This window comes from Podarcis raffonei, chromosome 3 (genome assembly GCF_027172205.1).
Source record: "Podarcis raffonei isolate rPodRaf1 chromosome 3, rPodRaf1.pri, whole genome shotgun sequence".
Classification (NCBI taxonomy): Eukaryota; Metazoa; Chordata; class Lepidosauria; order Squamata; family Lacertidae; genus Podarcis; species Podarcis raffonei.
Genome location: NC_070604.1, coordinates 31,653,422 through 31,889,350, shown reverse-complemented (window position 1 = coordinate 31,889,350; position 235,929 = coordinate 31,653,422). Strand labels below are relative to the sequence as shown.

The following is a 235,929-nucleotide window of genomic DNA, read 5'->3' as shown; positions in this document are numbered from 1 at the left end:
GAGGTCCAGAGCCCCAGCTTGACTAGCCAAATAGCAATTGAGGAAAACTATACGTGCACAGTGGTGGTACTCTGTGCTTTTTTTCCTCCCTTGCTGATCTTTAGCTAGCAGTACTTAAAAGCACATTAGTCACAGAGCTGGATTACTGCTAACATTATATGTAATTTAAAAGCTAGAGCAGTGAAAGCTTTTCCTTAGCATCATTTAATCTTCACTTCCTGCTGCTGTTGATTCCCCCACGCTATATCCTTTGCTAAGAGCTATATCCTTTGAATGGAATGAAAAGATCTTCATTCAGATTAGTCTGTTCTTTCTCCACAAGCTTTATATTGCCTGTTTGCGTGAGCATGTCTGTAGTATACTTAAAATGAAATTATTCTTTTATTTAAAAAATGCCTAAACCAATAACTGATGGAATAGTTTGGTACATTTACATTTGTCTTTGGAAGATTACCAAGAACAGTCCTCAGCCTGTGTAGCACAGTAATTATAACCAACGTGTCACATTTATTTTCTTAAAGAAATTAACAACCGCGTATTCTACAGCTTATTTTGTATCTGAACAAGCTAGCAAGATCCACCTGTGGCTGACTTGTTATGTACTGAAGTTCTCACCCTGGGCCAGCAGGGGGATACTATAGATAGTTTTCACTCAGGTCCACATATGCAAATAAGGGATTGAAAGTGACGTTCAGTGATTGGATAGTTACAGAAAATGGTTACTGTTGCGTTCTAGTGGAGCACTATATAAGCAGGCTGGCTCAACCCTTCAGTTCAGTTCTGTTCTGGCCTGTGAATAAAAAAGAGCTGTTTGAAGAATCGCTGTGTCGTCTGATATGTTCACCCACAACTTAACATGACTCTTGGTTTGTTGGTTGTTTGGATGGTTTGTTTGGGGGTTATTGTTTTGTATTTTAAGGGGTCAGGGACTGCTAATCCATAACAAGGAAATAAAAAACCTTCCCCAGTTTAACAGAAACGGGAAACCCAAAGGCTGAACTGTTTTCCTTATGAGGGAGAGTTGGAAGCCCCGTTTTTTGTAGTTTAGGAAAAAGATGACTAAGAGGAGACATGCAAAAATTTACAATAGTGGTGGGGGACCCTGTGACCCATCAGCTCTAGCTAGCGTAGCCCAAGCGCCATGGGGGGGGGAGAGTTGTTGCCTGACATAATAAATTGATATTGAAATGAATTGATGGGTTTTTGGACATACAGTGAAAAATGCAAAATTATCAAACAAATAACAGCTTGAACTTAAATTATGATAGCACAGAAGCATATTGGAAAACCAGTCAAGGAAATGCACTGTGTAGGAAACAGGCAATACAGGTTCGTGCTGTTATTTACCGTATTTTTCGCTGTATAGGACGCACTTTTTCCCCTCCAAAAATGAAGGGGAAATGTGTGTGCGTCCTATGGAGCGAATGCAGGCTCCTTGGCTTTGCCGCGACGCGCCTGTCCTGGAAGCCGGAGGAGGAACAGAAGGGTCTCCTGTTCCTCCTCCCGCTTCGCAGCGACGCGCCTGTCCAGCGAAGCCGGAGGAGGAACAGAAGGGTCTCCTTCTGTTCCTTCTCCAGCTTCGCTGAAGGGCGCTGCACCTTCTCCCTCTCTGCGCAGCACCTCTCCTGTGAAGGAGAGGCGCTGCACAGAGAGAGAGAGAAGGCGCAGCGCCCCTTGAGCAACGCGCCTGTCCAGCGAAGCCGGAGGAGGAACAGAAGGGTCTCCTTCTATTCCTCCCTCCGCTTCGCAGCGACGCGCCTGTGCTGGAAGCCGGAGGAGGAACAGAAGGGTCTCTTCTGTTCCTTCTCCAGCTTCTCTGAAGGGCGCTGTACCTTCTCCCTCTCTGCGCAGAGAGAGAGAGAAGGCACAGCGCCCCTTGAGCGACGTGCCTGTGCTGGAAGCCGGAGGAGGAACAGAAGGGTCTCCTTCTGTTCCTTCTCCAGCTTCACTGAAGGGCGCTGCACCTTCTCCCTCTCTGCGCAGGAGAGGCGCTGCGCAGAGAGGGAGAGAAGGCGCAGCGCCCCTTGAGCAACGCGCCTGTGCTGGAAGCCGGAGGAGGAACAGAAGGGTCTCCTTCTGTTCCTTCTCCAGCTTCGCTGAAGGGCGCTGCGCCTTCTCCCTCTCTGCGCAGCGCCTCTCCTGTGAAGGAGAGGCGCTCCGCAGAGAGAGAGAGAAGGCGCAGCGCCCCTTGAGCAACGTGCCTATCAAGCGAAGCCGGAGGAGGAACAGAAGGGTCTCTTCTGTTCCTTCTCCAGCTTCTCTGAAGGGCGCTGTACCTTCTCCCTCTCTGCGCAGAGAGAGAGAGAAGGCACAGCGCCCCTTGAGCGACGTGCCTGTGCTGGAAGCCGGAGGAGGAACAGAAGGGTCTTCTTCTGTTCCTTCTCCAGCTTCGCTGAAGGGCGCTGCCCCTTCTCCCTCTCTGCGCAGCGCCTCTCCTGTGAAGGAGGGGCGCTGCGCAGAGAGAGAGAAGGCGCAGTGCCCCTTCAGCGACGCGTCTGTCCTGGCTTCTGCTTTAGCCCTGCGCAGCCTCTTTGGGCAGGGGGAGCCTTCATCCCGCTGCCCTGAAGAGGCTTGGCGCGGTTACCCCAGAAGGCAGAACAGCCACACAGTATCCCAGAAGCCAGATCCCTCTTGCTGTTCTGGCTTCTGGGGTTCAGAATAATTTTTTCTTGTTTTCCGCCTCCCAAAACTAGGTGCGCCCTATGGTCCGGTGCACCCTATGGTGCGAAAAATACGGTATTTGATGGTTTTGTATTTTGTCAGAAAACCTATCAATTAATTTCAACTACAGTCTTGAGCTCATGGTCCTTGTTACTGGTTATGCTTTACCCACTGGGGTGCAGAGGTGCGAATTCAACCACAGATTAACAAAAACTGACTCTATAAATGCGCCTAAGGGTGCAGTTCTGTGCCTGTCTACCTGGGAGTAAACCCCATTCAGTGGGACTTATTTCTGAGAAGTCACATATAGGATTGCTCTTTAAACTATTTTGGGGGTGGGGAGAAGAACCAAAAGGTACTTAGAAGAACGTTCTGAATAATTTTGTTTGATGCTTCTTGGCACCTGTTCACTGAACAGAAATAGTAAGTAGTGTTGTTATCAAAGGTGATTAGGTTCAAAGACCTATCAGCACAATTGATTTCCTCCGGACTATAAGATGAAAACAGAAATAAAATCCTGAACATTCTCTATATTGCCAACTACCGGTATGTGTTGCATGGAAAGGAGAGGCAGGATCAAGATTTAGAGATATGCTTCAAGGTCCAGACTATGGGAAGTGCCGAAAAATTTATAATTATAATTTGGATGATAATTTGGTCTTTTTTATTTTAGTTTTTTTATTTTAATTGGATTATGAGTTGATATGTTACCTGGATGTTTTTTATTGGAAAATTAATAAAAACAATTTAACATAGAAAATCTCTACATTTTTTAATAAGTCAGCCTTGAGTGCCATCTGCAGGTCGCTAAGTATTTTGTGTTGTAGCCTCTGCATTCAGTAGCAACATCACTGAATTCTGTGTGATTACCTTAAGTGGTTTTAGGATTGTGAACAAAGTGTTATTTATTCTGTATCCAATTAGGAAGAAAACATCACCATTACGTATCCTCCAAAGTGTTTTGTTCTTTTTCTTCACAGAGTCTCACCAAGCCTTCGAGTCCAATAGAAAACTGTTTTCAGGGTTTTCTGAGATCCTGGCTGTCAGAAAGGGATTAAGCCATTATAAGAGGCACAGAGCTTCAGTCATGGGTTCAACTGCTGTCATATCCCTTACAAGGACCCCAGGTAATAGGGCTTATCAGGGCTGCGAAAGGCATTTCCCCCAGGATTGGAGAGCTACCCTTAGTCAGTAGGCAGTACTTGGCTTCCCAGGCCAATGATGTGATCAACATGGGTGCAACTGGAAAGTGGTTTGCACCCCACAGCAAAGTGATAAAGAGAAGGCAGAGGCAGTTGATGCTGGAAAAATTTATTTCAATGCTGGTTTCCAGGATTTCCAACACATTGCAAATGTAGATGTTCCTCATCACAGGAAGCCATTTGATGTCTTCATTCAGACATCAATACACTGGTTAACAAAACAAAACAAAACAAAACAAAACACCAACCTGCTTATTCTAAAGTAAATACCTTAGTTCATCTGCTCTGGGTTTTCATTCAGGTTTACTGTTTCATGGGAAACACACTGTAAATAACAATGGTGACTTTCCTTCAGTGCTAACTCAGTACAGTGGTACCTCAGGTTACATGCGCTTCAGGTTACATATGCTTCAGGTTACAAACTCTGTTAACCCAGAAATATTACCTCGGGTTAAGAACTTTGCTTCAGGATGAGAACAGAAATCATGCAGCAGCGGCGCGGCGGCAACAGGAGGCCCCATTAGCCAAAGCAGTCTTCAGGTTAAGAATGGACCTCCGGAATGAATTAAGTATACTTAACCTGAGGTACCACTGTACTATGTACTTTTGAGCCTAACCTACAAAGGTGGATGTAGAAGGAGACTGGTTCCCCCAGCCTAACAGTTCAGTGATTTCCCTAGTTGCAATATGGTACCATCCAGCTTGAATTGAAAGAGTCACTCTCGTACTATTACTCTTTTGACAAGTATGGTCCGTCGCATGCTGAATTCTATCAGCTGTAGTGTACATGACCAGCTGTAAATGTTTGCTTTTAAAAAGCATTTTAAATGAGGGACAATTTGTTCCCACAAAAGGGCTTCAGCAACAGGAAGCCAGTGGCAATTCTTTCCAAGTGGGTCCAATCAGTTTAGTCAGCTGGGACTGGGAGGACGTAAAGCCTCTGCCGAACGATCCCTTAGGACTCTCTATTTTCCTCTGCTTTCCAGTAGTTTCCTAGGCAATAATTTGTGTAGTTTACCAGCAATTAGATACTTGGGGAGGGGGGAATCCCAGGCTTCTTTTTCATGTGTGTGAACAGAAGTGGATGAATGAGAATGGAATTCAAAACCCACAGTTGGGCGTTACCTTCATTGGGACCAACCAAAATGCCGTAACATAGCGGCAAGCTTTCAAGTTCTCCTGAACTCTTCATCTGTCAAGACGTTACACAAAGTGCAGGGCAGGGATGAGGAGAAATAAAAAAGTACAAGAAGTTAAGTTGGGTTTTATAGCTATAAGGCCAGCTTTTAGATTCATTTTCAAGATGGTGTATTATTCCCCCACCCACTTCATAGACCAACACAGCTTCCTTTAAGTTGCTTAGGGCAGAGTTCTTACGCTCCTTAATTTGACATTATCGATTCCAGGATCTTCACTTTCTGTCCTTATCTGGACAACAGGTCAGTTTCTTCTGCCATTGCACATCAGGCCTTCAGCTCAGTCTTAAACACCCACTTCCAGCACTGGACACAACAGGGACTATCCTAGTCTTTGATTGGGTATGGCCATCCACAGACCTGTCCTGAAACTTCTTCTCAGTGAGAGGGATTGCCTTTGTGCACTCAAAGCACCCCCTGTTTGGCACCACCAGATCTTTGCTATGTAATGTTCTGGACCACTTTGCGTAAGAAAGATGGTGAACTGGTGATAGTCCATAAAGGAGCTATAACTATAGGGTAAAGAGAAGTTGTAGTCAATAGGTGCTGAAGGCTGCAGATACGTAGAAGCAATCCATGCAGTCTTCATTTGAGAGAAACTCACCCTTCATTGTACAGCCAATCTTCCATGACTCTTATTTCCCAATCAGTCTCCCATCCAGGCATTGAGCTGATCCAGATCCGCTTATCTTCAGCAAAGCGGTGGCCTCATGGACCTTCAAATAATGTCCTAGGACTCTAGATCAGGGTCCCCTACAAATGATGTTTGACTTCAGCTCCCATTATTCTTGCTGCCTGGGGCTGATGGGATTTGCGGTCCAGCAAACATCGGGAAAGGACAGCTTTGGTTCTCCCTGCTCTGAAGATCTTGTACAAAATCGTTGCAAATTGCTTTGTTAACAATTTGCTCAGAAGCTGCCAGCCAGCCTTCTGGCCAGCACTGTCTGCTAGGAGGTCACGACTGCTTTCTGTTCCCCACAACAACTTATGCAGAATGCAAGGTCAAATTTGGAACAAACTGTAACCTTGAATGAAATTATTTCTCACTTGCATAGCTGTTAAATTTCATGTCCTTTCACAGGTCACTATGGCACTGTGAAAGTTGTTTTGGTTCACTTTGATGCAATGAATATAATATAATGATGGCAACTTCCTGTGGGCAGATAATGTAGACGGCTCTTAGTTTTTCGTAGAGCAAATATAAGCTGCCAAAATATGACAGATTTGGTAAAGATAGACCTCTTGGTTCTCTAACATAACTCTGCACAGATTAAGCTTTTGGAATGTGATTCAGCTCCATAAACTTCTTAAAACGTTGAAACTAAAAATATTAAATGTGATCCGTATGTTCTCAGGTGTCCACTTTGAAATCACTAAATGCCTTATTTGGATAGAATTTCAACTAGCCTTTGGAAATATGGCATCTAGAGAGACAGAGAAATCATGTTATTGTTTTTGGTTGTAGGTGGTTGTAGTTAGAGCAGTAGTTCCTCTTTTAAAAGAGGGGAGTAGAATTCTTTTTTCTGATTCTAGGAAGCCTGGAGTTCCTGCCCAAGTTTATTTTTTCTTCTGCCATAGTTGAGGAAGTAATCCATTTTTACTAGTGTTTTGCCGAGATCTGTGTTCATTCTGCTGCCAATAACATGTCCGCTGGTGTTGGGAATTTTGTCTGAGAAAACTGACATGTATTCAGGAAGCTGCTCAGGTTCTTTTATCCTGCCCTGGGTAAAAGAAACATCAAGTTATGTGAGCTTGCCTCAAACAAACAGAAAATGCTTCTGTAAATACTGCATTTACTTCCTTTATTTCCAAGTATTTACAGAGTGGTTTTCAACATATGAACTAAAATTGGATAACTGTTAACGTGGCGTCTATATCCTGTAGTACTACAGTTCCCAGAAATAAGGCAGCTGAATTCATCTAGTGGTCCAGATCTAGAATTCTCTTCCTTCTGCCCCCACCATCCTGCAGGCCACATGAACAGGTGTGAGTGGGGCTCCTCACCTGTCAGTCACCTGGTGTCACCATGCTGCAAAGGAGAGAATTGGTAGCACCCTCTTAAGCGTGACCACAATTCTTCCTTTGCAGTCATATCTTTTTTTGTGCTTGGAAGAAGGGTGGAGGAATCTCATCAGCCTCATCTCAGAAAGCAGTGAGATTTTGATGTTCTTCTGACAGCAAGGCACCTTGCATAGAATTTGAATAATATTTAAAATGAGTATGAATTAAGAAACCTAGACAAACAAGAGTAAAACAAACTCTTTTTAAGAGAAAGGAAAGTTGCTCAGTGATAGAGACTTGTAGGCAGTTTTTTTCCTGCTGAAGCTAAGTAGGTCTGTCATTTTATAAAGCAGCCTCCTATCTTCCTTGGATGGGAGACTGGGAACTATAAGCTAACAAAAGATCTGGGTGAGTCCTCCAGCCATGACCCAAGCATAGAGAAAGGCAAGGAAATCTCTGAGACCTTGTGCTCAGCATGCAATCCCTGCATGTTTCTGGGAGGTAGGCATTGCTCCTGTACTCTGCCAGCACTTAGGCGGAGCATCTCCCAAGCTTAGCATGAGAACATCTCACTCCCCAACCTTTTGCGGGAAAGAGCATTGGTGTGCAAAGGTTTGCCTGGCTACCAAAAACTTCCAAAGTTTGTGGACCCCTGCGAGGGTCCATTGTTGCCTGTGTGTGTGTGTGTGTGGTTGTGTGTGGCGGGGGCAGAAGACAGAAACGAACAAGCATAATTAAGGCAAGAATATCTTAATTATACCACCCTGAAGTTCCTCATCCCTTTTGTAACAGGGGTGTTCGCCTTTGACTTACCAGTGGATCGTAGTCCTTTAAGAAACTCCAGTTCCGGTACCTTTGGAATAATAAAGAGAGAGTGCTTTAGTTTTGTTAGCCAAGCATAGCAATGCCAGATGTTCCGAAATTAAAGATGGCATTAAAAGGACTAGAGTAAAGATATGGTTATAGGGCTGGCTCCAACCAATGGTTTCTTTTTCTTTTAACGTATTTTTTACTAAATATTTCTTGGTTTACAAAAGTATGTGCAATGTCTCTTTTTCCAAGTTACATTTCCTACAGATCAGTTTCATTTGTTGAGACATTAGTGTTACATTAGGAAGAAAAGGGGGGAAGAGGTGGAGGGGGGCATGGTGAGTGGGGGTGGGGTCCGGTGGCGATGTTTCTATTTTACTTAATGTATGTGTGGGGTTAATAATAATAATAATAATAATAATAATAATAATAATAATAATATATTTATACCCCGCCTATTTGGCTGGGTTTCCGCTTTTTTTTTTTACTACTACCCCAAGGTCTACTAACCAGAACCAGGTGCAAAATGGTGGTTCATGGGGCAGAGCCGGTTGCCTGTTGCACCTCACGGACCATACATGGAATGACCTGCTATACAAGTACACATTTACATCTGACTGATGCGAATCGAGTAGCCAATTTGGTTGTGGGGGGCAGCCCTTTTGCTGCTGCACTTGGTTAAAAAAAAAAGTAAGGAAGTCAGAAATGGTTAGTGAGCTACTGCAAAACCATCCACCCATCTCCTAATGGACCCCAGTCTTCTTCTTTTTTTTAAAGATATTTATTGAAGTTTTCAAATTTTTATACAAACAAAAAACAAACAAAAAGATTAAAAACACATATAGTTCACTTATACTTAATTTTCAATAACATATTTCTCTGACCTCCTCATACCTCCCCTTCTTGTAGTCCAGTTCAAATTATTTGTTCAGCAAATCCTTATCTCAAAGCATTACAACTTATAAAAATACCTTATTTTCTATCCAACATCTTAGGTTATTATAACCTTAAATTTTTACTTATAAAGAACCATTTTTTCATGTTCCTTTATACCATTACAGCTAGAAACCACTTAATTTCAATCCAGCATCATTCATCATTCTTTAATTTTACAATATTTCTGTAAATAGTCCTTAAATTTTTTCCAATCTTCTTCTGCTGACTCTTCTCCCTGGTTGCGGATTCTGCCAGTCGTTTCTGCCAATCCCATACAGTCAAGGATCCCAATCTTCTTTCTACCCTCTCCTGCCTTAGATGTTCTTCTTCATATTGCATGAACATGTGTGTAATTGTGGTCACACTGTCTTTCAGGGATAAACCTTTCAATTAGAGCAGAGTTTGAAGAGGGGTGGGTGGGAAAACCACTGTCCCAGATGCCTATGTTCTATTAAACTATTACTATGCTATTATTACTGATGCTGTTACTGCATTTTTTTTTTTGAAGGCAGCACAGCATTGGCGTAAGGCTTGAGCAGCTGGAACAATCGGTAACCCCAGTTCTTAAAAGCCTGCAAAAACAAGAAAGTGTTTTTTTTCTTCCAGAGGGCTTTCATTTGCCATGAAATGGAATAAGTATTGAATTTGCCATTGCATGAGAAGCCCTAGAATACTGCTGGCCCTGGTACAAACGTACTGTTGAAAAAAAGAAGCTCTTTGCCTCCTCTACCAGCGTGCTCATGATACAAATGAAAGGGTCCTTTCCTGTGAAGCATTTCCCCCAACACAAAAATATTCTTCACATGAGGCAAAGTGCATACAACCATTTGGGCCCTATCTTTGCTTTTTTTCTTTCTTACAGAGATACGTTGCAAATATGTTTTGTGCAAAGCAACAGCCCTAAGAAACAAGACAACAGGCAAATGCACCTAGACGGAGATTATAACAGTGGCACCCACAAGGAGTAATATAGGACAGTCCAAATGCCAACTGGGCAGTGGGAGGCTGTGACTAAACAGCTGAGCCATCACTGCATCTGCAAACACGCTGGCCAGCGAACAGGCTGTACTGGGCAAAGAGGCACCTCTGCCCAAGCCAACGCCCTGCCTGGCACAAAGGGGGGTTGGACTGCAGCCTAATGACCCATCCACAATTCTGCTTGTCCTGTGCCTAGAAAGCATGAGTCCTAGACATTTCCCAATTATCCCATGCTTTCTGAGTGTGTTTTTCCTTGTCACTACAGTGGTACATCGGGTTACATACACTTCAGGTTACATACGCTTCAGGTTACAGAATCCACTAACCCAGAAATAGAACCTCGGGTTAAGAACTTTGCTTCAGGATGAGAACAGAAATCGTGCTCCGGTGGCGCGGCGGCAGCAGGAGGCCCCATTAGCTAAAGTTGTGCTTCAGGTTAGGAACAGTTTCAGGTTAAGAAAGGACCTCCAGAACGAATTAAATACTTAACCCAAGGTACCACTGTACTACTTTCCCCTGGGGAAAACCTGCTGTTTACCGCTGAATCAGAACAAACATTAATCTGCTGAAAAACCAATTGATGTTTTGTTCTGATTCAGCGGCAAACGGTGGGTTTTCCCCAGGGGAAAGCTGTGGGATGAGCCGAAGTCTGGACGAACTCCCCATCTGTCGTGGCAGTCCAGGATGCCTGCCCGAGGTCAGACATGAGTTGGTAGTACGGTTGTGCCTAAACGGCCTCGGCCCAGTATACCCGAAGGAGCGTCTCCACCCCCCATTGTTCTGCCCGGACGCTGAGGTCCAACGCTGAGGGTCTTCTGGCGGTTTCCTCATTGCGAGAAGCCAAGTTACAGGGAACCTAGCAGAGGGCCTTCTCGGTAGTGGCGCCCACCCTGTAGAACGCCCTCCCATTAGATGTCAAAGAGAAAAACAACTACCTGACATTTAGAAGACATCTGAAGGCAGTTTAGGGAAGCTTTTAATGTCTGATGCATTACAGTATTTTAATATTTTGTTAATATTTCCCCAGAGTGGCTGGGGAAGTCCAGTCAGATGGACGGGGTATAAATAATACATCATCATCATCATCATCATCATTATTATTATTATTATTATTATTATTATTATTATTATTATTATTATTATTATACATCTGAAGGCAGCCCTGTTCAGGGAAGTTTTTAATGTGTGACATTTTAATGTATTTTTAATCTTTGTTGGAAGCCACCCAGAGTGGCTGGGGAAGCCCAGCCAGATGGGCAGGGTACAAATAATAAATTATTATTATTATTATTATTATTATTATTATTATTATTAGGTTACTCACCAATATCTCGTCGCCCTTCTTTCGGCCTCCACAAACTCTCTCCAGACCGTGTCCTGCCGGACCTGGTCTGCTTTCAGGGCTTCTTGCTCCTCTCCACCACGGCTTTTGCTTGATTGTTTCACCGAGCTCTGTGTGGTAGCCAGTAGAGTCCTTGCAGATTGGCTGCTGCTGAGCGAAGGAGATGAGGATGAGGCTAAATTCACATCTGCAGGGCTGGTAGCCGGTGACCGGAAGCCTGCCGACGTTGTCCTCCTGAGTCCATTTGCTCTGCTCCCCATCCTGTATGAGCTTTTCTCTGCCAAGCAATACTGGGTCACCAGCCCCCAAGAAGCTTGAGCAAGTGCTAGCAAGTCCCTAAGCATTCACAGTTTTCCTTACCCAGCATTTTCCCTTAGGCATTTGATTAGGTAAGCAAAACAAATCAAAACCCTGGTGTCCAGCACGCAACATGTCTGAAGAGGTTCTGCAGGTTTCCTGTTTGGGTTTGTGCACACTTACTGGATGGCCTAACAATGTTGTGTTGTGAAGCTAGATCTGTGCACTGCATGGAGGCAAGATTCCATACGATAATATTTTTCTAAGCTAAAGATGCTGCTGTTGGAAGCTCTGAGTTATCAGTTGTCCGTAGCAAGCTTTTGTTCCTGGAACTCAAGCCACACTGATGTGCCCTTTCTAACACCCACATTGCTTCAGGAATCCCCAGAATGCCCACTGATTGTGTAAGGAGAGCCTGTTGTTGTAGCTTAGTACTACGGTAGCTTTTGTTCTGGTGGTGCAGCTGAAACCAAACACCCCAAGAGCCTTGGGTTTTCCCAGTGTGTTTACTGTCTCCATTGGAAACCAGACTGGCTTTGTCATGAATATTCATCACAGACAAAAGGGCATGTACCTTTTGTCTGCTCAAGGGCTTGGCTAGACATTTGATTGTGGGTTAGGAATTTCCCTTTTAGCTGTAGTGTAGTGGTATTCAATCCTCTGCTTCTGTTATCTGTTTGTTTTACAAAGGTATGTATTTTAAGACCTGGCTGGAAACAAAAATATCAGTCCTGGGGTCACACATGTGCACAAACTATCTTCTGCCTTGGGCAAGTGAGATTTGTATATTTGCTGCTTTTTGGACAAAGTGATGAGCAACTGCTAAATGCTTTGTCTAAAGCAACGTTGGGGAACTTGTGACCCTGCAGGTGTGTTGGACTCCCAACTTCCCATGATCCTTGAACATTGGCCTTGCTGACTGGAGCAGTTAGGAACTGGAGACCAATGACATCTGGGTCACAGGTTCCCCACCTCTAGTATAAAAGATGTACTAGGTAGAAAGATCAAACTAAGAAACAAAACATAGCAAATCCCCCTTGTCTTTGATACTTCCCTCTCTATTCCATTGGAGGCGAAAAGCAAAGCTGATGCAGAGCAAAGGTGTTTACTTTTTGACCAATATCAGATCTTCTTGAACAAGAGTGAGTTTTACTTGTGTTTGTGCTCTTCCTAGGGAGTCCTGCACGTTCCTAACCTTGCCATCATTTTGGTGTCTGCCAAAGGTATTCCCACCCCCTGCCCCCGCAGGGACATTTGGACAGCAATATGATATTGTGCTGCAAAGTCTATTTTCTAATAATGCTTACACAGGTTTTTATTGTATGTTTTACTTTGGGTGTAATTTGCTGCGGGAGATTTTTAGTGGGAAGCAATGTATAAATTGAATAAACCCAACGTAAACCTCCAGCCCATTTTATTGGCCCAACTCCTATGCACAGCAGTTAAGTAGGTCAGACCTTTCCCATCACTGCCTTCATGCCAAGAGATGTTTCACCTGGCCAGATTTCTGCGTGGTCAGATGGTGCTGAAGGCATAGGGACAATGCATCTGAAAATATGGCTCCCCTAACACTTCTACAGGGGTGTACCTAGGGGTTAGCTAGGTTGACCCCCACCAAGGGTGCAAGCCCGGGAGGGGGCACAAAAGTGGCGCCTCTCCACTCTGGCTCAGAGTGGCTAGGAGCTCGCTCACCCCCCAGACCACTCCTGTGCTGCTTTGAGCAGCCAACATCTCATTTCCAAGGGTGCAAGGGACTGGATAGGGGCACCAATTCAACTCCTTGCTTCTTTCTGTATGTTGCTTTTAAATCTGGTGTCCTTATATGGCTGTTGTTTGAAGCTACCAGGGATTTCATATAACATGAATTCTGGTGCAGCAAAGGTGGTTCAGCAAAGGGCTGGTGATGGATGGGTCCTATAGGAAAGAACATCATGGCTTCAATATTTGTTTTCAGTGATTTATGAATGAGTGCTTAAAACCTTTTTGGTTAACCACTAAACAGAACGGAATTAATTTATGAGCGGAAGCATGAATGCACATAGCATGTTGCGTTTACAGTGCACTTCGGTTCCTCAGAAGGTCAGTGAAGACCAATACCAAAAGCAGAATGGAAATTCACAGGGTTTCCTGTTATTTTACTGAGGCAGGAGGGGATGTATCTGACAAAAAAAATATAAACCACAAGAGGGTGTTATAGGGCAAAGTATACAATGGGAAAAAGCTGCCGCCGCCACCACACTGATTTGATTTCTCTTTCTTATCCATGGCAAATTGAAACTGAACAAAACATTTGCAAGCATATATAAATCCATTTTTAAAACTAAAAAAAAAAGGAAAAAGCTTTATTCTCTTCAAAACACAAATTATGAGTCAAATCTGTCTAAATGGGGAAATTATTCTCACACTTTTACTTTGGCAACCAGTCAGCAAAACTTTGCACAACAGAAATTTGTCCTGCCTTCTTTGGGGACTGTTCTACCAGTTGTTTTACCTGTTCTGTTGCTATGAATACAATACTGAACACTTCCTCTACAGCAGCAGCCCCATTGAATTTGGCAGGAATAGCTCTATAGCAAGTAGTAGCTAACTTGTGGCTCTCTTAAGCCTTGCTGGGCTTCTCTCCCTTCATCCCTGACCTCTTACTAAATCATCTGACGGCAACTGGTGGGAGTTGGGGGATCCGGCAATGTTTGTGGCCTTCATGTGGAAAACACATTTAGTGAAACTCAGAAGACAGCCCTAATATGCCATTCATTTCTCCACTTCCAAATAGACCAGGAATATCAGAAGTGAAACCTGCTCACTTAATCCTCTTCAAGAGAAAATTTCGTTAGCTTGCTGTAGCCAGAATCCTCTTCGTGTTGCTACACTGCCATAAGTTTTTATTCCAAGTGGATCCATAGGTTAGCCTTACTTGGGGCACTATTCTGCGTGGAAACAGCGAGCTGGAACCTAAAGTGCACATACAGCGTGGGACAACGCTGGAGACTCTCCAAAGCCCTGCCAGTAGCCACCAGGAATATCCATGTGGGCATGGTTATTCTCCATGAGATGGCAGAAATCCCTGCAATAATATATTCTATGAACTACATTTGAGAAATAGAGAAACACCCCCTCAAGAGGTGATGGTTTTGACAGCTTCACTGTGAGAACCATCCACATGCGTTCCATTTCTTCACCAGAACTGGAAGGTTAACGATGGAAGATCTAGGCTCCATCTTACTTCTCTGAACATCACCTCACAGTGTGTGTGTTTTTAGCAGCGTCACCAACAACATTTCTGCAAAATCCATAGTTCTACATACCTCCTTGGTTGAAACTGACGTTCCAAACCCGTTTTCTTAGAAAAAGGACTTTGAAGAGCCATAGTGAATCGCAGAATCACAGAGTTGGAAAGGACCTTGAGGGTAATCTAGTTCAGCCCCCTGCAATGCAGGTAGCTCAGGCCAAGTTACTTTGCTTATCTGATTTCAACTTTGTGACTGACAGTATACACATGGACATTGCTAGCGTAAGCCAACTGGCCTGTTGGCCAAAGAGCGCACCATGGCAACTTTGGCTTCAATTTACAGTTCAAATAAATTCCCATTGGCTGAAGAACTTGCAGAAGGTTTGCAAGTGGCTTTTCTGATTGCTTTGGCAACAGATGGGTTGTGATTAGGGCTATGCCTCTTTCTCAACAAGCCTCTTTCTCTTTTCACAGCAGAGCTTTGCCATCTGCAGGGCAATATCCTTCAGAGAGAAAAGAAGTTCGCGATTGCGTGTCAAACATTTATTGGTGCTTGTATATTTTCCTACATAGGGCAGGTAACAACTTGCGTGCTTGGGAATTAAAACTGGAAAAATCTTCGTGGAAGGGAGGGTGAGGACCCCACTCTCAGAGCCAAAGCCTTGGTTGTCCTCCCTTCCACACACAGAGGGAGCTGACTATAACATGGGAATGGGGGAGCCTGTGGTGGCCCTCCAGGTGTGCAAAAAACCAAGTAACTGACTCCTCTTCAAAGGCATATCTCTATTTGTTCCTTTATCTGCTGAAGTGCCCTGTCCCTCCAGAACGGAACTGGTTCTTTGTTGGCATGGTGAACTCTCTTTCCCCTGTGATGCATCAAAACACACTTTGCCACCAATGGTACCAAATAGTATGGGAAATAGCCCTACTAGAAAAATTAACTAATAAACTGAAACTGACACGGGGACAAACAGAAGAAGACGCCTTCACCCCGGTATGGCTCCCCTTTATCACATACACAGCCCAACAGGACAATGACAATAATCCACCAACAGCATACAAATCAATATGGCTAACCTGATCCAAAACACCCACCCACCTCACTCACACATGAAAACAAAGATCACCACAGCCAATCACAAGCAAACAATCACACCCTAGGCCAACCCCAACCTCTCTCACCACCAAAGGAACACAAGTGAACAACACAAGCAACGCTGACACCAAACTCTACATACATTAAACATAATAGAAACACCGCCACCCGACCCCACCCCCATCCACCTTCCCTCTCTCCACCCCCCCTTTCTTTTTTCTTTCTTTTTTCTTCTCCCCCTAATGCCTCAACAAATGAAACGGATTTGTAAAAATGTTACATGGAAGAAGAAGAAAAAATACGAGGCACTACACTTCTGTAAAACAAGAAAATCCTTAATAAAAAAACACACACACACACTTTGCCTCCAGAAGCTGATCATACATGCTCCTGTTTGCTCTGCATCCATTGGGCTTTCACTTCTGGTTTGGAAAGCGTTGTGTACATGTCTTTAGCCACAAACTGTACCTATCCTGTTGTTTCTGATGGAATGCTGCATGTTGATCTGTTTTACCCACAAATCAGCGTTCATAGAATCATAGATCACAGAATCGTAGAATTGTAGAATTGGAAGCAGCCCCAAGGGTCCTCAAGTCCAGACCCCCTGCAATGCAGGAATTTCAGCTAGAACATCTCTGACAGATGTCCATCCAATGTCTGCTTAAAAACCTCCCGGGGGAGTCCTTTCCACTGTTGAACAGCTCTTACTGTCAGAAAGTCCCCCCCCCAATGTTTAGATAGAATCTCCTTTCCTGTAACTTGAAGCCATCTGTTCGAGTCCTACCCTCCAGAGCTGGAGAAATCAAGCTTGTTCCCTCTTCCATGTGACATCACATTATATCTCCTCTTTTCCAGCTCCTTCAACCATTCCTCATAAGGCTTGGTTTGATCCAGATCGAGAAAAAGAATAACCCAGCTGCCTTTTAAGCAGGTAATGTGCACACAGCCTATGATTTAAGTCTGCTGTGATGGAAGTGGCACAAGGAAACATACTTTTCTGAGAGTAGGCAGATCAGTGACCTTCGCAGCCTTGGGAAACGAGACAGGGCTATCCATCATAAGGTCTTCTGCTTTGGATCTGATCCGAAATAGCTATTTGGACTGCCACAGAGTGAAAGGAAGCTCTGGCTTGGATTATCTGTCTGGTGGTGATCTCATGGGTACTATAACTCTCAGCGGGGTGGCACATATCCGTCGCCACCACTAAGCTCTTCAAAGGCAGAAAACTAAGCTGCTGGACCGGTGAAATTCTGCTGCTGCTTTGCCAAACGAAGCTGGCAGTTCAGCTCTTCCTACGAAAGGCCTTCCTCATAATCTACAGTGCTCAGGATCCAGCTGCTCACTATTACTGTTGACAGGATTGTTAGGAAATTAGCAGTGTTTCAAGGGGAGGGGAAAAAATGCTGAGCATAATCATAAAAGAGCTTTTTAAAAAAATGTTCCTTTAGAGGGTGAACCTCACTTCAACAACTATTTGAAAGTTGTTGGTTTTTTTAATCAGTCCTTTAAAGTTAATGTAGTTGTCAGTAGAGGGCACCCTAAAGCAATGAAGGTTTGAATCTATGTTCAAATTAAACTCATTGCCTTTACTAAAACACCCCCCTTTTTTCCTTCTGCGCTGTTATGTTTGCCCAGTGAACGAAGAAACATCAACAAGCAATTTTATAATTATTTTTAGCTATTGTCGTCCTCTGTTTAGCAATATGCACAGGTGCTTTTCATGTACTTCCAAGAGACACATCTATTCCCCAGCCAACCTGAGATCCTCAGATGTCAATGGAGATGTTCAGTTTTCATCTCAGGCTGCTAGACATATGTAACAAAGCATAAGAAGAGTTGGATCGGGGCCTCAGCTCCCCTGCAATTTTTTTTAAAAAACTGAAAAAACAGGAATTCTTATTCCAAGGATCTTATCATTAGAAACAAGAGGAGCAGTGAGAGGACTCTATAGTTTTTGAAGGCAGGAATATCAGTGAATCAGACTAAACAGACATCGCTCATTGTTGACGTTGCACTGCGTAAGAAGTGTAGGAAAGAAGCAACATAGAAGGCAAAGTTGTGCAACAACATCTAGCAAATCCATTTTTTGGATTGTAAAAGTAAAGGGACCCCTGACCATTAGGTCCAGTCGTGACCAACTCTGGGGTTGCGGCGCTCATCTCGCTTTATTGGCCAAGGGAGCCGGCGTACAGCTTCCAGGTCATGTGGCCAGCATGACTAAGCCGCTTCTGGCGAACCAGAGCAGCGCACGGAAACACCGTTCACCTTCCCGCCGGAGCGGTACCTATTTATCTACTTGCACTTCGTGCTTTCAAACTGCTAGGTTGGCAGGAGCAGGGACCGAGCAACGAGAGCTCACCCTGTCACGGGGATTCGAACCGCCGACCTTCTGATCAGCAAGTCCTAGGCTCTGTGGTTTAACCCACAGCGCCCCCCTGTTTGGATTGTACCATCTCACTAATCCCCCATCTTTCAAGGGATTGGAATAGCAAACTGGACTGGTTTGGATTTGGGAGTAAAAGCCTGGGGGGGGGTCACATGTGTCTGTCGTGCATGTCAAATGTGCTATATCAGCTTAAACCAGCTTCTTGGAAGCACCCTGAGTCTGGACTCTTAGGAACTATGCTATGTACCACATAACAGAAGTTACTCCATGGTAGCTTGACTGAAGCTCTCACTGCATGGTGGCACCTTGCAATGTGTTTTTTATCTAAGTTCAGTAGCTTCTCAAAAGAAATAAGTGTTCACTCCCCACATCAGTTTGCATCTGTACATCTAATTTTGTACAGACTCATGTGGTGGAATTCAACATTGCACTGTTGCATTAGCTCAAGGATTTACATTTTGCACAACAGGACTTCCCCTTCCTCTCCTCTCCCCATGCATGCCCATGCTCTTCTCAGATCTCCAGAGGGATGGGGGTAAACCCAGATCATATTTGGGGGGGGCACAAGGGGGCACACTGGAAGAAGAGAGGGAGGGGAAGTTCTATTGCACACCCAAAAGTTCTTGTGCTAGTAGAAGTATTTCTCTGGATACTGGCCTAAATATTCTAAGACAGGCATTGCTATGTGTATTGTGGGAGCAGGATATTCAAACCAGATGCTTGAAATCAACAGGAGTTTTTGCCCTTGATTTCAGTGTGCTGTCACTTTTATTCATGAAAGGTGGAGAGATGAGTAAGGGGTAGGCTTCTTTGGATTTTTTTCTGCTTCTCACAAAAAACTTATTTGTCTCACTATCTGCCATGGGGGAAATTTACATTTATTTATTTTTTGCAATGGAACAAGCTTTATTAATAGTCTTACAATACATTACATATATATATATATATATATATAGTACATCTCGTAAAGTAAATTGGGATTTCAATCCTATACACGCACACTCTCACACACACAAAATCTACTTGTCTTTTCTTACATAGTTATAAACCTTAAGCTTCAGCTGTGTTTATGCTACTTTTTATGCGGTTTTTAACAAAAATTATTAACAAAAAATATCATAAAAACTTTGGACTTCCTGTCAATTCCCGTTGTATGCTTTTATTCTAATAGTGAATGTACCTACCATTATTAATCTATTCTTTATATATTCTCTAATACATTCTTACAACAATTTGTACCGTTGATCTTATTTCTCCTATATTTCTTTATCCAGGGTTATTCAAATGCTGCCAAAGATGAAAAACCATTGGTATATTTTTGTACATATATCTTGTATTTGTCCCATTTTTGTGCAAATTCTTGTCTTGAACTGCCCCTTAGGCTGTTGGTCAGTTGTGTCATTGGCGGAATTTACATAATTAATTACGTCACATTGCATTCATTTCAATGCAAAGCAAAGCAAAGGGGTGAAAGGCATACAATCAATTACGTATTGTTTGTAGACTGAAAACAAGAGCAGCAGCAGCAAATATCGATTGCATTCACTGGATTGAATTCCATTCTGAACATGGGACTTACAAGGAAATATCAACAATTCCTTCTTCTGTTTCCTTCTGATTTCTGTGTCATTCCTGTTGAGTGCTTACCCAGACCAGCCAATCATGGTTCCCTGGCAAATGTAGCTGTATGATACCCTTTCGTCCAAACACCATTTCCAGATTCATCTTAGGTGTACTCCAGTACGCCTGTATGCCCTTTAAATTTGTGTTTCCATCACTGACATGGTGGCTGACCGGTAGCTGAATCACTGCCTCTGGCATTCTAGCTGCAGTCTCAGATGTTATCATGACATCTTGCTTGAAGTGACTCATTTTGTCAGGAGTCCTTGAGTTATCCCAGCCTCTGCCCTCTCGGGCAAAGACGAGGAAGTAAATTACATTTCCCAGCCATATCAATATCAGGTTAAAAGACAGCTAATTATTGATTTCATGCCCCCAACTTGATGGCTCGGGAGTTCAAATGTTTACAAAGCATCTACTCTCACAGCAATTCCATTATGGCAAGTAAGTGGTGTGCAATTTATAGCAACTATAAATTAATGAGACGAAGGATCCGGCATACTCGCACAAATTAAACAGTCAGTAAGATTGTTCCAGGCATGCTGGCATGATTAAAATTAACAATCAAATCCGGTTTTCTATATACCAGTTGAGTTGTTCCATCTATTTCTAGGCATTGCCATACAAGGAGAGATGTTTCACATTTCATTTATTTTGTTAATTACATTCCTGTTAGTTACTGAATTGTAGGCAGATTTAATTTCTGGCAAGCGAAAGTTCAGCACAAAAGGAAAAGGGTGGGGTGGGAAAAACCACACAGTTATCATTGCTTCTCCTGCACTGCAATGTACTGAGTCGCTGCATATTTCATGATTTAGCAGAAAAAAAGTAGAGAATTGGGTATTCAGCATCAATTCATTAAATACAACAACAAAGTTCTAGACCTCATGCATGCAGCTGTTGTTGTTGTTACCACCTTTGAAATATTTAAAAGTTTTAATGGGCAAAACCACAAGACAGGTGGTATGGGTGGCATAGATAAAAGTAAAGGGACATTATATTACAATGAGTAATATAAAAGGTCAAGGTAAAGGGACCCCTGACCATTAGGTCCAGTCGTGACCGACTCCGGGGTTGCGGCGCTCATCTTGCTTTATTGGCCGAGGGAGCCAGCGTACAGCTTCCAGGTCATGTGGCCATCATGACTATGCCGCTTCTGGCAAACCAGAGCAGCGCATGGAAATGCCATTTACCTTCCCGCCAGAGCGGTACCTATTTATCTACTTGCACTTTGACGTGCTATTGAACTGCTAGGTTGGCAGGAGCAGGGACCGAGCAACGGGTGCTCATCCCGTCGCAGGGATTAGAACCCCCGACCTTCTGATCAGCAAGTCCTAGGCTCTGTGGTTTAACTCTTACCCTTCCCTTAACATAGGGTGTAGTTTGAACAAGAGATTGGTATATTTGGGGAGGCTGGTTCCTTAGGATGTCAGAACGTGCAGCCATGTCCCAGATTGTAATCTGACATTTTTATTCAGGCGAATTTATTTTCTGACATTAATATCCCTCCTTTCTTTCATCATGGAATTCAAGGCAGGGTACACATGGTTCCACAGCAGTCAACGCGCCGAGCACTGACGAGACCCACACCCGCTTAGCTTCATGAGCAATCATACTGGAAAACAGTTAAGGTAAACAAACAAACAAAATTTACTCTCTGGGTTTAGCCTCCCTGCTTGCCCTCTTCACTGATCATTGGCTAATCCTACTTGGATCAAGGCCTGCATGTTGGAGGCCGTCTGGAACGATGCCTAAATTGGCCCAAATCCTTATGATCCTTCAGTTTTGAGCTTCCATCCTTTTGGCTTTTGTTTCGTTGCTAGGAGTTTGTGCATTTTGAGCAAAGCCTTGAGGTTTCCTTGTTGTCTCTTATCCAAGACAGGCTGTTAATTAACCTATCATGTTAGACAAGACATCAAAACCTCACTAGGGCTGCTCGCTTTGGCAGTGAAGTTGGCAGCATGGCACAGCTTGACATTGTAATACTGATATTTTGTAGGCTCTGTGGGTAGACTTTCTGGAATAGGTAGCTTGTGTTTAGATAGCTTCATTAAAATAGCAGCCAGCAGCCAGTTGGTTTTGTAGTGGCTCTTTGAGACCAACACTATAGTCCTGTGTCTAAACATTTTATGGATTGTTTTATGCCAAAGTAAAAGATCACCAGATCAGACCATTCTCTGGTGGCACCATAACTAGTTGTGATTCCAATGCTGTATGTGTGTGTGTTCAAACCAAGTGGAACCCTATCAGTATCTCGGTGCAAACACTCTTGTTTCTCTGGCTTGTTTTCAAAAATGCTCGCTTCTGCAAGAGAGAAACATTGAGCAGAACTCCACCACTAAAAATCAGCAATCTAAACAGTTGATGCACCAGCTGGAGGAGACATTTCAGCCAGGCAACAACTCTGTTTATGGAGCACTGTCTCCTCACACCAAGAAGCCAGTGCATGTTAGCTGTATTATCTCGCACAGCAAAACAAAAGGCCCCCCTCCCCAAATCTGAGCTATGTGTACAGTATTCCCAACCTGTGCCCCTTATACACTAGAGGATGTGGAAAGTTTATTGGCTTGAGCTGAGTCTAAGGAAGCAGGACTCTCAGTGGCGTAGCTAGCTGCTTGGGTGCCCCGGGGTAGGGCGTGCTGCGCAGAGCCGGGGCCTGCATGCAGTCCGCTATGCCTCCCCCTCAATTGCAGGCACCGTACCGCCTGAAAAGGCAGTGTGGGGCTCGCATCTGTCCCCTGCCTCCCCCTCAGCCACCTTTCAGCTGAGGGGGAGGTGGTGGCCGGACATGAGCTCCACGTTGCCTTTTCAGGCAGTGTGGTGCCTGCAGGTGCCCAAGCCATCGCGTCACTCCCAGGAGAGACATGTGGCTCAGACGCACAACAGGCACCACTGTAAGTGCCGCCGCTGTGGTAATTGGCCATCCAGTGCGTGCACACACCCCCAAGCTACAATAGTGAGGTCTCTTCAAATAGCGTGACGAGAGAATGTAGGACGTTATAAAAGAACAGAAATTTGAGACTAGCAAAGGGGGCGGGGAATGAGATACCTAGAAGAATCATTAACAACAAATGATAATGTCAAATGGTAATGATAATTGCAATCAAACTTTGCCCCTATTTTCATTGGGATGATTTTGGGTCACAGTTAACTTTCTATCGCCAGCAGAGTGTGAGGAGATCTTATGCAAATGAATGCAGAAGTGATTCAGACAGTGCAATTATGGCTTTATTTGGCTGTGGTTAGGGTCACAAGTTTGCAATTCTAATCTTAACACTCACATGTCAAGTGGAGATTAGATTCTGACCTGTGTGTGATTAGATGGTCCCTTTTTTTATCACATAACATTGTTAAATCAAAATGGCAATTACGGTTGCCAAGCTTTTAAAAGACAGCCTAAGCAAACCTGGGAGTTCTATGCATATAAATTAATTACAATGTTAGTCATAAGAGGCAGCTGTTTGTAGGCAAGGAGTCTTGGGGTTTCTATCAGATTGAGGCTACTTCTGGGTCCAACGTCAGTGATTCCAACGGAAAGATGAATTATGATATGGAGGAATTATCCAATCAGTGTACCACAGCAGAACACATACTTGCGCATCAAGGCCCTGAGCTCCCTCATTTGTTGAATAATAAAACACATGGACACCAGTATTTTAGGTTAATTGGTGAATTAAGGCCACAACTTTATTGGTTACAGAATGTGAGTGGTATTGACTTAGGCACTGGAATTGAACCGACTATATCTGACTCCTGCCCCCCATGCAGGAAGTCCAATAAGGGTCAACCACCAGTAGGGGGAGCCCTGCTGATGTACATCAACTGAGAGCTCCCCCAGGGTCCTTGATGGGGCATGGCATGGCCCTTACTCCATACCTAGGCTTTGAACACGATCCACAGCCCCGGTTCCCTTTAACGGAATACCCTTAAAGAGGAGGGGCAGGAACCAAGAGGGCATGTGTCATGCCCCTGGCCAGATTGGTCGGCCAGGGGCATGACACAGCCAGGAATCCCCTCTGACACGGGGGCATTGCTACGCCTCCACTGTGCACGGGGAGAGCCCAGGGCCAGCGCACAAGCCTTTCCGCATCATTCTGACATTACAAAATACAAATTTGTGAGCATGGGTTGCCATGTTACACAGAAACACTGGCAATGGATGTGCAGAGTGTGACTCATACATCTTGCTTTTGACTTTGCTGATGCAGTAAGAGAAAGGGGTGTTTGCCTGTCCATCCGTAATTATTTTCAACAATAATCCCAGCATCGAGTGCTCGCAGACAACCCACTGGAACTCAAGGAAACTCTTCCCCCCCTGTAAATATACTGTAACGCGCATGCTGAAAGTTTCTAAAGCTGCTGTTTAAAAAATAATTTGGACATGTTTGTGCTCTTTTTGTTTCGTTATGGGAGTTTGTTTTATTATTAATGCAATCAGTAGACTGCATGAATTAACACCCTTAATGATATTCAGACGTAAAAGAGGGGAATTTTAATATCGTGTAAATGTAGGGTTGTATTATTAACAGCTCATAAAAACTAAACGGACAATCTGCTCTGACGCTTGTTAACCTGACCGTCAAGGTAACAGTCTTTGCTTCTTCAAAATGGACAATACTTTGAAATAGTTTTATGTATATATATGTGAAGCTTCTCATTCAGTTGTTCTGACTAGGTTGTTCTGACTTCAGCTTTAATATCACAATCAAATCTGGTGGTTTATTTAACCAGCTGCGATTATAGTGATGGGTGTCTTGTCATTGACCTCAGTTGCACACAATTAAAACGATATGAACTGTTCTGACACATGGCATTAGATACTTCTGGAAGTATATTATTTCTGTGCTGCTCACAATCATTTTGAGGACAGGACACAATAATGCTGTTTACCCCCAAGAGATTCACATTCAGGAAAGTTATATTAGGATATTGTAATGGTTATAGGGGTTGCTCGTGCGTAAGTTACCGCCACTCCAGGCTAGGTTGCCTGGTTAAACCTTTTCTGTCTGGACAGCCCTTCACTTCGTGGCTGTTTCAGTCGCTAGCAGAATCCGTCAGTGGGCGTTTCTTGAACCTCTTCCAGCAAAGAAGTTCTTTGACGCCAAGTCGCCGCCTACTCTCCCTGTGCGGAAGTCTTCTGCGCAGGGTGGGTGGGGGTAGCGGAGGACCCGTGCTCTCCTCGCTGGTCTCCGGCGAGGAGTCCTGGAGCCCCCTCGCCGATTCCCCCATCTGCCCCATTTATCCCTGGTGTTACGCTGATTTCCTTCCCCAGCCGATGAGCTGCCTCTCTCCCTGCTGGGCCCTTCTTCAGCATTGCTTTGGAGCCTTGCCTCCGCCTCTAGCTCCGATGGCAGTTCCCTGACAGATATTTATCCAAGGTGTTTTTTTTAGGGTCTCTGATTGCTGGTCATTCTCTGTGGATGTGTCACATGCAGTTACATTCATTAAATCCCACTGATTCCAATGAAGACAAGTTGTGTCTACACTTTGTTGGTTGACTGACTTACCTCCCATCCACCGTGTAAGGAGAAAATTCCATACAGCCAATCTCTTGCACTTCAGTTAATATTATGTTGTGATAAGCATGGAAACATTAAAAAGGGTTCTGTTAAAGAGTGGAGTCCAGTCCCTGCCCAATTTTTCAAACAGAAAAGAGCACAGAATGGCTGGCCGAAAAGGAGCTTGAGTGGCAAATTGGTGTTAATATTAAAAATAACAATTAAAGTCTTTTTCAAATATATCTGAAGCAAAAAGCTATCCGGGGAGAATTTCACAACAGCTACAAGGTGAATACTCCACACAGGACAATATAAACACATTTTTTATTTTATTTTTTTGCATCTGTTCAACTTCAACCCAATTTGTGCTCCGAAGGCTTCAGGGATAGCCGCCTGAAGCCTCCGGAGCGCAGCGGAAACTCCCGCTGTGCTCCGAAGGCTTCAGGTTGCTTTGCTGATGCCAGGAGAGCGAGAGGGATCGGTGTGCACCAATCCCTCTTGCTTTCCTGGCTTCGCTTCGCTGGAGAGGTGCTGCACAGCTTTTCCTCTCTACGCAGAGCCCCTTCAGCGAAGCGGCAGGAGGAAATGGAAGAGGCTCCATTTCTCCTGCCGCTTCGCTGAAGGGGTGCTGAGCAGGGGGGGGGGGTTCTTGTTCTCCCCCTCTAAAACAAGGTGCGTCCTATGGTCGCGTACGTCCTGTAGAGCAAAAATACGGTAGTTCTAAAAAATAGTTTTCGCAGTCGCCTGAAAGCTAAGAGAAGCCATAATATCCACATATAGTGTTTTTCTTCATGTGCTGTTGTGATGTTAATATGTGAGATGGGTAGCTTGCGGGAGGGACTGGCAGGTGAGCCATGTGCTCTCTATCCTTCTCCTAAAGGTAAAGGGGGCCCTGACCATTAGGTCCAATCACGGACAACTCTGGGGTTGCGGCACTTATCTCGCTTTACTGGCCAAGGAAGCCGGCGTACAACTTCCAGGTCGTGTGGCCAGCATGACTAAGCCACTTCTGGCGAACCAGAACAGTGCACAGATATGCTATTTACCTTCCCGCCAGAGCAGTACCTATTTATCTACTTGCACCTTGACGTGCTTTCGAACTGCTAGTTTGAGAGGAGCAGGGACCAAGCAACGGGAGCTCAACCCGTCGCGGGGATTTGAACCACTGACCTTCTGATCAGCAAGCCCTAGGCTCTATGATTTAGACCACAGCGCCACCCACATCCCTATGTCCCTGCCCCTACGTGATCTTAATCTTTTTAATTGCATGGAGACCAGCTGCATGGAAGGGGCTTGCAGTCTATTTTCAGCAAGCTTGTAGATTTCACATTTGTACTTTTCTCTGGAAAAGACACTAAAAGGGGACTCGGAAGCATGGGCGTCTACAGGACGTGTGTTCAAAGTGAAACACTGAAAAGGTGAAGCCAGCTAGTTTCTCACAAAAAGTGAGAAGCAGAACACCTGTGCATTTTGTCTCACGTCTCAGGTTCTGCAAGCACTGCAAACTGTGTCTTTTCTTTTTTTAAAAAGCCGGGAATCAAGGGATTATGGTTCATTCCCTGCCCCCCTTAACACCCATGATAGTAATTTTAATTTTAATATCCCCCTAGGAATTTCACATTTGCATTCTTGCTTGGGGAAGACTGTGAAATTAGAGGGCTGTACAGTGGTACCTCGGGTTACATACGCTTCAGGTTACAGACTCCGCTAACCCAGAAATAGTGCTTCAGTTTAATAACTTTGCTTCAGGATGAGAACAGAAATTGTGCTCTGGCAGCACGGCAGCAGTGGGAGGCCCCATTAGCTAAAGTGGTGCTTCAGGTTAAGAACAGTTTCAGGTTAAGTACGGACCTCTGGAACGAATTAAGTACTTAACCCGAGGTACCACTGTACAAATTCCTAGTAAGGTACCACAACCTTCCCCACCATACAAAGGGGATGCAGTCCTTCAATGCATGCCTTTTAGTGGCTATTATGTAAACACACCTCCATGAATATATGCAGGCTTATTACTTTTTTTTTTTTAATTCCTGCTTCAGATAAATCCAGTGGTGGATGGGGTACCTCTCCATTGAATCTGGATGTCATTGAAGTTGTTCCTAAAGTTGCTTGCAACCTTTCCTCTTTTCTGAAATATTTGTTCAAACAACAACAACAGTTATTAATAATTGACTATGACTATTACCTGCTCTTAACAGGAGTCTTCTCTTCACTATCCATTTTCTGTTGCTAAGGAAACCATCCCCCCCCCCATAAGGCAATGACTATTCAAGAGATAACTGTGTGTTGTAATGGCACAATGAGAAATAACGGGCAATGTTGATAAATCACGCCTTGTGACCTGCTATTTCACTAGTGTGTTACTGCAAACATGCACAATTAAATGTGAAATAATGACACATGTATCTCACCAGCTTTCACAATGGAATTAGGGGGGAAGAGACTCCTGCCCCACTTCCTGCGGCCCCTTCCCCATCTCTTCCTGCTCTGACCCTTCCCCTCCTTCCAGTTCTGGCTTCTGCCTTGCAGGAGGCACAAAACCTCATAAATCACTGCCCCCTTCTCCTGGATCAGCCTCAGGCCCTGTGCCCTCAGCCTACCCACTCCTCGGCGGCCTCCCAGTCCCTAACACCAGTCCGATAACATGTGCGAATGGTGTTTCTCCCCCCCCCCCCAATTTTTTAAATTCATTTTATAACACAATTAAACAACACAAACAGAAAAACAGAAAAACAAACAATACAAATTCTTGTCTTATCCTTATTTTTTCTAAACATTGTTATGAGAGCTTCCCTAAGTCCCCCCTATCTGATTTTCATTTTACCTTATCTTTAGCAGTTTACATATATCATTAATTTCTAGCCATTTTTTTTATCACGCTTTTACCATAAAACTCTTCACATTTTATCACTTACAGATAATACTATTTTGAAATACACTATCTTCTACTTCTAACCCTACAGCCGATATCCACTTCAAAAGCTATTCTAAGATTTAAATATTAACATATTTTTTCAAATATTCTTTAAACTTCTTCCAATCTTCTTCCACCGTCTCTTCTCTCTGGTCTCGGAGTCTCCCTGTCAGTTTGGCAAGTTCCATATAGTCCATCATCTTCATCTGCCGTTCTTCAATAGTTGGTAAATCTTGTCTCTTCCAGTTCTTCGCTATGTGCGAATGGTGTTTCTTGATGGCAGGGGACAAATCAGATCACGCAACACGAACAGCAGCAGCCCAAAGTCAAGTGATGTTCTATGTAGTAGTGAGCCAGGGGAAAATCTCCTGGTCCCTATCTCTTCTGATCCTTTGTGGCTACTTAAACTATTAATACCAGTGTGCCAGTCAAGCAGTTTGTCATGTGCATAGGGTCTTAACTTAGGCTTGTTTGCATTGGGTGTCCGCCATTGATGAGGAAGGTGCTCTTGGGCCAATTTAGGTAGATGAAGCAAAACTCATCAGGTGGTGGACAGGACTGGTGACGGGTTCCTCAGGGACCTCAGTGGAGAGAGTTAGTGATGTGTTAATGCATATTTCCAGAAAACCCATGGTGATGGTACTCCAGCATTCAATTATCATGTGGTACTGTAAATCTGAACTATGGCATTCAAACAGGACTGTTGTGTTTTATGGGATGATAGCTCTGAGGCTGCTTCAGTTCGTCTGGGGCCTAAAGCAGGAATGCCCAGTTGCCAAAAAAATACTGAGGCATTTCTGTTGAAGAGAGATTAGCAAATATCCAGAGAGTTGATTTTAACAACATTTCCAGCTGGTTAATTAAGGCCAAGACCCCCATTTTTGTGAAATGAAACGAATAAAGCGAGGGAGGGGGAACCATTTAAAATATTTTAAAACTGGCGAGAAAATGAGGATTCTCTTTAGGTGCTACCATCTCAATTAACCCTGATAAATGTGTTCATAGGCTCCCTAAACTGCTCATCATGACTGATTTGAAGTGCCAATATTCCCCCCCCCCAATTTAAAAAGCTGCACAGTGCCTAAGTGTCTAAGCAGAATCCTGTTGCTGGCCACGTTTGTAAATAACAATCTTTCCCCCCCTTTTTTTCTTTTTAATACGTTGAGAGAGAAGCTCAAGGATATTTGGTAAGATAATTGAGACTTCCCTCCCCCCCTTTTTTTTGTAAGGAAACATCTCTGCGTTCCAGAGGCATGAAAGTTTTTCATGAATTAAATTATGTTCTGCAAGTATAGAGCAAAAAAAAAAAAGAGATAAAACTGTTAGCAGTGCTTTGGGGGATGACTTGGTGTTTGTAGATAAAAGCCTAATCTGAAGGAAATCTGCCTTGTGTTTGGTGCTGATAGGGAATGAAAATCCAGGCAGCAGCAGAACTTCTGAATATCTTTGAAAAGCAGGCAGCAAGTTTGCAGCAAGTTTTGCTACTCAGCTAGCTCCTAGGTCTTCCTTCATAGCCAAGTCTACTGGGGGTGGGCAAGGGTGCAACTGTGAAATCACTCCCATCATCACTGCTTCACTGTTTCTTCCTGTGCACTTAACAGAGAACTACAAGAATGGGGTATTTGGAGACAACATGGCCTTCTAGAGGCCTTTTGCACTGTTATCCTGAAATGAAACCCTCCATTTGTACAGCAGCAAGGCTCAGGCCTACCACACAACAAGTTGAACAAGGGTGTGAGGCCAAGATGAAGGCAGGAATAGGTGCTTCACTGATGCAGCAAACTACTTCAAGTCTTGGGCCTGGCTTGGAGGCATAGCTGTAAACTTACAGATTTGAAAATAAGGGACCAGCAGCCTCGGAAATAAGGGATCAGCAGCACAGGTATGTTCGACATCTGAGCCCCTACGAGCCAAAGGCAGAAAGCCCAGCCAACAGCCAAATGAATCCTCAAGTGGTGGTTCCCACAGCGCAGCAACCCGGCAAAGGGGATGCAGCAAGGAAAACCACTGTCACGTTCTCCGCTGGGAAGCGCTGAGCAAAGGCGAGTCCCCAGGCAAAGCGGCCGATTTGATCGGCACAAGGCATGCAAGCTCCACCCCCCATCGTTCTTAGACTCCTTATTGGGTGAGCAACGCAGCCAAGCAACACAGTTGGAGCCTCCCTCCTCCCTGGCCGGCAGGGAGGGGGGGAGAGGAGCTGCTTCCTTTGAAACCCGGGAAATTTAAGGGACATCATCAATAAGGGACAGCAGCGGGACACGGCGCTGGGATAAGGGACTTCCCCGCCAAATAAGGGACGGTTGACAGCTATGCTTGGAGGGATGTGGGGGGACATTTGGTGCTCCCACTTCGGGAAACGAAATGGCTTGGGACGTCACGGACAGTAGTACCTTGGCCATCATAGAATTGTAGAGTTGGAAGGGATCCTGTGGGTCATCTAGTCCAACCCCGCTGAGTTGCAGGAATCTCAACGAAAGCATGCATGATTTCACAATAGCCCTTTAGCTGTGGCACTGGGAGCCAATGTTTATACCAGCAAAGCTCCATGACGTTAGTTGCCTGGCAGCACAACTGAAATAATACAGTTTTAAAAATATTAAACTGTTCATGTATTTCTTTGTCTGAGGGAGTTTATATGTTCTTTAGAACTGACTGTTGTTGTTGGGGTTTTTTCAAATTTTGTAAATGAGCACCATTTTCACATAACATCTCAGGAAGCAACTAAGAGGGTGTCAACCAACAGTACTATGCTGGTGTGAGTCATCTTTTAAATTAAAATTATTCTCTTTCCTTTCCTGAGCATACCTTCCAAGATCTGTGGTCGAATCCAGTGCTGTTTTTCCAGAAAAAGAGGTGCTGGAACTCACCATGAATGCCTCCCTTGTTCTTTTATAATGGCAATGGCACCCACCTGAGAGGTGCCAGAATTGAGCTCCGGTGAGTTGCGGCTTGGGGGGGGGGAAGCCCTTGTCATATCCCACTAAGTTCACCCCAAATTGGATCCAAATTTGGTCCCTGGGCCTGTAATTCCTCACCCCTGCTAAAGAGAATCTGCCCGCCATAAATCTGAATGAATGTGAAGGGGTTTGGTGTGGGGGCCATGGGGCTTGCCAACAGTAGTTCTCCATTGTCTGCTTGAACCCTGAACTTAGGAGAGAAATGTTCCCTTTCCTGCTCTGGTTGTACTCCTAACTGCCTCGCGGGGTGGACTGGACTTTCCAGTTGAGGGGAGAGGTAAAATTATGTCCTCATAACTCACTGATATCAAGGAGAGCCATAGTAATCCTCATCATACTACCTTATATTAGGAACCTATAAAGAAGGCAGATGCATTTGATTTAGCCCAAGGAACTCTGCAAAGGATAAAGTCATTATTTAATAATGTTTTCAATTATCCATAAGCTCTATCTGCATTACCCGAGGCTAAGGCAGAGTGTGGTGAAACTAGCTCAAGTGCTTTCCCCCCTTTTTGTGGAGGGAATGAGTGGAGGAAATCTTGCTTTTTTTCTTCCATTCCATCTCATTCCGTCCAGCCGTATCGTCCACATGTGCTACCCATCTGGATCTCTTCCAAGAAGAGGAAATTAGAACTGCGGGAAATGGGTTAGCTGTAAATGTCAGCTAAGAAATGTTGAGCCATAATGTTTGGGTTTTTACAGAAGGATTTATTGCCTTGCGGCTCCCCAAGGAATCACCCTTTCAGGGGGCACTTCTGTCTTCTTCAAGGCACCGGAGTTGAATAGTTTCCATTTCTTGGAGTTCTTCTCATTCCAGGCATGTTTTCTGCAAATGACGGCACACTAGAAGCCCTGTTCAGACATCCCGTTTTGTACAATGAATGCACACATGGCAGGAGGAGGTGGCCACAGGTGTCTTCAGTTGCTTGTTCAAATGTGTGCTTGCAGTGTGTTTATGTGATTCGGAACATTGTGCTGCCACTATTGCCTTTATGGGGTTTCTGTAGCATCTCCCATCATGTGTAAAACTTTTAAAACTAGTGTATAGTTTTATTCTTAGTTTAATAGGCCCTGGTCACAATAGGTGTCTTCCATGGAAATCTCCATGGAAATAGTTCTCGTTCACCAAGACTAAAGAATTTCACCTGGAAGGGATTCTTACAATGGCGACCACAAGAGTTTGGGTTGGTTGTTCCTTGTGTGGGTGGGAGAGAAATTTTGATTCAGTTCTCATTTAAAGGCAGACTTCTCTGAATTTTGCAATGCAGTTCTCCAGCCAAATACTGTATAGTGGAACCTCAGTTCCCAAAAGCCTCCGTTGTCGTACATTTCGGTTCCTGAACGCTGAAAGCCCGGAAGTAAATGCTTCTGTTTTCAAACATTTTTTGGAACCCGAATGTGTGATGCAACATCCACTAAGTACAAGAAGCTCTTGCAACCAATGGGAAGCCGCGCCTCAGTTTTTGAATGTTTTGGAAGTCAAACGCGCTTCCAGAATAGATTTTGTTCGAGAACCGAGGTACCACTGTAATGTGTTCAAAAATGCATATACAAGGGAAACAAGCATGCGTTATGTCAGGGAAAATTGGTATGCAAAAATGTGTGTATCAGGAGAAATTTGCTCTGAAATGCTGATGAATTTTCATGGGAAACCCCCCCCCAAAAAAATTTAATTCCACCAAGTGTTGTGGAAATGTGGAGAAGTGAACAGAAGACTGGAAAAAATAGAAATTGAGAAAAACTGAGGTTGTCTGACTCTCCCATGCCTAGTTACATGAATCTTCTAATTCATTAAATGTGGGGTTGCTTATTCTCATTCAGTGACTGAGCAGAAAAAAATATTTTCCCATTATTTAATATTTCTCTCAGCGTGTGTTCCAGGCCAGAGAATTTACTGTTTGGGTTGCTTCTTTTTTATTAAAAAAAGACATGATCCGTTTATTTGGAATGGATGAGGGAGAAACTATTGTTAGTCTGCCAGTAGCTGAGAAAAAGAGCATACAAATTACCAATATGTTGGTAAAGAATGGACGTTTTCTGAATCTTATCATGCCTTCACAAATGTTTGGCCGTAATTGGTGTTTGCCAAGCTGCCCTTCAAACTGTCATTCCTGTTAAGTTAAGGGGTATTCAAATTAAGCACATCTGTGCTCCCTGCTTCCATTTTCTTGATGGCTTATAAAAACAACTTTTGAAACACTTAGCAAATACTATCTTTGAGCTCCCATTACAGCCTATAAAATAAAGGATAATTTCACATGATACACAGCTGCAAACCTGGATTTCCCACAGAGTATATACTTAAAAATAGAGATGTGAGTAATCAAGACTCTCTTGCCCTGTTTACATGTTACTTGTGTGTAGGGCAGGTGGGTTTAGCCTTAGGCCCCTGGAGTTGTGTCTTTTTCTTTCAACAAAGGATACGTTGTGTGCTGTTGTTTGTAAGGAAAGCTCAACCTGTGAGCTCTTGCTCATGTAGATGGGCTCCAGGTCATCAAAACACCTGATATGGAAGGTGTCCTGATTGTGCAGGGCGTTACTCATGAGCAGGAGCTTGCACGCTCGACTTTCCTTGCACACAAGAAGGTGTGATACATGGTTATCGGAAAACATGCGACATAGGAGGCAGAACTAAACATGTGGTGCCATTCTACATATGCCTTATAACATGCAGGTCTACTGTGAAGAATACAGTAGAATAGTTTTCCATACTTGCAGTTTGCACTTATAGGTAAACGCTTAACCAAAAGAGTATACATGTAATACTGCAATTTGGTTTTGGCATCCGCCTTGTCTTGGGAAACAGTGGAGTAGTACGCCTTTTGGGGGTGAAGTCAAACCGTTGGAGAGTTACGGCGCCTGCTGTGACCATGTAGACCAATATGCATGTGGGAGGCATCGAGGCATTGTTCCTGGCGGTTGTAAGTTGTCCACAACTCCCTTCCACAAAGCAGCGTTCTCAGCACGCAAGCCTGGTAGGCTTCCATCTTGGTATTGGTTGTTAGCATCCCATTTTCCCATACTCTTTGGGAGAGGTGAACCCTTGCCGTAGCTGCCTTGCCAGTTATGCCTGTCCAGCTCAGCATCAATGGAGAGGTTGCACGTTAATGGTGGAACCCAGGTTGACAAAATCATCTACCACCTCAAGCGTGTGGAGTGCTGGTGACGTCCCTGACCCAGGACATTGGTCTTTGTCAGGCTGACGGTCAGGCCAAGCTTGGGCAAAATGGTTGAGGAGCCTCTGTGGAGCAGCACAAAGGCAGATAACGTATAAGCAGAAAACAATGGACCTTTAACCAATCCCTTTAGCTTTTCCAAAACAGTTAAGTTACTTCCACGTTGGAAGCCTTTAGCACTGCAGACAGACATCCCCCCACACACACACAACCGGAAGCAGAATCAAAACAGGATGTTTCCACACAGCAATCATCTGTGGTTGACTAGCATTCCCCTTCCCCATGGCTAAGATCTGCTCAGTCTACTCAAAAGTCACAGCCATACTACACATTTAAAACGCAATTAAAGCACATGGTTCCCTCAGATAATCTTGGGCGCTGTAGCTCTGTGAGGAGGAAACTACAGTTTTCTTTGGGGGGAGGCATGAGCTATAAATGAGAGCCAATGTGGTGTAGTGGTTAAGAGCGGTAGTCTTGTAATCTGGGGAACCGGGTTCGCGTCTCCGCTCCTCCACATGCAGCTGCTGGGTGACCTTGGGCCAGTCACACTTCTCTGAAGTCTCTCAGCCCACTCACCTCACAGAGTGTTTGTTGTGAGGAGGAAGGAAAGGAGAATGTTAGCCGCTTTGAGACTCCTTAAAGGGAGTGAAAGGCGGGATATCAAATCCAAACTCTTCTTCTTCTTCTTCTTCTAAATGTATGGTGTGAATGTAGTTATGTTCAGCAAAGATCCCTAGCAGTTGCCAATAAAAGGGTGTTGCTTTTGGCTTTATTGCTTCCTATTGATCCTAGCTGAGGTCTGAGGAAATATTTTAACCTCGAGTAGCCTATCTGTGAATTGGCCCCTGACATTTTCTTTTGCAATGTGGGCAAGTTTTTTGTTGCTGGTTTTATTTTATTTTTTCATATAGTGATGTAGCACTATTAATAGTTGTCTTTGAATACCATCCAGGACAAAGCTTCTCTTTTATCAGGTTGTAAAGTATTTCCGGGGACGCGGGTGGTGCTGTGGGTTAAACCATAGAGCCTAAAACTTGCTGATCAGAAGGTCGGTGATTCGAATCCACGTGACGGGGTGCACTCCTGTTGCTCAGTCCCTGGTTCTGCCTATCTAGGCGTTCAAAAGCATGTCAAAGTGCAAGTAGATAAATAGGTATCTCTCTGACGGGAAGGTAAACGGCGTTTCCGTGCACTGCTCTGGTTCGCCAGAAGTGGCTTAGTCATGCTGGCCACATGACCCGGAAGCTGTACGCCGGCTTCCTCAGCCAATAAAGCGAGATGAGCATCGCAACCCCAGAGTCATCCATGACTGGACCTAATGGTCAGGTGTCCCTTTACCTTTAAAGTATTTCCACTAGTTTCTTATGCCACTTGTTTTTCGCAGCAGAGTGCTATGTGTCTGCTGTCCGTCCCCCCCAGTTTGTTTGAAATGTCAAAATCCATTTATGAACTCGCAGAAGTGCTTTTGAATTATTATTTTTTTTAAAAAAGGAGCTTTGAGTAAAATTTGGGAAAGTGAGTGGGTGGCTGCAATTGACTGATTTCCATCTCTAAATGCTGCCCACATGGGCAGACATTAGGATTTCTTGCAAGGAAAGAAATAACTTTCCATCTTAATATTCCTCCTTGCTTTGCTTCCTTCACTTCCTCAAGGGATTAGCAAATATATCATGAACAGGCACCCAGACTGCAGATGTTTCCTATTCAAGTTCCTCTTGAAACACTGCTGCATACAGCAGGACAACAGGGACTTGGTGAATCAAGGTGGCTATCCGTGTTGTAACAGCCAGAACCACTCTGAAGAAATATTGTTTTTAGGTTTATATTGGGGTGGGGGGAATATGTTTAGCTTCTCCTGAAGAATCTTGCTAATGGTAGTTTAGTGAGGGTGTTGAAAATTCTGCTAAGAGACAGGCCGGAAGTATCCTAGGGCAGTGTGTATGCAGAATGTTTCTATTTCATCAGAGAGCAATCTTAATGCCCCCTAGCTCCAAATCTAGAACTAGAGACTGGTTCGTACAATATCAGGGGGAGGGAGGTGGAAACGGACCACTTCCTTCTGGTAAGACCCATCCTGATTCAGGAATGCTTGTGAGGAAAGTAGGGGGCAGATGCACCCTCCTTTCAGGATGTGTGTGCATGCATGCATATGCATCTTTGCTGTAGCTCTTCTGTTCACATACATACTGTAGTATATTGGTCCTCCTGGTTTGCAACCAAGCTCGGGAGCTGCCTGAGCCAGTTCTCACCACCGGTGGCTGGTGCGTTGCATTGGGAACGCTGGTTTTGTCCCATTTTCCCTACCTGATGAGTTCTAAAAGGGGCAACACTGAGATTAAGGAGATGACAGGCAGTTCATCCCATCCCGGGCTGGTTGTAAGAAAAGGGGTGAAAGGGAGGTGGGTTGAGGAGAGTGCAGAATAAGGTTGGTGGAGCAGTGCTCCTTTTGCCCAAAAGAGCTGCCTCCATTAGCTCTCACATACCTCCCATGGCTGGACCAATGTATTTTACCTCTTCAGATGTCTCTCATACTTAGCACAATAAACCTGGCTACGACAGACCGCTTTCAGATTTCTGCACCACGTTGCTCCTTCCTTCCATGGTGCACTAAAAACTGAGCAAAGCAGCACAACAGCGGGCACAGGAGCACAGCTAGCCCTCCCCTCAAGGACTTTGGGAAGCCAGCAATTATGACATAAAAGCCTTTCTATTTCAGCTGGCATTGTGCGGAATGGCAGGAGCCTCAATTAAGGTTGACATTGATTGTATCAGTGTATTCAGAAAGTAGAAGGAAAAGGGATAGACACAAAAGACTGAACTCACTCCCGCCTCCCCCATAGAACATTGTGCTGCCGACTTGAACCCCCATGTCCATTTTGTTTGTTCAGTTTCGCTAGTATAAAACTCTGAACAAAGCACCTAAGTCATCAAGGTTGTTTTAGAAATGGATGATATGTTCCAGTGATGGAAATGGGTTTGGTGTTTTCTGCTTCAACATTCTTTTCTGGGACATGGATTTTATTTTTCGTAGGAAATGTTATAGCAGATCAAAGTAAAAACAACAACAACACACCAGTTGATGTTTCATACAAGCACTAATGCTTTTCTGGAACATCATTCCTGTCTCTTCCTCCCCTCTAATGCAACTTCAAGCATTACAGTTCTTTAATTTCTGTTAGTTAGTCTGTTGAAGCAAAAACAAGAACCTGATAGCACCTTAAATACATTTATTGTGGCATGAGCTTTCAAAGGTCAGTCCATGAAAGTTTACACTATAACCAGGGATGGACAATATATTGATATACAAACACCTTGGGTTACAGACTCCGCTAACCCGGAAGTAGTACCTCAGGTTGAGAACTTTACCTCAGAATGAGAACAGAAATCGTGTGGCGGCAGTGGGAGGCCCCATTATCTGAAGTGGTACCTCAGGTTAAGAACAGTTTCAGGTTAAGAACAGACCTCTGGAATGAATTAAGTTCGTAACCAGAGGTACCACTGTATATCGTCCAAAACCTGTTTGAAGTCTATATCACGATATGGATTTCATTGTTTTTGACCTGGCAATATCTTGGAGCGAATCATGATGTGTGTGCGTGCTATGCAAAAATCACGCTGCAGGAAAAAACCAGGAAGCCAGCTAAGGCCTCTACATAGTTTCATCCTTATTTCTGACATTGCGATATATCAGTATATTGCGATGTTTAGCTGGGTTGCCATATTTCAGAAAGTAAAATTCCTGACACCTGCAAAGTTGTTGAGTTTTTTGTGGGGATAAACCTAACCCCCAAATAGTGATTTTAAGCTTGTTGAGCTGATTCCGCTGCTTTTTCTATCGCGTTGCCAAACATCCGGGTTTTCACTGACATTTCGCCAATTCAACAAAATTCCTGACGCCATTTTTAACACTTAAAAACAAGGACGTGTCAGGAATTTTCCTGATGTATGGCAAGCCTATGATATATCACAAAGTAGAAAACCAGCCCTACTGTTCGCCTCTACATACTTCCATCCTTATTTCAGACATTGTGAGATATATATCAGTATATATATCAGTATATCACCCTGTCCTAATAATAACTTTGTTAGTCTTTTAAACCACTAGTCTTGGTTACATTTTAAAGATGTATTCCTAAGGTATTTTATGTGCACTATGAACATGACAGATACTATACTGAAGATGGTTACAGGCATGTGGTAATATGGGCCTGAAGCTCTACCTGGTGCTAACATCATCAGAGGGAAGCAGGCAGGCAGCTAGTAAGTAGCAGGAGCAAGGGCCACTGAGGGCTCGTCCACACTTATGCTTGTATCGTCCCTAGAAAGCCTGGGTCCAAGTGGTTTTGCCTTTGCTCTGCTGCTTCCTCCCCCAACCCTTCCTGCTCTTTAGCTCTAAATCGGAACAAATGGAAATCCGACTGCTGTTTGTTCCGATTCAACCACGAGATTCCCCAGGGGGAAAGTGGTGGAGCAAGTGGAAGTGTGGCTGAGCCCTGAGAGAAGATTCATTGGTGCCGCTGGACAGACCCTCTAAGGGCAACTCCCCCAGGGCCACCCACAGCTTGGAGCTGCTCTGGACCGAATGTTCTGCACTGTGCTCAGATGCCCTTTTCGTTACTTGCTCACGCATAGCGTGCCATGAGCAAACTGCGAAAGGTGCGCCTTTGCAGGAGGTGCCTTGAGGCAAAGAAGAATCAAAGTAGCCAAGGAACACAATGCAATGTAAAGAAATATGCAGAACAGCTGGAGTTTGAGGAAAATGACAATGTCAGTAACTTCAAAGTGCTCTGTAATACAATGGTACCTCAGGTTAAGAACTTAATTCGTTATGGAGGTCCGTTCTTAACCTGAAACTGTTCTTAACCTGAGGTACTGCTTTAGCTAATGGGGCCTCCCACTGCAGCTGCACCACTGGTGCGCAATTTCTGTTCTCATCATGAAGCAAAGTTCTTAACCTGAGGTACTATTTCTGGGTTAGTGGAGTCTGTAACCTGAAGCGTATGTAACCCGAGGTACCACTGTATAGTGCCATGAATGCAACAAAGCAGAATGGAATTCAGAGAGGGGTAGTCTTTGTGAGTGCATGCAGGTGAAGCTGCACCTTGCTCAGGACAGATTGGCAGGGGGAAATGTTTTGGTTTCTCCTCATCACAGAAGTGTTACATGTGTGCATTCTATTATTTTTTTTACAAACTGGCTTAGAGCTTGGTACCAGGCACAGAATTCATTTGCAACCTGAATCTGCTTTCTGTTTTTTGAAGCCATGCCTCCTTTGCCAATTACCTGCATCAAATTCCTTCTACTAGGCCAGGAGAAGTCAGTCCGATGGGGCAGTGCCACAGAACCACCATCCCCACACTGGCATTTTTGCAGGGGCAAGGCAGGGTAGTGGCAAGGTTGAGTCTGCAGAGGCTCACTAGCAGGGTAAGCACAGCCCAGGTATGTGGCAGTGGAGGGTGGTTCTGTGGTACACACACACACACGCACACCCCATCACACTGGCTACTCCAGTGCCAGGCTAGTGTTAAAAACAAGGCTGCACTAGGGTTAGAGGAAAACGGTGGCCTTAAGCATACTTAATTCTGTGTTGGGCCACAACCAAAGTGTGTAGACAGAAACTTCACTCTTCTTACAACTTCCTGTCAGATTTTCCATTCTGTTCTTCTGTTTCTTTGAATTTTACTTTAATTTCATCATTGCGCTGTTTTGGTTTTAACTGAGGTTCTGTATATTTCATAGATTTATTTTATCTGAGCTTTACGCTACAGAAATGAATAATAACAACAACAGCAGCAGCAACAGCAATAAGAAGAAGTCAGTATTCTGTGTCCTCTTCATTAGCATCCCCACACTTTCCCAAAGTACCAAAGAGAGAATTGCTTTGAGAAGTAATGGTTACGGAGTAATTAATTATTCCTTTACGCCTCCTGTTCTCCTACATAACAAAAGAGAAAAGCTCCCTCAAATGAATTCCTTTGTTTTGACTAAACCTTACTTTGCAATTATTATTGTTCAAGTTTCCAGGATGAGTTCACTAAAGCCTTAAATGGAAGAGACCTAGCTGGCAGTATTGGCAGAGCTTCTGCAACTGGCTCAACCAGCAGGAGGTGAAACAGGCATTTGGTGCAGCAGGCATACCAAACTCTCTCCTCAGAGGTACTGGCAGCTCAACGGCACCTTACAGCTGCCAGTTCTTGCTAGGCAGATGGTATATATAATATAGCTCTGTTTCCCCTGGGTTTTTGAATCAATAAGCAGTCAGCATGGTGTATATAAAGGTAAAGGGACCCCTGGCCATTAGGTCCAGTCATGGACAACTCTGGGGTTGCGGCGCTCATCTCACTTTATAGGCCGAGGAGCCAGCGTACAGCTTCCAGGTCATGTGGCCAGCATGACTAAGCCATTTCTGGTGAACCAGAGCAGCGCACGCAAACGCCGTTTACCTTCCTGCCAGAGCGGTACCTATTTATCTACTTGCACTTTGACGTGCTTTCGAACTGCTAGGTTGGCAGGAGCAGGGACCGAGCAATGGGAGCTCACCCCATCGTGGGGATTTGAACCGCCGACCTTCTGATCGGCAAGTCCTAGGCTCTGTGGTTTAACCTACAGCGCCACCCACCACCCGCTTCCCTTCATGGTGTATATAAATAAGCCTAACTGAAGCTCCTCCGTAAGTATGGGTTTGTGTCAGTGACATATCTTGGGGTCTCAAATTTCAGTGGTGCCCTGTGCGACACCAAAATTCGCCCGCCCCCTGACTCTCTTGCTCTCTTCTAAGTCATAGTTGTGCCCCCCCCAAAGCTTGGCGCACAATGCGACTGAATTGGCCGTGCTCCCCTGAATCTGCCTCTGGGCTTTTCCTGCTCTGAAACACCTAGCTGCCCACTTTCCTTTTGGTCAATATCAGAAGCTGTTTTTGTTTTTGCTTTAATTATGAGATGCTTAAAATGCAGCTTGCCACACGACACCTGTAAGGAGGGAGGGATGGTAGAAGAGAAGAGGGAAGTGGAAATGGATCAAGGAATGAATCTGCCCCCTCCTGTCAAGGTTTAGGGAATCCTATCCCTCCTCCAGTGGCAGCCAAAAAAAGCAGATAATCACGAAGAGCCCTTAACACGTGGTTTATTCAGTATTCACAGAAAGAGAGAGAAAGGAATGTAGTCCCTATTCAATAATGGCGTTGCTCCAAGTAAAGCCCAACCTCCTCTGTCTCTCTTATCCTACGCCATCCCTGCGCCGGCTGATTGGGGCTTTCTGCCTCTGAGCTTTCTGTTCAGCTACTCTCAATGCACGCCTAGTCCTTGGAGAGGGGGGCTCAGGAATACTCTCCAAAGACACTGAGTCTGTCAGCTATCTCTCCCCCAGTGTTTCTTCTTTCTGCTGTTCATCTCCCAATATTTCCCAACTTTCCCCCTCTGTCCTTCTGCAAACCACTGTTCTAAATCTATACAGTGGTACGTCAGGATGTGAATGGGATCCGTTCTGGAGCCCCGTTTGCATCCCGAACAGAACGCAAGATGCGACAGCGTGTGCGCGGATTGCGTTTCGCCGCTTTTGCGCATGTGTGTGACGTCATTTTGACCGTCTGTGCATGCACAAGCGGCGAAACCCGGAAGTAATGTGCTCTGTTACTTCCGGGTCGCCGCGGAACGCAACCCGAAAGCGCTCAACCTGAAGCGTATTTATCCCGAGGTATGACTGTACTCTCCTCCTGTTTTCGGGAAGGTTATTTTCCCCTCACGGAGCTACATTTCCTTAACAAACTTAACGTGTTAGGATTGCAATGAGCCAACAGAAATTTGCTGATTTAATGGGTCTCCTCTGAGCATAGCTGTCAACGTTTCCCTTTTTTTAAGGGAAATTCCCTTACTCCGAATAGGATTCCTCGCAAGAAAAGGGGGAAGTTGACAGCTATGCCTCTGAGTTTAACTTCGTTGGATGCAGTGCTCAGGGGGGATCACTAAAATAGATGTTACTATTATTATTATTATTATTATTATTATTATTATTATTATTATTTATACCCTGCCCATCTGGCTGGGTTTCCCCAGCCGCTCTGGGCGGCTCCCAGCAGAATATTAAAAACGTGATAAAACATCAAACATTAAAAACTTCCCTAAACAGGGCTGCCTTCAGATGTCAGTTGTTTATTTCTTTGACATCTGACAGGAGGGCGTTCCACAGGGCGGGCGCCACTACCGAGAAGGCCCTCTGCCTGGTTCCCTGTAGCCTCGCTTCTCACAGTGAGGGAACCAGCAGAAGGCTCTCGGCACTGGCAGCCAGTATCTGAGACAAGCATAAAGTAGACTGGCTGAAGATAGCCAGCTATAAGAAAAGCATACTGACAGCATGAGTATGGATATGATCCCGCGAAAGTCTTATAAGAGGTTGCAATCCTGTGCCTGCTTTCTTGTGAGTAATGTCCATAGAACATGGTGGGACACACCTTCTAATTTAAAAATACAGAAGGAATCACTCTGCACATGTATTAACTCCCTCGCACTGAAATCAATTGGACTTGAAAATTCTTAGCTCTGTCTCACTAATATGACATTTTGTATTTTGCTTTCATGGGCTCTCTAGTTGAAACGGGAACAGCAGCAAGAAGTTGCCGACTAATTGCATTTTGTAGCTTCTAGAAGCTGACAGCATAAATTAAACATGAAGAGATTAGAAAATTTCTACCTTTCCTGCAAAGTTTGTGACGTTCTTCATGGATTCCAAAAATATCTTGTTTGTTATGCTCTTTGCAAACAGCCCAGCTTGTGTCCACAGTGAAATGCTCCGCTTGTTCTTCTTCCTCTAATTCCATAAGTGTGAGTGGGTACAGGCGCTGGTCATTTCACCTTGCAAAAAGAACAATAGCAAAAGGAAGCTCTTACCCATTTCATTTCACTTTTAATTTGTACACCGCCTTTCTACATTCCTATGCACAAAGCGGTTTACAGCAACAGGATATACAATGAAGAACATGTGCCTTATAATAATCTGATCCAATACAAAAAAAGCCATAATGAAACATAACTTTAAAATGGAACAACTTATATCAAATAAAGTAATATTCAATAATCTATTAGAATGTAACAGTGTGCAGTAAAATTAACTCTCAAAACATCAGCAAACAATAATTAAACAGAAATTCTCTCTTAATAATTACAGTAAATAATTACTAAACTTTGATCAATAAAAATAACTGCAAGTCGCAGTGCACGAAATACCACAATGCCTACAAAACTACATAAAAGGATCAAACTGAGAAACAAAGACATCTAAAGCTATTCTCCCCCACCACCCGCGTGAACTCATCTTCTCCCTTCCCAGCTGCTTCTGCTCTTCTTAAAGTCATGGTCAGTACAGTATACTGGGGGACGTTTTTGTTTTTGTTTTAATGGTCAAGGGAGTGATGCTGCTAATAAGTCAAAGTGCTTGTATCAGATTCTGCTCTCTGCAGTAAGCCAGGACTGGTAATTGTGGAGCTGCTCAAGAGGCTAGGATCAGACTTGCTGAACCTTCCAGTGTTGAACTGCACATCAGCTGTGACTCAATCCAACGCTAATAATGTAGCGGAACCCGAACAGCAGCAGAATGGAAAGAGCGCTGATTGCGATGAATACAGGTTGGAACAGAATCCTCTGCCTTCTTACATCCCTTCTCTTGAGACATGGTAGGTTTTCCGCCTTTCGTGGCCCTCCTACCAATGCATTGGTAACCTATGCAATATTGTGATGGGAGGCAATTGCTAGAGCATTCCAGCCAATAAGATGTGTAGCCTTAACAGAACCTTGGCACTGGTTAGCAACTGAATGATCTATTTATACTTCGTGCCTTGTTTTGCCCAGACGTCTGCAACAGCTTCTCTTCTAATGAAAGCTTTTAGCTTTTCTCCTTGTCACTAGGCTGAGCCATGGTGCCCGTCACAGAACTAACGTACAGATAATTCCTTCTTGCAAGTCTGCAGCGCTGTCAGTCTTCCGTGGTAAAACATCTATAAGTGCCAACTTATTTTCTCTGTACTAAAAGAATGCCTCTATCACATCAGTTTCAATATTATGCAATATGACTGATTCAGATGCCCATGGGGGCTTGTTACAAAGTCCTTTGGCACAGAGTGAAATTGAATTTCCTGAGAGATGCATATTGGAAGATCGTCCTTTTAAAAGTTGGTTCCACCCCACCCCACCCCCCGAAAATAACCAGACCCTCTTGATATTATGGGAACTAAAAAAATGAAGCTGGGGATTGTAATTAATTCAGGCTGGAAAATTCAGGGATGGCAAATCATTTGATACTGGTGGGAATCCTACCAAACAGTAAGAACATAGGTGGAATGCAGATATGCAAGCTGTTACTTAACTTATGGAAGTGAGAGCTGGACCATAAAGAAGGCTGATCGCCGAAGAATTGATGCTTTTGAATTATGGTGCTGGAGGAGACTCTTGAGAGTCCCATGGACTGCAAGAAGATCAAACCTATCCATTCTTAAGGAAATCAACCCTGAGTGCTCACTGGAAGGACAGATCCTGAAGCTGAGGTTACAATACTTTGGCCACCTCATGAGAAGAGAAGACTCCCTGGAAAAGACCCTGATGTTGGGAAAGATGGAGGGCACAAGGAGAAGGGGACGACAGAGGACGAGATGGTTGTTCAGTGTTCTTGAAGCATGAGTTTGACCAAACTGCGGGAGGCAGTGGAAGACAGGAGTGCCTGGCGTGCTCGGGTCCATGGGGTCACGAAGAGTCGGACACGACTAAACGACTAAACAACAACTTACCTCTCTATGCCCACATTCACATGGATCCTAAGAACATAGGAGGCAGCCTTATACTTAGCCCAGTGTTTCCCAAAGTGGGCAATAACGCCCCCTGGAACGATTCAGAGTGCAGTGCAGTAGTGGCCTCAGGTGCAATTTGGGGGGCAGGGGGTGGTGTGAGCATGAAGAAGGAAGAAAAGAAAATTTTGGAAAACCATTTGTACAGGTTGCATCTGTTGTGTAATGACACTTACCACCATGTTGGGCGCCATTGCAGGACGACAACAGCAACTTCCCCTGGATCTGGCGGTTTTAAAGGGTTTCCCCAGGCTTGGGTGGAACCCTTTTTGGCTTCACCCAGGCCCAGGAAGTGGATCACAGCTTGCCTGCATATTTGGCCAGTTGCAAGCTTGCTGCGACGCCAGCCCCTCCCCTTTGGTTAAAGAAGATAGATTCCCAGGGGTGTGCTGAGTATTTATTTTTTTCTGAAAAGGGGGCAGTAGGTCAAATAGTTTTGGGAACCTCTGACTTAATTGTCTAGCTCAGTAAGATCTACACTGACTTGCAGTGGTTGTCCAGGGTTTCAGACAGGGTTCCCAGCCCTCTATAGAATATTAAAAGGGACGTGGATGGCGCTGTGGTCTAAACCACTGAGCCTCTTAGGCTTGCTGATCGGAAGGTTGGTGTTTCAAATCCCCATGACAGGGTGAGCTCCTGTTGCTCTGTCTTGCCAACCTAGCAGTTCGAAAGCACACCAGTGCAAGTACATAAACAGGTACTGCTGTGGTGGGAAGGTAAACAGCGTTTCCATGCGCTCTGGTTTCCGTCACGGTGTTCCATTGTGCCAGAAGCCGTTTAGTCTTGCTGGCCACATGACCTGGAAAGCTGTCTGTGGACAAACGCCGGCTCCCTTGGCCTGAAGGCGAGATGAGCATCGCAACCCTATAGTTGCCTTTGACTGGACTTTGGTGGATTCCAAGCCTACATGACTGTTGGGGAAACACGCAAGCATTGGAACACATAGCCAGGATGCTATTGTCCCCCAATGCTGCTCTATTTGCCATTTTGCAGTAGAATGGTGATGCTGATGTAAATCTGAAGGTATTTGCTGTTTTCATTAGAACAGCTCAGGTTTATTTTTTCTCTTTCTTTTATTATCCTAGCTTAGTGGTTATGTGACAAGCTTCATCAGACTGCCTGTTCAAATCGATAAAAAGGCAGTCAAAGAAATGTTAAAAAATAAAGGCTGCCAAGAGCAGGCAGTTGCCAATGAGAACATTATTGTTCAGCTTACAAATTCCCTTTTTGGTGCGGAATTGTGCTCATGTGTGATTTAGAAGGGGAAAGGATAAGAGAAGGAAGTCCGGGGCCAGTAAGAAACAGGACATATTTCAAAAATGTAATAAGAGCCCAAGTTGGGTCAGAAAGTGACGCAGGGGCAGAGGGACTTACCGTACTTTTCCGTGTATAAGATTAGGGTTTTTCCTTTAAAAATTATGTTAAAAAGTGTTTGTCTTCTTATACAGGGATAGTGCACAGGGTGGAAATTTGATTGGTTGCTGCCATGGCTGTCAGAGGCTACTGGGCGCGTTATTGGTCACTGCATGAATGGCTGGTGTTGATTCGCCGATGCTATGGCAATTGGGCAGGCGATTGGCAGCTTCTGTCGGCGAGGGGACAGATGAGAAGCGGATATTTGGATGCATACAGGTGAGTGATTTCTGGTAACCCCCCCTAAAAAAAAGCTCAACAACTCTGGGTAATCCTCTGCAAAAAGCTCAACAACTCTGTGTCAGCTCCCCCCCCCCATTTTCTTAAATTTGAGTCCCCAGAAAGGGGGCGTCTTATACATGGGGGAGTCTTATAGACAGAAAAGTACGGTATTTTTATTTGTTTGTAGCCATAATTATCCTTGCACAAAGTCACATTTGATTAATAGGGTGAATATAGCAATTCAGAGTGAATGTCATAAAAGAGTGCAATTTATTAAATGCTGCTGGCAGGGTTGGCCCAAGACACTTTGGCACCTGAGGCAAACCACAAAATGGCGTCCCACCTCTCCACCAGGGAAGAAGGGGGTAAGTGGAGATCTACATCAAGAACGGCAGTGGGGTGGGGTGGGATAAAGATCTATATCAGGATCTGCTGCCCCGTGGATCTTGCCACCTGAGGAGGCCACGTCACCTTGCCTCATGAGTGGGCCGGCTCTGGCTGCTTGGTTTCACAAAGGGTTATTTAATGACCGACCTTAATATCTTTCTGTTTCCAAATGCCTTTTTCCCCCAAGGCAACATCTCTGTACCACAGTTGGTTTTCTTTAATGTGGCAATGTTAACATTCTAATGGTCTTGCTTTGTTCTGCCTTCTTTCTTTCCAAAAATCGGGGAATAATATGCTTTAAAACAAACAGCTTGTAGTTACTTCAAATGCCTTTTCAAATTACCCATAGAAATTTCAGATTAGATTGCAAATTAACGAGCCAGAAATAACTACCCTGGAGGCTGTACCAAACACTAATAAAAGCATGTGTAACGCTTTCTATCCCAGGTTTTAAAAGGCATGTTACAAACATTAATTAGTTATTATCTCATCCGTGACTTTGTACACCCACAAAGCAGAACAAAAGAAAATAAAATTATAAATATGGAAAGGAAGAAGATAATGCATGAAAGGAGACTTAAAATGGCCTTGTTTCTTACTGCTGTGTTCATACAGTCACATCACAAGATATACAGCAGGTAAAAAGAAGTCTTCTGACAGCTTTAATATATATCTAAAAGCATGCTGATATTGTTCAGCACTGAACAAAACACATTTTCTCAGTGGTACCTGCACAGTAGTAAAAAAGCATAGCTCTGATCTTGTTGCCATCAATAGAGCTTATAGGTAAAAGTGTGCGTTGAACACCACTAATTGGAGTTCTCCCAAGAGGGGCCTTCTATATTCAGACAAACCTCCCACATTCTCCTCTCTGTTGAAATATAATTTGAACATCACAAAGTAACAGGGGGCTCCTGTACATGGCTATTGTGATAACAGCAGTTTGTTCCAGTGTCAGGAATTGCAGTGCATGCTTACAGTTCCCCTGCCCTCAACAACTTTCCCATTCATTTCAGTGGAACAGCTGTGCAGATGAAATCGGCACCGTGTAAGGACATTAGTGTGAGATAACCAGCCTCATTCAGGCAACATGCTGAAGTCTAATATATACATGAAGGGGTTAATACAGTGCTATCTCGGGTTACAGACACTTCAGGATACAGAAACTTCAGGTTACAGACTCCACTAACCCAGAAATAGTACCTTGGGTTAAGAACTTTGCTTCAGTATGAGAACAGAAATCGCACGGCGGCAGTGGGAGGCCCCATTAGCTAAAGTGGTACCTCAGGTTAAGAGCAGTTTCAGGTTAAGAACGGACCTCCAGAACGAATTAAGTTCTTAACCTGAGGTACCACAGTTGTCCTGCTGGGCTGAGCTATGTCACTTCCCTTACCTTGGGAGGAAATAGGTAGTCAAGCCTATTGTTGTACCCAGTCTACCTGAGCAGCTCAGCATGTGAAGAGGTTTGAGCTGGTTGATCCAGCTCAACCGCATGGCTCTCACCAACCACTCATGAGTTCCTATACCAATAATCTAGGAACTTTTACTACTTTGTAACTAAGCTTCATTTCACTCTAAGGGTTGTTGGCAGGCCTGATGGAGCTTTCTCAGGCTGTCCACAACAACGTCCCATTCAGTACTGCTCAATGCCCAAATCCAGGCCGCATGTTATGTTAGCAAAAGGCTCTTTTCCACAATAAATATTCTGAGATATTTTGCTGTTCTCTCTCTCTCTCTCTGACACCTACCTTCAAGGAAAAAACAGTAATTTAGTGAGATGGTTGGACTATCCCTGAGACTTCAACTTTGTCCTTTTAAATCCCATTAGCTTTTTTTTAATTAAAGACTACACAGAAATGCATGCAGCAAAGGACAGGTGCGCTTGAGTTTCAAAAAAACAGGTGTCAGCAGACAAAACCAGATGTCTGATAAAACATTTAAGAAGAGTTATTTTTAGTTGAGTTTCTATTTATGTGAAAATGATGGCTTGTAGATTATGCTTTGAAGACAAAAAGAGAATGCCAGAGGAATAATTTGCTCTCGTTTAAAAGATGACGGCAAATTAAGGGAAAGTATCACCAGTTTGTCCTCTCTTTCTCACTCAAGCAATCAGATGAATGCAATCACTTCAAAGCAGCTGAGCTCTCCGAAGCTATCGCTGTTTTCAAGAGGGATTCAATCTCATACCAGGTTTGTCAACAAACCTAGTTCCCCAAAAGGACACTTTTTGATACAGCAGCATCTAACCTCCCTGAAAACAAATAAGAACAAATGCACAATTAACATGTCATCTGGACATGCCCCTAGAGCTCTAACATACTGAAAAGCCAAGAGGCCACTGATAGAAAGCATTTTCATGCCATCGTAACAGATTGCATGTTATAATTTGCATTTATCCTCTGCCTTTCTTCCATGGAGCTGAAAGTGGAGTACACAGGGCTCCCAGGTCATCGCTCACCTAAGCACTGATCCAGACACACACCTATGGCATCAGCAAGATCATTGTGTTTTACGTGGCTTCAGACCTTGCCCTGCGCCTTTAGTGTCAAGGAACACAGCATACATTACAAAATATTACCAGGAGTCCATATCAGAAATTATAGTTAGGTATAAGAGCATCAGCTTCTGAAAAATGCTGTACATGGAGTATTTAATTTAAAATGAACTTGTCTCTGTATCCAAATTTGTCAGCACAGTATGTTGGTGTGAGCACCAAGCAAGCCATAACCCAATGGCAAATAGTTGCTCCTTTGGTTAGGTAACTATTAGGGTTCCAAGGGGTTGCTCAAGAGCAAGCAGGCAAATACCTCCCTGCTTGACTGTGAAGCCTTGCTTTTGATGCCAAAATAAACTTTATCTGTCCAGAGTGCCACTCTCCCATGGCTGGCCCGTTCACTGGCAGAATCCGTGAGTGGGCGGTCCTTAAACCTTCCCCAGCAAAGTAATTTCTTGACGCCCAGTCTGCGCCTCCCCTCTCGGCGCGAAAGCTTACTGCGCAAGGAGGGCGTGGGTAACGGAGGACCTCTCCCTGCTTTGCCCAGGCAAGGTGTCTGGCACCGCCTCGCCTCCTCCGAGCCCTGCAGTTCCTCTCCACTGGAGGCGTGGTTACTCTCCTCCGCTGAGGAGGAGCTGCTTCCCACGATCTTTGGGGGCTCTCTGTAATCCATCCGGCTTTTCCTCTCTCCCTCCTGAACCGATGGCAGTTCCCTGACAGTATCTTTTCAATCAGTTGGTTTTTATTATATATATATAATACGCATACACACGTTTCTCTCTCTCATAACAGTACTGTTTCCTTATTGGTTGGCATGTGATATGGATTAAAGCTTTCTGGACAAATGTATTTAAGGAACTAAGCCTACTAACATCACTAGACATACAAAGTACTCGTCGGCTTGCTTTATTAATAATCTTCCTTAGAGAACAATATAATCTTCCTCACAAGGAGCTGATAACTCTTCTTTTGGTTTCAGAATGGCAATTAATAGCTTGGCACTAGAAAACCACAGACAATTTGCCGGCGCATAACTGGAGGCAAAAAGTATGGACAGTTGCTCTAATGGAGAAACTTTCCGAACAAGTAACAGCATTGAAAACTAGATTTCAATATTAGTTTGATCAAGATTAGTGATAGTATGATATACATTCTGTATACAGTGATTTAAAAAAAATATACACTGCATACCATTTAAGAACAGGAGGGACTTTGCAATAGGCTCACCATATAAAAGAGACACATTAGAGGAGTGTAACAGCATAAGCAGATTCTCTGGTACTCTACTGAAAGAAGAAATGGCGCCCCTGGATTTATTCAGTTTTTTCTTCTTCTCTCCTTCAATGTGTTTTAAATCTGGGTGCCTTGGGCTTTCTATACATTATTAGATGTGATACCCCCACTGCTGAATAATGATTTTCAGTGCATTCTAATCAAATGATACTAAAGCCACACAGTCAACTAGACTAAAGAATACAAATGAATATAATTTCTCTTGCACCATTATAATGCAACGATTTATCCCTTACTCTCACTGCGTAAGTCATTTTGCATCCTTCATTTTGAACAGCTGTTAGTTTAAAAAGTAGACGCTACACATTGTATATAAAAAAGAAGACAGGGCAAATGCATTTCAAATGCTTGCTTGAGATACAGCAGCTTAATATTCAAATATGGCTTATCTAACTAAATGCTCACAGGAAAAGTACCCCCTAGACAGCTTAGATAAACTTGGGTGCCAGCCGCAGTTCCTCTGAAACTTCCTGCTTTCCATTTACAAGTCTAAAGAGCTGGCAATCTTATCTTCTGAAACGGTAATTACTTGGGAAGGCTGGGCTTGAGGGAAGCAGCCCAACAGAACTGTAAGGATTGGCTGTTTTGTAAAGCCGTGTGTGTGTGTGTGTGTGTGTGTGTGTGTGTGTGGCTGCTAATAATTTTCACAAGTAAAGAAAAGGCCCGGTTCATTTGGAAAAGTATCATTCCCCAGCTAGCATAAGTCTGGGACAATGACAATGGCGGGGAGGGATGATCTATTGATGAAAATGGTTACAGTTCAGTCCTAACAATTTCTGCTCTAAACTTTAAAATTAGGGCAGGATTCACCCAACAGCCCTGTCAGTACAAGCCTTGTGTGAGGTCTTCTGCTTGTGCAACGGGGATTTCCCTCTCCTGCTCCACCCATAGCACTCTCCAAAGCTCTCCAAATAGCACACAGGAAGAAGAAAAGGAGAAGTGTTCCGTCTGACAAACCGCAGTGTTTGTACTGATGGGACGTTCACCATAGTAAGCAAAACCTGGGGCTGGCTTAAGGAATTTTGCTGCCAGAAGCAAAGTCTGCCCCCTTGCAAAGTCAAGATGCATGCGCCAAGTTATTCCAGCACCTGAGACAGAAAATCCCACAAGATCTGCCCTCTTTTCCTGGCAGTTAAACATACAATAGTAATGAATTAAGCAACTAATAATTTGCCCTTTCATGACACCCAAGTTCAGCTCCCTGAGGCGGACATCTCGCTTTGCCTAACGTTAGGGCCGGCCTTCCACTGAATTCAGAGTCTGTAAGTCTGCATAAGATTGTAGTCTTCATGGGAGCAGGCTGTAAGTCAAGTAAAGCAGAACGGTGTTTTCATTTGGTTTTCTGAAAACTATAGGTCATGATAAAACAACACAATTTAAAGAGTATTAAAGCTTGCTTTAACAAATGCCCCTCAACAGTATCTGGGGTGTTCTCACCCAAGTAAATATATTATCACAGATCAAGCACCTCAGAGCGCCTAGAAATATAATTTAAGGGCAAAATACAATAAAATGAGATGACAAGAAAAGAGAGATATGATTTAGTTGCTGTAAGGAAAGTAATCCCTCAACGTCTGTTTATTTGCATACCACTTTCCCACAAAATTGTGCTCAAAGTGACTCACAATGTATACAAGTGAACAATAACAAATCCAAACAACAAAAGAGGCTCATCCTAACGCTTGCTATCTATGGGAGCAAATATCTGCAGTTCTGTCAGCATGAGAGCAGGCGTGGTTTATAAGAATCACCTATGTGTACCATTTTTATTCTTTGACTCGCACTGTTATCAGTCATAGAGATCTTGCACTACATGACTGGCTGTTATGCTAATCAGACAACATCTAAATTGCAGCATTAAAAAAAGCCTGATAGGCTGATTTGAAAGAAAATGCATTTATCTGGAACTATCCTCCGGCAAGGAAAGCGTAACAATATGATTGAAGCAATACCTCCAAGAGGGGAAAGTGAGTGGATTCCGATTTCATTATTCTTTTGCTCTCTTTTCTATGAGGCTGAGTGTATAAAAGAAGGAAAGCTTTGAAGAGGAACTGCACAACACAACTTCATTCTTTATCTGGTTCACTTCAAAAGGTGCGTTTTTTCCATTTCTGAAAACTCAGGCCCCTATATGTGAATTTTAATCATTTGATAAAGTTGAAAATTTCACTTTCCTAGAAACCTGATTCCTGCCTTTCAGTGAAAGCTTGCAGATCCCTGCCTTTAGGGCAAGTGAAGGCAGCTATGTAATTCACAAAGTTTATTCCCTAACATTTTCTATTTGCGTGCCCTGCCTCAGAGTCCCCCCTCCCAGCATGCCTAACTGCTGAGTGGTAAAATGAATGGACACAACAATTGGGCAATTTGGCCTAAACCGTGATTGACGAAGGGAAACTCACAAATTATTAGTGAAGTTCTAGGGCTGGTGCCTTAGAACGACCAATTCAAAACAAAGCGAATAAAGCCGAAATCTCGTTTCAGATTTAAATCTAGGGTGCCAACATTTGTTTTGGCCTCAGGGCAGCTGCAGCTTCAATACGAGGTTCTCCCTCAAATCAGCCACCAATCAGAAATAGCAGCTTAACTTTTTCTTCCTGAAATGATAGAAGCAGAGATATAGATCTCCTAAGGATTCAAGTGAGATGGCAAAAACTAAATTAATTACAGTTTTCAATTAAAACGAGATCCTGGGCCACGATAAATATTCAGCGGCTATGCTTTCAACAACATTTTCATCAGACTTCTCTCTTGTGAAATGATACACATTCTGTACACCAGCAGTGCTGCTCTGATTTTTCTTACTCTTACCTTAAAAAATAAAAGAAAAAAGATGAAGGATGTATAATCAAGACAGTGAGACTGGCAAGCAAGAATATCACAGAGGAGTGCATTAAGAAACTAGGAATAACAACATCATTGTGGACATGTCAATGCTGCTAACCAGCATATTTTCAGGGACCACAGCTGCTTGCCAAGTGCAAATGGTGCAGAGTTGACAAGGAGCAGAGTATGAACCCTTCTTGTTTCTCAAATTTTAAGTGCGCTAATGGCAGTATCAGGGACGGTGTAACATAGCAGTAGGAATATCTCTTAACCTGATAGACCAAGGACATATTTGAATGCAATATAATGATGGTACTAAATATAATATTATACATATGATTATATTTGGATGGCAATATGCTACTTGTATATGTCGGACTTGCGTTCGACCAAGCTACTCCTCCGGTCGAGTCCTCTGACGAGATTAACGACCTGAGCCTTTGATGAGGCTCCAGGCACGTTCCCTCATTACGCAGAGTATACAGCAGCAGGGAAGGGCGAGAAATATGAGCTACATGCTAAGAGTTTTATTTCTAACTACGCAGACAGAAATAAAACATCCTCTCTCTGTGAAAGCAGAGAGGCAAATTGAACAAAGGAACAGGAAACCAGTAATATCAACATCCGTCTCCCGCGAGACTTCCAACAGTCCGGAAACTCTGGAATGTAAACAGAATCTTGAGACTCCAAGCACTGCACAGTGGCAATAAACAGAAACCTAACAGTATAATCAGAGGCAGTCTGCTTACAGAACAGCATGTGCTGCAGAACAGAGGGTGAGGGACATTACACTGATGTCTGCTTGTGGGTTTCCCAAGAGGCATTTGGGTGGACCACTGTGAGAACAGAATGCTGGACTGGATGAGCTTTTCCTCTGATCCAGCAGGGCTCTTCTTATGTCCATATACAGTGTACAGAGGCGGTTTCGGGGAGCGCAACCGGTTCGGCCGTACTGGGCATCGCGTAGGGAGCAGCACAACAATGCTGCACGATGCAGTGCGAGAGGTGTGATATTGCCAAATGTTAGCAACAGCACAGGGCACCGCTGGAATTTGAGAGCCCAAAGTCCACCACTGCAGGGTGTGGGTGAAAAGGTGGGGAGGGGAGAATATAAACTGCATAAATGCATATTTGCACCAGGTACTGATTTCCCCATAATTGCTGCTTATTTAGAATGTTTTATTGCAGAGTGACCTATAATAAAACACTGTAAGTAAAAGATACAGGGCAGTACTCAACTATGTTTGACCCAGAACAGACACACTGAAATTAATAAATACGACTAGGCAATGCCCATTACTTTCAATGAGTAACACTTAGTTCATGGGTAGGCAAACTAAGGCCAGGGTGCCGGATCCAGCCCAATTGCCTTCTCAATCTGGCCCGCAGATGGTCCGGGAATCAGCATGTTTTTACTTGAGTAGAATGTGTCCTTTTATTTAAAATGCATCTCTGGGTTATTTGTGGGGCATAGGAATTCATTCATTATTTTTTTCAAAATATAGTCCGCCGTCCGCCCCCACAAGATCTGAGGGACAGTGGACCGGCCCCCTGCTGAAAAAGTTTGCTGACCCCTAATTAGTTGAATACTACCCGAAATATTAATAGGCCACCTTGCAACAAAGTTCTCGGGGTAGATATCCACAAAGCAGCATGAGAATCTGGCTTTTACGGTGGTTTGGGTATGAGCGGTGCCTATTGCAAATCTGGGAGTGTGCCCCACAACCCTTGGAAAGGTTCCTGCAAAGGATTCTGGGGGCTCCGTTTCAGTTTGGATGCTAGCAGGGCCCTAATACCATTTTATGGGATTTGAATAGTTCAGATGATTAGGCTCAGTGATGCAACGGCTTCCTTCTAATGGTAGTACTGTATGTAGTATACAGCTGGAAAACATTATTTGGTTTGCCTCTTCATACTGAGAGCAGAATCCGTTTAACAGAGGGAGAAAATTACTTTTTGATTTATGCAATATATGAAAGAGGGTTTGGTAGCACTGGAGTTGTTTTTCTCTCTCCCCCAGAGATTGCTCTCAGGTAAGTCATTTAAATTCTGTGTGTCCTTTTCACCTTTATAAATACTTTTCTGTTTTCCATGTCTGTCGCCTGTTTCAAAAATAATCCTCTCTGGCCCCTTAAGCTATTTATTCCTAATTTACTTTAAAGACTGCAATCCTACATTGTACACTGACATTCATCCAGAAAACATTTTTAATCTAATTCAAAATGTATGAATTGATTTGGAAAACCAATCTTAAACGAAAAATGTACATGGGATAATTACTTTGGTACAAAGTACATTTAGGGTTTTCTCAAAAATTATTACCTATTGGGTTTCTTTAAATGCAGAACAATGCCAGCTGTTAATATCTGTCTACCTGATCACAGGTGTTGCTTTAATTAATCTGAATTCTTTCCCCCAAAGTGTAGCGCATTTGGTGTTTGGACAATATCCTCAAGGTAGCGGGCTAAAAATATGATGGTGTTACCTAGAGTATGTCTTTTAATTATACTGAACAAATAAGTTTAATCATCTGTTTGCTTTTGTTCCTGACTGTTAATATGAGAGAAATCATCTGCGTAACAGGCATTAACATGCCTGCAGATAGGTCTCCACTCAGATGCTAGATCCTTTTTAAAATAATGGTTTTAAAACCAGCCCATGAGCAAAACAAGGTGTCTTAGTCACCGTGCCCTAATTTTCCTCTCACTCTATCCTTTTCTCATAAGCATGTAACATGAGCAAGTCTTGAATTGCTGCATATACACAAAATGTGTGCAGAAACTTAACATGCAGCTTTTTGTAGCATGGAGATGCAAGGATGGGGGCCACACTTAGTTCACTTCTACCCGACATGAGATTAGGAAGCCATCTATTCCAAGTCACATCAATGTTAGTCTACATTGACTGGTACTGACCAGGATCTCAGACAGGGATTTCTACCAGCCCCACCAGGAAATCCTAGGAATTGAACCCAAGATTGTCTTCCTACCAAGCATGTCTTCTACCACTGAGCTACGGCCCTTCCTTTTTCTTAAAGGAACAGGTTTTCTGCCTATTAAAAGAAGCAAACCTAGAATCCACGGGCCAAAAATGTCTTAAGTGTTATTCCACTCAGTGGTACCTCTTACTGGCATTACTCCCAGACTGCATTCTCTCTTCGGCTATTCGTCCTTCTCTTTGGCCATAGCTGGGCTGCTTTACTCATTTTTAAGTTCTTCCAGCCCATTCCCCACCCCACCCCCTCCCGCTTTATGTCAGGGCCAAATTAGTTTTAAAGACCTATGATAACTATTCAAATGTAATCTTACACTTTCCAGTGACAAGATCATCCTAGGAAAAAACGTGAATGTAAGCACTTTTGGATGGAAGCATAGGTTTTATTTGTGCAGCCAAGAGGAGGAGAATGGAAATTTTTGCTTCTATTTTCAGCTAACTGGGGAATCTCATTAGGTATGTACTAGAACAAATGGGGATTAGCGTTAACTATAGATTATTGAAATGACCCAGCTTCAATGGGATTGTGGCTTGTTTCAGTAAACCGTGGTTAATACGAACTGGTTCATTGGTTCTGGTTCATTCATAATGAGAAACTGCAACTAGCTGAAAATGGAGGCAGAAGATCCTAGTCTCCTCCTGGTGACTACGCTAAGAGGAGAAGGAAATATGAATTTATATGCCTAAGGCTTTTACGTGTAGCTCTTAACTGTGGCTTAATAATATGAAAGAACCAGGCCATAAGGTTGGCTCCTAAGATGACGTAAGTGGAACGCTACCTCCTGGTGGAAGACGGAGGAAGCAATTTTTACTTACATCTCCTTACACCCTGCCCAATCTGCTTCAGAACGTTGGGGGAATATCCAGAAATGGCTGGGTGGTGACACAGAGGCTGTCGTGAGCAAAAAGAATAATCAACATCACTTCCACATCTTCCAATGGGAACCATTGCTGGAACAAAGGCCATTCTGTGGAATTGAAGGAGCTTGTTTGCAGAAAGGTAACTCTGGACTCAAGGCATGGTTATTGCGGAAGTTGAAGTTTCCCTTCCCATGTTACATATACACATTTCCTTTGCCGCACTGTTGTACAAGCTTATGAAATTCTACAACTACCTGCAAATCCTCTTTGGCCAGACGCAACAGCGCAATGAAGGTACACACTAAGAGCGGTGGTCCCTCTTTAAAGCGGCTTTCAAGACCGGGGTGGTGGTGATGGGGAAGGACCCTGCTGGGATGTGTGATGCATCTCACACGGCTACATCAGCAACCAGCTGCTGTCTCAGACTGATCTGTTAGCTAGAGCAGTTTGGAACATCTGCTTTGACCTCTCTCAAGAAGGGATGGGGAATCTGTGGCCCTGCAGATACTGTTGGACCCCCAATTCCTATCAGCCCCCACCTAGCACAACCAGTGGCCCTGCTAGGAGTTGTTTCTTTTTGTTTTCCAATGTATTTCTTATATATTAAAAACTCGGGGTTGCGCAATTATTCTGAAAGTGTGGCTCAGAGAAAAAAGTTTGAGAACCACTGTCCTAGCTAGAATAGAGTGACCCACCCACTGTTTTGAGACTACAAATCCCATCATCCCTGACCACTGGTCCTGTTAGCTAGGGATGATAGGAGCTGTAGTCCCAAAACACCTGGAGGGCCAAGTTTGGGGGTGCTTGGCTAAAGCCTTGTTATAGAACAGGCACCCCCAAACTCGGCCCTCCAGCTGTTTTGGGACTACAATTCCCATCATCCCTGACTACTGGTCCTGTTAGCTAGGGATGATGGGAGTTCTAGTCCCAAAACAGCTGGAGGACCAAGTTTGGGGATGCCTGTTCTTGATGGTTGCATGGACCAGACACCCCTTATTTTTGCACCTCTGTGCTACTCGAAACAATAGTCCTCACACCTGTCTTTTATATTGCCAGTTTTACTTTTCGGCTTATGGCCAGCCTGAGCAATGGTGTCTCTTTAAAAGGTTACCGGGGAGGAGCAGAGAGAAAGCACCAACATTTATAATTCACATGAGCCAGTTGTCTATACCAAATAAAGTATTTACTGTAGCCTTTGTGTAGAGAGACATGAAACATGGAACTAATCACATTTAATCTGAAAGTCTACATACAAACGCTCTCCCTTTTTTTTGCTTACAGCCTGGAGCAATGGTTTCATGGCAACTGTTTGGAACAGAACTTGTCTTCCCCTGCTTGATGGGGCCAATGGAAATCCAAACTGGGAGCTGTGAGGGTAGCCAAAAAAGAAAGGGGCTGCTTTCGCAAAGTTGTTTAAATGGGTTTTTTTGCAAAAATAAAAACACCTGAACTTAGAACTGTTAACGTACAGTGGTACCTCAGGTTACATATGCTTCAGGTTACATATGCTTCAGGTTACAGACTCCGCTAACCCAGAAATAGTGCTTCAGGTTAAGAACTTTGCTTCAGGATGAGAACAGAAATCGGGCTCTGGCGGCGCGGCGGCAGCAGGAGGCCCCATTAGCTAAAGTGGTGCTTCAGGTTAAGAACAGTTTCAGGTTAAGTACGGACCTCCGGAACGAATTAAGTACTTAACCTGAGGTACCACTGTAATAGGGATGGAGGAGGTGTAAGCCTTAATTGGGAGCACCGCCATTTCTAAAGGAGATATGTTCTTTGTCTCTCACTGTGATTATTAAAGAATCTAACTAGTAAGATGTTCCTTTCATTTGATCTTATTAACTGTTACGGGGAGGAAGCTGATTCCTGAAGCCTGACAGTTCATCTGTTTCTCCATGCATGTACACTGCACTTTACAAGCATGATGTGTGAAGCAACTCTTAGAGGGACTGATTCTGGAGTAAGGGGAGCAGAGCCAGGATTGGAGGGGGATGACATATTTTACAATTATAAGATTGTGTTCAACTGGAAACATGGACAGCTCTCTTGTGGACATGTCCATGTGGCTATTATGCAGGATGGATCACATATATGATGGTGCTTGTTTGTGGATAACACTCCATGCATCTACCAAAGTAAACTTTTGCCCTTGAACACTTACACTCAATAAATCTCTTCGGGGGGTTTTTAAGGAATCACAAGCCTCTTTGTTAAGTTTACATTAAAAAATTATTTTACAGAATAAGGGATTGATTCTACTCAAGAGTAAACCCCACTGGAAATAATGGAAATGATCATCCTTGATAGCTCAGTTGTTTACAGCATGGTGCTGATAGTGCCAAGGATGCAGGATCGATCCCTGTACAGTGGTACCTTGGTTCTCAAACTTAATCCATTCTGGAAGTCCGTTCCAAAACCAAAGCGTTCCAAAACCAAGGCGCACTTTCCCATAGAGAGTAATGCAAAATGGATTAATCCATTCCAGACTTTTAATAACAATCCCCAAAACAGCAATCTAACATGAATTTTACTATCTAACGAGACCATTGAGCCATAAAATGAAACCAATAAACAATGTACTGCAGTCACACAATCAATCAGTAGCTGAACTGGGTTCTACACAGTCACACACACACAAAATGGAGCACGTTCGACATCCAAAGAAAGTTCACAAACCGGAACACTTCCGGGTTTGCAGTGTTTGGGTTCCAAGTTGTTTGAGAACCAAGGTACCACTGTATGGTACAACTGCATATTCTTGCATTGCAAGGGGTTGAACTAGATGATCCACAGGATCCCTTCCAACTCTACAATTCTATGATTTCCATGAATAATAAACCCACTCTGGGTGATTTAAACTGATGTGGTCCAAACCCTTAGAGGGGCTGCGCCATGTCAAGCATCCATTCGATCACTGCGTCAGACTTAAAAAGATAGGGAGAGTTCCCAATGATATTATGAATTTGTTATGAACAGAATTCATTAATCTTGGAAATGCCTTAGTCTTGTTAGCTCAGTCAGCAGCCGGATAGAAGACTAAGGAGGATGAAGATCGTTCACTCATTTCACATCAACCAAACAAACTCATCATTCTCAAGAGCACAGCAGAATAGTTTTTCACATTTTATATATCTATCTACATCCAGAACAGAGAGAAAAGTGCTTGCTGCATTCTCACTTTTGTGGAAGCAAAAAACCCCAGACAAAATAAAGTCTGGTTTTCATAAAGCAACATCTGCTTGTACTCTCTGACTGCTTCAGCACAACCTCAGCAGTGAACATATATACAGTATACAGTATTGAAGGCTAAGTAGAATCATGGAATTGTAGAGATGGAAGGGAGCACAAGAGACATCTAGCCCCACAAGGGAATCTTTTGCCCAGCCTTGGGCTCAAACCCACAACCCTGAGATTAAGAGTCTCATGCTCTACTGACTGAGCTATGTTCAATGGAATTGGCTTTCTCAAAACAGAGATGTTTCTGAAGTTCCACATGTTTAGGGGCTGCCTGTGGGTTACCCAGAAAGAAATGCACTCTGCGTATGCTCAGGCAGGTTCTTTTTGTTCTTACTCAACTCACATGTTCCAGCGCTCATCACTTGTGTACAGTGTTGGAGCTGAGCTTCAGTTCAAACACGTTTGCTTTCATCTAGAAGTAAACGAAAAATTAAGAAGTGGCAGGCATTCTTTATCTAGCTAATACTGCGAATCAAATTTAAAATTATAGAGCAATGGAAGATGTAAGAACCAGTTGCAGTTCCCAAAAACCTAATAAACATGGCACCTGTAACCATTGCAATCAACATGAACGATTTGATCACTTCATTTCCTGGCTAATTTTGTTTTATCCATCAGCACTAGGAGAGAGAGAGTTCCTTAATGACGCTAGGAAGGTTTGTACAGATGGCTAATTAGTCTTATTTACAGACTGGCCAAATTACCTCACCGAAGGAATGTGAATCTGATTTTTATAATAGCCAGTTTTATGGACCTTTAGAAATATATATTATTTCTTGTATGGATGTTTCTGAAATCTACCTAGCAGTAAATATGTGGCTTCATTTATATTTTCCTATTCCAAAGCCTCTGCTAACTTTTTTCACATCAGAAATGTCATCCTATGCCATGACGGCAGTAGACAATCTTTCTGGTGCCTCGGATTCTGATTGGCTGATTCTGAACTTCATACAGCTCTCGAAATCGAAGCCTAGCTGGCTGCCGTAGCTCATATGTCTGGTCACACAGACATGGATTTTCCTTGAGAACAAGTGTTTGTGGATTTGGAAACAACTCGCAATCTGTGGGAGACATGATACTAGGACGTGTGGAGAGAGCAAACTGGGGTGTCCCCGTGTAAAAATATTAATCCTCAGATTTCAAGAATTTAGGGCTGACAGGTTATAGGAAAAAACACAAGGAAAGCCATAAAAAGAATAGAGGTAGCAACTTGCTGCAGAAATGCTTCTGCAACTAAGCATTCACTTTTGAACGCAATAGGTAATTGGTGCTTTGAACAGGGAATTAATGATGAGGAATAGCCAGCCAGGTAAGTGTCTTCAGTGGGGAATTTGAGCAATGGCCCTGCAAGAAGTGCATTCAGTAGCCAGCTGGTGCTTTTGGAAACCAAGAGCAAAAACTAAAATCGCCTGTCTGCAAAGATTGCCCCAGACATGCAGTGCTAATATTTGGGAAGGCAAAAATATATGCAGAAAAGAAGTTGGAAGGTTTTGCACATGTGATGTCATGGAAGCCATTATTATGAACATGGTTCCACATCCTTCAGGTGGCACGCAGGCTTGCCTCCGCAGTTAAATGAGCTTTTGTAAATGGTGGAAGTGTATTTCTGTAAGGAAAAAAAGTAAGGGATGTGGCAGAACAGAGAATGGTTTTAGAAAGAAGGACTATGGCCTTGGAAGTTGAAGCATAGCATGACAGGGAAATATCATGTGTACAGATTTATAATGGTGACCTATATTACAGAGGCCCGACTCATATTATTCCTCTTTACATAGTTTCAAAGTACAGTCATACCTTGGCTCCCAAACGCCTTGGGGGTAGAATGTTTCAGCTCCCAAACAATCAATAACCGGAAGTGAGTGTTCCGGTTTTCTAACGTTCTTTTGGAAGCTGAACGTCCGACGGGGCTTCTGTGGCTTCCGATTGGCTGCGGGAGCTTCCTGTAGCCAATCAAAAGCCACGCTTTGGAAGTCGAACATTTCAGAAGTTGAACGGACTTCCGGAACGAGGTACAACTGTAGACAGGAAATAAAATAAAATAAAATAAATGGATAGGATGAAAAAAGTGGTATATTTTTCAGTGCACCTGAAAAGAAGTGAAATCACCATCCCACTTTTTTGGAGGTCTTTAAGCAGAGGCTTGACAACCATATGTCAGGAGTGCTCTGATGGTGTTTCCTGCTTGGCAGGGGGTTGGACTCTATGGCCCTTGTGGTCTCTTCCAACTCTATGATTCTATGATTCTATGATTCTACACTTTGAGCACTCAATCTGGGGTGAATGGTCTGGAGATGGAAGCGATAGCAAGAGAGAAAGCCAGCCAGCTAGAATTTCAAGTGAAGGATTTTAGAGGTAGGTACAAAAAGCAAAGGCAGATTATATACAGCAGTTCTGAAATAAAATAAGTCTTATGTAAGATAGTTATTCTTATAAAAAATGCAAAGGATTTGGCAGTTTTAATAATGCCTTATTAAAGAAAGTATCAGCTTTATATATTCAGCTTTATATTTTAGCTACTGTTTCGTGTATCGTATCATCTGCATGCCTTGAAGACAATGGGGAAAAAACAGGCAAATGAGTTATTAAAAGTATAGCCGCTTTTGTGGTGGATTGTATGTACATTTCAATCTTAAAGGCAGAAAATGAGATATGCTATTTTTTATTTGTTCATTAGGGGTGACATATTAGAAAGGCATAACTAGGATTCCTTATTCATTAAAATAAATTGTGTTCTGGGAAAGGTTTCTCCGGCTGTTAGTGAGCCTTGAGCATATTTCGAAAATTACGTGTAATTTGAGATGGCAGTCTTTTGTTTACTTTTTCTTTAGTGAAATCCTTCAAGGCAGACGAGTCGCTTTATTAGATTCATCCAAAGGGAATATGATTTCCATAAACTAATTCCACATGTTAAAATGGAAGTACATTTATGGAAACATAATAAAACTGATATCTATGACCAAACTGACTGTACTGTCCTAGGACACTGTCTCCCTGAGATCACAAGCATAGATGTACACTTTACCAGGTGAGCGGGTTGCAGAGGTACACTTCTGTTTGTGTGTCAGAAAGGTGGACCACTATGTAGTAATTTCCAGATAAATAGAAGGCATTAACAGGACAGGCAAACAGAAAGCCTACTAAATGAGAATGGTGCTAAATAACAAAATTGGTCAAAAGCAGCAGCATCTCATCTTCCTCTCTACCCAGCAGTACAAAATGCATTGATCACACAAGATGTCACTGCTCTCTCAGTTAAAGCGACCACATGCTCCACTCGAAGTGGTACTTTGGAGCAGGATGACAACACCTGTCATGAGTGTTTTCATTCAGGAAAGTACAGTGGTACCTCTGGTTACGTACTTAATTCATTCCGGAGGTCCATTCTTAACCTGAAACTGTTCTTAACCTGAGGTACCACTTTAGCTAATGGGGCCTCCCGCCGCCCCGCCGCCAGAGCACGATTTCTGTTCTCATCCTGAAGCAAAGTTCTTAACCCCAGGTACTATTTCTGGGTTAGTGGAGTCTGTAACCTGAAGCATATGTAACCTGAAGCGTATGTAACCCGAGGTACCACTGTACAGACATACAACATAATGCAACTTTAAAATAGCCACATTTTTGTATTGAAGGATGGTCCCAGGGAGTGTAACGTACCCTTGGTAAAGGTAAAGGTAAAGGGACCCCGACCATTAAGTCCAGTCGCGGATGACTCTGGAGTTGTGGCGCTCATCTCGCTTTACAGGCCGAGGGAGCCGGCGGTTGTTTGCAGACAGCTTCCGGCATATGTGGCCAGCATGACTAATCCGCTTCTGGCGAACCAGAGCAGCACACAGAAACGCTGTTTACCTTCCCGCCAGAGTGGTACCTATTTATCTACTTGCACTTTGACATGCTTTCAAACTGCTAGGTTGGCAGGAGCAGGGACTGAGCAATGGGAGCTCACCCCGTCATGGGGATTCGAACTGCCGACCTCCTGATCGGCAAGCCCTAGGCTCTGTGGTTTAGACCACAGTGCCACCCGCGCCCCATGTACTCTTTGTATGTCAGTACAAAGATCATTTATACAAGAGTCTGAAAATGGTGGCAGATACTAGAAATCACTATAAAATTCTCTCTATATTGTATGTTTTGTGGCTGTTTTCTTTGCCGACCAATCCCATTTGCCGTAAGATAATGCTTACACCATCAAATGATTCTTCGCAAACAAATTCCCCCCAAGTACTTGCTCCTTTCAGTGTATATTTCCAGAACTAGATGTGTTGTTTTTCTGGCTCTGTGATGAAATCCATCTGATGCAAGGCTCCAGTGAAATAATGATAATCAGGTCTATTTACTCCCATTCTGCTCAAAGCAAACAGTTCTCTTTTTAAAGGGAAGTGTTAGATTCCCTTTGGCAGAGGCAGCTGAAATGTGCGAACTGCCGACGTATTTAGCATTTCTTTCAAGTCTGGAAAGCTGGAAATAAGCTTCTATGAAAATCAGGCTAGACAACTGGTGTAAAACACATTTCCCTCCCAGACAATGCTGCTAATTCTGATGGTATCCGTTGTTTGTATTTTATTCGTTCGTTAGTTAAAAGGCCAAAAGGCTAAAAATTACATGTGCAGAATACAGCACTGTGTATATCTCTTGTTTATGGTGCCATTCTGCACTGCACACCACTGTAAAGTGAAATGAAAGTGCGAGCATCTTAGGTTGTTTTTCTTTATCATGCAACTCTGCAGCAGACATTGCAATTCTGAGGTAAGAGGGTGCTGCTTTAAAGGTCATTTCTTCTTTCTTTTATTCAAGCTCTGTGATTCTATGATAACTTCATGCATGAATACCAGCACTGGCGCACTGATAGATTGTTGTTGTTTAGTCGTGTCTGACTCTTCGTGACCCCATGGACCAGAGCACGCCAGGCACTTCTGTCTTCCACTGCCTCCCGCAGTTTGGTCAAACTCATGCTGCTAGCTTCGAGAACACTATCCAACCATCTTGTCCTCTGTCGTCCCCTTCTCCTTGTGCCCTCCATCTTTCCCAACATCAGGGTCTTTTCCAGGGAGTCTTCTCTTCTCATGAGGTGGCCAAAGTATTGGAGCCTCAGCTTCACGATCTGTCCTTCCAGTGAGCACTCAGGGCTGATTTCCTAGATAGTGCAGATTAAAGGAGAGAGGGGCTTCTCTATTAACTTCCATGGGGTGAAAAACACTGGCTTCCCAGAACTAGCTGGAGGTGGGGAAATCTGCCCCACCCCATAACTATGTGGTTATCCCAAGGGTCCCTGGCCAATTGCCCCAGAGAGCAGTGGTTTAAACGAGGCTTACTTTTGAGGAAAGTGTTCACTGGGGCACTACCTCCAAGTTAGTGTCTTTCTGCTTGCACCTTGTTGGAAGTAATGAAAAGGCAAACAAGATATTGTCAGAAGTTCCTGCCTCTGACTTGTTGGATTTAGGCTGTGGACCCAGTTTCCTGGGAGTAAGCCCCATTGAACTTGGTGGGAATTACTTTTGACTAGACATTTATAGGATTGTGATGCTAAACACCCAGTTTAAGAGTCATTTGTGATTACTGAATTACGGCATGGTTTTTTTCTGGCAATGGGAGGGCTGAACAGGCACATCTCCTTACCAAGGGCACAAGGGGGCCTAAGTACACTCATGGCTTTGGCACATAGAATTTGTAGTCCAGCTACATCTGCATCTACTGGGACGCAGGTGGCGCTGTGGTCTAAACCACAGAGCCTAGGGCTTGCTGATCAGAAGGTTGCTGGTTCGAATCCCCGCGATGGGGTGAGCTCCCGTTGCTCGGTTCCTGCTCCTGCCAACCTAGCAGTTTGAAAGCACGTCAAAGTGCAAGTAGATAAATCGGTGCCACTCCGGCAGGAAGGTAAGCAGCGTTTTCGTGCGCTACTCTCGTTCGCCAGAAGCGGCTTAGTCATGTTGGCCACATGACCTGGAAGCTGTCTGCAGACAAACGCCAGCTTCCTTGGCCAGTAAAGCGAGATGAGCGTTGCAACTCCAGAGTCATCCATGACTGGACTTAACTGTCAGGGGTCCCTTTACCTTTACCTTTACATCTAGAAGGAGCCATGCTCAGTACTCCTCTTGCAGACAGTACTGCTCTAAATGGACCAAGGGCATAAGGCAGTCTCCTCTATTCCTAAAAGCAATATTTGGAACAAGATACAGAGGTGTTAGCAATTCCTTTTTCATGACAAATTGCAAACATGCTTAAGATGGCACTGTTTGCAATTAGCTAATGTGGTATAACTTGTAGGCAATTGTGGCAAGGTGTAACAAACAGTCAAGACAGGACTTCCGGTCGGCGCCAGCGTTCAATGGCGGTCTCCTGCTGAGCTCTGCTCAGGGAGGCTGCTCCGTGAGTTCGGGTCTGACCGCTACGGCGAAGCGGGGACCCCTAAAATCACAGGCGCGGAAGCCTGTGAACAAGGAGACTCGGTGGGCACCTGAAGCGCCCCCCCTTACTGCGAAGGAGCCTTTTTAAAGGCTCCGGAGCGGCATCGGGTGAGAGCGCGGTGCTGAGAGTCGCAACCCAGCTCGCGGAGCGAAGCCGCGTCGCCATAACGGAGAGCGCCGATTCCTTCCTGGCATTCGGATTTGGATTTACAATTACCCGTGAGTAAGATTGGGAAATCTCCGGGATTTAAAGCAAAACGGTTTGAAAATTTGGCTGAAAACGGGAAAGAGTTAAAATAAGGAAGTCTGCCTTTCCCGGACTGCATGACAGTTAAAGCAACGATAAACAAGCTGCAATTTGACGGAAGATTGCTCTATTTATACTTAACCTAGACATTGAATCTGAACCTTCCCCCCTAGCAGCAGGAGCGGGGGGGATGAACCTGAACTAGCATTACCTGCTGGAAAGAGATGAAAGGGAAAACTATCCGCTGCTTTAAACCCTTGGGAAAGGACTGCTTTAAAAAGGACTAATTCACCGGGATTGGATACTGTCATTTGAGATTGGATACAAAGTTGGTGTATTGCAAGTTGGATACAAAGTTGAGACCTTATCTGCTACTGTTGGTGGCTGAGGATACAAAGTAACAGCTTTCTAACTGGAAAATTATTTGAAAAGTTGTGGCCATTTTTCGCTTTCTTTTTCTTTGTTTCCCTGTACTTTGAACTGTGAACTGCTCCCTCTAGAGGGCTGAGGGAAAATCTAACAGTGTAAGGAAAAAGTTAGTGGAGTTTTCCATTTGGAAACAATTCTTGTGGGAACGACCTTGGGACATGAGAGGCCAAGAGGATGAGATAAAAACAAGAGCAAAAACAAAAATTGCACAAAGGAGAAGAGGCTCCATATCAGGCCTAGCCCTTGCAGGTGTAGAAGGGCAGGAAAGAGGGATGGATACAGTGACACAAGCATTAATAAAAATTAATGAATCATTAGAGGCATTGACCAAACAAGGTACAGAAAATTCTAAACAATTAACAGAGCTATCGGAGAAGCTTGATTTGAACACTAAAAGTGTTGCATCTAATACAGAGACTATAAATAAATTAATTGAAGAAAATGTTGCAATTCGTAAGACTGCTGAAGAGGTAAAAACTATAGCTGAATCAACGCAAGTTAAATTAGAACCTGTTTGCAAAAAGCTAGAGGAACATGAGGCTGCCCTGTCCTTAATAGATCTTCAGAGAAAGGAGAGGAACTTGAGACTGAGAGCCGTGCCAGAAAGTGAGCAGGATAGTTTGGCAGAGTTCCTCACCAAAGAATTCTCGGATTTTTGGCAAGTGAATTTGAAAGAGGAGGAATTTAAGATAGTTACGGCCTTTAGACTGGGAAGAAGACAGAATAAAAAGAAGCCAAGGGACTGCCTGATAACTTTGAGATCTAAGGAGGAGAGAGACAAAATATTGAATTTACAATATCAAAGATCTCTGGAGATTGAAGACTCCTTTGTTCAGATTTATAAGGATATTCCTAAATATATTTTGGAAGTAAGAACCCACTACAGGGATTTGACCACCTTGTTGATGAAGAACAACATAATATACAGATGGGAGTACCCTCAAGGCCTGTCTTTCAATTATAAAGGGAAAAAAATCAAAATAAGAACAGTGCAAGATAAAGAACAGTTTCTGGAAAAAAATCAAGAAGACCTGGTGAAGGGAGTGGTGGACCTGACTACGGAGGCTAAGGACTTAGCGGACATATCGAATTTGACATTTGGACTTCAGACCCCAACAAAGGAAGAACAACTGTTGGGGGCAGTTGGAGGAGCAACAAAGTAAGTAACAACATGGCTCTACAATTTTTAAGCTGGAATTGTAACGGTTTGAACCTTCCCAGAAAAAGACGTGAGGTTTTCCATATTTTAAAAAAGGAACAATTGGATTTGATTTGTTTGCAAGAAACCCACGTGATCAGAACACATAGAAAATTACTTGTTAATAAAAGATTGGGACAGGAATTCATTTCATCAGATAAGGTGAAAAAAAGAGGAGTGGTGATTTATGCTAAGGAAAAATTGGCCCCGAAGCTGATGTTTAAAGATGAACAAGGAAGATATTTGGCAATAGAAATACAAGTCCAAGGAGAAAAATTATTGATAATTGGGATTTATGCTCCGAACGAAGGGAAGTCAGAGTTCTTTAAGAAACTACATGAGACATTAATGGACTATTTGGATTATAATATAATCATGATGGGAGATATGAATGGAGTGGTCTCTACAAATATGGATAAAGCACTAAGACAGGTGGTTTCCAAGGATGGGAGGCTACCTAAGACTTTTTTTGAAATGACAGATAACATGGACTTGATTGACATTTGGAGAACAAGAAACCCTCTGGAGAGAGAGGGAACTTTTTTCTCTGAAGCAAAATTGACCTGGACCAGAATCGATCAAATCTGGGTAACTAGTGGAATGGCACCTAAGATAAAGAAAGTGGAAATCTGCCCAAAAACTTGCTCCGACCATAACGCCGTAAAGATGGAAATGAACACAACAACGGCTGGCTCCTTCAGATGGAGGATGAATGACTCCCTATTTAGAGATGAAGAGGTGTACAGAAAGGCCCAGAAATCTATTAGGGACTACTTTGAGATAAATCTGAAAACAGGGTGGAAAAAAGAACTATTTGGGACGCAAGTAAAGCGGTTATGAGAGGATTTTTGATACAGCAGAATACCCTGAAAAAGAAGAGACAGAATGAAAAGAAAAATAAAATTTTGGAAAAAATAAAAGAAGGTGAAAAGAAATTGAGATCAAAGCCAAAGTCCCATGAAATTTTAAGAGAAATAAAGTTTTACCAGAGACAGTACATGGAATTGATGAACCAGGAGATAGAATGGAAAATAAAGCAAATGAGACAAAAGACATTTGAATCGGCAGATAAATGTGGGAAACTTCTGGCATGGCAACTGAAGAAGAGACAAAAGTTAAACACGGTTACAAGCCTAGAGGTTGAAGGAAAGAACATTTTTAGGCCAAATGAGATTAGAAACTGTTTTCAGAGTTATTTCAGGAAACTTTATGCACAAGGGCCGGTGGAGGAAAAAGAGATGGAAGAATTTCTTAAAAAGTATGGACTACAAAAAATATCTGATCAAAGTAGAATGATTTTGAACCAGAAAATAACTGAGCAAGAAATAGAGGGAGCTATTCAAAACATGAAATTGGGAAAATCTCCAGGACCAGATGGCCTGACTTCCAGATACTACAAAGCTTTGAAAGACTGGTTGATTCAACCGTTTAAGGAAGTCTGCAATGAAATCTTAGAGGGGAAGAAGGCACCTGAATCGTGGAAAGAAGCTTATATTACACTTATACCAAAATCTGAGAAGGAAAAGAATCAGATTAAGAACTACCGCCCTATATCATTGCTTAACGTGGATTACAAAATTTTTGCAGACATTTTGGCAAAAAGATTGAAGAGGGTTTTGGTGGGTGAGATTCATAAGGACCAGGCTGGCTTTCTCCCAGGAAGACACTTATCTGACAATGTGAGGAATATAATAGACATTATGGAACTACTTGAGAATAACATTAACACTAAGGCAGTATTAATATTTGTGGATGCTGAGAAAGCCTTTGACAATATCTCTTGGAGCTTTATGAAAAAGAATCTCAAAGGAATGGGGGTGGGTCAAGGTTTTGAGAATGGTATAGGTGCAATTTATTCTGAACAAAAAGCAAAACTAATTGTAAATAACGTGGTTACTGAACAATTTGCTATTGAAAAAGGGACACGACAGGGGTGCCCAATATCCCCACTACTTTTTATAACTGTTCTGGAGGTTTTACTAAATATGATTAGGGGTGACCAGCTGGTTAAAGGGGTTCAGGTCGGAGCCAAACAATATAAGTTGAAAGCGTTCGCAGATGATCTAGTTTTAACTTTGCAAGAGCCAGACACTAGTACAAAAAAAGTTTTGGAGACAATACAAGCCTTTGGTCGAGTGGCAGGTTTTAAGTTAAATAAACAAAAAACAAAGGTATTGGGAAAGAACCTAACAGTGGAGGAAAGAGAGAAGTTTCAGAGTGAAACCGGACTAATGGTAGCAAATAAGGTGAAATATCTAGGGGTTAATTTAACAACTAAGAATGTGAATCTATTTAAAGACAATTATGAGAAATGCTGGACAGAAATTAAGAAAGATTTGGAAATATGGTCAAATTTGAGACTTTCCTTGTTGGGCCGAATTGCTGTTATTAAGATGAATGTTTTGCCAAGAATGCTGTTTTTGTTTCAAACATTGCAGATTGTGGACAGAATGGACTGTTTCAAGAAGTGGCAGAAAGATATATCGAAATTTGTCTGGCAGGGCAAAAAGCCCAGAATAAAATTTAAAATATTAACTGATGCAAAAGAAAGAGGGGGGTTTGCCCTGCCGGACTTAAAGCTTTACTATGAAGCAGCAGCTTTTTGCTGGCTGAAAGATTGGCTACTTCTTGAGAACACAGACATTTTGGATTTAGAAGGGTTCAATAATAGATTTGGTTGGCATGCATATATATGGTATGACAAGGTAAAAATTCATAAAAGCTTCAAAAACCATATTGTAAGGAAAGCATTATACAATGTTTGGAGTCGGTATAAAGACTTATTGGAAAATAAAACCCCTAGGTGGCTGTCACCAATGGAGGCTAAGGAAGTTAAAAAACTTAATATGGAATCTAAATGGCCAAAATATTGGGAAATTGTAGAACAAGAAGGTGGAAATGTGAAATTACAGAGTTATGAGAAATTGAAGTTTAAAGTAAGAGATTGGTTACATTATTATCAGATAAATGAAGTTTTTAAACAGGACAGGAAAATCGGCTTCCAGGTGGAGAAGTCAAAATTAGAAACAGAATTGTTAGAACCCAATACGAAGAATCTGTCTAGAATGTACAACTTGCTGCTGAAATGGAACACACAGGATGAAATGGTTAAATCAGCTATGATTAAATGGGCACAGGACATTGGTCATGACATTATGTTTGCTGACTGGGAACAGTTATGGACCACCGGTATAAAATTTACGGCATGTAATGCCTTAAGAGAGAACATTATGAAAATGGTTTATAGGTGGTACATGACCCCAGTCAAGCTTGCAAAAATCTACCACTTGCCCAATAATAAATGTTGGAAATGCAAGGAAACTGAAGGTACTTTCTACCACCTTTGGTGGACGTGCCCAAGGATTAAGGCCTTCTGGGAAATGATTTATAATGAAATTAAGAAGGTGCTTAAGTGTACCTTTCATAAAAAACCAGAGGCTTTTCTCCTGGGCATGGTAGGCCAATTGGTGTCAAAGAAAGATAGGATGTTTTTTATGTATGCTACAACAGCAGCAAGAGTTCTACTAGCAAAGTATTGGAAGACACAAGAACTACCCACACTGGAAGAGTGGCAGACGAAGGTGATCGATTACATGGGATTAGCAGAGATGACGAGCAGAATCCGTGACCAAGGGAAAGAGACGGCGGAAGAAGATTGGAAGAAATTTAAACTTTATCTTAAAAATACTTGCAAAATTATTGAGTTTTAAAATGTCATGGGTAAAGCATAACAGATTTGCAGCGATAAATGATTGGATAAGAGTTAAAGATAGGAATTAATAATAATTTGGACCAGGGGTTGCTGGAAAAAAAAGTTTAAAATAGAGATGCAGAAAAGGGGGGCATGGGGAAGTCGCTGAAATTGGGTATATGAAAAAATCTATGAAATTTTACATGTGTATATGTGTGTTTGTTTGTGTTTGTCTTTTGTATTGTATTGTCTTATATTATATGTGGAAAAACCAATAAAAATTTTATTAAAAAAAACAAACAAACAGTCAAGACAAACTGCTCGAGTAGCTAATATAAAATTAATTCATAATTATTTCTATCCCTCCTTTCCCCCTGAAAACAGCTAAAAACATATATATATTTTTTAAAAGGAGTCATTTAAGAAAACACCCATAATTAAACATGCACAGGATTTCACCATAAAACATTATTTTAAACATTTCTCTTTTAATTTTTTTTAGACAAAGAATCTAATCGTTTGTTAAAGGTGCTGGAAATTGTAGCTCTGGGAGGCGTAAACTATAGTTCCCCAGAATTCTTTTTGGAAAACTGTGTGCTTCAAATATTTAGTATGGATGTGACCTCATCACTGGAACAGAAATGTGTCAGGTGGTAGGAATCTCAGCAGTGGGGTGTTCAATTGCCAAGACAGCAGGACTCCTGCGCCTTTCACAGTTGTGTAGCAGAGGGAATTTCAGCAGGCTTTTGCGGGATTGCTCAGTTAAGAAAGACTTTGGTTCCCAACACTGAATATGTAGCTCAACAAAAATAGAAGTGATAGCTTCGTATGCAACAGTGTATATTTTGTCGGCAGAAAGGGATGTACTGGAGGTATTATTTAGGAACTGCAAGTTTGGAAGTCGATGACAAAAAATCAAGCCTGCAATTTCAAACAGCCCCTATGGATCACAGATCAATCATCCAGTAGCCAACATGGCGTTGTTTTCTGGAATGGTAAGGTTGCTGTCTCCTTTTTAAAATCTTTCTTCTACACCTTTATCAGCAGCCTAAACACAGGATATGTAGCAAGGGATGTTTTACTCACTTCTTGTCTCCATGCTAGCAAAAGCATCATTTGATGCTTTCTACTATTAAAAGAAAAGGAGGCAGCATTTCTTGGGACTCGTATAATGCTTCTCCTAAAGTGTTTCTTTAATTATCAGTTACAGCCCTTGTGGTTTTCCCACTAAGACAGTACAGTGGACACTCGGGTTGCAAATGTGATCCATGTGGGATGCGTGTTCGCAACCCACAGCGTTCACAACCCATGTCTGCGTGTCTGTGCACACGCGGATTGCGATTCGGTGCATGCACAAAGCGTGATTTAGCACTTCTGCGCATGCACGACCGCTGAAACCCAGAAGTAACCTGTTCTGGTACTTCTGGGTTTCGGCGGTCCGTAACCCGAAAAACCACAACCTGAAGTGTCTGTAACCTGAGGTATGACTGTATTCAGCAACTGCTGCGTCCGTTCCTTGTGTTATTGTTGTTGCATTCAGCAGGTAGCGCGATCCTGAGTCCACATATCTTGCATGAGTCTTGGGCAGCCAGCAACATGTCGAGTAAGCTGTACCCAGGCCCCATGTCCCCCATCCTGGCTATGTCTGTGCCATAATCTTCTGGAGCTTATTAAAGGAAAGAGAACTCCATTGTAATCTTGCTGTAAAGTAAAACAGTCAGTTCACGCAACTTAAAAACATTAAAACTGACCAGTACACTTTCAGACAATGGAGGCTGCTGCATAAGGGCAAACAGGACATTGCCCTACCACCCTCAGTGTACACCCCAGCTAGCTTCCACCTGCCTGCCTCCTTGCTCACAACCAGTCCAGGAAGTGGCACTGCTCAGTGGCGGACTTTGGGCTTTCAAATTTCAGCAGCGCCCTGTGTGATACCAAAATTCAGTGCCCCCCCCCCCCGGCTTCTTGCTTTCTGTTCTAAGTCATTCTTGTGGCTCCCCCTGTAGTATCCTCTCGGCTCAGGGCCCAGTGCAGGCAAACTGTTCATGCAGTGGCAGAGGAAGGGGGTTGGGCCGCTCCGGGTGCCAGCCTGGGGTGACATCGCTGCGGGTGGGCACTGCCCCATTGGGACGCTTGCATGTGCGATGTGCCACACCCCTGTCACCCCGGGTACCAAAGCCCCTTCCTCCACAACTGTGTCCGTGCACCCCTAAATCTGTCTCTGCACTGCTTATCAGCTTTCTCCTCCAATGCTGGAATTAGTTACCTCTGCCTGTCCACTTATTGTTGAGCTCATTGCTTTTCGCCCTACCGTCAAAGTACCTACCGCAGTGCCTCACCAGACAGAACAGCAGCACTGAGAGCCAGAGTGGTGTAGTGGTTAAGAGCGATAGTCTCGTAATCTGGGGAACGGGGTTCACGTCCCCGCTCCTCCACATGCAGCTGCTGGGTGACCTTGGGCTAGTCACACTTTTCTGAAGTCTCTCAGCCTCACTCACCTCAGAGAGTGTTTGTTGTGGGGGAGGAAGGGAAAGGAGAATGTTAGCCACTTTGAGACTCCTTAGGGTAGTGATAAAGCAGGATATCAAATCCAAACTCTTCTTCTCTTCACTTGGCATTAAAGGAATGCCCACAACAGTCTATATAATTCACTGTGCCACAGCCATTCATACATCTGTGCAATCCAAGGTGGTTTGAGCACTGAACAGTGTTGAAAATGTTTACTCATCAGCTCATGGAAGATGGAGCAGAAATATCCCCAGCCTTTTTTCCCCCTGCCAGTGAATTGCTGGGTCCAACATCACAGAAATACAGGCAGAGACTATTTCGTGCGGAGGTTTTGTTCCTGGCCCCCGTGCGCATCAGCAGAGCACATATAAGCATGTCCCACCCCGTTCCACCCCATGCTCCTCCCTCTTCCAGGTCCAAAAGGACCCACGCCCCGGCGATCGGGTGTCAATTGGACGCACCTAAAATGGTCACTGCCTGTAGTAATTTATACTCTGTGGAGTCAGGCTTAAAAAGAGTCCTCAGAGCATCTAAAAGACACGGAAAACATGCATAATTATATGAAAGCAAAAATAAGCAGTCAAAATTTATGCAGAAGCATACCAGATTATGAATCAACCAACCATAAATAATAATAATAATATACAGTAATGATTGAGTGGTGAATGCATATGGGTAAACACCACCCAAAAGTGATTCATGCGTTGTCTGACTGTTCTCTCTGCAAGCTGCTCCTGTTGGCAAAGAGCACATCTCTTCAGCAGGGAAGATGCAAGAAATGCCTCACATCCCTTCCTTCTGACTGCTTAGCAACAGTGATTAAGTGACTAAGCATCTTTAGCAACAGCAACTCCTCCTTAGCTGCATAATAAGTCTTAGAATGTTGCCTCAACATTTTGCTTTCTAATTCTCTTGCGAGATAACAGATTGATGTTCTTTTAGAAAATGTAAGTTAGGAGTCCAGGCCTTCCACTAGGGTCAGGGCTGGAAGAAGGAAATAAAGTAGTACCTCTGGCTACAAACTTAATTCATTCCGGAGGTCTGTTCTTAACCTAAAACCGTTCTTAACCTGAGGTACCACTTTAGCTAATGGGGCCTATCGCTGCTGTCGCGCTATTTCTATTCTCATCCTGAGGTAAAGTTCTTAAGCTGAGGTACTATTTCCGGGTTAGCGGAGTCTGTAACCCAAAGTATTTGTAACCCGAAGCGTTTGTAACCCGAGGTACCACTGTAGTTACAGGTAAGCTCCCACCTGCACATAGAATATCAACATGGTGTGACTAGCAGACAGATGCAGTGCTGACCCTTCCCTCATCAGGAGCTGCATGCCAACTGGACTAATGGTTTTTTGTCATGCTAATATGTGCCAACAAGGCTCTGGGGTTTTTTTTAAGCCAAGAACAGAAGCAAGTGAGTTTTCCACACATCAGAGCACTTAGAAAGCTGTTTCCAGGTTTAATTATGGAGCTCAAATGGAATTCTTGTTTCCTGCTGACATTTTTCTAGTGAAATCTGTCAGATGCTATACTAGGCTCAGCAGCATATATTGTAATTAGGGTTGCCACCTTCTTCTCTTCCTTAAAAGAGATTGCCTGCCTTTAGCAGCTTCATGGCAACAAGCAGAAAATAAACGGGGAAGGTTTTTCCGTTGCTGCATCTCCATACAGGGAAAGGCTTCAACTGCTGAAATTCTGTTTTAGCCTTCTCCCGTCCCCCTTCCTTGCAGCTATTCAAGACACAGGAATCCTGCAGTCCCAGAGAGAGACTGAAAGCACCCTCTTGTTGGCTGACAAGATTATGACACCATCACTCAACTCTTGCAGCTGCTAATGAAAATATCTACACCTACTTAGCCCCATTGTCACTCAGAGCCCATCTGTGCCATAAGTTTCAAGCACTATTATATCACTATAACAGAGTTGTTAGGAGACTCCCATTTCCCCCAAAAGCTAAAATTCCTAGAGGGATTAACAATCAAGGAACTCTGGGAATTGTAGCCCCATGAGGGGAATGGAATTCTAACAACTCTCAGCGTCCTTAATGAACTACGACTCCCAGGATTCTTTAGGAGAATCCATGACTGCTATAATAGTGCTTTAAATATGCGGTGCAGATGTGGCTTCAGTCTAAATAGCCTGGAGACTGATCAGCATTAGAGTAATGGAGTAACTGAGCAGTGGTGTCATAAAAATGTCAGCAAATGAAGGGTGTTTTCAATCTAATGCCTGCAGCACCAATTCTTGTTTCTCGCCCCTTGGAGGTTGTTGTTTATGCAGTTATAATAGGAGAAATCCCCGAGGCCTTTAGTGTATGAACACTCAAGCCAACAATAAACCAGTTAGTCTTTCTAAAATGCCAGAAGGCTTCCCCGGCCGGGCACTTTCCTGATGTTATTGGGCTGCAGCTTCCATAGTTCCTGACCATTGGCCTTGTTGTATCAGCCTGATGGGAGTTATAGTCTAAAAGTCACCAAGTTGGAGAAGGGCAGATTAACATAACTACCTCTTGGGAATTAACCTTAACTGTAGTGTGAGGCTATTGAGGCTAGAACAGAAATCCTGTATTAAATATTAACTGCCTTGTATCCGTCTAAAGCACATTTGAAGCACTTCCCCCCCCCTCAAAGAATTCTGGGTACTGTCGTTTACCCCTCACAGAGTTACAGCAGCCTGGGTTTTTTCCACCTGGAACTCACTGAAACTCAGTTCCAGCCCCTCTCAAGTGGATACCTTTGCCATTATAAGAGAAAAGGAGAGGCGTTCATGGTGAGTTCCGGCACCTCTTTTCCTAGAAAAATAGCACTGCCAGCAACCCCGAACGAACTACAGTACCCACAATTCTCTGAGGGAAAGAATGTGCCTTAAAAGTATAGTGCAGTGGTGGTGAACCTTGGCATTCCAGATGTTTTGGAACTACAACTCCCATCATCCCTGACCACTGGTCCTGTTAGCTAGGGATGATGGGAATTGTAGTTCCCAAACATCTGGAGTGCCAAGGTTCGCCATCATTGGTATAGTGTGTGTACACAGCCTAAGATAAGAGCCTGGTTCCATCCAGCTGTGGAAGAATATACAGTTTTCTTGAACCTCTTGTAAAAGGCTCCTTCCAACTGCTCTGAATGTGGGTAGCTATCACAGGGAATTCATACTTTTGAAGACACTGTAGAAATCTGGGGGGAGAGAAGTAGTCTTGGTTTTCATTTCCAAAATGTGGATAAGAAAAAGGAAGGGGAAGGGATTTTGAAGAGCTCTTCCTGGAGATTGAAAGTGTTTTACAGTAAATAACAAATAACAAATTAGACCACACTTTAATATCTGTTTTACTGTTGACAATTTATTCCAGGCTCCCAATTTGGATTTAAAAACGTCTTTTGGTTGTTTCAGATTAATTAGGGCCAAACTACGTGTTTGTAAAAAAAAAAAAAAAGTAACAGTAGTACAATGTTTTGTTGGAAGGGCCACTTTTGGTGGAGGCTGATGGTGGAGGGAACCTGATTTTCACCTTTTCCCCACCAACTATTTCCCTATTTTAATTCCTCCCCATTCCCCTGTGGCTTTCGCTCTCACTTTTTAAAAATAAAAATACACACTTTTTAAATGTCATGGTGAAAAGCTATTGAGAGGTGACTTGGGAAATGATAGGTATAGAAAGGGTTAAGCACTTTTCTGCTTCCGATTGTCCCCTGCTGGAAAAAGAAGCTTTTTCTCCCTCCAGAACAGGCCATCAGGTTATTATTACAGATATTTATGTGTAGCATGTCATTTGAGCTTTAGGCTCTTGAGAATAAATTGCTAGTTTGAAATCGCTCGAAAGTATTTTTACATCAGAATCAAGATTATGCTATCTACTTTTCTGAGAAGAAAAACCACACATTTTAAAAATAAGCGTTGATGACAATTTGTCCTCTGCTTTTCTGGGAATAGGCAAATATGTTCATAAAGTAACTTTTCCCCAGCTGCAACCCCATATCAACTTTTGGTGCCATGGAGGGGATTGTTCAGGGAAAGAACTCCTGGATCCAGGGCTCAGTTGGCTTACGTGTTCTGAGATCCAGCTCTGAAGGCCTTCTGGTGGTTCCCTCACTGCGAAAAGTGAGGTCTCAGGGAACCAGGCAGAGGGGCCTTCTCGGTAGTGGCACCCACCCTGTGGAACGCCCTCCAATCAGATGTCAAGGAAATAAACAACTATCTGACTTTTAGAAGACATCTGAAGGCAGCCCTGTATAGGGAAGCTCTTAATGTTTGATGTTGTACTGTGCTTGATGTTTTAATTTGTTGAAAGAGTCCCAGAGTGGCTGGGGCAACCCAGTCAGATGGTGTCATGAACTGACAGGACGACACAGGGAAGAGGATTCCAGTAATGGATGTGGCCAGAACTGGGACACGCTGGGGCAAGCTGGGAAATACAGTATGACAGGGGATGGGGAGGAGAGGGGGGTCAGAGCAGCAGGACCCATCACCAGAACCATAGGGGCCCCTGTCTCCTCAAATACGATGGGCTCTGAAGCGTAGGAAGCTTGCTAGCTCTGGGAGGAGGTGTGTGATTCCTCAGCTGGAGTAGGCTTGGAACAGGTGAGTGTCACCTGCCTCGTCAGGCCCAGGTGCTGCAATCAGCATGCAAAGTCCAAAAGGGAAGCAGAGTTGAGGGGCTGTGTTTGCTCAACTGTCCTCGTTGATGAACCTTGGATTGGATCTCTATAGGACTGTGCTTTGGGTTCGACTCTGGACTGAAACCTGACTTAGCTTACTTGGATTGACCCAGGATTGTGTTTCCCAACCTTTGGACTTTGCTTGCGTTGACTGACCCCTGGTCTTTGGACTTTGGACTTGACATACTGACCTGCTGCCAGGTAGGCCACAACAGATGGGTGTTATATAAATAATGTTGTTGTTGGTTGTTGTCAACGTCAATGGGACCCAAGTTCAGCTAACTTATCTGTCTGCAGTCAACCCCTAATTTGCAATCTAGCTCAAGAGCACTGTAATCATTGATTTCTGGCTACAGAAAGGTAGGCAACACTTTCTGCGACTTATGAATGTGATGTTTCTATGGAAGAGAGCGAATATTTATTTGCAGGAGGTCTCTTGCTGCAGACATTTTCCTTCACCCTTTGTCTCCGGGGAAGCTTAGTAGTAAATCGCATGTAGAGGACTGCAAGCTCACTCCCTGAAGTCCATGAACACGGGACAATTCATTTGCCAGAAAGTGATTTCTCTTTTTGATGTGAGCGCCATGGAAATGTCTTGGCAGGGCTGGTCAGAGGGAAAGGAAGAATGCGGCAGGAGGGGCTTGGGAGGCAATTATCTAGATGCTTGGGAAAGTTCAAACAGGTTGTCAGAGGAGAGGACTGTCCCAGGGACATTGGAAACTCTAACCAATACAGTAGAGTCTCATGACTTGCCACTACTTCCTGTCAGTGAAGTGCTCCCCTCCTTCGGTGCAGCTTCTGAGGCTAGAACAGACAGTGATGCAGCCATGTCAACTCTGCCCCATTGCTAAGGATGTGGTGTTAGCTGTTCCAGAATGAGCAGACACAGCAGACTTGAGCCTGTATATGCTTGTCTAGTCCGGTGGCTCAGGAAAACAACTGTGTGAATGACTGTGCTGACTCCATTCTTCAAACAGTTGTACACTGTGCTATTTTTCTTGAAAAAGGAAGCGCCAGAGCTCACCATGAACTCCTCCCTTGTTCTGTTATAATGGCAGTGGCTCCCACCTGAGGGATGCCAGAACTCAGTTCCGGCAAGTTCCAGCTGAAAAAAAAGCCCTGGTTGTACACAAGTTTTTTCTCCCTTCAGACCTAATGTCATGAATAATGCTAGCCTGACCGTACCTTTTGTGAGGCAAATTGCTTGGTAATGAATGGCCTAGGGTGTTAGAAGAAAACATCTGAATAGGATGGTGGTGTTAATTATTAGAGCAACTGCTGGCTAATTGCTCTGGCATGTTCTGAATGGAGAGAGCCATGGCTTTGGAAAAGGTGAAGGTGAAGGGAAGGGGCAGAGGTCTGTGTGTGGAGCATGAAATTAGCTTTGAGTCAGGGAAAAACTGAGGGAGACAGCTAGCTGACAGATGGACAACAGCCAGTGTGTCTCTTTGGAGATGTCATGTGGGTAGCCAATCTCTCCCCCCACCTGAAGCACGGAAGCTGTTTGCTTCCACATATGAGCTACTGGGTGAGAGTGTGTAGCATTGTTATGAATTCATGGAGGTGGGACACACACGGTCAAGCTCCTCACACTCCCATTCATCCATACAAAATTTGTGAATAGGACTCTTGAGAGCTTCTGTCATGGGGTAATCATCAGCCCAAATAATACAACTCCACCCACTAACCAAAGGGCATGATCACTGTATACCACTCTGGGCCCTTTTATAAGAATAGTAAACAACATACCTATATAGATAGGTGTAGAACCATAGAATTGTAGAGTTGGAAGGGATCCGTAGGGTTATCTAGTCCAACCCCCTGTGATGCAGAAATCTCAACTAAATCAGACAGGATGGCTAACAAATGACTTAATCCATAGCTCTTCTTCTAATGATGTTTACCATTAAAACGACCACATAGAACAGTAGGCACTGGGGAGGGGGTTTGTCATGTAAGACCTAGGCCTGAGACCTTGGGGGGCACCGCTGGTTAGAGTAGACCATAAGGGTGGGGCCATTCCCAGGTTCAGTTATTGGCATCTTCAATTTGATTGATCAGATAGCTTGAGATGAGAAGGAACTCTGTCTGGGACACCCCTGGAGCAAACCTCTGAGTTCAATGAGCCTCTGGTGAGCTTTTAAAGTTGTCGTCGACCCCAACCCAAACTCTTGCAAATGTAACCGAAATTAAAGTCGGGAAATATCAATTTGTAATCAATAGTTACTGATCATCAGTCAACATTACTAGGAATAATGAAGTGTAAAAATATATATTGTGGAATCACCTTGTTAAATACAGAGGTTTCTTGCTGGCAATGGGCGGGAAGGGGTGTGTTGAATCTGTGCATTTCTAAGGCTCATATTTTGTAATTATTATTTTTTGCACAATACCTAGTAAACTTGTATTCCACCTGTAGGCCCCTTTCAACCCCATGGTCTTTAATTCACCCCATGCACAGCTCCATCGACCCCAGGAGGTCAATATCAACCACTTAGAGAAACTGTGTTCTGGAGAGTTTGATTTTAAGGTTTCTAATTTAGGATTCGTTAAAAGTAGTTGCGACCCACTGCAGATGTGTCTGTGGTCCCGAACCTGAAAGGATGGATGATTGAGTGATGGGAGAATATACATGTGAGAAAGAAATAAAAAGTTTGAACTAGGCACAGTAGCAGACTCATTTTCAACAATACAAATAAATAAAAATATTTTGCTAACCGTGTTGAGTTCAGTTGATACAAATGGAGCATCTTGTTTATCAATTAACGTGCTGCGGTTTCAAAAAGTTGTTATGATGACATCTGGCTGGCTGTGACTGTATCAGCGTGACTGTCTAGTTGAGAGGTTTTTCTTCTCATGCATTTCTCATGAGGACAGAATGGAGTCAGTGCTATCTCAGAAGTATGTGTTCATCCTCCACCCTATGAATTATTTGTGCCTCTGCCTGCAATTTATTTTGCTTTCAATTTCTTTTTCTCTATGTGCTGAAGAGCATCATCCATATGGATTTGAGCAGCCAAGTGTTTGTTCAGATGAAGGCTATTTAACACCAAAAATGTTTTCCTCGAGTTTTGACTCATCCATACAGCTTTTATGAATCCATCAGGAAAAAGAGAACAAAAACAGTCAGTACATCTTCCATATGAACAAAGCTTTGTGGGCTCTGCTGATAAACATGTCTATCACAGGAGTTTGCAGTTTGCGGCAACCGCAGAACAAATACTGCAGGAGGTCTCTCCCAACCTTTATGTTTTTGGACTACAACTCGCATCAGCCACATACGTTGGGCACCACGTTGGGGAAGGCTGTACTAGAGAATAGGGATCTTCCATGTGTCCTTTTTAGTGTTCATTCATGATCATCATTTTATTATTTATATTATACAAGGCATTTATACGTTGCTTAACCATGAACATTTCTCTGATGCCATGGGGGGCGGAGCAGTCATATACAATAGTTTTAATACGGTTTGTGCTGGCCAAAGTTTTGGGTCCAGTCATACTGTTTCATTTCCTGTCTGTCTGTCTGTCTATATGTGTGTGTGTGTGTATAAATATAATAATAATAATAATAATAATAATAATAATAATAATAATAATTAATAATAATTAATTAATAATTATTAATAATAATTTTTTATTTATATCCTGGCCTCCCCGGCCAAAGCCGGGCGCAGAGCAGCTAACAAAAAGTTAAGATAGCACAGTGTACATAAAATCACACAGTCAATTAATTAAAATACATTCTAAAATCAATTCAGAATCAAATTAATGGCAACCATTGGGCTAGAGTTCTATGAGGATTACAAAAGGAGAGAGGGGGTCAGACTGTCCCTTGGCCAAAGGCCCGGTGGAACAGCTCCGTCTTGCAGGCCCTGCGGAAAGATGTCAAATATATCTATCTAGATATATTTGAAATCTCCTGTAACTTCCAGATACAGCCCTTTACATACCACAGATGTCCAGTTTCTTCCTTGTTTTTTTTCAAATTATTTTTATTACAGATTTTCTTGGGTAACAAAAGTACATGCAGTGTCTCTGCTTTCAGACCTTTCTACAGTTCAGTTACATTTGATGTGAGCCAATAATGTCATGGAACAATGTGAGAGGTGGAAGAGAGAATGGGGGGGTAGTAAACTTTCATTCTTTCACATAGTGCTTGCACAGGGTTTTTGTGTTAGCATCATGTGGGTAGGTTCTTTTTCGATTCATTTTTTAGTTTTTGCTGGTGGTGAGAGATTTGGTGGGGGGGACATGATTGGTTGCCTTCAGTTGACTGCAGTGAGTTGTGTTTGTGTGAGGGGGCTGTTGGGTCAACCATATTGATTCATATGCTATCAGAGGGTTTCTGTTGTTGTCTTGTTGGGCTGTGCATATCCTGTTGCGCTGTAGCCTCTCAGCACAGCAGTCGTGTGGGGAAGCATCTCGGAACACCCAATAGAACAACAGGGGGGGGAAACGTGGCCATTCCTGTACAAATCCACCAGGAATTCACTATTATTTCACCATTTAAATGTTGCAGAATAGACCTGCAAAAGGAGCACCCATCCAGAGGGACTCCTTGTCTTCCCCTTCACTGGCTAGAGCAGGCTTCCTCAAACTCAGTCTTCCAGATGTTTTTGGCCTACAACTCCCATGATCCCTAGCTAGCAGGACCAGTGGTCAGGGATGATGGGAATTGTAGCCTCCAGATGAGGGCCGAGTTTGAGGAAGCCTGAGCTAGAGAGAGGTAATTAGGAAAATTGTCCAGAGGTTCTCTATATCAGAGGGACATCTAATGCTAGAGCCTCAAGAAGCGGGTGGGTGGATAATCTTGTTATGTCCTATCACTACTAAATGTTATCTCCACTATCCCAAATCTGCAACATGTATGGCCAAGATTTTATGACAAGGTGAGGACCTCTCTCTTTTTTCTCCTGCTGAAGGCCGCATTTTGTGGGAGGGTGTTGTGTTGGGCACCACATGCCAGCTGTGGGTGTGAGCAGAGGTAAAAGTAGGTGATATGTGTAACATCTCTGCCTGTGTCTGTCCCCGCACGTGTGTGTGTGTGTGTGTGTCACTCCATCATTTTGTAAGGATCAGCTTTTAAAGGAAATGACTTAGAACTAGGCAGAATACAAGCAGGCACAATTGACATAAGTAGATGCTAATCTCTGGCAGCAGTGGAAAGTTTAGAGGAGGGCGTTGAGGGAAGTAAATAATGATTAGTAGACCTGATTTGTGACCTGCAGAGATCATAGGAATAAAACAGCATTATGTAGCTCTGCCGCAGGTCTCAGGAACACAAATGTCAAACATGAGCACTGAGGTGCGGAGTGGTCTGCCAGCTGGGAGGAGTGAAAGAAAGCGATTAAAACATTGTAAATTAGCCTTGGTGCCTAGCGTTGGAACAAAATCAAGCAAGGCCTGCTGTGTTCCTAAACAGAACAGGGTTGTCTGAGGTGGGCCATAAGATAAGTGTCAAGCATTTTCTCTTTCTCTCTTGTGTATGGGCGTATTGAAAAACAAGCCACCTGATCACAAATTCCCACCTGGTGCTTCTGAAATGAGGGACAGATGTTTCACCTGCAACTTCTCTGACGTGCAGAGCTGCCCACATTCAGGATAAAAATAAGTGAAATTCTGGATGTATCCATCATAGTGAAGGTGAAGCAAAAATAATATTTTATTTTAAAAATAAAACTTTTTCGAGTTCAGGATGTTCTGGGCCTTTGGATATGGAGCTGCTTTCAAGCAACATTTCCCACCGTTTGGTGTTTACACTGAGAGATGAAAACAACACGTCTTCTCTCACCACCAGCTAAACAATATGGCTGATGACTTGTTTTTGAGCGCTTGGCAGATTGTTGCAGAAGCCTTTGTTGTACACGCCTTCGCAAGGAACATAGAAAGTTGCCTTATACCATGTCAGACCATTGGTCTATCTCGTTCAACACTGTCTACACTGATTGGGCAGTGCCATCCAGGGTTTCAGACTGGAGATGTTTCCATTCCTAGCTGGATTCCAACGGTGGAACATGGGACCTTCTGCATGCAAACCAATAAGATACAGTTCTTCCCTCAAACATGTCACCAACATAGTGTGGGAAATTCTGTTCCAGGTGGAAGATCCCACCTTTGACTTCTGTTCTCCTTCATATTGCATTTGCTGTTACGCAGTAGATCTCCTGCTCTGTCCCTGCATCCCTCGCTGTAAATTTGTCCACGCTGCAACAGCTGAGGCTTAAGTTCAGGTTGCCTTCTGAGCTCTGGACTTCACCATACAGTTGAGCTAGTGGCTCTGGGATAAAACCCAAGTGGAAAAGTGAGCTTGGTGCTCACGAAAATAAGCCACCTTCATAAAGAAGGCAGCACGAAAGGTCCCAAGATGAAAGAGTGGGACAGCTCCTCATAAAAAAAAGATCATAAACTCATTGTTTAAAAAAAAATAGCACCTGCTGGGTTATCCTCATAAGATTAAGCTATCAAAACCATTACTCCCTTTGAAAAGCCAAGTTAAATAGGCTGTTGTTGTTTAAACACTTTATGGCCTTCAGGCATCATAATTATTTAGTGCTTTCAGGCTTTGGAAAACAAGTACAGATATCGACAGCAGGGAGGAAACATAGTTTTATCTCATCTCCAAAAGAGAAGCAGTAAATGTCTGTAGTACATTTCCTTCTCTGGCCTCCTGAATACTATCAGTGGGCATGTACACACCATATATGTAAAGCACATGCGCACCCACCCACCCAATAATCCTAGGAGTCGTAATTTAAGTGTGCTGGGAATTGTAGCTTTGTGTTGGGGGGGTAACCTACATTTTCCAGGATTTGGGGGCAGGAAATGTATGGTGTGGTGGTGGCACAGGGCAAAATACTTTGTACTCTTCATGCTCCCCTGCTCTGCAGGTGGCGGCAGCAGTGGGATCTTGGGAATGGGGCAAGCTGTGATGAGAGAGGGAGTTTGGGGGGACACATATTCCAGGAGCTTTGGAATATGTGTCCACAGACTAGTCCATGCTGTTCTTCTCACTCCCATCTCAGTCAACTTGGGAGAGAGAGAAAGGAGGCTTACTACTTTTGCAGTGCTTGGAGGAGATTTAAAGACCTGGAAGCAGACTGCTTTCTTCCTGGATGCCTGCCACTGTCCTTAGCGCACGCTGCCTTTTTTGGACATTAGCTGAGCATAATTTGCAGGACTGTCCTGATATTGTATTTCTTTTGCTGAAGGGGTATAGAAGGAAGCAGGAATAAATGGCATGCTGGGAGGGATTAATTTGCTCTTGAGGGTAAACACTCCATCTCCACAGCTGCAGGTGTGTGTGTGCGTGTGTGTTCCCCACCCCCACCCCTGGACAGCATTTCTATTCCCTGTACAAATGGCTAATTGGCACAACGCTCAAATCCGAAAGGCCATTTGCCAGTTAGTTTACATTTGCCCCTCAAAAGAGTCATCTAGGAACTGCGTTTCGTTCTGATTTATTATACTTGACGAAAAACAGTAGAAACAAAAAGCTCTGTTGGCAAGGGGTGTTGGTGCTTTGTTCCTGCGCAACTGTGCTTGTGGTATTTGACTGGAGAGAGTAGCCATTCCAATACCCTCTGTGGTAGCTTGCCTGTGGAATGCAGCAGTGCCACGATGAGACCATAGATAGCTACACAGCCCCTGCATGTATTCTCATGTGTAGCTGCAGTATACCGAGCCAAACCATTGGTACATCTCGTGTAGCACTATGTATTGCAACTGGCAGCAGCTCTCCAGGGCCTCAAGCAGATATTTCCCCCCCAACTCTGTTACCCAAGACTGTTTTAAATGGGAGAAGCCAGAGATTAAAATTTGGGACTTCATGCATTCTAAGTACATGCTCTGCTACTGAGCTGCAGCACCATCTGCAGGTGTTGCTATGGGAAGTTTCTGCATGACACGGACGACCCACGTGGTTTTCACATGTTTGCATTTCCACCATGATCTGGTAGTCGTGTGACAGCGGCAACAGACCCTTGGGCCTATGTGATGTGATAACAAACCGTTCAGCTAGGTCTGTGTGACCAGTATCTAGATTTTGTGGGTAAAAGGCTAGGATGTTGCACATCCCCCCATGCTTTGAAGTGGGGAGTGGGCTTCCAATCTGCCTGCCAAGTAGGCGCTCTGCCATCCATGTATCTCCAACATGCAAGAGAAGCAGCTCTGTGCATCTGACGACATATGTATGTAGAACAACTCCATATTGGTTTGGGGGAGGTAGATACTGGACCCATCTGAACCTCCATCCTGGAATGGAGTGATTCCACACACAGCATGCACAGAGCTCCTTCTCAAATACAGCAAAAGCAAGCATGGTGTGAGGCATAGGTGTTAGGAATGGGGCTCTCCTACATGGTCATGCATCCCTCTTGAAGGGAGGGTTACCTAGACAATGCCCAGAGATTCTGCCTAGGATTAGGATCCTGCCATGCAGAGGTAAGACACAAGAACATGGAATGAGCTCCAGCTAATATGCTTTACATGCAAGGATGAATCAGAGCAATATGAACTAGAGAGCAATGAATGCTACAGCTGGATAGCTCAGTTGGCTAGAGTGTGGTGCTGATAACACCAAGGTTGCAGGTTCAGGGTCAGCTGTTTCTTCCTGCGTTGCAGGGGGGTTGGACTAGATGATCCTCAGGGTCTCTTCCAACTCTACGATGATTCTGTGAAATGACACAGAAGCTTTAGGGCCGATACCTTGTGGACCAATAGTGGATTCCCTCACAATGTGTCAAAATTAAATAATGGTATGCCCTTATCACCTAACCCCTTACTCTCAGTAAGAAAACATAATGGCTCATGTACGGTCATTGCCCTGAACTTCTGAAAAGTGGTTTAAAGTCAACATTCATTTTGTCCATACTGTTACTCTCCTTTTTTCCAGTATATAAGGGATCACGCTGTTTCTAATATGTTATCAAATAGTAGAGCATGTTGCTGGAGAAGCTGAGGTGTTTTATAAAGTGCAATGTATGGCAGAACTGGTCCCACACTGCTACCAAGGACTGAGAAACTTTTCCTGATTGCGTGCTGATTGTATAAACTTAAGATTGCCACACTTGCTAATTGGATGCCATGAAAATAAAAGCAAATCTGAGTGCCTTTCTCCACAGGGGGGACTCCAATGCTAACACTGGCAGGGTAGTCTTACTTTGCTTCATTTTATAAAATTAAGTCCCAAATTTTTAGATGAATATTGCAAAATCTAAAACAAAACAAAGGAAGTAAGCAGTAAAACTACACAAGAATAAAATGATAATGATTTATTCTGCAGAGTGCAGGTTTGTAGTAGCCCTACCACTCTCGCCATCAGCCATGGAGATGGTGAGGAGGGTGGGGGGGTCAACCTGGGTGGTCTGAAGCTCCCAGGGCAGCTGGATAAAAGGGACTAGATGTGTTAAATGAGTGTGTCTGTCACATCCATATAGCCTGAATTGGTCCCTAAGACAGCGTTGACGGTCTAATACACGCTTACCTTGGAGTAAGTTCCATGGACGTTGATAGGATGTAGCCATTGGGCATGTTTATAGGATTGGGCTATACGGCTGTTGTTTGATGCATGCTTTCCTGAGAGTAAGCATCTTTGAAGATGAGGGATGAGTAAAAATGCAAAGCATTGTGCTGCAAGTTTTCATTTTTCTTCGTTTTGCAGGCTGATTGTTCCTCCATGATTTAAGTACCACTTTTCTCTCCCACAAATTCTGAACCCATCTGTTTTTAATCTCATTCCCATAAGAATATTGTGCTAGTTGCTTAAAATACAATGTAAGGCACTGTTGTTGTTGTTGTTGTTGTTGTTGTTGTTGTTGTTATGTGCTTGAATGAAAGACTACAGATCACCCGAGGGGCTAGAGCACGCTTTGCTCACAGTGAGAATGACTATAGTAATCAATACAGCTTGATGAAACAGCAGCATTCCAAGAAAGATTGCGAGTCTCCTTCCTTAAGTAGGGTACTTCCATAATAGGTTCCCTGCACCTGAAGCCGAATTCTTCAGAAGTCTGCTGCTCTTGCACAGCTCCGTTGCAGGCAATGGGCTGATTCGGTTCCACTCAAAGTTTGCAGTGTTTTGAGCCCTGTTCAAATGAGTGCAAGGAAGATGGAAAGCCCAGGGTGAAGGACAGGAATCGGACATGTCTTCTACCACCAGTCTCCAATCTCTGTGCGTTCAGTTCATCTGTGCAGAACCTACACATGTTGAACACGTACCTGTGTAGCCTCTGCACAGAAGACCTGATGCACATGCGGAGGTTTGGTCATGGGGACAGTGGGCATGATCCTATCTCCTTCCTTCCATGTGCAACTTGGCTATACAGTATAAACAGAGCTTGGTGAGCGTGTGCGTTTTCATTAGTTGTCTCCCATAGGGTACAGACAGACTCTGGCTGAAATCCTAGCTCCAGTTACCTGAGAGTAAATCCCATTGACTTCAGTGGGACATGGGTGGCGCTGTGGGTTTAACCACAGAGCCTAGGACCTGCTGATCAGAAGGTTGGCGGTTTGAATCCCCGCGATGGGGTGAGCTCCCATTGCTCGGTCCCTGCTCCTGCCAACCTAGCAGTTCAAAAGCACGTCAAAGTGCAAGTAGATAAATAGGTACCACTCCAGCAGGAAGGTAAACGGCGTTTCCGTGTGCTGCTCTGGTTCGCCAGAAGCGGCTTAGTCATGCTGACCACATGACCCAGAAGCTATATGCCGGCTCCCTCTGCCAATAAAGCGAGATGAGTGCCGCAACCCCAGAGTTGTCTGCGACTGGACATAATGGTCAGGGGTCCCTTTACCTTTAAGCATGGTTGTTCTTACGTAGTTCATATTTAAACTTCTTAGCAGGCTCTTCAGCTGCGGTGTGTCATCATCTGCAATTGTTGGCCGTCTCCCATTCTGCAGGTGGACTCCCCACCTTCGTTGCATTTGTGTGAGGTTTGGCCAGCCCATACTGCACTTTTTAGTCCTAAAGCTGAGATGGTGATGTTGTTTTTTACGTGAATTTAAAATAGCAGCTAGCTAAAACTAGGCATTAATTGTTGCATGGCATAAAGACGCATTCACAGCCTTTCTCTTGGCTGGGATTGGCTCCTGCTCAAAGTCTTACTGATTCCCGTGTCTGGCGTTGGCAAGGAGTTTTTGCCTTAGGTCAGATTGTCCAGTAACCCTCAGTGGGGTTATTTGTTGCCTTCCCCTGCAGCAAAGTGAAATGACTTCTGCTTGCAGATGTCAATTCGAGCTATTTGCTCTGTAATTGCCCTTCTGTTACTGCACCTGCCTTTTGCTTGTGGTCTAAATCTGTAGCACAGGGAGTAGAGATGGAATGCAAGGATAACTGGGGAAACTTGCCTGCACTGTCATGAATTTGAACTACTTGCCTCTTTCAGTTGTAGGGATCTAGTGGGAGGGAGATTTTTAAGGGCACAGAGGAGGTGTGATCATACGACCCTTCGATTCCCAGGTCTGCATTTTTAAGACAAAACAGTGTTTCAAACGGTATGCTGAAGAGGATGTGAAAGTGGATTAAAATACTGCTCACACCCACAGCATTTGTTTCAAGCACTGTTATGTCACTTTAACTGTCATGGAACCCCTCAAAGAAGCCTGGGAATTGTAGCTTGTAAAAGCTGCTGAGGATTTAAGGAGAACCTTAACAAACTGCAGATCCAAGGATTAACAGGGGAAAGCCATGACAGTATGAGTGCTTAAAAGGTAGGCTGTGAATGTGACCATAGTTTTGTACATCCTCACCCTGTACTTGCATCACATCACAACTGCTACACCTAGGTTCCTTTATGTTATTCCATCCTTCATGTATTTGATTTACCTTTGGGGTTTTTTGCCTCCAGGCAGCCACCATTCCTGCTAACCTGTAATGTTGCATTGTTCCAGAACATTCTGAGGGGGAAATAGTGGCCAGCACACACACAAAAAATGGTGCCTGCCATCACCCACAGCATGCCCCAGAACAATGCAACATGGAGGTCATTCTTGGAGGGAAATGAAAACCATCAATGGGTATTGTTTTTGTGTGTGTGGTGGCCGCCATTTTCTCTCAGAAAATTGTTTAGAATTATGCTTTCACCGGGTTTAGATATGACAGGGCAAACAGATTTCTCTCGGAATGTTCTGGAATAATGCCGCATCTGTTGTATTCCAAGAAGAGAAAATGGTGGGTACCACAAGACAATTGCCAGAGTCAGTTCCACTGCTGCCACCAAACCAGGCTTTGGCAAATGAAGGAGTGGTAGAAGCAGTTAAGATAAAGACACTTTTTTAATGTGGGTGGTGAAAACGAATGTACTGAAAAGAAATGTACAGTGAAACAAATGTGATTATAACAAATGAATAGCAAAGCAAAGCAAAAGACATTGTATTCCTTTAAGAGCTGAAGAGCCAATAATCAATCTGGAAAAAAGAGCACAAACAAGTATTCTTTCCTCAAGGAAACCAATCCTCCATTGGGAGAGCCTGCGACTCTTAATCTGAGAGTTGTGGGTTTGAGCTTCACATTGGGCAAAGAGATTCCTGCATTGCAGGGGGTTGGACTAGATGACCCTTGTGGTCCCTTCCAACTTTGCAATTCTGTGTTTCCATTATTGGTTTTGCATACAGCTTCCCTTGAGACTTTCATAGAATTGTAGAGTTGGAAGGGACCCTGAGGATTCATCTAGTCCAACCCCCCACAATGCAGGAATAGGCAGCTGTCCCATACAGAGACTGAACCTGCAGCCTTGGTGTTATCAGCACCACGCTCTAATCAACTGAGCTATCCGGACTTTGCTCCATCTTTTTGTGCTTCTCCTGGACCCAGATCCCCTGCAGGGTAGAGAAAAGGATGGCTTTCAAAGACTCTGGAGCTACTACTATCTCTGTTTCTAGAGAAGCAGTATGCCTCTGAGCTATCTGCCTTCCTAATCTCTTTCCAAAGTGGCATAATTTACACATCCCTTCTTGCTCCAGGCTGTGTCTAACTAAAGAAATAATTACCATTAATAAAATGAGTCATTGCCATGTTGAATGTCATGTTTAATAAGAACTGTTGGGGCTAGAGACTGTAGCAGTGAGCATTTGACAGTTTTATTTAGCACCTCCCCACCACCTTTATATACTGAAATAAAGTTGGTCATTATTATTTGTCCCTATATGTGGCAGCCACACACTATGTGGAGCAGTGGTTAGATTGCTGTAAAGGTAAAGGTAAAGGGACCCCTGACCATTAGGTCCAGTTGTGACCGACTCTGGGGTTGTGGCGCTCATCTCGCTTTATTGGCCGAGGGAGCCGGCGTACAGCTTCTGGGTCATGTGGCCAGCATGACTAAGCCGCTTCTGGCGAACCAGAGCAGCGCACGGAAACGCCATTTACCTTCCCGCCGGAGCAGTACCTATTTATCTACTTGCAATTTGACATGCTTTTGAACTGCTAGGTTGGCAGGAGCAGGGACCGAGCAATGGGAGCTCACCCTGTTGCAGGGATTCGAACCGCCAACCTTCTGATTGGCAAGCCCTAGGCTCTGTGGTTTAACCCACAGCGCCACCCGCGTCCCTTGCTGTACTAGGGCTGAAATCCCCACTCAACCATGCAGCTCAAGGGTTGGGGGACGGCGGACCTTGGGTTTGCCATTCCAAAGGGGGGAATACTCATCTATGTCACCCTAAAATCTTTGGCGAAAGTGTAGGATAAAAACGTAATTAAAAACAGCCAAACTAAAATATTGCATCGTGATTTTGGCATTTGTCCCTCTAATCGTTGCTTGTTTTATGCTGTGATAGTGAGGCCTAGTGTACAAATACAGGAGAACAGAAAATGATGATTATAATAACAATTTTAAAGAGGTAGCTTAGTTTGTAGAGCGCGAGACTGTTAAACTGAAGGATGTGGGTTTGAGGCCCATGTTGGGCATTGCAGGGGTTGGACTAGATGACCCTCATAGTCCCTTCCAACTCTACAATTCTATGAATTCCAACTCTTTGGTCGCCATCAGAGTGCCCAGCCTATGGGCTGTCTCCATCTGTCATGATCCATTGGGGGGGGAGGAATTCTGCTTGTGCAATGGAACTTTTCCCTTGAGCCCTGCCCCCCCCTGAAAAAATAGCTTCTAGGAGTTTCCCCAATTCTCCAGAGCAGATTTAGGGAAGGTTTGGGTGCATGTAGGGCGAAGAGGAGGAGGAGGAGAAATTCCACTGTGCAAGCAAAAATCCCTGCACTGATGGGATGTGTGAGTTGGAAACTGCCCCATAAATATGTAATTATATACAATAAAATAAACATATGGCCAGCGGGGGAGGGGGGCAGAGGAGTCACGGACCTGCCAGTATGACTACAGTCTCCACTTTGTGCTCCAGAGGAAACTTGCTGTTTCATCCCAAATAAAATAGGGCTCTGGGTTTTCTTTCAGAAATGCTAAGGCAGAAACACTGAGGGCAGAAGAGACAAAAATTCTTAGTCTTACATACTCTGAAACTAAGCACTCTCAGGTGCCCTCCAACACACTCGGGCAAAAAACGGGGATACAGTGGTACCTCAGGTTACATATGCTTCAGGTTACAGACTCCGCTAACCCAGAAATAGTGCTTCAGGTTAAGAACTTTGCTTCAGGATGAGAACAGAAATCGTCCTCCGGCGGCGCGGCAGCAGCAGGAGGCCCCATTAGCTAAAGTGGTGCTTCAGGTTAAGAACAGTTTCAGGTTAAGAATGGACCTCCGGAACAAATTAAGTACTTAACCCGAGGTACCGCTTTAACATCTTCTGGGGCCATACTCCTCTGCGAATAATGTGACCCACACATGATCGTGGCACTGAAGGATGCACTTTTTCAGGGTGAGATCGCGGCACCCAACATGTCCGCCATGCTCTCGCGCAAAAATAAATAAATGGGATGTCCCAGTTTTATCTGGACAGTAGAGGGCTATGGTTTCCGGCACAAGGCTGAAATGTGCCTCCCGTTGTAATTCAGAAGCAAAGGTGTGCCTCAGCTCTCAGAAGTTTGGGAGATGTTGGTCGAGATCAGGGGTCAGCAACCTTTTTCTGCAGGGGGGTGGTCCACTGTCCCTCAGACATTATGGGGGGCCGGACTATATTTTTTTGGGGGGGGGAAATCCCCCCCACGACTCTCCCCTCCCTTCTCTACATCACTGGATGAGCCCCAGTGGCTGCTTACCTGTGCCTTGTGAGCAGCAGGGGCTGGTGGTGGTGGTGGTGGGATGATGAGCAGCATGAAAGGGCTGGCCCTGGAGAGGGGCTGCTTAAAATGGTGCTCAGCCAACCACGGCTCAACAAAGCCCAACCCCCTTCCCCCTCTAGGCAGGGCGGGGAGAAGCCAGGAGGAGGGAGGGAGGAGGTGCCGCCGCAGTGTGTGTGAGGGAGGGGGGGAAATGGCGCAGCCCGAACAATCAGCATGCACGGGCCGGATCCAGAAGGCAATTGGGCCGGATCCGGCCCCCTGGCCTTAGTTTGCCGACCAATGGTCTAGATCCTCAGAAAGACTAACATGGCTACTTTGTGGGGGGAAAGTTTCAAGGAAATGTGAATGAGGTTATTCAAATAAGTGCTTTCAAACCCCCAGCTCTAAACAATTATATTGAAACCACAGACACATTCTTCAAGTGAACACAATGGCATAACTTGTTAAAGTGTGGTGGGAAGTGGTGCGTACATACATTTGCTGCCTTCTTTCTTATGCATTTGTTTTCAGGGCACCCAATACCCCAATCTACTCCCACAATGATGAAAATGTTGGTTAGGGTTGCTATATTTTCAAAAAGTTAAAGTCCGGACACAAAACTAGTTGAGCGTTTTTTTGGCCAAAGTTGTTGAGCTATTTTTCTTTTTAAAAAAGAAGTTGTTTGAGCTATTTTAATGGAAATTCACGGCTGAATCCCAGCTGTTTCCAGGAAATTCCAGACATATGGCAACACACACACGATTTGGCATGGGTTTCTCCCCACCCATTTGGATTAGCAGGCTTTTATGCTTTTTGCCCCCTTGATGGTTCCCCCCCCCCCAGGGGGAAAGCCAGCCAGTTGCATTTTGTACAGCAATTGCACCACTGCATTTGAGCCAGGAAATTCTAAGCATCATAAAGCCATTCCAACATAAAGCAGGGATAGCCTGGGCAGTTTAAAATCCTGTTGGTTTTCCAAGATGCTTTACTTAGCTGCCCAAATACATCACATCATAAATTGCCCGGTGCTATACAGTGCTGTGCCGATGAAACACAGGACATCAGGCACACAAAATTCCTTTCCTCATCTTAAGAAAACATGTGCTGTGTTGCTGTACTAATAGTTGATCATTATAAGTAGAATATACATTGCAGTTACTTAATATTTATTTTGAAAGATTTAGAATGCTCACAGGCTTTGGTAAGTGTTCAGCTTTGGGATATATATAGTATGCAACTTCCCTGTGAAGAACTGAAGGAAGTTACTTAAAGAAAATCATGCCCACTGCATTTTAATCAATACTTTTTTTATTTGCTGTTATATTTCTATCATTAACACATTGGCTCTTCATCCTTTTCTCTTTCAAAAAATCTGGCTAGAGCAATAAACATTTTTCTCTATTAAAAACGAAGGTGGAATTCTCCAAACATTAAGGTTCAGAGGCTTCTTTACATTTGCTTTATCTCCCAGAGCATCATACATCTCAAGTAGCATTTTGCTAGGCAGAACATAAAGTGACAGTTCAGTTTAATTTTTCTTTCAAGCAGCGCTTCCCAACTAGAGAAATATTTGACAGAACTTGCTTTTTCAGCGTTGTTCTCTTCCCACCCCCCTTTATTATTATACATACATTTTTTTCTGACTCTAAGAATTTACATCCAAGTCGTTTTATATATACTGACTGGTATGCTTTTTTTGACCCCTCTGAAATGTTTACAAAGGATCTGAGTCAGGATACAGTCCTTATATCTGGCCATACATTCATTGTGTTCTTGTGTTTTATAAACAATGGCTTAGTAAGCTGAGATGGAGTTGTTGAGGTGTGTGTGTGTGTGTGTGTGTGTACACACACACACACACACACACACACACACATATACATATATGTCTGCCTATGTATAAATACATGCACATGAAAAAGAGCAGCTGACCTCAAAGGAGTCCCTTTTATTCTTATTTCAACACGAGATTGTCACTTGTATTCCAGATTTCCACCGAATGGAGGCATACTCACAGCCTACTTACAGCTCTGAAGTCTGGTTCGGTGGTGGTTATCTGACAGGAGGTGAATGAAGGTGTCACTGTTGGAGAATCTGAGATGGCTGCTCCACCGGAGATCTTCCTTTTCTGCCTCCAGAAGAGATGCAGCTTCACATCTGGGGCTTCCACCTTTCTTGTTATCGCCTGCATTGAGCTCCATCAGTTCCAGTTCGTGTTTGGCAGCTGTCTCCAACACTCTCTGCTTGTTATAGTATCTGACAAAGTTATTAATGATAGGGTGGATCGGTAGTGCAATGGCTATGACCCCGCAAAGGAAACTGATGGCAGCGTTGAGCTTGCCCAACGTGGTCTTTGGGTAAATGTCCCCGTAACCTACCGTGGTCATGGTTATGATGGCCCACCAAAAGGACTGGGGGATGCTCTTAAACATCGTCTCAGGGTGGCTTTGCTCTACCGTATAACCGAGGGCAGAAAACACAAATATCCCAACAGCCAAATACATCAGGAGGAGCCCCAACTCCTTAAAGCTTCTTTTAAGAGCGTAGGTCAAAGTCTGTAGACCCGAGGAGTGCCGTGCCAGCTTGAAAATCCTTGCGATCCTCATGATCCGAAGTGCTTGGATGGCTTGCTGCACGTTCGTTAGCTCCATCAGTTTGGCACCTAAGTGGGTCAATATCAGGCTGACATAGAAGGGAAGTATTGCGAATATGTCGACAGTGTTCATGAAAGAAAGAGCAAAGTGCAATTTGTTAGGGGATGAGATGAGTCTGAGGACGTACTCAAGAGTAAACCAGACTATGCAAGCTGTCTCAATCTTATCCAGCACTGGGTGCTCAACAGATTTTCCTTCAGAGTCCTCCACCTGCAATTCTGGGATGGTCCCCACACACATCACTACCGATGAGGTTAGGATGAGTAGAAAAGACACAACTGCTATTACTCTAGCTGGGTACGAAGATTCTGGTTTTTCCATGAATTTCCAAATGTACTTTTGGCATTTTTTCCAGCGGTTTTCGGAGGTGTCCAGTCCCAAGTCGTCCAAAATCAGCTGGACCCTGCGGGCAATCTCTTCTAGCTCTTCCTTCTTTTCACTGAGGTGAGTTTTGCAGCAGTCATCCAGGAATTTGAGATCTACTTTCCAAAACTCCATTTCGTTCTTAAAACAAATGGGACATATCCCTTTCTTCATGTGAACCTCCCCAAAATAATACAGATCAATTATGCATTTAAAAGCATCCGGATCTCTGTCGAAGTAAAATTCTCTCTTCCCAGGATCATAGTCATCGCAGAGTGAGAAAATGGTGTCATATCCCCCTGATAAACAGTTCACAAGCTCTGCTAGTCTCGTGTTTGGATACTGATTGAGGTGGTCTCCGTACAGCACCTGCCTCACCCCACCGACATTGACGACAATCTCTGTTTCTTCACTGTTCTCTGACCCGTCACTTTCCAGCTCTTGAAAACTAATGTCATCTGCCATTTTAACGTTATTGCCTTGTTTCCAACAGCCTTCTCCTCCCACAGGTTATTACGGGAGAAGCTTTGCGATAAATCAAGTCAGCTGTTCATTAGCAAAACCTTAAGTGGCAACGACTTTGAACAGGACTAGGGGGAAAAAATTGACTGCAAAAGGAAAACCTGCAGGCTGCGAAACCTTGCGAAGTCTGCAACAAGCTGCAGTGGAGAGGCAAGTCATCTGTCTGCTTGCGAGTGAGAGAGCGCGGTTGTTTGACTAGCAGCAATTGCTCCAATAGATTTGAACGAGGAGTGGGGGAGAGAGACAGACAGACAGGGAGACAGAGGAACACTTAAGGAAACTCACCTATTGCTGGTTGCAGCTTTTCTTTATTTCCTGAAATGGCATTGATTTGCCATCGGAGATTCTGGTTCCTACAATAAGTCCCTTATGCCTAAATAACAACAAAAGTGAACGAAACAGTTCTGAGAGAGAAAGAGAGGGAAAAAAGAGACAAGTCCCATCAGCTGCTTTTGTGATGTCTTGGCTTCAGAGAGGCTCACAGAGGGAAATCTGTTGTGTGTCTTTTGGTACAAAGGTATTCTGGAGTTTTGCAGCAGCTCCCTCACACAAGGGCTTGAAGTGTGCGAAGGATAAAGTTGTGCTTGTTATCCCCCTTGCTGTTTACAAGCACAATAGGACTTCCAGGCTGCCGTCAAGTGCTTTCCAAACTCTACCCTCTTCTGGTGAAATGCAGTAAAAACAGGAGCAGTACTGCAAGGTGGGATTAAATACCATTGATGGGTGTCTAGGGATGTACAGTGCGGTTTCCTTTTTTGCATGTTTATTATTGGGTCGGGGGTACATATTCTTGAACATTCAAGGAAAGAAGCATTTATATATAATGTGTTTAAGGACCATAGAATATATCTGGGGGAGAAAAGTTGGTAATGCATTAAGGACAGACTTTTTTCTTTCTTTCGAAGAGGCATTTACATCATGGGATGCCAAAATGTTGTTGCTTCCTCCTTTTTACCGGCACCAGTCCTTTCTCTCTGAAGAAGAAACTACGTCCGGCTCAAGCCAGCTAGGTGGAGGAACAGATTCATTTCAGTGCAAGAGTAGAAGTTATGAGGCATTCTGTTCTTAGCTACAGTGAGAATTTGGCAGTGAGCAAGTTTTCAGAACAACCTTCCACCATGTGAGCGCAGTTCAGTTTCCACCTTTGGGTTGTTGCGACCCTTGCAGAGATCAGTTACACTAATGGTTAATTTTTTTCTATATCAAACTGAATTCATATTTTGCTGTCTCTTGTGATACCTCAGTCAAGTGGGCAATTTTACCGGTCTTTGACAGGGAGCTTGCTTTCAGGTTTTTGGTTTGGTTTGGTTCTTTGTTTTTACATAATCAAGCTTTTGTATAAGTTTTATGAAATAAATAAAATGAATGAATGTATGTCACAACAGAACTTGGGCGCCAATAGCTGGTCCAAGACACACCGAGCAAAAATTCAGCTGCAGAAGTTTTCATGCTTTCACGGAAAACAGCACTTCCTCTGTTTGTTGTGCTCTCCAAGTTATTTCACGCAGGGTACATGAAAGGCTCATAATAACGCAGTGGGTTTTAATCATTCCCTTTGTGATGTTAAATGAGCCTGTTTTGCTAAATTCTGGGGCTTGTTTTCAATGACCAGTCAAGAGAGCCACACAAATAAATTGCTTGCAGTTGGTGGTTAAAACAACAACATCCTCTGTTCCAGGCCAGTGTGCTTTCAACCCGCTAGGTAAACAAACAAAAAATAAGCCAAAGCAACCACATTTTTTCAGGCATGTTGGCCCCGTAGTTTGGGCATCCTTAATAGTAGGGTATAATTTGGTTGCTCATTTTTATTATGCCATTAAAGGTAAAGGTAAAGGGACCCCTGACCATTAGGTCCAGTCGTGACCGACTCTGGGGTCGCAGCGCTCATCTCGCTTTATTGACTGAGGGAGCTTCCAGGTCATGTGGCCAGCATGACTAAGCCACTTATGGCAAACCAGAGCAGTGCACGGAAACACCATTTACCTTCCCGCCGGAGCGGTACCTATTTATCTACTTGCACTTTGACGTGCTTTCAAACTGCTAGGTTGGCAGGAGCAGGGACCGAACAACGGGCGCTCACCCCGTCGTGGGGATTCGAACCGCCAACCTTCTGATCGGCAAGTCCTAGGCTCTGTGGTTTAACCCACAGCGCCACCCGCGTCGCACAGCGCCACCTGCGTCACTTATGCACCCTAAATTCAAATGGCAGTTGCAGAGGGAATCCAGGACCACAGTCCCACCTTCCCTCCCTGCCATGGGCCTGATCTGGTCTGGAGGCCTCTACTCCTGCTATTCACTTTTTAAAAAATAAAAAATCTGGCCATTCCTAATTGTGTGAAGGATGTGATGCCTAGTTTGCTCTGAGTCAGTCCCAGAGATGCACCAGGGCCAACTTACACTAAAAAAAAATGTGGCTCACCTGGTTGATCTACTCAAGTGTAGTTTGGAGACTACAAACTCACATAAGCCCGCGGCAATCTCTCTTGAAGGCCTCCCATTTCTGTGCTTCACATGTGAATGAGGCAGGCATGTTTTATCTCATCTGGTCCCCCCCGCCCAGTTTGATGCAGTGCTTCTGGTTGGAAATAAGAAGGTATTTGCACTGTAGGCCGGAAAAGTGTTAGCAGCAGGGCATGCCAGGCTGCGGAGACCCCAGAAGCAGTCCAGGGGTGGTCCATGCTGATGCTGGACTGACCTGCCTTCCTGCTAACCTAGTTCAAAAGCATACCAGCATGAGTAGATAAATAAGTACCACTGTGGCGGGAAAGTAAACAGTGTTTCTGTGCGCTCTGGCTTCCATCACGGTGTTCCGTTGCACCAGAAGCGGTTTGGTCATGCTGGCTACATAACCCGGAAAGCTGTCTACGGACAAACGCCAGCTCCCTCGGCCTGAACGCGAGAAGAGCTCCACACCCCATAGTCAAATTTGACTGAACTTAACTGTCCAGGGAAGCGGGTGGCACTGTGGGTTAAACCACATAGCCTAGGACTTGCCGATCAGAAGGTCGGCGGTTCGACTCCCCGCGACTGGGTGAACTCCCGTTGCTTGGTCCCTGCTCCTGCCTAGCTAGCAGTTTGAAAGCACGTCAAAGTGCTAATAGATAAATAGGTACCCCTCCGGCGGGAAGGTAAAGGGTGTTTCCGTGTGCTGCTCTGGTTTGCCAGAAGCGGCTTAGTCATGCTGGCCACATGACCCGGAAGCTGTCTGGGGACAAAACACCGGCTCCCTCGGCCTATAGAGCGAGATGAGCGCGCAACCCCAGAGTCGGTCATGACTGGACCTAATGGTCAGGGGTCCCTTTACCTTTACCCTAACTGCCCAGGGGTCCTTTACTCCCTCTGCAATGGCCTTCCCTCCCCACTGTAAATGTCTTCCCTTTTTAAAAAGCCCATGGCCTACAGAAAGCTCTTCTGATTCCTATCTGACATGTTAATGATAGATGGTTCTAAAATAACCACGCAAAAGGTTTTGCTGGGCTAATTTAAGCATATAAGCTCATTCGAAGGAATGCTGAATGCATGACAGATGTAACACGTTTGCAAAGTCCAGTGGATGTTGAGGAGCTGCACTTGATAAGCCAAGAAGTGATATTTGCAAAGTCAACATTCTAAGTGTGACCAGTTAAAATCAACACATTGTAAATTTTTCTCCCTTGCCATTTGTGCAATGAGCATGCAGTGTCCCACTAGCAAACTTGCTTTCAAACTTCTTCTAAAGCACATGGCTTCCCCCAAAGGATCTTGGGAGCTGTAGTGTTTTTCCCTCAAGGGTGGTGAGAATTGTTGCTCTGTGGGGGTAAAATACAGTCCCTGGGATTCTTTGTGGGGAAGCTGTGTGCTATAAATGCATGCCATGGATGTGACCTGAATTAGGAGTTAATTATCACATAACACAAGCCAAGTTCAATACAGTTTGTATTTTCTGTGTCACTTATTCATTTATTTATTCATTCCCCTGCCTTCAATTTCTCTGCAAAGTCTCTGAGGACATTGGCATAACAAGGTACCAAAACAAAAAACTAAAGCAATGCTGTGCCCACGCACCCATAATTTTCCTTGCACAGGAGAGATCCAACCCCCCTTTCCTCTTTTTTTATATCAAATTTACCAGTGTGGGGGATTGAAAAAATGTAAAAGAAAAAGCTAGACTGCTGGATAATTACTGTCACTTGTGGGATGCTCTGAACAAAATAATTAATTATGGCATGGTCCTATAAATAATTCCATAAATCAAGCAAAAAGCAAGGCATGAAACATATGGTGCATACTTCCTAAAACATTTCTGCATCTTACTCATACCATTAAATGTACAATTTCATCTGGAAGTACCAGTTATTTGCAAAGATATGTAGCTATAGGTAGAAATAGATGTGTAAAGAAAATGTGCTGTAATTATGGATTTCTTTTAAAAAGTTCTTTTTTCTTCCCCAGGGCAAATTAATCTTCTTCTTGGCAAATATATATTATTCTGCCTGTCAATCTAATACATTTACCTCACTTTTCATCCAGAGCATTCATACATGGTCCCTCCCACTTTATCCTCACAAGATCCCTGTGGGGTAAATAAGGTTGAGACAAACAGGCAAGGTTGCCCAGTAAGCTTTGTGTCAATCAGGGATCTTATTTCCTCCTTTGACTTCCACCCAAGAATTTTGGGTAAACTAGTTTGCCCCTCAGAGTTACAATCCCCAGTACCCTTAAACTACCATTCCCAGAATTCTTTGAGGTATGTCATGTGCTTTAAATATGTGGTGTGTATACAGCCAGAATGCACATAATGTACAGTCATACCTCTTGTTATGTTCCCTTCATGTTGCGGATTTTCGGGTTGCAAACGCGGCATACCCGGATGTGTATACTTCCGGGTTTTGCTGCACGCGCAGAGGCATTCAGCGCACTTCGCACATGCACAGAAGCTCTCTATCGCGCTCCACGCTTGCACAGAAGTGCCGCTCTAGTTGCAGACTTTTCGGGGTGCGAACAGCACCCCGGAACAGATTGTGTCCGCAACTAGAGGTACCACTGTATATTACAGTGGTACCTCCGGTTAAGAACTTAATTCATTCCGGAGGTCCGTTCTTAACCTGAAACTGTTCTTAACCTGAGGTACCACTTTAGCTAATGGGGCCTCCCGCTGCCGCCGCGCCGCCAGAGCATGATTTCTGTTCTCATCCTGAAGCAAAGTTCTTAACCCGAGGTACTATTTCTGGGTTAGCGGAGTCTGTAACCTGAAGCGTCTGTAACCTGAAGCGTCTGAAACCCAAGGTACCACTGTATTGTGTGCAGAAGGCCTGCCACTATATATTGTTCCTATGTTTTTAATTGTTAGTTGGTTATATATATATTCATTACATTATATGTATTTATTCGCATACATTTCTAGAAAGAATTTTAAGTCGGTTGCTGCATTTCTCACATAGGCTGAATTTCCTCCAGCTTCAGGGTTAGTTTCCTCATAACACTTTAAATCCAAAGTACTGGACCAAAAATATCACACATTAGCAGGCAGCACAAGTTCCTTTATGTATGCGCCTTAAGGTTTCTCTGATTTCATGGCATTTCATATGCAATTGGCCATGGCTAGTGGAGGGAATAATTATAACCCCAGAATAGACAAACCTGAAGCACTTTGTAGAACACAACTAGCATTTTAAAACCAAAGCTTTAGAATTACTGATTCACTGTTTGCTAGCCAAATGAGAATTGACATCCAATCCTGAGCTGTCAGTATCATTCTTCAGGAAATAAACAAAATTAAAATGGACTCACTGTCTTAAGACTGGATTTTGTAACAAAGGCAGGTGCTGGGTGGTAATTTGCCACCCAGGGTAGTTATCAGAATCGTAGAGTTGGAAGGGGTCTTGAGGGTCATCTAGTCCAACCCCATGCAATGCAGGAATCTTTCACCCAACGTGGGGTTCGAACTCCCAACCCTGGAATTAAAGAGTGGGCAAAACTAGACTAGAGACAGAGAGCTGCAGTCAGATATCCTGACATTTATGTTCTTTAACAACTACTGGGGAAAGGGATTGGAATCAGGGTAGTGGAATTGGGGGAGGGGATGTGCTTGGGGGGGCTATTGGGGACAGGGCTTGTGTGAGTGACCCCACCCCTCTACAACCTTTTTACCCTCATGAGACGCTGGGGAAGTTGATTACAAAAAAAGTACTATCAACCAGAAAGTTCTAGTTCATCCCTCCCCAGCAAACTTGATGTAGCTGACGTTTCTGAATTTTTGTTTGGCCTGAGCTGTGTGCCTCGAGATTTCAGTTTCTGAGGTTTGTAACCCCCAACTTTGTACTTGTTAACAATCTACTTCCCTTTTGCTGGGTTTGCTGTTGTCCCTCCGATAACAAAACCGCACCCCATGAAGGGATTTGTTGGTCGTGGTGAAATGGAATTTCATTTCTAAAGGACTGAATGCAAACAGGGCAGCGAACGACCCAACCTCGCATCCTCACCAATGTGGTGGCTTGGTCTTGTCATTGCCACGTGGTGAGCAAGGCTTTTGCAATAGCAACCTGACAGTTGCTGCTTACATCTGCAGAGACAGTTTCAGTGTGGCTCCACCGGACACCGCAATGCACAGGGTGCCAAAACAATACTGTAGAACGGAGCATGAGAGGTGGCAAGGGAGGCACCGAATTTTAGCATCGCCCAGGCACCACTGAAATTTGAGAGCCTGAATGCCACCACTGAGGTCTGTAGAAGTTTTACCTCAAAGCTCGGATTTCACATAGGTTGTTAAGGTTCTTCATGGGCCACGAAAAATATAGGCAGGCTTTCGAAGCAAAATCTTGTTTTATCAAAACAACTTTAGAGCAAACAAGTATTTAGAGGGAGACCTAGCCTGTGGAAACAAGTTGTCAGCAGAACCTGAGACAGAACTACTTCAGCTATTGATATGGTGAAACTAATAGGGAACCTGGACTGTATTTCTAAACATTACACGTGTAAATTTAACTGGGGATCATGAACTGAAGAGCACTATGATGCCCGTGTTCCTACCTATCAACCTCTCAAGAGGCATCTTGTGGACTACGTACTATGGAACAGGATGTTGGCCTAGATGGGCCATTTCTCTGATTCATCAGGTCTCTCCTTTTGTCCTTTTTACTGCTAAATAATGCACACCATTCACATGTAAGTTGCTGCCACCTGATATTATTGAAGATTTTGGTGGTGGATACCCCTCACAATTTATAGCAGCCGATGGAAAGTGTCATCATGAGCCCAAAGACCTAGTGACTGAGGCTGATGCGAATTAAATTTCAGAACATCTGGAGGGCACAAGTTTGGCAAAGGCTACTTTGCTACTAATTGGACCACCTGCATTTTTATTTTTGCCTTTTTACGTTCCCTTTGCTGCCTCCTTTCTCTCCACTAACATTTTGCCCCATCAAGCGGATATCCTATCTACAGGCCGGCAATTTCTGCTAATGAATACATAGCGTGTGATGGTTTTCCTCTGTTTTACCATGAAGCAATTACGAATGTCATCATTAGAAGATTAATTCAACAAACGAAAGCATCTCTAGCCGTGCCCTAGGCAGATGCTGGAAATTTACTCCCTTGGGAAAGGTAAAGTTGATGTTCTCTGTGATGTGATGGTTGAAATGAAAGAGCTGTCTATCTTCAGATAAGTATCTAATTAGGCAGAGCTGTTATTTGCCAACATCTCCCCCGAGGCCATGTTCACAACCATGCAGCAAGGAAATAGTACTACTGACCAAAGGCTGGTATGCGAGAATGTTCACGTGGACCCATGCTAGATGGTTGCACTTGGGGGCTGTAACATTTATGTTTGCTCCAAGAGGCCTTTTCAAGCCCAGCTATACCTTATGGGATGACTTGTAGGCGCTGCCAGATTTGGCTTTCTTGTTTGCCTGGATGGGAGGATGCAGAGATGTATGTGTGTGTCTATGTAGAAATGCTTGACCTTTGTGGTGCTGGAACACAGTCTGCAGTACAAAGGTAAGCATCACATCCATTGCTCCACCCACTTTGGTTTCTGGCCCCGCCCACTGCTCCTAGCATGCAGACCCTAGAAGGTTCTCCAAGGAGGGAATGTGGGTCTCAGAAGTGCTATTTTTTCTAGAAAAAAGAGGTGCCAGAACTCACCAAGAATACCTCCCTTGTTCCCTTACAATGGCAGTGGCATCCACCTGAGAGGTGCCAGAATTGAGTTCCAATAAGTTCCGACTGGTGGGGGGGGGGAGAGCCCTGGTTGGTGAGGAAAATTCCCACTCCCTTTATTAGAGTATGACTCTGCTGCTGCTCAGAGTCCTTCAAAGGTAAAAAAAAAAGTGGATATTAAGGGAATTATTGTAATATTTTGAAATGCAGTTTGATGATAAGGATTCATTCGATCTGGAAGCATGAGAAGTTAGCTAAAAAACAATAATAATTGATAATTAGGCACAATATTTGATTATTGGATAATTTGTATAATTTGGAATATATCATTAGGTTTGATTGGAAATTTTTAATATTTTCTTTTTTAAAAAAAAAGAGTGGATATAGGAAACAGCTCTTTACATTACCTTGCAAACAACCCTCTTCAAAAAAGAGAGAGCGAGAGAGAGCAGGGTGCTCACTTCTCCCTAGGGTGATTTCCCATTTCTCTCAAAAAGGACTGAAAGCAGTATGTGACTCTCACATACTATCAGCCAAGTCAGGGATAGTCTCAGGCCTGACTAAACATGACACCAATAACATTTTTTAAAACTTAAATTACCAGGTGTTGCAGGGGTAGTCAAAAGCACTGTGGCACATAGGGTAGGAAGGGTTGAGCTGTGATCTTTGTAAAAAAAATCATTGCCACCATGCCACAGATAGCATGGAGGAGACTGCTGTGCCAGGACAGGGGGAATTTACAGTGTTACCACGGGTTAAGTACTTAATTCATTCCGGAGGTCCGTTCTTAACCTGAAACTGTTCTTAACCTGAAGCACCACTTTAGCTAATGGGGCCTTCTGCTGCCACGCCGCCAGAGCATGATTTCTGTTCTCATCCTGAAGCAAAGTTCTTAACCCGAGGTACTATTTCTGGGTTAGCGGAGTCTGTAACCTGAAGCGTATGTAACCCAGGGTGCCACTGTACTGATATCACAGTTAGGAAGGATAGCTTAGACCTTCCTGCTGAATATGCCACTGTGCCAATGACTATTCGACCCCCACATCTGATAGTTAATTTAAAGAAACCCCCCCCCATGTGGTTGCTAGTCAGGTCCAGTGCTTGAAACGAACTAGTTCATTTGAATGAAGTTCAAAAATCTCTGAACTACACCTGAAAATATTCTCCATAATTGCTGGGTGAACTAAACACAAAAAAAGTTCATATGGGCGACAGAATTTAGAATGGTTTCTAGTTTTCTAGTTCATCTTCAGGTTCATTCCCAACCCCCTTCCCCAAAGCAGGAGCCAGCTGCTGCCCCTCTCTTCAGGAAAAAGAAAGGTCACAGCCCAGGGGAGCCTCTTGCAAATCCTTCTAAGCCTTCTATCCCTTTGCAAAGATAATTTAACATTTTGAATGAGCATCCAGATTGAGTTACACCAGCCTGCCTGGTTTCTCTATTTGTCATCATTACATGGTACATCCACTGGCTTCAGGGCTTGAGGCTTTTTACCCAGGCACCAGCAACAGCTGATTCATTTACGGCCAGCCAACATCACACCCCAACAATGTGACCTTGCTATAAAAGCAGAGGAGCGTTTGAATTCCACCTCAAAGTCACTGTCATTCCAGGCTAGATTTATATAGCACAGACGACAGAGTCGGAAGGTCCTTCATACTAGGCGAAATTAGCTGTTTAGATATTGACTTCTTCATTGTTCTGTCAGATGCTTTACTGTATTCTCCACCTACAGTCTCACTTTGCACTTTTAGACACTCATGGAAACAGCAACTGCTTTTTGTCAAGCATTTACATGAGCAAATGCCGTAGGCATTATTAGTAATAACTGCTGTGGTATTTGGGTAAGCTTGGATCAACAAACATAAGCAGTTAGTTCTTTCAGTTAGTGCTCAGTCCTGTACCATGAAGCTCTTGAGTTGGACATTCAGCCTGCAAAGCAACTGCTTCATCTTACACAGTATTCAGTTCAGTTCTTCACATTTCCACTTAATGTTTGCAATTTTTTAAAAAAAAAGTCCCCATGAAAATTCAACAGCATTTTTGTGTGTGAATTTCTCCCTACATACACATTTTCAAATTCACTTTTGTCCACTATAAATGCATCTTTGCAGAGCAATTCCCCCATGTATAATGCTTTTCTATATGTTGTTTTCACTTAATAAATGCATTTTTATGCACACTTTGTCAAGGAGCTGTCAGGTGAGTACAGGTCATCCATAGGGCAGGAAAGAACTTGAGACACTAAACGCAATTAAGCTTTTATTCATAGAAAGTAAACAACACAGCAGAGTTTCTCTTGCTCATCTTACCTCACTGAAGATGTTGCTGGAACTGACCACTGGCCCCGCCTTCCCCCTCTAGCCTCTGACTCTGGATCCCTCCCAAGTAAACATAGACTGTGGCGAGGGGCTGAACTTCTCCTCTGGGCCTATCTGGCCTGTTGCTTAGTAATGTGCAGGACTCTCTTTGAGTGGGGTGTCAGGAGAGGAAGAGACCCAGCAGGACTGGGACTATCCAGCTGCCGGGCAGCAGGGGCAACCTCTTGACTCCTCTCTGCCTAAGTCTACACTCACACTGAGACTCTCAGCACCCAGTCCTGTTCTGGAAGGCCCTCCTTCTCCTGACCCCACTTGATCACTCAAACCACCTGCTTCTAGCACCTCCCAGCTCTTCCCTTCCGCAGACTAGTCCCCAGTGTCCCACCCCCACTATCCAGGGTCTAAGTCATTATCATCTGTGTCCATCCCTGGGGGGCTCTTGGGTGGGCAACGGCCACCACTCTTCCTCATCCAGATAGTCCCTGACACCCTAGTATATGCATTTTCAGTACACGTTGTTTGACTGGACCCAACTACATTGCAAAATTCAGCGAAGTGTAAATTTTGAAAGATGGCTGTGTTTCAGAAAGTGTGGATTTGGTAAGTTCTCCTTTTTTAAAAAAATATGTATTTTTATTAAAGATTTTCTTGGTTTACAAAAGTATGTGCAATGTCTCTCTCTCTCTCTCTTCTCCAAATAACATTTTCTATGGATCAGTTTCATTTGTTGAGACATTAGGAAGAAAAGGGAGAAAGAGGTGGAGTGGGGGAAAGGTGAGTGAGGGTGGGGTCGTGTGGCAATGTTTCCATTTTACTTACTATATGTGGGTTTTTGTGTCAGCGTCGCTTGTGCAGGTTCTCTGCTATTCACCTGTGTTCCTTTGGTAGTGAGAGAGGTTGGGGTTAGCAAGTAAGTTCTCCTTTAAATGTGAAGTGAATCACATTGCTGCAGTTCAATTTTGATCCCATAGGAAAACCTTCTCCCACGCAGAAAATTAGTGTGGCAGGGAGAAGGAAAATACATGAGCCCACCACCACCAGCTGAGGTGGTACAGTCCAGCAAGAACTACACCTAGGGATGGACTAAACATACGAGTAGCCAAGCAAGTCTATTCCATGCATATTTTTTTCAGAAAGGTCCTTAAAATTCTGCGCACTTCAAGGAGATTTAAGCTGATTTGAAGAACTTACAAAGTGGCCTGTGAGCCACCAGGGATGGTACAGGAGGAAAGAAAGATAGTGGCTCCCGTCAGAAATTGGAAGGAGACCTCTTTTGCTCTGTACAGTTACCCAGGAAGGGGTGGCATGTCAAAACACACTGCTGTTTCCAGGTGCTTTGGAGTCACTTTCCAGTTGCTGCAAGCCAAGCCTATGTTGTTTAAAGGAAAGAAGGAATCTGGGAAGCCTTTGGACGCCCTCACGTAAATGTAAATCGTGACAAACTGTGCTCCAATCTAATCCACATGTCTATATTCCTATCTGAGCATGATCCAGCAGGTGCCAAATGGGGAGGGTTGCTCCAAATTGCATGGCGAACCAAAAGCCTGCCCTATTTCCAACTAAACCATGTAATCCTGCTGATCATGTAGCTTAAAAAATAAGCAGAATCAATGGCACTTTTAAATAAATACTTTCAGAGTAAAAGGCAACAGACATTTAAAATCTTCTTCCCATTCGTTAGCAAGGGTATAATTATTACACAGAGGCAGCATCTGTTAGGCCATGAAAACAAGTACTGAAGACTGTATTGCTGAAAACTGTTGAGAAATAAAACACTATAATCAGCGACCTTGAAACATGTTGCTCTCCCTTTCATTTTGAAGGGGGTTGTTTCAAATACTGTGCAGTTTCATTAGGACATGGCATAGGTAAGAGAAAACGATCAACAGTGGTTGTGCGTTAGCGATGCTTCCAAACTAAGTGCTTAGCAGTGGAATGCTTTTCTAGCTGCTTCTTCTCTTTCTTCTTTTAATATCTTAGGGAAACACCGCCTCATAAATGAAACAATGTTTTAGTGTTATAAAATCCCACCTGGTCATTGCTGCTTCAGCAACATTAGGGTGTTTCACCTAATTGAACACTTCTAATCCCATCTTCAGTATTAGCAAAATGCTGCTTAAACCGAAGTGTTACAGTGCTATCACACTATAATGCTAATTTTAAAAAAAGATATGAGAAAACACCTTTCCAGTCACTGCCATTCTAGGACTCTATCACTCCCCCTAATTAAACACTTCCAATCTACATCCCGATCTAATACAGATGTTAAGCATTTTGCTTATGTCAAAGGCATTGTGACATGGGTGACATAGGTGTGCAATCATTCTTAAACATGTGCTTAGCATTTAATAAATCTTTTTCTTTTAAAGAGTTACTCATACATTCCCCACCCCAATGGCTGCTCAGGTGGATTGAACACGTTCCCCACTCACGTCTGCTAATGCTTTGAACCCCTCCATTGTAGGCTCAGATTTTGTGTGTGTGTGTGTGTGTGTGTGTGTGTGTGTGTGTGTGTGTGTGTGTAAATAAGCCATATATCATAAAGATATTTGTGCCTTATTCCAAAAGGAAACACAAACTCTGGGTAAACGTCTGGAACCCCTGGAATCTCACACCACTCATAGATTGGGATGGTGTACGACAATATGTTGTGAATGTGGCCTGGGTGACTTTGCCCCTGCCACTCCCTCTAAACCTGGAAAAACAGATTAGCTAATAATTCCTGTGTGTTTATATACTGTCCTTAGGCTCCCTTGTGGTATGGTGAGTTATAAATATGAGCAAGTCAGAACATACTGTATTAATGAAGTCACTTTTAAGATGGATCCAACTTATATTGCAAATGATTAATAGTGGTGTAATTTAATACTGAAGAGGAAATGCCCATTTTCAGCAGCTGCAAGTTTCTTGGATCTGTTCCAGCTTGTAAACCAAAGCTTTCGGGGAAGAACAGAATTGTTGGCAAGGAGGATGCAAATATTTCAAGTTCGTAGGGTTCTGCATAGTGTTCAAGTGCCGTTTCCATATCTGTGGAGGCCAATATCATATCCTTTTAGTGGGCATTCCAGCTGCCATGCCCAGCCAAATATGTGTAGCGGAAAATAAGGAGTAGCACCTCCTACACTGCTGAAGTTTTTGCCTCCCACAAACTGGAACAATTTAAGGGGGAATTTTACACAGCCCTTTTTTGGGCTGCAGTGGAAGTAGACAATCATCCGTGTATCTAGTATATTCTAGATTAGTTCCACTGATGCTAAACAACAGTAATTACTTCAAATATTACAGCCTAAGGCACAAACATCATTTAGTTCAGCGTGGCTTGTGCTGTGAGAACGCTATGAAGTAATCTGTCATGGAAACAGTGTCATTTCAGTTCATTTCTGAATGGAATGGTGCAACTCTGGAGAGAAAGACTAAAAGTAAGTTTCTTTTATAAAAGTAAGTTTTCTTTTAAAAAAACATTTAGCAAAAGCTCATTTCAGTGTAGGCATGCCAAATCAACATTTATGTTATGAGGAATGTTCTGTGTAATAAAGAGCATCCATTACATATTATGCAGCAGCGCTGGTGTGTAAATGACAGATGTTTGAAATAAGGGGTGGAAGCTAAGGTTGAAGAAAGTGAAACATCATGACTATTGTTCTGCAATGCTTCCCCACTGTTCCTGCATTATTGCATCCATACTTTTATGCCACCTGTTCTGCCTTCTGTGCTTTTGTCATCCCAAATCCGCCCTCCCCCCCCAAGTGTACGGTTAGTTGCATGATGATGCCATGCCGCCATGCTTTACTTTTTGCACTTCTAAAATGTTTATGCTCAGGCTGCGATTCCTGTGCTATCCTGTTCCTTATTTCCACACGCAAAACTTAAAAGAAATGCCTGTGTCATCAGGAAGAACGCGGAAGTGATTACATCACAAAGAACCAGGTAACAATGGGGGGGGGGATGTTACACATCTACGAACATATCGGCAATGCTGGAGGACAGACTGCTTCTGGTGTGATCCCTTGGGGCACATTTCCCTGCAAGCCAGAAGGTGTCCGCTCAACTGCCAATTCTTCTGCCATGTAGATGTTCTTCTTTTTCTGTCACCATTAAAAAACAGTAGAAAATGCAAAACCCAGAGAGTACCCAAAGTGAACTCCAAAACAAAAGAGGATATGTCTCAATATGCTGGGAAAAAATGGATTTTATTTTCTAAACAGCCCAACACATGTTGAGCAAATTATTGTTTAAAGGCCTTCTTCAGGGGATAGACCGGAAAAAAAACAGCCTGCAGAGATCTCTGTAGGATTTATCTCCCATTCACATTAATTGGTAACTAGTAAAAACACCTTGGACCATTTTGAAAATAAAATCCATGACTTTGCTGCACTAATGTGTACATACATAGCCTTGGTGGAAACAGCTGTGTTCACTCTGCCTTTTGTGTTCCAGTCCTTACTTTTCATTAGGCAAAAGCTCCTCAGTTTATTTTAAAAGAAGATTCATAGTTTTATTTTTTATTTTTTAAATAAATTTTATTAACCGGCCAATCACATCAAATCAAACCACATAAATTCCAAATTACAGAGCCGAATTTTTAAATTTTGTTGGGGGTCCCACACTTCCAGATCCGAGGAAGGATTCTGATCTAAATCCTTACTTCTGCATTAATGTCCAAATCAGTCCAAATAAGTCCAAATAGATGTTCCAACAGTCCAAACACATATTCATAGTTCTTTCCAATCTTCTCTTGCTGTTTCCACATCACTTATATTTTCTCTTTGTCCTTTATAATCCTTTATGGTCTCTTCTGATGGTCTCCTTAAGCTGATAAACGCCAATAATACTCCTGTGTGAATTTCCCGTCGTCATTCCTCAAGTCCAGATAGTTCCCATAAATCGTCACCTTCGGAGATAAGTTCACTTTTTCCATCGTAGATTTATAGCTCTGTCGATCTTAAGACCTCTTTGAGGAGTTTAAAAAGGCTCTCTTTCACTCTTTCTCCCCCCGGTCTTAGTCCTCCGACAGAGCTTCCCAAAATGGCGTCGGAATTTTTGACTGCGTCATAACAAAGCTCTTATACATTCCACAGTCTTCTATAAACATGCTTTGGTTCGAAAATTTATCTCCACACAGCCTTAAATTCACAGCTTAAGTCCTTACTCATTTCTGGCTTTTGACTCTTGAAGGGTTTAATCACATAAGTAAAAAAAAATAAAACATTTCCCCCCCTCCCCCATCGGTCATTTGCCGTACCGTATCTTGACATATCTTCTCATAAATTAAATCTTGTTTTTCCAGAGACCTCTTCTGTTGCAGCCTTCACTCCTCATCATTTCCTGAAGTATGTGCATTTCCTTCGTGCCAATTTAATTCTTTTGAAGTTCTTGCAGCTAGTGGCGCAGATCAGAGATAGCGTCGAGGAGTGCCGAGAACCCACGGGAGGATTTTTGTGCCTAGTGCCCCCATCCCCCTCACAAATTCGGGGGTGGTATCGGGCACAGCAGGCAAACGGCCCCACTCACCGTCTTGAGTGGGTAGGGAGGCTAATTACTCCCAACATAGCCTCCAAATTACCTCCTGTGGGTCGGAGAGATATTATTGTCGGCCATCTTCCTATGCGCCCCCTAGTGGGCCCCCTCAAAGATTCATAGTTTTAAATATCCTCTGTAGGTTGGTATTGGGAATCTAACAACAGGTGGGATGGGGAGCAACCATCATGAAATGGAATGTGTGGACAATTTTATAATAGAGCTGATAGTAAGCTTTTCATACATAAACCTGGGACAAATCTAATGTTGGTTCCCTGCAAACCTTGGTTTGCAGTTTGTGAGAAGTGTTTGTTCTCTCTCCCTCTCTTCCTCTCTCCATCCTTGCTGTGCATTATGGTTTCATATTACAAATGTACTGCCAAAACCCATGGTTAGTGCAAACCATGGTTTTCTCATAAATCCAATTCAAAACCATGGTTTAATCTGAGTTTGCAAACCATGATTCAAAGGGAATCTCATTTCCATGAATTGCAAACCATGATTTTCTCATAAATCCGATTCGAAACCATGGTTTAATCTGAATTTGCAAACCATGATTCAAAGGGAATCTCATTTCCATGAACCATAGTTTTGCTGCTGCACATGTACTGTGAAATCATGGCTAGTGGCGAGAAGAGAAACAATGGGAAATTGCTCTGGAGAAAAGGGGGAGCAGGATTAAGAAGTTATTCCAGTAAGTGATCCCTGATGCGCAAGTCTGCAGGGAGCCAGTGTGATGCCTGCAATCTACTGTGTATTAGATTTTGATTTTTTCTCTCTCAAAAGGACCTTATAAAACCTTTATTTTGCCATCCCCAGAATTCTCATCTCTTTATAGGCTGCTAGGCTCCTGCTTTGCCACCATATTTATATAGCTAATGGAGGTTAAAAGAGCCAGCTGGATACATTAATTTGACAGTAATTACTGATAACCTTGCGATCAGTTCACAGGAGAGCCGTATGAATCAGCCAGGAAAAAATAAAACTTTGTCCTAAATAGCAAGATTATATTTTTCAGAGGAAAAGTGTTTCAGCTATGGTTGTCTTCCCACGTCTCCTACAAAATAAAATAAAATAAAATAAAATAAAATAAAATAAAATAAAATAAAATAAAATAATTCCTTCTAATAGCACCTTAGAGACCATCTAAGTTAGTTATTGGTATGAGCTTTCGTGTGCATGCACACTTCTCCTGCCTAAGTCTAACAACTTTCTTTGACTCTTGAGCCAGAAAAAAACCCAGCACGTGGCCAGTCTATGATGTATATGTACATGTAAACATCAGAAATATGGAATATTTCTCAGATACAGTTACTAGTGAGATCCTCAATAACTATTCTATTTACATCTCTGGAGCAGGAAAATGTTACCCAACTTACGGAATTCACTGCCACAAAATGTGCTGGTGGCCACTGTTAGCTGGCTTTAAAAGGGGGGGGGGATCAAATAAATTTAGAGAGGATCAGCAGCTATTAGACACCAGAGTTTAATACAACTTCAGTTTCCAGAAGCAGTATGCCTTAAAAGGCCAGGTATTGAGGATAGGGTGCTGCACACATAGAGGCCTGTAGCTTAGTGGTGCAGCACATCGTGCATGTAAAAGATTCAGGTAGGGTTTGGAGAGACCCCCTGTGTGAAACCCTGGAGGGTCCTGTCTATTCCGTTTAGAGACAATACTGAGCTTGATGGATTAAATACTGGATTGTATGTAATGTGCATAGGTGGATGGCATCAGAACCATACTGTGCAAGCAGGGTGAATTCAGCCCTTTCCCCCTTGCTGTGGTCCCGGTGAAGATTACTGCACTCCCAAAGGAATTTGCCTATGGAGGGAAACTCCTGGTTGGGGCTCTGAAATATACTCAGAGTCGCGAAGTGATTTCATGCTCTTTATTCAGCTCATAGTGGTGAGGAGGAATGAATGAAAGTCCCCTCAAAGTATCTGCTTTATATACATTATTTACACAATGGGCTGCACATGATTGGCTAATTCCGGAATTCTACTGTAAGCCAATCAGGTTGTGGATTCACTTCTATCTGGAGCATGATTGGGTAGTTCCTGCCAACCAATCATGCTGCTGCATTGTTCTAGGACCAATCAGACTGCTGCATTCTGAATCCTATTGTTCTAGGACCAATCAGACTGCTGCCTTTTGGATCCTATTGTTCTAGGACCAATCAGACTGCTGCAGTTTGGATCCTATTCAACTCAGTACATAACACCCCTCCCCTCTAAGTTCCAGTCCTGCCCGGGAGGTCGCATTCATAGTCCTCGAGGTACGCTGGCGGCCTACGTGTGCGTTGCGGCCTGGGGTGTTCCCTGGTCCGGGGTTCAGGTTCTGGCTCGTGTTCCAAGGATGCTGGCTGTGATGGGGCTATTTGGTCTGGCGCAACCGGCTCGCTCAGTCGTGGTTCTGGTTCCGGTGTCCTTTCGGCCTCGCAGGTCCTCTCTGTATTTACTGATTCTGCCTCTCCTGCTGGCCCCTCGTGCTCTATGGGCCTCACTGCCCCTCTGTTCCCTTGGGACTCCTCTGACCTTTCCTCCTCCTGGTTTTCTCCCGGGAATCGTCGCCGTATCTGGTCGCAGTGGCGGCGCCAGCATTGCCCCCCATCTGTTAGCACCTCATACGACACGGGGCCAGTGACCCTGGTGACTGTGGCGGGTACCCATGCTGGGCCTGCCCCAAAATTCTTTGCGTACACTGGGTCCTGGGCCTCGAAGGTCCGGGGGTTCCTGCCTTCCCCCACCACTACCTCATCCTGAGCTCTATCGGGGTGAATGCGGTCCAATCTGATTGCAAGGCGCCGACCCATTAGTAGTTCAGCGGGGCTCCGGCCAGTCGTTGAGCTGGGGGTGCTGTGCTGTGCTAGAAGGAATGTGGCAAGGCGGTACTCCCAATCCCCTTGCGTCATGCGGCGAAGGGTGTCCTTGGTGGTCCGCACCATGCGTTCTGCTTGGCCATTGGTGGCAGGATGGAATGGCGCCGAACGGATGTGGCGGATGGCGTTCTGCGCTGTGAAGGTTTGGAATTCTCCTGACGTAAATGCAGTCCCGTTGTCTGAGACGAGAGTGTCAGGGAGCCCGTGGGTTGCAAACAGCCTGCGTAGTACCCGGATGGCTGCGGACGTAGAAGTGGACGGTACCAGTGCGACTTCCAGCCATTTGGTGTAGGAGTCCACCACTATGAAGAATGTTTTCCCCTGAAAGGGGCCAGCGAAGTCCACATGCAGGCGTGACCATGGTGCTCGGGCGGACTCCCAGGACTGGACTGGGGCCCTTGGGGGATCTGGGCGGGATTCTTGGCAGGCCTGGCAGTGTTTGACCCAGGCCTCTATCTCTCCGTCGATCCCCGGCCACCACACATAACTCCTGGCAAGGGCCTTCATTCTTACTACCCCTGGGTGTGTCTCGTGTAGGGCTGTGAGGACCCTTTTGCGGAGGGGCTGGGGAACAATGACCCTGCTTCCCCATAACAGGCACCCCTTGTGGGCCGACAGTTCATGTTTGCGGGTTGTGTAGCCGGCGAATTCTGGCCCGGGGCTGCTGCTGGGCCATCCCCTCCACACCCAGTCCAGGACCCGGGAGATGACCCTATCTTTCTTGGAATGGTGTGCAACTTCTTGTGCCTGAATGGGGCGGTCGGGAAGCAGCTCCAGGCTCATAACCTCTTGTGCAGGTGCTGGATCGGGGCCTGTTTCCGGTAGTGGTAGCCTGCTGAGGGCATCCGCATGGCCCATCGCCTTCCCCGGACGGTGAATCAGTGCATACTGGTAGCTGGCAAGGAAAATTGACCACCTGAGGACGCGAGGAGACAGCACTTGGGGGGTCTGCTTTTCAGGGGCAAATAAGCCAAGCAACGGCTTGTGGTCAGTCACCACGGTGAAGGGCCGCCCGTACAAGAAATCATGGAATTTTTTTACTCCCTTCACGATTGCCAGACCCTCCTTGTCGATTTGCGAGTAGTTCCGCTCGGTTGCGTTGAGTGTCTGGGAAAAGTATGCCACCGGTACCTCTCTTCCATCTGGGAGTTGGTGTCCCAGGACAGCGCCAATTCCATAGGGCGAGGCATCGCATGCTAGCACCACCGGCAGCCTCTCGTCGAAGTGTGCCAAGACCGAGTTTGAGACAAGCAAGTCCTTGACTGCCTGGAATGCGGCCTCCTGGCGCTGGCCCCACACCCAAGGGGCCCGCTTGTCCAGGAGTCTGTGTAGGGGCTCTGCTACCGCCGCCTTGTGGGGAAGGAAGGAATGGTAAAAGTTCAATAGTCCCAAGAAGGCCTGAAGTTCAGTCTTGTTCTTGGGCGCTGGGGCATCACAAATGGCCCGTACCTTGTCCCCAGTCGGGTGGACCCCTTCTGCGTCCACCATAAATCCCAGAAAGTCCACCTGAGGCACTCCTAGTAGACATTTTTCCCGCTTCACCTTGAGACCCGCCGTCTGGAAACGGTGCAGAACGGTGCGGAGGCGGTCCTCAAACTCCTCTGGTGTGGGCCCGGCAATCAACACATCATCGAAGAAGGGGGTGACGCCAGGAATCCCTTTAAGTAGAGAGTCCATTAGATTCTGGAATATGCCTGGTGCCACGCTGACACCGAATTGCAGCCGCTTTACCCTGAATGCTCCTCTGTGCGTCACAATCGTCTGTGCCTCTGCTGTGGCCTCATCTACTGGCAGCTGTTGATATGCTTGGGCCAAGTCCAGCTTGCCAAAAATTTTCGACCCAGCCAGGGTGGCAAGAACATGGCTGACCACTGGCACTGGGTATGCATGGGCCGTGAGGGCCTTGTTTATGGTACATTTGTAGTCTGCGCAGATGCGGACTGAACCATTAGGCTTGACGGGCGTGACGATTGGGGTTTCCCAGGGGGCATTAGGCACCGGCTCCAGCACTCCTTGCTCCACGAGCCGGTCCAATTCCTCGTCTATACGGGGTTTCAGGGCGAACGGGACCCGGCGGGCCTTGAGCCTGACTGGTCGTACTGCGGGGTCAAGCTGTAGAGCAATGGGGGGGCCCGTATACTGTCCCAATTTCCCATCGAAAACCCCCAGAAATTCCTTGCATATTGCGTCCACGTCCACTTGTAAGCTAGTGTGGTTCACCCCGGTGACGGCTAGCCCCAGTGGTCCAAACCATGCCAATCCCAGTAAGCTAATGTAGGGGCCCTTGACCACAAGCAAGTCCAGTTGCCGCGTCCGCCCTCGGTATTGCACCCTGAAGGTCCCCACCCCCATTGTGGGGACCTTACGTTTTTGGAAGTCCCGGAGGGTGAATGGGGCCGGCCTGAGTTTGGGACCCCCAGTAGGACACAGTTTCCTTAAGGTCCTTGCCGAGATTATGGATAGAGTTGAACCCGTGTCAAGCTCCATGCGGCATGGGGCCCCCTCTATCTGTACGTCAACATAAATTTTCTCTACGTTGGGGTGGGGCAACTGGTATACCTGGAATTCCGTGAGCTCTGTCGAGTTGCCTTGGTGCGTTGGGCCCCGGGACCAGGGGCTCTTGGATTGGTCATCTGATGCCTGGCGTCGGGTGGGCCGAGCCCGACACACCCGGGCGATGTGTCCCAATTTTCTGCACTGCCTGCACTCTGCGTTGCGGAAACGGCAGGTCCTCCTCTCGTGACTTTCTCCACAGCTTGCGCAGTTCCCTCCTTCTCGTCGAGGCAGCTGTGGTATGTGGGCTGCTTGAGTGCGCTGCTGTACTCGGTGCACCTCCTCCCTGTCGGATCCTGAGTCGTCGGTGAGGTCTTCGTGGTGGACCCTCGGTTGGGACAGCTGGCTCGGCCGTGCCTCTTGCGTCGACCTCTCGGCAGCTTCCGTTGCCAGGGCCTCCTCCAGAGCGACCTGGAACGTTAGGTCCTTCTTAGCGTAGAGGCGTCGTTGCAGCTTCTCATCCTTCAGGCCACCGACGAGGCGGTCACGAAGCATGTTCTCCAGCTCTGAGAAGTTGCAGAACCGGGCGGCTTGGCGGAGAGAGGTCACAAACCCAGTTATGGTTTCCCCAGGGGCTTGCCGCTTTGCGTAGAAGGCATTTCGACGAGCCACCACTGAGGGCTGCGGCGAAAAGTGCCCCTTCAGCTGTTCCATTATTGTTTTGTATGGAACAGTAGCGACGTCTTCAGGCGCAAGGAGGGCCCGGGCGATTTCAAACGTCTCCTCTCCGCAGACGCTGAAGAATATCGCCCTCTTCTTGGCGTCTTCATCGTCGGTGACCCCTTTGGCTTCTAGGAGGAAGGTGAAACGGGAGGCGTACGCTTCCCAGTCTCCCGATGCTGGGTTGAATGGCGAGAAGCTGTTGTCGGTTGCCATTCTGAGTTCCTTGTGTCCCGGAGCTGAAGCCTGGATACACGGTGCGAGGCAGCGGTGCGGCAGGTGGCGGTGCTGCGGTGCTGTGTGTGGCAGTCAGCTCAGCGGGATCCCATCCTCGTCGCCAGTGAAATATACTCAGAGTCGCGAAGTGATTTCATGCTCTTTATTCAGCTCATAGTAGTGAGGAGGAATGAATGAAAGTCCCCTCAAAGTATCTGCTTTATATACATTATTTACACAATGGGCTGCACATGATTGGCTAATTCCGGAATTCTACTGTAAGCCAATCAGGTTGTGGATTCACTTCTATCTGGAGCATGATTGGGTAGTTCCTGCCAACCAATCATGCTGCTGCATTGTTCTAGGACCAATCAGACTGCTGCATTCTGAATCCTATTGTTCTAGGACCAATCAGACTGCTGCCTTTTGGATCCTATTGTTCTAGGACCAATCAGACTGCTGCAGTTTGGATCCTATTCAACTCAGTACATAACAGGCTCCCTTGGGACAATGGACTAAAAAGCACATTTGATATAATTATGCATTATGTCTGGGTTGGTCCCAAGGAAGGTGATGGTACAAACTCAGAATTCCACAGTTGCATTCCATTAAGATAATTGGGTATCAGTCAACAGTTGAGGACCACAAATTTACATGCTCCCTTAGGATCTAGGATGTTCTGAATCCAGCTGACATTTAGAGTTAAGTCCCTTTTTATTTAAATGCCATACCTTACATGCTGAATTTAATCATGCAGTCAAAGTCAGGAGGCAAGCTATTATGAAAGCATCTGCCGAATAAAAATATAGAGATAGGCTTTCGTTAGACGTGTTTTTATAACGAAGGATTCTACTTGAGCAATCGACTCACATTACAGCCGGGAGATTATGTCATTGTAATGACAGTGGAATATATTGCATTCAATATGGAGCCTTCAGCGACCTTTGGGCTGATGGGAGTTGTAGTCCAAAAACTTTGGGGGGCACCAGGCTGATGAAAGCTGCTATATGTGTTCGATTCATGAGGGGAGGAGGAAACGCACAACATAGATCAGAAATGGGGTAAAAATGGCAGGCAGTTGTAATGTCAAAGAGTTTTGAAACAGACTTGTTTTTTCTTACCTGTAACCAGCTGGCTTTTATTTTTAGAAAGTGGGGAAATAAATGTCTCTCATTTTCTTGGTGTAATTTCCAGAGGTCGGGGGAAGGCAACCTTCCTGTTAAAGTGCATCGCACTCTTCTGAAATTATCCTCCCTCTGGCTTACGAGAGGAACAGAGTATAGCCTTTGATTCACCAAGGGAGGGTCAAAGAAGCCATTAGCTGCTTCTAACCCTGCTGAACTGCAGATGGCCCTCAGAGCTGTTACAGTGATGAACAGAATCAGCTCCCCTCATCAGGACGGCAGCTTGATATCAGGAGAAAACAGACCCAGCTATTGCACCATTGTCAATTCTGCCAATGTTATCCAAATCCTGTTTATACGAAAGGCCTTTCTCCCCAGGCAGTGAATAACACAAGGTTCATTTCAAGCAATTCATTTCACTTTCTTGGTGATTGCAGAGATTTATTTTTCATAACAAAAATATGAGATAAATGTGTCTTCGCACTTAAAATCAAAAGATAAATTTTAAAATAACCTTCCTACTCTTGAGTATGTCATGATCCTTGTGGATTTTAGGCTATAGCACTTGCACAACATGAATTTAACAGTTCTCTTTCCAATGTTTTTTTTTTTTTAAGACCTGACTGTGGTGACTTTTTTACGGGTGGGGATAAAATTTACCGTATTTTTCGCCCCATAGGACACACTGGCCCATAGGACACACCTAGGTTTTTTTTTGGGGGGGGGAGAAAATTTTTTTATTTCCCCCCCCCCCAGGTGCAGGGCTGGGGCGGGGGAAGCCCGAGCTTCCCCCGACCCCAGCCCCCAGAACAGGCTGCTATCCGCAAGCCGTGGGAGCCACGGCTAGCGGACTGCTGCGCGAAGCCCGAAGCTTGGGGCGTGCTGAGCTCAGCGCGCCCCAAGCTTGTGCGTGCCAGCAAGCTCTCCGCTAGCCGTGGGAGAGCTGCGTCTCCCACGGCTAGCGGATAGCTTCCTGAAGCCTGGAGAGCAAGAGGGGTCGGTGCGCACCGACCCCCCCTCGCTCTTCAGGCTTCAGCGAAAGCCTGCATTCGCCCCATAGGACGTACACACATTTCCCCTTCATTTTTGGAGGGGAAAAAGTGCGTCCTATAGGGCGAAAAATACGGTAGTTTCAGCCTTTCTGACGCGGACATGCAAGTTGCTATTAAGGATCTTTAGGGCTGAGGGCTCCTATGCCTTTTAAACTTTATTTGAAGGTTCAGCTAGTTTTATCCACACTGGGGGATTAGTGAGCAATTCCCCCTTGAATAGCCGCTCTTTGAATTGCCCCATGTCAGTTTCTTTTCCTGGCGTGTGTGTGTGTTTTATTACCACACATTTCTGTTGTAATAAATTTCTTCTCATGGAATTTTTATTTTCTTTCTCAATTGCAAAATGGGACAATCCTCCCCAATAAAAGACAAGGAAATTAGAAGGGAAAGAGACAATGTTCTGGAGTATAAAAATAGTAGAAGAGCCCTGCTGTATGAGCCCTGCTGTATCAGCTGTATGAGCTGAGCTGTGATGCCTGCAATCTACTGTGTATTAGATTTTGATTTTTTTTCTCTCAAAAGGACCTTATAAAACCTTTATTTTTATAAGGCTTATCTAGTCCAGTTTTATAAGGCTTATCTAGTCCAGTACAGTGATACCTCAGGTTAAGTACTTTATTTGTTCTGGAGGTCCGTTCTTAACCTGAAACTGTTCTTAACCTGAAGCACCACTTTAGCTAATGGGGTCTCCTGCTGCTGCCGCCGCACCACCAGAGCACGATTTCTGTTCTCATCCTGAAGCAAAGTTCTTAACCCGAGGTACTATTTCTGGGTTAGCAGAGTCTGTAACCTGAAATATATGTAACCTGAGGTACCACTGTATCCTGTTATCACAGTGGCCAACCAGATGCCCATGGGAAGCCTGTAAGTGAAAAAGAAGTTGTTGAGCTATTTTTAAGGGAAATCGCCCAAAACGACACTGCCGACATGTGTTGCCATACATCCAGATTTTCCTGGACGTTTTAGCTCAGGCATAGGCAAACTCCGGCCCTCCAGATGTTTTGAGACTACAATTCCCATCGTCCCTGACCACTGGTCCTGTTAGCTAGAGATGATGGGAATTGTAGTTCCAAAACATCTGGAGGGCCAGAGTTTGCCTATGCCTGTTTTAGCTATTTCCACCTGGACACTGTTTCCAATGGCTATATCAGGGAAATTCTGGATATAGGGCAACCCTACAAGCAAGACCTAAGTGCAACAACTCTACTCAGCAGCTATTTCCAGCAGCTAGTATCCAATGATATGCAATGTAGGTAGAATATTTAATGTAGATTACTCTGGTGTTTTTGTGTTTTTTAATATATATATCTGTATCTATATACCTGGAAGCAATGGTGCCCCTCTCTTGCATGCTTGGGGTTATTTAAGAATTCCACAGTAGCAACTGCAAGTAATCTTTGCTAGTGGTTTTATGATCTCTAGGAGCTGCTTGGCTTGGCCTCTGGTTATAGATTTCATGGGAGCTGCATAACATAGCCTGTCATCTCCCTAGAACTGGACAGTTTACAACAGAACGGATTGAGCAATCATTTTGAGTGTGCAAAAGATTCCCATCGGTCACCAGAAAAAAATTGCGTCTCTTCAGATCACTCAGGATTTGTCTGGGGTTTTGTTTTACCTTTTTTTAAAAATATGAAATAGAAATGAGTCAACTCTGGAGGAATAAAACCATCTCTCCTCAGAGCAGTTAAAAGCCAGGCAACATAAGAATTATAGCTTTGCTGTATCCTGCAAGGCCTTGTTTGACTGATCTTTCAAGGCCACTGTTGGTAACACCAAGTAACCGGCAATCCGTCTCTTTTTCTGGTTTGTTATGAAGACATAACTTGAATATACTCTGTGAGTGTTTTTCCCCCTCTCTCTTTATGTCGGGAAAGTGGGAGAGAGGAGCAACCAGATCGGATGGTGCCCACAGCATTGCTCCAGGGCTTTTTGGGAAATCAAAATGGCTGCGTTCCTTTTTTAAAGGAAAAGGTCCACCTATGATAGGGTGTGTGTGTGTGTGTCCACCTTGGGACGCTTCATTGAGGAAACGTTAAGAGCAGAAGTTGGCCCCAGTGGGTCACCATACATGGCTGGTTTAGTTAGAATTATTAAATTTACACTCTCTATTATCGTTTTCCACCCAAAAAAGTTCTGAAGTGATCAACAGAGGCAAAGAGAGAGAGCATGTACTGTGGCGGATTGTAAACTTTCTAAACCCGCTGTACATATTTACTAGAGATAGCTTCTTAAATTTGGTAGCTTTTTACCAGAGACAACTATGTTGACGACTAGGATCACGGTCTACTCTGTACCATCCAACCCCTTATATTCATATAAAGGCGAGCTATTACAAACGTACTTGGTGATTTAAAAAAGAAATAAATAAGAATAATGGCATATTCTGCACGGCTCGGTGGGTACCAGGCAATCAAACTATTTATAGTATTATATAAATTAACATATTTATATCCTTAAAAAAAAAAAGCCAGGCATACAACAATTCCCAACAACCCTGTGAATTAATTCATTATATTTATTTATAAGGTTTCTAGGCCCCTTTATAGGACAGTGTCCTAACAGCACAGTCCAATCTCTTGTCTCCAATGAGCGGTGTGGGAGATTCCAGGGTCTTGGCATTTAACCCAGGTTTGTGTTTCCTTTATGATGTGTTGTCTTTATGATGTATGGTTTATTTGAATGTATATACAACCTGAGCCTACTTATGGAGGGGCTTACAGCAGCAGCACCCCAAAAGGCACCAGCCTCTTATCATCTGCCCATTCCTACTCAGAGCAATATTTTTCTGGAGAGCAATAGTGTCTAGAGAAACTTCATCCTAAAACAGTGTTTTCAGACTTTCTGCCTTCCTTCAGGGAATCCTTTTCACATCTATGACGCTGACAAGAGTACCACTTCAGCTCTATAAGGGAGCTGCTCCATGATGCAGAGAACTCTGGACATGTTTAAGCCATAAACCCTTTCCTGTATTGCAGAGTTTTTTTCAATGTTGGGTCAGTCACATCATCCCTGACCATTGGCTAAGGGGATGATGGGGTTTGTCATCTAATGATATCTGAGGTCCCAGAGTGGAAGAATGCTGACATTTGTAGGATATATTAGGGAGGGAGAGGGACAGCATACTGAGGACAGCCAACTCCAAAGTTAGTCAGGGCAATGATACCAATAGCACATTGTTCTGGGGGATTGCAAAAAAAAAAAAAGCAGTTAAAATAACCACATTGCACACAATCAGGAATATGTCAAGAAAGAACCATTAAATGCCTTTTCGTTTTCTATCCTCTGACGTGCAGCTGGCCTAAGTTTTGTATTTCTGAATTGCATGCTGCTATTAAAAAATTTTTTTTTGAAGTTGAAGTACTGTGCATATTAGTAACGAATAGGTCAGATTTGAGATCAAACTTACTTACTTCCAAACTCAAACAAGACAGGCTCAAAATGAGGGCCACTTTATGCATTATCTGTTTGGCACAATGTACACGCCGATGACTTTCCCTTTCAGATCTTTAAAAACAAAACATCACCTAAACCATTCCTGATATCTCTGCTGATTTCACATTTGCTATATGTATGTCCTTTTCCACTTCGGATTTTGTTATAGAGGAGCATGTCACCTAGAGAATTTTTACAGGCATCTAACTTGTTGTTAATAGTTAAATAAATGGGATTTAAAAGTATGCATTACTGTACTTTGAAATATTGCTAGCCTGGCTTTCCACTAATGGGTCTTGAAAGGTGGTTAATGAAATAATTATTATGGGGGAACTTTAGAAAATACTTCTGACACTCCTGCCACCCAAAGACGTTGCTCAAAAATGAGCTGAGGGCTATGTCAGGCAACTGCCAAAGGAGAGTTAAGTGTTTATTGGAAATAAATGAGATGGTGACAACCCTGTCACAGTTTCCTCTGTTGCAAATAGGGCTCATATGCTGTTTGCTATCTGAGCAGATTGCACTGTATTGGAAGCATATAGGAGTTTTGATTCCTATCCTTTACAGTTCAATTCAGCGTATCTATTTTCGCTTCACTTAATGGGCTTGAATAAGGTTCACCATTTCTCAGGGGGAAAGTAGGAGGTGTTTTTTTCTTCTGCAAACACTACATGATTCGAGAACATATAAGAGGAATAATTTGTTGCAAAATAAGAAGGTCTTAGGTCTCAAGGCAAAGATCAGTTCAGCATATCCAACACAAGTCAGTCTTTTTGCAGAGTGGTAGATGTACTCTGTGCTTTTCCATGGTATTTTTAAAGCACGAAGAGTATCTTTGGAAAAATACAGCACCATTTGCACACATAAAAACAGTACACTGTCAAGGAGAGGGGTAAGCTAGAATCCATCTCGCTGATGTGCTAGTTTTCTATGTGCAAGGATTCCTTTTTATTTTTTGGTATGGAGGATGTATGCATTCAGGTGATCTTCTACCTGCAATCCAGACCCATTTATGCTGACTCAGTGAGAGCTAGGCCTCAGTTGGAGAGCATTTCTTTCAATACTGAATGTGCTAAAATAAAAATCAGTTCAGTTCCTGTGCGTTTGTGTTGGCCTTAAGCGATGACAAAACTCAAGAATACAAAAATATATTCAACTACCTCAGCTGCAAGGTATATGGAATTGCAAAATCACGCAAGTTTCGGAAGGTGCAGAAGTGCCTTTAAATGTGAACTGAATCGGATTTCTTATACTTCCCTAGTAACGGCTTGAACAGGAGGAAGAGGGTGACTGCTATGGGCAGGGTGAGGTGTAATAACACTAAGTGCGATCCAGTTGAGGCAACTTTGCGATTACAAAACCCAGATATTAATTCATAAACATGAGGACAAAGCTATAAGGCCCATAACGAAAAGGGTATGCTAACCAGTTTGCCCCAGTAGTACCAGTGCCTCTCCTTGGAATCTATAATACGATAAATAATTTTCCCAGTGAAATATACTCAGAGTCGCAAAGTGATTTCATGCTCTTTATTCAGCTCATAGTGGTGAGGAGGAATGAATGAAAGTCCCCTCAAAGTATCTGCTTTATATACATTATTTACACAATGGGCTGCACATGATTGGCTAATTCCGGAATTCTACTGTAAGCCAATCAGGTTGTGGATTCACTTCTATCTGGAGCATGATTGGGTAGTTCCTGCCAACCAATCATACTGCTGCATTGTTCTAGGACCAATCAGACTGCTGCATTCTGAATCCTATTGTTCTAGGACCAATCAGACTGCTGCCTTTTGGATCCTATTGTTCTAGGACCAATCAGACTGCTGCAGTTTGGATCCTATTCAACTCAGTACATAACACCCCTCCCCTCTAAGTTCCAGTCCTGCCCGGGAGGTCGCATTCATAGTCCTCGAGGTACGCTGGCGGCCTACGTGTGCGTTGCGGCCTGGGGTGTTCCCTGGTCCGGGGTTCAGGTTCTGGCTCGTGTTCCAAGGATGCTGGCTGTGATGGGGCTATTTGGTCTGGCGCAACCGGCTCGCTCAGTCGTGGTTCTGGTTCTGGTGTCCTTTCGGCCTCGCAGGTCCTCTCTGTATTTACTGATTCTGCCTCTCCTGCTGGCCCCTCGTGCTCTATGGGCCTCACTGCCCCTCTGTTCCCTTGGGACTCCTCTGACCTTTCCTCCTCCTGGTTTTCTCCCGGGAATCGTCGCCGTATCTGGTCGCAGTGGCGGCGCCAGCATTGCCCCCCATCTGTTAGCACCTCGTACGACACGGGGCCAGTGACCCTGGTGACTGTGGCGGGTACCCATGCTGGGCCTGCCCCAAAATTCTTTGCGTACACTGGGTCCTGGGCCTCGAAGGTCCGGGGGTTCCTGCCTTCCCCCACCACTACCTCATCCTGAGCTCTATCGGGGTGAATGCGGTCCAATCTGATTGCAAGGCGCCGACCCATTAGTAGTTCAGCGGGGCTCCGGCCAGTTGTTGAGCTGGGGGTGCTGTGCTGTGCTAGAAGGAATGTGGCAAGGCGGTACTCCCAATCCCCTTGCGTCATGCGGCGAAGGGTGTCCTTGGTGGTCCGCACCATGCGTTCTGCTTGGCCATTGGTGGCAGGATGGAATGGCGCCGAACGGATGTGGCGGATGGCGTTCTGCGCTGTGAAGGTTTGGAATTCTCCTGACGTAAATGCAGTCCCGTTGTCTGAGACGAGAGTGTCAGGGAGCCCGTGGGTTGCAAACAGCCTGCGTAGTACCCGGATGGCTGCGGACGTAGAAGTGGACGGTACCAGTGCGACTTCCAGCCATTTGGTGTAGGAGTCCACCACTATGAAGAATGTTTTCCCCTGAAAGGGGCCAGCGAAGTCCACATGCAGGCGTGACCATGGTGCTCGGGCGGACTCCCAGGACTGGACTGGGGCCCTTGGGGGATCTGGGCGGGATTCTTGGCAGGCCTGGCAGTGTTTGACCCAGGCCTCTATCTCTCCGTCGATCCCCGGCCACCACACATAACTCCTGGCAAGGGCCTTCATTCTTACTACCCCTGGGTGTGTCTCGTGTAGGGCTGTGAGGACCCTTTTGCGGAGGGGCTGGGGAACAACGACCCTGCTTCCCCATAACAGGCACCCCTTGTGGGCCGACAGTTCATGTTTGCGGGTTGTGTAGCCGGCGAATTCTGGCCCGGGGCTGCTGCTGGGCCATCCCCTCCACACCCAGTCCAGGACCCGGGAGATGACCCTATCTTTCTTGGAATGGTGTGCAACTTCTTGTGCCTGAATGGGGCGGTCGGGAAGCAGCTCCAGGCTCATAACCTCTTGTGCAGGTGCTGGGTCGGGGCCTGTTTCCGGTAGTGGTAGCCTGCTGAGGGCATCCGCATGGCCCATCGCCTTCCCCGGACGGTGAATCAGTGCATACTGGTAGCTGGCAAGGAAAATTGACCACCTGAGGACGCGAGGAGACAGCACTTGGGGGGTCTGCTTTTCAGGGGCAAATAAGCCAAGCAACGGCTTGTGGTCAGTCACCACGGTGAAGGGCCGCCCGTACAAGAAATCATGGAATTTTTTTACTCCCTTCACGATTGCCAGTCCCTCCTTGTCGATTTGCGAGTAGTTCCGCTCGGTTGCGTTGAGTGTCTGGGAAAAGTATGCCACCGGTACCTCTCTTCCATCCGGGAGTTGGTGTCCCAGGACAGCGCCAATTCCATAGGGCGAGGCATCGCATGCTAGCACCACCGGCAGCCTCTCATCGAAGTGTGCCAAGACCGAGTTTGAGACAAGCAAGTCCTTGACTGCCTGGAATGCGGCCTCCTGGCGCTGGCCCCACACCCAAGGGGCCCGCTTGTCCAGGAGTCTGTGTAGGGGCTCTGCTACCGCCGCCTTGTGGGGAAGGAAGGAATGGTAAAAGTTCAATAGTCCCAAGAAGGCCTGAAGTTCAGTCTTGTTCTTGGGCGCTGGGGCATCACAAATGGCCCGTACCTTGTCCCCAGTCGGGTGGACCCCTTCTGCGTCCACCATAAATCCCAGAAAGTCCACCTGAGGCACTCCTAGTAGACATTTTTCCCGCTTCACCTTGAGACCCGCCGTCTGGAAACGGTGCAGAACGGTGCGGAGGCGGTCCTCAAACTCCTCTGGTGTGGGCCCGGCAATCAACACATCATCGAAGAAGGGGGTGACGCCAGGAATCCCTTTAAGTAGAGAGTCCATTAGATTCTGGAATATGCCTGGTGCCACGCTGACACCGAATTGCAGCCGCTTTACCCTGAATGCTCCTCTGTGCGTCACAATCGTCTGTGCCTCTGCTGTGGCCTCATCTACTGGCAGCTGTTGATATGCTTGGGCCAAGTCCAGCTTGCCAAAAATTTTCGACCCAGCCAGGGTGGCAAGAACATGGCTGACCACTGGCACTGGGTATGCATGGGCCGTGAGGGCCTTGTTTATGGTACATTTGTAGTCTGCGCAGATGCGGACTGAACCATTAGGCTTGACGGGCGTGACGATTGGGGTTTCCCAGGGGGCATTAGGCACCGGCTCCAGCACTCCTTGCTTCACGAGCCGGTCCAATTCCTCGTCTATACGAGGTTTCAGGGCGAACGGGACCCGGCGGGCCTTGAGCCTGACCGGTCGTACTGCGGGGTCAAGCTGTAGAGCAATGGGGGGGCCCGTATACTGTCCCAATTTCCCATCGAAAACCCCCGGAAATTCCTTGCATATGGCGTCCACGTCCACTTGTAAGCTAGTGTGGTTCACCCCGGTGACGGCTAGCCCCAGTGGTCCAAACCATGCTAATCCCAGTAAGCTAATGTAGGGGCCCTTGACCACAAGCAAGTCCAGTTGCCGCGTCCGCCCTCGGTATTGCACCCTGAAGGTCCCCACCCCCATTGTGGGGACCTTACGTTTTTGGAAGTCCCGGAGGGTGAATGGGGCCGGCCTGAGTTTGGGACCCCCAGTAGGACACAGTTTCCTTAAGGTCCTTGCCGAGATTATGGATAGAGTTGAACCCGTGTCAAGCTCCATGCGGCATGGGGCCCCCTCTATCTGTACGTCAACATAAATTTTCTCTACGTTGGGGTGGGGCAACTGGTATACCTGGAAGTCCGTGAGCTCTGTCGAGTTGCCTTGGTGCGTTGGGCCCCGGGACCTGGGGCTCTTGGATTGGTCATCTGATGCCTGGCGTCGGGTGGGCCGAGCCCGACACACCCGGGCGATGTGTCCCAATTTTCTGCACTGCCTGCACTCTGCGTTGCGGAAACGGCAGGTCCTCCTCTCGTGACTTTCTCCACAGCTTGCGCAGTTCCCTCCTCGTCGAGGCAGCTGTGGTATGTGGGCTGCTTGAGTGCGCTGCTGTACTCGGTGCACCTCCTCCCTGTCGGATCCTGAGTCATCGGTGAGGTCTTCGTGGTGGACCCTCGGTTGGGACGGCTGGCTCGGCCGTGCCTCTTGCGTCGACCTCTCGGCAGCTTCCGTTGCCAGGGCCTCCTCCAGAGCGACCTGGAACGTTAGGTCCTTCTTAGCGTAGAGGCGTCGTTGCAGCTTCTCATCCTTCAGGCCACCGACGAGGCGGTCACGAAGCATGTTCTCCAGCTCTGAGAAGTTGCAGAACCGGGCGGCTTGGCGGAGAGAGGTCACAAACCCAGTTATGGTTTCCCCAGGGGCTTGCCGCTTTGCGTAGAAGGCATTTCGACGAGCCACCACTGAGGGCTGCGGCGAAAAGTGCCCCTTCAGCTGTTCCATTATTGTTTTGTATGGAACAGTAGCGACGTCTTCAGGCGCAAGGAGGGCCCGGGCAATTTCAAACGTCTCCTCTCCGCAGACGCTGAAGAATATCGCCCTCTTCTTGGCGTCTTCTTCGTCGATGACCCCTTTGGCTTCTAGGAGGAAGGTGAAACGGGAGGCGTACGCTTCCCAGTCTCCAGATGCTGGGTTGAATGGCGAGAAGCTGTTGTCGGTTGCCATTCTGAGTTCCTTGTGTCCCGGAGCTGAAGCCTGGATACACGGTGCGAGGCAGCGGTGCGGCAGGTGGCGGTGCTGCGGTGCTGTGTGTGGCAGTCAGCTCAGCGGGATCCCACCTTCGTCGCCAGTGAAATATACTCAGAGTCGCAAAGTGATTTCATGCTCTTTATTCAGCTCATAGTGGTGAGGAGGAATGAATGAAAGTCCCCTCAAAGTATCTGCTTTATATACATTATTTACACAATGGGCTGCACATGATTGGCTAATTCCGGAATTCTACTGTAAGCCAATCAGGTTGTGGATTCACTTCTATCTGGAGCATGATTGGGTAGTTCCTGCCAACCAATCATACTGCTGCATTGTTCTAGGACCAATCAGACTGCTGCATTCTGAATCCTATTGTTCTAGGACCAATCAGACTGCTGCCTTTTGGATCCTATTGTTCTAGGACCAATCAGACTGCTGCAGTTTGGATCCTATTCAACTCAGTACATAACACCCAGTTAGCCTTCAGATGATTTGAATAACGTCTAATAATGGATTTTTTTCCCCCCAAGTGCTGAAGATGTTCCCCTTGGAGACAGACTGCTAATTAGCCCCCTATTTTTACTCTGGCTGAAAGTTAAAAATTGCTTTGCCCTTTCCGTTAGCATTTTATCTTATCTTCTTTTCTCTTCTTTTTACTTTTCACTCTCTGCTTTTCCAGCTTTCTGGATCCAGAACTATAGCTTCCTTCAGTTGCAAATGAATAACAGCAGATCCTTCTTCACAGTGGAGCATAGAATCATAGAATCATAGAGTTGGAAGAGACCACAAGGGCCATCGAGTCCAACCCCCTGCCAAGCAGGAACACCATCAGAGCACTCCTGACATATGGTTGTCAAGCCTCTGCTTAAAGACCTCCAAAGAAGGAGACTCCACCACACTCCTTGGCAGCAAATTCCACTGTCAAACAGCTCTTACTGTCAGGAAGTTCTTCCTAATGTTTAGGTGGAATCTTCTTTCTTGTAGTTTGGAACCATTGCTCCGTGTCCGCTTCTCTGGAGCAGCAGAAAATTGATGTCAACACTTTGGTCAAATCCACATCATACATTTAAAGCACTTTTATGTTACACCACTTTGACAATCATGACTCCCCCCCAAAAAAATAATAATAATCCTGGGAACTGTAGTTTGTTAAGGTTGCTGGAAACTATAGCTCTGTGAGGAGTCTCCTAACAACTCCTGGCAGCCTTAACAAACAGTTCCCAGGATTCTTTGGGGGAAACCAGGATTGTAAAAGTGGTATTGGAGTGCTTTGAATTTATGGTATGAATATGACCACAGTGTTCATGACTAAAGACTCAGTCCATCTCCTCTCCTGTGCAAATAATTCCTCACTGAAATGGCTGGGATTTGCACTTGCAGACCTTAGAAGGGACATAATCATAGAATTGTAGAGTTGGAAAGGACCACAAGGCTCCAAGCCCTTGCAATGGTTTAGCCCAACATGGGGCTAGAACTCCTGACCCTGAGATTACAAGTCTCAGGCTCTGCCAACTGAGCTATCCCAGAAGTCTGCAGAATGTCAGGAGGTTTATCCATAATACGTTTCTCCATACATTAGTCAGGGCTGGTATAGTCCTCACATGGTGGAGAAGTGGCCTTGGTACCCTCTTCCCATCAGCCATTTGGCAAATGTCTACTAGGAATTGAGTATTCCACCATGAGCAGCTAGTTGCATGGTAGACTTGGCAGAAAGCTGGTCCTCAAAAAAAAGGGGAGTGGAAAGATTGCACAAATGGAATGGTAACAGCGATGTTGCCATTCTCTCCAGCTCTCATTTTGGTAGCTGAGTTTTATTATCTAGGGGCAACCAACATGGTGCCCTCCATTTATTGTTGGGCTCCAATTTAAGGTTGCCAGATTTTTTTCAATGCATCCGGGGATACTTTTCAACTTCAGTAGAAATGATAGGATTTTGTCAGGGGACTGATTTGTAAATCTGGGAACTGTCCCCAGGAAACGGGGATGTCTGGTAACCTTACTCCAATTCCCATAAATCCCAGCTCACTCAGAGCAGATCGCCCCCAGGGAGTATATTCCCCAAAGGCCTGGGGAGGCCGGAGGGACATCGCTATGCCTGACAACAAATCCTAATTATTGGATTCTTTTGCCCCATCTTTTTGTGCCTGCCAAACAGCCGTGTCATGCTTATAATATTTTATTCTCTTGTTAATTATGCTGTTTTAAATGTGCATTTTATATTTGGCTTCACTTAGCAATGTTTTCTTTTGAAATGTTTAAGATTTTGTTTTGTTTTGTTTTTTAACTGCAGCCCATCGGAAGCTGCAGAAGCCACGTCAGACGTTTGGGTGCCAAAGAACGTTCGCAAACCGGAACACTCACTTCGGGTTTGCGACATTTGGGAGTCAAAACGTTCGACTCGCAAGGCATTCGGGATTGAAGGTACAACTGTATCATACTGATGGCTGTATCAAGGGCAAGGGCTGTCGTTCAGTGGTAGAGCATCTGCTTTGCATCCATGAAATATACTTGGAGTGGCGAGTGGATTTCATGCTCTTTATTCAGCTCATAGTGGTGAGGAGGAATGGAAGTTCCCCCAGAATGTCTGCTTTATATACATTATTTACACAATGGGCCCCACGTGATTGGCTAATTCCGCGATTCTCCTGTAGGCCAATCAGGTTGCGGATTCCCTTCCACCTGGAGCTGGATTGGGTGGCTCCTGAGGACCAATCAGACTGCTGCATTCTGGATCCTATTGTTCTAGGACCAATCAGACTGCTGCATTCTGAATCCTATTGTTCTGGGACCAATCAGACTGCTGCATTTTGGATCCTATTCAACTCAGCACATAACAATGCAGAAGATGCAGGTTCAACCCCTGACATTTCTGGGAAGGTACGGGAATATTCCTTCTTGGAAAACCTGGAAAGCTGCTTCCAATCAGTGTAGACAATACTCAGCTAGGTGGACCCAATGGTGTGACCCTGATATAAGGCAGCTTTCTATGTTACCAAACAGACCAGGAATTAGGGTTGAAGAGATAAGCCCATGAGCACAGCTGTATTCCAAAACTTCACTCCTGAGACCTGGCCATAATTTACCAAAACGTTGACTAAATTGTACATTTGCAGTGTGGGTGGAGCTTTGTAGTGCCATAAATGCCCTCAGCAAGACTGAAGTGAGGCTGGTTCCCGCAAAAAGAATGCTCTGGGAAATTCAAACTCAAAGCATTTGTTTAGAGGTCGTCTGAGGGGATTTCAGCCCTCTTACAAGTCCCAAAGGTACAATTTAGTGCCATTTGCAAGACTCTGTTCTTGGCACCTTTCCTCCTAAGGGAATTGTGAGAACTTCACAGTCTATGTGGAAGCAATTGTTTCTCAGGTGACTAGAGAAAGGTTAGAATTCGTTTAAAGCCACATCAGAGGATGGCATTTTAGCCAAGGAGAAAAGGACATACCGTCCCTCTAAACTAAGCATCAAGAGACCTTAAAAGTTTACGAAAGCAGCTTTCGTTCACAACCCACTGCAGTTTTTAAAGAGAAATGAACAAGTCTGGATCTGGGATATTGTTGTAATAAGGATTTGTTAAATACAGTCATTACAACTATGCAGAACAGCTCATTCAAAGTAAGTTATATAATACTTATCCAGAATTATTCACAAAGGCGCATTTACTGAGCTTTTGGTAATATGTACTTTAAAAATAATAATAATCTAATCAATCATTTAAGTGGAAGCCATTAAAAGCCACGTGGTTGATCAACCACCCTGTCCTAATCTTAATTCTACTGCTTTGCAAAACACTTCCCCAAAATACTCTCAACAGCAACTTGCCGCATTAAGTTTTAAGAAGTGCAATCCTTATACCCACTTACCTAGGAGTAAGCCCTGTGAAATTTATTGGGATTTACTTCTGAGTAGACGTGTCAGGGATGCGGATGGCACTGTGGGTTAAACCACAGAGCCTAGGACTTACCGATCAGAAGGTCGGCGGTTCGAATCCCCACGACGGGGTGAGCTCCCGTTGCTAGGTCCCTGCTCCTGCCAACTTAGCAGTTCAAAAGCACCTCAAAGTGCAAGTAGATAAATAGGTACCACTCCGGCGGGAAGGTAAACGGCGTTTCTGTGTGCTGCTCTGGTTCACCAGAAGCAACTTAGTCATGCTGGCCACATGACCCGGAAGCTGTACGCCGGCTCCCTTGGCCAATAAAGCGAGATGAGCGCCGCAACCCCAGAGTCATTCGCGACTGGACCCTTTACCTTAGACATGCCTAGGACTGTACTGTATAGCTTCCTTTTCATTCCCATGGATAACTAATGAAACAAGGCTTGTCCCTTTTTTGTGTTTTGTATTTCCTCCTACTGTTCTGAGACTTAATTCCGGTTTGATAGTGCTTTGTTCTGAGGCTTACTTTCTTGGACTTGTGTGGGCTGGGAAAGGTGGCTGCTTACTTCTGCTATATTGTCTGAGCCCCCCCATGAGCTCAGAAATCAGTATGGATCTCATAGAACTTCTCATTTTGACCCAAACATAGCTGAATTCTACAAATATATCAAGTGTGAAGAATGATGGTTCTACGGAGCCTAAAGAAACTTGGATGTAGTTCAGACCTATGAAATCTAGCTGGGTATTGTCCCCTTTTGGAGCAGATTGTTGCACACTGTTGGATGTCAGCACATGGCTTGGTAAGTTTGTGTGTCAGGTTTTTGACAGACACAGTGCTAATATTACAACACGTGTCTATTATTTTCTGCGTAGGCTAAGGCTTTTAGCATAGTGGAATGCTTTTGAAATCAGATAGGCACCTATAATTTTTATATTTGGTCGCCTGTTTACGTTCCTGTTTTGCCATTTTGAGAATTAATTTGATTGCTGTTGGTCGCTGGTTCTGCATTTTTGTGGCATTACAATTTTGAATGATTTTATTGGACACTACCATTATTACTATTATTATTTTCAGTTGGTGGGTTATAAATAAATAAATAATGGCATGGGGTTATCACACTACATTATTTAAAACATTAAATAGTAAGACTGAACTGATATTGTTGGTTGATTTTTTTATTCTTATTTTCTTGACCATTCAAGGGGGAAGAAATAAATTGCCTCCCCAAAATGGTAAGGGGATGAGAGAGAAACTCAGTGAAATTTTCTGAGGTGGTTGCGGTTGCAAAGAGGTTGACTTTTTTTGCTTTGGTGCTAATAACATTATGAGATGGTCATGCAGTGTTCTTGCTTTTAACTTTAAAAATTCCACAGGTCTCTGGTGATTCCACAGCTTCCTGCGCTTCCTGGAATGCCTGAATTGTGATGTCTTCCAATGGGCATTTTAGGAAATGTGGCTGGCAGGGGGGCAGTTTTCCAGCAAACACTCTTCATCAGTAACATATGAATTATTCCTTCCTGTAATCATTGTCAACATCTGTGTGCCCTATGCATAGCCGAATCAAAGCAAACAGCACCATCTGCTGGCGTTGTGACCCCTTGCACTGAGCCTCTGGAAATGACAACAACACACACACGTGTGTGTGTGTGTGTGTGTGTGTGTGTGTCCCCTTTTTTCTATGGAAAATGGCTGCGTTTTCACAATAGTTGCTCTCTAGCATTTCTGGGTGTGTTAGCGAAAAAGTGTGTGTATAAGTGTAAAAGACTTTGGCATCCTCTCCATCATATGGCAGGATGGAACTGTGCACCGCTTTTCATTTATTTTTTATTGCATTTATACCCCCACCTTTCCTCCAAGAAGCTCAAGATGTTGTACACGGTCACAACAACCCTGTGAGGTAAGTTAGGCTGAAATATGGGTTGAGTAATAATAATAATAATAATAATTTATTTATACCCCTCCCATCTGGCTGGGTTTCCCCAACCACTCTGGGAGGCTTCCAACAAAAGATTAAAAATACATTAAAACATCAGTCATTAAAAGCTTCCCTAAACAGGGCGGCCTTCAGATGTCTTCTAAACATCAGATAGTTGTTTATTTCTTTGACATCTGTGGGAGGGTGTTCCACAGGGCAGGCACCACTACCGAGAAGGCCCTCTCCCTGGTTCCCTGTAACCTCACTTCTCGCAGTGAGGGAACCACCAGAAGGCCCTCGCGTTGGACCTCAGTGTCTGGGTTGAACGATGGGGGAAACGCTTCTTCAGGTATGCTGGGCCGAGGCTGTTTAGGGCTTTAAAGGTCAGCACCAACACTTTAAATTGTGCTCAGATCAAGTATTGATCTGATGTGTAGAGGTCTTTCCTATTCTAATTAATTCAAGAAAGTTCTGAAAGCTGCTCTGTCTGAAAGAAGCAAGCAGAAGGTTACTGATGTTTGGGTTATTCCTTCTGAGAAGCTGAGTACAGCTGGTTCTGTTATCTCTTTCTGTCAAGGTCATGCTGACTATCATAGTGAGGTCAGAAGGAGCCTGGGTTTCATTCTCTCTCTCTTTCTATCTCTTTTCCTTCTGGTGTGGTGTTTTGTACATAGTATGCTTAGTGCTAATGTTTAGACTTATAATTATAAGTTATTGTAAGTTTAAGTTAAGAAATCCAGTTGCAGCATACTTATGGACAGTGTCAATCCTGAATGTATTGGATTTGTGACCATTAAGCTCATTTGCCTTCAGTAGCAGTAAAGATCTGCTGGATGAAATATAATTGCCTGTGGTCTACTTTGGGGTAATCTTGTACAGTGGTACCTTGGGTTAAGAACTGAATTCATTCTGGAGGTCCATTCTTAACCTGAAACTGTTCTTAACCTGAGGTACCACTTTAGCTAATGGGGCCTCCTGCTGCTGCCGCCATGCGATTTCTGTTCTCATCCTGAAGCAAAGTTCTTGACTTGAGGTACTATTTCTGGGTTAGGGGAGTCTGTAACCTGAAGTGTCTGTAAACCAAGGTAATATGTAATATGTTTAAGTTTTTGCTCTGCTAACTATACATTGGAATCTACTCTGGATCAATACTGAGTAGAATTCCATGGTTGCCGCTGCCACAATATTAGCGTTGAAATTAATTGCAGAGCTGAGTAACTTCATTCTTGAAGCGTTTAGCCATCCAATTACAGGCAGACGCTGTGTGCTCCAGAGCTCCACACCGCTGGTAAGGAATGACCATTCTTTGGATGACAGAGAGCCAATCTTCTTGGTGGTTTCTTGAAAACACAATGGACGCTAAACCCACAGCTTTGTGGTAGGCCTGTTTACAAGCCTGAACATGTGCTCAGTTGGCTCTGGAGCAAGATCGATACCACTTCTGCTGCAGCCCTCAATTGGTCATTTTCATCGACCTCAGCTCCTCAGTATACCAAGGAGTAAAGTGGGATCTATGGCACCAGCAGCAATTGTGTCAATGACCCTACAAGCCTCGCAATTCCATAGTGAAACCACAACCTCAACCAGCTCTATCCACTGGGGGGTAAAACCCCAGAGCAGTCAGAAATCTATCAGATTCTATCAGTTTCTGGGAGAGGATCAACCTAACTGATCTCCCACCCCTGCAGGGGAAAATTGATGCTGCAAGTCCAAACCTGTCTCTGGAGCTGTCCCTGGAAGCAGAGAAATGGAAGATCGCAAACAAATGCAGTAGTTTGCTTGAATCAGATGTACAGGTTTATTAATGAATAAAACTGCAGGCTCCTCTTGCATCAAAGTCAGGCCTGTGTTGTGTGTTTAACTACAGAGATGTGGAGCCAGAAAGTAAGTCATTGGGACCTACTTGGTGCATGGAATTGGAAATGGAAAGAAATAGTACCTTGGGGTCTGGAAAATTCCAATCTTCTGAAAGAACAGCATTATCACAACCAAAAAAATGTATTTCATGCTTGTGTGCTTTCATATTAGTAACTAACGGCACAGTCCCAGCTGCTGGGTGAAGATAAACCATGCTGGTTCGTGGTCCAAATATCGCCCAAATGGGGGTTAAAAAAACCACCAAACTTCTTACAGGTTAATGCTGAGCCAGTAGTTGTGACCTCGAACCTATTTGGATGTTCCACAATGCTACCTGTGATGAAATATTGCTGGCTTGCACCGGGACAACCTTAATACATCTTAGGATATGTGCCAATTTGTGTCATTTGGCTTTTGTGAGTTAGCAATTAAAACGTGAAGAGCTGGCTTTCGGCAATTGGTACGGCGCTTTACGAGAGTGTCCAATAAGGATGGAAAGAGGTTCATTCCACCTCATCAAAAGGATACCAGATACCTGCTTTTAAAGAAATGCCAACATGATAAATTTTAAAAAATCTTTCAAAAAAATGATTGTAGCAATGACAGTGATGAGAAAAACAATGATTTTTTTTAATCTGGAGAGCACAGAAGTCTAATGACTGTTAATAACTTACATTCTGCTGTAGATGAAAAATGAGACAAGCCTACAGCACTTGGTCAACAACCAATTTTTTTCCTGAATGCCTTTTTTGAGGAGTGGGTGTAGTAGTGAAGGAGGGGAGAGGGCTCTCGTGCTTGAGTCCTGCTTGAGGTTTTACGTTCTTACGTTCCTACAGAATTGTTCTCCATGTAACGGTTTGCTGATAGGTCCTATGACTACAGGTACTGCTCCCTCCACACACCTGTCTTCAGCTGGATTGTTGGACAACAGCTTCCATCAGCCCCAGTCGGCCTGACCAATGGTCAGGTATGGAAAGAACTGTAGTCTCGCAACATATGGATGGCCACAGGTTCCCCACACCTGCTCAACCGAATCAAGACTGAACAAGAATACAATTCTGTATTGGTGCAATTTAAATGAAACAGCTGACTCAAGGAGTTCTGAAGAAACGCTTCTATGGAAAAATAAGATCAGGGCAATCGGCACAGATCTGTCAAGATAAAATAAAGCAGTATTCAAATCTGGGAGTGTATGTAGCTGTTCACGGTCTTCAGACTAGAGACTATGTGAGCAGATTCCCAACTTCCATACAGTTGCAGGTAGGAAAGCAAATTATCAGCATAATATTCTTCTTAGTGGTGTGCTACCAATAAAAAGATCATCAAGTCAGAAGGTACCTATGGAACATTATTTTCTCACAGCTGAACTTAAGATTTCATTATTTTCTCACAGCTGAACTTAAGATTTCAGCAGATTACCACTACCTCTTTAGAATGTATGCATACTGCCGTGACATAGAGATAATGCATCTGTGGAACTGGCTTCATTTATGTAAATTATTTACTGTTTTCTCGACTTTGTGCCTATGCTACAATTAAACTGTCATTTCACCATGTGTCCCAATGCACTGGTCTACACAAGATATAATGGTTTGTCTACTCCCAGATGAATCTGAACACAGATCTTGCCAAATCGCACTGTTTCAACTTCCCCAAAGAAAACTCATACAGGTTTCTTGAATAATGTGGCAGTGAACTGCATTTGTATCCTCCACCCTTAACAAGTAAGACATTGTCAACCAGGAGTTACCTTTGTCATGGTTTGTGTGCTGTTAATTGGAAACGTAATTGCATATATATATATATATATATATATATAGCCATGTGGAAAAGAGACTATTTTAAACCATTCCACATGCCCACTGCCACCAGTAATGGATTGTTCTTGAGCAGCACTTCCTCATTTTTTCTCCATTTCAAGACAAGTACCGTATTTTTCACCCTATAGGACGCACTTTCTCCCCTCCAAAAATGAAGGGGAAATGTGTGTGCGTCCTATGAGGCAAATGCAGGCTTCAGGAAGCTATCCCCCCAGCCCAGCAAGCTCCCGTTCTGGGGGCTGGGGTCGGGGGAAGCTCGGGCTTCCCCCGCCCCCAGCCCCACAAGCTCCCAGAGCGATGCCGAAGCTGTGCTCTGGGACCCGTTCTGGGGGCTGGAGCGGGGGAAGCTCGGGCTTCCCCCGTTCTGGGGGCTGGAGCGGGGGAAGCTCGGGCTTCCCCCGCCCCAGCCCCGCGCCTGGGGGGGGGGAATAAATTTTTTCCCTTTATTCCCCCCCCCCCAAATCTAGGTGCGTCCTATGGGCCGGTGCATCCTATAGGGCGAAAAATACGGTTTTTTCTTTTGAAGTGGGATTTGTGGGTTGCAAAGCTCATGCAGCTGTTTCTGGTGGCCACAATGTGTTAATCGCTTTGATGGCAATAGAAGGCTCATAGCTCAGTGGCAGAGCACATATCTTGCATTCATAAGGCTGAAAGTTCAGCCCCCAGCCCCTCCAGCTAGGGAGATGGGAGGTCTGAGAAAGTTCACGCATGACACCAAACCACAGTTTATTAAACTTAGGTTTGTTGAACTATAACATACCAGTCCAGCAGCTTAACTATGGTTTATTAAATATGGTTAATGGTCACTTGTTGACCAAGAATCACAGTTGGTTTACAAACCTTAGTTAACGTTAGCCATAGCTTAGTGTTATGCTAAAACCTGAAGCTCCTCCTTAACTATGGTTAAGGAACCATCATCACTCAATAACTATAGATCCACAAGTGGAGAAGAGCAAAAAATTTTACAAACTGCTCTTAAGATTCATCTGCTGTCACTGGTACTTTTAACTATTCTGTGATGTAATAAACCAAGTGATCGTCTGACAACTTAGGTTTAACTATGGTTAATCTTAACCCTGGTTTAGCATTATGTGCCATCCAAGCCATGGTCAGAGCAGACAAGCTTAATGGAACAAATGTTTGACTTGATCGTTTCATGTGGTTCAAATGCTTTAGAATAGTATTTATGGGAATCGGGACTGCCACCTGTTGTTTATAAATTGTTAAGACTTGATCTGACCTCTCAATCACCTTCAATTCTGGCAGTTTTACAGGAGAAATGCGAAGAACCAGTTCCTACTCTTTTGGTGTTCTTTGTTTGCTGCTCCAGGGCTGCAGCTTTTGAACTGCCCACCCACCACTTGCAACCAAAGAGCAATTACCTTTTCCCTCTAGTACAGAAGCAAATCTGTTAGGGATGACGTGTCAATTCAGGCAAAATACGTATTTCTGCTGCAGAGCACACTGAATGCTGGGATGCATTTAGCTTTTGCAATTGCATACATTAAAAACAAATAATTAGGTTTATCCACCCCATGGTTTTTGTTTTATTTTTTGTTTAGTGCTGTAACACTGCAACTAAAAATAAAGTAAGGCTCATTGTACATTTGCAAAATTAAAGCCCAGTTCAGTGCCATTTCAATGCTAGGCTTGGAAACCACCCATTGATTAAGTTTATCTATTGCTTTCCCATAGAAACTGTGCTCAAAGCAACATACAGAGAAAACAGAATTAAAAGAAAACTGAAAAAACCCTAAAATGTAAACATAAAACATGTTTAATAGATCTGAAGAAAAAACTAGGAATCCATCAAGTAAGATGCCATCAGGTAACGAATGCCTCTGTAAGAAGTATATAGGATTACGATGGAACATGGGCATAGCCGGGGGGGGCAGCTGCCCCCTGATCAAGTAAAACGATAGAAATACTTAACTAACTGACCAATCACATCGATTCTGCCCCCTAACAAAAGTTCTTTCCCCCCCCCAACAAAATGCTGCCCCCCCTAACAAAAATCCTGGTTACGCCCATGCGATGGAAGGCATATAAGGAAGGAATATTTGCGGAGTGCCCTAGAAAGTAAGTTCAAGACAGAAGGAGCCACCACTGAAAAGGCTTTGGTGTGTATTGCTTGAGATCTGGGCTGAGCAAACAGAACCACAAGCAGAGAGCCCCACTGGAACGTCATAAGGTGTTAGAAGATAAACAAGGTGTTCAAAAAGGAACTATACACCTACCATATGTAGTACATTTTCCAAAGGTGTAATACTTTTCGAACACCCTGTACAGTACAGTGGTACCTCGGGTTACATACGCTTCAGGTTACAGACTTCGCTAACCCAGAAATAATACCTCGGGTTAAGAACTTTGCTTCAGGATGAGAACAGAAATTGTGCTCCGGCGACGCGGCTGCAGCAGGAGGCTCCATTAGCTAAAGTGGTACCTCAGATTAAGAATAGTTTCAGGTTAAGAACGGACCTTCGGAACGAATTAAGTACTTAACCCAAGGTACCACTGTATATGTATTAAGGCACCTAAGGTATATAAGACCCAGGCCCATCTCACACTTTGAAAGTTCCCATGCTTCTTTGAGGCGAGGAAGCCAGTATCTGGTGCAAATGTGACAAGTACTGTGAAAATGCACCACTGCCACCCGATGCTCAAAACGTAAGGCTCCTTCCTAAGGGGAGTGTGACCTCATCTGGAAAAGGAGATTTCCACTATAATGGAAACAAAATAAAAAAATTCCTTCCAGTAGCACCTTAGAGACCAACTAAGTTTGTTATTGGTATGAGCTTTCATGTGCTTGCACACTTCTTCAGATACGTGTGCATGCACACAAAAGCTCATACCAATAGCAAACTTAGTTGGTCTCTAAGGTGCTACTGGAAGGAATCTTTTCATTTTGTTTCGACTACGGCAGACCAACACGGCTACCTACCTGTAACTACCACTATAATGGGATTTAGCCTCATGATTAAGAGATCTTGCAGCTGCACTTGAAGCCGACCCCAAACAAAAACAGACCAAGGAGGCGTCCTTAACATACTGATGCCAGCAGTGATGTAGATAGGGGCTGTCGCGGGATCCAGAAACCCACAGCGTAGGGGGGACCCCACCACCACCATTGAAAAGAACCCTGCACTTGCAGGTGGCGACGGGCGCCTGCCTCCTTTCCTTATCTCTATGGCTTAGAGGAAGCGGATCTTCGCGCCGGCTCCTCCCCCTCGCGGCTCTTCTTTTCTTTCTCCCGAACGGAGTTAGCTCCTCCCTGCCGAACCTTCTCTCGGCGGCGTTGATCCGTCCGATTCCCATTGGCTATGCAAAAGAGGGAACGTCGGGAGCGCCAATGAGCGGCGGCCACGGCTGGAATCGGCGAAGCTTTGGGTGCCCTTAACCGGAGGGGAAGTCGCAGGAGCGTGGAGAGAGAGCGCAGGAGCTTGTTAAGAGTGCAACATGGGCGCGTTCGGCGTGAGGCGGTTTCTGCTTGGTAAGGGGCGCGCGTGGGTGGTGGGGGAGGAGGAGAGGAAAGAGGTGCCGGGGCTTTAATTAATTGCAAGGTCGGGGAGGGTGGGGGTATTTGCAAGCTTATTAATAGGATATGGGGGAAGCCCAGGCCTGTTGGGCGGCTGTGGTTTGGGGTGGGTGGAAGAAGCCAGTTCTATTGTCCAGGCTGAAAACGGGTCGTGGTTTCTATACCGTGTCCAGAATCAATATTTTGGATCATGGGAGTGATCAATATTTTGGATCGTGGGAGTGATCAATATTTTGGGTCGTGGGAGTGATCAATATTTTGGATCATGGGAGTGATCAATATCTTAGATCATGGAAGTGTTCAGTATTTTAGATCATGGGAGTGGGTGCGCCAAATTGCTTTCTTTTGAACTACGTTTTAAAATAAAGCTCAAGTATCCTTTTAGAAGAAGAGAGACGTTGCATCTTTCTCAGTTTTTGCTGCTGGTTGGGGGTTTCCTTAGAGCAGGAACCTAGGAAGCTGCCTAATACAGAGTCAAACCAATGTTCCGTCTAGCGCAGGCATCCTCAAACTCAGCCCTCCAGGTGTTTTGGGACTACAACTCCCATCATCCCTAGCTAACAGGACCAGTGGTCAGGGGTGGTGGGAATTGTACTCCCAAAACACGTGGAGGGCGGAGTTTGGGGATGCCTGATTTAGGGCTTTGCTGCGAAAGATCATGAGTGTATTTATTATATGCATTTTTTTGTCCCACCCTTCCTCCCAGGAGCTCTCAGGGTTGCGTACATGTTTTCTCCCCATACGTGTTCATTCTTGCAACAACCCTGTGAGGTAGCTTTGGCTGGTGGGTGGTCTAGAGCAAGCTTCATGGCTGAACAGGGTTTTCAACCTTGGCCTCCCTAGGCCACAGTCAATACTCCAGCCCAGCCTTTCTCAACCTTGGATCCCCAGATGTTGAACTACAACTCCCATCATTGCTAGCTAGTGGGGGGGTCAGGGATGATGGGAACTGTAGTCCAACAACATCCGGGGACCCAGATGGTTGAGAAAGGGTGCTCTAGCCAGTAGACAAGACTCACACCACATAATTGTTGCTTTGGTCCTGCTTGCACTTTCTTATTTTGATATAAGTCCTCTCAACCCCTGTGACATTATTCAGCAGCAACCTTTCTCAGCTGTGGGCCAGTCCACTGTCCCTCAGACCATGTTGTGGGCCGGACTATTTTTTTTGGGGGGGGGGGAAATTAATGAATTCCTATGCCCCACAAACAACCCAGAGATGCATTTTAAATAAAAGCACACATTCTACTCATGTCAAAACACCAGGCAGGCCCCACAAACAACCCAGAGATGCATTTTAAATAAAAGGACAATTCTACTCATGTAAAAACATGTTGATTCCTGGACCGTCCGTGGGCCGGATCCGGCCCCTGAGCCTTAGGTTGCCTACCTCTGCTCTTGAGTATACATTCATAGTTAGCACAGTGCAAGTAGTCTTCCTACTCCTAAGCAAACATAAAGGTTATGAGGTGGAAGGTGTGTCATCTCAAGTCGTCAGCCTATCCAGTTTGGTCATCCCTCTTAGTTATGCCAAGCTAGGCAAATACTCCTAAAATGCAACACATAGAACAGACATTCCAATTTTCTGTGATGAGATCTTGTTAAAAGGGGGGGGGGTGAGGTGGAAATGGCTTGATGCTACCTGCTTTTGCAAAGGCATCTCCTTTCACATGTTAAAACAGACCCTTTGTTAGTTAAGAATAGAGAGAACAAGGATGGTCAGTCTGCTTTGCTGTGGATAACAGCTACATGTTTAAACACACCCACACCCCACTGTTTTCTTCTGGACTCAGTTTTTGGAAGCGATTAATGCTAGCAGGCAAAGTTCTTTTAGGTCTTCATAAAATAACCTGTTGGTTGGTATATGTTGGAATGATTCATCCATGTAGCTCACTCATGTGAAACCCATTAACTGTTTTATCCTGGAATCGTGCTCATGGGGCCAACTACAACTGCTGATAAGCAGGATTAAAAGGTAAAGGTAAAGGTACCCCTGCCCGTACGGGCCAGTCTTGCCAGACTCTGGGGTTGTGCACCCATCTCACTCAAGAGGCCGGGGGCCAGCGCTGTCCGAAGACACTTCCGGGTCACGTGGCCAGCGTGACATCGCTGCTCTGGCGAGCCAGAGCCGCACACGGAAACGCCGTTTACCTTCCCGCTAGAAAGCGGTCCCTATTTATCTACTTGCACCCGGGGGTGCTTTCGAACTGCTAGGTTGGCAGGCGCTGGGACCGGGCAATGGGAGCGCACCCCGCCGCGGGGATTCGAACCGCCGACCTTTCGATCGGCAAGCCCTAGGCACTGAGGCTTTTACCCACAGCGCCACCCGTGTCCCTGATAAGCAGGATTATTGGGCTGCAAACAATTAGCCTGGGCTCTAATAATACATACCTACTAAAGACTGGATTTTTCAAAAGGGATGTGGTGCTGAACATAGAATTGTAGAGTTGGAAGGGACCCCTAAGGGATGATTCCTTGCCATACAGGAATCTCAACACATGGTTCCCCATCCAATTTGAAACCCCATCCAATTTAAGACCCTGCTTAGCTTTGCAAAAGGGCTAGCAGTTTTATTGCTTAAGCCAGAGGTAGTTTTATTGCTGTCCTTTTTTTTAAAAAAAAAAGAAAGGCAGGAGGACATGTTAGGCATATTATTCTAGTAATGAACTACAGTTGAATTAACAGCCGTATTTATTGGAATAAAGCCACTGCAAATGCATACTGGTGAAATGATATGTGGTGTGATAAATTGTGCCGGTTGGTGCAGTCAACACTGGAAGCAGAAGTTCTTGGTGCCTTGAGTTCCAAGAAGCTTGAGATACAACACACATCTGTGCATGTCTGTTGTGTCTTAAGAGGATTGCAGCCTGAGCTGGAGTGAATCCTGTCTTTACAGAACCCTGACTTAGACTCCATGAAAGAATAAGCCACCAGGAGAATTATCTCTGTACAGCACCAACTATAGAATGATGTGTTGTCAGGCCGCGTACAAGACCTGCTAACCTGTAAAAGGGCACACAATGTACGTGACACAAACTAGTTGGAAGCCCCCCTTGTGCTTTGAGCTCTGGTGACTGTGGTTGTGTGAAGAGAGAGGCAGCACCAAATTAATGGCAAAGGCGGGGCATGGGTGTGTCACTTAGCCTAATAACAATTCTTCTCCTGTCGGGATTGGTGGTGCTCTCTGGCGTCACTTTCCCCCCTTGCTTTAACACGCATGAGTTCTCTTTGCCATAAAAGCAGCAACGGTGATGCTCGTCTCTCTGAAAGGATATTGACTTTTCTTCAAATTTTGCATTTTAGGAATGGTAAGCTGCTCATTCTTCCTTGCTGTCAACGGCTTATATTCTCCCAGCGACGATGTTATAGAGCTGACACCTACAAACTTCCACAAAGAGGTCATCCACAGCGACAGTTTGTGGCTCGTAGAGTTCTATGCACCATGGTGAGTAACGATCGAGCCACATCTTCTGGCGAACAATTATTGTTGGGGTGTGTTCTGTCTGCACCAACCTTCACTAGCTTGGTGCTCTTGAAATGTTTTGGACCACAACTCCCATCAGCCTCAGACAGCCGATGGGAGTTGTAGTCCAAAATGTCTGAAGGGCATCAAGATCTTATGTGTGAGTGAGGAGCAGGGCTGCAACTTTCAGTCTTCATTTTCTTGCTGCCCACGTTCCCTCAGTGGCCAGTTGCACACCAGTAACAAGTGAGAGTTGGTGTAAGGGGACCTTGTCTGTTTAGAGTTTCCTCCACAAATGTTGAGCATATGTATAGGTCAACAGTTGGTTTCCCCTCCTCCGAGAATGACAGCTACAGTCACCCTTAGCCACTCCTCTGGAGGCTGCATATTCGCAATGGGTGGGGCACCCCATGAATACATGACATCACCCACACATAAAGCACAGAGCACCCCCTTCCTCAGCTGATCCCTGCATTGCCTCTTCCTCACTCACCTGATGAGCCAGGAGGGTTTGATCTGCATTCTCCATCATGGCAGGGAGGGTTCTGGTCATTCTAGCCCAGGCACGTCCAACTCCCAAGAGACTGCGATCTACTCCCAGTATAAAATAATTGGCAGTGATCTACCCATTGTCATTGGAGGGAGGAGAGTGCATTTTTTAGGCAGGGGCGTTGGCCAGAGTTGTTGAGCTTTGGGGGGGGGCAAGACTTGTTGAGCTTGAGCATTTTATGGGGGGGGGAGAATAAAAACGCTGACTATCACACGCAGTGCTACAGCAAACTTGCTTCCGCATTCCACAACGTTCTATGTGTGAAAGAAGCAAGCAGAAGGTTACTGATGTTTGGGTTATTCCTTCTGAGAAGCTGAGTACAGCTGGTTTAAACTGGTTCTGTTGTCTCTTTCTGTCAAGGTCATGCTGACTAGAATAGTGAGGCCAGACGGAGGCTGGGTTTCATTCTCTCTCTTTCTATCTCTCTTTCTGTAGCCATCAAGCCTCATCATTCTTGCCCCTCCTTACTATCTGGCTTGGCTTGGCATCCCCTTCAACTGGCTGCTTTTCATAGAGCTGGCCCTGCTGCCATCTCTCCTCATCCCAGCTGCCTCTGTTGTTTTGTTTGCTCTCCCCCCCCCCCTTTTATCAACACTAAAGACAGACACAAAAACCATCCTATCAGCTCCTGCTGCACCCACGCTCCGTGTCTCCACTTGCCATGGACGCACTGATACCAAACTATAAAACAAATGGAAACCCGTGGTGTTGCTTGAAATTCAATGAATGTTCTTTGCGTTCCCTATTCCTGCAAAATATTCTAAGTGGCTGGATTCCTGTGCACCTTTGGTTCAAAAGAGTTCTTGAATCTCTCTCTGTGTGTGTGTTTTCTTCTTCCCCTTTAAGGTGTGGCCACTGCCAAAGACTGACACCTGAATGGAAGAAAGCTGCAACAGCACTGAAAGTGAGTAACCACAACATGACATTTCTAGCTCAGCCTTCTGTAACCTGGTGGCATTGTCCCTGATTCCATTGGTCATGCTAGCATGGGATGATGTAGTCCAAGGCATTTGGAGATTGGGAGAGGCCAGTCTGTGTTGACTGGCAGCTACTCTCCAGGGTTTTGGACAGGAGTGTTTGCAGCCCTGCCAGGGCGTGGACCTGGCAAAGCACATGCCCTATGGCGCTGCTGTGGCCTTTTTCTCTCTTGGTCTTTGGAAGGTGGCTGTTGTTGGCTGCCTTTTGTAACACGCGTTTCTTATTTGCTTTGAACAAGCGTATTGCTTTGCAATCTTCATTTTAAACACTCTGGAGCCTTAACTTGACAGTTTTGCGATTGCAAAAGTGGCGTGTGCGATGTCCCGTTTCACACAGGAGAGCTCCCTGGTTTGTAAGGGAGCATTCAAACCACAGTTTCCCGAGTCAGATGCAGCACAGCAAAACTAGGAAGTCCCCTTTGCTGCTGGGTGTGCAAGGAGAAGCGAAGGGAGTGCTTTAGCTTGTTGCTTGTTCTTGCTACAATAAACCATAATTCCTTAGAGTTGTTACATTGTCTGAAGCGGGCCACCCCCAAGACTGTATGCTTCTAAGCAGTACAGTCATGCCTCATGTTACGTCCGCTTCATGCTACGTTCTTTCAGGTTACGTCCCACGGCGACCCGGAAGTACCGGAAAGGGTTACTTCTGGGTTTTGCTGCTTGTGCATGCGCAGAAGCGCAAAATGACATCATGTGCAGAAGCAGCAAATCGCAACCCACGCGTGCACAGACGCAACACTGCAGGCTGCGCTCTTTTCATGTTGCGAACGGGCCTCCGGAACGGATCCCGTTCGCAACCAGAGGTACCACTGTACTTTTATTTCATCTTAAATTCTTCTTACCTTAACTGCATCATTGTAGCAATACCTATATTATTTTAGATGAGGCTTCCTCAAACTCGGCCTCCAGATGTTTTTAGCTTACAACTCCCATGTTCCCTAGCTAGCAGGACCAGTGGTCAGGGATGATGGGAATTGTAGTCTCAAAATATCTGGAGGGCCGAGTTTGAGGAAGCCTGTTCTAGATCTTCTCCATCATGTTATCCTGTGATCAGGATGGTTAACGCCTACTAAAATTCAAGACTGACCCCATCAATTCATCATTCCTCTGATTACATTTACATGGAGAATAAGTTTCATACAGCTCTAATTCTCATTTTTGGAACTTGGTAAAAGTTACTCTCTTATGAACTAGAAATAGCCCTTTATTGAAATCAGCTTTATTAATGTTCAAGCCAAGCACATACTGTGTGTTCATGAGCAGATTCTTTGACTTACCACATTCATCTGGGCAAAATTTAACGTGTGACATCCTACATAGAACCCTATTAACCCCTCTCAACCCCATTTTAAAGGTGGTGCTTCGTTTTCATTCTCAAATGGATCAATCCTACCTCATCTGAAAGTCTCTTTCTTGCAGGGTATTGTGAAGGTTGGGGCGGTGGATGCAGATAAACATAATTCCCTAGGTGGTCAGTATGGTGTCAGAGGATTCCCCACTATCAAGATATTTGGTGCCAACAAGAACAGACCAGAAGATTACCAAGGTACTTCTGTAAAAGTGGTGGTTTTTACTAGGATTGTTGAGTCTTATACACTTAACTCGGTGTTTCCCAAACTTGGGTCTCCAGCTGTTTTTGGACTACAACTCCCATCACCCCAGTTAGCAGGGCCAGTGGACAGGGATGATGGGAATTGTAGTTCAAAAAAAACAACAACCCCAGCTGGAGACCCAAGTTTGGGAAACACTGATTCACTGATGAGCATATTAAATGAAACTTCTTCTAGCCCCCTCGTTTCCTAACTAATCAGGCCATGTATTGTAAAGGTAATCATCACACCTTCTCATTTTCTTGTACTAAAATCGCCAGAAGTGGGTGTGGTGGTTAGGGAGTCACAGCTGAGAGAGGAAGGGGTAGCTGTTCCCTCCCCAACTGTGTTCTTTTGACCCTCCTTTATTGTAACTGGGCTTGAGAGAAGGCTGTTTTCAAGCCTACTTGCAAGGAGGCAGGATGTTCCACTGTATCTCATCTGTGACTCATTCCTTCTGGCATCTGTGCTTTCTCCCAGTGCAGCACTGCAGTTTTACTGCCTTCTTGGTGACTGTTGGAAGGCTCCATCGCATCACAAAACAGTGCTGACAGAATCTGACATGGAGCCAGTCTAAACATTCCTGCCGTCTTTCTCTTACGTTCTTAGGGGGCAGGACAAGCGACGCTATCGTTGATGCTGCTTTAAGTGCCCTCCGGTCAATGGTGAAAGATCGTCTTAGTGGCAGAGGAGGTGGCCAAAGCTATGGAAAACAGGTACGTCCAGGCAGAAAGAAGCAACAGATTGTTTCCTTTCGTGAATGTGTTTTCTAGGCACATCCATCAAGATATAATTGGAGAGCAGTTTGGTGGGGATTGGTCTGCATTAAAAAAAAAAAATGCATGGTGTATAAGGATTTTAATTACAGGTTTAAAAAGAATTTTTTTTAAAAAAGTCTGGGAAGGTAAGCTGTTGTAAAGTGCAAAGCAGTGCATTGTGTTTGCCCATTTAAAACTAGAACATAATCACACGTGGCAAACTTAATGCACGTTGAAGAGTAACTAGCAGGATTGGTCTTTTCCTATGAAGTATTTGTGGCACATTGTGTAAGTATCAAAATACAGTTTGGTGGGAAGTAGCGACAGCAGAAGGTTAAGTGGGGGAAATAAAAGTGTGTTTTGGGATCGATGGCTGGCAAAGAATGAAATAGCGGGGGGGGGGAATGGAATTGAAATGCTTCTGGATCTTAGTGGCACCGCCCATTCAAGGCTTGCACGGTAAAAAGTCCCATCAGTTGTCATCTTTATGGACTTTCCAAAACTAGTTATTCACCTGGGCCAGGTGGCCAAAATCGTACCCACCAGATGTTGGTGGACCACAGCTCCCCATCACCCCTGACCATCGGCCACTCTGGCCGGGAGGGGGGGTGGAGAGGCACCACATTGGCTACCACTAACCTATGCTTATCGTTTATGTTGTTTTTGTTTTATTTTGCATCCATTTATTTTTATTTTTTTCTATCAAAAAGAACCATTTTGTGCCGCTTTCTACAATTCTGATACTGCTGTTTTTGTCTTAAGTGAGCCGCCTAGAGAATACGTTCTGTTGGGTGGCCATATAAATCTAGTTAAAATACACAGGAACGAAAGCAGGTTTGTAAATCAATTAAATAGTAAAGATGCCATAGGGCAGGCATGTCCAAGTAGGCTGCGATCTACTAACCCAGTATAAAAAACTGGCAGTGATCTACCACACTCTCCCATTGTCATTCTTCAACTTAAACACATAATATTTGGCTGAGCGGTGGCGCTGTGGGTTAAACCACTGAGCCTAGGACTTGCCGATCAGAAGGTCGTCTGTTCGAATCCCCGTGACAGGGTGAGCTCCCGTTGCTTGGTCTCTCCTCCTGCCAACCAAGCAGTTCGAAAGCACGTCAAAGTGCAAGTAGATAAATAGGTACCGCTCCGGCGGGAAGGTAAATGGCGTTTCCATGCGCTGCTCTGGTTCACCAGAAGCGGCTTAGTCATGTTGTCCACATGACCCGGAAGCTGTACGCCAGCTCCCTCGGCCATTAAAGCAAGATGAACGCAGCAACCCCAGAGTCGTCTGCGACGACCTAATGGTCAGGGGTCCCTTTATCTTTACCCATGATAGAGAAATAATAAGAAATGATAGTAGCTTCCATGAAACCTGAAACATTCATTATACTATAAATCAATATATTTTTTTAAACACCTGCTTGCCTCCGTCGTTAGTATGACACCTGGCCTGGGTCTGCATTTTGTTAACCGTCTATTAGATATCATGTGAGTCCTGAGTGAGAGCCAGCTTCAGAGAATCCTTAAGGTGTTTATCTGTCATGTTGGAACGTTGCTTACTCTTCATCATTTTTAGATATGAAAATGCAGATTCATGCAAATAAGTTGAACCAAAACATGAGTGTAGAATTTCACTGCATCTTCTCAAATTAGGAAATTTTTGTCTAGGCACAAACCTCCAAAATTATTTTTCTCTTGCACGGGCCTTCAGAAAAATGTCATTTTTCAGACTTAGTAACTCATTTCCAAGAGCTAGTTTGCGCAATGAGTAATTTTTACTGATAGTGACTGCAGTTTCTTTTAATGTCCAAATCGGATTTGAATGGAAATGACATGTATTCTACAATTGATTCAATTTTTTGGAAGTCACCAAATCTCTTTTTGAACTCCTGAATAACTAAACCAATTTTGATCACATACTTTGTTTGAAAAACAAAGGCAGGATTTTTTCCCCAGGTGGTCTTGCATGTTAGGAAAAGTGACCAGAGGTATTGATTGTAAGGTCAGCCATCATTAGCTTAAATTTGGTTCTGTAGGATGAAACTATGCTCATCAACTCTCCAATGCATTTATCTTTAGTTTCTAGGTTCATATCACTAAGTTTACCTGTGAAAACTGCAAGGAAAGCCACATCAAACAACCACTCTTCATCTTCTAACTGAGCGTACTCATCTCCCCTCTCCTTCAAAAAGGATATTATTTCTTTCAACAAACTGTGAAATCTTAGCAAAAATTTGTGCCTACTGAGCCACCTGTGTGTAAAATTACTTCTGGCTGCCCTTCCTCAAGAAAGAGATTGAAAAGCTGCCTTTGAAGTGATTTTCCACGAATTGAATTTAAAATTTAAAAGCTATGTCCATGACATTCTTTGCATTCAGTCTCTTGCTTGCCAGAACTTGCTGGTGAATGATACAGTGATATGCAAGGAAGTCAGGGAAATCGCCATGCTGTCGACAAAAAGCAATAAATCCATTAACCTGACCTGTCATGGCTTTTACTTCATCAGTAGTGATGGCAGCAAGGATGGAGGAATAGAAAGAATTCAATATTTCCTGACATGTAGTTCTTTCTCTTAAAGAAACCATCCCAAGTAGTTCTTCTTTGGTGCCGAAATCTTCAAAAATCATATGAATAAAAACTAGCATCTGAGCCGTGTTGCTGATGTCTGTAGATTCATCCACTTGGAGTAAAGAAAGCAACACAATTGGATACATCTTTCAACAGCTGTTCATTTATATTTTTACACATTTTTTTTCCATTTACCGCACAACCGTGTTTCTCGATGATTTTGGATAGCAGCTGAGATAACTTTTTTATATTTAAAACCTTCAAAAAGATTACGAGCTATTGCAAGAAAACACTATTTCACAAACACCCCCTTCGGTGAAAGGTTTGCAATTTTTAGCAATCAGGTTGTTCACCTTGAAGGATGAAATGGTTGCATTGTTAGAATGTGAGCTGGATTTAGCTAGTAATTGTTGCTGAGCAGCTAATTTTGATTTAAGTGCTTTGAGCTTAAGTTTACGTATTTCACTTTTGAGTGGAAAATCAACAGCCAATTTACTACAGCGGAGAGCATTATAGTGGCGTTCCAACTTACCCTTTTTTGGTAAGGACACTGAGGCGTTACAAATTAAACAGCAACACTTGTCTTTCACCATCACAAAGGAATACTCAATTTCCCATTCGTCGTGAAAATGATAATTTTTGGGCACTTATTTTTTTTACAATAGGGCCTAGGCCTTCTGAAATAATTGATTTAAAAACTATGACTGTGCAAAGACGGTAACAAGAAACTACGGCTCATGTTTAAAGCGCAAGGAATCACATCTTCCCTTTCCAGGTTTCGGAAATGAGAATGGCATGTATTGGTTCCCAAGCCAAGCAATTGCTGTTTATGGTTTTTCATCTCTCGTAAATTTCTTAAGAGACCTGTTTGCAGTCAGCGTCTAGCAAATCATTATTAATAGTAATACTGGTGATGATAATAATGGTGTATATAGCTTTATCGTCTTAACTCAGCGAGACAGAATGCTACCTGCTTTGGAAAGTGTGACAGCCTTTGAGCTACCCAACACCCAGACAAGAAGGAAAACCAATTCAGCTTTTCCATACTTTATTCGCTTCTGCGAGATCTTTTTCCCCCGCTTGTGCTTAAATTCATTCCCCTTAATTTGAGAATGGAACAGTCCACTGCTCCCGCTGCCTAGAACCCCCTTATCTGTGAATGGTACAACCCAGTTCCTTGCCAAATCCAGACAGTGATTAACGCTGCAGAATTTGATTGGCTGTCAGAGTGCTAACTGTACTCCAGTGCCATTGGTCGATGCCTCTCTCGACTCCTTCTGTGGCCGATCTGCTATTGGGCATTAGACTTCAGGAAGCGTTCCCTTCTCTCACCCCTCCAAGGTCATTCAAGTTAAATAAATAAATAAATAAGCGTAGAAAAGTAGGAGGGTGGAGGCCTCGCAACCTAACCTGCTAGGCGGCTAGAAGAGGCTCATTTTCAGCCAATCATTGGCAGCGCTTGGTCACCCTGGCAGTCAGCCCGGAGAAATAAAACGCAAGTTATTAAAGCAGGTCAGCCTTAACCATACATATATTCTCCAGTGATAAGCATCAGTGGCGCTTGATCGACAGACATCGAAGACCAATACGCCAGGAACAAAGCCGATTTGTTTTCCTGTGAGCCGGAGCTCCTCCAGTGGGGATGGTAGCAAATTAAAGGAAGGCTGCATAGCTTGGCACGGCTGCCAACTAATGGGGAATATGAGCGGGGATGGCAGTGCCGGGACTAAGAGCCAATGAGAGACTTTAAGTTGGGGGGGGAGGGAGGCAAAAGTTCTCTTTCTGAGGAGGAAAGAGGACACACACACAAAATACCACCATAGTGCGATCGACCAAAATCCATCTCACTATCTACGCGTTGGACGTGTCTGCCATAGAGTACAGTGGTACCTCGGGTTACATATGCTTCAGGTTACAGACTCCGCTAACCCAGAAATAGGGCTTCAGGTTAAGAACTTTACCTCAGGATGAAAACAGAAATCGTGCTCCCGCGGCGCAGCAGCAGCAGGAGGCCCCATTAGCTAAAGTGGTGCTTCAGCTTAAGAACAGTTTCAGGTTAAGTACGGACCTCCGGAACGAATTAAGTACTTAACCCGAGGTACCACTGTATAGACCAAGGTTAGCGAACATGGCGCCTGCCAGATGATGTTAAGATTACAGCTCCCATCAGCCCCGGCCAGCTTAATCAGTGGCGGAGGATGATGGGAGCTGTAGTTCAGCAACACTTGGAAGGCCCCACATTGGCTGCCCTGGCATAGACACATGCAGAGAGCGCTCCACAGACTTGTAGCTTGCAATTGCAACTCCCATGTGCCCATGTGGAGTGACTACTGCTAGACTGCGGCAAAGGCGTTCAAACTAAATTTGAGTCCTTTTGTGTTTTGAACTACAGAGCAGCCGGGAAAGCGGTGGCTCGGGCAAAAAGGATGTGATTGACCTGACGGACGACACCTTCGATAAGAACGTCTTGAACAGCGAAGATGTCTGGCTGGTGGAGTTTTATGCTCCTTGGTGCGGGCATTGCAAAAAGTAAGTGGATTGAAGGCATCGTTTACTTGCTACAGGTGCAAAGTACGACTCAAAATTTCTCGGCGGGTGCCTGAAATGTTTATTCAGTACTTCGGTGTAAGGACAATCCTATGTATCATATCTGCTCAGAAGTGAACCTCACTGCAGTGGAACTGAACGCATGGACAGTGTAAAGGATTGCAGCCTAAATTGCTCTTCAGCTTGTGACAGCTGAAAATGATGAACATCTTCTGCTTCCCTTATGCTGGGGTTTTCTCTCTTGATTTCAGTGCGGTCCCCTTGGTGCCAGTTAACCTCATGTTCTCCACAAACAAGTCTGGAAAGCTCATAGCTTACAGAGCAGGGGTGGGGAACCTGTGGCCCTTAGACATTTATGAACTACAACCCTTCCTCATTCCTGACCGTTGGCCATGCTGGCTGGGACTCGTGGTAGAGGTGGAGTCTGACAACCTCCTGAGGGGACCCCCCTTGCTTTTACCCCTGGTTTAATCACACTCTTTTTGCAGTTGTGACAAAAGGTGCTTTAAAATAATAAGATTTTGGATGCCGCTGCTAATTAGTAGTGATCTTTAAAATAAAATAAAAGGAAGAAACACGCAAAAACCCCACCTTTCTTCCCACAGTTTAGAGCCAGAATGGGCAGCAGCTGCAACAGAAGTGAAGGAGCAGACAAAGGGGAAAGTGAAATTGGCTGCTGTAGATGCTACAGTGAACCAGATGTTAGCAAGCCGATATGGGGTGAGTTGAACAGAGCAGTGTTCTTTTCCTCAAAATACGTGAAAGTTGTCTCGATTAGGGTTTTGCAGGGGAGTTTAAAAGATACTTTATTGATAAGCACTTTGCTTCTGCGAGTTAATGTACTGCGTTTTAAAACAAGCAGTGAGAGCACAGCCAGTTTTTTACATCCCATGAATTAGTATTATTTTTTAAATGCAGATATATGTGCTCGGGGGGGGGCGTGGGTGGCGCTGTGGGTTAAACCACAGGGCCTAAGACTTGCCGATCGGAAGGTCGGCGGTTCGAATCCCCGCGGCGGGGTGAGCTCCTGTTGCTCGTTCCCTGCTCCTGCCAACCTAGCAGTTCGAAAGCACATCAAAGTGCAAGCAGATAAATAGGTACCACTCCGGCGGGAAGGTAAACGGCGTTTCTGTGTGCTGCTCTGGTTCGCCAGAAGCGACTTAGTCATGCTGGCTACATGACCCGGAAGCTGTATGCCGGCTCCCTCGGCCAATAAAGCGAGATGAGCGCCGCAACCCCAGAGTCTGCCACAACTGGACCTAATGGTCAGGGGTCCCTTTACCTTTACCTATATGTGCTCGGACGTTGCTCCTGCTATGTAGGGAAGCAGCTTTATGTAGAAAGTGTGTAGCCTCCCAGTGGCTATTGCTGCTTTGTCAGGTTTGTGGCTCTGATTTGTTACCATTTGAAACCTCCCAGATCCGTGGGTTCCCGACAATAAAGGTCTTCCAGAAGGGAGAAGAGCCCGTCGATTACGAAGGTGGAAGGACAAAATCGGATATTGTTGCTCGCGCTCTAGACCTGTTCTCAGATAATGCTCCACCACCTGAACTCCTGGAGGTATTCTTGTCCTGATAATCTGATGAAATGTAGCAAACGAGCCATGTAGATCTCATCTGCATGGCCAACTCATTGTAGAATGGGATGGGACAAGGGAGCATGTCTTGGGGAGAGTGATGGAGCTAGATAAAGAAGTGTGCTTGGCCAGATTAGGCTTGTGACACAGGTTTCCCCACGCCTGCTTTAACCATTAGTAATTTCATGGGTGATGAGGCATGTGTGTGTTTCTCTCTCTCTCTCAGATCATCAATGAAGATGTTCTGAAACAAACTTGCGATGCTCACCAGCTGTGCATCATTTCCGTCTTGCCCCATATTCTTGACACAGGTAAATAAAAGCGAGAAAACGCTTGCTGTCTCTCCCCCCCCCCGAAATCGTGTTTGTAATAAGTGCCTCAAACACTTTTGCCCTTCCCTGTCTTGTCATAACAGGAGCCGCAGGTAGAAACTCCTACCTGGAAGTCATGCTGAAATTGGCAGATAAATACAAAAAGAAGATGTGGGGGTAAGTCACATCAAAACGCATAGACGGAAAGAAATGCTGCCAGACCTGTTACTTTTTTAGTGGACGGGTCATTTGTATCCTGCAAAAGAACGTGCCCCATTCAGACATGCAAAGGCAGCTATTATTATGAATGTAACATATGGGAAGGGCAATAGCTCAGTGATAGTGTATTTGCCTTACATGTGGAAGGTCTTAGTTCAATCCCTGACATCTCCAGTTAAGAGTCGGGAGAGTTCCCTCCCTGAAATCCTGCAGAACTGGCTACCAGTTAAGTACACTGCAAGATAGAGCAATGCTCTGACTCAGGATAAGGCAGCTTCCTATGTTCAGGGGATCAGGGATTAGGAGTGGATTGTATGACTGCACACTCCAGTCGGCTTTCTCTCTCTCCCTCCCTCCCCCTTGTCCTGCTTTGGTGTTCCATTTTACGAGCATTAACCAAGGTGTCGAAGCAAAGGAAGGAAAAACTAGTTTCATTAAGGCATACAGATGTGAACTGACCTTCACATACAATGGCGGTGATGTGGGGTTTTTTGCCCCCCCAGGTGGTTGTGGACGGAAGCTGGAGCTCAGTCAGATCTTGAAAACTCCTTTGGAATTGGAGGGTTTGGCTACCCAGCCATGGCAGCCGTGAACGCTCGGAAGATGAAATTTGCACTGCTGAAAGGATCTTTCAGCGAGCAAGGAATTAACGAGTTCCTAAGGTACGGAAATATCTGCGTATGTTTTGCTCCATTTGATGGTATCCAAACGGCAAGAACCATATGCCTTTCCCCCCTCGAGGTTTGGACGCAAGTTGTTGTTTTGCATTGGTAGAAGAATGCTACTGGACTTGAAAATCATTCTTAGGGTTGCTTTTATTTTCCCATTATATCGGAGCTAATTTTTACATCAACCCTTTAAAGGTTACGTGTGCTTGGTTTTGCGTAAACCTTCTGAGCGTGTTAGGTAACCGTTTTTTAGGTGCAGCAAATGAAACGAGGAGACCATATATTGCCCACTGGGTGGTGGAAAACAATTATGCCATCTCAGACTTGCTAATGGTTTGGTATTTTTTCACCCACTCAAAAAAACAAAAGCAAATTCTAAACATGACGGAACCTTCTCCTTTTAGGGAACTCTCCGTTGGTCGAGGGTCCACAGCACCTGTAGGTGGAGGGGCTTTCCCAAAAGTTAACACAGTAGAGCCATGGGACGGCAAAGATGGCGAGGTAAGAAGTGCCTTCTTGAACTGTGCACATCAGAGCATTTTGTTTTAGTGCTTGTTTGGGGATAAACTGTACTCTTTTGCAATCCACTCCATAGCTTGTGATTTTGGATGGGGCGTTCTGGGGTGTCTTCCCCCAGGCTGCCCGTTACCAGATCAGATTTAATAGCATTGTAAATATCTGTTCTGTCTTCACGTAGACTATGGATAGCCAACCTGGTGCCCCCCCCCATATGTTGCCAGACTACAACTCGAGCCATCTGTCACCATTGACCATGCTGTCTGCAGCTGATGGGAGTTGTTGTCCACAACATCTGAAGGAGTACTACAGTGTCTGTCATAGACTGCTAAAATCCCAATTCTCATTATTCATCTATAGCAGGCACATCCAACTTCCAAGAGACTGCAATCTACTCCCAGTATATAAAAAAACCTGGCTGTGATCTACCCATTGTCATTGCCAGGAATTGTTGAGCTTTTTTAGGGGAGGGATGCCCTTTTTGAGGATCGGTGAGGACCACACAGGCGATCACTCTAGCGATCGACCTGTTGGACATGCCTGGTCTATAGTATTGCCATGTCTCTCCTGCTGTTTAGCTCATCAGAAAACCTCTTTTTTCCACTTGTAGTCAGTCTCTCTCATATTTCTTTGATTGCAGTTCTCTTTTAAAGCTTTCCGCCCGTTTTATGGTCTTACATTCCAATCATATACTGCTATAGATGGTTTTGGCAACTTCCCTGCGTGTGATGCTCTATTAACAAAACTCTTGCAACAAACCACTGTGCTAAATAAAAGAGTACTCTCTTAATATATACCTGCTAACTTCAGTTTATAAATGTCTCTGGTTAGCGTTTTCTACTTGCTGATGGCATTGAGCGCGAAGCAAGTTCACAGGACGCCTGAACCACCTTTCAATATCAAAGTTTTAATGAGCTGCATACATCTTTGTGGAGGAGTGAGAGCTGTCTGTTCAAGGGCTGCCAACGTGGTGCAGTTCAGCTGTTTAGGACTACAGCTCCCATCAGCCTCAGGCCAATGGCAAGTGGATGGTTGGAGTTGTAGCCCACAATGCCATAAAGGCACCACTTTGGCTCTTCTTGCTCTAGTTAAATTGCAAAAGTTTATCCTCTAATTTGAGGACACATTTAATAAGGGTGTTGGTCGAGGTGCACAAACTGAAAGGTAGCTAAACCTTTGTTTTAAAGCAAAGAAGTCTCCTGCAACAATGGCTGGCATAGATAAGAGTCTTATTTGTGTGTTGGCCATGTGCGTTTGAGCTTCCTGTCATGGTTCGAGCACACAGTTTCTGAATTCGTTAAAAGAAGCACATGGAGACACTAGTTTATGCATCTGGATACCTGTAAACTTGATTCACACTCTGCTTGGTTGCCTTATAGCTGCCAGTCGAAGAGGATATCGATCTCAGTGATGTAGATCTCGATGACTGGGATACCCAGAAGGACGAATTGTGAGAGCAGGAAGACACTTTGTTTCTTGAGAGACTTTGAGCAGTAGTTTGACGGAACATCTCTTTGCATCCCACGGATACTCCAGTGGCCTTTTTGCCGAGAGAAGCCCCCTCGGCCAGCTGCCGTAAGCACTGTTGCAAGAGAACTGTGTGCCTCTCAAGAAAGCCCATCTTTAAAATTCTGTGAATTTTTTTTTGTATCGAGTAAAATTGATTGTATCCTGTGCAACAGATATTTGCGGGGGGGGCGACGCTGATCTTTCATTGAAATACTCCTGTTTTAGCTTTTCTCCAGCTGGTATGTGGTTGACCGTGACTCAAGACTTTAACTAGTTTTAAAACGTGATCTAATTCTCTTCCCCTCCCAAATCTAGGTTATGCCAGCCTTTGTTTCAATGAAAGAATAAAACAAATATTTTTGACACACAGTGTCAGTGTTGTACGTTGTATGCAGCACTATCTTCTGATAAGCAGCACAGTGTTTCTGGTGTCATTACGCGGTAAGCGCTTAACAGCACCAGAGGAGCTATTTTACTTTGGATACTTCAGTTTCATCTCACCTTTTTGGAGCCTTACAGGTTTACAGAAGCACCATATTGCTTGAAGGTGTCCTGGGGGGAATGTCTGTTGCAGGCATAACTCTTAATGGATGTTACTTGGAATTGGAATCTTCTAGGAGTAATGTTGCATTGATGCTGGTGATACGGAAAAGGAGCTGATCTGCAGTGACTGCTTAACAGTTATTTCACAGGAAGAAAAGGTTTCCTAATACAGCATTCCTATTGTCTGATACAGAACCAGGTAATCCAGGTTGATTTGATGTACAGTGTTTGGCTTTTCCCCCCCCTCAGAGGGGTTGTGCAAAGGAATCTAGTTTCCAGTATTAAACAAATGTTTCCTTCTGCAAGAAGTACAGAACTTCCCGGTAAGAAATACTTGACAGCCTTTCTATAGAGAGCTATCTCTTTTGTGTATCATTTCTGCCAATTACCCTTTGAGAAGTTTATTAACGTCAATATTGCCACTCTTAAATTATGTACAGACTTAATTGTTACCTTGAGGTTGCTATAGTATGTGTTACAAATTTACTTCGACTTAGGGATTAATCTTGAACTTGTTTGTAAGAGGGGACGCCCTTGTCAGAGAAACTACTTCCACCAAACTTGTCAAAATGGATTAGATTTTCCAGCACTGTATTTTATTAATCTATTGCCAGCCAAGTTTCTCCTTTTCACCACACATTAGATTAGTGGAGGGATTAAGTATCTTATTTATTGCAAGTCCTACATTGAAACAGCTCACCCATCCCCAAAATTAAGAATCTGATCTACTGATTAACTTTCATGCAAGAGTTTGTACCTTTGACTGATTCCAAATGTTACAGATTTAAGGAGTACTTTTATCATCTTAACCATCAGATACCGCTTGATTTTTATTTAAAATCCTGGTTCAGAACTTTAATTTACAAAAAAAGAAGAATAAATACAACTGTAACACAACTGCCTTGTGAAGCATGTTTTCTAACACGGTCAGAAGAGGCTCCAGAATCTTAATACTTTCAAAATGGAAGAGGGCAAAATTACTGTATCTGTAAAAGCAGGCAAAGCCTGGGAACTACAAATGAATACTTGCTTACAGTTATTTAATCCTCCTGCATGAAAAAGGCGCCTATCTCACGGTCCCCTCAGAACTTGGGTTCTTAAAAAAGCAGCTTGGAGGAGAGGCGCTTGCCACATCAGTTTCATTGTTCGGGAACAACCGAATCCTAAAATGCTAGAGGCAATTATTAGCTGCACTCAAGAATACTGAGGTCAATCTTGAAGTAGACATAAGGATAGTAGTCTTGATTGCCTAGTTGCAAGCCAGGAATGTCCATAGAAGTCTGGGGAGAAAGATTCAACAATGTAACTAGTGCCAAACTGCCCAGATAGGTACATTAGGGGTTAGGTGAGAGTAAGATTATACTGCTAGTTGGAAGAGGCCCTGAGGGTCATCTAGTCCAACCCCCTCACCCCCAGTTTTTGTGATTTGCTCACAAGGCAAAAATGGTGTTTTTCATTCAGTAGACACTTACATCCATTATACTGGCTGCTGCTACTTCATCCAGATGTTTGAAGACTGCATTAAGGACATCTCTCAGTCTCTTTGTGGACTTCTTGTTGGGCTGAATTAGCATTGCTTGGAAATTCACTGGTAGGCCATACCTTTATAAATGGAAAGAAATGTGGTAAACTGTCAAGCAGATAACTTGATACAACTATTTTGAAAAGTGGGGGAAGGTAGTTAACTGCAAATCATGCAGTGATCCACCAGTAGATCAGTAAGGGTTTATGGTTATCAGTTGTGGTGTAACTGTAATAAATGGGGGACGGGACCCTTTCCAAATTAAAAGGGGGAAAACGAGGAGTTAATATTTCCATAAAAGGACTGAGTGTTCAATTCCCTCTCTGTTCCTTAAGTCTGTCTTGGCTCCCCAGAGCCACTGGTTTTCACTTGGCTTCAGCCAATGGCATCTGAAGGCTTTAATAATAATAATAATAATAATAATAATAATAATAATAATAATAATAATAATAAAGAGATGCCACAAATCTGGTCTACTTCTGCTATTTCTATTGACATTTCTCTTACCGGCTGGAGCAACCCGGCCAGATGGGCAGGGTATAAATAAAAATAATAATAATATTACTGATTATGGAACAAGCTACCTGTTTCTAGTTTTGTATGCGTGGTCCTTTTTGTGTTATGGGTGGAGTCTCAGAGTGCTACCTGTTTCAATGCAGAAAGTTTTCAAGTGCAACCTACCTGAGGACAGATTCTGAGAAAACTCTAAGAGCCTTTATGTGAATCCAGGCCACAAATGATTCACTGAAGTTCACCTTTAACCAACGTAATAGTGGACCCTTTGAGAGGAAAAACAAAAGCGGCACACCGTACTTAGATTTGTTTAGAGACACACTGTACACACTGTAATATTTTTAAGACACCCACCAAACTCTGCTATGGGGATAATAATAAAATAATTTATTATTTATACCCCACCCATCTGGCTGAGTTTCCCCAGCCACTCTGGGCGGATCTGTATGGCTTAAGTCACCACATTACTGTCCATAGAAATTGTAGTTCTTTATGCAATATATTGATATACCTAATAGGGGACAGTCCTCTCGTCTCTGCAAATGCTCTTGTTCTATAACTAGGTCAGGTAAAATGGAAGAATGTGAAATACCATTAAATGATAGCAATTTGTCATGAATTTAGTTTATCATGATTGGGGGGGAGGTATGGATTTGCTTCCTAAAACGTGTGGGGAGGCGTTGACCTAGAAGCTCCCATCATTCCTGTCCACTGGCATGAGAGTTGGCATCTTAACAGCTGCAAGGCCACAAGTTTTTCTGCCCTGGCCTAAGGCCTAAACATATATTGGACGGCTTCTGAATGCTAGCAACCTTCTCCTTGTATTTTTGCAAGAGCAGGGCTTCACTTGGAGGTATTTGTTCCACTTCTAGGAAGGAGAAGTATGCCTGCCTTGAATCAACTGAATATAAATGATGGAGGCACTGTCTTGCGCCTGCTTTAAATTATGCTTGAATGTTAGGAAGCCTTTCAGCAACAACCAAAGGGAACGAAATAACCTATGTCAGACCTTGGGTACAAATGGCCTCTCAATATTATTCAGCCTATTTGTGGGCAGAGGGAAGAGTCAATTCACTAAATTTCTCCTGAGAAAATTTCTCAAATTTCTGCCCAGGATTAGCAGTAGCATAGGTTCTCTTTCCCCCCTAAATTTCGCGTTTTCTCAACAACAAAGAAATTTTAGCCCAGCTCCAGCAGAGTCATGATGGGTGGGAAGAACTGCGTCATCCATCACTGGTGAATTCACAGGAACTACCAACAAGTAGGTGTGATGCTTGTGGAACCAACTTCACACACAGTGCTTAAGACAGTAACTGATGAACTAGTGAAGGAAAAGGAGGGAACCAGAACACAGCTCAGAGTTGTGGGAAATGTGCTAAGACATCCAGTTAACTGCACAATTGTTTCACTGAAAATACCACCACCATCGCCTTAGGGTATTCAATTGACATGAGAGTTGTCATCCTTGGGTAATATAGGAAGGTCTCTTGAATCACTGTACCTCTTACTTAGACCTGCTCTAACCTAAGACCTAGAAACCAATACTTAAAAGAGACAAGACAGGGGTATGAACTTAATTCGTGTACTCACATACTGTTGCTTCTTATCAGAAGCCAACTTCCTCATTTCTTCCTTTTCACATTTCAGCTCTTTCTCATCGTAATAAAATTCCCGCACCATGAACCTTGAAGCAAAAAGCAAATGAGAATAGATTGGGATTCAGAAGGCTCTGTCTTATTGAAACCTCTGCATTCTGTTTCCCTGCCTTGCCTGCGTTTTTAAGCTGTGCAAATTGTCAAAAATTACGAATTAAAAAGCTATGCCAAGCCATGTTGGCGCAGCAGGTCCTCTTAAGCAGGCAAGTCATGTCAGACCTATCATAAAAGCATTCCAGGAGCTCTTGCAATTAGCATGCATTTCTTTCTCTGCTCTAATGGGTCTGTACACCCACAAGGATGCATCAGAAGAGGGGAAACTGACTCCTTCAGAAAACTCAGCATGGCTTCAACTTCACAACAGCTCTGTGAGGTTTGTTGATAGTGGTCACGCTCTACTAAATTCCTGACCACATGTACTCAGAAATAACTTGCCTTGAATTCAGTGGGGATTACAGCCAGGTACGTAGGGTTCTAATTGCACCCTTTAGGTACAATTCTATATCACACCTCACTAGAGAGTACACTCCACTGAACACAGTGAGACTTAATTCTGAGCAGGCACACATAGGATTGCATTGCAAATAGAACTGAAATGAATAAATGTAATACACAGTGGAGTCTGCCATCAGGGGGACCAAAGGCAACTGACCCCTGCTTTCAGGAAGGACAGCATGATAAGGGTGGAGACCACCCTAATTCTAACCAAAGGAGGAGCAACCTGCCTCCTCCCTGCCTTTCCAAGTGATTTTCCTTTAGTGGCCTGTTTTTTAGATGGGGAATGTGTTCTAATTAATTGTAGCACGCTCTGGAAGCCATTTTTGGCTCAAAAAAGTAGGGCGAACAGTACTTTTAACAAAACAAGACCCTGGTTAGGTACAACTGATTTTTTTCCCCATTGGTTCCAATGTAACTTAGAATACAGTCACTAATTGTACAGTCTCATATAAAATTCGGCTGGTAAATTGCCACAGGACACATTGATTCTACCGTACTTGGAAGTGACATAGAAACAGTTTTACTCCATGATTTCTTGCTTTTCCAGAATTCCGTAAATCTGTGTAAATGCTGAAAATTTTTTTATCAACATCTTTACCCCCTTGCAGAGCTACAGCTCCTAATGTTCCTTGATTGCGAGCTATAGCATTTTAATACACTTTCATGTGTTAGCCTAAACACATTTGTTACAAACTTCCTATTTATGCAATACAAATATACTTGGTTAGAATGAGTTAGGTTTTTCTCCTTTCTACCCCCAACCATTATTTGTACCTACCGTATTTTTCGCACCATAGGACACACTTTTCCCCCTCCAAAAATGAAGGGGAAATGTGTGTGCGTCCTATGGTGCGAATGCAGGCTTTCGCTGAAGCCTGGAGAGTGAGAGGGGTCGGTGCGCACAGACCCCCCACGCTCTCCAGGCTTCGCACACCTCTCTGCAAGCAGCGGGAGCCCAGCGCTGGGCTCCCGCTGCTTGCGGAGAGTTGCCTGCATGCTCAGGCCTGCGCGCGCTGAGCTCAGCGCGCCCAGGCTTCGCGGACCTCTCCGCAAACAGCGGGAGCGGTCCCGCTGCTTGCGGAGAGTTGCCAGCATGCCGAAGCCTGCGCGCGCTGAGATCAGCGCGCCCAGGCTTCGCGGACCTCTCCGCAAACAGCGGGAGCGGTCCCGCTGCTTGCGGAGAGTTGCCAGCATGCGGAAGCCTGCGCGCGCTGAGCTCAGCGCACCCAGGCTTCGCAGATCTCTCCGCAAGCAGCGGGAGCGGTCCCGCTGCTTGCGGAGACTTGCCTGCATGCCGAAGCCTGCGCGCGCTGAGATCAGCGCGCCCAGGCTTCGCGGACCTCTCCGCAAACAGCGGGAGCGGTCCCGCTGCTTGCGGAGAGTTGCTAGCATGCCGAAGCCTGCGCGCGCTGAGATCAGCGCGCCCAGGCTTCGCGGACCTCTCCGCAAACAGCGGGAGCGGTCCCGCTGCTTGCGGAGAGTTGCCAGCATGCCGAAGCCTGCGCGCGCTGAGCTCAGCGCGCCCAGGCTTCGCGGATCTTTCCGCAAGCAGCGGGAGCGCTCCCGCTGCTTGCGGAGACTTGCCTGCATGCCGAAGCCTGCGCGCGCTGAGATCAGCGCGCCCAGGCTTCGCGGACCTCTCCGCAAACAGCGGGAGCGGTCCCGCTGCTTGCGGAGAGTTGCCAGCATGCCGAAGCCTGCGCGCGCTGAGATCAGCGCGCCCAGGCTTCGCGGACCTCTCCGCAAACAGCGGGAGCGGTCCCGCTGCTTGCGGAGAGTTGCTAGCATGCCGAAGCCTGCGCGCGCTGAGATCAGCGCGCCCAGGCTTCGCGGACCTCTCCGCAAACAGCGGGAGCGGTCCCGCTGCTTGCGGAGAGTTGCTAGCATGCCGAAGCCTGCGCGCACTGAGATCAGCGGCCCAGGCTTCGCGGACCTCTCCGCAAGCCGTGGGAGCGCTCCCACGGCTTGCAGAGAGCTGCCTGTTTGGGGGCTGGGGTCGGGGGAAGCTTCCCCCGCCCCAGCCCCTCGCCTGGGGGGAAAATAATTTTTCCCCTTTATTTCCCCCCCCAAAAACTGGGTGCGCCCTATGGTCCGGTGCGCCCTATGGTGCGAAAAATACGGTACATACAATTAATATCATTTATGAAAAAGCAATTAAACAGATTTGAAACTAGTTAAGCAAAGAATTCAGAAGGACTCATGTACCGTATTTTTCGTCCTATAGGGCGCGCTGGCCCATAGGACGCACCTCGGGTTTTTTGGGGGGGGGGATGAATAAAAAAAATTTATTTCCCCCCCCACCCGCGGCTGCCGCCCCAAGCCTTGCGCACACCTGCCCGAAGCACGGGGCGCCCTCCAGGGGGCGCTTCGGGCTGCAGGCTGCCGCCCCAAGCCTTGCGCGCCCGGCGGGACCTCTCGCCGGGCACACGAGGCTTGTGGACACCCGCCGGGCACGCGAGGCTTGCAGGCTGCCGCCCGCAAGCCTTGTGAGCCCGCGGGAACTCCCGCCGGGCTTGCAGATAGCTTCCTGAAGCCTGGAAAGCGAGAGGGGTCGGTGCGCACCGATGCCTCTCGCTCTCCAGGCTTCAGCGAAAGCCTGCATTCGCCCCATAGGACGCACACACATTTCCCCTTCATTTTTGGAGGGGAAAAAGTGCGTCCTATAGGGTGAAAAATACGGTGATTATTAAGCATGCATGTTCCTAGCTTCTGTCCAATAAGGCTAAGCATTCTGACTTATGGCATTACGAATGAAAGTTGTCAGTACTTGTTCTCTCTTGCTTTGGCTTTAAAGTCATCAATCACTTTTCGGAACAGTGTTACTGTGAAGAGTCCTCCCTCTGCATCTTCAGTAATCATCCTGTGCAAAAAAGAAAACGTTCATTTCTTTGTTGAAAAAATTATTCTGCCATTTTACACTCAGCACCCAGAAGAGCCAATAACAACAAAAATATCTTATTATGAGCAGAGCTGGCTCTTAATTAGGGCACACTACAGGCATTTTATGTTATTTATATGTCTATTTCAACTTTCATTCTTCTTGAGATCAGGAGCATACTAAACAGACATGTATCACATTAAGCAAAGCATCACTAGAGCAAGGGACACTAATAAGAGAAAAACAAGCAGCTGTCAAAGGCCTTGGAGGAGGCGAGAGCACAATGCCCTGTTGCCACCTAATTCCAGTCTTATCTTCACGAGTGAACTGAGGGTGCCTCCAGTCTGTGTATTTTGCAGAGGGATTAGAGTATACCAGAACTTGAGGTTTGGCTATTTAAAGTGGATTAAAGAAAACTGCCACCCTAGCGCAACAAACCCACTTCAAAAACAACAACAACAACAACAACAAGCAAGCAAGTAAGCAAGCACCAGCAGACTTTTGTGGCTTGGAAAGTGATGCAGAAATGCATTGAACCAAGTGGGAGAAGTGAATTAATTTGATTAAAGAGAAGGTGTGAAAACACAGCACAAGCAAATCAGGATAAAAAAAACAAGTAGGGTAAGGGCCCCTACTGACTGGTTTCCTAGAGCCTATAGGAGAAGGGATAAAAAGGTAAAGGGGCCCCTGACCATTACGTCCAGTCGTGACCGACTCTGGGGTTGTGGTGCTCATCTAGCTTTACTGGCTGAGGGAGCCGGCGTACAGCTTCTGGGTCATGTGGCCAGCATGACTAAGCCGCTTCTGGAGAACCAGAGCAGCGCACAGAAACGCCATTTACCTTCCCACCAGAGCGGTACCTATTTATCTACTTGCACTTTGACGTGCTTTCGAACTGCTAGGTTGGCAGGAGCAGGGACCGAGGAACGGGAGCTCACCCCGTCGCAGGGATTCGGACCGCCAACCTTCCAATCGGCAAGCCCTAGGCTCTGTGGTTAAACCCACAGCGCAACCCGCGTCCCACAGGAAAAGGGATACGTACAAGAAATAACACACCCACTGGGAAAATCCAAAGACAGTCACTCATCTACAAACCCCTCACTATTTTTCTTTTGTTTGTGCCAGGGAAGTACCCTCCCAAGACCAGAGTGTGCTCCGCTCCGTGCCGGGAGGAAGCCGCCCAGCAAAACCGCCTTAGCATTGCTTCCTCCCGGCGCAGAGCCCGCCGCCCAGCGAACCCATACTCAGCATATAAGACAACCCCTGACTTTTTAGAGGATTTTCCGGGGTTAAAAAGTCGTCTTATACGTCAGAATCTATGGTATGAGGAGAAGGCTTAAGATAAAGCTGACCAGAGAAATGAGCCAGAAATCTCACTTACTTCGTAGAGCGAGGAACCACCATATCAGAAAGAGATTCGTATGTTTTTTGCCATTGTACATAGCTTGATCTGAAAGGAGAAAGATTAAATTTTATACGGTAGCATCTGTACGAACAGAAAAGTGACTTTAGTACAAAATTGTATGACTGACTGCCTTGCTCATAGTAACAACACTGGAACGTTAAGCCTTACGTATCTTACCTAGTAGTATATATTGGGTCCAAATTCAAGACAGGGTCCTTATGGTTAGCACACTTGGAATTCATTGAGTGTTAACACTTTCATGCAAGACTGATGAATGGGAAACCAGCTACCAGTGAACACGCTGGCCTGGCTTACATCTCCAAAACCAGGGAGGATCAGGATAGTGAGGTTCAGCTTTTGCCATAAGCAGGAAAAAGCAGGAAGAAAGGGTTCCTACAGTCCGTCTCCTTTTCCAGGGTCCAGAGGTCATATCATTATGTATAGGGATTCTGCTGGTGTGCTGTCCACTCCACTGCCTAAACAATATCTCTGCCTAAGCTGACAGGAGTTGGTCTGAAGAGCTGTTAGAAACCCCAACATTTATTGTCTTAGGGGATGAGGCATTTCCATTCGCACAGGTGCCCCTTTAGCCTGAGCGATACCAGATTTAATAGACCTTGTGACATCCATGGGCTTTTCCCAATTGATATCTGCCCACCCATCACCCACCGCTTTTCAACACCTACATGAAACCGTTGAGTAAAGGTGTTTCGAAATATGGGCTGATATACTGACAACACCCAGTTCTATTTCTCATTTTTTAGCAACACCGTTTTACATGCATGTGGGAGCATTGTATGTTTGCTACTTTGAGTTTAAATTCTACAACCACCTTTTATCTTCAAGAATTAAAACATTGAAACAAACAAATCCTGGTTTCCATCTGCTCAGGGTCTCTCTCTCTCACTGCATTCACATTTTGTATCCAAAATGCTTACGTGAATTAGTTCAGGGCAGTGGCTCTGAGACTGAGCAGTGAACCATACAACCCTGGTTCAAACATGTCTTTGTCATGAACTCTCCAGGTGGCTAGTTTCTACTTTCTCTCAATTTCATATCTGCAAAATGAGGATGGCAGTCATAGTGGCCTTCCTTGTGGGGTTTGCTGAGATAATGCAGTATCGTATGTACTTTAATTTCTCTATATACATGCTGAGTGTTAAGACACTGAGCCTGCTGCGGATGGACTTAATTTATCTTACTTGGGAACTACAACAAGGAGAGTGATGAGATACTCTGAATTCAACACAAAGTCTTCTTTGTTCACGATATCCGTTAGCGTACGTGTCAAAAGATTTCCCCTAAGAGAAGACACAAAAGCCAAAAATGATGAGATTCGTGCATTTACTGCTCACTCTTTACAAATGTTTACTAGTGGCAGTGGTGTTCGTTGTATCAGAACTAGAAAAGGAGCCACCGGTTTGAGTTTTGGGGAAGGAAATGTTTTCCTGACTTCAGAACACACAGTGCCCCCATGCCTCCCCACAACTTAAGATCAAATTATGGTTGCTCTGTGGGTTTGGAAAAAAATTGGGCTCCCTTCAACTTCCCCAAAGCTTGCATTTACTCTTGCCGTTCACCATTCCTTGAAATGTATTTAACCTGAATCTAGATGGTTTTGTATTATCTATCCAATTTGTATCCTGCTTTCCCACTGTGGCGTTTGCCCTCCTAGGTGTGTGACATCATACTGGGTTCATAAGAAAAGGGTTAACTAATTGTAAAATGACTAACCAATTATACTGTGTATAAGGTTTAAGCACAAAGGTTTTTTTTGAGAGAGAGTTAGGGTGGTTGAGAAGACAGTCTGGAGTTAGAAGAGACAGGTAAGTCAAGTCTGTGGGTTGGGCTAGTCTGGGTTGAGAGAGTGAGAGAATTTGTTGAGTCAGTCAAACAGTTGAGATAATCAGTCAGAAGGTATTAGGAAGGTATATGCCAGTAAAGAAATTAAAGTTAAGGTACTGACAGGAATATTATCGGAGAAACCATAAACTTATTAATGTTTGTAAAATAAACGGGGTTTTTTTGGTTCACTTTTAACAACTGTCTGGACTCAGTGTTTTACCAGAGAGTAACGGGTTGGTAGCAGCGGGGAAGCGAGCACAGTGGCGGCACAGGGATCAATAGACTGTTAAACGTCTGGGGACCCTGTGTGATCTCCACACCCACTGTCAGAGCCACACCTGTCTGTAAGGCTATGTTCTAGTACAGCTAAATCCACTGACATGTTGGGGCATCATCATGGCAAGTAAATATTGCCCAGTACATATTTAGATGCAGTGCACGCATGCATGCATGCATACACACGCACACACACACACACACTATACATATGCATAAGTATATATATGTAAATGCTATACATACACAGTTTTCCTTTCCAGATTCTGAAGGTTTCCTTTGATGTTGTTGTACACAGCTGCTCGGTTTTTCATGTCTGTTTCTATTTGTGTAATTTGCTAAATATAAAAGGAGGGGGAGAAATCCAACTGAGCAAAACTGACTCTGCATATGTTAACAGTTTTACATACCACAAATGGAAAATACTACAACAAAATGTGGATTTTATTGCTAAATTCACCAATATGGCTAGATTCCACCATCAAGCTTTCAGCACACACAGCACCTTGGCAAGTGTGTTTCAAACAGTATTTCAGTCATTCTCAAAACTTTATGGAGCAGATAATTATTAATTTTACAAATGACAGAATAAAACAGCTATTTGTTTAAAACTACCACCTAGACCCAAAACGTACTCATGATTTTATGAGATTTCTTAGGTCCAAATGTATGTCTTAAGAAGGAAGTATCCCTCTCTCCTCTCAGGAAGAAAACATATGCAGGGAAAAGATTCTTTGATTCCTGCAATTTGCCCGTGTGAAAAAGCCATTGCTTTGGCTTTTGTGCTGTATATAGTATGATAACCTGCTTTAATATCAAACTCATAGCCCATATATATATATACCGGTATATGTTGCCCAGATTTGTTTCTGCAGAAATAATCCACAAAACTGTCACTGCTTCCAATAAGAAAATAATCATATCTATTGTAAGTCCTGAAAACTAGCTTTTGTGAGGGTGCTCTTCCAAAAGAGATCATATTACCTTTGCTAATGCTTCTGAAATGTTCTTCAGCGGCTGTTTTATAGGATACTTAGCCATGTCCCACTCAAACCTCGTCAGATAACTGATCAAGTCAACTGAAAAGATATGAGTAACTCCAATGAGTTGAGAAGAAGAAGAAGAAGAACCACCACCAGGATGCATTGTTCTCCATTCAGGGGCTGATCTAATATTAACAGTTTCCATCTGACACCTGGCTTTTGCTATCATTTCCATATTTTCAAGGCACCATATAAAAGTGGATGGTTTTAAAATCCATCTTCAACTCACTTGATCATTTTCAGACACGGTGTGTAGATTAGCTATTCAAATAAAAGTTCTGCATGAATTAAAAAAGCAATGCTCCGAATAAGTATCCTCTAACACCTGCCTCAGCTGCTAAAGGCAGTGTTCTCATCACAGATGGTTTCCAATCCAAGGGAACTTAAGTCTTTAAACCTTAACTATATAGGAGTTTTGCTGCTGACCTTGTGATGGCATGGATTGTACCCTAAATGGGTACCATCAGCAAAGGCTTGAAGTAGGGACTTTTCAGTTGTGGCACCTAGAGTTTTGGAACTCCCTCCTGAAAGAGACTTGCCTACGGGCCAAAATAAATGTGACCACCATTCAGGCAATTGACAAGTGTGTGAATGGTCTTTTGTTTCAAACCTTACTTGGTTTGAAAAGTAAAATATGTGGATATTGAGGGGTGTTTCCCCTCCCCCCAGCAAAATATAACAACTCCTCTGTTCATTAATCCTTTGAAACTTTGCTTTGAGATTAAGTCCTTGAAACATAATCTGTCAAGCAATTTTCTATTTTTTGTGCAGCTGTGGGTTTTTTTGACAGGGGAGAGTACACTGGAAAGCAGGTTTTGGTCATCTAACTGCACTAATAATGTGTGATGGGAAACCTCTCTGATGCTTTATTTTTACTGCTTTTTTTACACTCCTGTTTGCTGTCAAAATGTTCAGCCTTCGCCCAAACAATCTAGACTGCATCTGGAAAAAAAATGGGCATGTGATGGGGCTCTGGTGTGAAAAACTTCCAATGGTCACCTATTGGTTGTGACTTGTGCTTAGTGCTTGGGGATGGGGAATAGTCTATTGCTGTTCAGCTTTTTTATTTTTATCTGACTCGCTTGAATGCCTACCGGTAATACTCTCCTCATCTTCCCTTCCCCCCGTCCCGTACACCCAACTCAACATGAATGTGGGTCAGACTTTAAACTGGATATCCTGCACTGATGCTGAGCTTGGCTTGCATGTTTACTAAAATTTGCACCTTAGTGAAGTAATGCAAAACTGATATAAAGCCTGCTGATCTTAGGAGAGGATGTTTTTTTAAAAGCACATCTTTAACGGAAGTCTAGTTTGTTGGCTGTGCTCCCGCCGCGAGAATGCCGTTTCTTTCTAACAGTCAGAGCCGGCACATTTCAGCAGCTTCCTCTTTCATGACGTGAAACTTGTTCCCTTCGGAGGATCTGAATTTCCTTCCCTAGAGTTTCTCTCGTCTTCGAAAGAGTCACCTTACAGTTTTAGGTTTCATGGGTATGGAAAGTATAGCATGCACACAGAAAGAGCATGCAGAATGTCCTGGAGTCAGCAGGTGCCATCTTTATCACAGTTCCATAAAGTATATATGAGACGGCCAATACAAGCATAAGAGAACAAACAGCAGCCCATACAAAAGAAGAAGGGTTTGTTAGGCTCTGTAAGTGCACTCACGATGCTCAGCCTGCACGGTGCTGATTGGCTGGCACCTATAATATAGCACACAACCTTGGCCATTATTGCAGGCAAGGAATGAATTTGATGCACAGGGGAGTTTTTTTAAAAAAAAATGCAAAAGGAATACAAGAGGCAATTCGATGGTGGAGAGAACCTGGACTCACACCCTGAGAGCAAAGTTGTGGTATAGCCCTTTAAAGTCAACAGCAAAACTCCTACCAGGTAAGCTCCTATCTGGATTTTCTTGCCACAAATGCAGGGCCAAACTAGGCATGTTAAATGTGAAGCTGCCATCAAAAACAACAGCTGTGCATTTAATTCCTCTTCCCCTTGTAATACCAAGTTGAACTTACCCCAGGTCACATGACAGTGGCCCACATTGCCTGCCCTGGGCCAATGGTAGCCAAGAAAAGGAAAAGATTTTGTGACATCTACTCTGTATGCTACCCAGGGCGGGGATAAGGTGTGTGTGCACACACACACCCCACAGCCATTTCTTGCAGCCACTGCCATGCCTAGTTTGGCCCCCAGTTAGTGGTGACTGCCTAATAAACTAGTCTACTGAGCGGAAAAAATCGGGGTAAGACAAAATAGTCTTGGGAGGATAAACATTTGAAGTCTTAAGCACAGGACCAACGAGTACAAACAGAGGCGTTGCTAGGAATCTAAAAGACTTGGAGCACAGGCCTATGGCATAAATTTGCATATGCTAATTTTCATGCAGCAATGCAAATTTATCCCACTTCCAGGTGGGGCAGGAAACCCAACTCTGACTCTTTCTGACAATGCTTAATTTGCCTCTGGGGCAATTAAGATGGGAGGCAGCTAGAGTCTCCTTTGCCCTGTGCTTTGCATCACACCCACTTTGTAAGCGAAGCAAGGAGGTGGGGACAGGAGCAGGAAAGGCTAGGAATTGGGTCTTCAGCTGGTGAGTTGGGATCCACTACCAGGTTGTGGCGTGATCTAAGGTGGGTCCCAACAGCGTCACTGCCACCATACAAATAGATGGTTAAAAAGTTGGGAGGGGGTTCCTTGAAACGTATTATTTAAGTAGAAGGCGGGTCCCAGATTTGCAAAAGTTGAAGACTAATGGGCTAGAAGATCCAGGTCCTGGGGCTCAGGCCCCACCCTAACAACGCCCCTGAAAACAGACATGCATAGGAAGTTTTCACACAATCCAATAGTCCCTACATCCTCTTGTTTTACATGCAGCGAGTGGTTAGAAGGAAAGAAAGAAAAATATATCCAGGGAAAGTGTGAAAAGAAAGGGGAGGTTGTCAAACCTGCTGTTATCTGAGTCATAGGGAGATGGTGATCGAGCTACGAGGTTGTTACTAGAGAAATCCATCGTAACCTGATCACTGTACCCCTACAACCAGATGTGGAGGCAACTCTTTCATTAAACACACCAGCGCATGCTTGCAAGAACACAACAATCACCCATGCTCAACATACTCTTTAGTAATTGTAGTTTAGCCTTCGCTCCTGAAATATAGTAATTGTGATTATTAAACGTGAAAAAGACAGGTTAGATTTAAAATTAAGTCTATTGCATACAACAAGATGGATGTCAAAAGAGTGGGATTATGTTCTAGTCTTTAAAAGCTGAAATCCCACTTGGGGGCGACTCTAGGTCTCAGCTGGCCCTGAACAAACTGGTCCCTGGCAGGCTTACCTGGTTATGGTAGTCATGCTATAAGCAAAACCGGACAACCAGATCTAGCCACTCTCTTAATTTCCCATACTGTAATGTGAGAAGGCAAGTGGGTGCTTTTGATCCAACCATCTAGTCTGTTTTAGGGTGCCAGGCCACGGGGGGGAAATTAAGGGGGGACAAGACAGCAGTATGACCAAGAATGCCAGGTGCCAACACCAGTCCTGATCCCTAGAAACAGCTTTTGTTTGGGATGGGGGAAAGTGTTTTGGAATTGGTACTTCTCCTATTCCCACCAAGTAACTGGTTAGCCGGTGGGGGGAGGAAGCTACAGAAGACACATCTGGTTGCTCCATCCATCATTTTTGTCTATTAACAGACTAAAGATCTTGGCTTGGATCTCAATTCCCATCGTGCTGAGAGTAGATCTATTAAAACCAATGCAACCAGGGCTTCTTTTTCAGCCAAAACTCAGTTCCGGCACCTCTCAGTTGGGCACCATTGCCATTCTAAGGGGGAGGTGTTCACAGTGAGTTCCGGTGCCTCTTTTTCTATAAAAATGGCGCTGAATGCGACTAAAGTTAGTCACCACTATTTTAGTAGGTCTGCTTTAAGCATTATTAAGCCTAGATAATTCAACCCTGTTTCCTTTTTTTTTCTTAGCACCTTTTAATGTTTTAAGCGGGGGAAAATGGAAACTGAATAGATTAGGCATCAAAGGCTTCCGCTCACAAGCACCAACCAAAGTCGCATAAGATGCAATTAACTTCCTGTTATGAGTCTTGCAGATCTTCTACCTGATTGCATGGCTCTCAATACTGCATCTTCGGGGTTTATTGCACACCCAGGCCGATTTTCCTCATCAAGCCTCAAATGCTGCCAGTTGCCAGGCGTAATCTAATATAACACAGACCAATAAAAGCACATCGGTTCCCCACCCCTGCTCTACTGGGCTACATAGACCAGATCCTGCCCAGGATTGGCCTCATGGGCCAAATCTGAAGAGTGGGCAATCACCTGACAGCGCAATTATGTCAGGAGATCTGTCACTTCAAAGTTCTGAAGTGGGGATAAAAACATTCAACCCAAACCCCTTTCTGATGGGATTAGCAACGGATTCTGTCAAACTGAGCAGGATTTAACCCTGAACTCGTGAGCTGTGGGTTAAATCCTGCTGCACTGGCTGCATGTGCCCCTTTCCCTGCAGGGCACTGGCATGTACAGCCAACACAGAAATGAGCCCACGGGCCAACGGCTCATGTCACCCACCCATCAGTGTGATGTCAGCTGATTGATGAGTGGCTGTGATTCTGAGAGAGAAAATGGCCTCATGGACCAAAATGGGACCAGTAGTAGGCCTTGGCTGGCCTGTGGATTAGAGGTTTCCCCCCACTTCTGATGCAGAGTGATTATGGCATATTTCTCCATGCCATTAGTGAGAAGTAGATGATGGGAGGAAGTGAGTAATAGCCACCTCTGAAAATCTGAACTCATGATGGAATAGTCACAAGATCCCTTTGTCAAGCAACCAGAGGAGGAAGAAAACCAAACCACGCCACCTACATCTCACCAAAGAGCAAAAATGATGTTCCCTGATGCCGGCAGAAACAGAGGCTGCTATCTGAAAGGGTTCTTTTCTAAAACTGGAGTAGCAACCCAAGTTGTAAGCATATGGATGTATTAAGTCCAGCTTTTCCCATTGGAAACTGGATGAAAACCGGCAGCAATTAAACAAAAAACCCCACATCTATATACTTTGCAGGACCTACCTCCATTTGCCAACAGGTTTTCCTGAACTTTGTCTTTTGAGTCTTCCATAACCTCTCCAATATACTGGGCAATTTTCTTTATTACACTAAAGGCAAGGAGAGAAGCCTTTAAGATAAGTCAAGTAAGTTATAACAAAAATAATACATTATTTAAAAAAAACTTACAGCAGGATTCTCAAAGCGAATGTTTTTACAGTCACCAGGTCCATATCCTCAGACGGCTCCAAGTAGCCAATTCTTCAGCTCCTTTTCATAGTAGGTAGAGTTGCACACAGAACTATACAAGGCCTGACTTGTCCCTTCAGTGCAGGATCATGATAAGGAAAGCACAGCTGGGGCTGGAGTTTGAGTTACAGTGGTACCTCGGGTTACATACACTTCAGGTAACAGACTCCTCTAACCCAGAAACAGTACCTTGGGTTAAGAACTTTGCTTTAGGATGAGAACAGAAATCGTGCTCTGGTGGTGCGGCAGCTGCGGGAGGCCCCATTAGCTAAAGTGGTGCTTCAGGTTAAGAACAGTTTCAGGTTAAGAACGGATCTCTGGAATGAATTAAGTACGTAACCAGAGGTACCACTGTATTTGTAACCTGTGCTCTATCAGAGGTCCTAGGTGGCACCTTATACTGCAAACAGGTCGTAAAGATTTTGATTTTTCTCTGCTGTTTGGCATGTTGGCTCCCACACATTCCTGTTCCTGTCCCCACCCCACCCCAGTTATTAATATTCACTACTTGCCATCCACGCCAGTGGGTGCAGTGTGACAGATTGTACCTCTCAGGCTTCGGAGAATCCGATCCCTCCCACAGTGGCGGCCAAGAAGCAGATAAACAATAAAAGTTCTTATCAAGTAATTTATTCCATATTCACAGAGAGAGATGTAGGATTGCAATCTCTCCTAGGTAATGGCGTTGCTCCAAGTCCCACCCCGCTAGGTCTCTACTATTCTACGTCACCCCTGTGTTGGCTAATCTGAGCTTTTTGCCTCTGAGCTTTCTGTTCTACTACCCTCAATGCTCGCCTGGTCCTGGGAGGGGGGGGGCGTGTCAGGCATGCTTTCCAAAGACACTGAGTCTGTCCGCTGTCTCTTCCCTGCTGCTTCTTCCTGCTGTTCCTCTCCCAATATTTCCCAGCTTCTCCCCACTGCAGCCTCTGAACTATGCCCTTCTGCAAACCCCTGTTCTAAATCTATACTGTCCTCCTGTTCTAGGAAAGGTTCAGGAGAAGAGGGGGACGGCCCCCATCATTCTGCCTCAGTCCAGCCCCCGTCATCATCAGCTGAGCTGTATTTGTCCGTCCCTCAGCCATGGGCCTAGCCAGGGTTGAGGAGGCAGCTCCCCCCCAATCAAGTAAATAAATAAAAATATTTAACTGACCAATCAAGTCACAGATAGGTCAGTCCTCCCCCCCTCCCACAAAAGTCCTGCCCCTGTAAAAACTTAAATCCTGGCTATGCCTCCCCTATCCTCTTGTACTTTTTTCTGTTCTGGTTAAGACCACAGGTATTTCTGTACCTGTGCATGAACATCTTGTTTGAAAAGAAAAGAAAAATCCCAGAAATGCACAAGACCAAATCTTCTTGCCAGCCTTAGTTATCATGTTTTTGTTTTTACAATGGGCAAAACAAGACTTTGAGCCAATCAGTATCCCTCAGAAAGGTCATTTTGAAGCTAGAATAAAATATACCGAGATCTCTGAATGAAAGGCAGAATGTAATAAATAAATGGGACTCCGATAAATAAATGGAACCCCAAGGTCAAGAGTTCATTTTAGCCTTCCTTCTGAAGATTTATGTTGATTGCCAGTTGTCCCATAACCCTTGGCTTTCGCCGACATCTTTCCCCAGCAATTTTTAAAATGGGTTTGCAAAAGGAACGTGCCACTTGATAAGGAAACAAATCAAGAATGACCAGGCAGAAAGGCATCTGAATGCCAAATGCTGCTTTATAGTGACATGGAAAATTACCCAGTCTCCCTGTGTAAATAAGTAATAAAAGTACATGGAAACAATAGACCCTGAAAACTCTTGCCCCTTCTCTGCTGTCCTGGCCAGAAGCAGTGCTGACAGGTTTCTGCTGCCTAGCTAGGTTTACTTGCACTTCTCTCGGTGTGTTGATCCAATAACAGCTCTGCCAGCAGGGTGTTTCAGCGGAGCAAAAATGTAAATGCCTGGCCTGGCTCGTTTGCATAGCTTCAGATCAACTGTCATCATGGGAGATGATAAAATCATAAGGCAAGCAGGCCAAAGACCTGCTGGAATAATTGCCTTCAAAAAGGCACCTAAATGTCGTTGATTTGTAATCCAAATTTAGCACCTAACAGTATTAGGATCCCAGTCAGAAAATAGTTTTGCTACAGAGCCACAATGAGAAGGTAGCAGCTGTGGGTAAGGTGTCTCAATTTTCTTTCTTTGTGGCTCCTCAAGGCTCCATGACCACACCCAAACCTCTTTTCTTCACTCTCTAGTGTGGAGGCATTCCTTCCTCTCTGGGGGGGGGGGAGAATCGGGGCTCGTTGCCTAGCAACAGGCTCCGAATGCTCCATTACTTCTTCAGGATAGCCTGAAAGCCTGGAGAAAAATGGCAGGCTATAGTGTACTTTCCACTAAATAGGCTAACAAGGAGAGAAGAGGGAAGGGAAATGGTGACGCACAAAGGAGCAAGCAAGTAGAGTCAGGGTTTTCCATTCATTCATTCATCCTGCTTACTTGACTCCTCCTTTCACACTTTTCAACTGGAAACAGGAAAGGGGTCAGGCAGCCCACATACACTGCCAAAGAACTGGATTTGGGTAGTGGCTGCTCACTGGCAAAGCCAACCTTGGTATCTGGAATAGACAAATCCGTCTCAGGCCTACTCATGCCACATTATCCGTCTCCAGCTCAGTGCTGTCCTTTAGTTCTGGCTAACTGAATTAGGCAACTGGCTGTTGCCAAAGTAGAAGACACCCGTTCATGCTACTGTGGTTCTGGGTTGACAAAATATTTCCGCCCCTCAGGGCCCGACAAGAAGTGGCAGCCCTACAGACCTGTAGAGTCTGAATGTGAGGACATTTTCTGGGAGGTAAGACCTGCCAGTGGATACCGTCTTTAAACGAAATAGGAGGTGAAAGAAGAAGAGGATTATTGCTGTAACCACTGGGCTGTTTATATTGCAAAATGCAACAACAACAACAACTTTATTATTTATACCCCACCCATCTGGCTGGGTTTCCCTGCCCATGTGGCTGGAAAATGCTGTTTCCTTGCCCAGAGCCAGCCTGTGCAGAAGTGTCCCAGTTCCATGCCACTGCAAAGAACACAGAATATAGGAGGGAAAGTACCAAGTTTCACAGGGATTTGCCTACCTACTCCCAATGTGAAGTCCACCACCTGCACTAATCCCTGACATTTCCTGTATAACTGTTGGACGAAGCCTTATTTAGGGGTAATCCTTTTCTAAAGAAAATAAAGCCACACCTGCTCACCCTGGCTGAATCCTAAGGCTAAGGTTAAAGATGCCTGCGTTAGGTTGACACAGGAACACTGTGTCTTGTAAAAACAACACCCATTTGCTCTTTGTGTGTAGTAAATAAGTTCTATTTTACCTTTCAGCAAAGCTATCAAGTTTCCCCAACTCATCTGAGAGGCCAACGAGAGCATCCAGGGTCCCCACCTGGAGAAGGGAGTACAAACACATTAAGCTTAAGCTAGCCAGCCGCAGGGCATATTTTACCAGACATTTAATTTTTCAAAGTGACCTTTCTTTAGCAAATGAGAACTTCTTGCTATCAAATAAGTATATTCATGGGAAATTCAAGGGAACGTTTTCCTCCAGTGGAAAACGGTTGCAATGGTTCAAAACCTACTTTTAAATAAGTTTTTAAAAGCCTGTTCTAAGTCAAGAAAAGATTCTATGCTGTAGTCTCATGATCAAAAGCCACAGTGGAATTCTTCCCAGTTTTTCAGGTTCCTTAAAACCTTCTTGCTCATAATGTAAAACACTGTCTCCCTGAGCCACTAAAGTCAGTACAAGTTTTGTCACTGACTTTACTGCCAAGTCTTATACATATCTACTCAGAAGAAAGTCCCACTAAATTCAATGGGACTTGCTTCAAGGTGAGAGAATATGTATAGCATTATAGCCTGAATTCTCATCCTTAGAGATGAATGATCCTTACTTGTGGAGGAGCAATTCTTTCAATTAAATTGATGATTTCTATTCTTTTTTATATTAAAAATACCTGTTACAAACAGAACAGCTGTTTTTAAGATATGAACAAGCATTTCTGTCATAGTTGCATGCTTACATTATAGCCTTCTAATATGTCTACGTCTGCAAGGAAAGTGAAAATCAATGAATGCTCGTCAAACGAAAGAAGCTTGCCAATTGACAGAAAAATCCACACATGAATTTGAGACCATCTAGACAGCAAGGTCATAGCTCATATTGAATGGTGAGATCAGACTTCTCTGTCAGGAACATAGCCAATTTTAACCACCAATAGATATTTGAATACTTCTGCAAATTAGGCAATCCTCTTTCTAAAAGAGCAAATAGTTGAGCTCAAACACTCAGGAGATTCAAACTGGCTTCAGATATATTAATGTAACAAAAGCTAACAAGCTTAACTTAGAAGAAGCCTCCCATTGAATTAAATGGGACTTAATCTCAACATGTATAGAAACCTTTTGCAACAGACCTTTTGCAAACCAATCTTACTGGAAGTAAGTTCAACTGAGTTTGGCGGCATTTACTGTTATGCAAGTGTTTGTGCTGCAACACTTACCTGGGAGTAAACCCTCTTGGAAGTCAGTTTTGCAAACATATATGAGGGCTGCACATTGCTCATCTCAGGGCTTTGACCAGTCAAAAGTTGCCCATAAACTTTATTATTTACAAAAAGGCTTTCAAGCCTTCCCAGAGATGACAGCTCTGATGGAAAGTTTTAAATCTTTTTCCCCCTATGAAGAATTAATCCATTGATTAGCTGTACAAAAATGGCTTCCTATTTTCATTCCTGATCTCAAGACACCTCAAAAACAAAGTATATAATCTTTGCTTGACCCTTTATAGTCATTTTAATATTGCAGCACAGAGCCACCTCACGAAGAAAAATCTGCCCCATCCCTGCCCCTTTCTTCATGTTGTTGTTCTGAGTCCCCCCCCCCCCATTCTCCCATCTTTACCTTGAGGTCAGGGATGATGAACTTGCTGTTGCAGGACAGGTTGGCTTTGGCAGTCACTGTGTTCATCCTGTCCCAGGCTATTAGGTTTGCCTTATCTCCAGGTGCTGATATTAACCAGAATTCTGACATGGTGCAAGCAGTTCCCTTCACTCTTAAATCACTGTAGCCAAAAACTAAGGAAACCAGAAAAAGAAAAAAGAAAAAAAAATTTTGTTCAGAAAAAGAAAATCACCCTGGAGCAAAAAAGCCCCCACAATAGATCAGGTCAGAGGAAATTATCTTCGATCTAGAATAAGTTTTTCAAAAGCAGCAAGACGATTAGTATTTCTGCCTAGTCACCTTTCAATCCAGATCTTGACTAAATGTGACCTTTTCCTGAATGTTATCATAGGGCAGTACAGCGGTTCCTTTTTTTTCCTGCTCTGGGTTGTTTCATCTGGTCCATGGGGAGGAGTCTGCAGTCACAAGGTCACAATGCCTGAAGCAATCCACAACACTTGCAAAAGTAATAAAACAAAATTCTAAGTCCTGTCGCACTGATTGGAGTACTGTACAACTATTCTAAAATAAACCTATCATGGACTGCAAGCTAAAGGGTTTTGATCAGAGTAAGAAAAAGGGGGGAAACCTTCTCAAAAATGGCCTTGAAGATTGGAAACCCTTTTAGACTTTTCTTCAAGTTAAAATACAAATCATATTTTAGGACATTTAAAACTTCACTGTGAGAAAATGTAAGTGTAAACTAATCTTTACTCTTGGGAAAAAAGATACCTGCTGCTAGGTCACTGACATTCTATTACTGTTCATCTCAGGCAAGAGGTTAGTGAAGGTTAGGCACTGGAAACTGAAAATGGCAAAAAAGTGAGCAAAATAATGTACAAGATGTAACCAACAGATATCTTAAAGGGGGGTCTATTTAGTAATTAAAAACTAAAGGAGCCCACTCTTCTTCTGTCCCAGATTTAGAACTCAGTGGCAAACTTCTCAATAATACAATAAGAATGAAAAATGAAACACAATAAAACAGTACAGTAAAAATGAAAAATAGTATGCTCTTGCCTCAGTCTCCTTGTGTGCAAGTAAGGCTTACATACCTGTATCCCTAATTCTGGATCAGAAGCCCTGCTGCCTACTTGCCCAAACTGCAAAACAGGTATGATCGCAACCCATCTCACAGGGCAGGTGTGTAATCAAACAAGGTATTTTTATTAGCAACATTTCTATCTCATCTTTTCACTAGAAGTGCCCAAGTCAGCCAAGAATAAAAATGAATTCAATCTTTAAAAGTTCGGGATAAATGGCAGGCAAATAATAAATGATGCTTGTCACCCAGTGGGCATGCCCAGCACTCATTTCTAAACCTGTTTTTGTTAACTGAAGCAAAATCAAGCTAACTACATGCACACAACATCACTAAAGTACCATTAGGAAGGACAGAGCGGAGAGTTTCCTCCTTCCCTCAGGTTTTAGCTCATTCGTCAAGACCACAACATCAGGAACAGGTGGTTTTTCATCAGGAACACACCTGTAGCCAACTTATTCGTTTGACACAGCAAGTATTACATTATCAGATAAATTAGCTTCTGCTCTAGGAATACATATCAAAGGCACTAAAAAGGAGGGGAAATGACTTAATTTTAATGGACATAAACCTACTACGTACTACAAATACTTTTTAAACAGTGTTGCTTTCAACAATTCAATATTCAATTTATCCTAGTAAAGATTCCTGTTCTGAACCCCCTCCCCCAATCACAAAGGACACCCTTGTATAGCCTTTGGATTTTGTATTTTGTTACCTTAACATATGTTACCTATGTTTTTTATATTCTGCTGGAAGTGTCCCACGAGTGACTGGGGAAACCTAGCCAGATGGGCGGGCTATAAATAATAATAAAACAATAATTTATTTATTTATTTATTTATTTATTATTATTATCATTATTATTATTATTATTATTATTAAACCTTGACCCTTTTCATCTCAAGTTTGGCATTATAAACTGCACATTGCCTCTCAACTTCACCTTTTAGGAGCTCTGTGAACCCCACCCTCCCCTCCAAACCTTAAGACCCTACCTAATAACTTTTTATATGGATTGTTGGCTACCGTTTCATCAGCTGCAACTTACATTACATTTCGCTTTTCATTGTGGCTCTTCAAACTCGGAAAGGCTGGAGCTCAATTTGTCTCCCATCATCACCACCTCGGCTGTTTTCAGGAAAAGAGCCAGAGAACGACCAAAGCCACACACAAGCGCCCAACGTCCGATAATTAGAGCATTCTATTCTCATTAAGCAGCTATCTTAAACACGAATATTTTGTTTTAACTTAACAGACGGAGGTGCAGGGCAGGGGGGGGAGTCCACCCACGACGGCTCGCCCCCCTCGGAGATTATCCAAAGCTGAGCCCACCGGAGCCTTTTCCCAATAGGATTCTTCAGCCGAGCGAAACGCAGAGGCTTTTGCGCAAAGGCGTCCAAACCACCTTAAAGGGCGGCGGCGGCGGCGAAGAGCCGCGGATAAAGTTTTCTGCTGCCTTAGCCACCGAAGAAGACCTTCGGGTATTTGCACGGGCTGGCGGCTCCCCTTCCCTGCCAACGGCCGGCCCGCTGAGCCCCCCGCAGCGGGCGGAGCTCGGAGGCGCCTTCTCCTCCACCTCCTCGCGTGCAATAGTCGCCGGCGGGGCTTCTTTCTGCTCCGAGCTCTGCATGTCTTGAGCAGCCTCGGGGATTATTTTGCACCCAGGAGGTGCTACCTGGACGCCCCGCCCCCTTCCGCAGCTTTCCCGCCTCCCCATCCCCCTAACTGGCGTATCAATTTAAGGGGCATTTGCCACGGGTTAACTCTACCCCCCCAACTGTCCCATCGTCAGGTTTCAGATATGTGGTGGGCACACACAAATGTGGATGGTGTGCAAACTTATTCAAGGAAGCAAAACTGTGGGTGACTCTAATGATGACGACAACAACAACAACAAATTATTATTTATATGCCGCCCATCTGACTGGGTTGCCCCAGCCACTCTGGGGGCTCTCAACAAAAAATAGTAAAAGCACAATAGGACATCACACACTAAAAACCTTCCCTGAACTTAATACCAGGTATGGAAGTGTGGTTAGCTATAAAGTGGTACCTTGGGTTAAGTACTTAATTCGTTCCGGAGGTCCGTTCTTAACCTGAAACTGTTCTTAACCTGAAGCAGCACTTCAGCTAATGGGGCCTCCCACTGCCGCCGCACCGCCGGAGCACGATTTCTGTTCTCATCCTGAATCAAAGTTCTTAACCTGAGGTACTATTTCTGGGTTAGCAGAGTCTGTAACCTGAAGCGTATGTAACCCGAGGTACCACTGTACATGGCTATTTACAGGGATGCATTTTGGGCTCCACACAGGAAGGACCCCCAAACGCCTAGTGCACTTGACACAACACAATATTTCTTTATTGACGCCTCAATGCCTTCCATGTGTGCTGTGTCAGGAATATTTTGGGCATCACATGGCAGGGCAGAGTCTCAAACAAAGATGTTCTCTCCCAAGCCCACTTTCCCAACACGTTTGCACTCCTGTCTCAGCGACGTCTGCACTGGCTTGGTCATGTCCACAGAATGGAAGATGGCCGGATCCCCAAGGACGTGCTCTACGTGGAGCTGGCTTCGGGCACTAGGCCCATTGGCAGACCAACTCTGCATTACAAAGATGTTTGCAAATGAGACATGAAGGCTGGCAACATTGACCTCCGCATGTGGGAATCCCTTGCACATGACTGCAGCGCTTGGAGACAGACAGACAGTATCTACAACAGTGACCAGAGAAGGAATGACCGCTGGGAGGAGCGCAGAGAGAAAAAATGCAATGGTGCATCTGCAGCAGCACAACTGGCCCAGCAGATGAATAAAACATATCTCTCCCATACCAGTCTCTACAGCCACAGCAGGCGCTGTAACTCTCCAATGGTTTGGCAACACCCCTGCAGGCACACTCTTCCATTGTCTCCCAAGACAGACAAATGCCAACCATTTATTACCCTAACCAAAGGACTTGTGGCACCTCAAAGATTAACCAGTTTATTACTGCACAAGCTTTTGTGGTCTACAGTCGATTAAGAGCACAGCTGGTTTTTGTTTTATGTAAGCTGTGCACTTTAAGAGCCATCGTTTAGAAGGAGACCACATATTTTTTACGTTAGAGGACCCAGGCTGCATCCCTGATTTCTCCAAACAGGGCTGGGACTGGGAGGGACCCTTGCCTGAAACTGTCAACCGCATTGGGCTTAATGGAACAATGGACTGATTTGGTAGAAATTTCCAATATGAATGGCTATGGAGTTGAGGTCCACTCTCAGACCCACCCAAAACCACAGGCCTCCTCCACCCCAGACCCAGCAAAATATCACTTGGCTATGTCCCCTGCCTCCACCATTGGAGTGTCAGCCCCAGCTTCTGACCAATTCTTTAGAGGTTTATTTCAAGAAATCAGTAACTCCACTCAGCGGGCAAGAAAAGGCACCCCTTACATGCTCAGCAGTGCATTTGTTTATTATATAATGTTACCCCACACATATTTATTTGAAAGAAGGCACTGCAAAGGAGGGGGAGTACAAGGGAGGGAGCTAAAAATACGGCTTTGTGTGACTCCAAATATTTTCTTTATATGAACCCAGAGAAGCTCCCTTGATGAAAATCCTAATCCTGGGGTCATGTGGGGCTTAGGTGGGGAGATGCTGTAGTGTCTGTCTCCATATATAAGGCAGGTCAGCAGGCCAATTAAATTATTATGCCTATAAGGTAAAGGACCCCTGGACGGTTTTGTTGTTCTTGTTTAGTCATGTCCAACTCTTCGTGACCCCATGGACCAGAGCATGCCAGGCACTCCTGTCTTCCACTGCCTCCCGCAGTTTGGTCAAACTCATGCTGGTAGCTTCGAGTTAAGTCCAGTCAAAGGTGACTATGGGGTTGTGGTGCTCATCTTGCTTTCAGGCTGAGGGAGCTTGCGTTTGTGCAGACAGCTTTCCGGGTCATGTGGCCAGCATGACTAAACCACTTCTGCTGCAACAGGACACAGTGACAGAAGCCAAAGCGCATGGAAACAGAGTTTACCTTCCTGCCGCAGTGGTACCTATTTATCTACTTGCACTGGTGTGCTTTTGAACTGCTAGGTTGGCAGGAGCTGGGACAGAGCAATGGGAGTTCACCCCATTGCACAGATTCGAACTGCCAACCGATCGGCAAGCCCAAGAGGCTCAGTGGTTTAGACCACAGCACCACCTGCTCCCATTTTTTACCTTATTATGCCTATAGGACTGCCTCTCCCCATATGAACTGACCTTGACCCTGCAATCATCATCTGTTAACCCGAAGGTTGGTGGTTTGAGCTCCCCCCTCCTTCCAGGCACGGCTGTAGGCAGGGGGTCGGAAAAGGTGACCTTCAGGGTCCCTTCCAACTCTCTACAATTCTGATTCTGTATGAGATCCTTATTCACGTGCCTCCTCTGCAAGAGGTCCAGAGGGCCGCAACACGTGTAAGGGGCCTTTTCTGTGGTAGCTCCCCGCTTGTGGAATGTTCTCCCTAGGGAGGCTCACCTAGTGCCTTCCTTATATATCTTTAGGAGCCAGGCAAAAAGATTTCATCTTCCCTCAGGCCTTTGGCTAATTAAACAAATCAATGACCTTTTAAACAGTGTGGTGTTATTGTTTCATTAGTATATTATGTATATTTGTGTTTTTATACTGTAAACTGCCCTGTGATCCTCAGATGGATGAAATTTAATAATAATAATACAATTATAGTGATAGTGATAGCAGACCCTCCAAGTGTATTTTCCAGGGACGTCCCTAATTTAGAGAAGGCACCCCAGTTTCAGATTTGATCCTGGAATGTCCCATTTTTCCTTAGGATGTCCCTATATTCATTGCAGAAATGCTGGAGGGTATGGAGTTATCCGACCCCCAAGCTATCTGAAGGCAATACAGTACAATGGACAAAAGTGCAAAGATTCACAAAATGTTTAGGGGTATACTCCCGGGGGAAAAAGGACTGATTCATAGGGATGGTTTTTTAAAAGGTTTAATGTATTATTATGTTTTTATATATATTGGAGGCTGCCCAGGCCACCCAGTCAGATGCGTAGAGCATAAACAGTAAAATGACCAAAACAAAACAAAAATTTTTTTCCTCCTTCCAGTAGCACCTTAAAGACCAACTAAGTTAGTTCTTGGTATGAGCTTTCGTGTGCATGCACACTTCTTCAGATACACTGAAACAGAAGTTGCCAGATCCCTCTATATAGTGAGAAGGTGGGGAGGGGTATTCCTCAGAAGGGTGGTGGGAATGGGTGATTGGCAGATAGCTGTGATGAGCCTGTTGACGACTCTTAACGACTGCAATAGGTCTTACAGGAAAAAGCAAGGGGTGAGAAGGTGAAAAATGGCTTTGTCATGTATTTCTGTAACTAGTAAAATGACCATTACAGAAAGGAGCAGTCCCTATTTCCTCTGGAGTAAATGTGTTGGAGGTGTGTAACTTCCTGCTTATCTAGGGTTTTTTCCTGCCTCTGAATTCTATGACCGGATGTGTTCCTCTCTGACCCCGGAAGTGAAGCCCTCTTGCCGTCGCTCAGGAGGAAAAAGAAGCATGCAGGTCTCCAGCCTCAACGAGGTGAAGATCTACAGCTTGAGCGCCGGACGGAGCCTGCCTGAGGTGAGAACACCGGAGCCCCGCCTGCCTGCCTCTCCCCCCCCCGTCGGTTCCCCCTCGCGCGCCTCCTTCCTCTACCCACGGGCGAGCTGCTTCCCACGCACCCCGTGTCTTCCCTTCTCTCTCCCTTCTCTTCCTCCACCCCTTTTTCAGTTCCTGATGGATGCGCAGAAAGTACATAGGTACCAACAGGGGTCTGTAGATGATCCCGAGCGACTGCTAAGCATCTCTTGCTTTCTGCACCCTTTTATTTTTTGTATATAATTTTTTATTAGGTTTTTTTAAAACATAGTTTCAACAGTAATTAAACGTACTTTTACATCTTATTCAAATTTTTGACTTCCATCAATACTGTCTGAAAATTTCCCAATCTAATCTCTCAGTATGCATTTATTATCTTCCCTATTACATTTCAAACTCATAGCCAATATCTCTATCTTTTCCTACTTTGTAACACTTCGTATATTTCTCCTTACAAAACTTCTTGTAGTCCTACTAGCGTAATTTCTTGATTACAGTTGCTCTTCAAATAATTCATATACTTCTTCCAATCTTCTGTAAATCTCTGGTCCCGCAGGTTTCAAATCCTTCCTGTCATTTTGTCCAATTCTGTTTTCTGCACCCTTTTAAAGAGGCACAAGTCACATCCATAACACCAAATTTTAAAGCACGTGGGTTCCCCACCCCCTTCCTCCTCGCGAAAAGAATCCTGCAAGGTTTTTTTTTCCTTAATGTTGGACGGACAGTCATTTATTTTATTTTAAACGGCTCCTTCCTGCATTGGCTACTCAGTTTGCTGGGTCTGCTGGCTGCAAAAAAATTTTTTTAAAAAAATTCACATTTGCCTAGTGTGCACAAGCTTCTAAGCTTGGAACAGTTGCTTGTTCGCTTGCTTTCATCTTTCTGAGGAAAACAGCTGGGGAGCTTAAAGTTTCATGACCAATGGGAGTGTCTGTTTGTAGCTGGTTGCTATACATATTTATTCTAAAATATTGTGGAATTTTAGTGGTGTGCCTGGGTGCCTAGCTCAGTGGCTGTTCAGCAGTACATCTGAATGCTCAATCTAAGACATACCACAGATCATCATCATCGTTTGATTTGCCATGCCACCTTTCCGTATTCAAAACCATGCCCATGAAATGTGTCTTTTGGTCTCTGCTACAGCACAGTGATCTTTGTTGTAAACAAAATCTCTGCCCTTTTTCCCTTACGGGGTATCCAAGAGCCCATATAGAGTCCTTATGTAGGTTCCCTATTGGTAGGAGAAAATAACAGAGGCCAACTAGAGCATATTGAGAAGCAAAGCAGCTAGTAAGCTTGATTATTTATTGATCTGCTGCAACAGGGTGCTCCCCTCACACAGGAAAGGAGGAGGAACCCAGAACAATGGCATGCAAGACCTTTATGACTTTTGAAATTGCCACCCTGTAGATAAAGCCCCCCCCCAGAAACATCATACATACATCACAGAAGGGTTGTAACCTAAGACCACCCCCCAGATACATGATACCTACATCACAGAAAAGGCGGTCTAAAACAGAAATTTGAATGTTTTTCCTGTTTGCCAGGTTATCTGATTGCCTTTCCTGATTGCCTTCCCTGATAGTCTGTCACCCATTATCTGATTGCCTTTCTTGATAGTCTGTCACCCATTAAAATGCTGATTACTCAATTCCTGAGTCAATGGGAAGGCTCCCTGACCCCCCCCCCTTGCAGGGAAAACATTTGGTCAGTTTGGGAATCAAAATGGTTTCAGGTCAGTCTTCCTGTGCTGATCTATGTACGTGCTTAGTTGGTACACTTATGAACATTACCATATATCTAAGACCTCAAAATTCCTATCACATCTTCAAAGTGATTTTCTCTGTTTTATATTGATTTAATTCTGGAACTTTTAACTACCCTGCTGCATAATTGTTTGTTTGCTTGCATTTATTGCATTTTGTTTTTAACCTCATATGGACTGCTCTGGGAGCTCTTTGGCTGAACTTCCTTAAATATATGTGAAATAGGGCTTATAGAGCATAATAGTTTGATTATCAATCTTATTTTGAAGGCTATATAGTACCATCTCTGTTTTTAATAGAGTTTTTAATAATATAGTAATAAATTTTATTTATATCCCGCCCCCCCTAGCCATAACCGGGCTAACATCAAAATATAAAAACATTAAAACATAAAATTCAGCAATCGACTGAAATACAGCTTAAGATCGGATCAAAATCAAATAAGATTAGAAGGCAACCCGCAAATTATGACTATGGGGGCTGGGAACCTTTGTACTCACCAGGCTTAGCTATTTATATTTTTGCCCATTTAACACTAACCCTCTATGTTCTTTTCTTTTTCTTAACAGTGGCTTTCTGATAGAAAGAAGAGAGCACTGCAAAAGAAAGATGTTGGTGAGTTACCCTCATTGTACAATGTAAAGGGCACTGCAAGATTAGCTTGGGTGCCATTTCTGTTTTCAAAGAGTCATCTGATGGTGCTTAGCTGGAAGAGGGTTGCTTGGATCTTGCCTTAAAGCTGGAACAGTTTGTTTTATGCTAAACTTTAAGCCAGGCATGGGAAACTAGTGACACGCTGAATGGTGCTGGACTACAGCTTTGATTCTCTCCGACTATTGCCTATTCCGGCATAAATCAGGAAAAAGAAAACATGGCATCTCTTCTTGCCATCTTCTTGGACTGAAAAGCAAAAGCAATACAGAGCGGAAGTTCCACTCACGCCAGCGATCTGTGCTGGAATGTAAACAGACATGTGGCACGCAACAATCCCATGTCTGCAGCAAAAGGTGGAATGGAATCCCAACAGGAAGATGGAGTCCAACAACATTAGGACACCCCTTTCCCCCATCCCTACGTTCAGCTTTCCCCCCCTTAAGTACTTTTGGCAGTACTTTTGGAATTGAAAACTTTTTATTGTGATGTGTTGATTAGGCAATGTTTCATTTAACTTTTTTATTTTAAAGGTATTTCTAGGAGAATTGAACTTATCCAAGATTTTGACATGCCTGCTGTTAGCTCCAAGATCAAGGTATCACGGGATGGGCAGTACGTGATGGCAGCTGGTGAGTATGCGAACATTCAGGTTTTTTCAGTCTGCTGCTAGCTGTAACAGTGTGTCTGCACTGAGTTGTAAAGCACTAGTAACTCTCGCATTGGATATATTATGGTTGAGGAAGACTGGGCTCTGAGATTGAAACTTCTGTTGGACAGCAAAGCTAGTAGCTGGCAAAGGCTAGCATGGCAGGAAGCATATCTTTGTTTGAGGGCTTAAAATTTCCTTTTGTAGTATTAAAATGGGACTTTGGGGACCTGCAAACAATGAGTTAGATTCAGAAAAGGTATGTCTCAATCCAGGCTCACCCCTCCCAGTGATAAGGCTTTATGGTGTTACTGCAGCACCCACAGGCCCACTGTTCACAGCAGCAGAGGGTGTGGGGACAGGATGATCAGCCCCAAATTGGGCCTAGTGCCATCATGTAATGGTAGTGAGACTGCCTCAGGATCCAACCACGTTTTGGGGTTTCTGCTGGCTCCTACTGACAGGAATCCCAGCAGTGGGCTTCCTTTCAACATGTTTGGCAGCTGGCAGGGGGCGATCCCCTCCCAAACTCAGCATAAGGCTGGGAGCTATTGGATTGTTTGGTTAGTTGCACTTAGATGTCCTTCAGTTCAGTGGTACAAGTTAGTTATGACTCAATTTGGATTGATTACAATTGGTACAAAGCACAGCTAACTGAGTCTGGACTCAATATCATATCTCACTTACCTTCTAGTCCCTTTTGCTCATTTACAACACTTGCATGTTGCAATCACATCCCTCCAGAGTATCATCTCTGCATAGTTTAGAGCAGGGGTCAGCAAACTTTTTCAGCAGGGGGCCAGTCCACTGTCCCTCAGACCTTGTGGTGGGCCGGACTGTATTTTAGAGGGGGGGAAATGAACGAATTCCTATGCCCCACAAATAACCTAGAGATGCATTTTAAATAAAAGGACACACTCCACACATGTAAAAACACGCTGATTCCTGGACCGTCCGCGGGCTGGATTTAGAGGGCAATTGGGCTAGATCTAGCCCCCGGCCGTAGTTTGCCTACCCATGGTTTAGGCAGGGGTGCCCAAACTTTTTTCAAAGAGGGCCAGATTTGATGTAGTGAACATGCGTGAGGGCCAACCGAAGTTGTTGAGCTTTTTTGGGGATTTTACCCCAGGAAATAAACTGCTACAGGGGCTGGATTAAACCAACCGGCAGGCCAGATTAGGTCCCTGAAACAGACTTTAGACATGCCTGGTTTAGAGAGTCTTCCATGAATCCAAGAGTGAAGGTTTTCAGTGGGTAACCTCTGCTTGTAGAGGCTTGCTGCGCAATAGAGGATCTCCCTGCTCAATCAGGATCCTAAAAATAACACACTGAAGGGAGCAGGGTTTGGCTGTGTACTGCTCCTCCCAAACTGCTGAATGTTACCTCTGCTGCTCCAGCTGCTTGATCAGTCTGTTACACATGCCAGCATCCATCTACATAGAGGTTTTCTCATTCAGCTAGCTAGCTAGGTATCTATATCTAAGCTTGGTTCGATGTGCTTTTTTTTGCCTTGATCTTTTGGGATATAATACGACTGTATCCCCCCCCCCCGGAGCCCTTTATTGGAAGGGTACCCCATAGCAACCTTGTCAGTGTGGCCCATTCTTGCATACTTGATTCCTATAATTTTCAAAAGAATGTAAGGGAATTTACCTGTCCGTTCTGTAGAATTCCATAGAGATATAATACCAGTTTTGAAATAAGACTCGGCAAGGGTTAGTATTTGATTGCTATTAATGTGCTATTTTGTCCAGTTAATAGGAATCTTGTTTTTTAATGGACTGGGTCATGTTAAAAATTAAGTTTGGTGGAATTCCTGTGAGTTCAGCAGCATAAGGCATTGTGAATTTATTTATTTCTATATAAATCATTACAATTATTTATATACAAATATTTTTTTTAAAATTAAATTGTGCCACAATCCTAAAAATAAGTTATATTGGTTGATTGGTGTTATTGTCACAAAGGAACAAAAAAACACACTTATAGGGGCAGAGTTGCAGCTCTTTTTGAACATCCATTCATGTCCAGGTCAGAAACTTTTTCAAGACCCGAATCATATTTTCTCTGTGAGACAAATCAATTCAAGAGTATTAAAGCAAATTTTCTCACGTGTCAAAAACACTTATTTTGTGTTTTGAACAGGGACGTACAAACCAAGGATTCGATGTTACGATACTTACCAGTTATCGATGAAATTTGAAAGATGCATAGACGCTGATGGTAAGTAAACCCTAATTATGATGGAAACTAATATATAAAACATATTAACAGGGCAGTAGAAAACAGTGCAATCCTATGCATCTTTATTAGGAGGGAAATCCCACTTCGTACAATGTTATAATATTTATTGAGCTAAGTTGCTTTGTGACTCTAAAAAAAATAAAAAGCAACCAACAAACATAACAAACGATAACTCAATAGTATTACAGCTGGACTTATTCACAGATAAGTGTGTGTATCATTCTTCTACAACCTGATGCCCTCCAGATCTTTTTGATTACAGTCCCCACCATCCTTAGCCATTGACCATGATTACTGAGACTGATGGGATTTGTAGTCCAAAAGGGCTGGAAGGCACCAGGCGGGAGAAGACTGATGTACAGAATTGCTTGCTAAGTGACTAGATCCTGTGTTGCTACTTGCCCCAGTTGTGCTTTCCATGTAGATCAGGGTGGGGTTTTTTTTGAGTAGAGCACGTGCCATTTGCCTTTCTTTGGAAAGTATGTTAATATACACATGAATGCAAAAAGTTATACATTAGTATGTATAGTCTAAAGAAATTTGAGAGTGTATTGGAGGTTGTATTTTTGTGAAATCGAGATAATGATCAGTCCTTGGCAGGATATTGTGCTACTATATTGGCTTGTGTTTGTTGCTTACCTGGAGCAAGTAGCACGGATGGTGGTAAGCTATGCCAAGAGTACACTGTGACATGTTTTGTGTTGCTTGAAATGGGAGCCAGCGGCAGCTGCCATCATGTTAATTCATGCATGTGGCTCTGCTTCCTTCTGTTGGAACTTGCGCTACGACCGAGCTGGAAAAGCTCATCCTCCAGTCGAGTCCTCCAGAATCACCTCTGACGACGATGATTAACGACCTGAGCCTTTGATAAGGCTCCAAGCAAGTTCCCTCATTACGCAGAGTATCCAGCAGCAGGGAAGGACGAGAAATATGAGCTACAATGTAAAGAGTTTTATTTCTAGTTGCGCAGTCAGAAAAGAAACATCCTCTCTCTGTGAGAGCAGAGAGCAACTGGAAAACAAAGAAACAGGAAACCAGTAACATCACATCCGTCTCCCGTATTCCGTGAGGCTTCCAACAGTCTGGAATGCCTGGAATGCAAAACTGAGTCTTGTGACTCCAAGCACTGCAGAGTGGCAACACACAGAAACCTAACATCCTCCCCCTTTCTGTGAACACCACTGGGCAGTGTATCATGTACAATCTCAGTACAAACCCAATTTCTGTACATAGGTACAGTCTTGATCCCTTTGAACAACCTTGGACAATAAATCAGCAGGAATTTCATTACCTGGCATGTAGGACACCGTTACGAGTCCTTTCTGAACACATTCTCTAGCATGTTGCCGCTTCAATTGCAAGTGCTTTGCTTACATCCTTCAGAAGTCAGCAAAGCCAAACATGCTTTGTTGTCCTGATAAACCTGGACAGTGGCAACACACAGAAACCTAACACCTTCCTGGCTATTAACAGGGATGGAGAATCTGTAGCCATTCAGATGTTTTTGGACTCCCATCAGCCCTGGCTAGCATGGTTGATAGCCAGGGATACAGCATCTGGAAGGTCATCCCTGATTTGTATGCTACTGATTCTGTAAGGCAAATAGAAGTTAGCCATGGAGGTTGCAATAGCTCGCCAACACTTCCCTTGGACCTTTGAACCCAAAAATGAGTAACAGCGGAAAACCTTCCTCCTATGGCAGGAGGATGGACTTAATAATTGGTTACTGTCCCCTTCAGTGGGCTCTCAGATCCCAGTGAGATGGTGGCATGGACAGAAACAGCACTAAGGTGGCTGTTCTCGCAGCAGACTGCAAACAGAGCATTGCTAATGGTTTTGCTTGTTTCATTACACACTCTGTCTTTGGTTTTAAGGGAAGAAGGGAGACAGACAGACAGACAGGAGCATTGTGCGATGAAAATTGAGGTTGTGCGGTTTATTTAAGAGTTTCTTGGTGACTCCTATTTATAACTGTTTTTCATCTCCACAGTCATTACGTTTGATATTTTGTCAGATGATTACTCAAAGGTACGTCTCCTTTTAATGTTTATATCATGTAGGAAGCTTTAGAAGAATTTGCATTTCAAAATGTTTAAAAGGATCCATCTGCTGTAGTGTGCAATTACCCGCCGTTTCCTTGAGCAACAGAAACCTGAAGGAAAATTGCTCTTTATCCTCTGCTGACATTCTTTTGAATGTCTTGTTTGTTTGTTTGTTTGTTCGAAAGCTGGAATTAGCTGGTTTTTTTTAAAAAAACAACCCAAAAAATTATCCTCCATAGTGTGGTACATTTTTTTAAAAATAAAAAGTACTCAAGTAGCACTAAAACATTCTTACCAATGTGTAAGTTATATCTTTCCTGATGTGTCATTGATCACATGAAACAGACTTCACATAGTTGCTAAATTAGTATCATGGATGATCAATCTGCCATTATTTTGTTTACACCAGTCAAATGTATCCAAAGTTGCACTTCCATGGACTGAAAAAAACTTCCCTAAACAGGGCTGCCTTCAGATATCTTCTAAAAGCCAGCTAGTTGTTTAATTCCTTGACATCTGAAGGGAGGGTGTTCCACAGGGAGGGTGCCACTACTGAGAAGTCTGGTGGAGGGAGCTTTGGAGAAAATAGCCTCTCTTCTCACTTCTGCCTCAGAAAGCATCTAGTTTGAGGCGTGGGAGCCTCCTCTAGATCAGACACATTTGCAGAACAGCAGTTCCGGATCTGAGCCCATTTGATTATGCCTCTAGGAAAATAATCATTCCCCACTTTTAAAGGTTAAGCAAAGCGGGAGAGTTACTCCCCTCCAGATCTCAATCCTGTGCTCTATATTTTTCAGATAGTCTTTCTGCTGTGTGACAGATACGTAGAATTTCATTCCCAACATGGCCGTTACTACAGGACAAGAATACCAAAGTTTGGTAGAGATTTCTCATATCATTATCCATCATGTGACTTATACTTCGTAGGAGCAAGGTATTTAAGATGCGCTGATTCCTTCCTTAACTGTGCATATATTTTTATTTAGTGTTTATGATGAATATCCTACAAAAGCAGATTTACTAAACATTCATAAATATATTGGGAGAGAACTCTGAATGAGTAGTTCACAAAACAAATGAGTTTTGTTGGAAATATTTTGTAGGAAGTGGTTAAGCTGAATTGTTGAGAAACTCCGTTAAAAAGCAATTGAGTTCTGAAAAATATGTGGGTCATTTCAATTTTATTGTAATTTAGTGATGGTTTTAAGTTTATTTTAGGAATTTTAAGGCATTTGAAAAGCATTTAATTGCGTGAAACCAAAAACCCGTTGAAAAAGCCTGCAAACACCTTGTTCTGCCCCGCCCTTCTAGTAACGTTTCAATGATGTCTTTATGACGTTCCCAGGTTACTTCCAGATTTGGCGCTGTACATGTATATGTGATTGCACACATATCATTTGTGCCTAAAATGGGTGTTGCCTGTACACTAAATGAAAATAGGGAGAAGGAGGGGTTGGAATTGATTACTTGCTGCTGAAATGTTTATGCAAATGTTTATTTATGACTTGGGCATATTTAGACATACATACATTTATATGAATGTTAATATATACACTTATTGTCACTCTTATCGAAAGGAAAATGTGTAAGTACAATTGTTGTTGTTGTTGCAGCTCTGAAATATACAGGCTAAATCTGGAACAAGGAAGGTACCTGAATTCCTTACAGACCGATGCATCGTAAGTATCTTCAGTTCACTAAGTGCATCTTATTCCAGCAGGTGGAGCCACAGGATAGATTTTTTTAAAAAATTGTCATAAGATCTGTAATCTGAGTGTCACAAATGCATTGCAGACTGCACTTATAAATTGGGGATGTTTGCTCTGTTTATATTTTAATGTCTACTTTAATTACTCTACTTTAATAAGCAAAGGTTTTAATATTTCCATTCATTAAGTTGCTCAGTCGAGAAAATACCTCATTGGATATTTTGAAGTATCTTAGAAGAAAATGGCAAATAGTTTTAAATAGGTACAACCGATAAACCAATAGACCTGCTATCTGTGATGAATTGTTCCTTATTTCAAATTTGCATAGCTGTTAGCTATGCTTTTAGTTATACTTCTTAACAGAACCAAAATAGAGTGATGAAAATATAGCGATTGAACAAAGAAACACTGCACGTAAAATTGCATTTACTCTTCGTGGCCTTATAGGTTTGGGTTGATTTTAGAACATTTCACAGACGGTATTAGCTTGCTTATTTTAATATTTTATCTCCCTGTCAGTCATTAAATTTCTTTTTCCTTCTCCTCTAGGGAGAATCACGTCTGTGACATAAATCCTGCACATGGTTTATTTGCCACTGGCACTGTTGAGGTAAATGTTTCACCTTACTAAGAAATGTAGCACCATTTTCTGTTTAAAAAACAAGATATTAACACAGGACTGCAATATCCTATACAGTGGTACCTCAGGTTAAGTACTTAATTCGTTCCGGAGGTCGGTTCTTAACCTGAAGCACCACTTTAGCTAATGGGGCCTCCTGCTGCCACCGTGCGGCCGGAGCACGATTTCTGTTCTCATCCTGAAGCAAAGTTCTTAACCTGAAGCACTATTTCTGGGTTAGCGGAGTCTGTAACCTGAAGCGTATGTAACCTGAAGCGTATGTAACCCGAGGTACCACTGTATACTAATAGCAAATTCATTCTCTGAGTGTGGCTCATTATGGAAAATAGCTCCTTCTCTGAAAAAGGAGGAGGTAACATCAGGCTTGGAAGAACCCAATCAACGTTGGAGTAGTTCAGAGAATGTTTCAAGGCTGGGGACTCTAACAAGGGAGGAACTCCAAAATAGATTAACTTTTGGAGGGAAGAAAATGGAAAACCTTGTGGCAGGAACGGTAATGCAATGGAGTGTTTGTTGTAGAAAAGGCATGGCTGGCTGACAGCAATCCTACATAGAAAGATCTCACACTGCAACATTTTGTTGTGCCAATTTATTACAGGAGGCATTAAAAAAAATACACCAAAATGCAGCAGAATATATTTCCATCACATTTACTAAGATTGCAGTTCTTTTCTCATTTGCTTGGGACTTACTTCTGAGTAGACATGCACAGATTTCTCTGTAAGTTTAGGGAAACCAATCCTGCGTGCAAAAGACACAAGATGTGTTGGGCATCATGACATCTGGTATGTCAACTGAAGAAGAGAAATAGCTCTTTGGGAGGTCAAAACAGTGAGGCTCCGTTGAGGTGCTATATCACTAGGGTGCAGCGGAGTTGTTGTGACGATGGGGACAAAAGACAGGAGAATAAACCTTCTCTTGTTGAGTTGTGATGCAGTTGCATTGTGCACCATTGACAATGCTGCTTCAGCAGGCTCAGGCACGCTTTTGAGGAGTGGGCATGGCATAATTGCAGGGTGGGACAATGGTTTACTGCCAGTCTGTGTCCTTTGGTTTAACGTGGGCCCATGGATACATGGCATTCAAGGGCACATTCACCCCATCTTCCCAAGGGTCAAAGTTTTCTTTTTCAAAGTGCTTATTTACATTGGGAGGGGGGCGGGGAGAGCCTTCCATCAGCATCTTCTCTAAAGTGACAAAAAGGCAGAAAGCAAGTGGATGGTTGTGGGGAGTTGCTGAGGCTGTTCTGGGAATCTGTGTTTTCTATGAGTCCCCAATTTTTAACCTGGATGGAGCCCAGCAGCAGACTCTGCCAGCTCTGGTATGTAATAGAGCTGGTTCACATGCTGCAACATGTGTCATGTCTGTAGTCCCAGCTGTTGACTCACCCCAGCCCGCCCCAGCCCCGGGTTACATAAGGAATTGCTCATTGCAAGTATGTGAAGATCAGATCGTTTTTAAATGCAACAAAAAAACCTGAAAGCATAGGAATCAATCTTTCGAGGCTGAATGCTAAATAAGTGGCTTCGATGAACGGCAGATGAGTAAACTGATGAAAGCATGGTGAATTGTTTGAAAGCACTAAATGGTATTTTCTTTGCTTTCCTCAGGGGAAGGTGGAATGCTGGGACCCTAGAACAAGAAACAGAGTCGGGGTGCTGGATTGCGCTTTAAGCAGTGTGACAGCTGATAAGGAGTATGGAAAATATATTTATCTTGCCTCTTAACTTAAGTAAATTTTCTTAAGTAACTTTTTTTTTTAACATGCTGCAGCTTCTCAGAATTATGTACCATCCTTTGGTTGGTGCTGAGCCTTAAGCGTTAGTGATTATGGCAATTAACTAGAATGAGGTTTTTCTCAAATTCTTTCAGGATAGATGGTCTGCCCTCTATTTCGGCCCTGAAGTTTGATGGAACATTGAATATGGCTGTTGGAACATCCACGGGGCAGGTAGCTATGCTGTCAGCTTAATTGCTATGGGCTTTGTGCTACATTTCTGTGCTGAGCAAAGGCTACATTAAGTCAGATTCTTAAATGTTCCTGGTGGCATTCACATGTAAATCATAAATAACGGTTTGCTCTGAACATGGTTGAGATCTTCTTTCTAGCAAGGGCCTTAGTGCTACATCCAAATAAAGTTTTGTGGCTTGTTTCACTCCAAACAAGCCACGAGGTTAAGCCAAAGTTTATCTGGGTGAAATGAACCACAAAATCTTGTTTGAACATAATGCTAAGCCGGGTATTGTGGTTTGTTGCTGCTGCTGGCTAGAGGGTAAAAGTAAAGCGAGAGCAATTGAATGTGTTCATCGTAAACCATTAACTATGGTTTACCATTATGTGCAAACTGGGCTGGTGTGCAAGACTGTGTCCAGGTCTTCTATTGGCATATAAATTGTGGGCCATACGTTCTGTGGAATGTGTCAAATCGATCTTGAGCTGCATGTGATCAAAGTAGGAGACACTGTGTGATGGGGGACCCTGTTGATGCTTTGCAGTTGAAATTGCCTCCTGCCTCAGCTTCCCAAGGAAGCTACAGTTCCAATGCAACTCGTGCTCATTTGTTTCATGCTGTGCTTTTCTTTAGGGCAGGTATAGGGAACCTGTGGCTCTCCAGAGATTGCCAAACTACACCTTCCACTAGCTCTAGCAAGCATGGCCAATGAGCAGGGATGATGGGACTTGTGGTTCAGTAACATCTGGGGAGTAGTAGGTTCCCACACCATGGATTGCCCCAAAAAAGCTCCACAACTTTTTGGGCAAATTCGTCAAAAAGGTGAACAACTTTAAAATACTGATTTCTTAATTTTGGGCTCCCAAAAGTAGGAGTCGTGTTATACATGGAAAACTACAGCAATTTGTTGCATGCCCAGTTTGGTGATGGTTTGCTGTCTATGTGCTCTTGTTACAAAGGTTCCCCGTATGGGGAACTGATAGCAACATTGTCTTGATTTCTGTATTGCAAGTTGCTTTGAGGCGTTTTTGTGGAAATAATGGATCAGTGTTAATAACAACAACAACAACTTAATTAATTATTGCAGAGGAGGATTCATTTATTTCTTCAAATGTTTAAGAGTGAATGAAATATAAATGTTTTTATATGGTAATAATAATAATAATAATAATAATTATTATTATTATTATTATTTTTATTTTTATTTATACCCTGCCCTCCCCAGTCAAGGCCGGGCTCAGGGCGGCTAACAAGCAATAATAAAAACAAGTTGAATGAATACAACTTAAAAACAAGATTAAAACACAACATTAAAATATTGAAACATTAAAATATGGTAGCACATTACTGCAAGGCCAGACATAACGGATGATTCTAAGATTAGCTTGTTACAACCTGACCAATTCCACACACACCTCTTCTTTTCAACCACCCGACATACAAATGGGGGATTTGTAAAGCATACAGTGGGATGAGAATTTGGTGGATCTGGGGGTTCAACAGCTTTTCTGCTGCCCTGCAGGCTGAAAAATGCGAGTTATGCTAAGTAAGTTCAAACATGAGTTATGCTTAAGAAAAGCTAAAAGTTGCGTTCTCACACAAGCCAAACTATGGCTTAGTGTGAATGTACTGGCTCCTGAAGAGGAGATCACACCCATTTTGCTCTGTCTTACCATGATGTGCAAACCAGGACAAAGCTTAACACTGCTTCTCTGCTCTGTTCATCTATAGAGATCTTTTCTTTTTATAGATCTCAGTGTTTGAAGGCTCATGCTTAATTCTTACAGAATAAACACATCTCATGATTCTATGATGCTGTTATTCGTTCATCTTCAGAAATACTGTGGAAATCCTCTTTATTTATCTGATAATTATTCACCTATTGAAAACTTAACATAATTTTTAGACCTCTAATATCTTTTGAATGTTGAACATGTAATCCAGTGACCTTTACTTGTTTCCAGGTTCTTTTTTATGACCTCCGATCAAGCAGCCCATTAATAGTGAAGGATCACCAATATGGTCTGCCTATCAAATCAATCCAGTTCCACAATTCATTAGATTTAATTATTTCTGCTGATTCAAGAATCATAAAGCTATGGAACAAGGACACAGTAAGTCAAATTCCTTTTGTCTTTCTTTTGAGTTTCTCCTTTGATTTCCCATTCCATTATAATTTTTTTCTAATATTTCCAGAGGTATCACTCCAAAAAAACTTGTGTCTCCCCTGGGAGAAGCCTTTGTGGGGCTGGGAGAAGGGTAGTCACTTTCTGCCAACCCCCTTCCATGTGACTCTAATCTGAATCCAACCCATAGACTGCAGCCCAGTGCATGTTTGTGAGGATGTGTTTAATTCTGTATTGGAATGTGACTGTCTTGCAGTCCTGGGCAACAAGAATCAATATATTTTGTCTCTCCAAATTGCACCTGCAAGAGTTCAAAGTGGCTTGTGGAGTGCCAAATGAGGAGATTTCTTGCTGCAAGGCAGATGCAGTTGTTCTTCCTTGGCAGGTGATGTGTTCCCACTGGCCTCTTCTCTGATGCTGGTTCCTTTAACTGTCTCTGGCTGGAAATCAGTGGCGAAAAGAGGAAGGGTGTGTGGCAGAGAGGACCTACAGAGACTTGCCTGCAGCGGGGGAGCATCCAGCTCTTTTGTTTTCCAAAAGCGCGGAGGTGGGGGAAGACCCTTCCTCCTGTTAATTACCAAGGCGGAAGGCAGCAGAAGTGGGTGGGGTGGCAAAATTAAACAGGGAGGGAAAGGAAGCACCCAGGAGGGAGGTGAAGCTGTCAACCACACAAGGGGAAAAAAGGGAGGAGTGCAAAAGGAAACAAACTGCTTTGTACCCTTTTATCTGCTTAATTAGCTGAATCATTGAAGATTCAGCATTGAACAGGTTTAGGCCAGATCTCTCTCTTTCCCCTCCATATCAATAGCCACTTTAAGTCTGTACTTCCTTGCCTCTACAGCCTAGCTGCTCTGACCACCCCTGGACTTTTTATTTTCTTCAAATTTTTTTATTGATTTTCACAAAATTAAAAAACACACTAACAAATAAACAGACAAACATAAATCATATCCTTATTAAAACTAATCTTCTTAACATTGTTAAGTGACTTCCTCGTATCCCCCTAGTTGAATTTCAATGGTTATCATTTTAACGGTTTTCCAAATCAAAGTTCTTAAAATCTTAACTTAATCACTTAACATCAGTCTTTCTTCCCAATTCAGCATTATACATAATAATTCCTCATATTACTTATTTATACCCTAAGCCTAACTGGTAATTGCAAGCTTTTTCCAATTAATTTAACTTGATGTATTTAACTAAGTAGTCATTAAATTTCATCCATTCTTCCTGATACTCCTCCTCATCCTGATCACGGACTTTTCTGGTCAGTTCGGCTAGCTCTGAAAAGTCCATCATCTTCATCTGCCATTCTTCCACAGTTGGTAGTTCTTGCGTTTTCCATTTCTTAGCTAGTAATATTCAAGCAGCAGTTGTGGCATACAAAAATAATTTAACATTTTTCTTGGGCAATTCCAAACCTGTTATTCCAAGGAGAAAGGCCTCTGGTTTCTTTACAAATGTATATTTCAACATTTTTTTCAATTCATTATAAATCTTTTCCCAGAAGTCTTTCACCTTGGGGCAAGTCCACCACATGTGATAAAAGGTTCCTTCTTTTTCTTTACATTTCCAACATAGGTTATCTCAGTTATGATAAATCTTTGCTAGTTTGACCCCTGGACTTTGGTGTGGTTTTCCCTCTGCTCTAATGAGGCTCAGCATCGGTCTGATGTCATATCTGAGCCAGGGATACGGGCCTTGCTGTTGATGTCCCAGCATGCGCCACTCGGAGCAGGCAAGCAACAGCCATGATTCAGCTACAGGGATGGAGAACCTACGGTCCTCCAGGTGTTGCTGCACTCCAAAATCCCATCATCCCTTGCTGATGGGAGTTGGGAGAATGACAGGATTTCGAAGGCCACCAGTTCCCCAGCCCTGATTTAGCATTCATTATTTTATTACTTACCAAGTTTATTATTTACCCAAAGGAGTCTGTGGCAGCAAACAACAGGTGATAAAACAATAAAAAGGCCTTAAAAGGCAATCCCAGTGCATTTTGCTTGTACGTGGGAGATAATTGCTGCGGACGGTGGAAGCGGGTTAAGGAGGAAACAAGAAGCAGAAGCCGTAATGCCTAGAAGTGAACGATTGGGTCAGGCGACATGATGCTCGCTTCAAAGCAGCCGCTCTCCTTCCTTCTTCTGCCCCCCTCCCCACTTGCGAATCAGGGCTGGTTGTGACCAAACTTCTTTTCCTTTCTACGTGAGTCTTTTGGAGTGATTTCCCCCCGGGATACATATGTGGAAAATGTTATAGTGGAATGGGATATCCACACACTTCCCATGGAAGGGGGGGAAATCCATTACTTGTCTTTTCCTTAGCGGTCCAGCAAGGCCGTGTCCACACACGGCACGAAAAGCATGAGGCCGATTCCTATCGCAGCAGGCAGGAAGTTTGTCCCACCTCAGCAAAAGATTGCATGTTTGTGATGGGGGGGGGGAGCTCCTCACTGGCACCTGTTAGAAGGAGGAGGCCACTGTATGAGCCTTGCAGTCATTTCTCTCACCATTACACACAAGTTTCTTAAATGTCCCAATTTGCAACTCCATTGCAAATCCAGCCACCTTATATGCACCATGTGGGCCTTGTTTCATTTCTCAGTGAAGGTCCTGATTTCCATTCTTTCTTTCACATATGCAAAGACATAATCAGCCGATTGCCTTCTTTTTAATATACAGGACCTGGCTGTCAGTGGAAGGCAGTTTTATGCCAGTGGTGCAGTATGTATGGCTTGGATGTCTGTGCTTAAACACACACACACACACACACACACACACACACACACACACACACAAAGCACATATCCTGGAATTTTAAGAACAGCTTCAGTAATTCAGTTCTTGAATTACTTGCAACTGGATCATATTTATTGCGCCTCTTAAAGTGCAGGTATACTGCAGGTCATAAGCATTTATAATGTCTCACTTTATTTTTCATCAGTCGTCTTTTATATAACAAAGAGGCTTCATAGAACTCAGATGTTCAGCGTTTCTGCCCAAATGGCTATAGCGGGAAATTGCCTGAAGCGATTTGGGTGGCCTCGCCCAAGTTTATATAAAATAAAATGGAGCCTGTCGCAGACTGCTGCCTCCTAACTGCAGAGTACTGGGCTAAAGAACGGCGTGTCTTAACATGCACTGTTGCCTTCTGAATGGAAAAGATGTAGCCCACACCTTGAAAGTATTAGAGAGCAAATAAGGATGCTTAAGAGCATGAGAGGAACCGTGCTGGATCAGTCCAAAGCAGGCTTCCTCAAACTCGGCCCTCCATATGTTTTTTGGCCTACAACTCCCATGATCCCTAGCTAGCAGGACCGGTGATCAGGGATGATGGGAATTGTAGTCTCAAAACATTTGGAGGGCCGAGTTTGAGGAAGCCTGGTCCAAAGGCTCACAGTGACTCACTCACTGTGGGAGGCTGAAAAGCAGGAAGTGAGCACAATAGTACTCTCAATGTTCATGGTCCTCAGCAACTAGCATTCAAAGGGATGCTGAGCACAGATGGTAATATAACCATCATGGCTAGTAGCCATTGTTAGCCATACACTCCCATGAAATTATTAATTGATTTATTGATTGTATTTTTATTGGCTGCCCGATAGTCTAGGTCTCCTAGCAGCTCAAAAAGATAAAATACAATATTAAAAATATCTCAGAGCAGGGGTTTTTGAAGTCTCAGAGAGTAAAACAATCTTCCATTTGCTGCTGAAAAGACCATAAAGAAGATGGTAGCAGGCATGAGAAGAGAAGACTCCCTGGGAAAGACCCTGATGTTGGGAAAGATGGAGGGCACAAGGAGAAGGGGATGACAGAGGATGAGATGGTTGGACAGTGTTCTTGAAGCTACAAACATGAGTTTGACGAAACTGCGGGAGGCAGTGGAAGACAGGAGTGCCTGGCATGCTCTGGTCCATGGGGTCACGAAGAGTCGGACACGACTAAACAGCAACAACAAGCCTTTCTGAAGAGGCTATTCTGTAGCTCGGGTGCTGCCACTGAAAACGTCCTCTCTAAGATCCAGCCAAAGCTTAAGCACTCAAGTCCTGCTGCTTTCACTGGAAGAAGTTTGATACACTTCACTCTCTCACTGAAATTGATGGGACATAAGAGTGTTTTTTTTAACATCATCTGACCTGCAATGAAGGTTTATGCTTATGACTGTAGTACGCATTTTGCATTACAGGAATTTGGGTTCTGGTCATATTGTGTTTTTACAATGGTGTTTAACATTCAGGTGACCTCTTAGCGAGAACATCATGAATGTACAAGTTGAATAATATCAGTGTTTTGTCTCCCATTTTGGAAGTGCAAGAAGGTGACTTATAATGAGCCAGATCTTTGGTGCATCTAGCTCAGTCCGTCTTGTCTGCACTGACCAGCAGTGGCTCTCCAGGGTTTCAGGCAGGGAGGGAGTCTCTCTCATCCCTACCTAGAGATGCTGAAGATGGAACCCGGGACCCTCTGCATGCAGAGCAGATAAACTCTACCACTGAATTAATGTTCTTCCCCAAATTCTCTCCATTTCAGTGTAAAGCAATGCATGGCGGCCATGTTATTCAGCAGGCAGCAAACTGCCACTAATGCAACTGGTGCAAAATGCAAGAAGGGCCTATCAAACCTGTTCTCTTTTGCTCCTTTCCTCCCCCAGGGCCTCCCAGCACAGACAGATGGATAGACACACACCTTCTCATCTTTCCTCATCTTCCTTCCTGTTCTACTTTTCTTTTTCTGGGACCCACTAATGACACCTTACTCGCAAAAGTTCTAACTGTCCAGAGCAGAGCTTTTCAAACTTTTCATGTTGGCGACACACTTTTTAGACACGCATTGTTTCGCAACATGGTAATTCAGTTTTACTAGCAAGCCAGAGGTTAAACTAACCTCTTTCCAGCCCCGGTGCAGGGAGCATTCGCATGATACACCTACACAGTGCATCCAGCACACTAATGTGTCACGACACACAGTTTGGAAAGCTCTGGTCTGGAGAGTTCCTCTTCTGCAGTTCAGTCCTTACCATGCAGGAAATAAAACTTTCACAAACAGTGAATATTAGCAGATGAAAATTATGTAAGATTCCTTTGAGAGAATGTCTTCAGTAAAGGCAGGCTAAATTGAGAGTGATTCAGACTGTTTATATTTTCTTGGTTGTTGAAACCTTGTTTTTTAAAGGGGGTGGGTCCTGTGTATTTTTCAATTGGAGTAAGCTGCCTTCAGAATCTGTTTGGATAGGCAAGACATGAAATATGTTAGGTCTAACCACTTTGATGGATGAATCAATTAGTTGATTAAAAACATTTTCTTCCGCTTAATTAAGGTCGCTCCAATTAATCAGCATAGGAAAGCTGCCCAGTATTGTCAACACTGATTAGCAGCACCTCTCCAGTGTTATAGGCAGGAGTCCTTTCCAGCCCAAATGAAGATGGCAGGAGTCGAACCTGGAGCTTTTTTCATGCAATGGAGAGGTTATTATATTGCCTAACCGGCTCTTTCAAAAGAGCTGGGTTAATCCTTTATGTTGCTTATTTTTCTGTTTCAGGGGAAGGTATTCACCTCCTTGGAGCCTGAACATGATATCAATGATGTTTGCATATATCCTAATTCAGGTATGTGGAAAATTCTTCACCAGGTGATAGGTAACCATGCTGGTCCAAACATGATTGCATCTGGTAACTTTCCTACCTGGGTGTGGTTGATTTTGGTCCTCTGTTGGGTTGTAGATAATCAGAAGGGGGACCTGCAACGTAATATTGCAGTATGGAGGGCTTTTGTTCAGGATTCCTGAAATCATTCTGTTCCCCTTGTTTTCTGGCTCCCAGCCCCACCCCAAACAGTATCTCCAGAGCCAGCACCAGACTTTGTGTGACACTGATGGGCCCCTCATTCCAACAGCCAGGGCAAGGCTCTGTTGTCGCATAGTGTGCATGTGTGGCAACACTGCCTCTCCACAGGCTGTGTTCCACCCTTACCAGTTAACGACGGCAAACCTCGGGAGTTTCTCCAGGCCAGCTGACACTGCCCCATTGTGTTGGTTTGGCTACATAAGGACAAGCCCTCAAGAGAACTGAGAGTGCTATTAGTATGTATGGTTGCTCCTTGCAAGTTTTGAAATAAATGGCAACTTCAAAATTCCCAGCCACATTAGCCAAATGTGGAAAGTCATCCCATGTCTAGGCCCATTTGTGGAATCCTATGCAAGACTAGGGGCTAGATTCAACTGAGCCAGCATGCTAGTGGAAGCCAGTACAAGAGCTCTTGCTAGTGCAATGTGGCTTCACATCCCACAACCCCAAATTGACTCTGGCAGGTCTGGTGAACCCCCAGAACAGCATGGTGGGGGGATGGAGAACAGGGATCGTTCCATCTGGCAAGCAGAAATGCTTGTGATGGAACAAGCAGAATAATGTCTGTCTAAAAAGGTTCTTCCTGTCAGAATAAATATCTATATCCAAGAAACAGCAAGCGGTCAGTTGTGTCTCCTGTGTTTTATCTTACACACTTCAGCTCATTCCTACATTCCAAATCCTTCGTTTCTCATAAAAATCATATCCTTGTCAAAACTGGATGTTTCATTCTTTCATCCTCTGGCTTCATCATGAAACACCTACAAGATCTCATTCCTCAGCATAATTTCAGGTGACAGTCTTTTAGTAATGAGGAGGTTATTCAAACAAGCCTAAAATACTTCTTCATATAATCTGATTAGTCTGCTCTGTGGTTTAATAGGTGTGTCCCTCTTCCTGTAAACAGTGATCAGGATTAGCGTGTTTAAACAAAAGAGCTCTAGGAATCTCTTTAATTCAGATTTCTCCCTATCGTATATCTGCATCCAGCCACTGCCCCAAAGAGTTGCACGCCTTCAGTCTGTGGGAATATTGCTTCCATTAGGAAGTTGTTCTCCTTTTCTTGACAGAACTATTAGAAACTTTTGAAATAATTATTAAACCAAATCCTCCCTTTCACCTCCTCTTCACTGACTGCTGGGAAAAAATTATCATTTGTTCCTGTGAGTAGAAGATAAAAGAAAATGGCTTTATTTCAAAGGTGCTTTTCCACTCATGGAAACCCTCTTCTGTTCACTCTTGTAACATAGCAGAAGGGTGAGAAAAGTGATTCCAACTGCAGAGTTTATTTGCTTACTAAAATTGATATATCACTTATTCAAACAACAGACCTCTAAATATGTTACAAAACACAATCTGAAGTGTTCATTAAAAATACCAATAAAAGCAAACATTAAAAACAAGTTACGTTACATTTAAAAAATATATAACAAGTAGTTTTAAAACAATTATACTTACTGAAATCACATGCTGAAATCACATGCCGAGGTAGGTTTCCTGAAACAATTCAGATGGACACATATGGGTTCTTACATATGGTTGCCATATTTCAAAAAGTAAAAACCAGGACACCGCAAAAGTTATAGAGGTTTTTTAAAGAAAATATGGATGTATGGTAGCCCTATCTTACATTTCTATTTTATTTATTTCACAAAATTTATATACCACTCGATTGTATACGTTCTTGAACAAGAGCTTTTAAGAACTGACTAGATTTCATATAAACCATCTGGAGCTACCAATAATTAACTCTGCAACAGAAAATTTGACCATTTTCATTCCTTCTCCCTTAAAATCCGTGGTCATTTTGCTACTGATTTCATGGGAGGACTGCATCTGTTGTTGCTTTCAAGGGAGAAAAAAAATTAACCCCCCGTTTTTCAGATACTTGGATGGTATTGAGGACTGGTCTGGAAAGGTGACTTTCTGAATAAAATAAAATGGCATTTGACTGGGTGAGGGTGTATGTGGGAAGAGAAGAAGAGGAAACAGGAACAGCTCTGGGCACTCAAAAGAGTGGAGCTTTTACTGAGCCAGAGCTGGTATGTCTATAGTGCTCTCCGATTTCTTTTTAGTAATAGCTTTGGAATTCATGTTCTCACCAAGTGTGTTCAGTTCAAATTTCTGAAAGTTAAAAATGGGAGGGGATGTCCTGTCTTTTACAAGATTCTCTTATAATCTTTAGGAATGCTGTTCACGGCCAATGAAGCCCCCAAAATGAGCATCTACTACATACCAGTAAGTAAAGCAAAAAATTTCTCTGCTATTATGATCTCTGGACACCATGAAATAGCCCTGTGCTTTGTTTTCGGTTGTAATACAGTTCTGTATTTGTACTGTACAGTACATTTTAACATGTATGTTTGAGTCTGTGGTGTAAACTTGCTACTGAAAAGTATATTCCAGAAATTTATCATGGATACATTTCACTCTCACCCTGTTGTAATAATGCAACTATATTGGTTTTAAAAGAGTAGAATTGCTTTGAACTAACTTTGAAGCTTTTCTCTTACTCATTACAATTTAGTTTTGAATTAGCAGAACTGGAAAAAACTACTGAGAGAGAAAGGATCAATTTTCTGTTAAAATGAAGCACATCAAAAACCTGCATAAATATTACTTCTGGGATCAAGCGAGTTACTTTTTAATCATAGTTTATTGAAACACACAGCTCACAAATTAAAAACAAGACAATGAAAATATCATTAAAACAATGATAATGCAACCAGCAGTATACAGAATTAAAAGAAAGAAGCTCATGAAAGAGTAATTAATTAATGAGCCTTACAATAAAGGTCAATTTATTAATGAGCCTTACAATAAAGACTTTTTTCAAAAGCTTCCAATATCTGTGTTCAGATGACATGGTAAACCATGGATAACCCTTCTCCTCTGGTGTGCCACAAGGCATTAAGGAGGTTAAATGTCCATATATAGTTGCAATTTGTTGCTTCCTCTGAAGCCATCAAACTCTGGTTAATCTTAATTATGATTTGTTAGAAACCAGCCAGCTTCAAATGATTGATTACGAAACTGGATTGTTTCAACAAACCATAATCAAGATTATAACCACAGCTTAAGGTTTTAATATAAAACTAAGATGTATTTAATCAAAAATGGTCACAGAAGCTTCCATTCTCCTCCCAACCATGCCTGAGAGGAGACAGCAGGTGAGCCCAAGGTTCGCTATGGCTAACTCCCATCAAGATAAAATGGGCATAGTATGGTGTTCAAATGCAGCCAGTGCGAGCAGCAAGCATGACAAAATGGCCGTTTTTGGAAGGGAGTTTTGGAATTTGAGCATCATAGTCAAAAAGGCCTGTCTCAGATCCCCCACCTGCTGCATTTCATATGGGATGCAGGAGGTGGTTCTTGAGAAACCCTAATCCCGGAAGGCTTGAGGCAGCCTTCCCTCAACTTGGTGCCCTCCAGATGTTTTGAACTACAACTCCCATCATCCATTGCACTGGCCAGGCTGCAAGTTTTCCCATTCCACAATACAAACTGGTGTTGAAAGCCACCCTAGTTTCAGAAGTGGTTTGTGACGTGGCATAAATTGGGAGTCTTGTTTGAGAAGCAGAAGGCCAAAGCGTGGTTGAGGGCATGCAATTGTGGCCAGGTAATATTTTAAAGCACAGGTTTTTGGCCTTAATGAAATATGCCAGAGGAGAGGAGGAAAAATAAAATAAAGACCACGTTCAGTTTTGGTTTCACAGAGTAAGTGCAAATTGGCATGTGCAGAAAGGGAAGAAGGTGCTGTTTTATTTCCAGTTCACATTAACGTAAATGGTTAATGACTTGGGTTGGGGTTTTTTTTTACTTCGCTGAACTTCGATAGAACTTGAAAGCATATCATAGAATTTAGTGCAGCCAATCACAGCCTCCCTTTAGGATTATGAGGAAGAGGAGTGCTGTGAAATCCCCCAAATTCCACAAGATAGGTTTGCATTTATTTTGCCTGCAGCCGTACTTGCATTTCTTGGCTTTCCTAGGTTTGTAACTTAATCCACCTCCTTCACCAGATACAAAAAAACCCCAAAACTTTGATTTATGCACCCCAGCTAGAAAGCGCAAAAGTATAAAGGTGCTTACTCGTGGATTCAAGTTGCAGAAAGCTCCACTTTAATTTGCATAGCTGAAAGGTTTTCCCTTGAATTGCGCAAATTCCGCCATACCCATCTAGCTTACAATAATTTAAGATCACAGTTATATAAATTAAAAGGGAGAAAGCGCAGACAAACTAATACAAATTAGTTGCATGTTTTGTCAACTTGTTTCTTGGTCTTCATTCCAGGACACAACATGGGGATGTAATGATCTGAAAATTAGAGAACAACTCTGGTTGGTGTTGTGTTATATTGGCTGTGGAAACCTGAATTGTTTTCCATAAACAGGATGCTGGAAAATGGCTGAAATCAGCCTTCCAGAAGGTGTGGCAGGGGTTGCCAACCTGTGGCCCTCGGGATGTTGTTGGACTCCCAATATCCACCAGCTCTATGCAGTATGGCTAATGGTCATGAATGATCAGAATTACAGCCCTGCAACTTCTGGAAAGAATCTCTTGAGTATTTGCAAGAGCACTGAACTGCCAAATGCCTTGAGTGAAGCTCATATTAAGGATGGGAAAAGGCTATGATAGGGCAGTGAAAGAGAATTGCAGGACATTACAGTGGTACCTCGGGTTACATACGCTTCAGGTTACAGACTCTGCTAACCTAGAAATATTACCTCAGGTTAAGAACTTTGCTTCAGGATGAGAACAGAAATCGTGCTCCGACAGCAGCGGGAGACCCCATTAGCTGAAGTGCTGCTTCAGGTTAAGAACAGTTTCAGGTTAAGTACGGACCACTGGAACGAATTAAGTACTTAACCTGAGGTACCACTGTACCATTTTATTTTGTGCTTTTAAAAGATCTAAGCTGAGAAGGACCATGGTTGTTTTTAAAATAATTTGTTCAGGGGAAAAGTTGTATCAGCCACTGATGGCTTTGTTAATGACTCTTCCTTCTTTTCACTTGATGGAAAGCTTGATAACAGTTATTGTTTGGTTGTACTTTTTCTATAGTGGTGAAGTACAAAACAGTCAATGTTTAAATTTTGTTTTCACAAGATGTATCCCCCCCCCCCCGTTTAAAACCCTAGTCTTTCCACCCACAACTTAGATGAATTCTTGCATAAACTATTAAAGGAGGTACAGATGTGGGATTTAATGGACGCACCATTTAATGGGTGTATCCTAAGGGCATTTTCATACAGATTTTTAAATATCACGAACGTTGTAAATTACGCTCATACAATGTTAGGTCTCTGTCTCTCTTCTGCATCTGTGTCTGCATAGAGTAATACTGTATGGATTTCAAGTGAAAGGCTGTGGTTTGTCCGCTAGTATTTTTAAGTGTAACCTGTTGGACGATTGTTTTTCCTTCTCAAAACAGGAAGCATGGGTTTCCTATCTGTTTTCAGATAAATACTTTCAATCTCAAAAGTAGCACGTTGGGCTTATTCACAACAAAGGAAATCCTCCACTTCCCATCAAAACAGATTGCCTCAAAGGAAATGCGCGCGTGTGGGCATAGGTGCGGAAACCATCCAATGTGTGACACTCGGGAAGTAATTTTGTGGGGGGCATCCGGTAGAATCTCTTAACGCATTTGGATGCTCCGTTGGGAAGTGTCTGTGCGCCCGATAAGCGGATGTGAAGCACAGATACTGCTGTTAGAAGTGAGGCACTGCATTAGTGAATAGGATCCAGCTCATAAATGGCTGCTACAGTTTGACTCAAGTAGAATAACTCTGCCCTAGACCACAGTAGAAAGATCTACAGCAAGGATGAGGAACCTGTAGCCCTCCGTATGTTGTTGGACTCCATCAGCCCCAGCCAGCATGGACAGTAGTCAAGGATGATGGGAACCATAGTCCAGCATTTAATCCGGAGGACCACAGGTTCCCCATCCCTGCTCTAGAGTTTGGGAAGTAGAGGAAATGGGTTGCTTATGCCTGCAGAGTGTTAAAAAACGCTACATTGCCTTACTTCCAAGGGATGCCAAACAGCCTCATTCAGGGGCAGACCACATACTGCCCATGGGATTCATTTGTTCCACTTAAATGTTTTAAAGTGAAAGGTCTTGTTCTGTTTACAAAGGTATTGGAGATTTGAGATGCTTCCAAACTGGGCCTTTAAAGGTAAAGGTAGAGGGACCCCTGACCATTAGGTCCAGTCGTGACCGACTCTGGGGTTTCGGCGCTCATCTCACTTTAGTGGCCGAGGGAGCCGGCGTACAGCTTCCGGGTCATGTGGCCAGCATGACTAAGTCGCTTCTGGCGAAACAGAGCAGCGCACGGAAATGCCGTTTACCTTCCCGCTGGAGCGGTACCTATTTATCTACATGCACTTTGATGTGCTTTTGAACTGCTAGGTGGGCAGGAGCAGGGACCGAGCAACGGGAGCTCACCCCGTCGCAGGGATTCGAACCGCCGACCTTCTGATTGGCAAGTCCTAGGCTCTGGTTTAACCCACAGTGCCACCCGCGCCTTTACTGTGGAATAACTATACTTTTGTTCGCTCACCTTTTTTTATGGGACATCTGCATAAGATAATGAACAAAACATCCCTCTCTCATCTCCACCTTGCCCCCGTTCCGGTTCTGCCCCCCACCCAAAGCTCAGCAAAACTGCCTTTTTAAAAAAATCCAGTGCCATTTCCCACATGTAAATGGCCTATGGTCGGTAATGGCCTGTATAATTTCTCTGGCAAGTTATTTATTCACAATGAATCCTATTATATTCTGAGTAAACACGTGATATTGCACTGCATGGATGTGAATAACTTAAGACCCAAATAAGCCAGTCTAGCATGCCTGTGAAATATTGAGGAGTTCTGGTGAGTCTGTAGAAGGTTTCGCCCTTTAGTCTTGGGTTGGGGAGCCAATGTATGGCTTGTAGCCTACTTCAGACCTACCAACTTGCAGGCAGGTTATCATGAAGAAGGGGAAGAAAGACCTTGGCAAGCTGGATGTGGGCCATATGTACTCTTTTGAAACCTTTATGTCTCAATGCCTATTAAGTGTTTGGACTGGGGGTGGGCAGGAATCGTGTAATGGGGACACTCAAGGGCTTCCAGAAATGGTTATTTAGGACAGCTGTAGAGAAGGGAAATAAAAGATGCCCGGCAAGAAGGAAATGAGTGGAAATTGTCTATGGAAGACCTTTATGTGTTGTTTAGAGTTCTAAGGAGCAATTTACTTTGTCAGCTTCTGGCAAATTGTTAATGCATCCTCTTCCTTGGAGCAGCTTGCTCAGACGATGAGCAATACATCCATAATCCTTTAAAAGAAAAAGAAAAAAGTTTGATCTCTAGATAATTAGCAGTGACTGGAAGAGGACAAAATACACACATGCAACCAAACTCAAAGAGATCTAAGGGTGACCCAGAAAGTATAAAGCTAGAATGGGCAGCTTTAGTTGTGCTGGTTATCATATAAGGCTGAAAAATAAATTTAATAGAACTACAATATGCTTGGCTCAGGCACTTTCTCATAGCAGGATATTTGTGGGTGGGGTGGATTTAATGTCAAGGACGTTGTTATGGAAAGAATGAGGAGTAGGGGTTTTTTGTGTAGTCAGTTAAGGATATTTAGCAAAGGGAAAAAAGGGACAAAGACTGAAAGGTTTTTAGCAGGGGCAATTAGAATAAGATCTATTATTTGATTATTGATGCAAACCTCCAAAATGTATTTTGCATAGTTAAGTTTTTACCTCTATCTTCAGTACATTTATTTTATTTTATTTTATTGCTATGGCTAGTGGCTGAAGATTCTTCTGATTCTGAAAGGGACAAAGATATGTCTGAATCTTCCCATTTCATTATATGCGTAGCTCTCCGTTGTGGCAGTTTTCTGCAACTCTGGTGCAAGTACCCCCGTTACCTTTTTCTTTTAAGATTGCACCAACGACACACTAAAAAAAAATAAAAAATCCCATAAATTGTGGTCCACTGAGATACAACAGCTTGCTTTGCAAGAAATGTCAGCAGTTAAATTTAACAGACGTAGCATATTTGGATGAGTAGTTTTTAACTCAGCCTGTTGTATAAATGCAACTCATCTTTAGTCATTGGTAGTTCTCCCCCAAACATTGTGTGGATACACAAAATAAATAAACGTTAATGATGCCAAGGAAATATTTTTAAACAGCTCGGAATTGGAAAATGTGTCCACTAGAAACAGCTGACATTCAATATCCAGAAACCATGTTTGTTTTTAAAGTACTGTAATATTTTGTGATTACTGTTTTCCCCACGTGTTATAATATTGACATTTTTGTTAATCCACACCCCTTCCCAATGTAGAACAGTTGTTCGCATAGTATACAGTAGTTCAAGTGGACATTGTCTCAGTCATTGTACTCAGAGCATATATGTACAGCACAGCAAAGATACATATACTTTTTTTGGTTAATCAAGTAGTGTATTTGGATAGTGACCATGACCTTTTAGAATTCCTTGTTTGTTTTCACTTAAATTATCACCACTGATAACATTTTTAAAAAGGAAGCAGACCTTCTAACGTTCCATTTTGTAGGTGCTTTGGGTATTCCGAACTGGCCATTATTTCCTGTTCCCTTCCCTTGGAGAGAGGGCTTTTGATGTTTACCTTGATGCATTCTCCGGTTACTCAAATAATCTAGCTTCACTGGGTGTGACTGTGTGCGCATGAAGTGGGAGAGAGATTGATATCAACAGTGGAAAAGAGTTCAGTCGGTCTGAATTTTGGAGGAAATGGAAACCTAATTTTGAGATACATCAGTAGTGTGGCATCAGGGGTCATAACTGGACCCCCCCCCCCTGGCTATATGAATCCATACAATGTTTTCATCCATATTCCATGCATTATTGTGGTATTCAACCTGTCCCCTGTGTTTAATTTGAGTATTTCGGCATATAATGTCATTAGCATCAGTCTCAAAAGTGGAGGAAAGGGGAATGAAACATTGCATTTCCAAAACATGGAGGATCAGCTTTAAGGTCAGCACAATGAAAATGTGCATTTAGTGCCACAATCTTCACGTTTGCATGGTCAAATCTTTGCTTAATCAGTCAAGATATGCACAAGCTTCAGACAAGCCAGGAAATTGCAGTTAACATTGTAGCTTCCTTTTGCATCCAAACAGGGAAGCTATGAGTAATGGCTTCCAAGCAAGCCAGAATCTTGAAACCAAATTTAAAACCATGGCTTAATATATTCTGGATTGTTGAGAAGCCATTCATCACAGTTTCTCGGTTTGGGGTGTAACAGGAAGCTATGGTTACCTGCAGTTTCCTGGGTTTTTCACTTGCTTGCAGAAACTGGTTATGTGTGGATGTCTGAAGCTGATGCATATCTGTTTATTAAGCAGTGCATTTGACCAGGTGAACGGGATCTTTATGTACAGTACTTTTATCTGTCTCTATATCTACACACAACCTTCAGAAGGTTTTACCAAAAAAAAGAGTTGCTGACCTAGTTCCAGCAGGGCCTATGTTTGAATGTAGGCTTGACTGGGATCCCGAGAAAGTTGTATATGTATTGTGGGGTGGGTGGGCTTGCGATGGCAGACTTTTTATGGAAGACCCCCTGACCTCTAAAATCAGGGAGCTGAAAACCTTCTGTGACCTCCCTACCACCCCCTGCAACACCTTGCACATACTGGAATCTATTTGATTCCAGCAAGGGGGGGAGGAGTTTAAATCAGCAAACGCTTCATCACCATAAATGGTTTGGAGTGCTGCAATAAATATTGTGCTGATTGACATGGATTTACATGAGTCTAGTAGACGACTGAAAAACAAACCTACAAATCAATTTTCTTTTTAATTTAATTGTGTTGCTCTTTTAGCAATATGTGGCAAAGCCATTTGCATGAATTTTCCATGTCTGTGTGAATACCTTCATTAATGCACCTAGCCTTAAGAAATGGTATCTACGTACTTTTGTATCTGTTCAGGGTGCACTTACAACTATCAAACTTCTCCAGCAAAGCTGTAGTTTTCCGTGATCCTTCATATGTTTAAATCCTGGAACAGCTTCGTTAGGTTCACTAATTACTTGGCAATCTCTCTCTTTCTTTTTAGGGGAGAAATTGAAACACCATTATATAGTGGGTGTACTGAATCCCCTGTATTTGTTTTTGAACCACAGTTCACCACACAATTACTATAGTTTAATGGTTTGACTGTACGTCACTTACACTGTTCAGACTTGCATCTTAACAGGACTTGTACAGTCTTAACAGGCTTACTCATCTGGCTGTCCTCTTGTCTGCAAAGTTAGAAGTTCAGTGTTCTGGTTAAAGTAATGACAAATTATGTAATAACAGCTGTTGGAATGTCACAGAAACAGTGTTTACGACTAACCTTGGTGCATTTACAGGTTTTAGGTCCTGCTCCAAAATGGTGCTCGTTTCTTGATAACTTGACAGAAGAGCTGGAGGAAAACCCAGAGACAACTGTATATGATGACTACAAGTTCGTAACAAGAAAAGACCTTGACAATTTAGGTACAGTATTGCTGCCTTGAAAGATGCAAGAATTTATTTATTCTTTCTTGTTCTTTTTCATTAATTCTGCTCTCAGTTACTCATTTTGTTTACATGCTGCTATATATGCTGCCTCCTGCTGCTGAGAGAGGGAGCAGTGATGGTTTGCCTGTCCTAGCCCATCTCTTTTTGACGTGATGGAGTTGTGGGTACAACACACGACTCCTTGTCTTTTTCCTTTTGTCTACAAAGCCTACATCAAGCTAGCAAGAAATTTTACGTGACAGTTTGCAACTTTTTACCTGGCAACATTTTATTAAGTGTACATTTTCTCCCTATTCCCATGTTGGAAAAGCAACCCATTCAAAGGGGTCCTTTCACACATGGCACACTCCCAATAATGTTGTTGGAGAAATGGGCGAACCTTTGTATGCAGTGAAGGTGTAAATAGCGTATTTTTTGCTCTATAAGACTCACTTTTTCCCTCCTAAAAAGTAAGGGGAAATGTGTCTGCGTCTTATGGAGCGAATGCAGGCTGTGCAGCTATCCCAGAAGCCAGAACAGCAAGAGGGATCGCTGCTTTCGCTGTGCGGTGATCCCTCTTGTTGTTCTGGCTTCTGAGATTCAGACTTTCCCCCCCTTGTTTTCCTCCTATAAAAACTAGGTACGTCTTATGGTCTGGTGCGTCTTATAGAGCGAAAAATACGGTACATTCCATTATGTCTGTCCAGTGTGCCAGGTTCTGAACATGTGTGAAAGCTGCAAACTAGGAACTTTCACAATTTTGGCAAATGATTACATAGAACCATCCCCCAAGAAAATTACAACCCCAATTTTATTTTACTTTTAAAAAAAACAAACACCTCTGTGATGTAGCCAAAATATTTCCTGATACATTAATATTTTCTGTCTGTGTCTCTTTCTCTCTCTCTCTTCCCCCCGCCCCTCTCCACCTCAGGGCTGGCTCATCTGATTGGATCGCCACTTCTCCGAGCATATATGCATGGCTTTTTCATGGACATACGACTGTATCACAAGGTGAACTGGGCAAAATAAGGCTGCTTAGAAACAGGGCATCTTATGATTCTTTCCTTGTCTCCACTTAACTGCTTTGTGTTTGCAGGTAAAAATGATGGTGAATCCTTTTGCCTATGAGGAATACAGAAGAGAGAAAATTAGGCAAAAGATTGAAGAAACGCGGGCACAAAGAGTGCAACTAAAGGTAAAGGGGCAGTTTTAACTGTTCAAGGAAGTTTCCATAAACAGGCCATTTTGGAGTGATGGGAGAAGCTACCCTGCCAATCCTGTACATTTGTGATGGTCTGAGACACACTGGGTGATATTTCGTGTTCCATGGACCCCTTTCCTCTCCCTGCCATGCACATTCACATATCTCCTCTGGGAAGGGTCCCCGAACCCTCCAGAGCAGATTTGGAGGGGGAAGAAGAAGAAGAAAGGAGGTTACTATTGCCCAAGCAGAAATCTTTCACCGTGGTGGGAGGATGCTGTTGGATGTCACATGTGATCAGCACCCTCTCAGATCTTGTCAGAATATGGAACTCCGGTTAAGTGAGGAGAAATAACCACAGTAAATACTTGCAAAGCATCTAAAGACAGCAAAGCATCTAATTTAAAAGAGGTTCGATTTCTGACAGCCATTACAACTAACAGATGAAGCTGCTAACAGATGAAGCTGCTTAAGTGTGCATTAATAAAATGCATTACTAAAATTCAAAGCCCCCGGCAGCACAGAGTGTAGGGGGAAACAGTTTGAAGCTGGTACCAACTTAAGCAACACTTACTAAACTCCAAAGTCTAAATACATGGTAAAAACATTGTAAATTGCTGAAAGAGTCAAGCTGCAAAGGAGTATGGGTGTTTCTTTCTGGAGGAATGGAAGGGGAGAGTAGCTGTTTTACAATAACCTTCTAAGACTGCCAAGAAGGTTTTCACACCCTTGCTCCTTCAGCCAGCAACAAAAAGGGCAATGGGGACATGGAAGGCAGTGCCAGCATTTGGGCACCGTAAAGTCTTAAGGGTAACGAGACAGCGGTGGAAGCGGAGTAGAGTATGCTGAAACAAACCATGGCTGCATGTCCTTTGGCTTAAGTGCAGTTTGTTCAGTAGCCCATAGTTTTAACATTTCTTTCATTCGCTAGAAACTGCCCAAGGTTAATAAAGAGCTTGCACTGAAGTTGATCGAGGAAGGAGAAGAGCCACAAAATGCAAGAAAAAAGAAGCAAAAGGTAAGAGGATATCCTTCCCTGTTTCTGCCATTGCTTTTGTACGGCAATAGTAAAATGGGAGGGGCCTTCAGATATTAAGACATGCCAAATTGAATCAGTGCTTCTATTTTCAGGGTAAGCGTGTTTCTGTATGCAGTTGGGTGGGGAGCTGTAGAGCCATGACAGAGAATGTCCCTTGCAGTGATTGCCCCTGGTTCAAACTCTGGTTAAAGGGTCTCTGCTGGCAGGGCTAGGAAAGATATTTGCCCTAGCCCCAGCCATGGTAGACAGTACTGGAGCTAATGAACCAGTAGTTTGAACAGGTATAAGGTCACTTCATATGCTTACTTGATTTGGCAGAACATAACCTGTTTGCAGTTAATCAGCACTTGAATAATACTAATAGGTTACATTGCTCACAAGCCTCTGTGTCTACTATATTTCTAATCTGAGCCTGTTATTAAGCATATTACCATTGAGCTAAGGCAAAATTTTGTATAATTGAGGAAATTATCAAGAGTACCAAGAGCATCCCGCTATGCAGAAGTTGGCGTGGTATTGTGATAAAAGTTAACTCAAATTGTCATGCATGATAGCTTGAGTTTGCTTTCATCGCTATTAACTCCAACCCAACTTCTCTGCAGAGGAAAGTCAAAACCTAGGCAGCATGACTGTGATAGGCAGGGTGGGAGTGGGTGGGAGAAGCAACAGCTTTTATCACATAAGCATTACGTCCTTGGCTGGTCTGACATTTTAAACTTGGCCTTTACAGCTTTCTCACTTTAAATGTAAAATAAATTATGGCGTCAGCACCTGACTGTTTCCCCGATGGGCCATAAAGCAGCTGGCCTTAGTAATATTCCTCTTAGTTGTTCTTTCTGCATATTTTTAGACCTACCATTGCTGCTCAAAGAATTTTCCTTTCTGGGCAGCTGTACAAACATGCTGTTGGACCAGATCGATTCCCAGGTGTTAGTACTTTTCCAACGGCAGCAGTCAAATGGCATTTTCCTAACTAATAAAAAAATGAGCATTTGTTACTAGGCTACCCATTAAAGCGTCATAATCTTAATTAAAAATATAGCTCACTTTAAAGATAAAGCTGCCACGCTTGCTGAAGTTTGTAAGTGAGACATTCCAGCTGCCCAAGTTTTCCCATACTGGGCTTCCTTAATTTAATGGTGTCTGTGACTAAAAGATTTGGTTCCAAACTTTCCAGTAATGTCTGTTTAATGGTTCACACAGACATGTTGCCAAGCACCAGGTGGGCATCGACTTCCATCCTTTTCATGTTCCTCAAAGAAGTCTGTGCAGGCTGCCAACACCATGTCTACCTGATATGTTCTACATAGCTATTCTTCTTCCTGCTGTAGATTTTTCAAATGTTATTTCCTTTTGAAATATTTAAGATGAGCTATGCAGAAATGCACATATGCAGAAACAGGTATGGATACATGTGTGTTTGACAGGTACACGAAGAGTTACAATAGACAACCTTTGTGGGGTAGATGTATTTTCCATTCCATGTGTTGGTTGCCATCCTATTTTAGTAGCTTGTGATCATGTCATAAGCAAGTCTGGAAAATTTTGATTTCACATTTCTAGACAACAGCTTAAAATAGTTAGACATCCAAAATATTTCCTACCCTTCCCATGACTTGGCTCTGTGGTAGGTGAAAAGTATTTAGATGCTGTTGGTGAGTCATCCTTGGTCACATTTTGTGTCCATCCAATGTTTTTAAACTTTTTTGGGATATTTTAACTTCAATAGTTATGTCCAGTATATGAAACATGTGCTATATGCAATATGAAGTTCGGTGTGTGGTGTCCAGTGTTGCTCATTGAATGACAAAGGAATCTCTTGGCAAAATGACAATTTTGATTATTCCCCTTCCCCTTCTGGTGAAGAAAATAGAGCCTTTATTTCACAGAAGGCCTTCTTCCTTTGTGAAACCTGACGAAAAACCAGGTTTGTTAGAACATTGTAAGTCTATAACCAGCACTTGACTGTGTTTTTGTTTGTTTCCTTCTAGAAAATGCCTAGCATTCTTAATGACGATCGCTTCAAAGTCATGTTTGAGAACCCAGATTTCCAGGTGGATGAGAAGAGTGAAGAGTTCAGACTGCTTAATCCACTTGTTTCCAAAATAAGCGAGAAAAGGAAACAGAAATTAAAGATCTTGGAGCACCAAGAAACCCTGGGAGAGGTAAATCTGTGAGGTTTTAGGATTTGCCTTCTGTTCTTTAACATACATTTGCAGGAATGTGAACACCATCCAATCACATTGTGGGCTCAGTGCCCTTATGCAGAGGATTCCCAATAGGACTCCGTATCGCCTTATTTTCTCCACCTAACCCTGCCTTAAGGAATACATCCAGGCAATCCAACAAGGGGAGTATTTGCCTCCTTCACATAACATGTGATAACAGATAACATGCAAGGCACAGATATGAGAGGCACTGCATTTGGGGTGCAAGTCAGCCATGCTTTAAAATGTCTATGAGCATGCAAGAATATTTATACATACTAAAAACTCTGTGCTTCCATAAATTATGGATGATGAGCTTGAACCTAGCTTGGATCACCCAAACCTGGGTGGATGAGTTAGGTGGAGTTGATCTTTCAGTTGTGTTCACCTGGATGCTCCATTCAGTACCAGGATAAGCTTAGCAGGTGATGTTTCTGTCATGTATAAGAATCCCTTCTCCCTCTCCAGATTTCCTGTTGAGATGGGTCACAGTCTCCACTCTGTGTGTGGTGTGTTGGGCAATTGGGCCCAATAAGAGATTCTGCCTTTCTCAGCCTGAACTGATAGAGGTTCTCTCTGATTTGATGTTTAGGACCGCAGGGTGTTGGTCCTGAAAGACCTCAGCATTCATGCCAAGGCCACCTTGACAGAGGAGGCTAAGGACTCTGGAAGCTGGCCCAACATTTTGTTGACCTAATCCATGTAGCAGGACCAACTCTTGATTTGTTTTTCTCAATATGCATGGGAATGGTGGTCAAGCTGGGGATTTTACTCCAACTCTTTTTTCATGTTTGGTACTTCTATCTGGTCTTGTGTCTTTAAATGAATTCCAGCTTTTGAGGCCTGAGGATGTGGACAAGTATGCTTGACCAAGTGTTGCCCACTTTGTGGCTACCTGTCCTTCTTGGGCTCGTTGCAGTGAGCAGGGAGGGGTTTACCAGCTGGGTCCAGGAAGTGTTCAGTGTCTCCTTGAGTCAGGGAGCAGTTACATTTAATTTAAAAGAGGCAGTGGTTCAGTTGTTCCTGAAGAAGCCGACTCTGGACTCAGATCTTAATTATTACCAGCTGGTTGCCAGTGTCCCTTTCCTCTTATAAGCAGGCAAATAGGTAGTTGTGTAACTGTGATCTAAGTGGTTTTGTAACCCAGTAGTAATGGTTGTTGTTGTGAGATGTTCAAATGGGGCCAGGCTAAATCACATGCTACGGGTGTGGGGGTGAGACTGCGGGTGGGATCAGTGAATATTAGACAAAAAGAGATTTTGTTGCTGTGTGTTCCTCTCTTCTATGAAGATTGCATCCAAATTATTAAATTTATTCTGCTCCTTATCTTTCGGAGAGTTGTATATATCCGATCTAGAACTGTTTATTTAATAATGTATCAACATCAATAGTTTTATGAAGAACACTGTTGCAAATGCATTCTGTTTCCTTGTGTTCCATGCCATTTAACCACCCCGACCCCCACCGTTAGAATAATAGCCCTCTCCAAATAGTGCATCTGTAGAGTGTCACGTACTCTAATTGGATAAATTGTTCTTCTAAGGAACATTAACTAGTGTGTTGTGGGGAGGGGTGGCTTGTTGATGTTTTTCTTCTTCTTTTTTTAAAAGTAGTTATTTTTGTCTGCAGGAAGAAGAGGAAGAACCAGAAGGAAAACCAAGTGATGCAGAAAGTTCTGAGACTTCAGATGATGAAAAAGGTTGGGTTGAAGAGGTCAGGAAACAGCGCAGACTTCTACGCCAAGAGGAAAAATTAAAACACCAGAAGTGGTTGAAGGAGGATCAGCAAACAGTCCTGGAACCTAAGTTCTTTGAGATTAAAGCTGGAGAAGAATTTAGAAGTTTCAAGGACACCGCCAAAAGGCAAAAGTTAATGAAGTAAGGCTAACACCTCTGTTTCATTCACTGGGCTTGCAGTTAATTCCACCCTCTCCCCTTGAATTGTGTTTGAGAGGCTCATTTGGATGTTGCACTGATTTCTTCTGGGGATGGTTGTTTCTACAGCAAGACATGGTGCTGGGGAAGGATCAAAGGAGGTGCCCTTGTTGGACACACACCAGTCCGCTGTCTAAAAATACAACATAGGGCTACACCCATAGAGACTCAGCAGTGTGTGGTGTAATTGTGCATGGATTGCAGCCCCTTAAACCCTAATGTGCACCCATGCTGATTGGGCACAAGACCAGTTTCCAGCTAGCTGTCAGCCTGTCTGAACCAGTCTAAAGAACATCTCCAAACTTTGCTGCATCCCTTGCCTTATTAACCAACTTCATATTGTTCTGTTTATAATTGGCAATCAAATTTTTGCAACCCATATCCAAATTTTTGCTAGAACTGGTGGCTAATTTAATTTCTCTACACCAGAAGCTTACCAGTGTTGCCCCCTCCCCCCAAAAAAACAACCCTTGGAGATTAGAATTGCTTATACATTTGTTAGAACAGGGCTTGACTTTTAGTCTTTCACCTCCTGGGGTTTTTTTTTCTTTGTTGTTAAGACAAGCACATTTTGAGACTCCCCATTTTCACTCTTGGTTTCGTCTACTGCAGGAACTTGCTATTAGCATTAAACAATAGTTCTTAGTGAAGTTTGTCCTGAAGAAAGTTCAGTAGATTTAATTATTTATATTGGAGTATAATCATTATTAACGGAGTTGTAATTTTGTGTGTGTGTGTGTGTGTGTGTGTGTGTGTGTGTATCCCACAACTTATTACCTATGATTGTAATATCTTACATTACTCTGTTTCATATCATCATAATAGCACCTTTGATCAACCTAAGAGTTGTATCTTTTAAGTGAAAGGTTTTTATTAGTATTCTTCAGGTCACCTGCATGTTTTGAGGGAAACAGGTTTAGGCTGTTCTAGAAAACAGCTTCTGAATATAGTTGCTTTAAATAGCAAAGATACAATAGGGAATATCGTGGTTACTGTAGTTATAGAATTAATTGCTGCAAGGTGTAATGGTGAGTATTAGCTTGGGGATTAGACAAATTCACGGCAAAACAGATGTCTCAGTGCCTGTTAGCCATGGTACTCAAGAACAGAACCACCATATACAGTTTTCCTGTAATTACGAACTCTGGGAGCAAACACACCCTGCTTGGGAACATCCCAGAAGGCATCTAGCTGGTCACTGATGGTGACAGAATGCTGAAGTTAGATGGGCCTTTCCTGCTCTCTCTCTCTCTCCCCCACCCCCGGAAAAGTGATACTTATTCTAGCCAAATAATTACCTGAAAAACTAGATGATAATTAGTTGGTCTGCTGTCCATGAAACCTGTCACACAGAAAGAAGAATTTCTGGTTACTCATAATTCCAGGATTCACAAGAGGGCTATACTTTTATTAGACCAACCGTAATGTCACAAAATAGTGAGAACGCTTTCAAGTTCTAGAACTCTTCATCAAATTGGCTATTAAGGGAAGTAGAAAAACTGGCTTGGTGTTAGAAACCATTAAAGTCTGCATTTTAGTATCAGTCTTAAGGCATTGCTAGGAGCTGTGCAGGTTTCCAGTTACATCTAGGGACATTGGGATGAAGAAATACACAATGGCTGATTCCTCATTCTAAAAACATACAACATCTAGAAAGTGTTCTATATCTGTCTCAAAAGTTAAGCAAAACACACAGGTTTCTTGTGGCTGAGAACCAGTAAGAAAGAGAAACATAGCAATTTTTATACAGTGGTACCTTGGGTTAAGTACTTAATTTGTTCCGGAGGTCCGTTCTTAACCTGAAACTGTTCTTAACCTGAAGCACCACTGTAGCTAGTGGGGCCTCCCGCTGCTGCCACGTCAACGGAGCACAATTTCTGTTCTCATCCTGAAGCAAAGTTCTTAACCTGAAACACTATTTCTGGGTTAGCGGAGTCTGTAACCTGAAGCGTATATAACCTGAAGCGTATGTAACCCGAGGTACCACTGTATTGGCAAAACTGGAGATTAATTTCATGTGGTCTACTTAGGTTTTTTAAAAAGTCAGCGGAAGCCAAATGAGAACACTTTTACCTAGTGACTGCATGGAATGTCCCTTCAGAGAGTAAAGTCCTATCTTCAGGTGTATAAAATCATGCTACTCCAGCTGAGGATGCCACTCTTGAATGGCAAAATGTGGTATTCTTCAAGATACCTAGTAGATGCCAGATATATATCTCTCTTTATTTATTTTTTCTTTTAGTTAGAGCATATGTAACGTAACTTCCTCAGTCTCCGAGAAGGGCCACCATATTAGTTTGCTGTAGCAAAAACAACAAAAGTCCTGTAACTAATTTAATGTATTGTGGCATAAAGTTCCACATCTGATGAAGTAGACTCTGATCCAGAAAAGCTTATGGCACAATAAATTTGTTAAGGTGCTAACAGGGCTCAGTACCCCCCCCCCAAATCGTGACTGTCTTAATGTCTCCCCAATCCACCTAATGGCTAGACATTTTGCTTTTTATTATGGCATTTTGAAGAGATTTATGACTCTTTTATATAAGACTGGGTGTTGCTTTATCATATTCCTGACTCAGTGTTGCTCCAAGCTTTTATTAATACTGTATGAAGTTCTTCCTTAACAACACACACAGACTGAACAATAAACAGCGGTATGGAGGGGAGAAGACGAGGGGAAGGTAGAAATGGCAAAGTATCCAGTATTCCAGCAGTTTGCAAAACTACTGCCCTTACTAAGCAAAGTGCTCAAGAGGTTGGTGGTTAGCCAACTTCAGATGCTCGTAGAGAAGACAGATTATCTACACACAGCCTGGCTTTAGACTCCATTTTGAAACTGAATTTGCCTTGGTCGCCCTGGCAAATGGCTTCCTTCAGGAGCGAAATTGGGAGATGTGATCCTATCGAATCTCTTGGACTTCTCAGTACATTTTGAGACCATCAGCCACAATATCTTACTGAATTGGCTCTGTGGGTGAAGAGTAAGGGTCACAGCGTTACTGTGGTTCCTCTGCTTTCAGATATCAGCATGGGGGTGTTCTTGGTGATTCTTGGATCTAGGCATTGTGTAGATGGCCAGCTCTAGATAGGGTTGCATTCATCTGGAGAAACAGGAATGTACATATTCTAGGGGTATTCCTAGATTAAACTTTGTATCTGGATTTGGAAATGCAGGATTGCAGTGTCTTCGCTTCTTGTAGCCTATAAATTACATGTGAGAGCCCCTGTTAAAAGATTTGTGGAAAAATTGCTTAGTGCTAATGTATCCTCTTATTTGAGGTACAAATGTTGGTATATAAACTATGCTTCAGGCTGCTTCGCTTGCTTTTTTCGCTTTCACCTAAAATTTGCTTTCTGTTTTGTCCAAACAGAAAAGAGATTTCTTTTATGTGGCATATAAAAGATTAGAAGTGTGGTTATTTAGAGCTCTGGGGTTTTTAAAGCGTATTTTGTAGACTGTTTTGTATATAATAGTTCTGCTGGAGCACCTGTGCATTCTGTAAAAATGGATCTTAAACATACAGCGTGTGTGGAGCATACAAATCTCATGTTTGTATGTGTGTAATATTTGGGAAAATAAGAATGAAATTTTCAGAAAAAAATGTTTAGTGATCATACTTGGAATGGCAGGAAATAACTTGTGTGCACACAGAGGTAGTTACCCCCCCACACTGTGTAATTTTAATATGCTGACTAGAAATACTAAGAAACTGACTTTCCCCCTCTTGTCTGCAGAAAAACACTCGGAGATCGTTTGCAGCTTGAAGAGAGAGTTGGTGCACTTAGCGTACACGACACCACAGTAGGAAGTAAACAAGTTACCTTTAAATTAAAAAAGGTAAGCTTAAAGTCTTAATGGTGCACGTTAATGCGGTGTTAATTGCAATGCAATAGAAGGGCTAAGTCAGCCTTCTGGTACAACTTGGTTTGTTTCAAGGGCTGGGCTGTGTTTGTGTTGTGCAGCTTCAGCAGATTTGCATACCTCTACTTGCTTTATATAATTTATTTCGTTGCTTCTGGCTGTGGGTAGGAGCAGTGAGCTAGGCAAGCTGCTGAATCTCTGTAAGCTGCTGGAGGACTCTCCTAGGAAGCTAGGAATTCTATTCAGTCATTTATATGGGGTGGTGAGGGGTGGTTAGTTTGAACCCAGCACAGCTCTAGCACAAACTGAAGGCACAAGTTGGGGGGCGGAGGAATGTTCCGCCCAGCATCAAATATTTTTCTAGTGGTATCCCCATCCTACTGATGACTACACACTGGTGGTGAGAAGGAAATTGGGAACAAATGGAAACATGGGTGTCTTTAAACAAAGTGCCTTGCAGTATAATCTTGTACATGTCTACTCAGTTCTATAAGGCTTACTCCCAAATAAGGGGGCACAGGATTGCACCCTTAATTGAGCTTGTTCTATCATCTATCTATCTATCTATCTATCTATCTATCATCTACCTACCTACCTACCTATGGTTGTTTTTATTAGATTCCCCCCCAAATGCTTTCTTTCTTTCTTTCTTTCTTTCTTTCTTTCTTTCTTTCTTTCTTTCTTTCTTAAAAATCAGAACAAACAAGGGGTACACAGGATTAAATATAATTAAATGTGCTTGTACATGAAACTAGAAGATAAAGTTAATAGCTTGCTGATACACTAAGACAATGCGGCAGTAATAATTCTTGGGTGACTACTTAGTAAATTGTGGCTTTTTTGGATTTGACTAGAATAAAGTAATATTTTCTCCATCTCTCTTGGTACATCAGTATGGTTTGGAAGTGCAGTATTTACTTGGGTATTTTCTGCATTGTTTTCAGTCAGAGCAACAGAAAAAGCAGCAGGAAGCAGAGAAACACCATCATCAAGAAAGGCGAAAACTCAGGCGTTCAGCTGGCCATCTCAAAAGTAAAAGAGGAAGAGGGCGGCCCTTCCATTAATAGGACAATTCTGCTTTTCATAGACACAAATAAAAACTCTTCAAGTTACATTTGACAGAGAAGAACTGTCCATGGCACAACTGGGTGGCGAAGAAAGAACAAAACCAGGGAAAGCCACTGATTTGGAATGGAGATACTTATGTTTCTAAGCTGCTGATTGTAGAACCTGGTGTTTGTTTCAGATACAACCATTCCTGTGCTGAGTAGACTTCACCTTTAAAAAAAATAAATTTTAATAATAATGCTCTGTTTCAAAAGACTCTAGCTTTCAAGGACTGAAAAACTTTGATCTGCCAAGTCTTTTAACAAGATGATGAGGGGTGGGAATGGGAATTATATGACAAGAAATTCCGAAGTCGATAACAAAGATCATTAATTATCGTCAGCTTGGACAGTGTGAGAGCATGGTGCCGATAACGCCAAGGTTGCTGGTTCGATCCCCCTATGGGACAGCTGCATATTTCTGCATTGCAGGGATGTTGGACTAGATGAATCTTCAGGGTCCCCCTACAACTCTATGATTCTATGAAGAGAACTCAAATTCTCAAACTCTTGTCATGTGACTCCTCCTTAAATCCCTGCAGTGGCTTCCTAGCTAGTCCTGGATCCTGTACCAAGCTTATTGTCCTCAGAATCCTCCATGGCCTCGCAGTGCTTTCCCTCTCTGCATGTTCATTCTTGTCACGTACCAGTTCACCCTGTTGTATTTCGTCTTTGAAAACTTCCATGCATATAGATGGCACTGTATTAAAAAATAAATTATTCTAATTAGCTCCCATCAGCCCCAACCAGGAGTCAGAGATGATGGGAGTTGCAGCCCCACCAACAGCTGGGAAAGCCATCAGCTCTCCATTCCTAGTGAAGGATAGCAAGCGATCCATGTGTATGTTAGACCCAGAGTCAGCAAACAGGAGGACTTCTTATAAAAAGAAAAGAAAAAAGACAATTCCACAGGTCAGGAATGGTTTCCTGCACGCTTACGATGTGCCACCACCACCAAAGTATATCTGCAAAAAGTCTGAATGAAAACAAGGTCTTTTAAGAGGTACGCTAAAGTAATCAAACGGGCTATAGCGATCTGTATCACGGTAAGTTTTCAGAGCAGTCCTTGGCACTGAACCAATTTCCTGCCCCACACACATGAGGAGAGAGGCCCACTTCACACATGAAGTCGCCTATGGCACCTTGAGCCAAGTGATGTTCTTTATTAAAAGTGCAAGGTATTATGAAATAGCTCCCTTAAAAATAGTGCATCGGTGTGGATTGTTGCTGATCAAGCAATGGGTGCTTTTCCTTCCATTTCGCTATTTTCCCCCTTTAGCTGAGACATTTATGAGAATTATTTATTGGAATTTATTAGCGACACTTAGTACCAGAATGCTTTCAGAAGGCATCCCTGCCCCTGGGCAAGAGATTTCAAACTAAAAATCGGAACACGGAACATGTCATTTCAAAAATGTGTGTTCACCATTCTGTGTGTACATTACTTCTGTTATAAAAGAAGTAACGTCACTGGTTACATCTACAGAGCGATAAATTTTTCTTCATAAACCATTGAAATGAGAACTTGTGGGACAATGACTGTCTCAGTGTTGTTTTTGCCACTTAAAATAATGTGCTTTTTGTGTGTGTTCTATATTTATGGTAATAATAAAAAGGGAATAGTAACTATCTTAGCCACAGCTAACACAGATCTCGGTTCCCCCCTTAACTGCAATCGGAAACTTTTAATCAAATCTTTGCAAATAGAAAACCAGAGTTAGTATTATTTAGAGTGTAACTGTCTAACAGTAATCAGAACCCAGCAGGGAGAGCACAGCCGGCCCAGAACACTTGAATCACTGGCCTGAATCTGGTCATTCTCAAATCAAAAGAAATTCAAAGGTAGCCTCAAGTTGTAATTAAATGGTTTTGTACCAGTTGATAAGTTCAATTTTATCACCTCTGGGTTGAATTGTGCCCGTGGGTCCCTCTGCTAGCGGGTGACTCAAATTAAATCACATCTTATTTAATTGATATGGTGAATGACCAGCGCCAAGCAAACAAAATAAGAAGCGCATAAAATAAATCATCCAAATGTGTACAAGACAAAAAAATTGAATAAAAGAAGGTAAATAAAAAAGACATGGGGTGAAATAAAATGAGCATCAACAACTTAAAAAATGTAGTTGTGTCACGAACTCCAAAGAGGAAAACTACAAAGTGTCTGTGATCAGTTCTCATTGGGCTTTACTTGATGACCAGAGTTAATTACTGGTAACTTAACAAGCTAGGATGTTTGTGATATCAGTTACTAGCCTTGTGAATAGTCATAATGCTTATTTCTGCATGCATTTTAGAGTTTTAACATAGTTGTCATAGATTTGTATCAATGAATATAGCTTTTATTCTTGGCTGCCATGGGCAATCTGTGACTAACAGATTGATGTGGCTATGATTATATGTTTATGTGGGAAGAACTAACGGCCCATAGATCAGCTTCCCACAAAGGGGCATGAAGCCCCCTTTATGTGATGTGGGAGCAGTGTGAT

General features: G+C 43.9%; 7 protein-coding genes across 10 annotated transcripts; 2 read left to right on the top strand and 5 right to left on the bottom strand.

Moving 5' to 3' along the window:
• Positions 1 to 4,958: 4,958 nt before the first annotated feature.
• Positions 4,959 to 14,929, bottom strand: C3H2orf50 (chromosome 3 C2orf50 homolog). Of its 2 annotated transcripts, XM_053381000.1 has the most exons (4): positions 14,729 to 14,929; positions 11,109 to 11,273; positions 7,874 to 7,913; positions 4,959 to 6,780 (listed from the first exon to the last, which is right to left on the bottom strand). In XM_053381000.1, the coding sequence occupies exons 1-4, from the start codon at positions 14,788 to 14,790 to the stop codon at positions 6,589 to 6,591; spliced, it is 459 nt and encodes a 152-aa protein (XP_053236975.1). In that variant the 5' UTR covers positions 14,791 to 14,929; the 3' UTR covers positions 4,959 to 6,588. The 2 variants fall into 2 exon arrangements, with proteins under 2 accessions (XP_053236975.1, XP_053236974.1); XM_053380999.1 differs by lacking the exon at positions 14,729 to 14,929 and having other exon boundaries at positions 11,109 to 11,470.
• Positions 14,930 to 96,421: 81,492 nt separating this feature from the next.
• KCNF1 (potassium voltage-gated channel modifier subfamily F member 1) lies at positions 96,422 to 99,478 on the bottom strand. Its single transcript, XM_053380997.1, has one exon. The coding sequence runs from the start codon at positions 98,610 to 98,612 to the stop codon at positions 97,149 to 97,151; it is 1,464 nt and encodes a 487-aa protein (XP_053236972.1). The 5' UTR covers positions 98,613 to 99,478; the 3' UTR covers positions 96,422 to 97,148.
• Positions 99,479 to 115,942: 16,464 nt separating this feature from the next.
• LOC128411565 (uncharacterized protein K02A2.6-like) lies at positions 115,943 to 124,476 on the bottom strand. Its single transcript, XM_053384005.1, has 5 exons — positions 124,448 to 124,476; positions 121,686 to 121,739; positions 117,971 to 119,852; positions 117,222 to 117,349; positions 115,943 to 115,991 (listed from the first exon to the last, which is right to left on the bottom strand). The coding sequence occupies exons 1-5, from the start codon at positions 124,474 to 124,476 to the stop codon at positions 115,943 to 115,945; spliced, it is 2,142 nt and encodes a 713-aa protein (XP_053239980.1).
• A 336-nt stretch (positions 124,477 to 124,812) lies between these two features.
• LOC128411564 (uncharacterized protein K02A2.6-like) lies at positions 124,813 to 131,371 on the bottom strand (the record flags this gene model as incomplete). The annotated part of the gene is made up of 4 exons (XM_053384004.1): positions 124,813 to 124,928; positions 128,782 to 128,908; positions 129,530 to 130,366; positions 130,424 to 131,371. Coding segments are annotated over 4 exons (2,028 nt in total), but the record flags the coding sequence as incomplete, so codon positions are not given.
• A 13,908-nt stretch (positions 131,372 to 145,279) lies between these two features.
• Positions 145,280 to 163,141, top strand: PDIA6 (protein disulfide isomerase family A member 6). The gene is made up of 13 exons (XM_053380986.1): positions 145,280 to 145,480; positions 148,829 to 148,970; positions 150,385 to 150,442; positions 151,935 to 152,061; positions 152,714 to 152,820; positions 157,823 to 157,959; positions 158,583 to 158,697; positions 159,397 to 159,537; positions 159,780 to 159,864; positions 159,969 to 160,041; positions 160,587 to 160,745; positions 161,156 to 161,252; positions 162,647 to 163,141. Exons 1-13 carry the CDS (start codon positions 145,447 to 145,449, stop codon positions 162,719 to 162,721), a joined length of 1,350 nt encoding a protein of 449 aa, XP_053236961.1. The 5' UTR covers positions 145,280 to 145,446; the 3' UTR covers positions 162,722 to 163,141.
• A 1,359-nt stretch (positions 163,142 to 164,500) lies between these two features.
• Positions 164,501 to 187,974, bottom strand: ATP6V1C2 (ATPase H+ transporting V1 subunit C2). 3 transcript variants are annotated; one of them, XM_053380987.1, is made up of 14 exons: positions 187,347 to 187,974; positions 185,215 to 185,387; positions 183,633 to 183,700; positions 180,049 to 180,134; positions 178,081 to 178,110; positions 174,896 to 174,990; positions 174,158 to 174,249; positions 172,993 to 173,091; positions 171,767 to 171,835; positions 170,275 to 170,367; positions 166,945 to 167,038; positions 165,523 to 165,620; positions 164,792 to 164,921; positions 164,501 to 164,599 (listed from the first exon to the last, which is right to left on the bottom strand). In XM_053380987.1, the coding sequence occupies exons 2-14, from the start codon at positions 185,341 to 185,343 to the stop codon at positions 164,504 to 164,506; spliced, it is 1,179 nt and encodes a 392-aa protein (XP_053236962.1). In that variant the 5' UTR covers positions 185,344 to 185,387; positions 187,347 to 187,974; the 3' UTR covers positions 164,501 to 164,503. The 3 variants fall into 3 exon arrangements, with proteins under 3 accessions (XP_053236962.1, XP_053236963.1, XP_053236964.1); XM_053380988.1 differs by lacking the exon at positions 187,347 to 187,974 and adding an exon at positions 185,554 to 185,655; XM_053380989.1 differs by lacking the exon at positions 178,081 to 178,110 and having other exon boundaries at positions 187,347 to 187,973.
• A 3,817-nt stretch (positions 187,975 to 191,791) lies between these two features.
• Positions 191,792 to 233,642, top strand: NOL10 (nucleolar protein 10). Its single transcript, XM_053380985.1, has 21 exons — positions 191,792 to 191,913; positions 194,267 to 194,312; positions 194,882 to 194,980; positions 197,143 to 197,220; positions 199,232 to 199,269; positions 200,081 to 200,217; positions 200,897 to 200,962; positions 201,542 to 201,602; positions 203,243 to 203,328; positions 203,505 to 203,583; positions 205,549 to 205,698; positions 211,249 to 211,315; positions 213,738 to 213,790; positions 221,959 to 222,085; positions 223,023 to 223,102; positions 223,188 to 223,286; positions 224,224 to 224,310; positions 226,323 to 226,496; positions 228,168 to 228,415; positions 232,208 to 232,310; positions 233,279 to 233,642. Exons 1-21 carry the CDS (start codon positions 191,848 to 191,850, stop codon positions 233,396 to 233,398), a joined length of 2,064 nt encoding a protein of 687 aa, XP_053236960.1. The 5' UTR covers positions 191,792 to 191,847; the 3' UTR covers positions 233,399 to 233,642.
• Positions 233,643 to 235,929: the final 2,287 nt, after the last annotated feature.

What these genes read in the sequence shown, in the direction of transcription:
- C3H2orf50 (XM_053380999.1), bottom strand. Translation starts at nt 11,470, where the DNA reads ATGCTTAGGGACTTGCTAGCACTTGCTCAAGCTTCTTGGGGGCTGGTG. An exon ending in AGAAGGGCGACGAGATATTG is followed by an intron (nt 7,914 to 11,108) that starts GTGAGTAACCTA and finishes ATTATTCCAAAG; the next exon opens with GTACCGGAACTGGAGTTTCT. An exon ending in TAAAGGACTACGATCCACTG is followed by an intron (nt 6,781 to 7,873) that starts GTAAGTCAAAGG and finishes TCTTTTACCCAG; the next exon opens with GGCAGGATAAAAGAACCTGA.
- KCNF1 (XM_053380997.1), bottom strand. Translation starts at nt 98,612, where the DNA reads ATGGCAGATGACATTAGTTTTCAAGAGCTGGAAAGTGACGGGTCAGAG.
- LOC128411565 (XM_053384005.1), bottom strand. Translation starts at nt 124,476, where the DNA reads ATGCAAGAGAGGGGCACCATTGCTTCCAG. An exon ending in TGCATGATTAAATTCAGCAT is followed by an intron (nt 119,853 to 121,685) that starts GTAAGGTATGGC and finishes GGGGACCTTCAG; the next exon opens with GGTGCAATACCGAGGGCGGA. An exon ending in TGCTGGCGCCGCCACTGCGA is followed by an intron (nt 115,992 to 117,221) that starts CCAGATACGGCG and finishes TTCCTGCTCCAG; the next exon opens with AGATGTAAATAGAATAGTTA.
- PDIA6 (XM_053380986.1), top strand. Translation starts at nt 145,447, where the DNA reads ATGGGCGCGTTCGGCGTGAGGCGGTTTCTGCTTG. An exon ending in CACCACCTGAACTCCTGGAG is followed by an intron (nt 159,538 to 159,779) that starts GTATTCTTGTCC and finishes TCTCTCTCTCAG; the next exon opens with ATCATCAATGAAGATGTTCT. An exon ending in GCCCCATATTCTTGACACAG is followed by an intron (nt 159,865 to 159,968) that starts GTAAATAAAAGC and finishes TTGTCATAACAG; the next exon opens with GAGCCGCAGGTAGAAACTCC.
- ATP6V1C2 (XM_053380987.1), bottom strand. Translation starts at nt 185,343, where the DNA reads ATGTCAGAATTCTGGTTAATATCAGCACCTGGAGATAAGGCAAACCTA. An exon ending in TCATCATCCCTGACCTCAAG is followed by an intron (nt 183,701 to 185,214) that starts GTAAAGATGGGA and finishes TCCCTTCTCCAG; the next exon opens with GTGGGGACCCTGGATGCTCT. An exon ending in TTTCAGAAGCATTAGCAAAG is followed by an intron (nt 174,250 to 174,895) that starts GTAATATGATCT and finishes TTTTATATTTAG; the next exon opens with CAAATTACACAAATAGAAAC.
- NOL10 (XM_053380985.1), top strand. Translation starts at nt 191,848, where the DNA reads ATGCAGGTCTCCAGCCTCAACGAGGTGAAGATCTACAGCTTGAGCGCC. An exon ending in ACTGCAAAAGAAAGATGTTG is followed by an intron (nt 194,313 to 194,881) that starts GTGAGTTACCCT and finishes TTTATTTTAAAG; the next exon opens with GTATTTCTAGGAGAATTGAA. An exon ending in TTACCTTTAAATTAAAAAAG is followed by an intron (nt 232,311 to 233,278) that starts GTAAGCTTAAAG and finishes CATTGTTTTCAG; the next exon opens with TCAGAGCAACAGAAAAAGCA.